This window comes from Sminthopsis crassicaudata, chromosome 6 (assembly GCF_048593235.1).
Source record: "Sminthopsis crassicaudata isolate SCR6 chromosome 6, ASM4859323v1, whole genome shotgun sequence".
NCBI classification, from domain to species: Eukaryota; Metazoa; Chordata; class Mammalia; order Dasyuromorphia; family Dasyuridae; genus Sminthopsis; species Sminthopsis crassicaudata.
The window spans coordinates 156,797,931-157,086,288 of record NC_133622.1 but is presented as its reverse complement, the minus strand read 5'-3'; the positions used below and the strand labels follow the sequence as shown (position 1 = coordinate 157,086,288).

General features: G+C 33.3%; 1 protein-coding gene and 1 pseudogene across 2 annotated transcripts; one reads left to right on the top strand and one right to left on the bottom strand.

Moving 5' to 3' along the window:
• Positions 1–66,478: 66,478 nt before the first annotated feature.
• Positions 66,479–270,665, bottom strand: ANTXR2 (ANTXR cell adhesion molecule 2). Of its 2 annotated transcripts, XM_074274313.1 has the most exons (18): positions 270,149–270,665; positions 269,315–269,386; positions 266,080–266,151; positions 256,190–256,271; positions 250,625–250,732; positions 250,459–250,527; positions 249,665–249,745; positions 214,116–214,176; positions 207,702–207,797; positions 202,551–202,620; positions 172,808–172,886; positions 168,446–168,541; positions 153,664–153,708; positions 153,093–153,185; positions 142,045–142,212; positions 138,553–138,633; positions 68,387–68,452; positions 66,479–68,252 (listed from the first exon to the last, which is right to left on the bottom strand). In XM_074274313.1, exons 1-17 carry the CDS (start codon positions 270,304–270,306, stop codon positions 68,414–68,416), a joined length of 1,470 nt encoding a protein of 489 aa, XP_074130414.1. In that variant the 5' UTR covers positions 270,307–270,665; the 3' UTR covers positions 66,479–68,252; positions 68,387–68,413. The 2 variants fall into 2 exon arrangements, with proteins under 2 accessions (XP_074130414.1, XP_074130413.1); XM_074274312.1 differs by having other exon boundaries at positions 66,479–68,452.
• LOC141546221 (charged multivesicular body protein 1B2-like) lies at positions 176,683–180,776 on the top strand (annotated as a pseudogene).
• Positions 270,666–288,358: the final 17,693 nt, after the last annotated feature.

Here is a 288,358-nt window from a genome sequence, read left to right as displayed (position 1 = left end):
AGGAGCCACATTAAGGATAACCCAGGATCTAGCAGCTCCACATTAAAAGAACGAAGGGCCTGGAACATGATATCCCGAAAGGCTAAGGAACTTGGTATGCAGCCAAGAATAATTTACCCAGCAAAAATGAGCATCGTTTTCCAGGGAAGAAGATGGACATTTAACGAAATAAATGAATTCCATCTATTCTTGATGAAAAAACCAGTCCTACACAAAATGTTTGATCTTCAAAAACAGAACTCAAGAGATTTCTAAAAAGGTAAAAAGAAACCTTGAGAACCATATTTCTGCCATAATGATATGTAAAGAACACAGGTATAATTTGTCCTAGAAACTAGAGGTGGAAAGGAAATTATATCATAAAACAGGGTAAAGTGATGGTACTACATCTCATGAAGAGGCAAAGGTAACCTATTATATATGAGAGAAGGAAAAGAGGGAGATGAACATAGTGTATATCAATAAACATATTTGATTTATGGTGAAACTTCTTCCACTTCATTGAAAAGTGAGAGGAAAGGAGTAAGCTAAGGTGAAGGCAATACAAAATTGTGAGAAAAAGGGATAAAATAGGAAGAGGAACTTTAAGGTGGGGGAGGGATACTAAAAAGGGAGGGTTGTGAAAAGCAAGTGGTGTTCACAAGTTTAATACTGGGTAGGGGGGTAAGAGGGAAGGAAAGGAGAAAAGCATAAGCAGGGGTTAACAAGATGGCAAGCAATATAGAATTAGTCATTCTAACCATAAATGTGAATGGGGTAAACTGCTTCATAAAAAGGAAGCAGTTAGCAGACTGGATTAAAAGTCAGAATCCTACTATATGTTGTTTACAGGAAACACACCTGAAACAGGGGGATACATTCAAACTAAAAGTAAAAGGGTGGAGCAGAATCGATTATGCTTCAGGCAAAACCAAAAAAGCAGGAGTAGCCATCCTCATCTCAGATCAAGCAAAAACAAAAATTGATCTAATTAAAAGAGATAAGGAAGGGCATTATATCCTGCTAAAGGGCAGCATCAATAATGAAGCAGTATCAATATTAAACATATATGCACCAAGTGGTGCAGCATCTAAATTCTTAAAAGAGAAATTAAGAGAGCTGCAAGAGGAAATAGATAGCAAAACTATAATAGTGGGAGATCTCAACCTTGCACTCTCAAAATTAGATAAATCAAACCACAAAATAAATAAGAAAGAAATCAAAAAGATAAATAGAGTACTAGAAAAGTTTGATATGATAGATCTTTGGCGAAAGCTAAATGGAGACAGAAAGGAGTATACTTTCTTCTCAGCAGTTCATGGAACCTATACAAAAATTGTTCATATACTAGGACATAAAAACCTCAATATCAAATGCAGTAAGGCAGAAATAGTAAATGCATCCTTTTCAGACCACAATGCAATGAAAATTACATTTAATAAAAAGCCAGGGGAAAATAGACCAAAAAATAATTGGAAACTAAATAATTTTATACTAAAGAATGATTGGGTAAAACAGCAAATCATAGACATAATTAAAAACTTCACCCAAGAAAATGATAATAATGAGACATCATACCAAAATGTGTGGGATACAGCTAAAGCAGTAGTAAGGGGAAGTTTTATATCTTTAGAGCCCTACTTGCATAAAATAGAGAAAGAGAGGGTCAACGAATTGGGCTTACAACTAAAATTGCTAGAAAAGGAACAAATTAAAAACCCCCAGACAAACACAAAACTTGAAATTCAAAAAATAAAAGGTGAGACTAATAAAACGGAAAGTAAAAAAACTATTGAATTAATTAATAAAACTAAGAGTTAGTTCTATGAAAAAACCAACAAAATAGACAAACCCTTAGTAAATCTGATTAAAAAAAGGAAAGAGAAAAAGCAAATTGTTAGTCTTGAAAATGAAAAGGGAGAACTCACCACTAATGAAGAGGGAATTAGAACAATAGTTAGGAACTACTTTGCTCAACTTTATGCCAATAAATTCAATAACTTAAATGAAATGGAAGAATACCTTCAAAAATATAGCTTGCCCAGATTAACAGAGGAAGAAATAAGTAGTCTAAATAGTCCCATTTCAGAAAAAGAAATAGAACAAGCTATCAACCAACTCCCTAAGAAAAAATCCCCAGGACCAGATGGATTTACATGTGAATTCTACCAAACATTTAAAGGACAACTAACTCCAATACTATATAAACTATTTGAAAAAGTAGGGAGTGAAGGAGTTCTACCAAATTCGTTTTATGATACAGACATGGTACTGATACCTAAACCAGGTAGATTGAAAACTGAGAAAGAAAATTGAAGACCAATCTCCTTAATGAATACTAATGCTAAAATCTTAAATAAGATATTAGCAAAAAGACTTCAGAAAATCATTCCCAGGATAATACACTATGATCAATTAGGATTTATACCAGGAATGCAGGGCTGGTTTAATATTAGGAAAACTATTAGTATAATTGACCATATTAATAATCAAATTAATAAATACCATATGATCATCTCAATAGATGCAGAAAAAGCATTTGATAAAATCCAACATCCATTCCTACTAAAAACGCTTGAGAGTATAGGAATAAATGGACTATTCCTTATAATAATAAGGAGCATATATTTAAAACCTTCAGTAAACATCATATATAATGGCGATAAACTGGAACCTTTCCCTGTAACATCAGGAGTGAAACAAGGTTGCCCACTATCACCATTACTATTCAAAGTACTAGAAATGCTAGCCTCGGCAATAAGAACCAAGAAATAGATTCAAGGAATTCGAGTAGGAAATGAGGAAATCAAACTATCACTCTTTGCAGATAACATGATGGTATACTTAGAGAACCCCAAAGACTCTGCTAAAAAGCTATTAGAAATAATTCAGAATTTTAGCAAAGTTGCAGGATGCAAAATAAATCCACATAAATCCTCAGCATTTTTATACATTACCAACACAATCCAACAGCAAGAGATACAAAGAGAAATTCCATTCAAATTAACAGACGATAGGATAAAATATTTGGGAATTTATCTACCAAAGGAAAGTCAGGAATTATATGAGCAAAATTACAAAGCACTTGCCACAAAAATAAAGTCAGATTTAAATAATTGGAAAGACATTGAGTGCTCTTGGATAGGCTGAGCAAATATAATTAAGATGACAATACTCCCTAAACTAATCTATTAATTTAGTGCAATACCAATCAGACTCCCAAAAAACTATTTTAATGACCTAGAAAAAAATAACAACAAAATTCATATGGAAGAACAAAAGGTTGAGAATTTCAAGGGAAGTAACGAAAAAAAATCAAATGAAGGTGGTTTAGTTGTACCTGATCTAGAACTATATTATAAAGCAACAGTCACCAAAACCATTTGGTATTGGCTAAGAAATAGACTAGTTGATCAGTGGAATAGGTTAGGTTCACAGGGCAAGATAGTGAATAAAAATAGCAATCTAGTCTTTGACAAACCCAAAGATCCCAACTTTTGGGATAAGAATTCATTATTTGACAAAAACTGCTGGGAAAATTGGAAATTAGTATGGCAGAAACTAGGCATGGACCCACATTTAACACCACATACTAAGATTAGATCAAATTGGTCCAAGATTTAGGCATAAAGAACGAAATCATAAATAAATTGGAGGAACATGGGATGGTTTACCTCTCAGACTTGTGGAGGAGGAAGGAGTTTGTGTCCAAGGGAGAACTAGAGATCATTATTGATCACAAAATAGAAAATTTTGATTACATCAAATTAAAAAAGTTTCTGCACAAACAAAACTAATGCAAATAAGATTAGAAGGGAAGTAACAAATTGGGAAAACATTTTTACAGTTAAAGGTTCTGATAAAGGCCTCATCTTGAAAATATATAGAGAATTCACTTTAATTTATAAGAAATCAAACCATTATCCAATTGATAAATGGTCAAAGGATATGAACAGACAATTCTCAGATAATGAAATTGAAACTATATCCAATCATATGAAAGAGTGTTCCAAATCACTACTGATCAGAGAAATGTAAATTAAGACAACTCTGAGATACCACTATACACCTGTCAGATTGGCTAAGATGACAGGAACAAATAATGATGAATGTTGGAGGGACTGTGGGAAAACTGGGACACTGATGCATTGTTGGTGCAGTTGTGAAAGAATCCAACCATTCTGGAGAGCAATCTGGAATTATGCCCAAAAAGTTGTCAAAATGTGCATACCCTTTGACCCAGCAGTGCTACTATTGGGCTTATATCCCAAGGAAATACTAAAAAAGGAAAAGGGACCTGTATGTGCCAAAATGTTTGTGGCAGCCCTTTTTGTAGTGGCTAGAAACTGGAAAATGAATGGATGTCCATCAATTGGAGAATGGTTGGGTAAATTATGGTATATGAATGTTATGGAATATTATTGTTTTGTAAGAAATGAACAATAGGAGGAATATAGAGAGGCTTGGAGAGACTCATATCAACTGATGCTGAATGAAACGAGCAGAACTAGGAGATCATTATATACTTCAACAATGATACTGTATGAGGATATATTCTGATAGAAGTGGATATCTTCATCATAGAGAACAGCTAATCCAATTCCAATTGATCAATGATGGACAGAATCAGCTACACCCAAAAAAGGAACACTGGGAAATGAGTGTAAACTGTGAGCATTATTATTTTTTTTTTCTTCCCAGATTATTTTTACTTTTCGAATACAATTCTTCCTTTGCAACAACAACAACAATAAAATTCGGTTCTGCACATATATATTGTACCTAGCATATACTATAAGATATTTAATATGTATGGGAATGCCTGCCATCTAGGGGAGGGGATGGAGGGAAGGAGGGGAAAAATTCGGAGCAGAAGGGAGTACAAGGGATAATGTTGTAAAAAAAAAAAAAAATTACCTATGCATATGTACTGTCAAAAAAAAAAAAGTTATAATTATAAAATTAATTAAAAAAAAAAAAAAGAAAAAAAAATCAATCAATATCCTCTTTTTTCCAGTGTCCTTGGTCAAGTTGCTTCTGTACTATATCTAATAAGGTCTGAATTTTATTGCTATCTAAGGGCTACTGTTCTATCCACACTGGTGTATCAGTTTTCCATTGGATAGGAACAGATGGAAGTGTTGGCAGGTCTTCAACAGCAGCCCTGCCTAAAAAACCAAAGTGCTCATTTTTAGTCCTAATTGTTGTAAAATCTTCACAGATTGATAGGGATTTTTTCAACAAAGGAGTAAAAACTCCTGTTTTGCCTTCAAAAGTCCATCTGAAAGGGGTAGCACTAACTTCAGCTGCTATTGATCCTCCTATGCCAGATATGTAGGTGTCCAGTGACCGGGCCAGTTGGCACCTCTAATGACTGTATGATCTTCAGTGTCTACCAATCCTTCTAATGGTAGGCCATTTATATAGATAGTGAGCATAGGTTGGTCAGCTGTCACAGCTGTTGTCCAGTATATTCCTGGATTTTGTTGCTTGGAATCAGAATCTGAGCGACTATCACTAGATTGCTTATTAGGAGTCTGTATCAATAAACCTAATGCTGCTACTTCTCCTGGTTGATAAGTCACACATTGTCTACCTGTATTAGTGACTGAGATATTATCTACACATTCCCCAGTTTCCCACATCAGTGTATGGATGAACACTATTTTGTAAGTACTCTCAGTAGGTGAAATGGTCAAGCCTACTGTGCCTGGAGGCAAGGGATCCATAGGCTAGAGAGGAACAGATTTCACCTCTCCAGGGGTATCTCAGTTGTCCCAGCTGCATACAACTCTATTTTCCCCAATTGTAATCCCTTTCTCCCATCATGTTGCTTCCTGGATGATTGGTCATGTCTGGGTACTGAACTTCTAGGCACTCTCTGGGTGTAGCATCAGCTGCTATCATGCCCCAAGTATTTTTTGCCTTGGACCCTGGGGCTGGACCCCTCACCCCATTTCCCTGAATCAGTCTACATTCTGATACCCAATGGAAGCCTCTGTTGCATTTTGGACATGGGGTGTTGGATCTGATTTTCCCACCCTGTTCTCTCTCTCTCTGTCTCTATGCCAAAATTGAGCTTTCGGATGCTCTACTTTACCACATTGAAAGCATTGACAAGTCTCTCTGGAAGTCCCTTGTAAAAAGGGACCCTGTCTTCCTATGTTGGGATCTTGGGAAGTCTGCATCATAGCCTGGTTATAAAAGGTATTTGTGCCCACTGTGGCACAGCTTCTTATCTCCTCTAAAGGAGCATCCTTGCTTAGTCCTAGTATAATCCTTCTACAAACCTCATTAGCATTTTCTTTAGCAAGTTGCCTTATCATAATGTCTGTTACTGCATTTTCACCATTAGTTCATATGAAAGCTATCTGCAAACATCCCACAAAATTAGCAAAGAGTTCATTTGAACCTTGTGCTATTTTTGTGAAGGCCTCACCCTTGTTTTTATTGGGGAGAAAAGCCCATGATTTGACAGCAGCAGCAGCAATTTGCTCATATGCTGCTATGGGGTAATTAATCTGTACTGAAATTTCTGCATAAGAACCTACACCTGTTAGTTGGTCATAGGTGATTGGAGGATTAACTCCACTTTGACTATTTTGTTGGGCTTGTATCCTGTAGAGCTCACTATATTCAGAAAGCCATAACAAGTTTTGTCCAGGTTCTAAGCATGCCCTTGCTATAGATTTCCAATTACTAGGGGTTAAGACTTCATAAGCCAAATTTTGTAATAACATATTAACATAAGCTGATGTAGCCTCATAAAGAGTGCAAGCCTTTTTCAGGTCTTTAAGGATTTCTATATCAAAAGGAGTGTATTTTCTACTTTCTTGACCTGAAGAGTTAAACTGTTAAATCACAGGATACATTCCTATTTTCAAATCAGCTGTATCCTGCCCTTCTTCTGTAACTTTTAAGTAGTACTTTTGCAATCTAATCATAGGAGAGGGTGATTGCTGGGGGGAAGGTGCTGGTGGTATCACTGCCCCTCCCACTATTCCTCCTTCCTCCATCCCAAAAGTTGTAGTTGATGGGGGCATGTCAATAATCTGCTCTTTTGGCTGGGTTGAAACTGCCTTGTGAGAATCACCACACCCTTGAATTTGACTTAATTCCCCATGCCCTCAGGTGATAATGTCATTAATCCCATTCATTATCTTCCTCTTTTTCCTCACACTTTCTCATCTGGCTGTTCCCAAAACTTTTCTTTTTTCCATAACTTGCAGGATTCTTTAAGGTCCATTGTATTGTGCTGTATGTATAAAATGCTTCCTTGGAAATTGAATGAGGACCTTTATCATTATAGTATTCACATAGTTGATCTCCTACTAGTTTCCAATTATCTGGCCCTATTTCTTCTTCCTCTAAGAACCAAGGAGATGTGTGTTCTAATGTATCCAAGAGTCTAGCACTCTGTTCCCAGGTTACAATTAAGCCTTTTCCCTTGATCAATTTAAGTATGCTTTCTATAGAGCCCCTTCAGGGTTGGGGTGGGGGTGGGGCTGGGGCTGGGGGAGAATCTTTTTCTAATATCTGCCCCATTTTAGCAAGAAAAGGTTACTAGTTTAGCCCTTAACAAAATTCCCTGTCTATTAAAATACTCACCCAATTTCCTGGTCACCAGGGACTTCAGTGAAAGTAGGGTTCTTGGTCCACACTATTGGGTACCAATTGTGAAGACCAAGTTAGCACCCTGGATACCTTAGAATCAGCCAGAGTCAGGAGAAGCAAAAGTCCTTGGACTTTATTCTTGGCCTTAGGAGTAGAAGTAAATTGGCTTGATGCAGGATCTGCACAACCTCTCTTCTCCTTTCTCTACCGCTCAAGGTGACTCTGTGTTGTCTTACTTCACCCCCTAATCTTCCCCCCAATTCTCTGTATACACCAGAAGATTGAACCAGCACAAAATAATTTGAAGGGCCATTTTCTAAGCATATGCTAATAGAGTATTGTCCAATAGGTAATTAGCCTTAAATGCTTAGTTGTCCAACCTCACTGCATCAACTCAGAGTTTCAGTCCTTTACACTTTATGATTTGGGACATAGAATGAGTTCTATTATAAAGCAATGCTTTTATCATCATCACTTCCCTTGCAAATTAATATTTATAAGAATTTAGTACAAAAGGAGGGAAAAGATTAAGACTAAAAAACCCATAAGGACATAGCTTAAACAGTAGTTAAAAGAGGAAATTCAGTCTTAGTACTTAATAAGGTTTAATTTCAGAAGGAACATAAAGAGGTTTATAAAAACAAAATATTAAAACACCATACATACTACAAATAAATGTTAAAAATAGACAAAAGAGAAGAAGTCAAGATAGCAGAATTAAGAAATGGGCCAGCTGAGTTTTCCCAAATTCTGGAATGGCAGTCAACAAAAGGTCAGAAGATGCAGCAGCAACTTGGGATTTCTTGTAAGAGAATTTGGGAACTGGTGGAAAAGAGAATCCCAATGCTAGCAATGGATGAAGGACTAGACATTTTGGCAGCTTCATTGCCTATACCCACTTATGGGCTATAGTTCAAGGACAGGGAAGAGTACTTTTGATCAATAGAAAGTGAGAACCCTGAATAACAATACCACTTTTGGTCCCAACTGATCAAAGGTCTATGATGCATAAGGATCATAATGCTGACCAAGAAAGCAATAACAAAATAGTAATAAAATTTATCTGGAAAAACAAAACAAATGTCAAGGGAAAATATAAAGAAAAATATTAATGAATGTAGCCTAACAGTTCCAGATTTTACACCCTTTACAAAATGGTAATCATCAAAACAATAGTATTTGCTAAGAAATATAGGGATGGATCAGTGGAATAGATTAGGTACACAATTCACAGTAGTAAATGTACCATAGTAATCGAGTATTTAATAAACTCAAAGGTCCATGCTTTTTGGGTAAGAACTCAACATTTGACAAAATTTTTGAGATAATTGGAAAGTGGTAATTTAATACAACACATTGGAGCCATAATGGAAAATGCTTTACTCCTCCAGAGAGGCAAGAGATGAACTCTGAATGCAAGTTGAAGCATACTTTTTAAACAAACAAACAAAAAAAAAAAAATCCATTTTATACTACACTCCAAAATTAAGAGGATAAGTATTCTTTTTTGTAGTTCAATTGTTTCACTCATGTCTAACTCTTTGTGATCCTAATTGGAATTTTCTTGGCTAAGACACTGAAGTGGTTTGCCATTTCTTTATCCTCATTTTATACAGGAGGAAATTGAAATAATGAGAGTTAAATGTCCTGGTCAAGGTCCTACAACTAATAAGTGTTTAGGGTTTGATTTGAACTCAGGACTTCCTGATTCCAGGCCTACCACTCTATCTACTATAGCACCTAGCTAATCAATTCCATGTTATGAGAAAAATATAATATTAATACAAAAAAGAATAGACCAGTATCATCCATGAATTTTGATTATAACATTTTAAATCAAATTCTGTCAAATTGATAATAACAACTTAACGAAGAAATTACTCATTTTAACTAAGTTGGATTTATACCAAGGATATAAGAATGGGTCAATATTAGAGAGAAAATTAACATAATTAAATATTCTGTCATGGTATAACAAAACCTAGGGGATCCTAAAAATCTCTGCTCTGGAAAATGGTATAATAAAAAACACAGGGTTTAATGGGGAAAATAATGTTAGGAATAAAGAATTCAAGAAATGTGTCAATGACACGTTAAAAATATAAGATCCTAATAAAAACATTAATAGCTATATTCTCTGATGTTCTGTTGATTTCCCAGTTCCACAGAGTCCCACATTGACAAAGGTATTGTCTTTTGGCAGCAAGAGAGACCTTGGTGGGTAACAATCCCAAGAAGAAAGAATGAGGCAGAAGATGGCAGCATGAGGCATGAAGTTCATGCATAAGAATCAGTTCTTCATCCTCAGCTTTTACTGGACCAGAAAATATATAGTAAATGTTATACTTTATCTTAATAAAGACCTGAAGTTTTCTTGTGGGAGTGAGCTTAGGAATTGGTGTTATGACTTGTAAATTACTGTGAAGAAAGACTATGCAACTTTTTGTACATTGGTATACTATGGCAGATATTTGAAGAGTATTTCTGTATGTATGTGTGTGCCTATGTGGTCTTGCAGAAGCTATTTTCTATGTAAAATGAGAACACACCACATAGTAGTAGAAGGGATTAGACCTAGACTTGAGAAGACTCAATTCCCACCTAAGATTTTCATTAATTGCTGGATTCTTGGCAAAACACTTACCCTCTCTGTACCTCTGTTGCCTCATTTTTATAAGGTTATTATCCAGCCAGACTTAGGAAAATTTTCAAGATATAAGGCTCAAGTCTGATGATGAAAATTTGAAGGTGAGTTCTAATCAAAAGATCATTTTGCACCTTGTAAGGATGTAAAACTTAGTGGATCTCATTTTAGCTTTGTAAAGGATGTTTGGCCCTGCTAATCTGCATTTGAAATGGCTAGGAAAGCAGCTAATCTTTTGAGCAGACTATGAAGTTGCCCCCAGGCATTTTGTCTCTGAACTTTTCCCCTAATAATATATTTGCATAGACAAACCAAGAAAAATTCATTTTTTTTTTAAACAAAAGAAAAAAACTGGAAAACATCAAACCCACTGAAATTCATGGGGCAAATGGCTCTTGTCTGGTTATGGTCTATCCTGCATAGATAAAGATTTTGGAAATCAATTGGTTGATCACTATAAAGTTAAGTATGATTTCTTCCTGAGGTGACCCTTCCCTGAAGAATAAAGTGGGAGACAGTAAGCCTTAGAGACAAGGCTTTGCTTTTTCTTAGAGCATAGTGGTAGTCCACAAGAGGATTGCAGCTGAGCTGGTAACCAAAACTGCCTATTAAGGAATAAATTCAAAAAGTTGAGCAATTGATCTTTCCAGTATAGATTCCATGTTCTTTGCAAAACAAACTTACTCTAGCTAGCAATGAAACAGTCTACTCAGCATAGATACTGCAATCACTGGTGAACTTTATTACAATTAATTAAGACAAAAACTACATTAAGACTGTAATTTCAGATTTATAAATCTGCTTTGACAGTCTGGCTTCCTTATATGTGTGCCTTACTACCATTATACTTCAATAAGTTTGTGCCCACTCTCCTTTCAGATATTGTCTATTTTTGAAGAATATGTCCCATGTTTATGAAGGGGAAAGTTTTGTTCCAGCTCTTCTTAATATGCCAATTGAATAAAGAAATACTTTGCTGATTGTTAAATGGAAATATCATCAGGGCTCAGAAGTTAGAGTAGTGTATAGTCAACCATATAGTTATTCACCCTCTGGAGAGCTAACTTGCAAATGCTAATGAGGAAATAAACCCTAGCCTGAGTATTATGTATCTAAAATGAGATGGTTAAACCTGATGGCCTCCAAGATCTCTTTAAGTTCTAATTTCCTGTGATCTATGATTGTATGACTCCCAACTGTTACATTTATGAGCCCATAAGATGGGCTAAAAATATTAGCTGGTTTCAAGGGTAAGAATAGAGATTCAAGGCACTCATTCCTGAATTTCAACCTCTATAGCACAATGTGGTAGAACGTTTGAAGAAGTATAATAATTGAGCAAAACAAGTTAACAAAGTAACGAAATTTGATAGAAATATGTTTCATTTGGCTAATGAATCCTGTATAAAAGCTTCAATTTGGGCAAATTCCAGTGGCTAAAGATTCAGGAGAGGGAATATTCCACCAAATCATTGAGGAACAACTGCTTCCAGAGGTAACAAGAAGGTTTAACTTTAATGTTGGCCTAATCTCATTCTCCTTTCCTTTGTCTAAAGAAATACCTCCTAAACTTCAGAGTTAAAAAAAAAGTTGGACTTCCAAACTTCCATTAATATCCCAGTAATGTATTCCCAGATGGGCTGATGGCAAAATATGTATTGGGAGCTTAAGACTGGAAGTGTATTCATGACCTATTAGGAGACCATAAAAGAAATTGTATCATACTGAAGGAAACCTGAGCATCCCAAAAATGGGAGAACAGAACTTCCAATAGACAAGAGAAGTGAATTATCCCGTTGCCACATGGGCCCTTTAAATGAGAGCCTACTCTTTCTTGTACTCTGTATATATTTGTGAAAGAATATATCATCACAGACTTTATGAGAGATGCTTTGTAGGAACTACAAAGTTTGCAGTTTGTAGGAACCTTAATAAATGTCCCTTTCTCAAAGCTGCTTAAGGGTAATGAACTAAATTAACTATTAGTTGATAATCTTAAGGGCAAATACGTTAGTGGGGGCCTGCACTGATGACATTAGAGAATTGCCCCCAATTCTTTAGCAGTAAACCTAGAGTCCTAAGACAGAAATGCAGTCTTTTTCTGAGACCCTGAGATCCACTGTACAAGGGGGAGTTGGGATATATGTATTACACTTCTATTTTGCTTTTTTTGCTACTCTTATGACATATTAAAAATATATTTATCTTTAAATTTGTAGATATAAATAGATTTACTTATTTTTAAAAGTAAAATGTAATTCTGAAAAGAGGTAGGCCAGCCACTTATAGAGTTTTCTTTCTCATAGCAGTTGTCTAATGACTTCTATGCTTTAAAGATTAATTTTCCCCTTTCTCTAACACCAGTTTATATGACATATTTCCTGACCTCAGTGCTTTTTTAATCTGAAAACTCTTGCATCAGTTTAAGAATTGAGTTAAAGTCCTCTTTATCCAAAAGAAAAAATATTTTGTTTCTCCATTCCTGACCCATTTTCTGAAGTTAACTTTTTTTTTTAAAAAGGAAAATACACACACACAAAAAAAAATAAAAGTATAAAAGAATGTGCTCCAACCACTCTGATATTAATTCAATAGGCATTGATGATTAAAGAGAAATTTATTCAAGGAAAAAATCCTAACTAGCACATCTGGGAAGCATAAAAATAGTACGTGGACATTGTATAAATAGGTATTGATAATGCAATTTGATGCCATGTTGAAGTACCTCAGCTCTTCAATCTCAAATCAGCATGTTGTGGAGAAATGTAAAATTATGATTGTGAGGGGAATATTCCTTTCAAAAAGGCCTTTACTGGTAAGTATTAGTCTGACTATATAACAATTTACCAAAAACAAACATCACATGGTTCAATGTTCTTTAAATCCCCTTAACTACTACCTCATAAACTATATTAGACAAAAGTTGCTGTTTGCCTTTATTACTCAATCACACTTTCACCTGACTCTGTCATCTTGTCTTTTCCCTACCTAGAATAAATGCTTTGAAAGAAAAGATAAAAAGGAAAGAAAATCAAGTAATGAACACTGATACAATTTTAATTTGAAGATCATCCCAACTAGTCAAACAGCTAACAATAATTAGCCTCCCTAACCTGTAATGCCAGAGAAACTGAGCAAGATAGAGATTAGAGAGTATTCAATACAGAATTTATATTAAATAGGAGAGATTTACTGGGACCAAATGGATCCATGGTTGGTCCTAGAGCTGAATGAGACTATCATCTCAAAGAATCCAGCCCTGAATGTTCGATAACAAGATTCTTTTATAGAGTAACAAGAACAGTGACATAATGGGGAAGGTACCTGCATGGGGATGACCTAATGGAGGCAGGCATAATGGGGGGAGGTACTGGAGAGGCTCCTGATATTCTAATGATGTCTAAAATGGATAAAGACCTTTATCCCATCCAACATTAAGAGGGAATGACTATAGCCTAAGGTCTAAAATATAAGACCTTTATCCTAACATTAAGAGGGAATGGTTATAATCTGAGGCAGAGTAACTGAATAGGACAATTAGGGAAACTGGGTCAGGACTTTAAAAGAGAATTGTGGTATAACAAACCTATCCCTGTTCCACTAATCTCTGTCTTTCTAGGGAGCAAGATGGCAAAGGAAGTTTTAATGCTTTTTAAATGGTGGAAGCCTTTGTCCCATCATCTAAAATGCATTATAACTACTTTTGCCATTCTTTTTTGTAGAAATAGAAATGTTTCTTTAGGCATACCAAAAATCCTTGCTATGTATCAATGTATTCTGTGACAGATTGTGGCTATTGACTCTATTTTATTATGAAATTTTAAATTTTTTAGTTTTAAATAGTTTTATAAGCTCCAGAAATCAACTACAGGCAGCCAATGATATAAAACCACAAAATGAAGAACTTATACATAATGTCATGAATGGCTTATTAAAATTTAATCTTCATTAAGACTTTTGGGACATGTATTTTGAGTTTTGATTTATTGTAATAGGATTATAGAGACTTGTTTCTTTTAAGTTTAGTTAAAATATACCAGATCACATAATCTCAGAAATAGGAAGAATCTCAGAAAATGTTTAATTAAATCTTTGCATGACTAAGAATTCCTTCTATAAATAGCCTTCTTAACAAGAAAAGTTCTTTGTTTTCTATTTTAGGATATGCTGTAATGGAGTATTCATTGCTTTCTGATGCAACATATTCCACTTTTAGAAAATTCTTGTTAGGGAAGTTTTCCTTATACTAAGTTTGAATCCTTCTCTTTGCAGATCTGTTGCTCCTATTTCTGGGATAAAGCAAAAATTTAATCTTTCTTCTACATTATATCGCTTTAAAGTATTCTAAGTTAATTGGTGGCTTTAAACCACCAAATACACCCACTCACCCTGCCAAATCTCCTCTTCTCCAGGCTAAACATTCCAAATATTTTCAGCTCTTTCTCACATGAACCTTCAGAAAGTACTAGAAAACATCATGGATTTGATGTCGCAGAAATATAACTTCAAAATCTTTGTCTTATTCTATGAGTTAGTTATTTAAAATTTTCTGAGCCTCAGGTTCTCCATGCTATAAAACTGGAAGAATAAAACATATGGCACTTTATGGATTTCATAAACTTTAAAATTATCTTTTTTTTTTCTCCAAATATCTTGACTGTATTAATACAAGATAATATGTGGACAGCATCTAGACATAATAGATACTTTAATCAATTATTGTTTTCTTTTTCTATTCCCCTTTCCTATGGTAGGTATTAATTAAAAGCTCATTGAATCTAACTGAATGTGGCATGATCTTGAGATTCCACATACTTCTGCCTTGTTCATAAATATTCTTCTCAAATGATTCATATTGTACAAAGTCTTTCACAAGCACAGAGAAAAGATCATCTCTCCTATTCAGATCACTCACTAAGCCTCTCCCTCTCTTTTTTAAATTTTTATTTCCTCCAGTTTATATGTAGAAACAACAATTTTGGAGGATTATTCATTTTTTAAAAACATATTTCCTTATGAATCAGTAGAAGAGGGAAAAATCACAAGAGAAAAAAAGAAGCGGGGGGGGGGGGGGAAGTGAGCATAGAATACGTTGATTTACATTCAGTCTCTTATAATTCTCTGTCTCTGGTATTTTTTCATCAAAACTTTATTAGAATTGCTTTAAATCAGTGAACTGTTGAGAAGAAACAAGTTCATCATAGTTGATCATTTCACATTCACTGTGATGTGAAGTTTTCTGGTTCTGCTTTATTTTGTTCAGTTTTAATTCATGTAAGTCTTTTCAGGCCTTTCTAAAATCAGCCTATTAATAATTTTTTATAGAACAATAATATTTTTATTACTTTCATATACTATAAGTTATCCAGACATTTCCCTAATTAATGGACATCTACTCATTTTCCATTTCTTTGCCAACACAAAAAGAGTACTAAAAACATTTTTGCACATATAGATTCTTTTCTTTCTTTTTTGATCTCTTTGGGATGTAGACACTGTATCATAGTACTGCTGGATCAAATAATATGCACAGTATTATAGTCCTTTGGAAATAGTACCAAATTAATCTACAGAATGGTTGGATTAGTTCACAACTCCACCAACAATATGTTAGTGTCTTAATTTTCCCATATCCCCTCAAACATTTATCATTAATTTTTCCTGCCTTAGTCAAAATGAGAGGTGTAAGGTGGTACCTCAAAATTGTTTTAATTTGCATTTCTCTAATCAATCATATGACTATAAGTGACTTTAGTTTCTTTATATAAAAATTATCTGTTCATCTCCTCTGACCACTGATCAATTGAGGTATAACTTTTTTTTTTTTTAATTCTTATAAATTTGCCTCAAGTCTTTATCTGTTTTAGAAATAAGACCTTTATCAGAACCCTTGCATGTAAACATTTTTTCCCAGCTTTCTACTTCCTTTCTCACCTTGGCTGCATTGATTAGTATTGTTCATGTAAAAACTTTTATTTAATGAAAACAAATGTGTCCATTTTGCATTTCATAATGTTCTCTAGTTCATCTTTAGCCATCAGTTCCTTCTGTTCCACCGATCTGAAAGGTATACTATCATGTTTTTTTAAATTTGACCATTTATCAATTGGAGAATGGCTTATATTCTTATAAATTTGAGTCAATTCTCTATATACTTTAGAAAAGAGGCTTTTATCAGAACACTTGGATATAAATTTTTTCTACTTCCCTTCCAACCTTGGCTGCGTTGATTTTGTTTGTACAAAAACATTTCAATTTAATATAATCAAAATCATTTATTTTGCATTCTATAATGTTTGCTTCTCTTCGTTTTCCATAGATCTGAGAGATAGACTATCCTTTGTTCTCCTAATTTCTTTATAATATGATTCTTTATGTTTTAATTATGAACTTATTTTGAACTTTTCTTTGTATAGAACATTAGGTGTGAGTCAATACCTAGTTTCTGCTATATTAATTTCCAATTTTCCCACCAATTTTTATCAGATAGTGAATTCTTATTCCAGAAGCTACAGTCCTTGGGTTTATCAAACATTAGATTACTATAGCCATTGACTATTGTGCCTTGTGAACCTAATTTATTCTATTGATATACTAGTTTATTTCTTAGTCAGTACCAAATAGTTTTGATGACTGCGGTTTTAGATCTGATACAGGTAGATCACCTTCATTTGCATTTTTTTTCATTCACTCTCTTGAAATTCTTGACCTTTTGTTCTTGAAGCTGAACTTTATTATTATTTTTTTCTGCTCTCTAAAATAATTTCTTGGAAAATTGATAGGTATAGCACTGAATAAGTATCTAAATCAATTTAGATAGAAATGTCATTTTTACTATATTAGCTTGGTCTACTCATGAGCAATTGGAATTCTTCCAATTGATTAGATCTGCCTTTATTTGTATAGAAAGTGTTTTGTAAACATGTTCATATAATTCCTGACTTGGTCTTGGCAGTTCAACTCCCAAATATTTTATGTTGTCTACAGTTATTTTAAATGGAATTTCTCTTTGTATCTTTTGCTGTGGACTTTGATAACATAGAAATGCTCATGGTTTATGTGGATTTACTTGGTATTCTGAAACTCTGCTAAAGTTGTGATTTGTTTCTAGAAGTGTTTTAGTTGATTTTCTAGTATTCTGTAAATATATCATATGCAAAGAGAGATAATTTGTTTCCTCATTATCTGCTCTAATTCCTTTAATTTCTTTATCTTCTTTTATAGCTAAGGCTAACATTTCAAATAGAATGGGTAATCTTACTTCACCACTGATCTTAATGGAAATAATTTTAGTTTATCCCTATTAGATATGATGCTTACTGATGGTTTTAAATAGATGCTATTGATCATTTTAAGTAAAACTCCATTAATTCCTATATTCTTTAGTGTTTTTAATAAGAATGGGTGTTGAATTTGATCAAATGATTTTTCTTGCACCAATTGAGATAATCATATTTTTTTATTGGTTTGGTTATTGATATTGTCAATTATGCTGATAGTTTTCCTAATATTGAATTATCCCTGCATTTCTGGTATAAATCCTTCTTGGTCATGGTGTATTATCCTGATTAAAATTTGTTGTAATGGCTTTGCTAATATTTTACTTGAGATTTTTGCATCAATATTCATTAGGGAAATTAATCTATAATTTTCTTTTTTTGTTTTGATCTCACCTGATTTAACTATCAGCACTTTATCTGTGTCATAAAAGGAATTTAATAGGACTCTTTCTTTACCTATTTTCCCAAATACATTGGATAGTATCAGAATTAATTGTTCTTTAAATGTTTGGTCAATTCAAATGTAAATCCATCTGGCCCTGGAGATTTTTTCTTAGGGAGTTGGTAAATAGCTTGTTCAATTTCTTTTTCTAAAATGGAACTCTTTAAGTAATTTATTTCCTCCTCTGTTAATCTGGGCAATCTATATTTTGTAAGTATTCATCCATTTCACTTAGATTATCAGAATTATTGGCATATAGTTGGGCAAAATAGCTCCTAATTATTGCTCTGATTTCCTCTTCTTTGGTGCACAGTTCATCCTTTTCATTTTTGATACTAACAATTTCATTTTCTTCTTTCCTCCTAAACAAATTACGAGGTTTATCTATTTTGTCATTTTTTTTCATAAAACCAATTCTTAGTTTTATTAATAGTTCAATAGTTTTCTTACTTTGAATTTTATTAATTTCCCCTTTTATTTTAGAATTTCAAATTTGGTACTTTTTTGGGGGGTTTAATTTGTTCTTTTGCTAGCTTTTTTTAGTTGCAAGCCCAATTCATTCATCTTCTCTTTCTCTATTTTATGAAAGTGAGCATCTAGAGATTTAAACTTCCACTAAGAATTTGGTGTGTTGTCTCATTATTGTCATTTTCTTGGATGAAATTATCTATTGTGTCTATGATTTGTTTTTCACCCACTCATTCTTTAGTATTAAATTACCTAGTTTCCAATAAATTTTGGTCCATTTTTCCCTGGTCCTTTATTACAGGTAATTTTCATTGTGTTATTATCTGAAAAACACGCATTTAGTATTTCTGGCTTTCTGTATTTTATTTTGAGGTTTTTATGTCCTAATAAATGGTCAATTTTTGCATAGTAATTTTAATTAGTAAAATTTAATTAGTAATCTGTATTTCCTGCCATCTTATTTTCCCCAAGTTATATTTTTCTCTTTCCTTTCCCCTTTTCCTTCCTCATCTATGTTTGGCTTCTGACCATCATCTCCCTCAATCTACCCTTTCCTTTTACAGACCTTTCTCCCTTCCACTTTTGTTCTCCCTTCTATGATCTTCCCCTTTCCTTTCCCCTTTCTCCTCTTACTTCCCTATAGGATGAGCCAAGTTGCCATATTAAACTAAATATGTCTGATATTCTCTTTTTGAGCTATATTTGATGAGGTTTAGGTTCACTCAATGCTCATCCTCCTCCCTTCTTTCCCTCAATTGTACTAGTTGTTTTTTGCCTCTTCAAGTAATGTACCTCCCTTTCCCTCTTCTTTCAGTGCAATCCCATTTATATCCACAGCTTCTTTTTTATGTCATCGAAGTAAAGTCAAACTATATCCATACTCTCTAAGTATTAACCTAGTAAAGATATAGTTCTCAAGAGTTGAACATTTTATCTTTCCATATAGCGATGCAAACATTTTAACCTTTTAAAAAATAGTTTATTTTTCTTCCCTTTTTACCTTTAAATATTTTTGTTGAGTTATATATTTGAAGATCAAATTTCCTGTGCAGCTCTGGCTTTTTCCATCAAAAATAAATGAAAATTCATTATTTCATTGAATGTCCATCTTTTCTCCTGAAAGATAATGCTTAACTTTTCTGAATAGTTCATTTTTGGCTGTAATCCAAGATCCTTTGCCCTTTAGAATCTCAGATTCCTTTGATCCTTTAAAGTGGACACTTTTAGGTCCTGGGTAATCCTGATTGTTTCTTTCTAATTGTTTGTGGTATTTTCTCCTTGAGCTGATAGACCTAGAATTTAGCTTAAATTGGATTACTTGCCATCTAGGAGAGGAGGTGAGAGAAGGGTGGCAATTGGAACACAGGGTTTTGTAAGGGTTAATGTAGAAAAATTATCCTTGCATATGTTTTAAAAATAAAAAGTTTTAATTTAAAAAAAAAAGAAAGAAGTTGTCTAGGCTCTTTTTTTCATAATGGTTTTCAAACAGTCCAATAATTTTTATATTTTCTCTCCTGGATCTATTTTCCAGGTCAGTTGTTTTTCTAATGAGGTATTTTTTTTCTTGGTTTTTCCTGTTTTTTGGTTTTGTGTGATTGATTCTTGATGCCTCATTGAGTCATTTACTTCCATTTGTTCAATTCTAATGTTTAGTGAATTATTTTCTTGTTAAAATTTTTTTAAATCTCCTTTTGCATTTGGCCAGTTGAAGTTTTAAATGAGTTGTTTTGTTCATTGGATTTTTTTTTTTCCATTTCAGAAATTCTATTTTTTCAAGGAGTTGTTTTCGTTTTTCCATTTTACCAAAACTATTTTTTAAGGAGGGATTTTCTTCAGAAAATTTCTGTTTTTTATTTTCCAGAGCTCTCATTTCCTTTCTCCATTTTTCTTTTAAGTCTCATTTAATATCCTTTTTAAATTCTTCTAAGAGAGCCTTGTGAAATGGATACCAAATTATATTACCCTTTGAGGCTTCATCTGAAGATGTTTTGCCTTTGAAGTCTGTTCTTCCCTGTCTCCATAAAGGTATTTATAGTTTGAGCTTTTTTTTTTTTTTTTTTTAAGTTGAGGTTTGCTCTTAGGGTAAAGAGGAGATTGTCCCAAAATTCCTCTACAGTTACATCATTTTCACACTGTCATAGGATTGGTGCCTCTAGCTTGCTTCCCATGGGTGGGCATGATTAAGTCCCAAGTTATGCAGAGATTCAGGTGCTCAGTATTTGCCTTTTGTAGTTGTGTTGGAGGTTTCACCTACTCTGCTGATCCACTGGCTTCTGAATCAGGAATAATAGTAAACCTGCTATATATTTTGGCTATGAAGCTCTCACTAGATTCTACTAGCATGGAAGCCTCTTTGCCTTAGGTCTCTTTGTACTGTACTGTGAAGTTCAGAAGTCTGATGTGGTGTTGATCTGAGGGAAGCCAGGAAGAGCTCAGACAATGATTTGTCTACTTTCTGCCATCTTGTCTCTGCCCTATATAACCACCATGGTAGTTTTCTATGGTTAAAGTTTTTTTTCCTGTTTCTTGCTCATTTTCTTTTTTTCCTTTTTTTTTGTAATTTTTAAGGTCAAGCACTGCTCCTAGGATACAGGAAGTGTTATCACAAGCTTCTTGTGCTGTTCTGAGCCTTGGCTTTGAGCAAAGGGCCCCCTTTTGTTTGGTGTCTTACAGCAGAAGGCAGCCCCACCTGCTCTTTCCAGGCAACAGCCTGGTTTCCCAGAATGACAATTTGCCTTCTGCACTGGGACTGGTGGCTGCTTTGCTTCTCTGCTTTGCTACTGAGCCAGGACTGGGGGTCTCAATTGATGATCTGCTATGATTAAGATCCTCTCACTGGCTTTCCTGGACAGTATCTGAGTTGGGGTGAATACCCCTTTCACCTCAATGAGACTGACCTTCTTGAAGCCTTCCAATGTATCTTGAATTGGAAAGTAGTTTCATTCCATCAGACTCTGTTCAGAAGCTGGCTTTCATGTACTTTTCAAAGGGAACTGGGAGAGCTTGAGCAGCTTTCTGGCCTTACACTGCCATCTTGGCTCTGTACCCAGAATTCTCATTATATATTTCTTAATAGTAAATTACCTTAGCATTATTTTTCTGAACCATACTACCAAACTTTTTATTGTTCAAACACTCCAGATCTTTTTCAGTCTGCTCCTAGAGCAGAAATATTGAATAAGTGCTATTTTCACTATCATTACTGGAAAGTTGATTCTATCTTTCAGGCCTATTTCTCATTATAAGTAGCAATTCTGCATGTCTATGGGTGTGTGAATGTGTATCTTTCAGTTTCAATTAACAATCATGTATTAAACATGTATTATATTCCAACACAGAGTTAGATATTGGGGAATACAAATATGAAGAATTAAACAATCTTTATTCTAAAGGAACCAATACTTTATGTCCAAAACTGAACTTAGTATCTTCCTCCTAAACTCTTTCTCTTCTTAACTTGACTTTTCTGATGGAAGGTGCCAATAATCACTTTTTAAATATAATTTAAATTGCTTTCCAGAATGGCTGGGTCAATTCACAACATTATCGATTGCCTAATTATAGCCCTTAGGCAATCAATAACATTGTGAATTGACTTGCATCATTGATTGTTTCCATCTTTTTTCTTCTCTGCCAATTTGTTGTAATCCTTCTCCCTTTTGTTTTATTTTGGGGATCACTAGACAAATGGCTTTAGTTACCCATGGAATTTAGACATACATATTGAATTGCAACAAACAGTGGTTTTATTCTCGGCATAGAATCCATAAGTAAATGAACAGTACTTAATAACAAGGAGATAATGCACACTAAGATATATAAGTCCTCATAGTTATAGAATCAATCTACATCCAGAATTTCTAGGGTATAGACATTTTGAGTATTCCCTTATGCTGGAAAAGGAATGTTAACAACACCATTTCAACAGAAGACTTGATTTATATTTTGTATGACATTTATCATAATTTGAAAATAGACTCAAAGTCTCTTCTGACTTGAATAGTGGGTTGAACTCAAGATCCAGTGCAAGACTTACCTCAAAAACATTGGTTTTTGTCTGACTGAGTCATGGGCTTTTGACCTCATCTAGCTAGAGCTAATCTATCATGGAAGAAAGTTCGTGGAATCAACAACAGAAAAGTAGCAGTGCCATCATTGTTCTTTCATCCCTTTCGAAAATTCATTCTGACCTTTGCCACCACTCTCTGCTATTACATCACCATCATTTCCTCTCTCATTTGACTAGTCCAGAACCTCTGGTAGATTCTTGTGGCAAGATAAAGAATTAGCTGCATAGCAATTAATTGAATGAATATTAACAATAACCATATTAAAAATAAAAGAACAAGAGATTGTACATATTATATTCAGGCCATGGAGCTCTTTTTTTTTTTTTTTTTTTTTTTTTTTTTTTTGATGAAGTAGCTCAGTAATAGATTCATTTTTAAGCAGTGGAGTAGAGATAGCACTCTCTCCTGGATCTAAAATCAGGAGAATCTGATCAAATGTGATCTTAAGTACTTACTAGCTAAGGACCCTGAATAAGTCACTCAATATTTTTTCTGCCTCAGTTAAATTAAACTGTTAAATGAAAACAAAAATATCATCTACCTCAGAAGTTTGTTTTCAAATTTTTTGAAATGGTATATAAATGTTAACTAATATTAATATAAATATCATTGTTACTATAATTATTAACCCTGGGTCTTTGTATCCTCAAGTATAAAAGGATAATCCAGATAACTTATAGATTACCTAAGTAACTTCTAAAGTCTCTCAAGTCTCTGTTCTGTTTACTCTTGTATTCCTTCTACTCTCTTTCCCTAGGTGATCTCATCATGGATTTAATTGTTGTGTCCATACAGATGATTCTCAGTTTGATTTGTCAAGCCCCTTTCTCTTGACCTCCACTCTTATCTCTCATTTCATTTAACTGAGTGATTTATCCAGGATCCTTATCTAGGCATCTTTAATTGTATATTTTATGCATATCTTAAACTCAACATGTCCAAATCTTTTCTACCAGACATTCCCTTCTTACTAACTTTTCAATCATAGCAGAATTTATTATCATTGATCCAGTCATCCAGCTCATAACCTATGTGACTTCTCACCTTCTCATTCTTTCATATAGAAGCTATTGCCTATCTTCACCTGGCTTTTAAAGCCTTTCAGAGCCTGGGACCTTCCTACCTTTTCAATCTCCTTATTCCTTCCACACTTCATCTGTCAACTCAAGTGTATCTTCCCTGGCTACTCCCCTGTTAAGCGCCTTTGCTCTCCTTATCTCTACCTCCTGGATTCTCTGACTTCTTCAAGTTTCAACTAAAGTCCTACTTTCTATTAAAAAAAAAAATTTCCCCATTAGTGCTAGTAATAAGTTTGAGGTCCAGAAAAAATGTTATGAGAGTAGGCACCAAATGATGCAATTTAATAGCAATTCATATATGAAAAATTCACAGTGGCTTTCTCTTTACCAAAAGCTGCTTTTTAAAAAAATGTATGAGAAGAGGTTATGGACAAAATGAAAAGATAAAATAGATCCTAGGAGTGGTAAATATGAAATATATTTGAGAGATCATATAGTTAGCAAGGAAAAGGGTTTTAACAATTAACAAGGGGAAAAACAAATTCTTCAATGAAACTCACAATTAACCAGGAGAAAGGGAACATCCATAAGATAAGAGTATGCCATTAACAGGAAGGCTAAATCCATAGAGGAGTTTAGCCTAAAAGAGTTAATTAACTATAACAAGGAGAAAGACACCATAGGCATGGGGAAGGGGGAGAAGATGAGAGGAAAGACACCAGGAGACATAACTCCATGGCAGGCTAACTCAAAAGAGATTCAGCAAAAATGGTATAGGCCATAAGTAGATTTATAGGGAAATTTATCCTTAGAGGATTTGATATCATAACTTGGTTTTCTGATTGGCTTAACCAAGACCTTCACAGCCGTGGACTCTAAAGCTGAACTGATTCTCTTCAGCAATCTTCCCTGCTTATTCAGGGAGTATTGTAAACTTATCAATACTTCAGGCTTTCTCTGCCAACCCCACCTAGTTACTCAGGACTTTATCACTAGTACTTTCCTTCTGTTGATTATCTCCATTTTATCTGATATTTATCTTTTATGTAAATAGTTGTTGGCACATTGGCTCCTCCATTAGAATAAAATCAAAGGCTACTTTGAGTTTTTAAAATCTATGGCCCTAAGTTTCTTAAAACTAAAATTCCAAAGTTTCATTAGCATGAATACTTCTATCAATTCAATTAAGTTCAACCAACTAACATTTATTAAGTGCCTACTAGAATCTACTTACTGTACAATGATCACGTTCCTTCTCTAAGTAGAAGATGGTCTTTGAATGTTGCTAAAAATAATCATCATCATCATGACTCCAAAATCAATCTGCTAATAGCCTTTTTTGAAATGAACTTGACTATCCCAAAGAAATACTAAAGAAGGGAAAATGTTTGTGGCAGCCCTTTTTTGTAGTGGCTATAAACTGGAAAAAGAATCAATGCCCATTAACTGGAGAATGGTTGGGTAAATTGTGGTATATGAATGTTATGGAATATTATTGTTCTGTAAGAAATGACCAGCAGGATGAATATAGAGAGGCTTGGAGAGACTTACATGAACTGATGCTAAGTAAAATGAGCAGAACCAGGAGACTATTATACACTTCTGATAGAAGTGGATATCTTTGACAAAGAGAAGATCTAATCCAATTCCAATTGATCAATGATGGACAGAATGAGCTACACCCAGAAAAGGAACACTGGGAAATGAGTGTGAACTGTTTGCATTTTTGCTTTTCTTTCCAGGTTATTTTTACCTTCTGAATCCAATTCTTCCTGTGCAACAAGAGAACTGTTCAGTTCTGCACACATACATTGTATCTAGGATATACTATAACATATTTAACATGTATAAGACTGCCTGCCATCTAGGGGAGGGGGTGGAGGGAGGGAAGGGGAAAGTCAGAACAGAAGTGAGTGCAAGGGACAATGTTGTAAAAAATTACTCAGGCATATGCTCTGTCAAAAGTTAGAATAAAAAAATAATTAAAAAAAAAAAGAAATTAACTTGACTAGTTCTTGAAGATATGTGGCCCATCACTAGATCTGTTATTTAATTCTTTCCATTTTGGTAGACTGTCTCCAAGCTTTTGCTCCTTAGATAAAACATTTAAGAGCCCTGAATCACATTTACACCTGAATGAAGCAAAAGCTAAATGGAGAAGTAGCTCCCAATATAATTCAAAATATTGTCTTTTGCTCTCAACAAAACCCAGAAAACTGTCCTTCTGAACCCTTTCATTTCCTGCAGACTCAGGGCCCAGGCTGCACACACACACACACACACACACACACACACACACACACACACACATTCCTCTTTAACCACAAACATCAGCTGTCCTAGCTTGTGGTTTCTGTCAGTCAGTACAACAGCAACAATGGGCCAAATTCATCATTTGTCTTCTGAAGCCTAATACCATCTGGTAAATTACAAGGAAATTCAAGAACATTCTGTCTCCTCTAACTGAGACTGGACCATGCTAACTTTCTAGAGAAGAGAAAGGACAGAGACAGAGAGACAGCAAGAAAGAGACACAAAGAGAAAGAGAGACAGAGACACAGTGTCAGAGAGAAAGAGACAAAAAGAGAAAGAGAGAAAGAGAGACAGAGACAGTGATAGAGACAGAGAGAGATGAAGAGAAGAAGAAAAGCATGTAGTCAAGTCACAGGAAAAACAATGAAGAAAAAAGAAAAATTTTAAAATAATTTTCTCTCATTGCTGAGGGAGGGAGGGTGGAGAGTTTGGATGAGGTAGCTCAAGTTCATGACAAAGTTTGAAAAATGTGCAGCTGCTCATCTTGGTAGAATTAAAAAGGAAATGCAGGCTCATTATGTTGCTATGGAATGTTTTTTGTTTTTTTTTTTTAATTGTCATCAAGTAGTCAATGACAAATAAATAGATAAAGTTAATTAATCAAACCAAAAAATTAGAAAGAGATAGAAACTGAGAGAAAGAAAGAGGGAGAAATAAAGAGATAGAAAAGAGTCCAGATTAGGCAATGCAGGAGATGCCTTATTGATATATCACTGAATAAAATAAAATTGTTATTAAATGTTTATGTTTTTTAGAATTCAGTGAATTACAGACCCAGATTATCAGAAGTTCAAATATTATTTATATAGATACAGATACACACAGGAGTTCAGGGGTGGAGCCAAAATGACAAAATGAAGCCAGGAAGTTGCTCCAACTCTTCCAGTTTCCCTTGAAAACCACATGGAAACCAAGCCTCTGAACAGAGTCTGATGGAATGAAACCTTTCTCTAGTTCAAGACAAGAAAGATCAGTCTCATTGGGTTGAGGAGGGTGTTCAGCTCAGTTCAAACAGATTGCAGGAAAGTTGGTGAGAGGCTCTTAATCACATTAATCACAACAAATCAACAACTGAGACCCTTGATCCTGGCTCAGCAGAGTTGCAGATCAGTCAGTGGACCAGCCTCCCTTCCTAGTTCAGAAGGCAAACTTTGGGAAAACCACGCTGTTTACTGAAAAGAACAGGCAAAGCTATCCCTCACAACCAAGGGTCCCTTGCTCAAAGTCAAGGCTCAGAGCTGCATAGAAAGTTTGGGACAGCTCCCCCTTTATTCCAGGATTAGAGCTCCATTTTAAAAGTCACAAAAGGGGAAATACTATTATGGGCCAGAACTTGAAACAAAGTTCCATTCTCCCCAATGGTTACTTTTGGAAAGAAATTCTAAAATAAAAACATTCAGAAACAGTAAAAATTCAGAGCTTCCAGATTGAAAAAAATTACAGCAAGGAGCTACAATAAGGAACACAAAAGATTTAACAACTGCCATTTTAAAGAAATCAAGATTTTGTAATATAATAATGCATGAGACAAGAAATAAAAACTTAAAATAGAGAATAATCTATCTGATAAAACTAATAATAATCCTAATGGCAAAACTAATTATAACCCTACAGAGGAAAATTGGATATTTAATGGCATAGAGTATTTTCAAGGACTTATGATGAAAATGTCAGAATTTAAGAGACATTTTAAATCAAATTGACCAATAGTTTATCTATTTTATTGTGTCCCTTCAGCTTCCCTCCCCCCCCAAAAAAAAACCCCAGCTTTTAGTTTTATGCATTATTTTCAATAAACTGGTAAATGTATCTGTCCTTAGAAGCTTGTTTGGGGAAGAGCTCATTTATAATTTGTTTAATGACTTTTTTCTCACTCTGGGTTAGTTAAATATTACACATTATTTTTTTCTTTTTGGTAAATCTGTGAATTTTTATAAATAATCATTTCCTCTAAGTTGTCATTTTGTTATTTGTATATAAGTAAGCTAAAATAATTTGTAATTTTTCTTTTATATCTTCTTTAATTTTTGTTTTAGCCTTTTAATATAAAATATTAAAATAAACTATTAAAATGTGTATTTTTACAATCATGTGTATGTGTGTGTATATATATATATACAGACTTTTTTTATATGGGAAATAGAAATTTAAGTTTAGATTAACATCTCAATCCAGATATACTTTACAACATAAAGCATATGTTAATAAGTTTGAAATGGACACACAATAAAGATATGCAGATATATTCTACATATATATATATATATATATATATATATATATATATATATATATATATATATATATATATATATATATATTATATTGTGTGTATGTACTTGGGAGTGGCAGTACCCTTTAGATCATAGATTCTATTTCTATCTCAGCCATCATTTATCTCAGTCATCATCTAGGAAGACAATTCCTATTCTCTCCTAAGTAATCCAAACTTGTTGGATTACTATGGGCAGGAATTCACCTTAGATAAGAATTCCTAGTAAGGTTAGGTGGGGTCTAACCACCATTGAAGAGAAAGTTTAAACTTTAGAACTTATGAATGAGGGTTGAAATGAAGACTTTAAAAAGGGGAACTGTGGATCTGCCAAAATCATTGGTTATTAATAATTATTTATCTTAACTTCAGTTAACTATTTTCTTAGTTATCATTCTGGGAAGAATTTTTTTTTCTTTTTCTTTTTTTTTTTTTAATTAATTTTTATAATTATAACATTTTCTTTGACAGTACATATGCATAGGTAAATTTTTTTTTTTTACATTATCCCTTGTACTCCCTTCTGTTCCAAGTTTTTTCCCCTCCTTCCTTCCACCCCCTCCCCTAGATGGCAGGCATTCCCATACATATTAAATATCTTACAGTATGTCCTAGGTACAATATATATGTGCAGAACCGAATTTTGTTGTTGTTGTTGTTGTTGTTGCAAAGGAAGGATTGTATTCGGAAGGTAAAAATAATCTGGGAAGAGAAACAAAACAAAACAAAACAAAACAAAACAAAACAAAACAAAACAAAACAAAACAAAACAAAACAAACAAACAAAAACAAAAACAAAAAAAAAAACAATGCTCACAGTTTACACTCATGGAAGAAATTCTTATGGAAATACCACCAAAGACCTTGGTCAAATTCCTCAATATCATTTATGTGAAAGTGGCATTGAAGAAGAAAAGAGAAGAAAAGAAGAGGCATTACCATCTGAATTGTTCCCTAAGATCATGAAACCTTTCATTCAGATTTGCAACTGAAATCTTCCACATGTATAGCCTCCCCCTTTAAAAATGTGAGCTCCTTGATAGAAGAAACTGTCTTACTTTTCTATGTGAATCCCAGAACTTAGCATAGTGTTTTGCACATTATAAAGACTTAAATATGCTTCATTAACTCATTCATTCATATAAAATATTATATAATAAACAAATTAGAGGACTAAGAAAGAAATTATCTTTTGTATTTATGAGGATGGGAAGAGTTGATAACTAATGTATGGCTCAACTTGATGAAGGGTCACCTATAACGTGCTCTCCTGGCAGTTACAATTACTAGTCTGTCCTAGACCCACCAGAGTACCTTTGACCACTGTCCTTTGCAGTGTGAGCTCTACCTGGCTCGCCTCCTCTGAGGCCTTCTAAGGTCTCTGGCCACAATCTCTTGAATCTATAGCTTAGTAACCGGTAGCGCACTCAAGAACAACCACATGTAATCTTAAAAGCCTTTATTATACCTACTCACATAATGCCCTAACTGATGCCCTGACTTGTTGGTTCCCTGGTGAACACCTGGTCAGAAGACCCATGTGTTCACTACCAAAATCCTTACCTCTTTCGGCTACCCATCTTGGCTTGGCCACCCAGGCTAGGAGCCAGGGTGAACAGCAGGAGGTTAAAGAGGGCGGTTGCTGCCTGCAGTGGGCTTACATAGGGCCTGTGAGGTCACACACACAGCCAATCAGCGAGAGAGTCACCCATTACGAAGCTATCTCAATATGGCCAGGATCCCGCCCAAGGGCAGTCCTAATATCCACAGAAATTATTTCCGGGCCTCAATCTCCCGATGCACTGTGTCCGCCCATTTAAGGGGCCCTTACAGTCACCATTTAATAAAAAGCTGGGGATATCTCTAGGAGCAAAACAAAAGTTATTGTACGTTCTCAGGAGAATTGGATGTCCCTCCAATTGAGCAAGCACTTGAAAGAAGGAGGAACCTTTTAGTCCAGGTTTGACACTTTCAATAGTCCCTAATGCAAATACCTCTCCCACCACTGATTATCATCCTCATTGGCTGAGGATCTTACATTCTAAACATGGGAACTATCCAAGAAATTGAACTTGACCAATAAATACATAGTTGCCCATATTTCATTGAAATAGGGAGAAAATGATGTCACGAGAGTACAATAGGAAGGAGACTTAAGTATGCCCTTGAGTCAATCCTCAAAGACCTTCAGGCCTACTCCAACTCTGAAATAGATGAAACCTTACTCAATTTTCACAACTGTCTTGAGAGATCTCACCTCATCTCATTCACTAAGTTAAACAACTAGGGACCATCACACTTAAAACAGGCAAGTTTGCCAAAAAAAAAATTGCACAAATATATAAATAACTAAAAGTAGAAGAAGGAAAATAGATAATTAAGTAGAAAAAATCCATGAAGAAAGTTGTTGTTTTTTTAGATAAAGGTTTAAGATATATAAATAACTAATTCATATTTATAAGACTGAGAGCCATTTTCCAATTTATAAATTATCAAAGGACAAATAGGTAGTTTCCAAAGGAAGAAGTCAAAGCAATCAAAAGTTTCCAATCATTAACAATTTAATAAATTCAACTTAAAACAATTTTTTGGTTTTACCACACACACATCAGATAAAAGGGAAATGTCAAATGTTGAAAAGCCTGTGGGAAAGCAGGTACATTAGCAAATTCTTGTTGGAGCTGTGAATTTGTCTATCTTTTCTGGAAAGGTATTAGGGACCATACTCTAACAATTACTAAAATGTAATTACTACTCTTTCACTCAACTATAGCATCTATATGCCAAGAAATTAAAGGGAAGAAAAAGAATTTATCTTTACAAAAAATTTTAAAGCAGCTCTTTAGAAACAGCAGCCACATTTGGAAATTAAAAATTTCTAGTGGAGAATGGTTAATGTGATATATGATTAAAAGAGAATACTGTGCCATAAGAAATTATGAAATGGAGGTAAATTCAAGATCATTATGAACTTACATACTACAAGGCATACAGAACTAGGAAAGATTATAGGAATAATAAAAACATGATAGAAAATATTAACTTTAAAAAACATTAGAAATTTGATCAACACAATCATAGTGAGTTCTAAGAATTAAAGAAAAAAATGTAACTTATTTCCAGTCAGAGAATTGATAACCTTAAAATGCATAAAAAGACATACATGTCAATGTGACAATTTGTTTGTCAAACATATACATGTTCAATTCTTTAATTTTTCTTTTTGAATTTTTTATAAATTTGTTCAGTGCCAGGGAAAAAGCTGATGGAAAAGATTGATGATTTTTTTAAGTGTTTTAAAAAAATCTATATTACACAAGAGTGACTGTGACTCCATTATTTCTTGTGACTGGTGTAAGAATTTCAGAAATTGCTTTTGTATTAAAGATGAGTTATAGTGATGAAGTAGGAGTCAGGGTACTGATTAGATTGTGGAGAGGAGGCAGGAGGAGAGATATTTGAGCACTCAGAGTTTGGGGAGGCATAGTGAAAAAGCCCCAACTGTTTTGTTTTGTTATGTTTTATTTCTATTTTCCCAATGTATTTGTGTGGATGTTGTCAAAATAAAGTATGGTAGACCCTCAGTACTCTTCATTAAGACACAGCAAGTGGTGGAGTACAAATACTTTTTTCCATAAAGACTACATCTTCAATCCTCAGTCCAACATTCCTTGTGATCCAATTCCCAAAAGGGAAAAGTGGGGCTTCTAGCTTTGGAGAAACAAGCCTTTCCAGCAGGATTCCTCTCTTCTTGACCCAATTCACTTTTTGAGAATTATGATCTTTATACTCTTCCCCACATCCCTTCTCCTACACTCTCCTCTTCCCTACCACCATCCAAATTTCCTTGTGGGGTGGGAGGGAATCTGGATGCAGAGGTGGAAGTTATGATCATGAGCCGTTCATCACACAGGGCTTGAACCTGCTAGAAGTCTTGGGTCTTTCACTGCTGTTTGGGTTCCTACCACTCCTGCTCACACTATCTCAGCTGTTCCAGCTTCTGCTGCTTCTCTCCCTGTTGAGTACACCTGTAGATTTTTGTACCTTCAAGTACCACAGTTTTGAGAGCCAGAATACTATGTGCTGCAGGCACATCATATGCCAACATGCACCTCAGCATCATAGGTTCTAACCTAACAGTATTGTATAATTCTTCCTTCACTGGGGAGGAGCTGCCCATAGTCAAGGGCAATAACAGCAGCAGTTGGGCTGGGAAGTAAACCTAGCCAACCTCAAGTCCCTGCTGGCTCAACCAAGACAACAAGCAAAAGCTATGAAATCATTGCAAGTATCAAATAATGATGCATTTTCTTCCTCCTCAAATTGCATTGAAAACCTAATTTGACAAATTTCAAAGCAGATGAGTGCCAAGGTATCACTGTAATCTAGGAACCATCACACACACAAACAGATACACACATATGCCAACAATATGTAATTGGGGGGGGACATGTTACTAAAATGGGGATATATAAACTTCTTTTTTATTTTAATGTATGAATTCATTATGATTTGTTGCTACTGAGCAGAATTTAGCATCCACCAAATCCACCTTTAATGTTCTCCAAGAAAATTTAATTAATGAATTATATGTCATAAAAATATCAGAGCTGTTGAAACTTCAAAGTAGAAACCTGGTGATTACTTATTTTATTTTTCATTTTTGTGTGTGTTTTTTTTTTATTGAACTAAATACAAAATAAGAAAAAACAGAATAAAAAAAGGTAAAAAAAGGAAAATTAAAAATGAGACAAAACATTGTCATGTGCCCAGAAGAACATCAGGGAGGATTTAAAATATGTAACAATAGCTCTCCATTTCAAGAAATCATGCATAATAATAGAAGAGATTATATATTCATGACTATCCATCTTTTTTTTTTTTTTTTTTTTGCTTCCTTATAGGTTTTTCTTTTGTTCTCTGTTGTGCACTTTTTCATTTCTTTTTCTCCCTTTGTCCCCCCAACCTCCAAGTAAGCTACAGCTAAGCTTGGGCATATACTCCTGTATATGCATGAGCACACATATTCACAGAGACATAGATACACACACACACACACACACACACACATATATACATATATTTACACCCACATACACATCCATATATCTGAATACATGCATATATACACCTACATGTATACATGCACACATACATACATATATATGTATTTGTACATATATACACATGCATCTAAGATGATATTAATACAACTAATATATAATGTAGATTTTGCTTTTTACTGAATGTTTAACTTTGTCTGAAATCAATGATTAATAGCCCTATTTTTTTCCTAATGAATTCTGTTTTTGATCACTGTTATAGTCTTTGTGTTTTCTTCTTTAAGACTATGAATCTCCTTTTCTGGTTGCTTTCCTAAAACTCTCTTATTTGAAGTCTTTTTTGAGTTCTATAAATTCTGAGCAGGTAGCCATTTCATATTACTCTTTGGAATAGAAAAGGTGTTTTTTTGTTTTTGTTTTTGTTTTTGTTTTTGTTTTCTTTTTAATTCACAGTCCTGCTCTGAAGATGAACCTTCCCAAAGTAAGTTTCTAGGTTGGGTTCTTTCTTCTTTGCCTGTTCTTCCCCACCCCACCCCCTCCCGGCAAATGGGGGTAAGTGACTTGCCCAAGGGTCACATAGCTAGGAAATAGCATATATACCTTTACTCTGACCTGAAACCCCAAAACAAAAACTCTACCCTCCTGTAAGTGTCCCCAGCTAATAGCATTCCTGCCCCACTGCTTTTGTACTCATTGGGTGTGTTAGTTTCTTCTCACCCAGGACCACGTCTTAGTAAATCTGGGTCTGACATTCCTAATCAGCTGAGGTTCCCTCAGTCTTTCCAACTCAGACCCTCTGATTCCCCATGCTGTCCAGGAAGTGAAGGTTCCTATGGTTGTGACTGAGGCTACCTCTGAACTTAGATAGCCCAAGTGCTTCTTTCTGAGGAGGTTTTTGAGGAGGTAGACTGGAGGTATTTACACTTCACACTAGTTAAAGCTCAGTCCAGACATATTTCTTCATATTTTCTCTGATTGTCCAAAAAGAGATGCTGTACATTAGACCTGAAGCTCAATTTTGTTTTGTGTGTAGGAAAAATCTGGAGAGGTACACATTTTCTGAACTATTCCATTATCTTCTCAGAATTCTCCAATTTCTTAAAATATCATTCCTAGGCTCCTTTTTTTTGGGGGGGGGAGAGGATTATGGTTTTCAGGTAGTCAAATAATTCTAAAAATATATTCCCTGGTTCTATTTTCAGGGTAAGCTATTTTCCCAATGAGATGTTGCTTACTTTCTTCTTTTCTTTTTTTTTTTCTTTTTTTTTTTTATTTTGTTTGATTCTTCAGTCATCTGCATCTTTTTCCACCTGTCCAATTCTATTTTTTACAGATTTTTTAAAATCTTTTATGAGGTTTTATATCTTCTTTCTATTTATCCCCATTCTACTTTTCAAGAAATTGTTTTCTTCAGTGAATTTTTGTAAGTCTTTTCCCCACTCTTTTGCATTTCTTTTACCAAGCTGTTGACTCTTTTTTCAAAATTCTCTTACATCACTTTCATTCCCCCCCCAAAATATTTTTTTCTTTCTCTCTCATTTGATTTTTAAAATCCTTTTAGAGATCTTGTAGAAGTTATTTTTGGGCCTTGAAACAAATTCCCATTTTTAAAGACTTCACATGTAATATTTTTACAGTTATATTCTTTTGATTTATCCTATTGTCTTTTTCCTGTCACCCTAGAAACTTTTCTTTCCATCTCCCCACCCCCATTTTTAAAGCCTATTTTATGACTTTAAAGTTGGGCTCTGTTCCTTGGGTGGAGAAGGCACAGTTCCAAGTATCTTGCACTGCTGGCTCAAGGCTTGACTGCTGGCCTGATATAATGGCGATGTATGTAATGCTCCCTCTTTAATCCATTCCCAATGTGAGCAGGTTTTCAGGACTACCAGTCCTCTTCCTTCATCTAATTCTTCTTCATAGGGTCTTGCATTGCACCTCATTCATATAGCATAATTACTATTTTTATCTTTTCTTAGATGATGTTATTTTAGAGTTACATCATACTCAGCTTTATCTCAATCTTTCTTTTGTTCTACCCAATTACTAATTCAATCTTATATATATATATATATATATATATATATATATATATATATATATATATATATATATATATATGTATCGTTTACATTTTCACATATAAAATATGAACAATTTATCCTTATTGAGATCCTTATAGTTAGTCTTTGATGTTGGCTATAATACGTTAAGTTTTCTATTGACACTATAACATACTTAACATGTATGGGACTGCCTGCCATCTAGGGGAGGGGGTGGAGGGAAGGAGGGGAAAATTCGGGAACAGAAGTAAGTGCAAGGGATAATGTTGTAAAAAAAATTACCCATGCATATGCACTGTCAAAAAAAAAGTTATAATTATAATTTTTTTTGCAAAACTTTTTTTTTATTTAATTTTTATTTAATTTTATAATTATAACTTTTTTTTTTGACAGTACATATGCATGGGTAATTTTTTACAACATTATCCCTTGCACTTAGTTCTATTCAGATTTTTTTCCCTTTCTCCCCCAACCCTCTCCCCTAGATGGCAGGCAGTCTTATACATGTTAAATATATTACAGTATATTCTAGATACAATATATGTGTGTAGAACTGAATTTCTTGTTGTACAGGAAGAATTGGATTCAGAAGGTAAAAATAACAGTTTACACTCATTTCCCAGTGTTCCTTTTCTGGATGTAGCTGATTCTGTCCATCATTAATCAATTGGAATTGGATTAGCTCTTCTCTTCCATCAGCAGACATCCTCATACAGTGTCATTGTTGAAGTGTATAATGATCTTCTGGTTCTGCTCGTTTCACTTAGCATCAGTTGATGTAAGTCTCTCCAAGCCTCTCTGTATTTCTCCTGTTGGTCATTTCTTACAGAACAATAATATTCCATAACATTCATATACCATAATTTACCCAACCATTCTCCAATTGATGGACATCCATTCATCTTCCAGCTTCTAGCCACTATGAAAAGGGCTGCCACAAACATTTTGGCACATACAGGTCCCTTTCCCTTCTTTAGTATTTCCTTGGGATATAAGCCCAGTAGTAGTATGGCTGGGTCAAAGGGTATGCACAGTTTGATAACTTTTTGGGCATAATTCCAGATTACTCTCCAGAATGGTTGGATTCTTTCACAACTCCACCAACAATGCATCAGTGTCCCAGTTTTCCCACAGCCCCTCCAACATTCATCGTTATTTGTTCCTGTCATCTTAGCCAATCTGACAGGTGTGTAATGATATCTCAGAGTTGTCTTAATTTGCATTTCTCTGATCAATAGTGATTTGGAACACTCTTTCATATGAGTGGAAATAGTTTTAATTTCATCATCTGAAAATTGTCTGTTCATATCCTTTGACCATTTATCAATTGGAGAATGGCTTGATTTCTTATAAATTAAAGTCAATTCTCTGTATATTTTGGAGATTAGGCCTTTATCAGAACCTTTAACTGTAAAAATGTTTTCCTAATTTGTTACTTCCCTTCTAATCTTGTTTGTATTAGTTTTGTTTGTGCAGAAACTTTTTAATTTGGTGTAATCAAAATGTTCTATTTTGTGATCAATAATGGTCTCTAGTTCTCCCTTGGACACAAACTCCTTCCTCCTCCACAAGTCTGAGAGGTAAACCATCCCATGTTCCTCCAATTTATTTATGATTTCGTTCTTTATGCCTAAATCTTGGACCAATTTGATCTAATCTTAGTATGTGGTGTTAAATGTGGGTCCATGCCTAGTTTCTGCCATACTAATTTCCAATTTTCCCAGCAGTTTTTGTCAAATAATGAATTCTTATCCCAAAAGTTGGGATCTTTGGGTTTGTCAAAGACTAGATTGCTATTTTTATTCACTATCTTGCCCTGTGAACCTCACCTATTCCACTGATCAACTAGTCTATTTCTTAGCCAATACCAAATGATTTTGGTGACTGTTGCTTTATAATATAGCTTTAAATCAGGTACACTTAGACCACCTTCCTCTGACTTTTTTTTCATTAGTTCCCTTTCAATTCTTGACCTTTTATTCTTCCATATGAATTCTGTTGTTATTTTTTCTAGGTCATTAAAATAGTTTCTTGGGAGTCTGATTGGTATAGCACTAAATAAATAGATTAGTTTAGGGAGTATTGTCATCTTTATTATATTCACTCGACCTATCCAAGAGCACTCAATGTCTTTCCAATTATTTAAATCTGACTTTATTTTTGTGGCAAGTGTTTTGTAATTTTGCTCATATAATTCCTGACTCTCCTTTGATAGATATATTCCCAAATATTTTATACTATCGACTGTTATTTTGAATGGAATTTCTCTTTGTATCTCTTGCTGTTGGATTGTGTTGGTAATGTATAAAAATGCTGAGGATTTATGTGGATTTATTTTGTATCCTGCGACTTTGCTAAAATTCTGAATTATTTCTAATAGCTTTTTAGCAGAGTCTTTGGGGTTCTCTAAGTATACCATCATGTCATCTGCGAAAAGTGATAATTTGATTTCTTCATTTCCTACTCTAATTCCTTGAATCTCTTTCTCGGCTCTTATTGCCGAGGTTAGAGTTTCTAATACTATATTGAATAGTAATGGTGATAGTGGGCAACCTTGTTTCACTCCTGATCTTACAGGGAAAGGTTCTAGTTTATCACCATTACATATGATGTTTACTGAAGGTTTTAAATATATGCTCCTTATTATTTTAAGGAATAGTCCATTTATTCCTATTCTCTCAAGCGTTTTTAGTAGGAATGGATGTTGGATTTTATCAAATGCTTTTTCTGCACATTTTTTGTTTTTTCTTATTTTGCATTTAGTTTTAAATAATTTAAAAAAGAAATAACATTAAAAATGTATCAAGGAAAATTCCCCTCATATGCCAGAAACAGAAAGTAAATTAGAAATTGAAAGAATGCATTGATTGGTTTCTGAAAGCTCCAAGGTCAAGGAGAAAATATTACAAGCAGTCAGAAACCACTTAAATATTATGGAGCCACAGTCAGAATTACCCAAGATTTAATATTTTCTACATTAAATAATCTAATCCTAAAGAATGAATAGATCAAAAAGAACAAGATGTAGAAACAATAATTTCATTAAGAGAATGACAATGAGGCAATATACCAAAATGTACGGGATGCAGCAAAAGTATTACTTAGGTGAAAATTTATAGCTCTTTTCTCTTATGTCAATAAAATAGAGGAAAAGTAGATCAATGAATTGGGCATTTAATTTTAAAAACCACTAAAAAGAACAAATTAAAAACCCCAAATTAAACATAAAATTAGAAATTCTGAAAATCAAAGGAGAGATTAATAAAATTAAAAATTAAAAATAATCATTGAACTAATAAACAAAACTAAGAGCTTGTTTTATGAAATACAATAAAATAAACCATTGGCTAATAAGACTAAAACAAAGAAAGAGGAAAATGAAGTTACCAGTATTGTAAATGAAAAGGATGAATTCTCCACAATGAAAATTAAATGAAAGAAATTATTAGAAATTATTTTGCCAAATAATATGTCAATAAATCTAATAAATTAAGTGAAATGGATGAACATAAATTGCCCAGATTAAAAGAAGAGAAAATAGAATACTTACATAGGTCTATCTTAAAAAAAGAAATTGGATAAGTCCTCAAGGAATTCAGTAAGAAAAAAATCACTAGGACAAAACAGATTAACAAGTGAATTCAAAGGACAGAAAAAATATGACATTTCATACTTACATTAAAGTATTCCTCTTTGAATAATCTAACATGATGTGGAAGTGATGCTAGTTTCTTAGATGCTACACAGAAGTTCACACTCAAGTAAGATAATAGATGTAACACAATTTTCATACTTTAAAATAATATGTAAATGCCAGGTATCATTTGCTATTATTATTAACAGTAGCAGTAATAGCAGCCTAGATACAGCCACCAATTAGGCTTCTAGTCTGAGGATGACTCTCTGAGTTTTCTACTACACTGCTGCTGAACTCAAGCAATGTTTATAGAGTAATACAGGTGTGTGCTGGCAAATGTTTTAGAACCACAATTGAGATGGAAAGGGAATGCAAACAAACTTTTAAGTTTAATCTGCATTTGGAGAATAAGCACAACAATAAATAAAGCCCTGTTTTATAAATGCTTATGTTGAAAATTTAGCAACCAGTTAGACTGGACTCCTTACATATCCTGAGACTATGACAAAGTAAAGTAAACTGGAAAGACTTCATGTCAGGGTCCAACAATGGATTATATCCAATCTAGATATGTCCAGAAAGCCTCTCCTCCAAATTAGACACAAGGGTAAATTTTTCAAGTATAGCAATGCTAGATTATTTATTAATTGTAAAAGAGTTGCTATCTGCATATCTGTCCATCATGGTTCTTTGTACTTTAGTTAAGTATTAATATCAATATTATCATTATTATTACATTGAAGGAAGATGAAAACTATAGTTTTAATTTTATATAGGACTAAGTAAATGTGAACTATTATTATTTCAATGCTTCCAGTAAATATAGTTTCATCAACATGGGTAATCCTTCCAAGTCACAACTGCTCTACCACTTAGATGGCCTTTGATAATCCTTGTGGATGAAAAAAGTGTGACCTTATAGGTGACAGGCCTAAAGATGGGCCTTAATTAAGGCCTCAAAGAAAGACATTCATAGAAGATCAGTATTAAAGTTATTTCAAATGGCCAATGGTAGGTTTCTGTTTTTATCTTTCGTTATGCATGATTAACAAATAAATGAGGAACATTTATGTTCCGGCCCATTCCACTGAGACAAACGAAAAGCCATCTCCTCCCTTAAAAAAGAGGGCAAACAGATGGGCTTTCCCCCGTATACTGAAGGTCAATAGATTCAGGCTGTGGTAGGTAAACAAGAGAAATTATTTCCAAAACTTATCCACCCACAAATTTCCTTGCTGCACCCCACCCTGAAAAGAATCCAAACCTTGAGCTGGACCAAAGCTGTTGGGTTTCTCAGGAGACTTGACTGGAAATCTTTCTCCTTTTGTCCCTGTCTCTGTCTTTGTCTCCCTCTCTGTCTTCCTCTCCCTCTCTCTCCTCCCTATCCCTGTTCCTGTTCCTCTCCCTCTCCTTCCTCTCTCTCTTTCTTTCCCCGCCTCTGTCTCACTTCCTCTCCCTCTCTGTTTCTTTCTGTCCCTCTCTTTCTCTGCTCTATTTCTCTGTCTGAATCTGTGTTTGTTTGTCTTTCTCTCTCTCTGTCTCTTTCTCTTTTCAATTTTGTTTTTTCCCCTTCTCCAGGACTAGAAAACACTTGCTGATACTGACTAATACTGCCAATTCAAGGCAGCATTTAATACTGCATTGGGTTTATATCCATTAATTGAATATAGTCTGGTTTTGCTGGGTTGGTTCTGTTTTCTGTGACTCAGTGATGTGGGTTTTTCCCAGTGAGCCCAAACAAAGCTCAAGCTTCACTCCTGATTCCTTTACATTTTACTTTAATTTTCTATAACAAATAAGTAAATGATAATAAAAGTTAGTAAAATAGTAAAATTGTTAGGATATCAACATGAACAAATACTAAGAATTACTCTAACTTAATTACTTAATCAAGTGGGGGGAAAGCCATGTTAGCCCACAGAGCTCTTTAAGTAATTAATTAGTATGTCTGAAATACTTGCTATAGGCAAAGCACTAAATTAGGCACTTGTGAAGACAGAAAGAAACAAAATCTACATTCTTCACCTTTCAAAGATGAAGGCTCAAGAGATAGAGGTTTGGAATCTGAGGTCAGAAGACCTGTCTAGATTATTCACTAGCTATAGGATTCTAAGCAAGTCATTTATTATTTTTTTATTAATTTTTTTTTATTTTTGAAACATATGCATGTATAATTTTCAGCATTCACCCTTGCAAAATCTTGTGTTCCAAATTTTTTCTCTCCCTTTCCCCCAATCTCTCCCCTAGATGGCAAATAATCTATGTTCAACATTCTTCTATATATATTTCCACAATTATCATGCTGCACAAGAAAAATCAGATCAAAAAGGGAAAAAAAGATGAGAAATTAAACAAGATGCAAGCAAACAACAACAAAAAAAAAATGAAAATACTACATTTTGATCCATACTTAGTCTCCACAGTACTCTCTCTGGGTGCAGATGGCTCTCTTTATCACAAGACCATCAGAATTGATCATCATATAATCTTGCTGTTGCTGTATACAATGATCTCCTGGTTCTGCTCACTTTACTTAGCATCAGTTCATCTAAGTTTCTCCAGGCTTCTCTGAAATCATCCTGCTGATAATTTTTTATAGAACAATAATATTCCATAACATTTATATACTATAACTCATTCAGTCATTATATAGATGATGGAGATCCATTCATTTTCCAGTTTCTTGCCACTGCAAAAAGGGCTGCCACAAACATTTTTGCATATATAGGTCCTTTTCCTTCTATGATCTCTTTGGGATACACACCCAGTAAAAACATTGCTGGATCAAAGGGTATGCACAGTTCTGAGCAAGTCATTCAACATTTGATTGTCACAGTTTCTTTATTTGTGAAATGGGGAGAATAAATAGAACCTGCCTCCAAGGGTTCCAAGATGGTAAAAGGAGATCTTTGTACAGAGCTTTGCAAAACTTAAACAACTATATGACAACAATAATAGTTATCATTTATATAATACCTACTCAGTGTCAGGTACCATGCTTCTAGTTTTTTGTTGTTTTTTTTTAATTCTTGGAAGAGAAAGTAAGTATATGTGAAAAAAATCGAAAATAATCACCAAGTCATAATAAAAGGAGCAAAATGGTAAGTAAATTGCAGATTTAGGATTGAAATGTAGATCCAACTCTAAATCTGGTACTTTTGTTAACTTAAAAAAATTAATGCTAAGAAAAAGAAAGTGAAAAAAAAAACAATTCCATCAAACTAATCGATGTGTTAACTTTCTTCACATATCTTTAAATATATCTTTTTATGTATATATAAACATAGACATTCCTATATATGTATACACATATATATTTACATATATATATCCTATATGTATATATGCATAATTCTAAATGCATATACATACATACTTAATTCCATACTATACCCAGAGTATAGTTATGATGGTGTTAATTATTAGGATTTTATTTGTTGTCATTGTTCAATAATGACTTTATTCTGTAGAAATTCATCTAAATCTCCGCCTGCTTCTCAGAATTCTTCATATTTATTATTTTCCTTTCAGAACAGCCATACCCCATTGTATTCATTACATATCAAAATTTATTACCCAATGATCTTCTGTTTGTTTCTAGTATCCCAATAAACACACATACACATGTACACACACTCAAACACATACACACTGTTATGAGAAATATTTTGGTCTATATGAGACCTTTTTTGTTTTTTACTTCCTTAAGGTACATGGCTAGCAGTAGGATCTCTCAAGGGCTTAGCCACTTTCTTAGCACAATTGGATCAATTCACAGCTCTACCAGCAATGCATCAAGATGAGCATCTTTCCAAAACTCCACTAAAATTGTCTGTTCCCTTATTTTATCTTCTTTGCCAATTTCCTTGGCATGAAGTGAAGCCTCAAATTTGTTTTGATTTGCATATCACTCATTATTTATCTGAATCATTCTTTCATGCCATTGTTAATAGTCTGCAATTCTTCTTTAGAAATTTGTTCATATCCTTTGGCTACTTACCCATTGGGGCATGGATTTAGTCCTTAAAATTCTGCTTTGCCTACAGGCTGCCTTTTTAAAAGCTTGGTCAAAACCTGCTCCACTCCTGAATTTTACAGAGCTGTGTTGATGTGCAACACTGGTTTAATAAGCAATAGTCCTGTGTAGCTCTAACATCTGATGCACTTGTAACAGCTACAAAAGACCTTAGGAAATGAATCAGTTCAACTTCTTTTATAAGAATGGAAATAGAAGCAAGGAAAAGTTAAATGACTTTTCCAAAAGATAGACAGCTAGGAAATTTTGCAGCTTTTCATTTCTTTAAAAAATAATGCCACAGATAGAATGAGAACTCAAACATCAAAACATTCAGAACAATGTCCTTTCCATTTGAGACCTATCAGACCAATCATAATCATGATTAGTTGTTGGTGTGAAGAGATATTTTATTCATCTTTCCTTGTTCTTTTCTCTATATGCTGAAAGGCAATTTCTTATTTTTCATGACAGATTCCTAACCTTATCGATAACAGTAATTTTAATAGACATGCATGAGAGAAAGTAACTAGCTATGAACAAACAAATCAACACCAAGTATCTAACCAAAGCTCACATAGTTAAGAATGAGAATTTCTATTAAAGTTATAATCCACACATGTCAAATCTGGATATTTGCCATTTCTGAGAGGAAAGAATCATCAATTCTATGCCTGCCAAGTCATAGAGTCATAGAATTTGGACACTTTAAGAAATTACCACATTGAAATCCTTATGTGAGCAGTCTTGTGAAAAATGAGAAATTATTTTTTAGGACATGGAATAAAGTGCAGAAAGGATCAACAAAATTCCACTGGACACCAACAATTAAGAATGAATATAAATTATTTTGGTTAATTCTGATGGATGTGTAATGGAGTCAACAATTAATTTTTGTAGATGAAGATATTTAGTAGTATTTACCATCAAAAGTAAGCAGAAAGGTGACCATACATAGTATATATTTCCCTTAAACATCATTACTATATTTAAATTTCCTTTAAATTCCTATTTGTTTGCTAGTGAGAGGTTGCTCTTAAACAAAATAAAGTATTCAATGATATAATTTGCTGTATATGAGCCATAGCTTGATTTTTCTTTGGCAAACATTAATGGTCAGATTAATACTTTGTTCTGTTTATTGTTAATATTGAGAACTTGGAACACTCTGCAGACAGATGTATTGGCTGATTCCCTTGTAAAGTACAGTTTCTCTTAAAAAGATTTTTCCTCTTGCAAAAAAAAAAAAAGTTGTTTGAGTATAATCTAGTATCAAGCCTGTTTCTATCTCCATTTGAATAATTAAATGGGAGATAAAATCCATATCATGAAGATGACTACAGAGAGAGTGAAGCCAGTTTCTAATTTTATATTCATTTTCAGAAAATGAGATCCTAATATATATTATATATTTTTTTTCATAGAGCATCTTTGCTTTTTTTTAATGTCATAAACATGGAAAGTTAGAGAGTAATAAAAATCTCAGAGTACAGACATTTAGAAATAGAAGTTTGTACATAGGAATTTGTGGTTGTCTAGATAGTGAGGAAGGAAAAAAAAAACAAGTCCTCCATTTAGAAATCTATTCCCTCAAAATATGAGATTCAAAAGAGGACTGCTTGAATAAAAGGAAAGGAATTGTTAAAACTTCCCTTGAATAGGACTTGAGGACTAGGTTCAGTGATTAGGGAACTGATATTGATTGAAAGTTTTTCCATGATTCAGGTCATAAACTGAATTGTATTAGGTGAAAATGCCTCTCTCAGCCCTTGCAGCACATAAGACAACACATATATTTCAATAATGAATTGTCTGCCAATGAATAGGGTAAATTCAGAGCAATGTTCAGAAAAATTCTCTCTAGGGGTCAACACATAAGGCACTCCACTTTTCTCCAGTGGATCTTTGCCAAAGTACTTATTAATGTAAATGTAGGTCCAAATTTGTCTAACAATAAACAAGTAGGATTAGTATGAAAAAAGAGCAAATATATTCAAATGAGTCCAGAACGTAAGTGATACTCCCAAAAAGGGATTAAGTACTCAAGGTTGATTGGAATCAGTTACTGGACGAGTCTCCAAGGTAACTACATTTTTGGGCCCAGAAAAGCTAGGGCACTTGTCTTTCAATAAGGCAAAATTTACCTCTATTTTCATATCCATGGATTAGATTCAATCACTGGGGACCTTGACACTTAAAATGATATTGAGTTTTCCCCACCCCCAACACTTCAGCTCCTTATATCTCTTTTTTAAAGTTCAAGGAAAATAAGTTAAAACATAGGAACAGCTCAGGATTCTGTTGTATTGAAAAAGGCAGAACTAGAGTACTACTCAAACCATAAAGTGCTCCATAAATTCCAGCTATCATCATTACCAATCAGATACAGGAAGCTATTTAAGGCTTTATATCTCTTTTTTTAAATTAAAACTTTTTATTTTCCACATTCATTCTTACAAAATCTTGTATTCTAAATTTTTCCTTCCCTTATCCCCACTCTCTACCCTAGATGGCAAATAATCCAATACGTGTTAAACATGTGCAATTCTGCTACACATATTTTCACAAATAGCATGGTGCACAAGAAAAATCAGCTCAAAAAGGAAAAAAAAAAAGGAGAAAGAAAAAAGTGCAAGCAAACAATAATACAAAGAGTGAAAATACTATGTTGTGGTCCACACTGAGTTCCCACAGTCCTTTCTCTGAATACAGATGTCTCTCATCATAAGATCATTGGACTTGGCCTAAATCATCTCATTGTTGAAGAAAGCCATGTTCATCAGAATTGATTATTGTCTAATGATCCTGTGTATAATGTTCTTTCCTGTGTATAATGATCTCCTGATTCTGCTCATTTCATTTAGCATCAGTTCATGTAAGTCTCTATAGGCCTCTCTGAAATCATCCTGCTGATCATTTCTTATAGAACAATAATATTCTATAACATTCCATAAGTATATTCATAACTTATTCAGCCATTCTACAATTGATGGACATCTATTCAGTTTCCAGTTTCTTGCCACTATGAAAAGGGCTGCCACAAACATTTTTGCACATGTGGGCCCCTTTCCCTCCTTTATGATCTCTGGGATACAAGTCTAGTAGAAAAACTACTGGATCAAAGGGTATGCACATTTTGATAGCCCTTTGGGCATAGTTCCAAATTGCTCTCCAGAATGGTTAGATCACTTCACAACTCCAACAACAATTGGTTAGATCTGACTTTGTGTGGAAAGTGTTTTATAATTGAGTTCATATGGTTTCTCACTTTGCTATTTAATGTTTTCCTACAAAAGAAATGTTAAAAATACAAAAGACTCACTAGCATATCTTATCAAGGAAGCTTAAACATGAAGAAACAACAAATATTTCAATATTCTCCTAGGAGATTGACACTGAAACCACCAAAATTCTCAAATTTTGTGAAATTCTTGAATTACTATTTCACCTTCATCTTAATTTCTGCATAGTTCATATCTCCTGAGAAGTCACACTAGGACATGAGGTTTCTCCTCCTGTTTGTGATTGTGGTAGGAGGATTAGTATTCTCATGCAAAGGAGGCTAGAGTGTTTTTTTCAAATTGTATTGAAACTGTCCTTGAGATTTGATAGACTTAGTGGACTACAGACTCTAGTTATAATTTCAAAACTTCAAAACAATATTAGAACCTTAGACCTTTCTTGGAGGTTTGAGCTGAAGGCAACTTAGAAATATGAGAACTTCCATAAGCTGTCTTAGTTTGTAGTGATCTTAAGCATATACCTTTTGATTAACTTTCCCTTAGGTATAGCTTTAGTTAATAGTGGAATGGCCTATATGTGTATTATTTTGTTCTAATATCAAACTTAAAATATGAGGGGAATGGTCTAAGGGACTTAGAAGGATTATACTTAGAAGGCATGAAAGTGAGTTAATTATGTTGTGATGATCTAAAAAATGGATGGGAAAGAAATCGATGCCCTGTTAGGATTACAAGGTGAGTTCTCACCTTGTCACTGTCCAGACAACCTGAGTTCTCACCTTGTAATCCTAACAATGCCCCAGAAGAGAGAGAAAGGGAGAAGGAAAATCAGTAAAATTATTATTTATAAAAGAGGAATACAAGGAAGAGATTTTACAATGGAAGATAAAAATAACTGGGGATTGGGTCAGGTAATGTTTGAAGCTTACTTTCATACTCATTGAAAGATGGAAATAAATTATATTATATATATGTACATATATGAACTAAATATACCTATATACACATGTATATGCAAATATACATGCATATGTGTGTGTGTATTTGAGTATTGAAATCTATCTGACTCAACTGAGACATACAAGGGGAAAAGGAGAAAGTTGGAATCATATAACACCACCACATGGGGGTGGCAAGATTCTAAAGGACTTTTACCATTTAAATGCTCTTGGGTCTTCAATAGCAAAATCATAGCAGTTCCTCCTGCACTTGAAGACATGTATTATAAATATATTATGTATATACATACATATATATGTATGTATGTATGTATGTATGTATGTATGTATTAAAGAAAAACAGAAAAATTTGGGAAGAATAAAACCTAGAAATCTTAGGCTTTTTCTTTTCTTTTCAGAAGGGCTAAATATCAGATCTCAAGAATCTGGTGCATATGGTAAGTAATACCAGATATTTACATTCACCATTAGTCTCCTGATTCAAGATGGTGAAAATGAGCAAGAGAAGCACCAGGAACATCAAGGCCATAGCACAGATAATACCACCTCTGCCACAGTCAGTAAGTCTTCATTACTTATCAGAATCATCCATAGTAAAGTAGCTAAGAGGTCATTTACTTCTTGCATACAATGGATCGTGACATCTGAATTGATACCTAGGCTTTTCCAATACTATCATCAACTCAGCATTAGAGACCTCTATAGAACAGCTATATTCTTTTTTTCACACAAACTAAATAAGTACTGATCTATAGAACACAGTATTCTGCTCATTTGCTATGCCAGATTTGTGTTATAGTACCCAACATTTTATATAGTTCACAGAATGTCATAGATCCACAGAATTTAGCAAAGCACATGACTCAGTAGATACTTAATAAATGTTTGTGGACTGAAGCAGTATGGAATAAATCCTCCTGATTTTTATCATCATCATCAATTTCTATTTCATTTGATTTTTTAGTTGACTAACAAAAAGAAAACTCTTTTTTCTAATACATACATGAAACTTTTCTGAAACTCTTCTGAACTTCTGAACTTCTGAAATGTTGCCTGGGACCACAAAGATAGCAAAGTATGTCACAAGTGGAACTTGGGAACTCCATCTTCTGACTTTAAGGTCAGAGATTTTGTTTATTTGTTTTGTTTTGTTTTGATTTTCTTGTTTTCTGTTTTTAAAAAAATTACTTCACATTGCTTTTATTTGATTTCATCTTCTTTCAAATATATGAAGATAAAAGATCAAATCTCATAATAGCCATCTCTTCTCCAGGAAAAAAAAAAATTTTCAATTCTTTCAATTATTGTTCAGAGGGCACTGCTTCTAGCCCCTAATCATTTTCCTCTGGAATCATTGAGATATACCAATAGCTGTTACTAGATACTCAAATAATGTTCTTTATAACACAGGGAAAGAAAATTTCCTTAACTTTGCTTACTCCCTGAACCATAAAGAGACATCAATGTTTATCTTTTGTTGTGGTTTGGTCATTTCCATTGTGTCCAACTCTTTGTTACTCCATTGGGAGTTTTCTTGGCAAAGATACTGGAAGGGTTTTCCATTTCCTTCTCCAGCACATTTTATAGATGAGGAAACTGAGTCAAACAGGGTTAAGTGACTTGCCGACAGGTAAGATTTGAACTTGAAGTCTTTCTAATCACAGGGTTGCTGCCCTATCTACCTACTTGCCCACCAGTGACCATTTAGCCATCTGTTAATCGATTATCTACTCTCTTTCCCTTATAATATAAAGATTAGAGATTATTGCTTTTATGCTATTTATCCCAAGACAAGAACATAATTATCACATAAACTTCATCAGAATTTTCCATTCACCAAAGCATCGTATTGAGTAAAGACTATATCATGAAGAAAAACATATGCATATTAATTCCATAAAACACTTTTAACACATTTAGTTTTGAATTCAAACTAGAGAGACAAAGATTTTGGAATTTCCTCTTAGAATGAGATGACAAAGTCTTACTGGCATTGATATATCGTTCTATAATTGACCCAATATATTCTGGCAGAGCCATTACAATTAATCCTATAAATATTCAGTCAGACTTATACAAAAACATATTATGCATGATCAACTCCCTAAAGAGAATACTTTGATCATTATGGAATAGAGCAGTTAGTTCTTCCTGAGTAATGACATGATAAACAACCTCCACTTTTTTTTAACATAGCTGAGCAAGACAAAATCTACAAGCAATAGGCAGGAGAATTTAGACACTTGGATTTATATATTGAAGAAATGGTCAGCTTTTCATTAATAGCTACAATGGAATGAAATGCATATTTTGTTATGTCAGAGTAAAAGTAGATGGTGAATAAATGGAGAACAAGAAATAATACCACATTTCAGATGAAGTCAAACGAATGTTGTGATGGGATATGACATGAAAAAAAGTTCATGGAGAGAAGGCAAAAAAAAAAAAATCAAGAATCTAGGGGAGGAAGTAGGAGGAAGGAGGGGAATAATTGGAACAGAAAGTTTTACAAGGGTCAATGTTGAAAAATTACCCATGCATATGTTTTGTAAATAAAAAGCTATACTTAAAAAAAAATAAACTAAAAGATAGGCAAGACATCCATGATGATGTATGAAATAATCACTGAATCATCTATAGGAATAATGAAAATATTGCAAAGGTTAGAAGTATAGTTCATCCAAATATATAATCAATTATGAGAATAATAAATAAGAAGAAAATATCTAACTACCCAGTAAGAAATTATACATAAGGAATATAATGAAATTTATTACCTCTCAAAATTAAAGTTAAGACTACCAAATAGAAGATTCGCCACATCTAGTAAATAGTCACAAAAAGCAGAATGTCACTTAATTCCACCTATCCCTTGGATTTGGAGGGCTTACAGGGCTTTGGAAACATCCTTCATTATCTCAAAACAGCAACAAATGTGTCAAATGAAATTAGCAAATAACTAAAGATAGTGGGAAGAAACTTTTAAAAGAAAAACCTATCATCAAAAAAGCAAAATGAAAGATTAAATAAACGAGTAAGAAAAAACAGACACAGAGACAAAAATAGAGAGACAGAGAGAGAGGAGTCAAAGAGAAGAAAGATGGAGGGGGGACAATATATAAAGAATAGATACATTGGAGTGAAAGAAATCTCCAGGAAAAAAAAAAAGCTATACAATAGTGCCACTACTGGGTCTGTATCTCAAAGAGATCATAAAAGAGGGAAAGGGACCCATATATACAAAAATATTTGAAGCAGCTTTTTATGTGGTGTCAAGGAATTGGAAATTGAGTGAATTCCCCAAAATTGGGGAATGGTTGCAAAAGTTATAATATATGAATGTAATAGAATATTTATTATTATTATTATTATTCTATTTGAAATTATAAACATGCTGATTTCACAAAAATCTTCCAAAAACTTACTTGAATTAATGATGAAGTGAGTAGAATCAGCTTTGTATTACATAATAACAACAAGATTGTGTGATGATCAACTATGATAGACTTAGCTTTTCCCAGAAAAATAGTGATCCAAGACAATTCCAATAGACTTTACATGGAAAATATTATCTGCATCCAAATAAAGAACTATGGGGACTGAATGTGGATCCAAGACTCCTATTTTCACCTTTTTCTTTTGTTTTTCTCTCATATCTTTTCTTTTTTGTTCATCTTTTTCTTTTCCAACATGATTCATATGGAAATGTTAAAATAATTGTACATGTATATCCTGTGTTAGATTGTTTCCTCTCTTGAGGAGGGGTGAGCTAAGGGAGGGAGAAAAAAATTGGGAATTCAAAAATCTTACCAAAATGAATGTTGGGGTGGGGATGGAGCCAAGATGGCAGAGAGGATATACATTTCTTTCTGAGCTCTCCTACTATCCTCACACTAATTACAAATTTCAGCCTCTGAATTTACTCTCATCAGATTTGGCTCAAAGAGAAAATATTAGACATATTTGGTTTACAGAGAAACTTCTCTCACCTTATTGAAAAGTGGGAGGGTAAAAACAAAAAGGTAAGGAGTAGGCTAAATAGAAGGAAATATAGAAATAGTAGGGAAAGGTATAAGAAAAAAAGAGGGACTCCAAAGGGGGAGGAATTCTTAAGGGAGAGGGCTGTTTGAGGCAAGTGGTGCCCATAAGATGTTACAAAAGGGGTATTTTTTTTTGGGAAGAATGAGGAAGAGTAGAAAGAAGAGAAATAGATTCATTAACTAACAAGTTTTAATTTAAAAATAATACATATTAGAAAAGGGGTTTTTTTGGGGGAAGAGAAGAGAATAAGGAGAAAGAAGAGAAAAAAATTCATTAATTAAATTGTTTTAATTAAAAAAAAAGTTGTGCCCATAAGTTAAATACTGGGGAGGGGGATAAGGGGAAAATGAAAGAGAAAAGTATAATCTGGTAATAATAAAATGGCAGGAAATACAGAATTAGTAATTTTAACTGTAAATGCAAATGGGGTGAACTCTCCCATAAAGTGAAGGCAGATAGCAGACTGGATTAAAAGTCAGAATCCTATAATATGTTATTTATAGGAAACACGTTTAAAGCAGGGTGTTACATACAGAGTAAAGGTTAAAGACTGAAGCAGAATCTATTATGCTTTATGCTTCAGGTGAAGTAAAAAAAAAAAAAAAAAAAAAAGCAGGGGTAGCCATCCTGATCTCAGATCAAGCAAAAACAATAACTGATTTAATTAAAAGAGATAAGGAAGGAAATTATATCTTACTAAAGAGTACCATAGATAATGAAGCAATATCAATACTAAACATACATGTACCAAGTGGTATAGCATTTAGATTCCTAAAGGAAAAGTTAAGAGAGCTTCAAGAGGAAATAGCAAAGCTATAATAGTGAGAGATCTCAACCTTGCACTCTCAGAACTAGATAAATCAAACCACAAAATAAATAAGAAAAAAGTTAAAGAGGTAAATAGAATACTAGAAAAGTTGATTATGATAGATCTTTGGAGAAAACTGAATGGAGATAGAAAGGAGTATTCTTTCTTCTTATCAGTTCATGGATCCTATGCAAAAATTGACCATATATTAGGACATAAAGACCTCAAAATCAAATGCAGAAAGGCAGAAATAGTAAATGCATTCTTTTTGGATCATGATGCAATAAAAACTACATTCAATAAAAAGCCAGGGGAAAATAGACCAAAAAGTAACTGGAAACTAAATAATCTCATCCTAAAGAATTAATAGGAAAAACAGCAAATCATAGACATAATTAATAATTTCACCCAAGAGAATGACAATAATGAGACAACATACTAAAATTTGTGGGATGCAGCTAAAGCAATAATAAGAAGAAAATTTATATCTCTAGAGGCTTACTTGCCTTTTTTTAATCTTGTGATAAAAAAGAGAAAGAGAAGATCAATGAATTGGGCTTGCAATTAAGAAAGCTAGAAAAAGAGCAAATTAAAAACACCCAATCAAATACTAAACTTGAAATTCTAAAAATAAAAGGAGAGATTAATAAAATTGAAAATTTAAAAAGCTATTGAATTAATAAATAAAAATAAGAGTTGGTTTTATGAAAAAAAAATAGATAAACCATTGGTAAATTTGATCAGAAACAGAAAAGAGGAAAATCAAATTGTTAGTCTTAAAAATGAAAAGGAAGAACTTTCCATTAATAAAGAGGAAATTAGAACAATAATTAGGACTTACTTTGTCCAACTTTATGCCAATAAATTTGATAACCTAAGTGAAATGGAGGACTACCTACAAAAATATAGGTTTCCTAGATTAACAGAGGAGATAGTAAATTGCTTAAACAGTCCCATTTTAGAAAAAGATTGGATAAGATGACAGGAAAAAATAATGATGAATGTTGAAGGGGATGTGGGAAAACAGGGTCACTGAAAAACATTGTTGGTGGAATTGTCAATGAATCCAACCATTCTGGAGAGAAATTTGGAACTGCTCAAAAAGTTATCAATCTGTGCATACCCTTTGATCCAGCAGTGTTACTACTGGGCATATATCCCAAAGAAATCTCAAATACAGTAAAGGGACCCACATGTGCAAAAATGTTTGTAGCTACTTTTTGTAGTAGCTACAAACTGGAAACTGAATGGATACTCTTCAATTAGAGAATGGTTGAATAAATTGTGGTATATGAATGTTATGGAATATTATTGTTCTGTAAGAAATGACCAACAAGATGATTTCAGAAAGACCTGGAGAGATTTACATGAATTGATGCTAAGTGAAATGAGCAGAACCAGGAGATCATTATGAGTGGCAACAAGACTATACAATCATCAATTCTGATGGACTTGGCTCTCTTCAACAATGAGATGATTCAAACCAATTCCAATTGTTTAGTAATGAAGAGAGTCTGCTACACTCCGAGAAAGAACTATGAGAAATGAGGGTGGGCCATAACATAGCATTTCTCCTCTTTCTGTTATTGTTTGCTTGTATTTTTGTTTTCCTTCTCAGGTTTTTTCTTTCTAGATCTAATTTTTCTTGTGCAGCAAGATAACTGTATATATATGAATAATAGCTAATTATACTAGCTATAATAGTAATAAAAAAGGGGAAAAATTAATGTTGAAAACTATCTTTACATATAATTGGAAAAAATACACTGCTACAAATCTTAAAAGTAATTTTTAAAAAGCTACAGTAACAAGAAGACACTCAAAGGAGAAAGGGGGCATAATTTATTTCCAAAGCAGCAGTTTAAAATCTTAATAATATACATATCAGAATGGAAATAAAATAATTGAAGGGAATATGCAAGATCACCATCATGAGCATCAATAGCACAGGAAACAAAAACAATAGAAAAGCTTAATAAATCCATAGTCAGAACACAAATATGAGAAATTAGAGTAACAAATAGAGTCTTTTATTTCTAATGACAAAATAGATGAATACTCTATCATTACATAGAGGTTATTAGGATGAGATAAGAATAACTTTCAGAAAAATAATAAGAAATGGCTTGTATTCTTATAAATTTGACTCAAGTTCTCTAGGCATTTGAGAAATGAGGCCTTTATCAGAAACACCTGCTATAAAGATTGTTTCTCAGCTTTCTGCTTTCCTTTTAGTATTGGTTGCAATTGTTTTGATTTTACAAAAGCCTCTTAGTTTAATATTATAAAAATTATCTACCTGTGTTTTTCTATTCTGCATTCTTTTCTTCCTCCTGTTTGTCCTCTCTGAAACTCCTATAACCCTTTCCCTTCTTTACAGTGTTTTCTTTCTGTCTACCATCTCCCCTTATCTGTTCTCCCTTCTGTGAGTCTTCAATCCCCACCTTACTTAACCTCCTCTCCTTGTATTCCCCTATCAGGTTTAGACAGATTTCTATATTCTTCTTTGTATATATATATAATTTCTTCTTTGAGCCAATACTGATGAGAGTCAAGTTTTGCTCATGACCCACTCTCTCATTTTTTTCTCCACTATAATAGGCTTTTCACACTTCTTCATGTGAACTAGTTTACACTATTCTACCTCTTCCTTCTCTAGCTATGTACTCTTCTTTGTCATCCCTTAATGTTTTGTGTTATTCCTTCAAATTCACCTTATATCACTAAAAGTGATAATTATTTAAATTTTTTGAATATCATCTTCCCATGTATAGATATATAAAAGTTTAATTCTATTGAATCCCTTATGATTTCTTTACCTTTTTTTTTTTTACCTGATTTTTGCTTCTCTTAGGTCTTGATATTAGAGGTCAAAGTTTTGCTTTAATTCTCATCTCTTTATTACAGTTTGAAATCATTGTATTTCATTTAACGGCCATGCTGGCTTAATTTTGCTAGATCAGTTGCTTCTCCTTCTGGATTGTCATGTTCCATGACCTCTGATACTTTAATGTTGCAGCTGACAAGTTCTATGTAATTCTGATTGTGACTAGATGATATTTGAATTGTTTTATTTCTGGGCAATTATAATATTTTTCCTTGACCTGGCAGCTATGAAATCTGTGTATAATGTGTCTTGGAGTTTTTATCTTGGAATCTCTTTCCTGAGGTGATTGGTAGATTTTTTTCCAATGCCTTTTTTGCTTTCTAGTTCTAGAATATCAGGAGAGTTTTGCTTGATGATTTCTTGAAAGCTGCTTTCATGTGCATTCAGATTCCATTAGTTTTTTTCTGGAGGTGAATAACAATTTTCATCATTTAGCTCCTTCATAATTGTCTTAAAACTTTGTATTTCTGAGAATAATTAAGTCATTCATAGTTGATCACCTTTAAAATATCGCTGTTACTATGTAAACTATTCTTCTTGTTCTGCTTACTTCACTTTGCATCAGTTTATGAAAGTATCTCTATGATTTTTTTTCTGAAAGCATCCTGCTCATAATTTATCATAGCACAATGATATTCCATGACAATCATATACCACAACTTGCTCAATATTCCTCTTAACTTCTGATTTTTTTGCCACAACAAAAAAGGCTGCTATAAATATTTTTATATATAAAGACTGTTAGGATTACTAGGTGAGAACTCAGGTTGTCTGGGCAATTCTCTAGCTCAGAATTCACACCTTTAGTTCCAGCCTTTAGGGGGAATTTACACCTTTTAACTTCTGAAAAGGAGTTTACAAAAGGAGTTTACACAATCTTTAAAAGGAGCAAGTCCATTGGTTGAAGTAATTTTCCCACAGGCCCCTGAGTTCTCACATGCCCATTCTCTGGGAGGATAAAAGAGGCGGAATTGAGCCTGGAGTGAGTCTAGTCTGCGATTGAGTTTAGGCAGCACAGAAGAAAAGATTTTACAGAAAAAAGATCTCCTCCCAGAGAAGGATTATAATTTAGAGATGACAGGATATTTACAAAGACCCTTTTACAAAATCTCTTTGAGATACAAATCTAGTAGTGGTATTGATGAATCAGTTGATAGCCCTATGGGCAAAGTTCCAAATTTCACTCTAACATAGTTGAATCACTTCACAACTCCATCAAACAGCCCATTAATGTTCCATATTTTCCATAATCTTTCCAACATTTATTTTATTTTTCCTTTTTTTGTCATATAGGCCAATATGATAGGTGTGAGTTTAAACAACCTCAGAGTTATTTAAATTTGCATTTCTCTAATCAGTGGATGATTTAGAGCATATTTCATGTCTTGATTTCATCTGAAAACTACATGTTCATAGATTTTGACCATTTATCGATTAGGGAATGACTCATATTACTATAAAATTGACTTAGTATACTTAATATATATAATTATTTACATATTATACACACACACACACTCAGTATACTACATATCTTTATCAGTGACACTTGTAAAAACTTTTTTCACTATTTTTTGCTTTCCTTTTAATCTTGACTGTATTGATTTACTTTGTATAAAACCTTTTTAATTTAATGTAATAAAAATTTTCTATTTTATATCCCATATGTACTATATATCTTGTTTGATGATAAATTCTTCTCTTATCCATAGATAGGTAAAGTATTTCATGTTCCCCTAATTTGCTTATAGTATCACCATTTCTAAATCATATATCCACTTGGCCTTCTCTTGGTATAGGGTGTGAGATGTTGATCTATATCAAGTTTATGTAAATTTGCTTTTCAGTTTTTCCAGCAGTTTTTGTCATATAGGGAGTTCTTGTCCCAAACATCCAGATATTTTCATTTATCACACATTAGATTACTATGTTTACTTCCTACTATATATTGTGAACCTAATATATTCCAGTGATTCATTACTCTATTTCTTGATCAGTACCAGATTATTTTGATGATAACCTCTTTGTAAGATAGTTTGAGAACTGATACTGGTAAACCTCTCTTTCACTTTAAAAAAAAATCAATTCACTTAATGTAGAGGAACACAGATATTGGGGAACTTTGAGAAAAGTATACTTGATGCAAAGATACTTACAGCAGAGTGTTAACTCAGTGTGATTGATGAGATGATGGTTCTCTAGTTCACATATATTTAATACTTAGTATGGTGATATAATGGTTCTCTAGTTTACACATACTTAGTATGCTGTAATGATATAATCATACTGAAGTATTTAAGGGCTGAGAGAACTGGAAACAATACATTCCATCTTTGACCATCCTACTGGTGGCTTTCTTGCTTCCTGCATTCCTCCACTAAGATCAAGGCTGGTCTTGAGATTTTCCAGAGAGATCCTGGAGAAAGCTAGCCCAGACATTACAACTTGATATTTTTGATTTTTTGTTCTTCCAGAAAATTTTTGTTATTTTTCTATTTCTATGAAATATTTTTGATAGGTTGATTGGTATGGCACTGAATAAGTATATTAATTTACATAGAATTGTGATTTTTATTATATTGAATAACCCTTCCCAAGAGCAATTAATATTTTTCTATGTGGTTATATCTGACTTTATGGGGAAAATTATTGTGGTTGGTTTTATGTTCATTGAGTTCCTGGATTTGCCTTGGGAGGTAGGCTCTAAAGTATTTTATGTTGTCTATAGTAATTTTAAATGGAATTTCTCTTTCCATCTCTTGCTGTTGGACTTTATCAGCAAAACAGAAATGCTGATGATTTATGTGGTTTTATTTTGTATCCTGCAATTTTGACAAAAATGTTAATTATTTAGACTAGTTTTTTTTAAAGCTGATTCTCTGGGATTCTTTAAGTATACCATCATATATCAGCAAAGTATGATAGTTTTGTATCTTTATTGTCTATTTTAAATCCTTCAAATTCTCTTTCTTCTCCTATTGCTATAATTAGAATTTCTAGTACTGTATTGAATAGTGGTGATTATGAGCATCCTTGTTTCACTCTTGATTTTGTTGGGAAGGCTTCAAGTTCATATCTTCATTATAGATAATGCCAGTTCTTGGTTTTAAATAGATACTATTTAAATAGATACATTTAAAGAAATGTTGCATTGAAATTATTTTGCTTTCTAGTGTTTTTTAATAGTAATAAATATTGCATGTTCTCAAAAAATTTTTCTGAATCTAATAAAATACTCAAATGATTTTTTGATTATTTATATGTTCAATTATAAACTATTGAACTATATGTTCAATTATATATATTTATATGTTCAATATATAAATATAAAATGTTTTATACAAGTGTTTTGATCTTCCCAGTCACCATAGTATCTTTCCATTGTCATATTCTTTTTTTTGTTGCTTACTAATTTTCAAATCTATTTCAACTTTATGTTAAAGTTGGGCTCTGTTCTCAGGTTGATTTTATTCCATTGCTATCGAAGCTCACTCTAGAGATCTACAAGCTTTCAGTAATTCCAAAATAATATGATCTCAAAAAAGTGAGTTCACTGATCTCCTGGCCTATTGTACACTGAGTTATTATGTTTTCTGTACTTGAAATACTGTTTTCTGTCCTGGAACTGTGACCAGGGTCCTCACTCTCCTGAGGTAGGAAATTATAATGTGCTAGTGCTCTTCCTTACTCTGAAACTGCTATAGTGAACTGAGTAATGCAATAGAGTCCTTAACCTAGTGCCAGCAGAAGTTCTCTTATAATCTTCTTCTGATCTTTTGTTGAGGAGCTTTTACCATCTGGGAGCTGAGCTCTCTGGAAGTCACTGTAGCAGATTCAGTTAACTCAAGGTCTGGTGCTTTGTGCAAGGCTCAGGTTCTTGCTGCTGACTTGCACCAGGTTCAGGCCCTCACTCAGGGCTTGCCAGCTACAGTATATGTTGAACTGCAATTCCATTTTACCACAGTGAGAGAGACCTTTCCTGGCAAACTTCTAAATTGTCAATGGAATATTTTTTCATCTCATCTTTTTGTTAGTTTTGCCACTCCAAATTTGATTTTGTGGCATTATTGTAGAGTAGTTTGGAGTAGAATTTAGGGAGAGATTAGGTAAATCCTTGCCTTTACTCCATCCTTTTAGGATTTTTTTTGGTAGGAAGTCAAGGTGAGCTATTGAAGACCAGTAGTTAATGGAAACTATAGAAAGAAACTTTCAGAAATCAGGGGGATCTCAAACATATTACTAGAAAAATTAGTAGGGAGAAATTACATGAAAAATTAGTAGGGACAATAAAGATTTAGGGAGAATGAAAGCTGGTAAATAGCTAGTTTATACTGTTTACTAAAATTAGCATTCCTTATAATACTTTTGTACCCATCAATGCCTTCTCATTCGATCACCTCAAATTAATTTGTTTCCTTTCCCTTATTTCTAATATATGATGAAAAAAAAATCCTCCCCCTTAAGAATAATAGAACCAAGAGAACATCATTGAACACAGCAACAATAAGATTATGTGATGATCAACTGTGATGGACTTGGCTCTTTTCCATCATAAGGTAATTCAAGGCAATTCCAATAGACTTATGATGAAAAGTGCCATCTACATTCCAACAAAGAACCATAGAGACTGAATGCAGAACAAAACATAGTATTTTCATATTTTTATTGTTCCTGTTGTTGTTTGTTTGCTTAGGGTTTTTTCCTCATTTTTTTTCCCCTTTCACTTTTTGGTCTGATTTGTGTGTGTATGTGTGTGTGTGTGTAGCATGACTAATGAAGATATATATTTGGAAGAATTGCATACATTTAACCTATATTGGGATTGCTTGCTTTCTATGGCAGAGGGTGGGAAGGAGGAAGGGAGAAAAATTTAGAACAAAAGGTTTTGTAAAAGTGACTGTTGAAAATTACCTTTGCATGTATTTGGGGGGGAAAAACTATTAAAAAAAAAGAATAGTAAGCTTGGCTGTTAGGGGCAATGACTGCTCTCTCTTTGAGATGTGCCACAGAGCCTGTATGCCATGTCAGCTAGTAGGACGGGCCCAGGAGGTAAAAAGGAGCTTGGCCTCTGAGGCAGTGTCTGGCAGGAGTTAAAGGAACTGCTATAGGTTTCTTGAGATGGCAAGGGGTATGTCTTCTTGCTATATCTCCTCCTGGGACACTGCACTAACTCCAGAAGCCTCCCATCTGAGGGCTCCGCCTACACAGTTCTGAGTGGGCTGGGCACAGGTGATCTGGGAAGAGAGGCAGCATAGACAGCCTTGAACAGAGCTCATTTTCTTGCTCTTGAGCTACTGTGCTGCTGAGCTCTTGCTTCCTGCTGCCCGCACTGAGAGGATGACTGAATAAAGACAGAATGGTTGCACCTCCTGGTCAGTTTGTCTCTGTGTGAATCGGGTTGGAGCCTTAAGGCAGGTAAGCTGGCCTAGTCGTAGCCACCAAGGAGTGGGCAGACAGAGTAGCCTTAAAGGATGCTACACTTGACTGTGGTTATTTGGAGAATATAAGAAGGAGGTAGAGTTGGTCTGGAGCAGAGATAATATATTCATTCAGTTCTTGGTTCAGAGGATAGTTTCTTGGCTAAAGTGGCAGGGAGAAAAATGAACTATTCTTCCTGCACAGGACTCCACCTTGGTTTAAATGAGCCTGAGGTAATAAATAAGAGTGGTAAATAAAGACCATAGTGTTACTTTTTTTTTCCCTGAGGCAATTAGGGTTAAGTGACTTGCCCAGGGTCACACAGTCAGGAAAGTGTTAGACCAGATTTGGACTCAGATCATCCTGACTTCAGAGTTGGTGCTCTATTCACTGTGCCATCTAGCTGCCCCCATAATGTTACATTTAACCATCAATTCACTCCATATGCAATTCATGCTTAACTTCATAAGCCTTGGAACTAGAATAAGAAAGTAGCAGCCAAGAGAATTGCGCAGTTTAATCCTGACTTAAATCCCTCTACCAATGGCACTTGTTAATGCTCATTACAGGGTGCTCCCTGTATTCTATTAATATATATGGGAAGTAGATTTATCTTCCAACACAACATGGCTGCCACATGGAGGCCTCCCTATCTCATGAGAGCATTCAGGTTTGGTAGAAGTTCATTATTTGCCAGGTGTATTGAGCAAGATAATCCAGGAATGGGGGAAGGGAGGAAACAATGGAAGAGTGTTAAAAGGACTTAGCCTACTAAGCAAAATCACTTCTGCAAAATACTTGGATTGGAGGCCAAGAAGATGGTCACAAAAATAGTTACCTCCATCAAAGATAGTTTCTGTTTAGATTTTTCTAATGATTCCAAGAAAAAAAACTGTAATGAGATGCAAATTACTTTTTATTTTACTGTTCTTAGTTTGCTTGATTTTTGAAATGGTTTTTGAAGCTAGGAATGATCATTTAAACATATTAAACATATTTTATCAGGTTGCTATTTTGTGAGCTCCATGGCAGCCTTTTTTGGAACAAAATGATGTTTTTTATTCATGACAAGTGATACAAATTGGGGGTGGTAATTTTGACCCCATTTTTCTCCTTTGCTTTAAGGTTCTTTCAGTGAAGAAGTCCAAAATGTTAATTCCAGAAGTCCTGGAAATTTTCCCCTTTTTTTAAACATTAAGAATTTGTTGAAGAATTTTTAGGCTCGAACATATTGTTTAAATTATAATCTTTTTCCCCGTGTGACAGCCTCACACAAACAAAGTATTTAAAGATGAAGATCTGTCATTGCTATGTTTAATTAATGGAGATTTTTGGAACTGAGGAACAAGGTTTTTAAATGACAAAAACAAAATCACAACTAGCATTTCAACCTAGCATTTTTCAAACTAGCAAGTCAACCTGTTTCAAACCGGCATTCCAAATTGCCAGAATTTCTGTTTACAGGTGTCATCTGTTTTAAAGCTATCATTGGCAATCTTGCTTCACACTTGAAAATATTTTTTCTATCAGTTCTAAGATTCTGGTGACATAGCATAAAGCATCTTGAAAGGTTTGGCATCCTCAGTATCTTGGCACATGGCATTGGAGTACCCGTCTATGGCATCTAACATCTACAACTGTGGAACTTTTGGGGTCCTCAGGGTTACCCAATTACTTACACCTATTGCTAGCCTCGGTGAAACCCCAGGTTTTTGGAAGCTTCACTGACTCCTTAAGGTCAGAAGGACAATTAGGAAAGTTGCTTTTTCTCCCCATTTGCTTAAATAGTACCTGGAATAATTTGCTTTAAATTTAGAGGATCTAATTAAGTTTATTTTCTCTTTTTGTTCACAAAACGAAAGTGACCTGAATTTCTTCATCTAAATATATTATGTTCACATTTGATGGTAATTAGAGTTCTATTAAACTTAACTGAAATAGAAAGCATTTTTAAGGACAGTACCATATTAAGGATAGGCTGATCACATTCCACTGAGTATGGAACTGATATCCATTCAATGTCAAAAGATCTAGAAAAGAAGGATGCCAGGAGAATATATGGATATCCCCTTTGCATGAGGATCCCCCAGAATTACAAGAGTGGTTTGGTTGAATGCAGTCTGATTCAATAGAAAGAATTCTCACACTGATGACACCATAATCATAAAATCACACATTTCTTAAACAATGCAAAAATATAAGTAACTATGCTGTATTTAGAAAGCTATTCTTAAAAAAAATGTCAAAGTTAAAGTCATATTTTGTTTCATACTTGATATGTCCTTTGTAACAGATTATTATTTTTTAAATGTTAAAGATGTAAAATTTAGTAAAACTAAAAAAAACTAGCAATTTTTGGATTAACGTTTTAGAGTATTAAAAAGCCTACTGAATCTCCCTTCTCTTCTTTCCAATTCAATCACTTACCTAGTCTTGTTGATTTTCCCTCCAAATCTTTGCCTCTGCCTCTCCCCTACCCATTCTAGTGGAATGAATGGGGCATTAGACTTGGCCTCAGGAAAAAAACTAAAATCCTACCTTAGCTACTTACTAATGTAACCCCTGCTCAAGTTAAGTAATTGCTGTCCTTTAGTTATCTATAAAATGAGGAGGTGTGGTCCACAACATTCTCTAAAAGTCTCAAGTCTAAAACTATGATCCTATTTCCTAGGTGAGGTTTCCATCCTCTCTTAAGGGGACTATTGCAATAATTTCCTAATTAATAGATCTGTTTATGTCTTGGCTAGACTCTCTCTCAATTATCTTTTATTCATCTGCCACACTGATATGTCTAAAACACAGAGATGATTATCTTTTTTCCCCTTGTATGCAAAATCTTTGCCTTGGCATAAAGAGTTCTCTACAATTTGGCTCCAATCTACCTTTTCAGTTTTATCTTATATTACTTCCCTTCACATCCACTATTCCAAATAAATTGGCTTATTAGCTGTTTTCATTGTTTTTGCAAAAGTGGTTTCCCATGTACATATCTGGAATGCACCTCTATCACTCCCTTCAAAGCATAAAGCCTTTCCTGATTTTTTTCTCCTCATTTAGTTGTACCCTTGAAATTATTTTGCATAATACTATATGTAATGTGCAATATGATTATAGCACATTGAAAGATCACACTCACCCAATCTCAAAATGAAACTTCAGTTTCAAAGGCAAGGCAAACTGAATTGTCATCAACTTCTTATCTCCATGTTTACCATATTTTTAGAAAAAAGTAAACTTATAAAAAGGACATGCAGATTTATATCTAAATGTATGAATATATGCACATATACGTATTTCTGAACCTCTCAACTCACCTGACTCTTCCCCCTTTGCTCCATAAAATACCCTTTTAATATTAACATTCTAATATTGTTGTATGGCAATCATCATAAAATATAATTCTTGAATAATAATAATAATGATAAATGAATATCATCACAGGTAGGGGTGGGTGGGTATGGAGAAGAACACAGTGGGAGTAATCTGCATTATAAACAATAAGGAACTTTCCCCTTAATTTGCTACTAATATGTTTTTTGATGTGATGGCACTAATCTTCATTCTATTCATCAAGTAAGATATTCAAATCAGGACTTTTTCACTAGCTGCTTTTCATGTTTGGAATGCTCTCCCTTGTCATCTCCACCTTCTGGTTTCCTTCACGTCCCATCCAAAATTCTGCTTTCTATAGGAAGCATTTTCCAATCCCCCTTAATTCCAGTTTCTTCTCTTAGTTGATTATTTCCAGTTTATCCTGTTAATAGTTTTTATGTGTGTGTGTGTGTGTGTGTGTGTGTATGAATTTGTTTCTGTGTTGTCTTCCCCATTAAATTGTGAGTTCCTTGCAAGCAGACTTTGCCTTTTGCTTTTCTTTCTTTTCCTAGTACTTAGCACATTATTCAGCACATAGGAGAGATACTTTATAAATGTTTATTGACTACCTATTTTTAAAAACAGGAGCAAAAGAGGAAAGAAAGGAAAAACATGATAGGAATCCACAGCGTGATCATGTGGTAAGAATGAGGGGTGACAAATAAAAGGCCAAAGTAAAATGGTCCACTGGTATATACACTCATAATGATAGGAGAAATTGAAGAAAGACAGAATTTTGGGTGGATAACCTGCAAACTCATAGGAGAGAATGGACAAGAAATTTCATGGGTCAGGTAGAAATGGAAAAGTTGTGATTTGATTCAATCACTGGAAAGAACTCCCAGATGGATAAAATTTCAGGTCCCTCTGACTATTTCAGTAAAGTAAAAATATTAGGGTTATTACACTGAGATTTGATAATGAATATCAGGGAGGAAAAGAAGGTTTTTTTGTATATATTTCTTCTACCATATCTCCATAGTAATAAAGTAGCAAGAATTACTGGAAGTAATTTGCTGCCATGTGAAACTTAGCACTGTTAAAACAAAAGCCTTTGCAATGTATACATTCATGAGGAACTTTTGATGTATAATACTCATGAATGTACTATATCTATATTATCTATTCTCATAATTAAAATTATAATACTGAATTTAAAGTTTTGCTTGCTCATCCAATGATAACCTGATATCTTTTTTGTTCATTATGCAAAACAGATTGTCTCTAGTGAGTAGTGAGAAAGTTGGTTGATACAAAAGGTAGCAAAATGCTTCAATTCAGATAGATACACCTTAACAACTAGGAATTTATTATAGAACAAAACTTTATTAAATAACTTATTATTTAAAATTATGTATGAATAAAGGGTACAATGAATAATCAAAGCAAATCATTTAGTTTTTTTACCACTTTCAATTGGAGAGACTGTAAAGCTCATATTGTCTATTTTGCCAAAACAGGAACTCTCCATGGATGACAGATGCTGTTCCCTGCTTAATGGAAGTCCTCAAATTTTATTCTGCATCTCATTGGAAAGAAAATATAACTTTTTAAAATAGAATAAACTTGGGGAAAGGAATCAGTGTGCAATGCTTAGCACCAAATGTTTTTTTTTTTTTTTTTTTTTTCTCCCTCTGAGCACCAAATGCTTCAAGGAAAACATTCCAAGTATCAAAGTTTTCAGATAGATAAATATTTATGGATTAAATCCATAAAGAACAGACACTGTTATGAAATATATATAGATGCCTTCAAAACTTTCTATCTAGGCAGAGTAGACACATAAGTTAAGAGTCATTTCCCACTTAATTGTTTTTACCACCTTATGCAACACAATTAGAATAATGGATATGGGTTTATTGGTATAGTCTGGGAAAATAGCTTTGGATTGACATCATGTCCAGTAAATAAAGCAGATTTTCTTCTTCTTCATGCATCAAATAAATACAAGATTTTATTGAATGTTTAAGACATAATTATATTGTAATTGTGAGCATTTTACAAATATATCCTCTAAGAAGGAAAAACTGCATGCATGATGTGAGTGCTAAAAGTAATATTTTTCTCCCTGATGATTGTCAGCTTTTAGTGGCTTGTACATGGTAGAGGTGACTAAAAGTTCAAAAAATATCTAGTCATCTAATTAGACCAGAGCCTTTTAAACATATTCCATTAAAGTGTTCTTAAAATACATTTATATTCCATGTAATGCTGTGTTTGTTTCTAACATGCATATGAATTAACCTTGTTATCCTAAGCTTCTGATGTTATAGAAGTTTTTGGTCTATTTTACTTTGATATGATTTTTGTTTTAAACTTAACCTGAGAAATTCTAACATCTGGCATATTATTAAGCAGAGTTTTATTCAAGCCCTTATGAAATTGTCTTTTAAATCTAGAGACTTAAAGATTGCCTCTTCCCTGCAAAAGTACTTCTGACAGTGCTATCAAGCTCCAGATCCATTTGCATGACAATTTATGAAAGGCCACTTGTCCTTGGAGTGGGGGCTATTTTACATTGTTTACTCTCCATTTTATAAACAGTTATTATTAGAAAAACTTAAAAGCCAACATCAGAGAATCATAGACCTCTTGCATTAATATCACTAACATTCCTTCCTGAAGTTCAAAAGATAGCAAACTGATGAGTAAATCTGTTAAATGGCTCATTCCAACCAAAACTAAGCTGAAGAGGCAGAGCTGACAACAGTGATAGGCCCTAAAACCACAGTCACAACTCCAAACCATTGGCTGATATCTATGCAAGTATGGACAGGTCACATGGTCCTCTTAATGGTCAACTCTGAACACATTCAGATACAAAGTACTACCTTAAATTCACTGAAACAAGGCACATACCTTCAGTGGACTAAAAGAAAGTTGTCAGATAAGACTTTTATTTATGAAATACTTGCAGAAATAAACTCAAGCAAGAAATTTAAGCAAAGGCGATGGATATCTATATCTCCATATATAAGTATACAGATATATAGATATGGCGTCTTTGAGCAGTGTCAACAATTTGGAGACTGACCAAGGGAATCATTCATATCCCTTGAAATTTCCATGATGAGCACAAAGGGGTGGTGAGAACAGGATGCTCCACATCGCTCTTCCCATCTCGCGCACATGCAGCGTGCCCACCCAACGGGAAGTGTTCGCCTGCGCCCTCACTCCAACCCCCCCACCATGTGATGGTTGTTGAACTTATTTTTAGTGTCATTTGATAAGCTTCTCTGCTCACAGAGAGACATCCCACTGACCCAGCCACTGGTCATTGTCTATACCAGTTCACATCAAAGCAGGCGCGCTTTGTCAGGTTTCGACTCGAATATCCATTTTGCATCTGAAGTACAGTATCAAAAGTGACTGGATCATTTGAGTCTTTTTCTTCAGCTGCTCCCTTCTTCCTCCCCCACAGTGTTTCTGCTCACACTAACATAATTTGGCATCGTCAACGTGACATGACGATGGTTTTTCTAAAAAAATTATAATACATACATTGTCAATGAATTGTGATGGCTAACGCTCTTGAAAATTTTGTTTATAAGTTGAGGAGAGAGGTCTTTTTCGATTGCTGAATCAGAACCAATGTAGAGTGCCCCTCAAAATCCAAGTAATGCGCATATAGTAATAGGTCATTCAATGTCAAAAGGCATAAAAAAGATGAGCAAAATCTTCACAGGCTGCTGCTTGCTGTTGCCTTTAATTATATTAATTAAACTTTGAAATTCTCATGCAAAGAGAATTGCTGGCTTGTGACGCTGAAGAGCCCTTGGAGATTTGAAGGGGGGACCCTGAGATACTAGCTTTAAGGCAACCCCTTCTTTTAAATTTGAAGGAAAAACCTAATGTAGAAGACTGGAATAGTCAGGTATATTATAGAGAACAATGTTGCAAGAACTAAAATCTAAAAATAGTAAAAGAGGAAAAAATTCTCCTGACCACAGTGTCAAAGACTTGAAGCACCAGTCTCTCAGAATCTGCTTGATATCTTTGGTTATGGGTCTGTCTTCCCAGAGGATAACGCTCTATTAATTTTCTTCTTGTCCTGGGTGCATAATGAAAGAAAGGTGTCTTCAAAAACTAAAGGGCAAAGTCTTGCTTGCTACCAATACCTTAAGGCATCCTGTCTACAGTTTGTCATGCATGTGCACTTCTCAGTGTTAAAATGACAAGATTTTCCAGTCAGAAACTTCCCGTAAGGCACACTGTGATAGGGTACTCATAAGGATTTTATGATATGACATCGCTATAAGGCAATGAATGAACTTTTCAATTTGCTTAGCCTGGTGGGACTCTTCCATATCTTCTGCCTATGGCTAACAATCTCTCTATATTAATTACAAGTGCCATATTCCCATCGGAGAAGACTAACTTCTCTATTAATGATACACCATGGCCAATTCTTTTGTGGTCTCAATCTAGTTATCATCTTCATGGTATATTGTTTCATCTGTTGTTACTTTCCCTCTCTTTACATAAAAATAATGGATTCTCTGTCAAAATGCTGCATGCAAATTAATGTTCCTCTTCATTTCCACTGCCATGCATCATGGGTTCCCACTGTGTTGTAATGGATTCCTACCTAATGGTAGAACAAGTGACTGAAACAGCTCGGTATAAGCAAGGGTGGCTTGTGAAATCTGTAGAGATGAGAAATCACAAAAGAACATCTATGATGAGAAGAATTAAGCTGCTTTTCCAAGTAATGAAAAAATTGCTTCATGGTCTTCATTTGTTTGGAAACTGGTAGAGAGACAACGCTCCATCTTCGTACCTTCTGTTTTTTCCTGTCTTCATTTTTTTACTGAGATTGAACACGGGAAAAGTTTATGCATCGGCCCTGAGAAAGAAAAAAGTAGAAAAATTTATTTCTTTGTAGACAGTAAAGATACAAATACACACATCTTCCTGGTTTTTTGGAAATATGTAACAAGCTGTTAACAAAGATCTGCATTTTTCTAAGAATCTGAAATATTAAGAAGATGCTACACAATATTTCTTTTTTTATTTTCCATGTATCAAACTGTGGCAGTTTATAGGATTCTTTCTCCCCCAAAAAGTTTACCTAAGTCAGTTTCATTAGTATAGTTAAGGGAAAATGACAGAAAAAATAAACCTGTTGCTTTAGTGTATAAGACATAGCATTACAATCCTTGTGATAATGTTATCCAAAGCTACATTGTACAAAAAACTGAAATAAAAATATCTTTTATATAATATATTGTTTGTAAAACAGATAAAGCAGTACAAACACAAAATTTAAGCTGCCCTTAATGGGTAATGGGCAGACTGAGACAGGAAGGAGTGGAAACATTCCACTCTTGTTGATAGATTTTTTTTTTTTTTTCATTTAGCACACAGTACCACGTTGATAAAGGCACTCTTCACATACTTCACATTTTCAATAATTTTTTTGTTGTGGTCTTTCTGATTAGTGATAGTTTTTTCTCCTTTTGTTTCTTCCAATTGTTACACTAAACAATACAGATGATATCCAAATCATTCAACCAAGTTGTAGGTGAGAAATGCCTCTGGTAAGGTAAGTTGTGATTTTTAACATAAAAACTGCCTTAAGCTATTAATTCTTATTTTTTTTAATCATTTATTCTATAGGAGGCATATTTGCTTTCATGTGAATGATTTAAGTCCTAAAAAGTTTTCTTTTTTCTATTTTAGATGAAGTTCAAATTACAGTTCTGCCACTAATTAACCATGGTTTTTAGGTAAGTGATTTCTCTTTATGCTACAATTTTCTTATTTGTAAAATGAGAGGGGGGGATAGTTTATCTTTCTAGACCCTCTTCTCTTTCTAAATCAATGATTTCCCAAATTGGTGCTATATATATTAACTACATATATAAATATATAATATTTTATATAAATCATAATGAAGGGAAAATCAGAGCATACCTTCACTGACCTGTAATACATATAAAATATATGAAACATAAAAAAATGAAAACTTATTTATGTGAGTGATATAATTCTACTAGTTTAAATGCCTGTTACAGATGTCTGCCCACAATTGTTAAAACTGTCTTATAAAGAGCTTAAACCAAAGAGCATTTCCTACTAATGATGACATTTGACAAAAATCCCTATTTACAGATGGGATCAAATGGGTCAAATGGATCTAATAGGTCAAAGATAGGGAATGGACCAGTGATGTCATTGATATTGAGAACTTCTATATAATGAAATTTCTTCTACTAATGCAAGTAAACACCTTCTTTATAACTTATAGTGTCAAGGCACTTTCTGCCTAGAGCACTGCAAGTATAAGTGATTTACTTAGTCACAAATTATGTGTCAGAGGTGGGATTTGAACTGGTCTGATTGACCTTATGGTCAATTCTATCTACTATGACACACTATTTCTATTCATAGATAATATTATGCTAACTCAATCAAATCCTAAGATACTATAAAGTCTCCTCAGTGACTCAGTAATGGGAAAAGAATTACTGGTATAACTATTAACACTTAAAAAAGTAAATATATATATATATATATATATATATATATATATATATATATATATATATATATATATATATATCCCTACTTTTTCTCTGATCTTTATTTTATGGAGGGCTTTCTCTGTACCACTCCTTGTCTGTGGTAGGTATTTTTTAAAAAATCTCATTTGATCTTTACCACAAACCTGTGAGGTAGGTACTTTATTATTCTTATTTTTACAATTGAAGAAACTGAGGCAGACCTGTCTGGGGTCACAAAGCTAGTAAGCATCTGAGGTTGGATTAAAACTTGGGTCACTTAACTCCAGGCCCAGAGATCTATCCACTGTTGCCAAAAGCTGCTTCCAGTATAAGCCTAACAGTGACTGCAGTAAGTCAAAGTATACGTATAGCTTAGAAAATTAGGGACATAGCTCTAAATTATAGCCATTCTGGAAATGGCTGGACCAAATTCATACCTCTACCAACAAGTGTATCTACATGCCTATATGCTCACAGTCCCCCCCCCCCCCCAACATTTGTCATTTTTCTCTTTTGTCAATATTCCCAATCTAATGGATGTGAAGCTAAACCTCATAGTTGCTTTGAATTTGGATTTCTCTAATTACTAGTAATTCAGACTTTTAAAAAAAAAATATGGCTATGGATAGGTAAAATTCTTTTTGATCACTTATCATAAAGGCAGCTTGCCGATGGCAAATAGTGACAAAACTGCCAACTGAATCATCTTAAAATGTAATTGGAAGATGTGTAATTAATTATAAATGTTTAACAAAATCAATAAAAACATAACAATAAATTAATCAAATTGGTCCTAGATGTTTAAAAATCAATAAAACACAATAGAAAATAGATAATGTTCATCTCTGATTTTCTAATATGGAGACCTAAGAGATCAATTTCTATTTGATTTTCACACCACTGTTCATTTAAAAAATGTTCATTGAATAAGAAAGAAACATTAAAAAATAAACAACAACATTTTAATGGGAAAATGTAGTTTCTGTTCTGTCTGTGTGATAAATACTAGAAACTAGAGAAAATAAAATTATTCTATGTGACTTTTACTACTTTAAATAATAATTTCTAAATCATTATAAATAAATTTCATTATAATCATAAATTTCTAAACATCTACACAAATTGAAGGTTTTTTGACAACTGTATTTCCCTCCCCTTAAACTAAATAGAAAATAACATTTCTTAAGAGAGAAGCAATAATAAAGTTCACCTATCACATCAAAACTTATTAAATATAGTTAAACACAATTTTATAGTATTTTAAAAATTACTTTTTTACTAATTACTAAATTTAGTAAAAATTACTAAAAATTTAAACATTTTTAAAATTTTGAAATCAATTAATCAATTAACTATCACATTAAAAGTTATTTTAACATGTTCTCTTTCATTCTAAAATTACTTTATGAAACATTTATTTTTCTGGTTCATTTCCTATTGGGGGTTTAAGATAATATAAATCAGTTAACTAAATCTTTTCTCCCAAAAGCACTTTAGGAAATTACACTTTAATGTGTTTATGATGGAAATGAAAAGTCTGGAGAAGGTGAGGATTGTAATTTCTTTGACAATAGTACTTTTATGAAATAAAATATAACAAGACATACAGTCTGTATCTTTATTACATAAAATGAACACAAGAATTGAGAATGAACAAGATTAATCTGATAGCTATAACAGACAGCCAATTTGATTATTTAAGATCAGAGAAACAATCAGGGATATAAATTGTTCTGGGTTAAGTATTCTTTTAATTTCTAATTTTCTATCTCTTTTGGCACAATCTTCTTAAACATGTGGCACTGGAAAATATACTAGAAATCAATGTGGCTTTAAAAAAGCTAAAATCTTGTACAGGTACTGGAGATAAGAAAAAAAACTAGAATTGAATAGGAACATATAAGATTTAATTTCACTTGAAAAACTGTTCAGATCCCTAACTTTTTTCTCTACTGGTGATAGCAGTTGATTCCAAGTCACTGAACACCATAATCTCAGAAGAATCAAAATGGCATATCACCCAAATATAATGGAAAGATGCACGGCATTTGCAATTAGGCTATGGCATATTATGAACAATGCATTACAGGCAACAAGTGATATTGTGTGTCTGTGTGTACACGTAAGTACTCATACACATAACACAGCATTATGATCATCAGGAACATAAGCATCTAGAAAAGAAGGGGGTGATGTTAAGAGTAAAATAAAACTTAAGTACTATAGAAACATCTACAAAAATTAAATAACAAACAAACAGAAATCTCAATCTATTGAATAGAGAATTTTATGTAGGGAGGATTTATAGAAAGATCTGAGTAAGAATTGTACAGGAGAAGAATGAAGGCAGAGTTTTCAATCCATATTGTTAGAAGAATACTCTTCAACAATGAAATAGCAGATCCTTAAAGTATCTAAGTATCCTAAGATACAAAAATACATCCCATAAGCACACTGGGAATAAAAATCTAATGGCTTGGATCCCAGGAGCCTTATAAACAGATTCTACTCAGTCTCGAGTGATTTTAAATAAAAATTTCTTATTGTCCATAAAGTGACCACTAGCAAAACAAACAAAAAAGACTTGTAAGTACTATGGCCTACCATTTTTATATTACAAATCAAAAGCATATTTGATTTCTAACATTGTAAATCATTTGAACAGAAGGAAGATGAAGATAAAGGTTATAAAATTAAATTAAAATAAATGAAACACTATGTGACTGGTATGATAACTTTCCATTTGGATCCTTATCCTTAAGAAAAATTTAAGTTAATTCATTCATTAATATTAAGAAGAAATCATAAAAATCAATCAGAGAAGCAGTATGCAGTATTGAATAGAGAGCTCACTTGGTGCATCCTAGGTAAATCAATTAACCTATCAGAGATGTAGTTCATTCTCTAAGACTCTAAATTAAGAACATGCTCATATGTATAGAGGGAATGCCCTTATTTGGTGATTCCCTCCAAAGGATATCTCAGGACCAAAGCCTATTCATGAAATAGCAGACAAATTAAAAAAAAAATCTAAAAGGAAACATTTTCTCATCTTTGTTGTTATTTTTCAGTCATATCCAACTCTTTGTGACCCCATGGATCATACTATTCATAGGATTTTTTTTGGACTAAGATACTGAAATGGTTCATCATTCTTCAACAGATTAAGGCAAACAAAGAAGCTAAGTAACTAGTATATGTCTGAGATCACATTTGAACTCATATCTTCCTGACTTCAGACCCAGTGCTCTATATACTGAGCTGTCAGCTCATTCGTTCTCATCATTAACTTTGACTTATTTTTTCTTTAATTATTCCTGATATAAAAAAGGATTTCCTAATGAAGAATCCAAGAACACCAGTACATTATTCTCTTAAGGTCAGTTAAGTTTATTCAAATAGCTTGTTAATCAATACAGTTGATCTGAATTCATATGTATTGTGCTCTAATTCAATTAGTCATAAGGCTTAACAATACAAGCACATAATCTATAAAGGACTGAACTAAATCAGGGGTTTAGGACAATTATCAATTGAAAAATAATTTCCTGATTTTCCTTGGGAAATTGCATTAGTTTAAATAAAAATGAATTCAAAAACAAGCCTATTTATCAAGTTTTGTGGAAATTCTAAATTATGTGATGAAATATTTTCAAGTGTTTAAAGCAAAAGATATAATTACAGAGATACATAGATATTTTTAAGAAAGTAGGGGTGACTTTTTATAGTACAATAACATCTAATTAATAAGCCTTCATTAATTTAGAACTTTCTAACTGAGAAAACTAACAGTACTTGAGATTACAGGAACATATTGTCTCCTTACAACATCAAACTGTTTTAAAGTACATTAGAAACAGCTAATGTGCTTCCTTAGATGTAGCAGACACAATAATTGGTTGATTTTGATGCTTGTTACTCAGAATTTAAGATCTAGCAATATCCCATTTATAGCTGGAGAGAGAATGTGAAAGGTGAATTGTTCTGTGAATGACCATATTTAAGGAAGAATGGCTAATTTAAGTTTGCATATCAATTCATCATATTTCAAAGATGAAGATATGTTATCATCTTACAATTCTTTTCAAATGCACAAATCTTGTCTGAGAAAGCATACTCTGAAGTCCTATAGGCTCCAAATCCACAATAAAAACCATATCTCCCCATATTTTGTGATTAAGATTTCACTTAATCAAACTGAATTTTCTTATATTAAAGATATAAATAAAAGAGATTTTACTGTTTAAAATATCATTTTAATAATCAATATTTAGAAATTGCTACAACACTTCAACATTGCTGAGATTTCATCCATATGGACACAAACTGAGTAGATATGCTCTGGAATTACCATAGTCAAATGAAATTTGGTACCCAATCTTCTATTTATAAGTCTCCCCACAGTTGGGAAAGGTAGTCAACAGATAATGAATTTATCACTGAGTCTATGTTATAAATTTTCCTGGTTTCAATTATTATATTAAACTTAAATTTATCTATAAATTTGGTTTTTTTTGTCACCAAACAAGTAAAAATTATGTTGAGGAAAGGAAGGAAATAAGCAATTATAAAACTACATGTCATAAACACTTTAAAAAATAAATAAACATTATCTCATTTGATCCTCACAACAATCCTAGGAAGCAGGTGGTTGTTATTATTATATCTGCTTTAGAGTTAAGGAAACTGAGGCAAATAGAGGTTAAGTATATTTCCTACCGTCACATAGCCAGTAAGTTTCTAAACTAAATCTGAACTCAAGTCTTCCTGACTCCAGACCCAGCACTCTACTCACTCACTGACTATACTTAGCTATCTCTAAGGGAAAAAAAATTAGCAGATTTCTATTTAGAGGCCCTCAGTCCAAATCCCTCCATGTACCACCTAATTTCTTACTATCTTAGTATCCTCTTCTGCACATTATGGAGTTAGAATTCATCTTTATTTTCATTTTTAACTGAAAAAAAGAGAATGATAAAAAAAGTGGCAAAAATAGAATTTCAATAGTTCTCTGTTGCTCTGTCTTCTCCTTTTAGAAACATACTTGTTATCCATGTTTTACAGAAGAGACAGACAAACGACTGAAAGTGACTGACCAGCACTTTGAGTGCAGAGTTTCTTCTATTTTAAATCAAACTAGTTAAGATTCAGAAGTCTTCTTTATTTTTTGTACAATTCTGCAAATTGTGGTTGGTTGGTTGTTGCCTTTCATGCTCAAAAATGACCAAAATGATACCACTAGGTACAGTACCTAATAAAATCAATATAATCTCAGAAGGCTCTGCCACAGATCAGGCACAAATTATCCATAGGAACGTTTAGAATAGAGATGTCTCCAAATCTGCATGTTTCTTTTGAGCTTCTGTACTTTTTGCAGAGTACCTTCTTTGATATAGGCATGTCATGCTGGAAGGTAACAAATTAATAGGAAATGCCTTTATGAGTACAGATATAACAACTTAGGAAAGTGTCAACAATCATCTTGAGAAAGAGAGACTGTATAGTCTGTAATGACAAAGGAAATGAATAATTAATGACTAATAGGACTAATTCTGTGAAGATAAAAAAAGTTCAAATAGCTGTTATGTTTGGGCTTGGTTGTCATTTTTGAAAATTCTTAAGCAAAGAATGGTTTCAACTTTTAGGGGGTCAAAGAAGAACAAAGAACAATCTTTCAGAATACAGATCACCCTATTAGACCTCATTCTTTATAAATAAATAGTTCCTATCTCTTAGTTTTAGTTCCTTGTATTCTGGGTTATTATTAGTACAATTGTATGAGATTAAAAGGAGTGATAAGCACCTCTGTTCTTAAACACTATTTTCCCTCTATGTACAGTTTGGGCTAATGGATCACAAGCTCCTCTAACAATCACTGTATTTTTATCACTATATTTTCTAATTGTGACATTTTAGAAAATGAGAGATTTCCCCTTTTTTCTTTCTTACTGTATACATAAATTTTCTGGGTTTCTCACTAACCTTTTTACTTCCACTAGTTCCTTACTTTCCACTTTTCAAATGGGTCCTGCTCTCACTTTTATTGGAAAACTTCTCACACAAAATTAATATCCATCTCTTTTACACCTTTCAAAGTACACTTGACGGTACAGTCTACGTCTACTACCTTCAGTTTCTAATGACCATCTTTTAAATATCTTTTACTTAGGTTTTAACACCATGTCTCTTTCATAACTTCTGGAAGATCACCTGTGATTAACATTTGGTCAAAACTAATAGTCTTTTTTTCAGTTTTTTCTTTCTCTCTTTAAAATGAATTGAATTGCTCAGTCACACAGTTAGTATATATGTGAGGCAGGATCTGAACTCAGATTCACTCTGGCCAAAACAGCAAGTTTTATTTCATTCATTCACTCATTCATTCATTCATTCATTCATTCATTCATTTGTTCTGCAGTTCATGCTTCTGTTATGTAAGAAAAAAATGGGATTCTCTAAACAATGATAACCTGTTGCCATTTACCTGACATTGAATTATTCAACGAGATGGTTAATGTAACAGCATTTCAGAAAGGCTCACTATGACAATATCTTTCTATTGGGATAAAATAAAAATAGATTTGAAAAAGAGAGAGTCACAGAGAGAATCTTGGTTATTACAGGGATGGGTCAGCTCCAGGGTGTACCCGGCATAATATAGCCAAGTGCTTTTAGATTCATGAAAGAGCCAAAAATGAATATTTTAAAAAGAGGTAAGAGATGAGGTTCCTTGTGGCCTCACAAGTGGGAAACAGAAGTCGATTTTTGGTTTAAAAAAGATATATTTCTCCTGAGTAACTTTTCAGTTAACTAAACAATGAGAAAACAATGGAAAAACAGTATATATTGACAGATTGACTGGGCCTGGAGTTGTGACGACAGCCTGAAATACATCTAGCTGTGTTATGCTGGGAATATCATTAACCTCTATCTGCTTCAGTTGAAACAACTGATTACAATTCTTTCAACTGTAAGATAGAATAATAATAGCAGTTACAGGGTTATTGTTAAGAATCAAAGAAGATCATATTTGTAAAATGCTTAGCACAGTGCTCAGTATGTAATAAATGCTACATAAATGCTATTATTGTTATTAGTTATTGCTGTTGTTATCTGTTGTAGGTATAGGATCTGAGATCCTACTTTGTTACTCCATTTGGAAACAGACATCACTGTTTCATTTTCACCAAAGACAGGAAAGGCAGCCTCAACCAAAGCAAGTGTTAGATTTCCTGGTTTCTGGGAGCATTAAAATTCTGCTGGCATTAACATTCTCATGCTCCTTTACTAGCTTTCTGCACAGGGTATATTTCACTGCTATAACAGTTATAATATTATGCTCACCTCATAAATATCCGTTGACAAGCTGAGGCATACAACTGCACTTTAGTTTAGCGTTTTTAAAATACAGATAGCTGATTTATTTATATCTTTCCTTCTTAAAGAGGTTACTAAACCTCTGCAAGAGTAAACAGTGTTGAAAGTTTAAAGTTTGATACACTCCACATTCCAACATGGACATGGAAATGAAGATGAATAATGAGTTGCAGAAACTTAAAATGGATTTTAAAAGGAGGGCACAACAGATTAACAGACTATTCTAGGGAAAATTCCCATAGTCAACAAGAAGAGTACAACTGATAAGAGGATGGATATGCTGTAGTCATGCATGCATAAATGTTGAGATAGATGGTGTTCTTTTTTATTCCAAAAATAAAATGAAGTAAAGAAAAATGCAATTTCTAAAATTTAAATGTTTTTCTGTATTACTTTCTTCTATGAGAATTCGGACAATTAAACATAGATTATGGTGTTCAGTTTCCAATCTGCAGATGTCTTATTACGCATAGGGGGTCATGTTATTCAGCACCATAATTATATGTGTGACCTCATTAAATAGCCACAGTACCAGTGGTCATATAATAACTATGCATTTACTACTTAATTGTGGAAAAGTTCAGCGCCTTGGATAGATAGACATTTGTGCATTTTCATATGACATTATGCATATGCAATATACAAATATTCCTCAAGTATCAGTATTTAATCAAAATCCTAACCTTGACTCAACAGTTTGTCCATGGGGATTCTAATTTTTTAGAGTTTTAGGTACAGCAAGAAAATAAAAGAAAGAGAATCCTTAGTTCAAACAAATGTTGATTAAATAATAGGAGTAAAGATGATATAAAAAAGAAAAAAGAAAAAGCATAACATTTTGATCTGAATTCATTTGTGACAAAATGAAGATGAAATGAAAGGTTAAAATTTCCTACACTTTCTTTTGAATGCAAACTACTGTAAGTCTTCACCATTTCCCTTTTTCAGATGAGTACATGAAGAAATAATTACAGTTCATTTTCCATTATGGTTTTACTTCAAAAATCCAGAGATCTACTGGCCAGAAAAACCAAAAACATTTTTTATTTTCAAAGGAATAGCCAGCTAGGAAACACAGGGACATATTTATGTTAGGAGAGACAGTTTTGTTCCTTCTCCAAATAAAATCCTACTCACTATGACTGGGAACAGGTAAAGTTGATAACCATAGAATCTTGGTCAGAAGACTAGAATCCTTATAATACATTTCACAGTGGACTATTCCCCTCTTATCTCTTCCTAATTTTTTCAGTTCACCTCTCCACTTTTCCCCAGAAATGTGTGTTTATAACAATAATAATGACAAATAACATTTATATATCCTTTACTAAATGTATCAGGACCCTCCTGGATCACTGTCTTGTTGTGGTGGAGGCTTTGCACAGCTTAATGAAACTATGAGCCATAACATGTAGAATTATCCAAAATGGACAAGTCATATCAGAGAGTTCTGATAAAAGGTGATTCATTGGAGAAATTTGTAAACTACTCTCTTTGCCAAGAAAATCTCATGGATGGTATTAAAATGATAAAAGATATAACACTGGAAAATGAGACCCTTATGTCAGAAGGTGTCCAGCATGCTATGGGCAAGAGCAGAGGACAATACAAATAGCTGCAGTACCAATGCAGTAGCTGGGCCAAAGCTGAAAGAAGCTCAGCTATGGATGTATCTGGTGATGAAAGGAAATTCTGATGCTTTAAAGATCAATAATGAATAAGAACTTAAAATATAAGATTTCTGAACTAAGGTAAACTATGTGTGGTCAAACAAAAGAAGATAAGATTAAACAAAAACATCTTACCTGTTGGTAAACTGAAATGGATAGGAATGTGTGAATTTAATTCAGGTGATTATAACATATTACTATGGATAAGAATCCTTTAGGAGAAATGAAGTAGTCCTCATAATTAATAAAAGGGTAAGAAAGCAGTACAGGAATGACAGAATATCTCTTTGAATCCAAGGCCAATAGTAATACAGTAATACATACTACATAGCACACAGTGCTATGTATATACCATATTATTAAATACATAGTAATGAGGGTCTATGCTCCTACCACTGATGTCAAAGTTGGTCAATTTTATGAAGATTATATGGAAGTATAAATTTTTATGTATATGAAAATATAATATTTTTGAGAAATAACATATACACACATTATATCCATCATGGAAGATTAGAAAGCTAAAATAGGAAATCAAAAGATAATTGGAATAATGGGCAAGTTTGGCTTTGAATTACAAAATGAAGCAAGGACTTACTGGTTATAGAAAATACTCTTTTTCAATAAATCAAAAGATATCTCTATACTATGGACATCACCAAATAGTCAACACTGAAACCAGACTATTTATATACTATGCAACCAAAGGTGAAGTAGCTTTATACAGTAAGATAAAATAAAACCTGGAGATCATTCGTATCTTATTACAAAATTCAGACTTAAATTAAAACAAGTAGGGAAAACCACCAGATCATATAAATATAACTTAAATAACATTCTTTATGAATGAAGTTGAAGTGATGAATAGATTTAAGAATTAAATGGAATGCTTGGAGAACTACGGACAGAAGTTCTCAACACTGTATAATAAGCAGCCAAAAAAAATTCCAAAGAAAAGAAAGAACAAGAAATTAAAATGGCTGACTGATGAGGCTTTACAAATAATTAAGGAAAAGAAATAGAGTGAAAGATAAAGAAGAAAGACAAAGATATACCCAATTGAATGCAGAATTCTAGAGAAGAACAAGGAGAGATAAGGTTTTCTTAAACAAACGAAGCAAAGCAATAGAAAAAAACCCAGTAGAATGGAAAAGAAAAGAGACAGATCTCTTTGAGAAGAAGAGAATATCAAGGATATGTTTCAGCACTGAAATGATTATAAAAGACAAAAATGGTAGAGATTTAACAGAAGTAGAAGAGGTTACAAAGAGGGGAAAGAACATTGAAAAGATTTTAATAAGAAAGATTTTAACATAAGGACTACAATGGTGTGGTTGCTGACATCATGGAGAAAGAAGTCAAATGTGACTTAGAAGCATTGCTAACAATAAGGTTAGTGGAAATGATGAAATTCCAACTGAGCTATTTAAAACTAAAATATGATACTTTTTAAGTGCTATCCTCAAAATGCCAGCAAATTTGGAAAAGTTGAGAGTAACCACTAGATTGGAAAAGATTATTGTTGCAATCCTAAAGGAGGATAATGCCAAGGAATGTTCAAATTAGCAAACAACTGCACTCATTTCACATGCCAGCATGGTTATACTTAAGATTCTGTAAGCTAGGCTTCAGCAATATGTGAATCAAGAATTACCAAAAGAACAGATTGGTTTTCGAAGTGGTAGAGGAACTACTAACCAAATTGCTAATATTCACTGGATTATAGAGAAAGTAAAGAAGTTTCAGAAAAAGCAATATTGGATCACAACAAAATATGACAAGTCCTCAAAGAGATGGGACTACCAGATTATCTCATCTCCTGAGAAACTTGTATGTGGATCAAGGTTAGAACCAAACATGGAACCCCTGATTGGTGTAAAATTGGGAATAGAGTATGACAAGGCAGAGTATATCATATATATCAGAGTATATCAAAACTCCAAAGTGGATGAATCAAAAGCCAGAATTAAGGTTGCTGGGAGAAATATCAATAATCCTAGATAATGCTGATGATACTACTCTTATGGCAGAATTAATGAGGAATTAAGAAGACCCTTAATGAGGATGAAAGAGGAGAGTGTGAAAACTGGCTTGAAGTTTAACACTGAAAACAAAAACACTAAAATCTTGGTGATTGGCCCCATAATTTCCTTGCAAAAGAGGAAAAGAAATGGAAGCAATGTCATATATATTTTTTTGTCCTTGAGTTAAAAAACAGTCATTATAATGATTATATAAAAAGATGCTTGCTTCTTGAAAGTTGTAGAGAATCTGTACCGCATACTAAAAAGCAGAGACATCACCTTGCTGACAAGTATCCATATAATCAAAGGTATGGTCTTTCTAATGGCAATAATATGACTGTGAGAACTGAACTATTAAAAAAAGTTAAGCACTGCATAATTGACACTTTCAAATTATGGTACAGCAGTAGACTTTTGAGAGTGTCTTAGATAGTAAGGAGATCAAATTAGTCAATATTTAAAGAAATTAATTCAGACTTCAAATACTAAAACCAAATACTTTGCCAGATAATGAGAAGATTGGACTCACTGGAAAAGACCCTGATGCTGGGAAAAAATAAAGGCAAAAGGAAAATGAAACAGCAAAGGATAAAATGAATGGGATGGTGTCATGGATGAGCTTAGACAGGTGTCAAGAAATAGCTGAGGATAGAAGAGCCTGGTAGGCTAAAAGGTCCAAAGGGTCAAGAAGAGTTGGACATGACTGAATAAATAAACAATAACAAAAATGTGCCAGAAACTGTGCTTAATGGATTACAATTTTTAAAATTTGATTTTCACAAAAACCCTCTGGGGTAGGTGCTATTATTATTATCCTCATTTCATAGTTGATGAAATTGAGGTATATAGAAGTTAAGTAATTTGACCATGGTCCCAACAAGCTAGTGAGTCCAGATTTGAACTCAGCTCTTCCTGACTCCAAGTCCAGTGTTCTATCCCAGAAATTTAAATATGGTATGAACAATGGATATTTGGGAACAAAGCTTTGCTAGAATTATAAACTATTTTAATCAATGGTGTTATACAAGACAAGTCACTTAAATCTTGGACAGTGGTTTCCTCAAGAGAACAATACATTCCCTTCTTCATAAAGCTAAGAGGAGAAGCAGATTGATAAACATTTAGGAGCCAAGGATATGACTTTTATTGTCATAACACTTTTAAAGTCAATCTTTATTATTTTACATTATTTTCTCACTTTGACCATTTGCAAAAATGTTAAATAGGTTTCCTTTTTCTTTGATACTTTCTGCTTCTATTGTCATGAACTGAAAGGATTCCAGAAAATGACTAGATTGTTTGTCTACTCTAAGATAACTCAAACCGATGTTGAAATTAGCTTTTTACAATGAAAACATTATTATAATTTTCTCCTTCAATAGGCTATATGCCACTTACATCAGGGACTGTAGTTCCATGTTTCCATTCAAAAACTCCAACAATATCATGCTTAAAATAATTTTTTTCACTAATTGAACTGAATTTCTTCTAACTTCATACAACAATAAAAACAATTTCAAGAAAAATATAACATCTTTTGTCTCAATATAAGATACAGATAATATTATTCTGTGCATAAAAATATGCATGTGTACTGTAGATAAAAGCCCTCTAAAAACCAATCATCTACATATAACTTTAACTGCCACCAACTTAAGCATTTATGATGGCACCCAGGTGACGCAGTAGATAGAATAGTAGAGTAGTCAGGAAGATGGGTTCAAATCTAGATTCAGATATGTATAATATCTGTGTGATTTACCACAAGTCACTTAATCTCTGTCTCTATCACTTTTCCCAACAATAAAATGGAGATAATAGCTCCTACCTCCCAAATTTACTGTAAAAGTCAAATGAGATAATATTTGTATAGCATTTAGCATACTGACCGGCACATTGTAAGTGTGCTCATATAAGTATATGCTTACTATTCTTCTTCTTTTTCACAGTGATAGGGATGCTTTATGGTTAATGATGCTAGGTAGAACAGAGGATGGAGTGCTGGGCCCAGAGTCAGGAGACTATTCTTGTGTTCAAATAGTGGACAATTACTAGCTGTGTGATCCTGGGCAAGTTATTTAACCCTGTTTGCTCAGTTCCTCACCTGTAAAAATGAGCTGGAGAAGCAAATGGTAAACCACTCTATCTTTGCCAAGAAAACCTCAAATGGGGTCACAAAAAGTCAGATACAATTGAAATGAGTGAACATGAACACATAAAGAATATAAATGTACACAATTTTCTCCTGAAACAAAGGTAGTTTTGCTGCTCCAATGAACCTGTCATATATCACTTTCCTCTCCTAGAATAACTAGAGGAAAATTAAAAAATTCCTAGACATTCAATTAATCCAACTCTATTAATAATTAAAAGGTTCTGAAGGTCAAATATATGAACTTAAATACTTGCATCCACTCTAGCCATCTTTAACATTCAACAAAGAACCACATGAAGTCTGTGCCAGGGTCCATGGATTATACAAAATTATCAACTTAAAGAATTCAAGCAGTGTGATGTTGTTGCCTAGGGTTGCCTTGGCAGGGCCAGATCAAATGAAAGCCCATGAGCCAGATGTTCTCCACGCTTGTTCTAGTAGTATAATAGATATTTCCTTTTCACTTCTTGAGCTCTACAGAAATCTAGATGGTATATTATGATAATTTAGTTTTCATTAATACAAGTTCACCATCTTTCTAATCAATTCCACTTCTTTGTTACAAAAAGCTTTATAGAACATGAAAAATAAAGTCATATATATCAGACTTCTAAAGATGAAAAGAGAAGCTCAGATCACTCATAAATACTCCATTAAAGTACTAAAAATGCATCAGAAGATATAATTATGAAGAAAACCAAATAGAAACTTTGACAAGCTCCTCCATCCAGTCCAGGGCTAACTAGAAGATTTACAGAAGCTTGCAGCTGTTCTGAACAAAGACAAAAGGGACCAAAATTCAATGAGTACATGCTAGAAGAAAATCAGGAGACAAATCCCTCTTGGCATTCAGCTGGGCCACAGTAGAACCCCAGCTTCAGATAGAGTTAGGAAAGCAATGTGGGTCTTGCAGGAGGGTTGCCACCAATTCAAGTGAAAATATCTTCTTGGGAATAATTCGAGAAGATAAAGGAATGACTAAATATAAAACTTGACTTGAGTCCCCAGAGGCGAGAATCATTACTGAGGAATTCCTGAGAAAAGAGCAACCTAGTCTTAGCTCTCACATGAAGAATAACAAAGACAGACTTTATAACCAACAGATGAGAAAGAATCAAGCAGGACCAAACCAATCCCTATATTTGTACGGAAGTTAAAATGTTTTCTAAGTACAAAATTCCACAGAAACTGAATAGAGATATTAGTAAACAGAAGGAAATATATAATAAAATACAGGAATACTATGGATTGAGTAAAATCAAAAGATAAGTCCAGAAAAGAGTACTAGTATAAGTAGAATCTTAGCCAAAAAGAAGAGTTTGGTCATAATAAATTCAAATATACCTGGAAGAAATTAAAGAAGTTGGGGGGGGGGGGAATGAAGTAAGATCTCTAAAGGAATAAAAATGGTGAGAAAATAAATAGCATGGTACAGAAAGTGCTATAATTATCTAAGTAGCAGACTATCTAAAAAAATAGATTGGATCAATAAGAAATCAATAACTTTATGAAACAATTTTATAACAAAGGCAAAAGATTCAGGGAATAATAGAAAATATGATAATAGTATGATATATACGCAGGTAGGGATAGTGGATAGCATGGTGGGCCTAGAGTTAACAAGATCAAATTTGGCCTCAGATACTTACTAGTTATAAGGCCTTGGGCAAGTCATTTAATCCTATTTTCTTCAATTTCCTAATCTATAAAACAAGATTGATATAGAAATAGCAAACCACTCTTTGTCAAAAAAACACAAAATAGGATCACAAAAGTTGGACACAACTAAAATGAGTGAATGGCAACAAGAAAATATGAGGAATGTATTATAAAAATTGACTTAGAAAAGAGATCAAGGGAATATAATATAATAATTATCATTTTATCTGAATGATCAAACAAAAAAAATCTGGATATCAGATTTTAAGAAGTCATAATAAATACTAGCTCAAATCTAACAGAATCAGAAAGCAAGGGGGCAAATATATGAAATTCACTGGTTATATTCTGAAACTACAAAAGAAAAACTCTTAGAAATGTCATAGACAAAATCCAAAGCTACCAAGTCAAAAACAAGAACAAACAAACTAAAAAACTAAAGCAGCCTGACAAGAAAGAATTCAAGCACAAATGAACTAAAGTTAGGATAACATAGAACTTAGTGTCTATTATTAAGTAGTGAAATCTTGACATAATATTTTAAAAGGCAATCTGCTTACAATTAATCCACCAGCAAGAATTTATTAAATGACTGCATAAGGGTTGTTCAGTTTGCTGTCAGCTTTAAAAGAAAAAAGAAGAGATAAAAAGGGGGGGGCATAATATAGATGAAGTAAAGAAGATGAAGGAAAAAAATTGCCATTTCCCACAGATGGGATGTACAAGAAGAAAATTAACCACCAAAGAGAGGATGAAGGTAGAGGGCATTTCATGAAGCTCAGTATTTGAAATGGACAAAGTAGGGTTGAACACCCAAAAATACTTTGATAAAGAAGTGTGCTAAATTTCAAAAAGTTTGATATAGAAGTATGTTAAATTCCATGGAGGGTGGCATGATTGAGGTACTCAATCCATTATTTATCAATAATAACTGTAAATGTGATGACTTTAGAAACAAAATCTAACAATATATTACTTACAGAAATATAATCAGACAAAGCTTTGTGGGAATACATATGCACATACAAATTGAACAGCACAGAATCAAAATAGAAGTAACTGACAGAATAACAGGAAGAAATACATGATAGTAAGTGAGGAAATAAAAGTATTCCTAAAACAGAGTAATCAAATTAAAAATCAGAAGAAAGAAATTTATATGCATTTATTTTCATAATGTGCTAATAATTACTGGATAAGATTGGAAAAGGAATTCAAGTGTTTCTTAGCTTGCATGACAATTTTACAAAACCTGATCATATACTATGATATGAAAAACTTCATGAACAAAAGTAGAAAAGTTTAAAACAACCTTTGCCAATAAATTTTTTAGGAAATAAAGGGACTTTATTTAGAAAAAAACCCCAAAGTTTTAAACTTAAATGTAAATAAATTATTCAATCGAAAGAACTAAAGAATAAGAGAACAAAATATAAAAACAATGGTTATGGTTATGGTCCAACAAATAAATATTTTGATATAGTCAAAACAGTTTTTATGAGAAATCTTATACCTCTAAATATGTTTATCAAAAAGCAAAGAGGAAAGTACTAATTAATGGATCAGACATGTATCATTAATAAAACAATAACAAATCCCAACTAAATTTTAAAAAGGAAATCTGAAAAGCAGAGATTAAAAAAAATTGAAAACAGCAAAAGAGTCACTGAACTATTAAATAAAAGTATGAGTTTTATTTTATTGAGGGGGGAATAAGTAAGCTGATAAAAAAGAAAACTAAGTTGATTTAAAAAAAAAGAAAGAAAAAGGAAAATCCAACTACCAAAGTAAAAATGTAATTCATATCAAATTAAAGATGAAATAAATGAAATTATTAGAAATTCTTTCACACAACTATATGCCAATACACAGATAAATTAAATAAAATGATAGACTGAAGTATAAAATTCCCAGATTAATTGAGCAAGACATAAAAATTTTAAATTAACCACAAAAGATTCATAAATTATGCAGACACTTTCAGAAGAAAAATGGAGTTATAAATGCATTCTATAAAACACTCAAATAAGGGATAATTTCAACATTACATTAATTACTGGTCAAAATAGGGAAAGATAGGATTTTTAAAACTTATTTTGAGACAAGGGAGAGATAAAGTAGAAAAAGAAAACTGAACACAAATATATCTAATGAATACTAGTGAAAAAATACTGAACACAGTATTATCAAAGAGGCTGCATCATTAGAATTTGAATACTCTATGTATTTAAATGTAACACTATTAGAAATGGTACTGAGTTGTCATATTATATTCTGGCATCTTACAGGTTAAAAAGACAATAAATATATGCATTCTTGTTGTCTGAATGAATACCTCCTTGATAATAACCACAGTAGCATCATTATATTTAGTTAAAACAGAATGAAGATTTTAAATATATAGCATTTTAGTTATTCAGCAAATCCAGGACTAATCTTTGGAAATAAGATCAAATTGAATAATCTTATACTGGCAAACCCTAACTTTAAATAATATTAGCATTTTGATAGTCTTTTCTGACCTCAGTGTACCCTGTGATTAGAAACCAGTTTAAGTTCACTTTTGCACTATTAAAATCATTTTTATTAAAAACTTATTTTCCAAGTAACTTTCCCCTTAAATGATGATAGCAGTAAAGCTTTTGATAATCAAGAAAACATATTTTATGTTAGTTTTTTTGTGGTATTTCTGGTTTCAAATATATGACTTAACATATGTTTAACACATAGCATATGGAAAGAAGAAAAAGCAAAGTCTGAATCCCATGCACAAATATTGGTTCAAAAGCTAACATTGTGTATATATGTAGTGATAGAAGGCAGTCTCAAATCATGTGGGTTATCGGGTTTAAAAACTAATACAGGGATCTTTTCTCTGCCAAAATCACAGTCCTTTAAGATTTTAATTTTTCTGGTTGCTATCATATTCCTCAGAATCTTTAAGATATACTTAACTTGATGCAGGGCTATTTCAGCAAATGTTTATATTCATATGACTGAAAATCATTTTTACAGCATCTTACTAAGAATAACATCTTTATAATATAAAACCATTAAAAAACACATCAGTGATAACCATTAAAACAACTGCATCATGAGATTCAAGGTGAAAGTCTGAAATTGGAAACTGGCTTGGAATCTATGTCCAAGTGTTAGTTTTGTTAATTATAGTAATGTGATGTTGGGCCAGTGATTTCACTTTGGCTTTAAGGTGGGAAACCTTTGTAAGTTGAAAGGTTTGAATCTAATGACCACAGAGGTTCCTTCTAACTCTAATATTGTACATCTATATAGCTTGAATTTATACACTTAACCCAAATGTAACACTTATATTAATGAAGAAATAGGCCTTATAAGTCTAATGAAGACTAGTGAAAGTCATATTCCATTCAAACAGAGGATGCAACTTTTATATAAAAGGGAAAGATTTGAGATAAACAATCTACAACAAATTATCTTAAATTTTTAAAAAGTATATTACACTAGGATATGTCGTAAACTATAAATAGAATTGGTCTAAACATCTGCATCCCAAAGCAAAATCAAAAAATATATTTGGTTCAATAAAGCAACAGATATTTACAGGATATCTATTATTTGTAAAGTCCTTATAGTACAGATTCTGAAAAATGAAAGATTTTGTGTGTGTGTGTATTTATATATATATATATACATATATATATAAATTTCATTAACTTGAATAATTAATTAATGCTATTATTAAACAATATACCAAAATGATGGTTTATTGTATTATATTCTATACGATATACTTACATATTTATATAATTGTATTATACTTTATAGAATTTTGCTCCAGTTTTTCAAATAGTTAAAGAGAGTCAAATTAAGCATTGTTGGCAGTGTCTCCCTGACCATGGATTTGAAGAATATATAAAATAATTATACTATTTTTTTGCTTGAATATGCATTATTATGTTTAATTATCAAAACTATAGGTCTTCTGTATTTCTTATCTGACAAATAGAAGGAACTTAATTCTTACAGCAAGACTATTTAGGAAAAATTTCCTTACTATTGGTAGTAAAAGACTCCAAAAAATCAAATTAGTTGTTATAGGGATGCTAAGAAATTGCTTTTATGCAAGGAAATGAAAATAAATACTTACAACAATGAGGAATTATATGTAAATTGCATTTGACAAAGAGACAAAGGTTTTTCCTTGAAAGGTGAATGAGTTAATTATATGAATGAATGTAGACATTCTACTGTGAAATGAAAAGTCCAAATAGCTTTCTTATTGGTAGGAACTATCATGAGGCCACTAGGACATAGAATAAAATTGTTATTGAAAAGTTTTAAATGGATGATAACAAGATAAAATTCAAATATATCTTCATCAAAGAATTTCATTAAAGGAATTTAAATGTCTATTCTTTACAAATATTTTAATGTGATTATTATTTCATTGCTGTCCATTCCTTTTCAACAAACAAAAGTTTTTTTTTCAAAATATTCAATCTTGGTTTGATATGTCATCTACATATCAGAAATAAATTAAAAAATAACATTTAAAATTATTCATATCAAACACAATTCTCATAAAATCAAATTTGTCATCTGTAGCAAATATTACTTCAAAATTACATTTCTAAGTCATTTTTCCATGCCTTCTCCCTTTCGAAAATGCTATCAGAATACAGTGCACTTTTGGCTATTCTTTATGGAATAAATAAGGTTAGATAGAGAAGGAGATAGGTATCAATAGGTATACATAGCACATAAACTAGATATATCTAGTTATCTAATCATCTAGATATATCAATATGTATATTTATGTAGTTAGTTATATATCCATATCTAGATCCATTAACATGTCTATCTATAGACACATTTACATCTATATAAATTTTTTGGCTAGTGGAGAATTTAAAAGTTTAAGTAACATTTAAAAACATTTTAGCCATTCTTCATGGAGATCTTTTTAAAACTACGTCTACCTTCTTAACCATGAATATGATTTACTTAATTATTATATATTCAGGAAATTCTTTAAGCACATTAATTATCATTATGCCATACTAAAACACAACGATAGGCTCAGAGCAAATTGAGGTGTTCATAACCACACATTAAAATTGTGCTTTTTGAGTTTTTTTGTCTGCCTTATAAGTTTTTTGTTGTTTTTGTCTTTTTTCTTGTCAGACTACCAGTTGTCACCTGTCATTGCTGTCAGTGTACTTATTCCTCAGAGTTTTATCCTTCTATGTCGTCACTTCTAAATCTCTGGTTGCAGGAATATCAGATACAAGCTATAGAACTGTCTGTAAAGTAAGAGGAAATAAGCTCAGAGTGAGGACACGAAGAACTATTTTATCAATATAATTCACAAAGTGGTATTTGGGATTTCTGACTACTCTTTAGTTGTAATCTTTTCATAGGTGAAGAATTGATATATTTTGCAGATCACTTCAAAGGGATGAAAAAATAACTTTAATCACAAGCTGAATATAAGTTTTTCCTAATCCAAATTTTCAATCACATTACACATTTTCTAGAATTAAAGGTGTGAAATTAAAGGCTCTATTCAACCAAATAAAGTGAACATAAGCCTTTAACATGGATGCAGATATGCACACATGAATAAATTCAATATTTAAATTGTATATGATTATTTTTCAATTCTAAAACCTTGCATACTTCATTTCCTGTTTTCCTTTAAAGATAGTATTATTGTTGGTGCTTTTAGCTTCTTTTGTATAACTCAAATTTTAAATCAACCCTTTCCATTTTTTTTTTTCTGAGAGAAAAGTAATAGTTTAGTTCATCAAGATTAAAGGAAGGACACCAGCTACAGATATTTTATGCTCACTGATATGTCTCCTTTTCTTGGCTTTCTGTTTCAGGAGCTAGTAGAAAATTAGATTTCCTCTTTCTCCTCTTTCTCTCTCACTCTTCATCTCTCTCAACTTCTCTCTCTCTCTCTCTCTCTCTCTCTCTCTCTCTCTCTCTCTCTCTCTCTCTCTCTCTCTCTCTCTCTCTCTCTCTCTCTCCTTCTTTCCCTACCCCCCATCCCTTTCCACTTCCAGATAAATGCCAGTCATTTGGCCAGGGCTAACTCACAGAAGGTACAGCAGGCACAGATGGTACTAATGCATAAATGTAATCTAGCAAAAGGATGCCAATGCCAACTCAGAAAAGCTTCCAAATAACTGCAGTGCACTTACAGGGATTCTATGATTGGCAAGGTTAAAGCTGCAACTGTGAGAGCTTACTGTTCCCAGATCAACAATAGAAATTCTAAAACAAATGAACATATTTAATTTATTTTGCTTGCCTCAAATGTATTAATTTAGATGTTATTTAGATAGATTATATATATTGCTAAATAATAACATTTAATGGGGATAATTTTCGAGTTAGTGCTCCCTTCAACATTCTGGGGTTTGTATACTATCTTCAGGTTTGGAGGGGTTTTTTTGGTTGTTATTTGTTTTGTTTTTTAAAGCCATATCTACCTGTGATTTAATCAGTATAGGGAATGCCTGGTGAGGGACTGCCTCAACCAATGCAAACTAGCATTTCCTCTGCAAGATAATAGATTTAGAGCTTTGCAATATAGCAAGAAGATAGTTACAATGGCATGTACCTTAATAAGACATGCACATAGGATGAAAAATACTCTTCCAAAGCATTTTTGTATTTAGTATTTGAATATTATTGGCACTAAATCTTCCTTTAGATAATGAATAAGCCACATATTTCTTTTCTTTAAACCAAATGGCAACCATCTCCCTACAGAAGTAAGCAAAGATAATTTTTATGACTCATTTTTTGGGGGGAGAACATGTAAATCCCAGGATGCATTTTATTAAATAATGCCATATAAGCCTATATTAGAATTTAAATATGCATTCTTAAATAACTCAGGGAGAAAAAGGCATTCAAAAACTAAAGGTTGTAAAGACTAGAGATAGTAAGAGTAAGATACATATGATAGGGGGAAAGGGATAGAAGCTTCAGTAAAGGATCAATTTAATTACTACTACTAATATATTTCATTTAACTATTGTAGTTTATAAATATCTCAAAACTGTATCTAATAGTGGATAGGATTATTACCTATTCTTAGAAGGGACTGAGTCTTCTAATTTACTGCTCACTAAGACAATTTCTACTTTCCTTAAAAATTCTTCACTTGGAATCTTGAAATGGAATAAAATCACAAGGAAAGGCTTACTAGAAATAACTTACATGGAAGGCAGAGGGGCATTTTTTTTTTGTTTTACTAATTTTTCATTCTTAATATTTATTTATATTTCATTTAAACATTTTGCTCCATTAGCCATATTTGGAATTATTCAGAAACAAAAATAAAGAGCTTTAAAGATTTTTGCCTTTGTGACAAGGATATGCAATAATTCATAGGATTTATTGCCAGAAGGAAGCTATAATTGTCCAGTTACCCACACCAAAGTCAAGGGAAGTGAAGTAATTCCCTAAAGTCACTCAGGGTCAGAGCTGAAATTACAACTCAGTTTTCTTGAACCCTTTCTTTTCACTCTGTATTCCATACAGGAAGTAAAACCGATTATGTGTGTATTTGTAATGTGTGTAATTGTAAACTGGCCCTGAAAGAAATTCTAATTCAGAGTTTCAAAAATATTCAATAACAGCATTAGTGTAATAAGTTTACAAACTGCCAAGATAATGTCTTTCAAGTTCAATGCTCATTTGACCAAATAAATTATGACATATCTGGTAAAAAAAAAAAATCACTATAATTACTTTAGAGTCACATCCTTTACATGAGCCAACTTTCGATTATTTATATGAATGAAAGGAACTAGCAATGCAAATAATCAAAAGAATGAAAATTTTATAATGACCTATATTTAGAAGGTGATTTTGAACTTAATGTTTCTATTGAGATCTCCAATAACATGGAGATTCATAATATTTCAAACCAATTAATAAACCTTGCCATAAAAGTCTGACTCAAGAGAATGGTAATGGAGGCAAAGGAATATTGAAGGAACACCTCAGTGAACCATGGGAATAGGGTTGGCAGCAAACGTAAGGAGACAATTTGACCTGCTGTTGGTGTGCCAAGCATGCCATGTCCTGACAAATGACAAAGCACCTGTCATCAAAAGCATCATCAAACTTTCATGATTGCATTTTACTGGAAGAATCCTCATGGGACAAAAAAACTGACAGAATTCACATACTACTCTAATGTTTTGGCCAGCTAACCAATTTTTACCAATGAAGAGACTATTTGTAGTTATTTTTTTGAGGGAGAAGTGATCTAAAAACCTAACCTAAAAATCAAATAAAAGTTAACAATGAAAATATTAATTCTAAATCCAGTAAAAATTACTTCACAGGGTATCTATTAAGAAAAACAAAGCTATGATGATAATTTCAATTAAGAAAATATGGAATTTTGCTCTTTGATGTCAGTCTAAATATTTAGCATCACTATGGAAGAACAAAATAAGTTGTTTTTTTTTTTTTCAGAAAACTTATGAAATACTAATTCTTCAAGCCATAGGGGGAAATTTTTTTTTTTTTAAAGGTACAGGATCCAATGGACTTTTTAAATTAACAATTTCTTTTTAAAGAAATTTAAGATATAAACTTTTTGAAGTTTGTTGTTTGTCCTTCGTTCTTGAAGAAAACCAAGATATAAGGGAGGTGAAGTCATGACATGCAAGTGAATTGGATTTAAGTAAGGGAGGGTTGTGCAAGGTCATCTGCCTCACTTTCTCCTCCAGTGGCAAGATATAGCTCAGGACTACTGAAGATGACCCTACATGAAATGGGAGACCTTGATGTTTTTGAACTAAAGTCTTCAACAGGTTTCAATTTGACAGAGTATTTACCCATTCAATGATGAAAGATAGGTAGCAACTGAGGCAAAAAAAAACAAACAAACAAACAAAAAGAAACCTCCTCTTTCACCCAGTCCCAAAAAATCTAAATAGATAAATAAATAAATGAATCAATCTGAGAGGGGAAAATTCTCAGGGTTTCTGTTCAATACAGAAATGATTGCTATCTACATTCAATCTGAGTCAATCAGGACCCAAACAATGACCAAATAGGGCTTAACCTAACTCCATGCTATATACATCAGTGATATAGCTTAGAACAGGAAGCACTAGAAATGGGATTAAAACATACTTGGCCCAAGTCTTATCTTCAACCATGGATTTCTCTTAGATGTATTCTCCAAATAAAAGATGGGGATAATACTACTTCACTGGGTTGTTGTAAAAGAACAAAATGAGATGAATTGCATAAAAGGCTTTAATTACATTAGAGTGCTTTATGAGTGTCAGATTATCTTAAATTGAGAGACATTTTTTAGGGAGATAGAGTCCCAGCGCTGGGAAGTTGGTAGGAGCTTCAGTAACTATCTTATTTAAAATATGCAAAACTACTTAAAAATCTGGAAGAAGAAGGTACCCATCACCTTTACCTGTTCCTAGAAGTGATGGCTAGTGTGATAGATTTTTTTCATCCTGTTTGTTAACACTTCTCCTAGTTTTGTATTATTTCTAAATTAAGTAGCTTAGTTAAGTAACTTGGGTATGTGAGGTGTTCAGGAAGACTAGCAAACCTGGTGTAAGGGCTTGCTGATCCTTTTACTGGGATGCTCATCCATTAATGTGTCCACCTGTTTCCCCTAATTCTAATCAGTGGTTCTAAGAAGCTATAGTTCTGTGTGGTAACTATTGATAGGCTTCCAATTTACAGGCAAGTTAGGAAGCATGTGAAAACTTCTGCCAGCAGAATGGGCAGATAAGAACAAACTGTTGCAGTGTCATAAATGTGCCTAAAGCAGGAATTGTAGAATGTTCAATGCTTAGTCAGCTATTTAAAGATGCCAAGATCATTCAATGCGTCACTGGCCATCTCCAGTCATCTTGACTTTTGTCTTACTATTGGACTTCAATGACTCAGGAAGAGAGTGAATCTGATAACTTTGTGCAACTGCCTTATTTAAATCCAATTTACACACAAATCAAGACATTACCTCTTAATGTCACTGGTTGTCTTCAAAAAATGAAAGACATACAACAAATAAAGTAACTATAATATGTTCAGAAATGCCAAATACCACAGGACCAGAGAAATGAACTAACAAGGTCACACTTCATTATAATCTACTTTTTAAAATGAGTTCTATTTCCTTAATTAGTCTACAATCTTCTTGGGGATAGAAATTGTGTCCTACATTAATCTCCCTTTCCCTCTTACAATAACTAGGACAATATTGAATAAATAGTAAGCACTGAATCAATAAGTACTGATTAAATAAAAAGCAAAATATTTCTGTGAAAAAGTATATATTATAAAAATATAATGCAATATATCATAAAATATAATAAAATGGGATTGAGATAGACCTAGAGAAGTTGGTGGGACTTAAGTGAAAGAAAAAAAAAAAAAAGAGAGTTTCATTGAAGACAAAGAACACCATACAAACAAATGCACAGAGGCAAGAATGTATATCTGGGGAATCTTGAAGGCAACAATTTCACAGCAAAGAAAGGCACCTGGGAGTGTTGGCTAGAATGCTGGATTGTTAGAGAAAAGACTCTGAATTTGATGCAGAAGAAAATGGGAAGCTGTTATATAATCTTGGACAAAAGTTGACAAGATGAAAGTATGTGGGAAAGCAAGTCTGTCAGTAGAAATGATTTCTATGGACCAAAGACAGATAAACTAGCTTTGAAGTTGCATTAATTCAAACGTGACATGAAAAGGGTCAAATCTGATATTGTGGACATTTTTAATGGAATCAATCCAAGAAACATTCTGAAGAATGAAATCCCAGGTTTTGGTGACAGATGGCATATAGTAGATAAAAGAATGGTAAGAATCAAAGAATGATTTTAAGGTTTCTAGCCTGAGAAACTGGAAAATCTGAAAGAGAAAAAAGTTTTAATTTGTTTCATTTTATAAAGTTCTATTTACTTTACTTTATTTGCTAGTATTGATAGTGAGCAAATCACTGAGATATTCTATCTCTAATCTGTAATGGGATATAATGTTTTTTAATTTAACTCATAGGATTATTGTAAGGGGTAAATATAATAATTATAAAAAAGCATTACAATCCTTGAAATTCTATGTAAATGTAAGCTAACATTTTTAATCCTTAAAAGACATGCACATATATATGCATTTTAGTTATTTTTATTATGTATTAGAACATAGACTAAATTAACTCAAATGTATTAAAAAAAAAAAACCACCTAAAAAGTTAATAAAGGAAAACATCCCAAACTAATAAAATCATGTCTGAATTCCCTTCCCCACATATATTTAACATACTGTTCTGTGCTATTCCAAAAGAGGGAAAACTTAGTATACAAATACCACACTTTTTTAGGCTCAAGTTATATCAGCTCTCTAAGACAGAGAGCTGAGCATTTGACTCTGGAAGAGGACCATCTATCTCCTCTTTTGCAGAAGTGTAAGAGAGAGGCTTTCTTCCCCTTACAGCTTCACAAGTGTTTGCTATCTGCTGACAAGCAGAATATACCTGGACAAGCCATTCTTTATACAAAAATCTACAATCATTTCCTAACTCAAGTTTGACCTTCTTACTCTACTAGCTTCCTTCTCAATGAGTGCCATGAGACCTTAGACCTACAAGTCTTGAGATTAGAAGCCACCCCATACTTTACAAATGATGAGATGGAGACCTACTGAAGCCAAGTGACTAGTCCAAGTTTTTGCAGGAAATAAACATTAGAAACTAGATTCAAATTCAGGTCTTTTGAATCCTGAATACATGTTCTTCCTACCATATCACATTATCTAGGTTAAAAATGGTGCAATTTAAAGAATAAAAGCCTAAGATCAGGAGACCTAGAGTCAAGTAACTGTGTTACTTGTGTAACGGCATTTATTAGTTGTGTGAGCAAATTTAAACCATATTGCTATAGGCATATATTGTATTTAACATATACTTTAATATATTTAACATGTATTGGTCTACCTGCCATCTGGGAGAGGGAGTGGGGGGAAGGAGGGGAAAAATTGGGACAAAAGGTTTTGCAATTGTCAATGTTGAAAAATTACCCATGCATATATCTGGTCAATAAAAAGCTGTAATAAAAAAAAATCATATTGCTTTCAGCCACTATTTTATCATCTGCAAAATGGGCCTAATCCTTTTACTGTCTTTCAAAGGTGCTATGAGGGAAGTTCTCTGAAAATGTTAACATACTATATAAATGTAAACTATTGGGAATGGGGGGAGAAGGATGGTGAAGGAAAGAAGGAAGGAAACAAATTAATTAAGTCCCTATCATGTGCCAGTCACTGTGCTAAGCTACTTACATTATTATCTCATTTGATCCTCACAACAATTTTGAGAATCTGGTGTTATTATTCTTCCCATTTACCACTGAGGAAATTGAGGTCAGCCTGGGCCATACTTTTTATTGACTTAGACCCTTCCAGTTCATTTTAGTTCTCTTTCAGTGAATGTTATACTGATTTTTTCTTCTCTCCTTTTCTTTGATTTTAAGACAACTAAAATGATATATTTTATCTATGCTACAAATAGTAACATGCAGATAGCCCTCATTTTAAACTTTACAACAAAGTAGGAAAAAAATGTTCCTAATGCCTTGCTTTGGTTCTTTAAAAACATATAAGTATTACAATATATCACATAGTTTATGGGCCAGAACTCTGAAACAAGGATTCTTACAAGTTGTTAAGTCAGTGGAATTGATAAAGACAATGGTTATCTAGTTTAGCATAGTGCTTAATAGTTCTCTACTTCAGTACATGTACTTAGTACTTAATATAGTTCTTTTTATTATAGCTTTTTATTTACCAGATATATGCATGGGTAATTTTACAGCATTGACAATTGCCAAGCCTTCTGTTCCAATTTTTCCCTTCCTTTCCCCCACACCCTTCCCCTAGATGGCTGGTTGATCAATATGTGTTACATATGATAAAGTATAAATTAAATATAATATATGTATATATGTAGAAACAGTTATTTTGTTGTACAAAAAGAATCATTCTTTGAAATAGTGTACAATTAGCCTATGAAGGAAATCCAAAATGCAAAAATAGAGTTACTGGGAATTCTATGTAATGTTTCACAGTCATCTCACAGAGTTCTTTCACTCAGTGTAACTGTTTCAGTTCATTACTGCTCTATTGGAACTGATTTGGTTCATCTCATTGTTGGAGAGGGCCATGTCCATCAGAATTGATCATCGTATAGTATTGTTATTGAAGTATATAATGATCTCCTGGTCCTGCTCATTTCACTCAGCAGCAGTTCATGCAAGTCTCTTCACGCCTTTCTGAAATCATCCTGTTGGTCATTTCTTACAGAACAATAATATTCATATACCACAATTTATTAAGCCATTCTCCAATTGGTGGGTATCCACTCAGTTTCCAGTTTTTGGCCACTACAAAGAGGGCTGCCACAAATATTCTTGCACATAAAGGTCTCTTTCCCTTCTTTAAGCTCTCTTTGGGATATAAGCCCAGTAGTAACACTGCTGGATCAAAGGGTATGCACAGTTTGATAACTTTTTGAGCATCGTTCCAAATTGCTCTCCAGAATGGCTGGATGTATTCACAATTCCACCAACAATGTATCAGCGTCCCTGTTTTCCCACATCCCCTCCAACATTGTGCATTATCTTTCCCCGTCATTCTAGCCAATCTGACAGGTGTAGAGTGGTATCTCAGAGTTATCTTAATTTGCTTTGCTCTCATTAATAATGACTTGGAGCATCTTTTCATATGGTTAGAAATAGTTTCAATTTCTTCATCTGAGAATTGTCTTTCATATCCTTTGACCATTTATCAATTAAAGAGTGGCTTGATTTCTTATAAATTAGGGTCAATTCTCTGTATTTTGAAAATGAGGCCTTTATCAGAACCTTTGACTGTAAAAATATTTTCCCAGTTTATTGCTTCCCTTCTAATCTTGTCTGCATTAGTTTTGTTTGTACAAAAACTTTTCAATTTGATATAATCAAAATTTTCTATTTTGTGATCAATAATGATTTCTAGTTCTTCTTTGGTCATAAATTCCTTTCTCTTCCACAGGTCTGAGAGGTAAACTATCCTATGTTCCTCTAATTTATTTATAATCTCATTCTTTATGCCTCGATCATGAACCCATTTTGACCTGATTTTGGTGTACAATGTTACGTGTGAGTCAATGCCTAGTTCCTGCCATACTAATTTCCAATTTTCCCAGCAATTTTTGATAAAACATTGAGTTCTATCCCAAAAGCTGGTCTTTGGGTTTGTCAAACACTAGACTATTAACGTTATTGACTGTTTTGTCTTTTAAACCTAACCTATTCCACTGATCAACTAGTCTATTTATTAGCCAATACCAAATGGTTTTGGTAACCACTGCCTTATAATATAATTTTAGATCTGGTACAGCTAGGTCACCTCCATTTGATTTTTTTTTTTTTCATTAATTCCCTTGAAATTCTTGACCTTTTGTTTTTCCATATGAACTTTGTTGTTATTTTTTCTAGGTCATTAAAATAGTTTTTTGGGCGTCTGATTGGTATAGCACTAAATAAATAGATTAGTTTAGGTAGAATTGTGATTTTTATTATATTTGCTCACCATATCCAAGAGCATTTAATATTTTTCCAATTGGTTAGATCAGACTTAATTTGTGTGGAAAGCGTTTTGTAGTTTTGCTCATATAGTTTCTGACTTTTTCTTGGCAGATAGATTCCTAAATATTTTATACTATCGGTAGTTACTTTAAATGGAATTTCTCTTTGTAACCCTAACTACTGGATTTTGTTGGTGATATATAAGACTGCTGATGACTTATGTAAGTTTATTTTGTATCCTGCAACTTTGCTAAAAGTGTGAATTATTTCTAATAGCTTTTTAGTAGAATCTCTGGGGTTCTCTAAGTATACCATCACATCATCAGCAAAGAGTGATAATTTGATTTCCTCATCACTTACTCTAATTCCTTTAATCTCTTTCTCAATTCTTATTGTCAAAGCTAGCATTTCTAATACAATACTGAATAGTAATGGTGATAGTGGGCAGCCTTGTTTCACTCCTTATCTTATTGGGAATGGTTACAGTTTATCCCCATTACATTATGATGCTTAACTGATGGTATTAAATAGATGCTACTGGTACTTAATATAGTTCTACAAGATTCACACCTATGATAAGTGAGCTAAGATAAGATAAGATAAGATAAGACAAGACTTTGAAAGGGAGGAAAATAACAGAAGAGAAGACATATTGGTGAGGGAATGGTCAATACCAAAACACTCTTGAGGAGGGACTGATGAAAGGAGGTAGACAATAGAATAAATGAGGGGGGACAATATAGTTAACAATAGTAATTGTTAAAAAAAATAAAAAAGGTCTTATTTGTCAAACATAAAGGGAACTGAGTCAAATTTGCAAAAAAAAAAAACCCAAATGATCAAAAAATGATAAAAAATATGAACTATGTTCAAAGGGCTATAACATTATACATATCCTTTGACATACACTAGGCATGAATCCCCAGAGATTTTTTTAAAAAAAGGAAAAAATATGTATAGCAATTCTTTTCTCAGGGCAAAGTATTGGAAATGGAGGGAATGTCCATCAGTTGGGGACATTATTGTTCTGTGAGAAATGACAAGCAGAATACTTTTAGAAAAGCCTGAAAAGTCCTCAATGAACTCAGATAAAGTGAAATGTACTATGTACTTTATTAATAACAATGGTATGGAGTGATCAGCTGTGAATGATTTTAATTTTTTTCTGCAATATAATGATTAACAACTACTCTGAAGTTCTTATGAAAAATCCTATCCATACTCAGAGAAAGAACTAATTGTGTTTAAATACAGATTGAAGCACATTCTCTTTTTTCTCTCTCCTCCTCCTCCTCCTTCCCTCCGTTCTTTTCTCCCTTCCTCCTTTCCCCCACTTTTCTCTCTCTCTCTTCTTTATTTATCTTGATTGTTTTTAAGGAGAGAGATCTATGTTTTCTTTCACAAATGACAATAATGGAAATGCTTTGCATAACTTCACATGTGCTTTCTTAATGGGGGTTGGGGTGGGGGATAAGGAAGAGAACCTAGAATTCAAAGTTTCAAAAACAAATGTTTAAAAATTGTTTTAAATGTAACTGGGGGAAAAGAAAAATGTCAAATATTAAAAAAAGAAAAAAATTACATATAAGGCAAATAACATCTGAGGATTGACTTACAAAACCATACAAAATATTCAATTATATTCAATTGCAGAATGTTTCTTACAAAAATTGGGTCATGATTCTTTTCAATGACAGTGGCAAATACCTTTTAGCTATTGTTCTGCCTGATATTAATGATCAATGCATCATTAAACAAAGGTATCTCTCTTATACTATCCAAAAAAGTCTTAGATAAATGTCAGATTTGGATAGAACATATTCTGTTGTAAGAGACCTATTTTGGTAGTGTATTTTTTCCTGCTCAAACAAAAGCTTAAAAAAAATCACAATTAGCATAGTCAGGTCTTGTATTATCTACATCTTTCATTTAATTGTATGATTGTGAAAATTTACCTTGTGATAGAATACTTCACGCAAAAACTTATCAGATTCTTCCAAATACTCCCACTAAAAATCATAGTATTTTCTTGAATAGTTGATAGTATTCTCAGAAATGGTTTTAATTTTTAATATATTTTTATAGATATCTACTTCTTAATCATTCTACCTGGCTGATATATATACAATATATATATTGATATAAATAACTATTCTCCCATATCCTCTTAATTCTCTTAATAAAATTCAGTATTAACAGAAGCATTTTTATAATCTCTCAAACACTTTGCAAAATGATATGTTAATAGTCTTATAATTATGTTACTTTTACTGTGTATACATGTATACACACAATATAATTGCTACTTTTTCCATCTTTGTTGTAATGGACATTGGGAAGAAAAGCAATGAATGTGTGCCTCTTGTCTTGACTACTATTAAAATTGGATAGACAACTTATAGATTTTGTCAATTCATATTACAGCTTTATCAGAGAAAGTAAAAGTATTAATGGTTTTGATGACTTAGGGCCAAGATGAAATAGGAGGATACAAATCAAGGGAAATGTCTTTAAGAGATTATACAACTATTTCAACAATTACAAACAACTCCTTTAAATAAAGAACAATGTTAAAAATGATTTTATACTATATTTTATATGATTTTTTATACTAGATTTTTTTACTATATTTTTTTCATGACTAGATTTTTTATGCTAGATTTTTTTCATGAGTATAAGACACAATAAGTTTCAAATGACCAAGAATAAGTTTTGCTCAGAGGACTACTGAGGGGCACATAGTGAGTAAAAAGGAAAAATAAAATAGCAAACAAAGAAAAATAAAGAATACCATCAAGGAAGTTGTATTTTTTTAAAGGTTGATTATATGACCAGAACAAGGAATGACTACTGGATTCTCTGAGTCAAAAGAAAAAAACAAAAAACAAAAAACAAAAAACAAAAAAAAACAGCTTCCAGAACATTTCAACAGATTTATTTTCCTACCTGAGTATAAAAATAGACATTCTTTTGTAAATTCATAAGAAAATATGGGCAAGAGGTGCACAGAATGCACAAGTAGGATCTAATCTACAATCTGAATATAATAACAATAATATTTTTGTTAATTTACTTCCCTTTTTCTCTGTCTTTTTGCATCTCTTTTTTCCATCAATTTAAGCTCAAATCTTATAAAAATGCACATTTTATAAATCCTCTCAGCTCTTCATGTTTTCTAATAACCTCATATTAAGTTATCTGGATATGTGTTGTATCTACCCCATAAAATGAAGCCTTCTTGAGAACACTTTTGTCTTTGTACCTCTGACATCTAGAACATGACCTCACCCGTAATGTGCACTTACATATTTTAGTTGAATTGATTAATTCTTCTAAAAGACATAAGTGGGTAGAAAATAAACCCCTAATAGAATGGAGCAAGTCAAATGTAGAACAAATATATTTTGGAATATTATTAAAATACTAATCAAGAAATTAAAAGATATAAGGTATGTTAACTTCATTTGCCAAAACACAAACTTGGCACCTCAACATTAGAATACAATATCAAAAACAATAATTAAGGAAGTATATTTTATAATATCCTCAAAATGTGGAGCCAGCAGTTACTGGAACAATAAGAGGAAAGACTTGTATTTTAAATATTTTTTTTTAATTTTCTTTGTAACAATGAAATAATGTCTCATGAACTGCCCAAAGTGAGTTTATGAATTCCCCCCTAGCCAAGTTCAATTTAAATTCAAAATGCATAAAACAATCACTTTAAAAAACAGGATTAATTCACATGGGTTTGGGGTAATCATAATTGTTAAACCTATATTTTGCTCCAATTCTTTTGTTTTGATTTTACTATCTTCCTATTTCAATTAAGAATTTGTCCTGTGATGATTTTCCCTAGCCCTATTTCTGCAGCTATTGGATTTCTTGTTTGGTCCTATTAATCTGTTTTCTATAAAGGTTACAGAATTTGTTTAAATCATTAAAACTTACAATTTTATCTGTTTTTCCCCACTTCTAACTTTTCCCCATTTCTAGAGGAATATGTGGTCCAAAATTTTAGCTATCTTTTTAGCACTCTTTTACTTTAAATTTTTTTTTCCTTTAGTTTATTTATTTTTTTTAGTTGATTATGAATATTATCTGATTTATGGGCTTAAGTCTTTTTTCTTCTTCCCTTTCTCTCTTTTTTATGTTTCTACCCTGACCTTGCCTCCCCGAGAATATATATGATCTTCCTTCTCTCTTCCTTTGCAATGGTATTGTATTTACAGATTTTACTCCATCTTCATAGTTTAGTTATTATTATGTCTCACTCTTAGCGAAATCATTTCAGGAAAGCATCAATGTCAAGCAGGATGAGTCACTGTGTTCCAAGTCATGAGGTCTGGTTCTATCTTGTTCTGGCAATGATCTTTCACCACTCATAAAACCAAGTTATTCTTTTTAGTTCTTTTCTGAATCTAGGATTCCTTTTACCTCACCAAGGATTAACCCCAAATAGATTTCTACTCTCCCATTCTATTAGTTCAAGACTCTTTCCTCACTAGCCAGTCCTTTGCTGCTGATTTTTGTCCATTTTCTCCAATAGTCCTCTATTTCTTTGAAATTATGGGGCAGAATCTGTTACAGAATTGGACAGGAGGAATTTTAGCTAAATGACTCACATGAATAGAGGACTATGAAGGGACCCTAGCAGCTGCATTATGAAGTTCAAAACTGCTTAGCACAAATCTTAAGACAGCTTGCCTGGATTGTTCATGTTCAGTAGGAGCTTTAATTATTTCAGTTCTCCAATACTATTTCATGAAGTTTGGTTTTTTTGTTGTTGTTGTTTTTTACCTTATCTTGTGTTTCATCTTAATAATTCTCTTTTTGAAGATTTTAGATGGGAGAGATTTGTGCAAAAATAACCATTTTGCCATGTCAATTATATCAAATAATCTGTTTTCAATTTCTTAAATGATAGATACAAAACCTTAGTTAAATCAAGATTAGCTGGACATGACCACATCATAAAAATGAAGGTACTTTCAAAGTAAGCCTATTACTAATATAAACAACATAAAATGTCTATTATTTCCCTTTACTAGAACACTTTCTAACCTACAGTATCTAATCATCCTTTACTGTGTGTGATGTCAAAAACGCTTACTGCACAAGCAGAGATCTGTGTTTCTTTTGCCACAGATAATAAATCTTTAGTGTCTTCTTCTGATACGCATCACTCCACTTGATCTCAAGAGGCACTGTACGTCTCTCTTTTTCTTTCTCCCTCTCTGAACAAGGTCACTTTCCAGTGATGATATAAGATATCAAAGAATATGTATAGGGACATTCATTAATTAATATCTACTAGTAATTACTTCCTCAGCAGATCTTTCAGAACACTAAATAAGGATTTCTCAAACTAAACACCTGATGTATCCTTAAATATCCACTTCAAAAATATAAAGAAACATCAGGACTTTTTGAAACACTTAAAGCACTTGTATGTAGTTTTGTTTAATTATTTTGGGGTAATATACTTGGTTGGGGAGTTTCCATAATTGTTGGGAAGTTTCATGTATCAAAACAAATTGTGTGAAAATCTAAATTAGAATGTGGAGAACAATTAAGGAATAGAGAAATAAAAATTTATAAAAACATAGAAGTAATGATAAAATTAAACATGTATTTAATAACTGTTTATTTGGCCTATTTTAATGAATTTTGAACTTGATTCCCAAAGTAAAAATTAAAGGAATTAATTATAATTTTGTATTGATCCCATTTTACTTGGTAATAGCCTGGAACTTAGAAGATAATACAATATGGCTAAATGACTCCAGATTAACAGAATAACAGATTAACAATTCTTTCCCAATACTTGTTTGATGATGAAAAAAAAAAATTCCCAATAAGAAAGGAGAACAAACTTAACATATAAATAAAATTCAATTGATAGGGCTTAAAAATGTTTTTCAAAGAAGTTTAAGGTAGTTGTCCTGTGAATTTCATAATATTCTTCTTAAGAATAACTTACTGTCCTTGGGATGGAAAACTCACACAATTACCCCAAAACTATCATAAGTAAGTATCTTACTGGAAAGACTACATATTATTTTGAGAATGTAAGCCACATTCCCAAATTAGATCTCATTAAAAGGCAAAAACACACACACATACAAACACAATACACATACTTACACATAAATATGTATAAATATATGTACTATATGTTAAATATATATGTATATATTAAATATGTGATATAAATATGTATAAATCTATACATAGTACATATGCAAACATATATGTGCATATATTTATAGATGTATATGTACACACTTTATATATATATGCACTATTACAGAGTATACCAAATAATATATATGCATTTATAATTGTTTATATTAGATAACCAATTCATCAATTTACTAATCATCTTTTTTTAACTATTCCATTTCAAATAAAAATGGTTTGTTAATTTTTATCATCACTTTTTTAAACATTGTCTTTTTCATATTTTACCTATCATTCATTGTAATAGAAAGAAAGGAGCCATTCTTTATCATGTAGTTATTATAATATAAATTGACATTTCACAAAACCTTCCATCAACATAGAGCAAATTATGTAAGTAATGTTTTCCCTTTTTCAAATGAAGAAATCATAGAAGTGGGGTCCAGGTCACATAAACATTAAATTAATCCTGGTGGCTGGGATGTAATTTCAATAATAATAACAACAACAATAATATTTTGATGATGTATTCTTAATTTTAAGGGAGGCTACCCTCTAAATAGTTCTTTCACTTGAATGGCTTCTTTTTGAATACAAAGTGTAGGGCTCATATTATTTATCTCTAAATGTTATTCTATAGCTTAATTTACTAACAAGTACATTATAAAAATCTATATCTAAATTTCAGGTTTTACATTATTAGATAATATTTTCACACATATCTGAACTCTAATGCTAGAAGAGTATCCCAAAATTTCCCTTTCCAGAAGGATTAGGAAGGTTGCTAATACAGAAATACTAAAACCTATTCATTACCACTTTCCCATTTGCTCAGCAAATTTCCCAAATTTAAATGAAATTAGACTTCCTAAGGAAAATTAGTGAAACTGCTTCCTGGATTTTATCCTGGGAACACAGGGAGAAATCCTAGAGAGAACAATATAGAAATAAATAATCATCTAATGAAAAGTTGACAGAAAATGGTAAACTTTCCTTATTTGAAAATTAATATGAAGAGAACAAAAGGGGATGAGAGAGGGAAGGGAAGGGGAAGGAAAGGTAGAGGAAAAAGAAGAGGAAGAGACAGAGGAAGAGGAAGAGGGAAAAGAGAGCTGCCATCTAAAAAGTGTTGGATTCCACTACCATATTTTGATTTAAAAAATGACTTCTGCATGATATTGATCACAAAATAGTTGTCTGAAGGTGTTAAAATATGTACATATCTTCAAAATGCACATATTTGCTGATTTCAATATACAAATGAATTTACATCAGATTTTCTGTCCTAAAATAAGTTATTCAATAAAACTACTTGCAATCTACAGTTAAGACAAATATTCATTCATTAGAAGCCACTTTCTTTTAAAGATCATTTTTCTAGGCTTTTAGTTCTACCCTTAAGTAAGGATTGGAAGACCTTCAGAAATCCATTTTGTCTTTTTTGTTTTACAGAGGAAAATAAGCTCTCATCTATTTATTGATGTCAACTAAGTTTAGGCTTCCAAAATATCTTCTCTATTGGGCATTTTATGTTTTTCAGGGATAACTGCATTGTATAAAACACTAGACTTGGACACCTGAAGATATAACTTCAAAGCTTACCTCAGATATCTAATAATTTCGCAATCCTGGGAAAACCATTTAGCTCCCTCAACCTCAGTTTCCTTAACTATAAAATGGAGATAATCTATTCACTTAATAGATTATCACAAGAATCAAATAAGATAACATTTTCAGTGTTTTGAACACCTCAAAAACTATATAAATGCTATTATTATTATTTTTATTATTAATGCAATTTAGTGCATCCACTTCAATAACATTTTATTCCTGTTTTTTTAAATCACGTATTAATAAATGTTATCTCAAAAAATATACTGTAATTTTATCTTAATATCTGAGTAATCATTTTTGGGGTAAGAGATTGAATTGAGTCATTAATCTTTTGCATACAGGAAATTGGAGGAAATAGGAAATAAGTGACTGACCAGTTTTTTGGGGTTTTTTTAATATGTTTGGTCAGGAATTGTACCCTGGTATAGGCACTGAGCAAGCATCTAACAAATACCTACTGATTGATCCAGAATTGGCTGGGATTTCAGTGGCTACTTGTCTAAGCTCCTTGTATTACAAAAGAGGAAACTGAAGCACAGGGTGATAAAGGAACTTATTTCAATAAGCTTTAGAAGGAGGATTTGAATCTGAGTTGCATTAGTCTCCTCTATGAAATAGTTCTTTTCCACTGTACCATGTTTATTTGAAAATGTTTTTTGAAACAAAACCAAATTTATTTTTAAAAAGACATTTAAAAAGATCCACACAATCAGCCATATTTTTACAATATAAAAAACAAAACAAAGTTTAACTTCTAGGCTCATCTGATCCTTTTACAAAAATTACCAAGGTCTCTATTTTTTCTGGATAGTTCTTGAGTAATATCATGGCTTCCTGATTATGATAGACAGCCCTCTGGTTTTACATAAACTATACTTGATGGGAAGAGTGGTTTATTACATAGTTGAACCAATTGTGTGTGTATGTGTGAATGTGTGTATATAGCTATTACTTTCACATTGCAACTTTCCTCATCATGGCTTGGATATATCACTGGTGTTTATAAAAAACTTAATGGAAATTTTGGGGGAGTTTTGCAGAAGCTACAGATAATAGGTTAGCAGATGATACAGAAAAGTTTAGTAAGTAAAAAATGCATAAAATATGTGTATAGAATTGCATAATATTAACATATTTTATCTTTAATATTTTAATATTTCAGACTCTTCTCTAGGACAAAGAGAGGTCCAAAAATTTTGTGCAGATTTTTCAGATTAACAGAGGTGTCATACTCCTAATCTCAATGATATAGAAGGAATAACTGCATATATGTGTGTGTATATATACATGTGTATATGTATATATATGTATTCATATATGCATATACACATATATGCATGTATATTTATAAATATATTATACAAATACTTATGTGTGTATGTGTATGAAATGACAAGTCCAGGATATCTATTTATATTCCTGTAGTATCTTTTATACTTCATTGAAACATAAATAATAGCTTTTATCTTTTTAGCGCATATCCATATGGTTACTGAGTTTTGTGTTTCTCCTTGTAGCACTCCTATAAGCCATGCATATAAGAAAAGTTAAATAAATGTACTTTAAATTTAAATGAGTTTTCATTTAGACAAGATGAGACTCAAAAGTGCATTAATTTTACAAAGAGACATTAATCCCATGATTTTGATCTACAGCAGATACCAAAGAGGTTAAAAACTGAGATAAATGATGGAACAAATTATCTTTCAGCCTACAACTTGCAAGGGAAGTTAGGCTTGAGATAGGTCACAGTTAAACTGAGATATCAATAGCATGTCACATATTCCCTGTCTCAAGTCTCTCTCCTCTCCAATACATCTTTCACACAAGTGCCAAAGGAAACATAGAGCACAATCTGATAATGTCATTTCTTTGCTCAATAAAATTCATAAGGTCTTTCCCTAATGCCTTCAACTAAAATGCCTCTCACACCTAAATTCCCATTATCTTATTTTAATAATCATTTATATATGTGAACATAGTCTTCCCTGACAAGACTATAAGCTTTATGAAGTTAGGAAATGTTTCATTTTTGTTTTTATATCCATGTTTATGACAACTCATATGAGACTTTTGAATACAGTTAAGTTTAATTCCAAAATATTTAAGTAGAAATTCAACATGAGTCAGAACAGGAAATTACTAACAAGCTATGAATGAATATAGGTAGATTTTTGAAGTTGGAAATAAATTTGTCTTTTTCTTGCTTTAAATGTTTTTAAAAATTCATTTCTTAGAAAACATAACTTCAACAAAACTGCTGAAAATAAATCCATGTAAATGATCAGAATGCCTGTACAGCTAGGTCCTGACTAGTGTGAATAATGAATCCTATCATGTGATCACATATATTCGAATTCATTTAAATTTGAATTAATTGAAACCATTAAAAGTTATAATTACATAAAATAAGATAATTGGTTCCAGCTCACTATACATATACAGTATGAATATGTCATGTGAATTCGAATTATGCCATCATTTCATGGGGATTCATTATTTAAACTAATTGGAACCTACCTATGCAATACTAACAAACCCAGCCGAAAAATATAGAATGAGAAATTCCACCCAAAATAACTGCAGAACATAAAAGCGCACACATATGTACAGACACATACACATACATGCATGTACTCTATGAATTCAACTACAAAACAGTTTTAAGAAAAAGAAATTCAGACATAAATAATGAGAGAAACAAATTGCTCATGGGTAGGTTGAGCTAACAAAATAAAAATGACATTGCTATCTGAATTAATTCACTTATCAGCTCCTTGCCAAGTAAACTATGAAACAATTACTATATAGTATCTGAAAAAAATAATACTTAAATTCATATAGTAGAATAAAATATCAGTAATCACAAGGGGAAGGAGGGAGGGGAGTCTTCTACAGTACCAGATCACAAACTGTAATATATTGTAGTTAAACATCAACATTAGTTGTTACTAGTTAAAATATAAGAGTGGTCAAATCATGGAACAGATTAATCACACAGAAACAAATGAACATAGTAGCATCAAGGTCACTAATTACTGTGGTAAGGACTCAATATTTGGAACAAACATGCACACTTCTGTGGAAATTCTAAAGCAATCTGTCTGAAATTAGGTGTAGACCAAACAAAGTAAGCTCCAAATGGATACACAACTTTTTTTAACTATATATATATAAAAAAACACATGATAAATAAGTTACATGAGCAAAAAAAGAAATTAACTTTCTGATCTGTGGAGAGGGAAGAATTCATGGCCACATATGGAATGGAAAGGACTTAATTATATTAAATTAATAAGCTTTTGCACAAATAAAATTAATGTAATTAAAAAGGGAAAGGGAAAAAAAGTTACCTGAGAGGAAGGAGAGGGATTTTACAGCAAGTTTCTCTGATAAATTTCTCATTTCTCTGATATATAAGAAAATGAGCCAAAATTATAAGAGAATAAGAATTACAAAGATAAATAAGCAAAGGATATGAACAGGCAGTTTTAAAAGGAAGAAATCCAATATATTTATAGCCATATGAAAAACTTCTTCAACTCTCATTTCAAACCCATCAGATTGGAAAATTTGACAGGAAAATGACAAATGTTTGAGGGGCTTTAGGAAAACTGACACACTAATGCCCTGTTGGTGAACATCTGTGTTTGACAACTTTATCCTTACTAGTGAAGTAAATCTTTAAAAATAGATATAGATAGATATAACTATCTATCTATCTATACCTATATCTTTCTGGCTGGCTGGCTGTTTATCTATTTATCCACTTCCTGCTTATGCCAAGTCAATCATTTGTGTCATCTGGATACTTGGGCTTTGGACAGCTTCATGAAGTGACTAGCACATATGTATCTTTTTTCCTACATAACTGTATTTGGAAAAGCACATTTTATTTGGTTTTTGTTAATTTTTTTTTTTCTAATAGCTTGGGGGGGAGAGGATTCTGGGAAGATGGTTGAGTAGGTTAGTAAATTTCAAGCTTTCCAAACTTCCCCCACAAATAGAACAAATTTGCACAAATTTGTGAACACAGACTCAAAAATCAAGAAGATTTGGGGTAGAAGAGGGATCCTCCAGATACAACCTAAGAAGATCTGAAGAAAAGGGCCAGGATTAACCTTTATGAAGTGCAAACACTTCTGGGATAACTCTTCAGAAATAACAAGAGGGGAGACCTGGGGCTAGCTGAGTGTGGTTGGAGTTTTAGCAAAACTTTCACCTCCTGGACAGCTGGGGCTGAGTCCAGCTGTGCTGCAGAACCACAGCCCAGAGTGAGAAGAAACTAGCATAAGTGGTGAGTGCAGAGGCTGGGGAGCAGGAACTCTGCTGGCTGTGGGCACTTGCTGGAGGGTGAAATTCTTAGTTTGGAATTCCTGGTCAGAGGGGAGAGCTGAAGTAAAGCCAGATACGCCATCCTCCTCCCAACTCTAGGATCAGTGCTTAGACTAATACTTATTAAAAAAATGAACTGACAAAGAAGAAAGAACCCCACATTGGAAACATATTATGGGAACAGAGAAGATCCCAGATTTCATCTTCACAGGAAGACACTGAAGTAAAATGAGCTTTTACCCCAAAGAGTAACATGAAATGACTCCCTGCCCAGAGAGAATTTATGGAAGAACCTTGCCCCCTCAAAAAAAGAATTTAAAACTAAAATGAGAGACATTGAGGAAAAAACTAAAAAAAAAAAAATTAACTAACTAAATAAAAACCATCCAAGAAAAATAAGATTATGAAAAAAAGTTAACCAACTAGAAAAGGAGATACAAAGTCTTAAAATTAAAAATAACTCTTTGAAAATTAAAATTGGGCAAGGGGAAGTCAGTGAAGTTATGAGAGACCAGGAACAAAATAGATTATAAAGAATGAAAAACCAGAACTGAATGTGAAACATCTTATAAGAAAAACAAAAGATCTGGAGAATAATTGGACTGCCTGAAAGCTGTGACCAAAAAAGGGACACAATAATGCAGGAAATAATCCAAGAAAATTGTCCTGGAGTAATAGAATATGAGAGCAAAGTAGAAATAGAAAAAAACCACCACCTCAACAAGCTCCTTTGTGGAAAATACATTATTGCCAAATTATGAAGCCCCCAGATCAAAGAGAACATTTGCAAGAAAAAAAAAAATCAAATATGCTGGAGCTCCAATTAGAATTGCACAAGACTTATTAGCAACTACAATAAAAGATCACAGGTCCCGGAATCATATCTATTGACAGTCAAAAGAATTAGGCCTACAGCCAAATATATTATATCCATCAAAATTATCAATAGTATTGAATTTTTAAAAAAGGGCATTCAATGAACTTGCAGATGTTCAGAATTTTTAACCACCAAATCTTAACTTAAATAAAAAAATTAATATATAAGAGCCAATATCAAAAATTAATTTCAAGGTACTCAATAAAGATAATTTTTTTTTCAAGTGGGAAATTTATAGCCTAAGTTTAAGATTGACATAAACAATCGAAAGTTCAAAAGAAAGATTGGGGCAGAATTAAAGTAAAAGTAATAATTATGTCATAAAAATGAGATGCAGAGGAAGAATAGACACAGAAGCATTAGAGGAAGGAGGAGGGCTACTAGTTCTAAAAATTTACATTGGGAATGGGTTAAATAGGCAATACTACATATATTATGAAGAGTATGGTATTCTCCAAAATCTATAAAGAAATAAGGGGGAGGTCTACATATAAATAAATGAATATATAAATATATCCGTCCATAATAATATTGTGTGTGTGTGTGTGTGTGTGTGTGTGTGTGTGTGTGTGTGTGTGTGTAGATACACACAATTATATAGTTGAGGATAGTGGGGGGGATGAAGGAGGGAAAAAATAATAAAGTAAAAAAAGGTGTGCAGCAAAGAACAAAACAATTTACAAGAAAGAACAGATGGACACTCATAAATATAATTTCTTCTACACACACACACACACACACACACACACACACACACACACACACACTTTTTTGAATCCTCCCTGATGCTGGGCACTTGACAATGTTCTCTTTTGTTTTGTTTCCTTTTATTTTATATTCCTTTACTGTTTTTCTTCTTCTTCTTCTTCTTTTTTTTTTTTTCTATTTCTTTAAATAAATTTATAAAAAAATAGCTTGACCAAAATAATTGGGATGGTATAAATAAAGTTGTTTTTTGGTCATTTTCAGTGTTTGACTCTGTAAAACTCTTTTTGGTGTATTCTTAGCAAAGATAGTGTCATTTTCTTCTCCAGCTCATTTTGCTGATAGGGAGTTAAGGCAAATAGGGTAAAGTGACTGTCTCAGGATCACACAGCTAGCAAGTGTCCAAGACCTGATTTGAATTTACAAAATAAGAGTTCCTTATTCTAGTGCCTGACTGTGCTCTATCCACTGCACTACACAGCTAAACTAAAGTGGCAATGAAAAAAAAAAGACAAAAATGACTTACTCCATGAGCTCTGCTCTCAACTAGTATTTGGTAGTATTTGGAATGGAGAACTTAGTTATCTTGAAAAAGTTATTTGGGCAGGTAGGTGGCATAGTGAATAGAGTACCAGCCCTGAATTCAGGAGGACCTGAGTTCAAATCTTGTCTCAAAGACACTTAACACTTCCTAGCTGTGTGACCCTGGGCAAGTCACTTAACTCCAGCCTGGGGCGGGGGCGGGGGGGGGAGTTATTTAATCTCTCTCAGCCTCATTCTCCATATCCAAAAGCTATTATACAACATGAAGGAACCAGGAATTATCATTAAATATGGCACAGAAATATTTGGAAAAAATATTTATTCATGGAACCTTTCAACAAGAGAACTTTTACATTCTTTTATTTTAAATCACTGTATATAATTTTGATGTCTGAAACATTCCAGATTCTTGCCCACATTTGAACTTAATCTCTCCTTCCTTATTTTTTATTATACCTTTGTTTAGACTTTTCTGTTTTTATCCCATTTTGCCTTCAGAGTTCTCAAAGTATAATTTAGCAAAGCTTTTATGAATAAGGTTACAGATTCTCTTTTTAAAATATAATCTAGCCATTTTTAAAAATTACCTTTTTTGACTTACTACCCTTCCTTCTTCAATTGGGTATTTTCATACTTTTATTAATATCTAGTTTTAATATTCATACCTTATCTATGCAATGTGGGGATCATTAGCTTCCCACAATGAGCAAGGACAACATTTAACTGTTGTTCCATTTAGCATTCAGGACAGAATACGCTGCCTTAAATCATGAAGTCTTAAAAATAAAAATTGTATAAATTATCCTTTCAAAGTAAATGAGAGATATATGATGATTTTAGTATATATCAGCTTAACACAAGATAAAGCATTCTTTAATCACAATAAAAAGAGAGACAAAGATGGAAAGACAGGAGACACAGGAGGCTACAAACTGGATGATGCATCAGCGGTCAACATTGTTTAGCACACTATCACATGTCACTTGCATGTCTGGGCTGACTAAGAGAAGGATGTCTGTTAAATAGAGGATGACAGGTAGTAATTATTCTAATACAGTACATTGTACACTAAACAAGGTTGGCTGAGAGGAAGTGTCAAATGCAGGTCATTAATGCTGACAAGAGCTGGAGTCAGCTCTAACAGCTGTCTACCTCCCAGGTGGGCTGACCTCCCACTGCCATAATCCTTTTCAATGGAGGCCTAAATGGTATACCTAGCTCAGTCATAATAGAGGATAGTAAAGCAATATGAATCATAAGGCTTCCCTGTTTTTGTTTTGTTTAATAATTTACATTCTGAAGGCATTGTATACATATATATATATATATGTATATATGTAGTAGCCATCAGCTCTACTACATCACTAACTACAAACAATTGTATTTGGAATATAAAATTTGATTATCTTGGAAAAGTCATTTAATCTCCCTCAACTTCATTCATCATATCTATCACTAGGTTGTAATTTCTGTTTTTTCTTGATTCTTTTCAAGGCTCATATTAACTATCTGAATAAAGCACTTCTAAAATCCACTAATGCCTATAAAAAATGTCAACTATTATCAACTAATGCTACAAAGATTCTTGTATGACACCTGATTGTGAATGCCATCATTTTATCATTTATTCATTTCTTGTAGCATAAAAGGAATTCAAATTATCTTTTAGAACATAGAAACAAAAAAGCTTTATTTCATATATATGTATATCTCTATATGTATACATATATTCAAATATAATGTATGTATATATATACAAATATATGTAACATTTCTAAAAAAATTCAGAAATATCATTGACTTCACTCTTTATTACTTCCTTTTCTGTGGTTAGTATAATCATTACAAGCTGACTTTTTCTTTCTGATGTCTTAGTTACTATAATGGTAAATTTTTTTTGAGAGGCAATATAGTACAGTGGCTAGAGTACACAATGTAAAATTTTATATTTTGCTTCCAACTATCTACTTCCAAGTATGTGATAAAGGAAGACCTACTTAGACAAAAGTTTAGTCTTTAAAAAATGATCTGAGAACTGTAGCACATTTCAAGCTCAATATGAGACTGGAGTAATAGAACAGCCCAAAGAGCTTATAGGACCTTATGATGGTTTAAGCAACCGCTTACAAGTCCCATTACTTTCTGCACTAGTTAGACTATGGAGAGAATACTGGATTCAGCTCTAGGATCATCTCCTGGAAAGGTCACTGGTAACCTAGACTACAGGTGTTAAACATCATAACCCCCGTGCCACCTGAACAAGATTAAAAGAAAATATTTAATAAAGTAACTAAAAATAAAATAAAACATGTATAATATTTCATTTCAAAACTAATTCAATATATGGTCCACAGGGGCTGATCAGTGGCTTCCATTTCTATTTGAGTTTAACATCAATGTTTTTAGGAGTGGGCAACCAAGATTATAAAGAAGGAAGATTGATAGAAAGAACTGGAAATTCTTAATCTATAGAAAAGAAGATTCAGGATGAATCTAGAATTCTATCATATTAAAGAGGATTTGGATTTTTTTTTCTTTGATCCAGTAGGAAAGAATTAATCTACATATTAAGAGAAAAAAGGGAACATAAAAAATATTGAAATATCCATATTTAAAGTAATTTCTTCTATGAGATGGTATGGGTATTTCAACCAATCTTCCTTACTCTTCTATAAAACTTCTAGAGTTTATACAAATTATTTACAATCTTAACCAAAACTGTTAGATTTTCTACATTATATTTTCAATTATAATATATTTTGCCTCCTAAAATGATTTCCTGACTTTGAGGATATATCTTCTTAAAATTTTTAAAGCTGGAGCTAGATTAATTAAAAATTATAAACTAGTAGTTCTCAAAAGTATGGACCATGAAACCCTTGGAGATCTCAAGACCTTTCAGGAGATCTGCAAGGTCAAATGTATTTTTTAACATATTAAGATAATAATTTGGCTTATTTACCTGTTAAAATACTCCTCCCTTTTCCAACTACATATATGTGTAAGCCTGAATTTTTTTCATATGCTTAAGCCAAAATAACATATTGTAACAGATTGAATGGAGGAGCAGATATAAGATTCCATCTGTCTTCTATTAGATATTTAAGTTATTTGCAAAAATAGGTAAAATGATGCTACTTTTTTCAATAATTTTTTGTGTTGGAAAGGTTATTTTTCATAAATATATCAACCAGTAATAGACTTACTGTTTTTATTTTTAAATGAATAAATGAATTTTTTAAAAAGTATACATTTTAATTTATAATGAATTAAATATCAATAGATAAAAACTAAAGCTCTTTGGAGTTCTTAGTAATTTTTTATCAGTGTAAAGGAGTTTTCAATAGTTTAAGAATTCAAAGAATCTAGACCAAAAGTTTGAGAACTACTTTTCTAAAGATACTGTTTATAATAGATAGTTCAGTTGAAAGAAGGTCAACATGGTATACTGAATAGAGACCATGTTTAGGAGTCAAGATGACCTGGATTCAATTTCTACCTTTAATGCATTCTGATTATTTGATCCTGGGCAAGTCACTTTTCCTTTAAATGCTTTAGGCAATTCTCTCAAAATAAGACAGTATTGGGGACCTACCAGTCTCTATCTCTAATGTGGCTGAAATTAGGAAACATATTGTTTATGCATATGACTTTGTTCCTAAATTATTTTAAATTTCATTCTGTATATTAGTCACAGAAAGAATTATTCACTTCCACACTCACTCCAACCCCATCTCCCCAACATACGCATGCAACAGAGTTTATATGGCCAAGTCTAGGACCTAATCACAGTCAGTCAAAAAACATTTGTTAAACATTTATTATGTATCAAGTACTGGACATATAAAGGAAGGAGAGGGGAAAACAGTTCCAGTACCCAAAGAGTATATGTTCTACTGACATTAAAATGTCTTGTTTATGTGGCAACATCAATATTATATGATTATCAGTTCTGATGAATGTAACTCTTTCTAACAGTGAGATGACTGATACCAGATCCAATGATCTTGTGATGAAGAAAGCCATCTACACCCAGAGAGAGGAATGTGGGAACTGAGTGTGGATCATAACATAACATTCTCACTATTTAATGTTGTTTGCTTGCATTTTGTTTTCTTACTCATTTTCTTTCCTTTTTGATCTGATTTTTCTTGTGCAGCAAGAAAATATTGTATAAATATGTTTACACATTAACAAATTCATAATATTCATAATATTTGCTTATATTTATAATACTTATAATAACATATTATATAAATATGTTTACACTTATTGGATTTAAAAAATTTTAATATGTATAAAAAAGTCTATGTGTGCCATATATTCGATGCAAAGTAAAGGTAATTTCAAAGAGGATCTGGCAGCTAAGGTGATGGAGAGGAATCTTGAAAAAAGTAGGATTTTATTTCAGTTATAAAAGAAGTCAAGAAAAATAAGAAGTAATGTTGAGAGGGCAAAGCATTCTGGGAGCAGGGAGACAAGAGATGAAGCATTTTTTGGGGAACAGTAAAGTAAGCCAATACGTAGAAGTTTATATACATGGATGACAGTAAATGGGCCAGGTTATAAAATGTTTCTGTGTCAAGCAGATTGTACATTTGATCCTGGAGATGACAGGTAACCACTAGAATTTACTGAGTAAGGAATGGCATGGTAAGAGCTAAGGCAAAGAACATCACATTGGCTACTGAGTGAAGGATGGATTTATTAGGGGAAGATTTGAAGCAAAGATGAAGAAGGCTAATTGGTAGTCTAAGTTGGAGCTAACAAAGCTCTGAACTAGAATAATAGTTACATATGTGGAGAGAAAGGGAATTTAGAGGAGATGTAAAGTAGAAATAACTTTGGAAATATTTTTGTTTTCATCTGTTGATAAGAAAGTCTTTTGAGATCTCATTTCTATGTAATATTCTAAGTAGGGGTGAGTGTATGTATGTGTGTGTGTGTGTGTGTGTGTGTGTGTGTGTGTGTGTGTGTATGTGTGTGTGTGTGCATGCACTAAAAAATCTTGAACTTACTATATTAAATGTAAAAATGAGTAATTGTTGGTGCCAAACATTAAAAAGTAAACTTAAAGAAGCTTTACCCTCTTTGCTTTCTTACTTTAGAAATACCATATTTATCATAAATAGGGTTATTAAAAATGCTGTCCGTATCCATTTTCATTAACATGGAGGAAAGATAAATGGAAGAGTATTTTTAGGAATTTGTTTAGAACTGTTTTGGTAATAGTCATCTTCTATTAGATCACAAAGGAAACTTGACACATATAATTACTTGCATCACATACCAACATGGGAATGTAAAACAGAGATTGGAAAAATAATAAATTCAAAAATACATTGTTCTAAAGCCTGACATAACAATGGAAATACTCTGAAAATGACATTTTTAGGTGTATAAGTTAAATGTATTCTAATCTAAAAACATGTCAATTCTACAATTGAAACGATAACTTTGAAAGCAGCTATATTTATAGAATATTGTCTTGAATTTTTGTCACAGTGTCTGTCTCTCCACAGGTAAATTTTCTTAATTGCCGGCCTTACCTATTAAGAGGAATATATTCTCAAAAATTAAATATAATCAGTTACTAATGGATATAACGCTGTCAGCAATTGTAATATATTTATCTCTCACTTTTAAGTCCTTTTCAATTATCTGAAGGAGGAAATTGTTTCTAGTTCATTAATAACTTATATTTCCTTTTCTTCTTAATATACTATTGCTGTCATTTCATTACAAATTGAATCAGATTCTGTGTTGGGCCTGCCTCAAGTCAATACTCTGGTAGTTTATGTTTAATAGTGGAACAACATGAGATGTTAGTAGATCAATCAAGAGTTAAAAAGAGCCACAGCAGGAAAAATATATTCAACAAGGATAGGCATTAAGGAAAACTCAAGATTCAGCTGAGTGAAGCTTTCTTGCTTGAGATGGCAGTCCTGATCCATCAGCCAAACATCAAAGAGCTCCTGAAGTTAAGAGTGACTGCTTGGCACACAGCAATCAGGAATTGATCTCAATAGCCTGAGATGTAGTTCCATGAACCAGCCAAGTCTAGAGCCTTTTAAGGAAATACTAATTTGCATGAGGAGATGAAGGATGACTACTACAAATCATTAAGTTATCTGAAACAAATGACAGACTATATAGCTATCTGAAGGAGGTGAGTTATTTTGCTAAAATGTTCCAAGAAATGGCAAAGCAAGTTCTTGGAACAGAGACACTGCCTTAATCTTTCTTACTTTCACTTCCTCTTTCAAAAGCACTGAGTATATCCATCTTTTAGTAGCTTCCAGTATTTGCTAAGTAGATGTCAGTTTAACTGAGGTAAAGTATCCCAATTCTAAATTTTAATTGTAATAAATTAAAACTATATTTTACAACTACTTTTAGAGATTCATTTGAGTTTATGATGTTCATTATCAAACAATGATACTTGAATCAATATTTATTCTTAATGTATTAGAGAATTAATTTTAGTCTTTAAAATAAACATCATGAGTTTTAAAATATATAATTCCAAAATAAACTAACATTTAAATGAAAAATTCCAATATACATATACAAATTGAAAATCAGTTTTAAAAAGAAAAAAGGGAGAACATTCTCTCCATATATACATATAAATTTCTGTGAATAGATATATAGATATATTACTATCTATCTATCTATCTATCAGGACTGGAAGTCACATTAACACATTATTTGTAATTAAAATAGATTTTATTTTTAAATTCTATTAAGGCACAATTATTAAAAAATAACCCACACATCAAAAGGCAGTAGCTCCTATGTTAAAATTTGATATATTCCATTATCTCACATTTATCTTTTTTTTCTTCCTTATAGAAAGCAATAAAAAGAGAGGTTCTATAAAGATTAAAAAAAAAAACTGACAGATTTAAACATACTGATTTAGATAGACCATAATCATTTTTCCATTTACTTTTAATCACCATCAATCTATATTAATTTTAAAAGACTTCCAAATGGTATTGGCAAGATATTAAGTAATGGTTCTGGGTTAACACACTGCTACAGTTATTCAAATACAATTTGAAGTACTCAATACAATTGAGTATCTGAAGTAATTTCACAATCTTAGGGTTTTGTAAATGGAAAATGGAAAACTGCAAAATATTTAGTTTAATCCCTTCACCTTATTTTAAAGATCAGAAAATTGAAGCCCAATGACTTGCCCCTGGATCATGAACTAGAAAAGGCAGCATTTGAACCAGGTCTCTCTTATTTTTATGAAGACTAATAACTTCTCTGCATTCACTCAGACTGAAATTTGAGAGTCATCCTTGAATCTTCAATCACTATCATCTATCTCAAATGTTTCATCAAATTCTGTCTTGATGAAGCTACATCCATACAATTTTTCATATCTATCCACTCCCCTCTCTATTATAGTTCAGGCCCTCATGAAATCTTACCAGGTCTATGTTAATAAAAAACCAAAAATCTCTCTACTTTTCAGATGTTTCTTCTGATATCTGTCCAAATGATATTCCTAAAACACTATTCTGACACTCTTTTCCTATTTCAGAACCTTCAGGGAGTCCTTCCTGCTTCTTAAATAAAAGTTTTTGTAAAGGACTTGGAACAGTGCCTGACACATAGTAAGCACTATATAAGTATTTATTATTATTCTGGGGAAAAATACAAACTTTTTTTTTTTACTTAATATCATTAAATTCTTTAAAAATATATCTCCAACCTATAGAGACATTTCAATTCCCCCTCCATATTTCATTTAAATTAGGCTACTTCCTGCAATAGGTACATGGCATTCAATCTCCTGCCTTGTCCTTTGGCAGACAGATCTACATATCTTGAATCATCTTCCTCCTTGCCTTTGATTCTGGAAATTTTCAGCTTCCTTTAAGGCAAATGACCAAATTTTCCTTTAAGTTCAAATGGCATCTCCAACATGAGAATCTATCCTGATTATTATAGCCAGTCAGTCAATCAATCAGTTAATTACTATTTAAAATCATGTTATGTGCCAGGCACTGCATAAAATTCTGGGGACATAAAGAAAGGTAAAAACCTCATCTACCCTCAAGGAAGAGGTAACACATTCCAAGGGAAGGCAATATGTATGTAATTAGGTAGAACGTGTGCATATATTAAACATACTATACATATGTGTTATATATTTAATATTATGCAAAACAACATATATTTAATATAATTATGTATACATGTATATATATATATGTATGTTGTATGCTTTTATACTATATACTAAATATATATTCGTCATTTCACATACATGGATGCACATACACATGCGTATCTCTTTGTATATTCATATGTACACACATGTATATATATACATATTTTTACATATCCACATGGATATACATATCTAAACAGATGGAAGGCAAGAAGGTTGTGAGAGAGCAGATAAAGATTTTGATCCTTACAGAAGAAGGAAAATCAACAGTAGAAGAGAGAAGGGAGAACATTCCAGGTATGGAAGACAGTGAAAAGTCAAGAGATCTACCTCATCTGAGGTACATAAAGAAGAGTAGCATGGCTGGTTAGTAGTACTAGTGGGGAGAAGTTATAGGAAAGAAAATCAGAAAATTAGGAAGGGGCCAGGTAATTAAGAACCTTAAATGTGAAATAGAGAGATTTTATATTTGATCCTGGAATTACCAGGAATCCACTGAAGTTTAATAAGAAGTATGACTATGACATGGTCAGCCATGCACTGAAGGAAAATCACTTTGACAGCAGAGTGGAGGATAGAGTAATCTGAGGAAGAGGCTTAGGAAAGAGACAACAACCAGAGGTTACTACAGTTAATCTGGCCAAAGTTTGAATGGATTATTATTAGTAGTAGGAGTGGAACAATAGGGACTTATCTGAGAGATGTTGTGAAGGTAAATATTACAAAATTTGGCAACAGTTTTGATGTGTGGAGTGAGATCAAGTGATGAATAGTGCCTTGGATAATAATAAGAAGAGGGAAAGTTTTTTTGGGAAAAGAGAATGAGTTCTCTAGGGAAAAGAAAACAGAGATCAAGATGTCTATAGGACATCCAATTTTAAGTCTCTAAAAGGCCTGATGAGAACTCAAAAAGTTTGTTGTTGTAGTTTAGTCCTTTTAGTCATATCTGATTCTTCCTGATGTTACTGCTCCTTTTCAGATATGAAGGTTTAAGAACAACAACAGTAACAAACACGTGAATTATTCACATATTCTATTTCCTCTTTTCCTATCCATTTTCTGCTTAATGGAGCTACAACAATTCATGCAAGTAGCCTAAGTTAAAAACTCAAGTTGTCTAATAGAAGCATAGGTCCTTATATCACAGAAAAGCAATCCTTTTACTCCTTTGTAATTCATTTTCTATACTGTTTTCCATAGAAGTTGTTTCAAATTTTCTATTTCCTTCCCCTTAATTTTCATATCTCTTTCTCCTTACCATCTCAACTAAGGATATCATATCTGTTGAGAAAATTGAAATCTGACATAAGCTCAGATTTCTTTACTTCTTTTTCAAATCATAAAATTTTGACATCATTCCTGGCTCTCCCTTTTCAGTTGCCTCTAAGAATGAGGTGGACTTTCTTGTAGCCAAGGTTAAACCTTCTGGTATGTTTTTGATAACATCCCATCTTGCTTATTCTAGCGAATTATACCATCTTGGTTTTCCCTCTCTTTCATTAATCTTTGATTTTTCCTTGTATTTTTTATTTCTTTTCTGCTAGCTTCAAAAATTCCATTTTCCCATATCTTTAAGAAACCTTCACTAGACTCTGTCATTCCCTCTAGTTATCACCTAATATTTTCCTTTTGTTATTAAACAATAACAATATGTATATGCATAATTTTCAACAATTACCTTTGCAAAACCTTGTTTAAATTTTTTTTCTTTCCCTTCTCCCTACACCTCCTCCCCTAAATGACAAGTAATCCAATATGTTGAACATGTGCAATTCTTCTATACATATTTCCCAAAATTATCATTAACCTAATATTTTCCTTCCCTTTTTCCACCAAACTCCAAGAAAAAGTTAGCTATGATTTGCTTCCCTCTTCAGTATTTTGGAATCTAGTCTCTAACCTCATCACTTCAATGAAATTGATTTCTCTATGGTAACTGATGATCTCTTATTCACAAATCTAATGAGTTTTTCTTTTTCATATTCTCAGCTACAAGATTTTTATGGTACTAGTCTCTCTTGGTTCTCTTCCCATCAATCTGATTGTTTCTTGTTGATTTTACTAACTCTGTATCCATATCATGTGTTTACTAAAGATATATCTCCAAGGATCCATGTTGGGTCCCCCTTTCTTGATATACTCTTTCTTTTGGGGAATTGCACTGGCTTTTATTATCATCTCTATGGAAATTATTCAAAGATCTCTGTCTATCCAGCTGAAGTATTTTATTGGAAAAATGGTCAATGCAAAATGGCATTTACTATGCAGGGGTTCTCGAACCTCGGCCCACTGAGGACATTTATGTGACCAGTCAGGTCATTGTGGCAAATGGGCTGAGGGGCGGAGACAGAGTGTGAGTTTTTGTTTTTACTATAGTCCGGCCCTCCAACAGTCTGAGGGACAGTGAACTGGCCCCCTATTTAAAAAGTGTGAGGACTACTGTACTATGGACATCATAAACTCAACTTCTTCAAATCATAACTCAGTTTTTGTTTTCTTTTACAAATCTTCCATATATCTATCAAGGGCACCATCATTTCTCCAAGTCTCTGAGAACCTTGATAATTTTGATCCTTCATTCTTTTTCACCCCAAATAACCAACCAGATTCCAAAGTTTGCCATTTCTGCCACCAAAATACATCTCACCTCTATCCCTTTTCTCTATTTACAGCCACCATCACAAGTCAGAACTGATCAATTCTCACCAAGAGCCTACTAATGATTTTCCTCCCTCATGTTTCACCTCAGCAAAATCTTTTCTCCACACAGCTGCCAAAATTATTTCCCTCAGGAATAGATATCTGACCATGTCACTCCTCAATGGCTTCCATTTCTTCTAGGATAAAATCCAATTTCTTTTGCTTGGCTTTTAAAATCTTTCACAATCCAATCCCAAACTGATCTTTTAAGTCTCAGAATATATTATTTCCTCTTTTGTATGCTATGGTCTAGCCAAAATGTCTTTATTTCTTACGCAAAGCACTCCATCTCTCGTGTCTATTCCTTCACACTCCCATTGCCCATGCCAAAAATACACTCCTTCCACACCTCTGTTTCAAAGAAATTCCTCACTTTCTTCGAGACTCAATTTACCTACCATCATCTGCATGAAGTCATCCCTGATCCTTCTAATTGATAGTGTTCTCCCCTCAGTTACTTTGTGTTAATTTTTTTTAAACATATCATTTATTTATTTATATTTGTATATACTATCTGCCCTGAAAGAATTCCCTGAGAGAACAGATTGATTCAAATCATTTTGGCTTTATTATTCTAGGACAAGAACATGTGAGGTACTCAAAGATTTTCTAAGATGCCCCCCTCCCTTGATGAATCATAAGATAAGTTTCTAAAGCTAGAAAATACAACTAACTTTAAATTGGTGTTTCATATTAAAGATCATATTATAAATAAATTTATGAGGACTAACCCAATAAAAGTAGCATAATCCCATTACATAGAAATGTACAATGAGAAATTAAAAATAAATTGTTAAGATAAAGGCTTTCATTTCAAGATTTAATCTAAATCTGAATGAGCAAGGCTAACTAGAAATACAGTCATGGATTTTCAATCTAATGCCATAGTTTAAAACTCCACATTTACAGAAGGACTTCTTTCCTTCTATCAATTGCGTGCTCTCCTTCTCTCTCTCTCTCTCTCTCTCTCTCTCTCTCTCTCTCTCTCTCTCTCTCTCTCTCTCTCTCCTTCTCTCTCTCTCTCTCTCCTCTCTCTCTCTCTCTCTCTCTCTCTCTCTCTCTCTCTCTCTCTTTCTCTTTTTCCCTGTAACATGTTCAGATCATAAACTCACATTTATTCTTGAGCAAAGTATTTTGTATTCAGGTAAACATGAAGGTAATATTATAAAGATTTACTGCTGTTGCTCTATGCAGGGATTTTATTTGAATTTATTGTTACTTGTCTGTTTATCCTAACTGTCCTACAAGTAACTGTCAAAAGGTGAAGGACTGAATATTAACTCAGAGAAATGTTTGAAAGATGCAAATGAAAATATTTATATATGATACATATACATACAGAAAACTATCTGCTATCTTTACATGCTAACTTTCCTATCCCATAAAAGAGAATCTGATTTTCAGGTATGAATAGGGCATTAAGAGTTTAACTTCATAATTATTAACCAAAATTTTAAAATATTGGTAAATAACATCAATTCATTTTATAGCAAACCATAATAACAACATTCCTCCTGTTTTTCCTTCCTAAAATATTTGATAGCTTTCTTTCCAACCTTATCTTAAGAAAGAAAAACCTGAAGTTGTGAAGCTTTAATCCTATTATCTGAGGCATTCTCTGTTTGAAAAGCTGACAGATTAACCATAGTGAACATTATCAAATTTACTACCAGCTTCTTGGACAGCTGCCCTACTTTAAGCAGTTAATGGAAAAGGAAGTAATCTAGTTAAGAGTATAGGCCTAGTTCATAAATCTGGGTGCAGAAGACAGTTAAATCTGACATTTTTTCTGAAAACAACAACAACAACAACAACAACAAAAAGTGAATTAAAATGTTGGCTCTCTACTTACTAGTTCTTGAAGCTAGCCAGATTTCAGTAAACCAGACTAATAGAAACTTGCTATTAATTAATGTAAGTCACATTAGACCTACACAATTCATGGCCAATTTGAAGTGGATGGAATCACAATCTGCCTGAGATTGCTTCTATTCTTGAAAGCCTTTTCCATCCAAGGTAATACAAACACAAGACCAAAATGTTCTCTAACTAATAACCAGAATAGAAATACAAAGGAAAATACAATAAATTAATAAGTGAATATTGTAACTTAAGATCTTAAATTCAGCTCTTTAAAAATTAAACATCTTCCTCTCTACTTTTGTTTAGAATTGAATCTAAAAACACATAATATATTTAAGATCTATAACAACAGTAAACAAAAATAATCCATTGACTATAACAAAAGGGTAAATTTTCTATCTCCATTATTGCTCACTAATTCTATGTAACAGTAGACAATTGAATCTGCAAATAAAAATGGTATTTTATTTGATAATTGTTTTGTTTTAATCATCAATTTGTTACCCCTAGTGCCTTAAATTTACTTTTTACACTACTACTAAATTCCCTAAGAAAAAAGGTCTGTTCTAAATTTATTGTGGCACCTCCAGCACCCAGTATGATATCTAGATGGTTAAGGTATGTAAATAAGATAAACTCAAATTACTTTGTTCAGGAAAAAGTATAGATGCAAAACAAACAAACAAATAAACAAACCATAAAGTATGTTTGGGGTGATACAGACTACTTGTCAATGTTTTGTACATATTTATGTATACTTTTCTGTGAACTTGTTATTTCACAATAGATTCTAAGTTCCTTCAATGAAAGGAGTGTTTTGTTTTGGTCTTTGTGTTGGCTCAGCAGGTAAAAACAAAAATAAAAAACTGACCAGGTAAATCTCATTAACCTTCTTCTGTCTTTCCATTATATAGTTCCATTAAAAGTGAGTGGCTGTGAAGAGCAGCAGAACTGCTCAAACAACTAGGGTTAAATTGGGAGTCCCAGTTATAGTCTTTCCTTTGAGATGGAAGAGAATCAGAACTTATCATATGTCCTACTCCTGTGCCCTGAGTTCCTCTTTTGTTTTTGTTCAGTAGTTTTTCAGTCATGCACAGTTCTTCATGACTCCATTTGGGGTTTTCTTAGCAAAGACACTGGGGTGGTTTGCCATTCCCTTCTCCAGATCCTTAACAAATGAGGAACTGAGGCAAACAGAGAGAAGTGATTTGTCTATGGTCATACAGCTAGTAAGTGCCTGAGGCCAGATTGGAAATCAGAAAGATGACTTTTCCTGACTCCAGACCCTATGCTGTATCCACTGTACCACTTAGCTACTCCTACTATATTTTCAGGGCATATTCTGGGAGCTAAGATTAAAGGAAAAAATGAAAAACATGCTTGTCCAAATGAAGCTCACATTCTATGAAAGATAAAAAATTTGTATTTTAGTTAATAGATGTGGGAGACATTTTAATGTCATTTGAGGACCAATTCAGGCTGGGTCATGCTTCAGATATTCCCCAACTAAGCTTCTTCCTCTATGGATTTTGCTATCATGACTCAGCTGCCAAGGGCTCTCCTGGGTAGTCTCTTTTCCCTCTATGCTATTTCATTTGGTACTTTTATCAGTTCCCATTAGCAACATTATACTTATAATTCACAAAACTACCTATCTGGCAGCTGACCTCTCTGCTTGCACCTTCAATGGCTTATCAGACAACTTAAATTGGATGCGCCATAGAAAACAAACTCATCCCGTAGATAAAAAACTCAGTATGTCCAAAATTGAATTCATTATCTTTCCCGCTAAAACCCTCACCTCTACCTAACTTCCCTGTCAAGACTTATCACCATCCTACACATCCAGGTTCATAATATAATTGTCACTCTCAACTCTTTATTCTGCGCCCCCTACCCCTTATCTGGTCTAAAGCAAAATCCTGCTAATTTTTTTTCCTTAACAATTTTTCTATTTAATTCCTTCTCTTCTATGATACTGTTATTATTCTTGTCCAGAATCACCTGGTCTATTGCAATAACCTGTTGATTGATTTCTCTCCTCATTACAATCTGTCTTTTACTACACAGATGTAACTATGTCATCTGCCCTTTTCAATAAACTTGAATGGCTCCTTCCAAAATCAAATATAAAATTCTCTGGCATTCATAACCTACCCCCTCAATCTTCTCTATGTATTTTTGTTAACAACAATGTTATAAATAGATATTAAAGAAAAGATTAAAAATTAATGGGAGATTAAGTAACTTGATTCCTAGGTAACTTAAAGAATGTTATCTTTTAAATCGATGATAATAATAAAAAGACATACCAAAATTTGGGGGATGAGCATTTCTTAGAGGAAAATTTATATTTGTAAATAGTTTTATAAATAAAAGAAAAATTGATTTAAAAATTAACTAGAATATACATTTTTACAAATAAACAGTGAGTTCTAAAAATTAAACAGATTATTAAAATTGAAAGTAAAATAAAATTTACTTTTTAAATTCTAGTTTTATTTGTTAAAAATGAAATTTAATTAAAAAATAAAACTAGGTGCATTTTTGGAAAAAAATAAGCTGTTAGCTAACCTGATAAAGAAAAATGAAAAAACAAATTACCAGTATCAAAAAAATGAAAAGGGATAAATTATGATAGTTAAGAAATAAGGAACATATGGAAACTCTTAGTCCATCCATATTACAAAAAAAAAAAAAATTAAGTGATATGATTTAAAAAAAAAACTATAAAATGCCCAGATTTACAAAACAAAATATAGAGAATTGAAACAATCCAATCTCTGAAAAAATAATTCAACAAGTCCCAAATGTACTCCCAAATGCCAGATGGATTCACAAATGCATTTTATACAATAATCATGGAATATTAATTATAATATTACACATACTGTTTTTTAAATGCAAAAGCAGAGATCCAAACACTTTCTATGATGTTTACATGAGAATCAAAATTGAAAAATAGAAAACTATATCTCCAATGAATAGTAATACAAATTTTTAAAAATAAAATCTTAGCAGGGAGGTATATACAACATATCTCAAGGATTATACTTTTTGATGAGACTGGATTTATTCCTGGAATAAAGGACTAGATTTATATTAGGAAAGGCATAAACACAATTGATGACACAACAAGAAAAACAAAAAAAAAATATTATATCAATAGATAAAACATATTTATCATATCAATATGTTTAATATATTGACATAATATATATCAATATATGCAGAAAAGATTTTTTGACAAAATGTAATAATATTCTTATTGAAACACTAGAAAACATAATAATAGACATTTCCTTGATATAGTGAGTATATGTGTGTGTGTGTGTGTGTGTGTGTGTGTGTGTGTGTGTGTGTGTGAGAGAGAGAGAGAGAGAGAGAGAGAGAGAGAGAGAGAGAGAGAGAGAGAGAAAGAGAAAGAAAGAGAGAGAGAAAGAGAAAGAAAGAGAGACCAAGAGTCAGAATTACCACAATAAAGGAAAAACAGTAGCCTTTGCTATAAGACCAGAGCCAAAGGAAGGATTGTCATAAATACTATTTGATATAATGCTAAAATGCTGACTACATTAATTAAAATAAGAAAAAAAGGAACTAGGGAACTAAAAAAATGCAAGGAAGAAACAAAACAATCACTTTAGACAGATGGCATAATGATGAACTAAAGATTCAACTGAAATTAACCGAAACAGTTAATAATTAGCAAAAGTTTCAGGATATAAAATAAATACACATAAATTATCAGTATTTCTATATATTACCAACAAAACACATTAGGAAGGAATAGAAAAAGAAATTCTATTTAAAATAAGTACAGAATAAAAATATTTGAGAGTCCAACTATAAAGACATATATAAGAATCTATGGATGTGATAAAAATACTTTTCACAAATAAAGACAAGCCTAAATAACTGGAGAAACATTAATTGAACATGGGTAAGCCAATACAATATAATAAAAATGAGAATACTATCTAAATTAATTCACTTATTCAATATCATGCAAATCACATTACAAAAGGATTACTTTATATATCTTGGGAAAAAACTGAAATCCATCTGGAGGAACAAAAAGTAGAGAATCTCAAAAAACAAAAAAGGGTAGAAAAGGGAGAAAAGGGACCTACTAGTACCAGATGTTAAGTATTCAACAAATGAAAATTATTTGGTTAAGAAATAGAGAGGTTGATCTGTAGAATAGATTTGGCACACTACTTACAGAAACATTCATACAGAAATCCAGTGTTCAAGGAATATAAAGATCCTAGGTACTAGGGTAAGAGGTCTTTATATAACATTTTTTTTTTAAAATGCTGGGAAAACTAGAAAGCAAAATGGAAGAAATTAGATATAGTTCCATGTCACATCATATCTCAAGGTAACATTCAAACATTCAAATAGATTCATGACTTAGACAAAAATGTTTGGCACCATAAACTATCTAGAGCTACATATGACAAAATATCTATATCTCTCCTTTTGTTAATTCTTTAATACCCTGTGCAAATACAAACTTAAAAAAAATAGTATTGTGTTTAGAGAAAAAGAGTTAATTTTAAGAAATTAATGTGATTTTAAAAATGCACATTCTATTAATTCTGTGATTATCTTTAGTTTAGAGTAATGAATTTTAATAAAGGCACAGACACAACTATATAAAAGCTAAAAAGAAAAAAAAATTTGTAACAATAAATTTGGAGCAAGAACATGTGGCATCTAATGCCACCTCAAACACAGTACTTCTGTGAGCCTGGGTAGGTTGTACAATCTTTTGGGAGCCTTTAGTTTCCCCATTTATAAAATTTAGGATTATATGTTGGTTAGCTTAAAAGTCCATTCCAGCTCTAAGTCTTTGATCTTCATTTGCAAAATCAGTTTCATTAAATGATTTCCATAAAAATTCCCAAATCTATGGTTAGATGATCTCATAATTCCGTGGCACACCTAAATACTAACATATCTACAAGGAATGAAAATGATAAGTAAATTCATGAATTAGAGTCTGATTTTTATTTTTATTGTAAAACTCATTTCAGTAAATTAAGATGCTCTCTCTTGACAAAAACAACCTGGGTGTTTGAATTTCACATGATTCTTATTTGCATCGGGGACCCAGACCCACCCACTACTTTTACAGACTCATATCTGTACTGATCAATAAAACAACGATATTTTTAAAGTTTCAAATCTTCCAGATAAAAGTATAACTGGAACTCTGATTTATGACTTATGAATTAGTTATTCTTCCCTAGTACTGGTGATATATATAGATATAGATATAAATATTCAGAAAATATGTTCTGTATGAACATATGTGTACAGCTAAAAATTATAGTCAGTAAGATACTATATTAATAATAGAAAGCTCATGCCCTAGGCTACACTGGAAAAATTTTATCTTTCAATTACATGTAAAACAAAGCCAATTACATCTCCTACCTTGTGCAGGACATAATGATGTTTTATGAGTGCTTTGTAATGAAAAGATGAGAGATAATAAAGAGTAAAAGATATTTAGCAACATAAAAGATAGAAATATTTAGTTAATAAAATTTCAATGATTTCATATAATAGCAAGCCTAAAGGATACTACAGTGATGGCAAATAATCTGATTAATGCGAAGGTTGTGTGTGTGTGTGTGTGTGACAGAGAGAGAGAGAGAGAGAGAGAGAGAGAGAGAGAGAGAGAGAGAGAGAGAGATCCATTTGCTGATATGGATTATAAATTGCCTATCAACCATTTGTCAGAATAATATTCTGAAATTCATGATATAAAATATATGAGTACAAAAGACATATTCAATTTCATTTCAATTATATTCACATTCATTGGTCAAAATACTTTAAAATCTTGACATTTTTCATTAAAAAATAGTAAAGTTATACTGAAGAAGTAACAATGTCATTAGACCTCAGTTTCCACATCTGTAAAATGAAAGGATTTAAGCAGATGGTCACTGAGGTCCCCTTCTGTCCTAGATTAATGAGCCTGAAATGTGAATATGGCATACATTCAACTGAGTTCAAACATAATAGGTATTCCAATAATGTATAAAATTTGATAAAAATAGCTATGCAACATAAAACTTCTAGACAAAAAATGGAAAGCTACATTAATAAAACCATAGATTTAGAATTGGAAGGGGCCTTAGCAATCAAATAGTACAACCTCATCAAAATCTAGAAGAGGAAGCTGAGGCACAGAGAGGTAAAGTTGAACCTATAGTAAGCCACAGCCCTAGAATCTATACCCAAACTGACTCCAAAATCCAACAGGCTTTCCACCACATGGTTAGAAGATACCAAATGCTGAAGTACCTGAAAACATTTGGATATACTGAATGAACGCTCATTATACATAAGATACCTTCTGCTATCTAAGAGCTTACAATCAAATTGAAGACAAAAGACCAATACACAAAATAACAATAAAATAGTGATGGGTATGTCCTGAGCATTGTTCAAGATTCAGGTTCTTAATGCAAAAATGGAAAAAAAAGAAATAGGAAGGAGAAATGACTGGAAGGCAGAAAACTCTGGGAAGGAACTATCAACACAATGAGATAATGCTATATGCAGAGAGACACAATTTACATTTTACTGATTTTTATGATCCTGACAACACAGAAATAGGTTCAAAGAATTATTATACAGCCATATCTAGAGCTTTAAATAGTACTGACTTTCATAATGCCAGAACTCTAGAATGTTATTCATATGATCTATAGGTAATAGATTTAATTTTTTTTTTTTTTACATATCATGATCACACCATCATTATCAACTGATATACATGTCAACTTTCAAAAAAGACATATTCGGAGAAAGCTTTTAACTTTTTTAGAGCAATTTCATATCTGTTATCTGTTAATGAATTTGAAGAATAACTTTTTTTTTTTTTTTTTTTTTTTACTAAAAGTCTATTCAAAACACATAAAACTTAGTCCAGTTTCCTTTTTTTATATAATCATAAAAATCCATAAAAATAACTGAATTTTATAAACTACAATGTTTGGAAAATTAGATCCCATTATTGGAGACTATAAATTTACCTATGTATAGCTGGATATAGTGATGCAATCTGAAGGTTAATATAACCTCAATTAAAGCCAAGAAGCTCTTTAGAGAGTTAATTGATTTGTGGAAAAACTCCAAAAAAAAACCTATTGCTTTACGGTTCTTTTTTTTTTTCTTTTTCTCTGCCTTGCCGCCTCTCTTCTCCTTCTCTCTCACTCTCTTCAAACAAAAGCGAGAATGGTGGTGATGCATCATTTATAAATTACTTCGCAATTGCACAAAACCAAATATTACTTTGAAAACAAAACAAACTCCTGCTGTGGTCGCAGCATGTTTGATGGGAGCCCTTCAAAAGCATTCATGGCCTAATGGAGGCTGTTTACGTGGAGGCTTCGATCCATACCTGCTGTCCCCTGTCACTCCCTGGAAACTTGGTGGCAGATGTTGCTGTGCTAAGTTGTCTCTGAAGTGGCTCTCTGTCCTCATCTCCCCACCACAACAGAGTCAAACTACATTAGATCTCTTTATTTGTGCCTAAGGCAAGTTTAGGAGCACAGCTGTGTCCACCCCGGCTCTACCTTTGGTGTTTTGGACCCCCAGGCAGCAAATGTGGGACCAAAACTGTTCTGCCACAATCAACTACGTCCACTGACAATCCAGCAGCCTCCCTGCAGGCTGGGGAGGACCTGTGCCTCTGTTCCACAGATGTCAGAGACAACCTGCTAACTCACACCTGTACAAGCTTCCCTAACCTTGCGGATTGTGAGATGAAAAATGGATGACTCTGAGGACTTCCATTCACAATCAAAGCTTCTTGTCTTGTCTGTGTGCAGCCCTCAAACTGGGCCACCCTCTGTAGGAGCAGGAAGCATGGGATGGGGGAGGGGCAGGGATTTTCTCTCTGCTTTGATACTTTATGCCTAAACTTCAATTAGTTGATCAAGGACATTAATTCAGTAGTGAATTCTTCTGAAAACTAGTACAATGAGGCCTCTGAGCAGGAGAAGGAAAACATTTGTTTGGCTTGAAATTTAGCATAACAAGACTTCCAGAGAGGGGAGGTGGAGGGAAAAAGAGAGGAGAAAGGAGACCCAGACAGAAAGAGACAGAGATAGGGACAGAGAGACACACACGCTGATACACACATGAGGGGGAGAGACAGAAAGAGGGACAGAATGACAGAGAGAGAGGGAGAGAGAGATAGAGACAGATGGGAAAGGAGAGAGGGGGAGGAATGGAGGGAAGGAGAAAAAGAGAGATAGAAACATATAGAGCAGAGAGAAGAAAAGAAGGAGGAAGGGAGGGAATGAGAGAGGAGAGGGAGAAAGGTTGAGAGATTCTGTGTCAATTTTGTTTACCGAACTGCACTCTCCTGGGGGATTAGACATAGCAGGAGTTTTATAGTGAATTACTTCTGAATAAATGTTTTTTAGGAGAGAAGAAATGCAGTTAACTAGGCAGAGGTGATTCTATTTTGGTGTCAGACATCCTAAAGATGACAATATATTTTCTATCTTGCTAACCTGCTTGTCTTTTTTTTTTTTTTTTTAAACATACATCTCAACAGATTATTTCTTTAAATTTTGTTCAATCTTGATTATTCACTTGCTGCTGATAATGGTAAATCCTTCTGCCTTTTCTAATGGCCTTAAGAACAAAGATTTTGTGTAAGTAGTCAGCAAGGCAAAAGCTGCCAGGGAATGCACAAAGAAATACTTCTCTTGGCATTCCCTCATTGCTTAGTTTAAGTTTAGACTTTTCTAAAAGTATGGGAGCAGTTTGGTGACAGTTTATTTATGTACAAAATAAGATTTTTTGGGACACTCTCTATAATTTCAAAATATCTTTTTAAAAGTTGATTCAATGTTTATTTTATGGAATTATTGTGCAAAATGATTACAATCAATTTCTTGTGAGGGAATAATATTGAAATTTGGAATTAAACATCCCAACATCTGCCCCTAGGCTATCTTTTCTGTCTACTAGTCTAGCCTACTAAGTGGCAGGTCAATCCGACAACAGTCAAGTACCATGAGCTATCTTCTCCATCCCTATCCTATGCTTCCAAAAGCCCCCAAAAGGAGGCTCTTCAGATTGCCCTACCTCTCAACCTTCCTGCAAATTCAGGAACTTTGAGCTCCCTCTCAAAGGGAAGGAGAGCAAACAGCAAGTGAATGGGTTTTACCAGATACATGTGCCAGATCCTCCAGACTCCTACCATTCAACTTGCCAATATGACCTAAGGACTTTTGGATGTTGCCATATGCTCGGAAGCACCTTTTATCTGCCTGGCAACTGACGTCTCTCTGTATGCTGTTTTCTCTATTTAGAATGTGACCCCAGTGAGAAGAGAGACGATTTAACTTTTCGACTTGTACCCTCAGCACTTAGCAAAACCCAACCTTAACAGCTTAGAGATAGCAGAACTACTTAACTCTTTTGCTTCTTTTTTCTCCACTATGGATAATGGTTTTCAACAGGGAAAAGAGAGAGTAAACATTTTTAATAATACAGAAATTATAGTTCAAATACAGCCTGGCTGTGCAGAAATCGTGCCGCATTTGGCAGAAAATGATTTAAGTTCAAATCCTTGCTCTATTACTTACTAACTTTGTGAACTGGGGCCTCATCTTCCCTTGTGAAATAAGTGGATTTAGCTAGATGACTTCTAAGGTCCCTTCTAGCTGAAAATCTTTGACCCTATGATGCTAAAATAGGTATTAGGATCAATAAAATAATATCAATTTGTTTACAATGGATCCAAATCTTCAGACCAAGAAAAATGCATACTGGGTTGCATTTAGAAAAATTGTACATGCCATCTTTTAACCAATCTCAGTAATCTTTGAGAAATGATAAAAATAACCCAAAACAGCTAAAATGTTTTCTTAATTTTCAAAAAAAAAAAAAAAGAAATTAAGAAAAGAAAAAAAATCAGTAAGTTTTGTAAATTATGGGCCAGTAAGTTAACAGTTAAGACCCAATAAAATTCTAGAGGCATTAGTATGGATTTACTTAGAAATGAATAAAGTGAGTATTGGGAATTATATATATCTAACCTTATTTCTTTTTGAGTTAAAATATTAGCAAAGTGGGATATTATATATACATATGTATGTACATATATGTATATATACAATAAGCACACATGTGTGTGTATATATTCAAAAGTTGAGTATAATATCTAGAATTAATGGAAAAGATTTGTGAAGTCTTCTACGATAAAATCCTATGGTTAATATGGTAAAATATGAGTTGAATAACAACAATGTTAAGTAAATCCAAAAGAATTCAATATGTGTTTAATCATTCCATGTCAACCTAAAAGAAGGTAATTAATGGAATATAACAAAGAAATGATATGCTACTATTCTATTGAATATTTTTATCAATAACTCAAATGACATTTTAAAATAAGTAGAACATAGAGTTAGAAGGATTATTTATATATATATATATATATATATATATATATATATATATATATATATGAGTTAAGATCACAGTTATCTGCATGCCTGTCTCATCCCTTCTACTATATGACCTTTGGACACATTCTGAATCTTTTTCATCTTTCTGAGTCTGTATACAGCACTGTGTTTTATACCTACTAGATACTTAAACATTTATAATATTTAATTAAAACTTTATAGTTTAGATTTTAAAACTAGTAAGATTAAGTTTAATAGGTAAATGTGATGTCTTGCATTAAGTTCAGTTGAATAACATATGATGAGGAGATTTAGTTTGTAGAAGTTTATCTTGTTCATGTGCTAAATTTGAGCTAGTAATGTGATGTGGGTGTCAAAGAAGTTATCACCATCAGGCTGCATTGATAGAAATATATCAAATGTGGAAAACAATGATCTCATAGTACTTTACATTTGTGAAACAACATGGAAAGAATTGTGCAAACAATTCTACGTGCCACAGTTTAACAGTGTTGGTGAACCACAGTATGTCCAGAGGATTCTTATGAGCAGAATAAGAGATTAAGAAGACATATGTTAGATGTCTGAATATCTCTAAAAGGAAAAAGTGAAAGCAAATGGAGAAAAAGGTACAAAGAATTTTCTAATTAGAGTTATAAAATGCAAGAAGCAACTTCATAAAGTAATGAGTGAAATTCCTACAGAAATTACAACACAGGCTGTTTCTCTGGAATATTTTAATAGGATTGCAATTGGTATCTTATATATGATTTTCAAATATTCCAGGATTCTATACTGTCTTACTTCTAAAGGGAGGCATTATTCTATGTTCTATGTTAATTTCCAAAATAACCCTAATCTCTATGCTTATTAAACTAAATTAATTTAATCAGTTCTTTAAAAAAATAACTTATCCAGTTTTGGTGAATATGATGAACAAAACACCTCTGAAACTAAATGAATATAAAATGAATTAACCTTAATAAAACAAATATCTATTACCATTTCATGATTCTAAATTCAAATGATCTCTATTATATTAAATACAATATATAACATTATATTTTTAAAGTATAATTCCCTAGTCCATTAAGCATAAATGTCTTCTACTCTAAAATAGGGCAAGAGAAAGGACAGACATTTATATTGGTCAAATCTTCAAATAACCCCAGTGCCTTTGATGACAAACTATGAATTCAGTGTATGTATTTATATTTCCTGGAAACCTCAACATATTTTGTGTCTATGACTGGAACAAAAAAATATATTCAAAGTGTATATTTTTAGGATGAAGTGACTTAATGATTCAATTTCCTATTATCATGGATGATAATTCATTAAAGACTTTCATGATAGAAATCATTCCTTCAATAGATGAAATGAGAATTCTGAAATGTTCTTAACTTAAGATTTTGCTGCATTTACTTTCCTGAAATGATCATACTTCACATTCCCTTTGCACCATCACCACAACACATACAAACCTCATCTCCTTCCTGAGGTCGCATCAAAGAAACTCTGTCATACTGCCGACGTAATAAAGCCCACAGTGCATCAAGCCGGCCCTGTCATGATAGAAGAATAATACAGTAACTAACACACGGAAAATAATTTATGTCTCTTGAATGAATGGCTCAAAGAAAAAAGAAAATTAAAAAAAAAAAAACTTAATTGTACTACCACTGGCACTGACTTGCAACTTGTAAAGAAAAAAACTTAATCCTTCAATATGGAAATTTGGATTGTCATTATTTCTGTTTCTTAATATGACCTACAACAATCATTTACTATTATCTTTTGTTTGTTTGTTTGCTTGGTTTTGTGAGGATCACCAAACCTCAATTCTAAAGATACCTTGATTATGAAATGGATTATTTAAAAGCCTGATTTTCCCTTCTAGTTTTTGTGATTGTTGTTGTTGTTGTTCTCCTTTGGATCACTATCATTTATTTCTTTATCACTCCTATGACTCACCCACTATAGAAGCAGAAGGAAGAACTTATCCAAGTCATTCATTGCTTATAATAAACAATACTGACAGACAACTAAGTGGTACAATGGATAGAGCACTGGGCCTGGATTCAATAAGACCTAAGATAAAATACAGGTTCTGACACTTACCAGTGTATGATTTTGGGCAAAGGCACTTAACCATTATTTGCCCCAGTTTTCTCAACTGTAAAATGGGGACAATGAGACTCAAGTGAAATCATATTTGTTTAAGGTTTGACACAGTACCTGCTATATGGCAGGCACTATATAAATACTAGCTTTCAGTATTACTTTTTGTCATCAATATCATTATCATCATATTGAATGATAACTTGTCAGGATATTAAAAAAAATGGAACTTTTTTAAGTTTTAAAAATACCACATATATTTCATCTCACAATAATTTGATTTTTTTTGATTATATATGTTAAGTTATAAATAACATAAAAATTTCTATATATCCAAGGTACTGTTGATTAGATACTTTTGGAGAAATGGATAATTTACATTGGCTAAAAATGTTCAGATCTTATAATATCTTTTGAACTTCTATAACAATTTTTGGAATAGTTTTGAATGAAAGTGAGATTCATCAGAAAAAAATAACATTTTGCCAAGGAAATGACATTATGATACAGTGCATAGAGAGAGCTGGTCTTGGAGTCAGCGAGAACTGACTTGTGATCCTAGTTCTGGCACATGCCAGTTCTGTGACCCTGGACTTGACATGGAATCTCTCAGTACCCCAGGTGATTCTCTAAAACTATAAATTGCAAGGAAAATGATGACTTGCTTTGTTAAAGGGAGTTTCCTCTCCAAGTTATTTACTTTATCAGGGAATTTGCAGATTCTTCCAGTCTTTGACTAGTCTTGTCCATGACAACCATTCTTTCTTCACATAAATATTTAGCAGATTTTTCTTTATTGAAAATAGTCTTCTTATTGTTGTTCAAACCTCAAGAAGGCAAGATCACACTATAGCACAATTTAAAATATTTCCTTCAACTCTCAGATCTCTCTGATAATTTTTAAGAGACTATTTTGAAAAAAAAAAAAGTTAATCAGTTCTTTGAATTGTTTTTTTAGTGGTGACCACAGTTTCCTTTGTGCTTCTGTATAGTTGATGATCATGGTTAACTGTAGGCTCAAAGAATTCTTGAAATTTCTGATTTCCACATATCGACAGCAACTACAATATGTCCTACAGTCTCACTGAGGTATATTCTTTCAAAGCTAGAACTTTTGTTCATGTTTCCTTAAAGTAATATGTTTAGTTGTTCAGTCATTTTGGTCATGTCTGACTCTTTGTGACCCCATATGGGGTCTTCTTGAAGGCAAAGATACCAGAGTGGTCTACTATTTTTCTTCTCCAGTTCACTTTACAGATGAGGACATTGAGGCAAATAGGATTAAGTGATTTGCTCAAGGTCACATTTCTAGTAAGTGTCTGAGGCCAGATTTGAATTCTGACACTTAACTGCCCTGACGCAATACAGCTATTCTCAAAAAAACCACAGAACTAAAAAACATTTGCTATAAATGAAAGCAAGGAAACACATACATATGGCATGAAATGCAGCATTCAAGTAATGGAGAACTAATGAAAGGTAAGAAAATTAGCTCAATCTAGTTTTATTTGCTGACCGTCAGATGTTTTGAGTCAGTTTAGTCTCAGTAGAAGCACACACACATGACAAAATGAAACTGTCAAAATTACTGCTTGGATCAAATAATTTGCATAAAATTCCAATGTTTTATAAATATTTGAAGTCTTTTTTTGTGTGTATGTATTTACCCAAATGACAGAATTAGAAGATTTATAAACTAGGGCAAGAAGAAATAAGCACAATAATGAAAACACTCTAACCTCAAAATATAAATGTAGAGAACACCACAACAAAATGGATTATTACTAATTGTAATGATTAATTCAGGCCTTGACAATAGATAAGGAAATGTTTCTCCTTGCTTTTCTTTGGGAGATGAGGGGCTATAGGTGCAGAATGTAATATAAAACTATTATATTCTGTTGGGTTTGCTTATCTGTTTTTCTGTTATATGAGATAAATCACTGTGAGGAAATGGGGAGAAGAGAGAAATTCTGGGGTATAAGATGCTTATCCTTATTATCAGTGAAGGAAAGGTGAGAGGATTTTAGCTCATATTTGTTAGGATTACTTGAATCTATATTCTGAAATTTCACATAATTCAATTGGGAAAGACTATTCCTCCAAGAATGGAGAGTATTTCCTCATTCCTCTTCTTCACTGAGCTTCAGAAGGAGGATGCCAAGTTGACAAAGCCATAAGCTTTGGTGGTAAAAAATTGTAACCCAAACCAGAGTAGAAGAGAGCCTCTTAAAATGATCAATGGCGAGTGCCAACTGTTATTGGAAAGAGGAATCCTGTAATAGATGTGGAAGGACTCAGATGAGAGAATACCCCAGCTGCAGTCATCCGAGAATTGGGCAGAAGCATCAGCTATAAAAAAGGCCAAAGTATGTAAAGCTTAGAAATACCCAATAAGGAATTTTAGTAGAGCTGGGTGTAACATAATCCACCTGTTACAGAGTATATACTGTTCTCTGATTCTATGTAACACATAAAATAATGATTTATAATATTATCTGATACTATATAAATTATATAATCATTTTTATAATAACTTACAATAAAAACTTATAAAACTTTTACAAATATGGCCAGCATACTTTTAAGTATAGAATTGTAGCCAGTATGTTGGCCTGTCCAATTGGGATATTTTCCAGGGATTTCTGAGTAGGAGTCAGAGTTAGAACCAGCTGAATATCTTCCAAAAATGCTCCTAGGCTCCTTGTACCATAAGTTATTTCTGACACAAGAGGTACATATGGTTGAGCATTTTAAAACAAATTTCAGTCAACAGAAAACACTAACCAATTGAAAATAAATCTTTGAACATGCAATAGACATAGGTAAGGCTGAATGATAAATTTGATGGTTACCTTGATTGGAGTGTACCACTTTGTCTGAGGGGCCTGGTACGTAGGTTTGGGCCGAGGAGGTCTAGGTTTGAGAGGTTCTTCTGTTTCTTCAGGAATTGTCACCACAGCATTTTTGGCTTTTTCTAACCTTGCACCTTCTTCAGTTGAGCCTTTATCACCCCAACGAACCTGAAGAAAAAAATTAATAGGTGTTTTCAGATATATAGCAGCACCAAATAATACAGAGATTCTTATGTTGCCTAAAAGGAGATTGGTTGCCTAAACCATAGTGAAAAAGCAAATCTAGCTGGAGCCTAAGTTCAAATGTTCCTCCTATATTATATTGGTGGATGAAGTCACAAAGACCTAAGTAAAAATCTGGCCTCAGACATTCACTAGCTCTGAATATGTCACTTAACCACTGTTTGCCTCAGTTTCCTTCATTTGAAAAATCTTAGTAGCACTGACTTTCTATGATTATTATGAGAATCAAGTAAGATAATATTTGTAAAGTGCTAAGCACAGCACATAGCAGGATCTTAATAAATGCTTTCTTCATTTGTTCCTTCCTTTAAGTGATGAAACAGACTTGAAAACATGTAAACAATAATAAACCAGCATTTATTAAGAACTAAGTGTGTACCAGGTATTGTGCTAAGTGATGGTGATCCAAAGATAAAGAAAAAAATGTTCCTTCCCTCAAAGAACTTAATGTTCCTTCCTTCCTTCTTTCCTTCCACAGTTCTACATTGGCTGTTCCTCATGCTTGTAATATTCTGCCTCCTCAAATGTACCTTTTAGAATCAGTTTCTTTCTTTCAAAACTCAATTGAAATACCATCTTTTACAAAAGGCTTTTTTTCTAACTACTGTTAATTTCCATTTACATTGTACATAGATTTTAAGTGTCTATTTATAAACATGCTGTCTCTTCCACAAGGAATCTAAGCTCTTGAGGTAAAGGGATGTTTTTAAATTTATCTTTGGATTCCCATAACTTAGCAAAGTTGTTGTTGTCCAATTGTTCAGTTGTATATAACTCTTCATGGCTCTATGTACATTATCACACAAGGTCCTTCTATCTTCCACTGTCTCTTGAAGTCTGTCCAAGTTCAAGTTTGTTGTGTCTATGACATCACATATCCATCTCATCCTCTTGCCCTCTGTTCTTTTTCCCTATGCTATCTCACTTTGTGATCTTATCAGCAACTACTAGTTTAATGGTTATCTCAAAGGAAAAGATTTCCACATCTAAGTATTCAGCCCTAATGTCTTTGCTGAACTCTAGTTCTGTATCACACATTGCTTTATAAGATCTCAAACTATGTATGTGTACACAGGCATCTCAAATTTAACACATCCAAAGAAATACCCCCCCAAATTTCATCTTCCCAACTATCTTGTTGTTGTCAAAGGTACCACCATCTTTCCCAAGCTTACAACCTCAGTTACAGCCTCAGCTCTACTCTTGCTCACTTCACACATTCAATTTGTTATCACATCTTCCTATTTCTTTCTCCACAACATCTCTGGTACATCTGTTTCACTCTGCTTTTATCAGCCACCATCCAAATATAAGTCCTCATTATCTTATACCTGAACAAACTGGTTCTGGTATTGTTTCTCTGCATGAAGTCTCCCTTCCTAAAGCAAAGACCTGATCAGGTAGTAGCACATACCTCCTTCTCAGGGTCAAATCTAATATCATCTGTTTGACATTTAAAATCTTTCATAACCTAGTCCCTTTCTTTATAATTTATGAATGTTACTCCTTTAGGCTACAATCCAGCCACAGCAGCCATCTCACTTTTCCTTTGCACGGGGCATTACACCTTCTGATTCTGTGTCTGCATAAGCTGTCCTCCTGAGACTGGAATGTTTTTTTCCCTTATTTTCACCTCTGATCTTCCAGGGATACCTTTGAGATCTAGTTAGACTTTCACCTTCTACAATGGGCCCTGCCCAATCCCTCTGAATGCTAGTTGTCTTCACTGTAAGATGACCTTGCATTATATGTAGAGAGAGATACAGAGAGAAATAGATATAGATCAACACGTGAGTGTCTCTGTATGTATGTGTGTGTGTGTGTGTGTGTGTATATATATATATATATATATATATATAGAGAGAGAGAGAGAGAGAGAGAGAGAGAGAGAGAGTATGTGTACATATATGTGTGTGTGTGTGTTTATATGTATATATATATATAAGTTCAGGCTTTGACTCTTATGTCCTTTACTTTATCAAGACACAGATGCAACTCTGATTGAAAACTATATTCATAACTTTTATGTTTTGTTTAAATGTTTATTTACATCTGCTTAATATTTGATGCTGTTAATAAATTACTTGGTGATTAACAGTGTTTTGTTTTAATAAGCCAATAGTTTTTGGTTTGAGATTGGGACAAAGTAAACTAAGCCATAGAAGGAAAGATTTCTCTGTTTTATTCCAAATTAGAGGTTGAGCCAATTAAAGAGAGAGTATTATTTTTGTATATTTTGACAGTATTCCAGATCATACTCACTAAGATGGTTCTAAAGGACCTGTTGAAATAAAGTACGTAAAGAGATGCAGTTGTAGCAGATTGAGGAGTGAGAGGTTGGTATGCTTGTCCCTGATTACAACATTCATAGACTAGCATCACTCACACCCCAAAACCTCCAAATGATAACTTAGAAGTAAGAATGAGATAAGATTGTTCAAAAATGAGTAACAGATGAAATAGAAAAGAAACGAATAAGGGTTTCTAAAAGGGGAAAACAGTAAATTTGGCATGTTTGATTCTTTGGTTATGGAGAGAAACAAGAAATTTGATATTTGAAGTCCTCCAATTTTACTTGATTTTCATTACAGCTTAGAGAATTGGAAGGGAAATTAAATAATTGAAAATGGAGTAATTTCAAAGTTAGAAGAAAAGAAAAGAAACATTTTCCCTCCTATGGTTTGGTGGAAGATAAAACATAAAGTCATTATCTATTGCTGTTGAGTTATTTTAGCAGCTGTTAATAACATCATAGTACTCATATCCTGCTTTCCTGCAAATTGCCATTATAATAACAGTGAAATGCATGCCAGAAAAAAGGGTTATAAATTATTGGGGAGAAGCCAGTACTAGATGAAAGTCCATAACCTCAGCTTGTGGAGTTCCTTATTATGCTCTGTTCTTCAATTCATAAGTAATGCTTATGTCTTGATATTTTTTTTATTGATTTGATTTAATTTAAAATATTTTTTCCAAGTGGTTTATTTTCCAGATTTGATTTTGCTTTTTGATGTTTGTTTCTCTACTTCCATTTCTATTTCTACTGCAAGCAAAAAATTTGGGGGAATATTAAATGCAGTTAGATCCTCCTCTCAAGAAGCTTAGAATCTAATGGGAGAATCTAATGTATAATTAGAATCTAATGTATAATCTAAAGTGTAATAGAGATAAAAAAGAAAGTGAAAAAGGTGATGAAAATGGGAGTGGAGACGAAGAAATCAAGAAGTACATATGTGCATGTGGGCATGAAGTACAGCCTCTAATTCAGAAATTTTGCTGGAAAACATATTTTGACTTACTGAAAGAAGAGGAGTAAGAGAAGATAATGAAGTGTGAATGAAAATGAGAATAGGCAATTTTACCCAGTTAAAAATAGTCTCAATGTTCACCTATTATAACTGTACAGTAAGGGATAAAAGACGCATGGAATTTCATTACCAAGAAATCTTAGGAGGAAGTAGGAGAAATACAATGAAAAAAAGGAATTTTTGCCTGCAGTAAAGCTCCATCAACTTTGGAAAATTAAAGAGATAAAAGATTTATTTTTGCAAATCAAATTAAATCAATAAAAGAACAAACATGAAACCTATCCTTCATTCTAAGGTAGGAAATTCTGTATATCTGGTCCCATAATGATTTTGATAGTGCTTTGCAAAGATGGGATTAAATCCTTAAAAGACACATGTTTGGTATACAGGACAGAATCCTTCACAACCTCTTTCTACAATGCCTTGTAATAACCTATACTAACCAGCATATATATAATTGAATTCTACCTTCTAGAAGGAACTTTTTGCTATGATTGCTATGGTGTCACAACCAAAGGGGCACAAGCTGATGAAATGGTAAAATTTGAGTTACTAAAACAAGGGAATAATAAGAATATTGATTGACATGCTCTGAGGGAGTTGGTAAAAGTGTGCAAAAACTATTCCATATTCAGTTGCTCCAAGCCTAAAGCCCCAAAATCTAAAACCCTTGCCAGGATATATGCAGCTACTGGAAGCCATTAGCTAGCCTATTATCACAACAGAGAACCACCAGTTTCAATAGGAAGAGGGTAGGGGGTTGTAGAGTAAATCAAAAACAGAAGGACCACTATAAGCACTAAGGCATCCTCACCTATCAGAGCACTTTCAACTATCTCGATACTAATTATTAAGAGTAAGGAAAAAGACATTCTTGAAGTTCCTAAGGAATTTCTGCTATGAATACTAAATAAAAAGCAGCTAAAAAGATAGTTCTTTCACAAGAAGGGAGATTAAGAAAGCCCTAGTAGTTTGCAAAATTCTTCACAGAATCTTGTGTACCTAATGAGGAACAAGTAGAAAACACTTGTCATATTCAAGTCTGCATCTGTTCCTAATGTCACATTTATTTTTGAACATATTGAAATTAAGATGTCTCTGGGATTATCAAGTTTGCAGTATTCAACAGATAGCTGGAGATGTGAGGCTGGAGGTCAGCAGAGAGAAAAGAGGATCTGAGAATTATCAGCATAGAATGAAAAGTGAATTCATGGGAACTGATGAGTACTAATATAGAGGGGAGCAAGATGAGGTACCAAGACAGAGATGTTTCTAAAGCACTTGGAATAGTCTCTGACATTTAGTAGGCACTTATTAAATACTTGTTTCCTGGAAGGATTTAAATGAACTGATTCTGAGAAAGATGAGCAGAGTCAGGAAAACAGTATACACAATAACAACAATATTATATGATAATCAACTATGATAGACTTAGCTCTCTTCAGAAATACAATTATCTAAGCTAATTTCAAAAGACTCATGATGGAAAATGTTATCTACATCCAGAGGAAGAACCATGAAGTTTGGATGCAAATAAAGGCAGACTGTTTTCACTTCTTTTGTTGTGCTTTTTCCCTTTTGTTCTGATTATTCTATCACAACATGACTAATGTGGAAATATGTTTAAAATGATTATACATGCATAATACACATAAAATTATTTGTTGTCTTGGGGAGGGAAGGGTAAGCAGGGAGGAATTAAAATTTGGAACTCAAAATCTTATAGATACGATGCTGAAAGCAGTTTACATGTTTTTATACATAATTGGAAAAATAAAAAAAACTATTAAATACAAAAAAGAAAAGTGTCTTACACACAGAAGGCACTTAATTCATGTTTCTTGATATAACTAATTTTTTTTTAATTAATAAAAATGCTTGTTTCTTTCCTTCTTTTTCTGTGTTCAGTGTTTCCTTTAAAATAAGTATCTGAAACACTTCAGTGTTGGGGCAACAGTGATCTAGCACTTTATTTCCAGTGTTTTAGGACATCTAATATTTGATTCCACTTACACATCCGGCTGATTACCTTAATTTTTTTACCCCATAATTACATTATTTTTCCAAAAGAATTTCATTAATTAATTTAGTTTTTTTTTCTAAAATATAAAATCCCTACTTCAATATGTAAACATATGGTTAAGTTTCTCCAGAGATATTTAATTCAATTTCCAGAATTTTTATGAACTTTGCATCCTCAAATTTAATATTTTCAGTCTTGTAAATATCCTAGCAGACTAATGTTTTCCCTATAAGAAAGAATTCTTAACATTCTATAATACTAATGTTAGTTTTTTGCCTCCCTACTCACTCATAAATAGTATGCATTTTTGTAATTTATCATTTGTGGAGTACAATTTTGTGCTTACAAAAATAATTGGATTAATATTAAAACATATTAATAGATAATTATTTTCATTTTCCTTTCTAAAACCTGAAAAGTGTATTTCTAAGAAGAAAAAAAAGATCTTTCATCCCTATTATCCCTAGTCTTTACTAAAGCCTGGTGCAGTAAAGCAATGCTTTTTAAAACTTCTTAAACTTAAAATGCACCCATATGGGGGTCACATAGCTGTATGTGAAGATTGCAAAATTATGATTACCAACAAATCCTTGCTTTGTATATCTATTTTACATATCTATAAATCTGGAATCACATAAAAATGTCTTGGGGAAAAAAGGGGTCACAAGTGGAAAAAGTTGAAGAAGACTGCAATAAAGTTCAGGTAGCCTACCAGTAGGATGCCCAAGGTTCCACTGTGGGAATTTGTGAACTTTGGAGTGATCTGTTCACTAATAGAACATCAGAAGAGAACAAACACTTATCTGCTTCCTTTTAGTGCACTATAAAGCTGGAGACATAACTTGAAAATCTCATATTCATAATTTCAAAGGACTTATTTAGATCCATTCAGTTAGTAATGTTATCTCACATTCTACATGATGACTCATGAAAAAGATATGATAGCATTAAATTATTTATATATTAAAATACTACAATAAAGGACTGAAGTAATGAATAAAAGATCGATGAGCCCTCCTCCTCCAACTCCAAAGATTCACCCAATTGATGCTGTTCTATTTCCATGGAAGTGGATATCATAGTTACATAGGTAGAATAAACAATTTTTAAAAAAAATTTCCTAATAATGAAATGTTCCTTATGGAATCCAAACTTGTGACATGAAAATCTTGGGGCTTTTCTGTATTTCTTTTGGCAAATTAGGGATCAATGAACTGCTTTCTCAGAAATAAAAAAAGTTAATAATGTTGAATCCCTTCCATTTCCACAGAGGGGAATTTCGTTTTCCCAAGAGTTCTATTAAATATTCAGAAGTTCTTCTGCTATAGATTTGTGTGTTTTAAATTCCTTGGAGAACTAAAAGAAAGCTCCCTTCTATTAAAGAGCCACAAAATTTTAGATGTTTAAAAACTCTTTTTCTTATTTATTTATTTGGTGTGGGGATAGTCTATGGGACCTTGGAAAAATTTCTAGTACAATGTTTTACACAACCTAGGACATAAATGATTATTCTCTTTCAAGTCTCTGTGATATTTATGGGTCCTTCCACCAAAGATGATTAAAACCCATCAATGGATACCCATTTTATATATCCATAAAGGAAATGATAAGTGATTTGCCAAAAGTCACCTAGATGGTGTAGAATTGAGTCTGCAGCCTAAATCTCATCATTCTCAATCTAAGATGATAGTGAATTCTTTTATTTTAGAAAGGTAGAGTAGTAGTAGTACAGTGGCAAAGGCCTTGGTTGGGAGCAAGAGCACCTGTGCACAAGGACTAGCTCTTTCCTTAACCCTCTATGTAACTTTAGGGAAGACTTTTAATATCTCTAGCTATAAAAAGATAGAAAGAAATGACCTCTGAGGTCCCTTCCAACTCTAGATATATGAAATAGCAAACATTTCTTCATCTAGTAAATATTGTGGTATACCATGATAAAAGCAATATTAAAAAGTAATCTATTTCAACTAGTTCAGAAAGTTATTTGGTGTTCTCATTCTATATAACTACCTTCATATCACTAGATGTAAAATAGGTATTTGGTAAAGTAAGTTTAGCACCCACTATTTATATCCTAAAAGTTAGTGGCAATGAGGAATCAGTCTTGTAGACTATTTGGTCAGTGAAGATACACAGATACACACTTGGTTAAAAGACTGATGAAGTCTTTCAATCATTCATTCAATAACCATTTATTTTCTAAGTTGTGTAAAACATTGTGCTAGAAAATTTTCCAAGACCCCATAGACTATCCCCACACCAAACTTACCATCCATTACTGCCTCCTGAATGAACTTTTGTCAGGTCATACCTTTCCCTGTTCCTATCTACTGTAAAGGAGGCCTCTGTTCCTTGCAGGCCACAATATCACCATCTGCTATGAAATCAAATTTAGAGAAGTCCTCTGAACAATTTAATCACATATCTACTTCAATAGACTTCTCTTAAACTACAGGCACTTTTCCTTGATTCATTTTTCAGTAGTTAGCATATTCTTGCTCCTTCATAATATTCCTATCCCAATGATTCTGAAATCCCTGCTGCCAAAAGGCCTTCCAAAAGTATTGATCTGCCCATAGTATCCCCTTTTCAATAAACTCTAAGACCTCCTTCCCTACTGCTTGATACTTAAAACCCTTTACAAACTACCCCTTTTTTATTTTACAGACTCCTCAAACTTCACTTCTCCCTATATATCATCCATTGATACCAGTCTACTTACTCCATTCCATGCATATGACACCATCTTCCAACCTTTTGCCTTATTTGATGTATTCCATAAATGGAATGCTCTTCTATATCACTTTTATCTCCTGACTTCCTTGGTCTTCTTCAAGACTAAGCTCAAATTTTATCCTTTGCCAGAGGTATTTCTTGGTCCCCCTCAATGCTGGTGCCTTCATTCTGATATTATCTCCACTCTACCCTTCCTGTATTAATGTAACAGTCATTTGCATTATGATTTCTGATTGTGATCTCCTTGAAGGCTAGTCACTTTCTTACTTTCTTTAAATTGTCAGTGTCTGGAGTATTGTTGTTTTTGTTTGTTCTTCATTTTCTAGGAGAACATTACAGGTGATATCTTGACTTTTGCAAGATTTGGATTTAAGTGAGGCAGAATTGCACAAAGTCATCATTTTCTTCACTCTCTTTCTGAATCATTGAAGTCCAGTGGCAGGACAAAAATCAAAAGATTGTCAATGGCCAGAGATGCAGTGGCATCTTGGCATTGTTGATGGTCTGGCATAGAGTTAAACCTTAATAAATACTTGGTGACTACTGATTTACTGTCTAAAGGTCCCTATATCATAAAATAACAGGTCTGTGAAAAATATTATTGTATACTATTAACTAACACATTGCTTTGTTCATTATTTCACAGTGATGTTTTATTAAAGTAAGGGATTACTGTTTGAGTTTTTGAAGTAAAAGCATCATTGACAGTAAATAATCATTGCACAAAAATTACATTTACTTCAAATTTGTCCTATTTTAAAGAACATTTAAAAATATTTTTAAAGAGGAATTCTCTGGGGAATTTGAATTTTACATTTATAAGAATCTTTATGTGATTAAAGACCCAAATGATTTCACGACTAATACCATGTGGCAGATGGCAATGTGACAAAATGCTTTTATCAGTAAAAACGAGAGAAAGAAAGAAGGAAAACAAGCATTTATTAATCACTTAATATGTTCTAGGCACTGTGCTTACTAAAAAGTTGGCCTAGCTGATTGTCAGGATATACTGAAAATCTGGATGTTGTACTAGATATTCTCTAATATCCCCTTCAGCTCCAAATTTTACTATGCTGCTCTTAGAAGGAAGGAAAGTAATCCACAAATGGTTATTGAGTAGGATCAATAATTGTGTTTAGGAATTTTTAAATGCACTTGTCTATGTAAAAATTAAAAGAAAAAAATTAGTAACTCCCCCAAATTCAAGAGAATTATCTGCCTATATATGAAATATTAATAAGTATACAGGGATGATTGCCTACTGAGTGCTACTGGATTAAATATTTTCCTTGTGATATTCTATATTACATCAACATGAGAAATCTATATAATTCTATTTTATCTTTTTCAAGTTCCTTGAATTGATTCACTTATAATAAAGTCAGCATATCTGTTTTTGTTTAGATGAATGATTTTTATCACTATGGGAACTCTAGGTGTAAAAATTCCTTCCACCAAGGTAGATCAGTAACTCATCTATTAATTTTAGAAAATTAACAAAGGGACTAAAAGGCTGTGACCTTAAGGCACAACACAGATAATATATTTCATAAGTAGATCTTCCTGACTCTGAGAATGGCCTAGAGAACAATTTCACTTTTTTTTCCCCCTAATCTCTAACAATTTGGTCAACAAGAATCTAATAAAAGTCCTATATGTGCCAGACACTGGTGCTAGGTGGTGGAGATAAAAATATAATGAATGAAATAATGCCCATTTCCTATTCTATCAATGCCCTTCCTATCTATATACATCAACAGAGATGTAGATTTCTTTTCTTTTTTTTTTGAGATATTTATTTCTAAGAGTGTGTGTCTGCCTGTGTATATTTATATATGTTATATAGATTTAAGGTTATTAAATACAAGTTGGACTAGTTAGTTAAAAAAAGGGCACTAGTCACTGGGGACTCCGGAAAATCTTCAAGTAGAAACAGGTTGCTTAACTGTCTCCTGAAGGAAGAAAAGGGATTCTATAATGCAGAGATAAAGAAGGAAAGTTTTCTAGATATGGAAGAGCTCCAATTTAAGGAAAAGAAAGTGAAGATGGAATAAGGAAGGATGTAAGAACACAGTGAGACCAATCATCCTGTAGTACAGAGTGCATAAAGAAATAGTAATACAGGGGGTAGAGGGAAGGGTAGGTGGCACAGTGGATAGAGCACTAGTCCTGAAGTCAAGAGGACCTGAGTTCAAATTTGACCTGAGACACTTAACACTTCCTAGCTGTGTGACCCTGGGCAAGTCACTTAACCCCAATTATTTCAGCAAAAAAAAAAAAAAAAGAAAGAAAAAAGAAAAAAAGAAAAGAAAAGAAATAATAATACATAATAAAGTTGAAAAATCAAGTTGGAGCCAAAATTGGTGAAGCCCTTTAAATGAAAAAGATATATAAATATCTTTTACAATAAATTGTATTTTATCTTACAGGAATTTACTAAATAATAAGAGATATGTACTTAAAGATCATTTTGATAGTAGAGTAAAAGAGAGGAAGGAAAACCAATTTGGAGTTTGTTGAAATTGTCTGAGAAGTAAAGGTCTACATTAAACTTATGATTGAGTTGGGAAGGGGTCTGATGTAGTAGACTTTTTGAATGTATACAGAGCAAGGTTTGGCAATCAAATGGATATGATTCATTACCTATGTTACAGGTTACCTATGTTTTATTTGTATGTGTATGCGTGTACATGTATGTGGTGTGTATGTGTGTGTGTGTTTTAAATAGTACAAACCTCCATTCTTTTAATTCCTCCAACTCCTCGACCTCCATAATAGGAAGCATCTACTGTTGGCCATTTTTTGTTAGGTAGTGGTTCTTCTTCTTCCTAGGTACACATTAAAGAAAAAGAATTAAAATTACCCATAATAAATTTTTACAAAAGTTTACTCACACATTCAGTCCAATATGAGTTTGAGATGTTACATATATGAGCATCCAACAGGTACATGTGTATATGAATATATATGTACATATTTTACACACACATATATACTTACATACATACAAGCATACATGAAGTATGCATTTATGTGTGTATGTGTGTGTATTTATGTCAGAATCAGAACAGATCTGTGCTGACATTTTATTAGTTAAGAGAGCAACTGAATGAGGAAAATCCCTCTACTAATGCATCTCTTCTGCAACTTACAATCATGAGAGTTGCCTAGGGCAATGAGAGGAATATAGTTGAGTTCTCAAAACAAAACTGGAGTATAATGTATATGAATACCAGGCATAATATATACAATTGTGTAAATTAACCGATGACATAAAATCATATAAAATAACCATTAACTCCATACCTCTTTGGGTGGTGGCGGTGGTGGTGGTGGAGGATCTTTGATAACCTGTGATAAGAACATCAGATAGAAAGCTTAAGTAAAATGGTAACACAAGCATAAATGCTCAGATCTAACTGCAGATTTTGCCGGTAGAAGCCTTCTGTTATGACTCATCTATGCTTGTTCATTAATGATAATTACAGATGTCAGCTCCCTTGGCTATTGATCACTAAGATCATGTAGAAGTCAACACTCTATTTTCCTTTGGCTTTTACCATCAATCAAAATCAACTTGTTGACAATGACTCTTTGGGACAAGTATTAAAAAAGCTAGTAGCCCTTTTTAAATAATTAATTGAATATAGTTTGCTATTCATCTCCATTCATGAAATCATATGTAGTTAATTGCCAAAAGAAAGCAGAAACACAGCCTAAAGCCTAAACTGGGCTGTCTTTTCCTACAACTTCAATGCTAAGATGCTGGAAAATTCCTTACCCAGTGACAAGTGTGAAGTAGCTTTAGGAATTCCTATGCCCTTCCCCAGCTATTTATTCAATCTACTTTACCAAGTCCTAATATTTTAGGACTCAGAATTTAAATTGTATCTCCTTAACTGAGTATTACATAGATTGTCTTCTATCTCAGGTTATTATTATTTCTTTAATTACAGGAGTTTTGAGTTTTTCCTATTTCTGTGAATACAACAGAAGAATGTATTGATTTGCCTGAATTGCTAACATTTTCTTCTCTCTCAAATACTACAAATAAAAAAAAAAAAGAACAAAGAATATACACAAATAAACTTGTGTAGAACTCAACAGATAGAGGTTTAGCTTAATGACAATCTATGTATAAGATTTTGAACCTTGTATTATTATATTGTCTGTATATATATATATATATATATATATTTGTAAAACATATGTGTATATATATATATATATATGATACTCCTTTAATAAGTCAATTTAAAGAATCATATCTAAAGCCATTCATTCTTTCAACTATATTCCCAAAATCTTAGTTTTTCAGGGTTGAAAGATATTTTAGTAATCATGCAACGCCAGATGTACCCCCCAAAAAGAATCACTACTATGATACACCTGAAAAGGAGATTATCCGCCTATGAAGGAAAATCTCCATTAAGGGAAAAGCTTCCATGTCCTTCCCAGGATAGCTACCTCTATCAAATTAGATGATTGTAATTATTCCAGAGGGTTTAAGGGTTTGGGCAGGGGGTGTTGATGCTGTTTTTCTGGACAGATTTGACTTTTTACCACTTCTTCCAATTTCTTTTAAGTTTATTATCTAAAGCCAGACAGAAACAATCTAATAATCCCTGAACAAATACTTATACTTATCATGCTGTGGTTCAGTGAAAAGAGCATCAGGCATAGAGTTAAGAAGCCTTCAGTTCAAATTCAGTCTCAGACACTTTCTAGCTAGGCAGGACAAGCCAGGGCAATTCACTTAGCTGCTGCTTGTCTTAGCTTTTTCAGCTGTCAGATGGAGATGATAGCAGCATTGACTTCACAGAGCTGTTATGAGGATCAAATGAGATAATACTTGTGAAGTGCTTAGCATAGTGCCTGGCACATAGTAGGCACCACACAAAATGTTTGTTTCCTTCTTCTCCTTCTCCCCTTCCCAATCTTCTCTCCCCTATCTTCATCATCCCTAGATCTGCATACTGATGACTCAAAAGTCTTCCCCATATTCTGGAATATTTTCTAGCTTGAAACCTCACTTCACAAATTGCATTTCCCAGGATAGAAAATAATATTCTAGATATGGTCTATACAGAATATATCAGGACTATCATGCTTTTCTTTCCAAAAGGTATGTCTCTCTTATAGTTACTTAGATTGCATTCACTTTTGGATACCATATTCCACTGATTCATATTTGCTTTTCGGTCCACTAATATCTCCAGGTGTTTTTCAAATGAATTCCTGTGTTGTCATGTTTCTCCTATCTTATGCTTATGAAAAACATTTTTTTTTACCTAAGTGTAAGACTTTGACTTATTTTTACTTCATTACCATTAAGTCTCATCTTATTACTTCAGCTCAATGTACAAGCCTTTGAAAGAAAAGATTCTTTCAAATTTCATAAAACAAGATTTCATGTGATTGTTCACTCAGTTTCCTCAGAAACACAAGTCATGAAAATTCAAACTACCTATATAAAAGACTAGAAAAAACTTTTAAATTGGGTGAAAGACAAAAATGCATAAGATTATTGCAGTAAAAATGGAAATAGATTCAGTTTTGCGAACTGTTGTCACATTTACTTTGCAAATGAAATAACAATACATTTATCAATCTGTACCTTTAGTGCTGACCTCTAGCCTTTTACTTCATTGCCTATACATCTACTTTGTAGCCATTCCAATTTGGATATCATGTTATTACATCAAATTAAATATGTTCAAAAATAACTTCATTATTTTTATTGCAAAAGTTCTCTAGATATCTGCCAATGGCACCATTTCCCCAGCCTCAATAATTAACTTTAATTTCTCCTTGCCTTTAATCTCCTTTTAAAATCTCACCATACACTTTTCTAGTCTTTTTATGCTTTACCCCCCTCCCTAACACACACACACACACACACACACACACACACACACACACACACACACACTCTTTGATCTAATGGTGCTAATCTCCTTGCTGTTCTTCTAAAAAGGCACTCTATTTCTGGACTCTCAACATTTTCTCTGACTATTCCTCATACGTAGAATGCTTTTCTCTTCTCATCTCTTCCTCCTTTCTTTCTTTGACTTCTTTCAAGCCTCAGCTAAAATCTCACCTTCTAAAGGAAGCTCTTCCTGATATTCCTGTAATCTGAGTGCATTCCCTCTGTTATTACCTCTAATTTATCACACATGTAACTGCTTGATATTTGCATTAAGTCTATGAGATCCTTGAAAGCAGGAATTGCCTTTACTTTCTTTTGTTTCTCCAGTATTAAGAATAGTGACTGGTATTGTGCTTAATAATAGTTGATTATTATATTTCATTTTCAAAGAGGACCAAAATAATATCATTAAGTTAGAGTCAAGTTATACTGTGCTCAGAAGGCTCTACCACAGTAGTCCCTTTGAACATTTGAGGTGGATTCTCTAACTGCATGCATCTCAAATTTCTTTTGAGCTAATTCAATTCTACTTTGCTCAGAGAGCACAGTACTCTCTCTGGAGATCTCTCCCTTATTTGATGAAGGCTAAAGGGTCAGAACCATAGGCCAACAACATCAGGGAGTAGCCCAAAGATCTCGTCCTCACCTGTAGCAGAAGACAACTAGATGAGTATCCAGGAAGCTAGGAACTGACAGGAGTCAAGGCTAAACAATTCCTCCAGAAGGTGGGGCCTAGTTTTAGCTACAAAACCTAGGATCAAGCAGGGTCTGGTCTATACTATACTATACTATACTATACTATACTATACTATACTATACTATACTATACTATACTATACTATACTATACTATAGGATACCATTATATCCTGGGGTATGAGACCTTTAGGGAGTCATAATCAAAATTTTTTTCAGAAAATATTATTATCACCTTATGCTCATCTAACATGATAGACACCATGTATCCAACCATTACTACCTCAGTACCATTTTGAGTTGTCAGATGCCCCAATCTCCTGCTCAGATTTCATCAGTTAATCTGTTCTGTCACATAAGAGAATATGAAGGGAAATCAAAATTTAAGGCAGGCTACTTATGTATCTAACGTAAGTTGGAGGCAGGAGGGAAGATCATGGGGAAGAACCAAAATCCAACCCAGTTCAACAAACCCATCTCTTTTACTCACTGAAGTATTACTGTAGAGGGGATTCATTGTAATGAAGTCAAATGTGTAGGATGCCCCATTTAATCTATCTTAACGAAGACAAAGGGAAATCCCCATTGTGGTTTCAAATACTCCTGAACTATTGAAAATGGTGGAACTCTGAGAAAACGCCAAAAATTTTGAGTTGCCCCCATTAGACTATAACTTCATTAACCGTTGTTCATTAATGATTCATTAATTTACTGCCTTAATATCTCCTGCAATCTTCCTAAATTCCTGGTGGTTAAATTTTTTCTTATCTTTTGACTCTCTAGGGAGGAAGAAGACATTTAGCTGGAAGAGAATAAAAAGAGAGGAAGAAGCTGGGAATACTAAAAAGATAAACCTTTCTCATTACCTATTTAGTTTCCAAAACTCTTCATAAGCCTTGTTCCTATTTTTTCCCCTTCTAGCCTTAGTCTCGGTAAAAGTTGTGATTGGACACAACATTTTTAGAATTCTGGATTGTGGAAGTAGAACACCACCTCTGGTTGGGGTGAGATCAAAAGAAAGACCTTTTGTCTGGGATTCTGAGTTGGAACAAAAAAAATGTTCAGTGGAGTTGAGAATACTGAAGAATTGGTTGCTGAAGGTACTTGGCAGAACATTAACATGGATATTGAAGTCTTCTATATGGGAGGAGCAAAAAAAATCTTTGAGCCAGGCACTGCATTCACTGATAGAGAGAGAAGAATTTCCTGGTTGTAGCCAGTAGATAAGAGTCATATGAATGTAGTTTGGGTGATAAATTTGGATACAATGAATCACAAAGGGAGAAATGGCTGCTTATTGATGGCAGAAAAAGTATTTGTCTTAAATTAAGAGGCAAAGGGAAACAGAAATATACTGACCCGCTCTCTGAAAATATTGATTTGGAGTACCGGAAAAAAATGATCAAGGATATAATCTCATTTCTGTGGATTAAAGTCTTAGTGAGGGCCAGAAGATGGAAAGAGCATGATGGAAAGAGGCTTACAAGTAAAATAAAAGTATTCATTATAACAGAGGAATTCCAGAAAGCACAGTGGAAGGAATGAACCGATACAAATTGGGACAATGATGAAAGAAGTTTAAGATGGATTTAGATGAGAGAAGAGTAGTAGAGTTTGAAGGAAGCTTATTTGTTCTTCAGGAGTTTGGGATTCAGTATCACAAGGCACTGGGAAAGTAGGAAGAGAATGATGAGAGTTAACTTTCCATGGGATAAGGCTGACTCAGAATTGAAGAACCTGATCTGAATCCCAATTCTAATGTTTTTGGCTCTGCTGATCCAAAACTCAAGTCACATGATTAACCTCTTTGACTTCAGTTTCATTATCTGTAAAACATAGGGATTTGAGTATATGAGTTCTAAGGTCCCTTCCCCTCCTATTTTTATGCTTCTAGGAAAAGAAATATGGGAAAATATATCTTCCAAAGAAAGGTAGAAAGTGCCCCTTTCTTAATGTCAAAAAAACTGATTCAGAAGAAAGTGAAATTTCAGTATTAAACTCTGATGAATTATTAAAAGAAAAAAATCAGTAAGAATGTTACTCTTATATTACAGAGTAATATAAGGACACTGGTAATTCTAAAATACATGTATTCATATGTACTATAATTTATGAGAATTTGGAGATTTTAAAAGGCATAATATTGCAACACTGCCAGTATTTTTTTTTTTTTTTCTACTTAGCATACTTCAGTGTTGCATTGAAGATTCTGGAAAATACTTTCACCACTTTATAAACCATATGTAGAGTTTGATTCTTCTCCAATTTTTTTTTTTTTTTTTTTTTTTTTTTTTTTTTGTTATCATCATCAGGGAGAATCACATCTCATCTACTTAGCTGAAAGAATGAAGATTTCAGTTTGGAGAAGTGCCGATTTCTTTAAAAAAAAGTTGCTTCAGGCAACAGTCCTTTTGATCTGCTCATTAACACTTTTCAAATGTTCGAGTGATGTGGGCATTCTTTGCGCTAGAAAATGTCAGCACTCGAGCCTGGAGCCAGCTTGATGCAATCATATGTTCTGATATTGGGAGAAGAGTGAAAAGAACTGTCAACAGTGAACTGCCTTAGAGGAAAAAAAAATAATAAAGATACTCTACAAGGAGTACAGATGAAGTAGGATTTCAGAATTGATTCTTGCCAGTAACTAAAAAGACTGCCCAAGCCATCAGCAAGTGTTGTAAGCCAATAAAACAGCTATCTCTGCATGCACATAAAATTGTTAAAAAATATTACCCTCCTTTTTTTCTCCTTTTCTTTTGGTAAATAGTATTTTATTTTTCCAATTACACATAAAGTAAGTTTTCAACATTCATTTTTAATAAAATTTTTAATTTCAAATTTTTTTCTCCCTCCCTTCTTCCTACGACTTCCTCTTCCTAAGATAGCAAACAATCTGATATGTTACACTTGTGCAATCATATAAATATTTCCACATTGTTGTTGTTTGTCTTTCATTCTCAGAGGACAATGACACAGTTTGACATGTGAGTGAGTTGAATTTAAGTGAAGATGAGTTATGCAAAGTCACCAACTTCCCTTCTCCTCCAGAAATCTGAGTCAAGTGGCAAGGTATATAGATCAGGACAACCAAGGTGTCCCTGGTATTTCTACATTAGTCATGATGTGAAAGAAAAAAGAGAAAGAAGGGAAAAGCCAACAAAAAAGAAGTGAGACTGATATAGGCTTCAATCTACATTCAGACTCCATAGTTCTTTCTCTGGATATGGATAGCATTTTCCACAATAAATCTTTTGGAAATGTCTTAGATCATTATATTTCTGAGAAGAATTAAGTTAATCATAGTTGATCATCACATAATGCTACTATGTACTGTTCTCTTTCTGCTTACTCTCTCAGCATCAATTCATGTATGTCTTTCCAAGATTTTCTGAAATTTGCTTGATCATTTTTTCTTCTGGCCCAATAGTATTCCATTACATTCATATACCACAACTTGTACAGCCATTCCCCAATTTATAGGCATCCCCTCAGTTTCCATTTCTTTGCTACCACAAAAAGAGATGCTATAAATATTTTTGTACATATAGATCCTTTTCCCTTTTTTATGATATTTTTGGGATCCAGATCTGGAGGTGGTATTGCTAGATCAAAGGATATGCATCCTTTGATCATTGTTCCAAAATGTTCTCCAGAATGGTTGGATCACAATTCCACCAACAATGCTAAGTGTCCCAATTTTCCCAACATATATCATTTTCCTTTCTGTCACATTAGCCAATCTGATAGATGTGAAGGTGGTACCTCAAAGTTGCTTTAATTTGTATTTCTCTAATCAATAGTGATTTAGAGATTTTTTTTTTTCATATGCCTATTAAATAGTTTTAATTTATTCATCTGATGTTAGGTTCTTACTAGGTGGTAAGTTGGTACTTGGCAATTCTCTAGCTCAGAATTAACACCTTTAGTTCACATCTTTAAAAGGAGTTTACACCTTTAGTCTTCTGAAAGGAGTTTACACCTTTGGAATATCCACAAGCCCATTCTCTGGGAGGATAAAAGAGGAGGGCAGTCCAGAAGGAGTCAGTTCTGAATTGGGTCAAGGAGAAGACATCCGGTAGATTCACAAGTCCAGCAATCCCACACTTTTGGAGGGGAAGAAGAGGATTCGAGATTCTACCTTCACTCTGGCTGGAGGCTCCAGAAGCCTCCCAGGAAACCTGCTCACAGAGGAAAAGATTATACAGAAAAGAAACCTCCTTGCAGAAAAGGATTACAATTGAGAGACGACAGAACATTTATAATCTGAAAACTGCCTGTTCCTATTCTTTGACTACTTATCAACTGGAGAATGACTTATTTTCTTATAAATTTGACTCAGTTCTCTATATACTTGAGAAATGATGCTTATATCAAAAATGCTGACTGTAAAAAATGTTTCTAATCTTTTTGCTGTCCTTATCTTGGTTGTACTGGTTTTGTTTATATAAAACCTTTTTAATTTAATGTAATCAAAATTATTCTCTATGTATTTCATAATGTTCCCTATCTCTTGTTTGGTCATAAGTCCTTCCCTTCTTCATAAATCTGGACCAACTATCCCTTGCTTTCTTAAATTGTTTATACTATCACTCATTTTGGCCTTATTTAGATATGAGGAGGTAAGATGTTGGGGTATGCCTAGTTTCTGCTACACTATTTTCCAATTTTTCCATCAGTTTTTGTCAAATAATGAGTACTGATCCCAGAAGCTGACATCTTTGAATGTATCAAAATGCAGATTACCATATTCACTTGCTATTATGTTTTATATATCTAATCTATTTTACTGATCTACCACTCTATTTCTTGGTCAGTACCAAATAGTTGGTACTGCTTTATAATGCAGTTTTAGATCTGATATAGGTAGGCTACCTTACTTTGCTTTTTTTTTTTTTTTTTTTTTTTTTTTTTTAATTAGTTACCTTGATATTCTTGATCTTTTGTCCTCCCAGATTTTTAAATTTTTTTTTTCAGCTCTACCAATTGCTTTTTGGTATTTTGTTTGGTATGGCACTGAATAAGTAAATTAATTTAGGTAGGATTGTAATTTTTATTATATTAACTCAGCTTACTCATGAGTAATTGACATTTTTCCACTTGTTTAGATCATATTTATTCATGGGAAAATAAGTTGTAATTGTGTTCATATAATTTCTGAGTTCTTCTTTTCAAGTAGACTCCCCAATACTTTATGCTGTCTATGATTATTTTAAATGGAATTTTTTTTTTATCTCTTTTTACTGAGTTTTGTTGGTAATATACAGAAATGCTAATGATTTGTGAGTTTATGTATATCCTTTTTAAGATAAATTAACATTTAGTATTTGTACTTTGAAGAATAACACTATATCAGAAAAAAAAAAAAATCCCTAATGATCAATACTGAGAAACTGCAGTTTTTTTCCTGAATCAAATGAAATTTAATGTTTCTAACACCAAAGTAAGCATGGGTTATCTCATATCCTCCCTTCCCTTTGTTATATCTTTAAAGAAATAATCATTTATACTTCTTTCTATAAATGAAGGAATCAGTCAGGAAAAATACTGATAAATTCTTTTAAAATATCTCATAAGGATTGGAAAATAAATCATCAAAATACATTATAATGAGTTACATTTTCTGTAATCAAAACAAACTAGGGTAGAGAGTAGTTTGGTGGTCTTTTCAGTTTAAATGAGTGCTTGGAAGTTAGCAACATGCAAGCAATAGGTCCTAAGATAACACTCTATTTCAAGAAGTAACAGAACATAAATTATTTTAATTAACGGTGCAAAGACAGCATATTAAAAATTTAAATACTTTGGTTTTATTGCTCATTCAGAAAATCAGGCTCATTTCTATATAACTCAATAAAGCCACCATAAGCCCTCTTCAACAATAAAAGGAAGTGCAATGTAGAATCATTATTACTATTTGGAAAGCGCAGCACAGCTGTTGCTGGCCAAGGAAATGTTTCTATAAAGCCATGATGAGATAGCTCCTCCTGTGAAATCTCTATTTAAAATGAGTAAATTCAGTTTCAGAACAACAATTTTTAGGATGATCTCTCAAATTAAAATTTATTGTATATGCAATACTTAAAATTCTCTGAGCAGGGAGAAATGACTAATTTTTGCTAAAGAATGAGAGACCCAAAGAAAATAAATTAGAGAAAAGTGGCTCTATCACTTCTAACACACTTAGGAAAGAAGCTATGATTTGGAATCAGAAAATCTTGGTTTCAATCTTAGCTCTGGTATTCATTACCTATACAATAAAGAACACATCAGGCAACATCTCTGAGCCTCTGTATCTTAAACTGTAATAGAAGGGAGCTGAAATTCTGAAGTTGTGTTTGTTTGAAACTATTTAGTCAAACATGAATGAGAATTTAGGACAAAGCATATATTGATAAGTTACTATGTGCCAAGAATTGCACTAAGTACAAGGGATAAAAATGGGAAAAGTAAACAGTCTCACTCTCAAGGAATTTATACTCTAATTGGGGGAGAAAACATAAGAGAATACTCAGCTATATGGTACATGGCTAGAGGACCAGAAATCTTACTAAGTAAATCCGTGGGTCTAATTGCATAACTCAGAGATGCTTGGGTTATTTAATTCATTGAGATAACAGAGTAAAGACAATGTGATGCATATAGGCAGAGCAGATAGCAGGGCTCGTTGCCCAGTCCAAAGAATTCACTTTCATTCAAATGTGCAAATGGACAAAGAGCAGAGGAAGATAGCAGCTCTACCTTCAGGATGGGTTAGGAGATAGCTTAGGTTAAGGGGTTAAAGAGGTTTAATGATTAAAGAGATCAAAGATTAAGGCAGTAGGAGAATGGGAGAAAGAAGAATGGCCTAGAAAGATAATTCAGCCCATATGGAGACAGCTCTTCTGGATAACTAGTTAAATAACTAAATATTAATTCACTTTACTCCTTTCACAGTCTTCCCTTTTACTTTGAATTCCCTGCCTATTTGGCCACTCCCCAACTGTGTTTTTTCTCTGCCATTGGCCTTCTCTGTTCATATTCATGTACTATAAAAGATCCCTGAATAAAGTTTCAATCTGGCCAATGACATAGTTATGTTACTGAATTTCAAAAGTACACTCAATGCCTCACAGCAAACTATCTATTCTTACCTGATACATTGTCACACTCTCAATAGCATCTAGTCCAAAACTTCTCTCTTAAAGAGGCTCCTTCTCTACATCACTTTTCCTCTCCTTCCATTCAGCAGAAGATCTGATTTCAAATACAATTTATCTGTTCCATACAACAAAATCCCTCTCTATCATTCACTTTCCTTTCTTCCTTTGTTCCTTTTCCTTCTTATTTTTCCATTTTTCTTTCTCTTTCATCTTCCTTCTTTTTTTAATCTAAATTTAAAATTTTAAATCTAAACTTTAAAAATCGTGAACTCAAATTTAAGTATTACAAATAAGACATAAATTGTATATGTATATGTATAAAAATATGTAATTAATTCTTATCTTATGTTTGCTTCTAAACTACTTTCTATTCTCTTCTGTTAAATTTAGAATATATATTTCCCTCTTTTTTTGTTTGTAGCATTAGGACAGCTATCTTCTCCAAATCTCATACAATTTTTAAAAAGGGCGAGGGGGGAACCCTTTTATAATGAATAAGCAAAATTAAGTAAAACAAATCAATACAGTGATCATGTCTCTTTTTCTGCACCTTGAATCCCTTTCTTCTTTGTCAGAAGATGGCTAACATGTTTCATCACAGGTCTTCTAGATTCTTTATTGGTCACTGCTTTGATCAGAATTCTTGAGTATTTCAAAGTTATTTTTCTCTGTGATGTGGGTTGTGTTCCCTTTAAGAAACTAATCCTTTCAGATGGATTTATTCCTTTCTGATTCCCAGCCCCTCCTAGCTGATGCATTATCAATTCAAGAAGCTAGGACTTTTGATTCACAAATCCAGTCAAAAGCATCCTTTTGAATTCCAATAGGAGATCTGGGCTCTCACAACCCCTACCCAGATCTGAGCTAACTTGGGACACCACCCACAGACCCCTTTGGCTAAATCTCTCATTATAAAAGAGCCAAGCTGGAGCTCTCTCTTTGCAGAGGTTCCTAACATGGCAGTCTTATGCCTGGCTGCCAAGGATCTCTTCCACTGGAATCCTACTTCCGGTGCCCCTTTGTCTATACCTTCACCTTTTACTAATTAGACTTTAACTTTACTTCCAAACCCCATAATAAATCTTTTTACCAATCTAGGTTTTCGGGCCTGTAAATTCCTTTACAGGGGACTCTGCGCCTTCACTAGACTACATTTAACTATATATCCTTGTGAACCAAAAGGAGTTACCCCTTTCCTAATTCTCATCATCTGCAATGTTTTTATTGTATAAATTATTATCCTGGTTCTGCTTCAATTCATATGTGTCTCCCCCAAATTATATGAAATTATTTAAAATTTTTTTTTCTTTAAGCATATTTCCCAAATCTCATTCCTATATTCTGGTTATTGGAGAAAAGAATGTCTTGCCTATATCCTTGTCAAAACAAAAAAGCTTCTATCCGTGCCCTTAATCCTATTCCTTCCCATATTTTCCTGTAGCTTGCTTCCTTTAACCATTTTCCCCACTCTGATTCTCAGCATCTCCTTATCTACTGGTTTCTTCTCTATCACCTACATATACTTCCAGGTATCCCCTATTTTTAATTCAAGAAACCAAATTGATATTTTAAAAATTGAATACAAAATACAATAACCTTCATTTTGACGAGGAGACCCCCAAAACTCTTAAAAAAGAAAACCTCCTTGGACTCTGCCTCAGGGAAGGGACTCCACCCTAAACACAAACAATTTTCATCTTTGTTATCTGGCTCAGTGCTGAAGCCCACTGAATTCCATTCAAATTCTAACCCTGGCTGAAACCCAGCTCAGAGCCAACCTGGGACTCCACTGACAAGCCCTTTCAGCTGAAGAGCCAAGCTGAAGTCCTCTCTTTGCAGAGGTCCCAAACTTGGCAGCCTGACACCTGCCATGCCAAAGGATTTCTGCCCACTGGAACCACTCTGGCTCTGGTGTCTTCCTCTCTTTACCTAATACCTTTTAGTCTTACTTCCAAACCCCATAATAAACCTGTTTTATCAATCTAGGTTTTCAGGTCTGTAAATTCCTTTACAGGGGACTCTTGCACCAAATCCAAAGAGGTTGCAGGGGAGGTTCCATTTGATTCCCTGTACCCCGAACCTGCCACTAGACCTCAAGTAAACCTAATTTCATTTAGTTACCCCTTATCTAGATCTCATCAATTTGATTGTGCCATACCATCACATAATCAATCAATGTCTTCCCTTCAAAGTCCAAACTCCCAAGAGAAGGCATTTATATATCTTTTTGGAGCACCCCAAATACGAGGAAAAATAAGTTCCTATCCCTTCTGTAGAGCATTCCTGTCATCCCTACTTTTCCCTTTCCTCTCTTTTCAAAATAAATAGAATAAATTCTCATCTATGACTTTATTCTCCCTATGACCCTTGAAGAGAAATTCTGAAAGGGTGCTTGCTTTTTTCCTTCCAATTAAAATTTAAACATTTAAACATCATTTATCTCCTTCCAAATATATGTTTTCTTCTTGTTTACATTTCAAAAATTTAAGTCAATTCAGATTTTTTTCATTAGGAATATTGAAATTCCTCTACTCTATTTAAAGTCTCCATGATTTTTTCCTTGTACAGTTGTCAACTGAGGGCTGACCAATCTCTGAAACATCTCAGTCAGGATACTGGCAATTATATCTCTTGCATGGCCCCAATTCATATGCAAAGCACCCAACTTCTCTTTACTTTCTTTTTGCACAAGGACATAGAGAATGGATTTTGTTCCCTTTTGTACTAAAAACTACAAGCTCTATTTACTTATGATCACATTGCTTCTGATCCCTTGAATAGAGTTCACAAAGGCTTCTAATCATCTTAATTGGTAGATGAATGAATGAAAACTTACCTATTCCACTATTTCTATCAGTTACACTGTTCCTGTTTCTGCTCTTTGAGGACAAGCAGAAAAAGTGTCACCTCTTTTTTCCATCAGATAGTTCTTCAATACTTGAAGATAGCTTTCATATTCTATCTAAATATGACCATTTCCTTACCCAGCTCTTCACCTGACAAAGACTCAAATCTCCACAAAATGTTGGCTGCTCTCCTCTGCATGTTTTCTAGCTTAACAATGTCCTTTTAAGCAGCAGTGCCCAGAAGTCTGACATTAGCGACATTTTTGAACACTACAATCATTCATCTGTGATCTTTGAAAAGCAGGAAACCCACAGCTGGACAACATGATTTATTAGGGTCTTATCTTTAGAAGAGTAGTGTATCCGAACACTTGTTATTCCTTCTTTTAAGAATTTCAGAACTCTACTCAAGAGAACTGGGACAGGAAACTGCTTGAATATGAAACAGTAACACAGGAAATGGACTAATTCGGGATGTTTACTATCTCTGTTATAACTGTTTCTATTCTGCTGCTCTGACATAATTAAAACTCTTAGCAATTGAATAAGAACTATAAAATTCGCCTTATGAAACCATATCAAATTATTGAAATCCAGAGTGGAGTTTTTAAAAGGATATTTTAAAATAAATGCAAATCTCAGACCAGTCATCAAAAGTAATAGAAACATGATCTACTATGGAGCATTGCATGATGTTCTGGGTCTTACTCAATAAACATTTTCCCCTAAATTTAGAAGTATGAAGGCTCTGAAGGAGTGTTTTTATATGAAATCATTTACATACTGGTATTTGTAGAAACAAAGAAGAATCCAAAAGAGATTGTTTGGATCTTTCTGAAAAAATGTTTCTCATCTTTTTCCTTTCTTTTTACTTAGCATAGAATGCTTGCATGAATAGTATTTAAAAGATGCAAAGTGAAGTTCTCCCCTAAGACTTTCACAGATACTTCATGCTCCTGGATCATATCTGCAAGTTTTTTCGATATACTTGACAACTCCATGGTATAATTGTAAAATGCCTTTTAAATGTGAAAGTGGTCCTGAAACACCAAACATATTTAACTGGTTAAAGAGAAAACAAAGAACTCTTATAAACTTTCAATAATAATATTGAGCAGACTATCAACTTCTGCTAAAGAAATCTGACATAATCTCATTTCCTTTAATTTCTGATTTTTCTTGTACAGAATCTATTGGGAAATCCTTCCAACCTTATCCTTCCCTCAGATACAAAATTTTCAAAATCAAGTGATCTAGGAAATTTGGTCATTAACATTTCTTGACACATAGAGGTGTTAACAACCAACTTAACCAACTATAATAATGACTAAGAAAACTAACAGGTTCTTTTCTGTTGGCAAAATCTTTCAATAATTTCCTCTTAGTCCATTATTTTCAGATTTTTTTTCTTAAAAAAACAAAAACAAAAACAAATCAACAACAATAACAACCTGATGTTCTTGATGTCTTCTTACTCACCACTTTGCAGCAAAGGGGCCAGAACCACCACATTAAGCCAATGCCCACTAGAAGTAGTAGCACCAAAATTGCAATGACAGCTGCAATTCCACTGGACTGCAAGAGAAAAGCCAGTGTTCAGCAAAACAGTAATCCAAATCCCAAGAATAGATTTGTTTTAAAAGAAGCAGGAAAGTGCAAAAATATAATCGTTTCCAAACTTTATTTTTGCCTTTTTGCTTTTTACCTTGTTTCGTATCTTGTACACTATTCAAAGCTCACCAAAGAGGATCACATGATGAACTGAGATTTTGTACCCTGGCTCCAAATTCAATACTAGTATAAGAAGTGGCCTAAGATTTGGGAAGAAGAGAATAAATCCCATACTGGACATATACCAATTCTGTGATCCTCAACAGCAGCAATCTCTCATTGATGAGGCCAGTGGTATCCAACTTAAATGGAAAAAAGAGCCTTATCAGATGCTTATTGTCTTAGAAAACCACAAATTAACATTATCTATATCATTTGTATGCTTATTTTGTTAAAAATTTCCCAATTACATGTAATCTGTCTCCAGACTCACTAAGAGATGCTGAAAGTTTGACAGCTCTGATCTAGACACTTTTTTAAAGAATATAAATTGCAGGGAAAGTACCAATCTGCTTGATAAAGGAGAAAATTTCATTGAGGATTTACTTATTTCAGTTAAATCAGAGAATCAATAATGATCCCTAAAATTAAAACTTTGTGAAACTTCTAAGAGTTTCTCTAAGTTCTATTATTTTTATGGTAAGTAAACAAAGTCAATATAGCTTTTTACAGTATATGATGTTTTATTACTTTCTCAGCCCTTTGCTTTCTGCATGTAGTTGTAATTATGTTTTAGTCTATCTTCAAGAAGAATTCTTACACTGCTTTGCTTTTTCTTAGACACAAGAATTTTGTAAAATAACAATAAAAAATTTTTTTTAGCCAGAAAGCCTGAAAGACTACTTACTGAATGGAAACTGAACGTCCACTCTAAGAACAACAGAAATCTAAAGAACTTATCAAAACTATCAAGAGATGTCTTAAGAATGTCTTAAGAATACATAAAGATTCAAAAACTCAAAGACATAAATGTTGAATACTATTCTATGATTAAATTTATTACTGGCATTAGCAAAGTCAATTTGAAGAAGGGACCCCAAAACTCCAAAACTCCTTGAAGGAGAAAATATCTTTCAACTCTGCCTCAGTGAGGGACCCTGCCTGTGGGAAACCAGACAAACAGTTTCATTCTGTTATCTTCTATTGAATTCTATTCAAATTCCAGCTCAAGCTGAAACCCAGCTAATAGATAAGCCAACTTGAGACTCCAGGAACTATCCCCCTTCAGCTTGTAGCCAAAGCTCCTATTATAAAAGAGCCAATCTCAAATCCTCTCTTTTCAGAGGTTCTAAACATGCCATGCTGTGCCATGCTAAGCTATACCATGCTATGCCAAGGAAACCTCTTCCTGCTGGATTAATATTCTCTTTCAGTGCTACCCTCTCTTTACCCTCACCTATTTTCCTAATGAAACTTTATGCCTCTCTGTCAGGATTTCTAGAACCTTACTTCCCAATCCCTATAATAAACCTTTTATCAATCTAGGTTTTCAGATTTGTAAATTCCTTTACAGAGAATCTGCACTGCCAGAAGGGAGTTCCCAAAAACTCCCTACCTTTGTGCCGAATTCCAAGGAGTTGCAGGGGAGTCAAACCTCTCTGTTCTGTTCCCTGAACCTCGAACCTGCCACTAGACCTTATCATTTAACTCCTTGACTACCAGAAACTTTAATCTCATTTTGGTTCCCTAAAATCTAGACCTTATCATTTGGTTTCCTACTAAAGGGAACCCCAAAATCTAAACCTCATCATATCTAAACCTCTCATACCAGGAGCCCCAAAACTACACTTTACCTCATCATATTTTGGTTCTCTGACTCATCAACCTCATCATATTCTTCAGTACTTCTTTTATACAACACAACAAATATTAAAAACTTAATATTTGTGGAATTGTATTGCATCGAACATTTAAATATATAATGTTTTTCCCCACTTAACTTCCTAAGTGTAGTTGTCTGAAGTGAAACCACAATGAAGATTTTTAATCTTGCAAAATATTTGCATTTCCTCTTTTTTGAAAATTCAAACTTCGTACACTAATAAGGAAATTAAATCTAAGAACCTAACTCTGCTAAAACTTTTAGAAGGTAATTTTATCTTCTAGTCATAAGCCAAAGATTTTCTCAAAAATATATAGAAATATAGGAGAAAATAGAATTTGTAGGGCCTGGTAATGAAGAATAGACATAAAAAAATCATGGCTAGCAAATTATTGTGAATATACATTCAAAAACAGAAATCAAAATGTAATTCTGGAGAAACTGAGGCAAGATAGAGATTAGAGAGTATTTAAAAATTTATTGAAAAGGGAGAGATTTACTGGGACCAAATGGATCCATAGTTTGGTCCCAAGACTAAATGACATTATCATCTCCAAAAATCCAGCAAACAATGTGAGTTCTCAATGACATATATACACATGGCTCATCCTCAGGGGGTAGACTGAGGCAGGGGCGAAATCAGGGTGCTGACAGCAAGAATGGGCTCTGACAGGGTGGGCTAAGCCACTACAGAGGGGGATGACAAAATAGGGAGAGGCACCCCGGAGATGGGGATATTTTGATAGCTTGGGATGGGGAGAGGCATTCTGATATTCTAAAATATATGATCTTTTATCCTTATCAAACATTAACAAACAAACAAATTAAGAGGGAGAGGTGGTTTTGCAGGATTGAGCAGAACAGTTATAAGCTGAGGCAGAACAATTAGGGAAACTGAGTCAGGACAATAAAAAAGAACTGTGGCATAATAAGCATGAAAACACCAAGCATATCTTCATTATATAAATATTAATTGAGTACTCACAAGCAACAAGGCACTGAAGGCTAAAAAATGAATGAATGAATGAAAAGAGCAGAATATTTAAAATTTTAAAAATGTACAGTCTAGATCAGGGTTTCTTAAACTTTTTCCACTTGCAATCCCTTTTTGTTAAAGAAAGTAAAAAAAAGGCTCCAGTGGTTAACATCTTTTTTTTTTTCTTTTTTTTTCTTTTTTTTTTTTTTAGGCAATCTGAGTTAAGTGAATTGCCCAGGGTCACATGGATAGTAATAAGTGTTAAGTGTTTGAGGCCAGATTTGAAAACTCAAGTCCTCCTGACTCCAAGGCTGGTGTTCTTTCCAACTACACCATTTAGCTGCCCCAGCTAACATCTTTCTAGCCCTCACAATCTCTGTGCAAGAAGATAGTCGGATCAAACTTCATCCCATGTTAGATCTCTCAGTAGTGTAGTAAACTTCATATTGTCATCCCAGTGTAAGTTTTTAGTATTTTATGGATTTGTTTTTACTCTATTTGGACTTCTTGTAAATGTTGAGTGACTTCACTAACAATCACAAACAAAAGATGACATGAAGAAGACACCTTATGAAAACGTTGTGATGCTTAAAATTGATATAGGTCACAAATGAGCAGAAATGTCTGCCAAATTTCAATAAATAGATGCTCCATGTGGTAAATGTCTTTGTGTACTTATGCATGTGAAATAAAACTGAGTTGTATTGAGGAAAAAGCAGCAACTATGAGGCTCTGACATTTTGAGTGAAATGAGGTCTCAATTCTAGGCTTCAGATCAACCTGAAGCCTTAAAGAAGAAAAATAAAAGTAGTAAGCTTAGGAATAGGGGGGAGTCTGCCATTCTAGAACATAAAAGTACAGAGTTTTCCAGCTAGTTAATGGTAGTTGGGCCAAGCAATATTCCATTAGATTTCCAATCAAAAGCAAGGTCACAGGTGTATTTGTGAGACCAAAACCAGTTGAGGAGCTTATAAAATTATGATTAGGAAGACAGAAATCAGACTTTGCTAGGTCAGACATGTTTGGGAGTATTGAAAGATTGCATGTCTCCAACTTGAATTGCTCCTAAAATGCTTGAAAGATGCAATTAACAATAACCAGAGAAAACATTAGCAGAAACAAAGGGCACAGAAAACAGCACCAAATAAGGTAAATTGGGAAGAAAAGCTAGAAGAATGAAAAAGGAATTCCATCATCAATGGTGACAAATGATGACAAATACAAATGAAGACAAAAAGACACTAGAGCATCTAAAAGTTAAAAAAAAAAATACACTAGTCACAAATTCACCTAGAATTCCCAGAAAACATAAAGTAAAAGTTTGGAGTAATTCATATCTAATATAGTTAGCTCTGCCATGTTCTAGTATTTGATGAACTTAGCATATCCAGTCCCCAAATGTAATCTTTACAGTATTTTCTTGTTTACTTACACATTTTGTAGCTGTAACTGTCAATGAACTGTAGAGAATGGATTTTCCTTCATTCAAGCTCACAGAAACTTCAAGAGTTCTAAAAGAAAATGAGAAAGCAATTTAAATAAAACTATAACTTTGTGATAAACTTTTATAAAGAGATATGGATTATAACAAATCAGAAATTTTATTTTGAAAAACCTTCATCAGAAATCATTGACTATTTTTTCCCATGCCGGCTAATTTAAGCAACCACAAAGTGATATCTTTCTAGCTTTGACAATTCTTTAGCAAAGGGAAGAGTCAAAAAGTGAGTGATAGGGAAATACAGAAGAAAGGACTGAAATTACCAAAGTTGTCAGGAGGAAAAAAAATTGATTTATAGACCTTGAGGATAAGAAATAAAACAACATGGAAGATATTAATAAGATAAGGAAAGAAACCCTCCAAATAAGTTAAATGAGTTCAGACATCTAAGAATAAATATTGCAAGACACAGAAAAATTAATCAAAACCAGATGAGACAGAGGATCTTGTGAATTCCCAAAAGTATAGAACCACAGCAGATGTTGCTGAATGGCTTAAAAGAGAAAAAGTAATTGTGAAAACAGAATATGTGGCCTGCAAAGCAGAAGTAATCAGGAGGATAGAAAACCATGATTCTACAATGACAAAATTCACATGAGAAACAAAGTGAGAACAACTGTTTTGGAATGCAAATCCACAGAAATGAAGGTGAAATAATAAGTGAAATTATAAGGTAATTGCTTAATTTACAAAGAGAATATAGGCCAAGCATGTTTAATCTGTGGAGTTGAGAAAGAAGAATATACCAAGAATTTTCAATTTAAAAAAATTCAATTCAATTTAACAAACATTTATAAAATGTCTTCTTTGCAGAATAAGCAGCTTAGTGTTGCTCTTCATATTATTCTCTGAAACATATCTTCAAAGTGGGATTATTTGAAAAGGTTTTCTTTTGTTTTTAATTAAAGCAAAATATAGAAGGCTTTTTTTCAATGTGATCAATTATTGAAGATACAAGATACACACATATAAATACATAGTTTCTGACCTTAAAGAGCTTATATTCTACTTCAAAGTATAACATGTACATAAATATTTTAATAGGGAAAGAAAACTTATAACTAGAGAGAATCACAAAGGGTTTCTAGTAGGAATAGCCACTAAACCTTTTAGGTAGTTTCTGATAGGTAAAATCTTTAGTAATTTCTGATAGGTGGAAGTTAAAGAAACTACACAGAGGAACATGCAAAGATGAAGTGAAGAGATGGAATAGTGAGCTCAAAAAACAATATATAGGTTAATTTGTCTAGAAAATTAAATGTGTGACAAGAAATATGGAGGCAGAAATCTAGAAGTCAATATAGATTGTCATAGACCATAAATATCAAAGTAAATAGATTATATTTCATTCTAGAAGCAATAGGAAATCACTAATATATATATATATATATATTTTTTTTTTTTTTTTTTGCATAAGAGTGATGTGATCAAATCAGCGCTTTAGAACAATCTCGCAATATGATTCTACAATAATCAACTGATTATTTTTGAATCATTTAAAATCCAATAGAATGGAGTTGATAACAGTGGGAAGATCTGTGTTCTGTCCTCAAGGAACTATATAACCTTAGGCAAATCACAATCTCTCTGCATCCCTATTTCTTCACCTCTCTAATGTGATCAATATTGGCTGCCTATTTTTGAGTTTAGGGTACTGAGCTACTACTTCTGTATTAGCTTGTTAGCTGTTTTTCACATATGAAAGTACCATCTCTCTGCTTTGTGGAAAATCCTCCATGTCTTAAATGTGCTTCACCCTCACTTCTTTCTGAGAGAATCTCTAACTTCCTTAAAAAAATTATTCAGGCTCTAACTTCTTATATGTCCAATTCTGATGTCTCATTTTAATTTAAAAAAAGCCCTTTCCTTCTTGAAATAACAAATACTGCCTTTTGGTACCATATGTGCACATTATATTCAATCTGATAAGGATATACTGAATATCATTTTTATCTTTGTATTATCACAGTGCTTAAATTAAAAAATTTAAATTTTTTAATTGAATTGAATTGTTTAAATAATTCAATATTTAACTGAACTGAAATATATACATATGTATGCATATGGATTATGTGGGGAAAAGCACATTATTTAGATGTATCATATATACAATAAATATGTATCATTTACACAAAATAGAAATATTGTAGGTTTCCAATAGAGCAGAACAATCAATTAGCAAATACTGAATACCACCTATGTGCAAGACATATGCTGGATTACAAAGACATATAAAACATGGGCCCTGTTCCCAAGGAATTAATAATCTAGTAAGAAGAGGTTATGTGCATACACCTACAGGAAAAAGATAATTAGCATTATAAAATATCACACATTAAGTATCAGATTAATATTACAAACTATAATTGTAACACAAACCATCTCCTATCCTATATCTTCTCCCTAGAGGCTGGAATAGATTTTTCCTTAAAAGCAAAAAAGTCAACTCAAACAACTTATGTAGGTTCCAGATCACTTAAACCAGGATAAGAAATAAGGAGTACTCTCCTGGCCAGGTAAACACCCATTGCAAATGCAGAAGCAAGAAAAATGTAACCAATCATATTCTTGTAACATCAGATCCTGACAATCCTTTTCTATGTACTTATTAAATAGATTTATTTTTGTTACAGGTTAAATGGTATACTATGGTCTCAATTAATTCCAATCCTAAACCTGAAATACCAGAAGAGCCCATATTAGACCTGGCTTAGTATAGGCAGCAAGACTGGTATGGAACAACCTCATGGCTGACTTGATAGCTTAAGTATAGAAAACGAAGAAGGAAGGGATGAGAATCCCAGATGATTGGACGTCCTCATATGTTTAGACTACCTCATGAATACTACGCTTTTGTCCATGCTTCTGTTTACTTGTCCTAAATCCTTCTCAATGGGAAAATATGGGGGACTCCACTAACTGGAGGGTGGGAGGGAATGAGCAAGTAAACTATTCCTATGAATTCAGCAATGAGAGAGCAAGCTGTGAATCTTCTCTGTGATAATCAATATAAAAATATCATTTGTTGAATTTGGAAAATTTTGTTTTAGGGTATGACTGATCTCCAAGTCCACCAGCTATCAAATGCCTCACCTCTCACTGAAGAATGCTGATTTGGAGACTTTCTAGAACTGTATTAAATAGATTCCTTGGAACTTAATATGTATTTAGGAGGCCTATATGAATTGTATCATAATGTGGCTTTTTTTCATTTGCAAGGTGATTCATAGGCCAGTTCCAATAGTCTTGTGATAAAGAGAGCCATCTGTACTCAGAGAGAGGATTGTGGTGACTGAGTGTGGATTACAACATAGTATTTTCACTTTTGTTGTTGTTGTTGTTGTTTTTTTATTTTGTTTCCTTTTTCCTTTTTTTCCTTTTTGATCTAATTTTTCTTGTACAGAATAATTATAGGAATATAACCCTAATTGTGAAAAAAAGAAAGAAAGAGAAAGAGAGAGAGAGAGAGCAAGAGAGAGAGAAAGGAAGGAAGGAAGGAAGGAAGGAAGGAAGGAAGGAAGGAAGGAAGGAAGGAAGGAAGGAAGGAAGGAAGGAAGGAAGGAAGGAAGGAAGGAAGGAAGGAAGGAAGGAAGGAAGGAAAGAAAAAAGAAAGAAGGAAAGAAAGAAAGAAACAAAGAAAGAAAGAAAGAAACAAAGAAACAAAGAAAGAAAGAAAGAAACAAAGAAAGAAAGAAAGAAAGAAAGAAAGAAAGAAATCAGCTATGTTTTGAAGAGGGGAAAAATAAATTCAGGAAGCACACCAGCACACACTACATAAGAAGTATATGTAGAAAGGTAGAGCCAAGATGGCAGAGGAGGAACAGCTTCTTTCTACTCTTGATTTGTTAGCAATAAACAAGACTGATGCTAAGCAACACTGTGAAGTTGGCCAGGAAGTTGACATAACAGTTCAGCATCTCTATCTTCAGGTTCCTCTTTCTGCATTGTCTCCTAAACCCCAATATCAGCAACCCACATCCATCACACTTCTTGGGGGTAGAGAGAAGTAAACAGGATGTAAGCAGGTAGAGAGTTTATTTTTCCTTTATTAAGTTAATTTTGATTTTGATTTTCTGATGAAGAAATCCTTTAAAATATAATTGGTTTATCCAGCTAAATAGGCAAATTTTAAAAGATTTTTTTTTTATTTTATAGGAAAAATTGTGGAGGAAGGTAATTAGTCAAAAAGGAATCATCCATGATTTTTCCCTTTCCATCCACTATCTATAGATGTTATTTTAGAATAGTTGTTAAAAGTTTTCACTCCAGAAGCTGTAAGTGGAAATTCTTCTCTCTTGTATCACAAGTTGTTTTCAGAAGCAAAGTAATAGAGAGGTAGAGCCAAGATGGCAGAGGAGCAGCAGCCACCCAATTGACTCTCCCAACATTCTCCTCCAAACAACTTTAAAATAAAGTTATGATTCAAATTTTGGAGTGTCAGAGGCAAACATATATATATATATATATATATATATATACATATATATATATATATATATACAGAGAGAGAGAGAGAGAGAGAGAGAGAGAGAGAGAGAGAGGGGAGACTTTTTTTTTTTGGCCTTAGAAAGATTAAAAGATAAGCAGAATAAGTCTGTGATGCCAGAGTGAACTCCTATTGAAAGCCCACACAAGATTGGCTGTGGCAACAGTGGCCAAATTAGAAGTAGCAGCTTCAGGACTCCTCAGCCCAGAGACAGGAAAAGGGTCAGACAACAGATCAGAGGTGATCCTATACTGGAAGCACTGACTGGCAACTCTGTTGTGCCTACACAGTTCTGGATTGCTATTTCAAGACACAGAGGAATACTAATGGTCAGTCACAAGGGAGCAACAAATCTGATCATCTTTCTAAAAAAGAGAGGAGAACTAGCACTTGTGCAGAGAAATAGGGGTACAGACCAGGAGAGCAGTAACTATCCCTCTTCTTGAATCATATTATCTAAGAACCACCAAAAACTTGTAGACCCACAAAGCTAGTTCTGAAAGTAGCAATACAAAAAGCCTGAAGCTTGGGACAGTGCCTACTTTATTTTAAAATTAGTCTTTGCTTACATGGAGGTTCAAAGTCAAGAAACAGATTGAAAAAATTGAACAACAAAAAAACAACTTAAGCATAACAAGCTATTATGGTAGCAGGGAAGATAAAGAAATAAACTCAGAAAAAGATAATATTATAAATATAGCTAATAAAAAAGCTTCAAAGAAAATGCTAATTGAACCCAAGCCCAACAAGAATTCCTAGAAGTGTTAAAGAGATAAAAATGGGAAAGGAAAAATGGAAGAAAGAAATAAGATGAAAGAAGTTGTGAAAGGAGAATGAACAATTTGGTAAAAGAAGCACAAAAAATACTGAAGAAAATAACACATTAAAAATAGAATTGACCAATGGCAAAAGAGCCACAAAAATTCACCAAAAAGAAGAATATCTTAAAAAATTACATTGGTCAAATGGGAAAAGAGGTACAAAAGCCCACTAAAGAAAATAATTACTTAATTATAAAAAACATACATATCTTTGACCTAGAAATAACTCTACCAGGTATTTATCTCAAAAGAAACTAAAAAAAAAAAAAAAAAAAAAAAGGAAAAGAACCTATATGCACAAAAATCTTTACAGCAATTGAATAAATTGTGCTATGTAATTATGATGGAATATGATTGTGTTATAAGAAATGATGAGCAAGATACTCTCATAAAAATCTGGAAAGATCTACATGATCTGAAGTAAAGTGAAATGCACTGCACACAAAGTTACAATAATATTGTATAAGATGGTCAGCAGTGAACTTCACTTATTGTCATCAGTATAGTAATCCAATTCAATACTGAAGGACAGATGATGAAAAATGCTGTCTATCCTCAGAGAAAGAACTGCTGGTGTATGAATACATATGGAAGCATACATTTTAAAAAGTTTATTTTTCTTGAGGATTTTTTTTTTTTTGGTCTGAGTTTTCTTTTACAACATGACTATTTTGGAAATGTTTTGCATGAATACTATATCAAACTCCTTGTTTTCTCAATGGACAGGAGAGTGATAAGGGAAAAAGAGAAAAAACTGGAATTCAAAGATTTAAAATGAATGTTTAAAATTGTTTTTACATGTAACTAGGGCAGTTTAGGCATTTCAAAAGTGAGCATATCTTCAATCTGAAGGAAAGAAGTCTCTGTCTCTGGAAGTTTTCAAATAAAAAAATAGATGACCTATGCCAACAATGTTGAAGAATAATAATTTTAGTAGCAAGATGGCTGGACTAAAAGACATTTTAAAAAACATTTTTTTTGTAAAATCTAAATATTCCAATTTGTCATGGAGAATTTATTATGTTGGCATGTATAGTATTTGTTGATTCCTGTAAAAGCAGTTACAAAAATGGTGGCTTACAATATAACACTGAACTAGTTTGTATAATTAAATAGTACCTATGATAGACAAACTTATCTGGGTATATATTTAAACACATTGATGGCATGATTGTAGGCAAAATATAGATTTGTGGGATGACAATTTACATAGACAAAACTTGAAAGAAAATGTTGAAACATGAACAAAAATAAAACCCCATTTATAACAATTTATGCTCTTTATTGTTCATAAAACTAACTTTTAAAAAGCTATGTTAAGTATTAAATACCAGCACTTGATTTCAAAATATCTTTAGTCACCATAATTTTAATAACTTTTTGAGTAGTTGCCAGTTTAATTTTCAGTCTGTGAAAACTGGAGGTAAATTATTTATTACTTCCAGCAAATGTCTCACAATTTTACTTAATTTTTCACCTATTTTAATGGATCATAAAGTGGAAATCTTTTATTAGATAGTCACAAAGCAAGGAGCAAATGAATATTTGCACACTGGTTACTGTGAGTTAAAATGCAAGCAATATTTCATGAAGTATGAAGTTTTTTTTAAAAACCATAGTTTCATGGACATGGTGCCAACTCATAACATTTCTTAGGAACAATTAATATATCTATGTTAGCAGCCACTTCTTTTAAAAGGCAATAGAAAATGTCTCTATAAATATAATGTTCTATTTGGAAAATAAACTTCCTTTCTTTTAATGCTGGGAAAATGTATTAAAGATGGGACAAAGAAGTAGAAAAAGGAAGTGGTGATTATTAAGATCCATCACAGCTTCATCAAGAATAAATTGCCATTATTGCCTCATTTCCTTTCTTTATCCAGGGTAAAGAAGCTGATAAATGAAAGGATGCTTGCAAAAATAATATACTTTGGGCAGAGGAGCTCCAGTGATTTGCATCCTGCAATCTACACAGTTCTGGTACCCCAGAGGCACCACCACCATCCCTGGGAGAAACTGCAGGACCAATTATGGAACATTTAAAAACATCTATTTAACCTTAAGTCTGGTCAAAAAGAGCTTAAGAAGAATGTAAAAAAAAATGTGATAAATAAGAAAAAGCTGAAAAAACTATATTTAAAAGGTCATTCAGAAAGGCAATACAGATATGCATAAATACATGCTGAAAATACAATTCATCAGAAAAACCAAGCAATTAATTTCTTGAGAATGAGTGCTCAGGTAAATAATATAGCAGCTAGAATTTAGACAGCTATGACAATGAACACGTTAATTAAGTCAATGTTAGGTATAATTAAGTCTATGGATGCTACATTGAGGAGCTTTGAACCCTGAGAAGAAACCCATCTTAATAGACAAATTTGAAATTAGTTTGAAACATTAAATGTCTAAACACAACAAACAAAAGACGCTATGATCAGCATTAAAAACTCCACAAAACCAAGTAAATATATTCCTTCAAGAAATGACAGATGAAGTAGTTCTTGACTTCAACATGGAACTCCCACAGGATCAGACTGGTTCTGTTGGCACAGATATTACTTCAACAGAATAGGATAAACTATTATAGAGACTGGTCACCTCCATGATTAAGTGTTACACCAAGAACTTGATGACACTATTCACTACACTTACTTTTGAAAAATCCTTTGTGTATACCTTTTGAATATATATGTGTGTGGGTATGTGTGTGTGTGGGTATCTATGAGCAGGGGTGTGTATGTGTGTGTGTGCATAAATAAATATGAGATGTTCAAATACTCTTTATAGAATAAGATGATTTGGATTTTAGTTCTTCACACATATGATAAGTTCTAAGGAGCTTGTACTCTTTACTGGACTGTAATTCTGAACAGTATAGGTTGAAAAATGAAAGGAATGAACTGAACTGTCTGTGTGTTGGTCTACTTTTAGTCTGTATTCATATTTAAAGCTTAGATTACCATAGGCATTTTCACACCATATCGGTGACTGCTTGTGTGTGTGTGTATGTGTGTGTGTGTGTGTGTGTGTGTGTGTGTGTGTGTGTGTGTGTGTGTGTGTCTGAGAGAGAGAGAGACAGAGAGAAAAAAAGAGAGAGAGAGTCAGAGATGGAGGCAGAGACAGAGAGACAGAAAAAGAGAAAGTATATGTGTCTTTGTGTGTTCTCTAATGAGATAATCATCCTTATTAAAAATCACCAGGAAAAATGATACATTACTTCATTTGCACAAGGAAAGATTAAGACTGATTCACATTTGCTGTTTGCAAAATCAGGTGGCTAACTCATAGCCATATTTGGACTTCCATACTTCTCTCTTCAATGAAATGGTAAAATTGAGAAATTGTCCTGTTGGATTTTTATTAGCTGATATTTTTATGTTAGTTTACATGCAACTCTTACCATGCACATTCCCAGAGACCATTGTTGATTCACTTAGGGAAAACTCCTACCTGTTTTGTTTTAAATGAGAATTTCAAGAACAAAGAAATAAGTAGTAGGAAACTTGAAATTAAATATGTTAGTCCAATATGTCTTAAAGTAATACTTCACTACTCATTGGGAATCTTAAGTGGATCAGAAGTTTTTAAGTCTGGTCATACAAGCAACAAAAAAAAATTCATCTAGTCAATTGGAAGTTAAAATAGTTTGAGGGTATTCTGGGCAGGAGTGGGAGAAGAATTACTGAATTTTGTGGCCCAAGTGTTAATTCAGGCTCTTAGAATGGCTGGTTTACTTTATTAAAATGTGCAACTTTAACATGTAGCTATGATGTTTTAATTTAGTAGTCACAAAATGATGGCCAAGCAGTGAATTACTAAACATTGTAGCAAGTATACAAATTGAGGTTAAATGGGTATAGTGATTTGGGGGTAGGGTTAATCCCCCTAATGAAAGATTCTCTCATAAAAGAATTGAATTGCTTTTTTTGTTTGTTTTGTTTTGTTTTTTTTCCAAATAAGAAAATTTTTATTGAGGAATGATTCTCCCTGTTGTGAGACAGAAAGGCATTTGAAGTGCAATCAATTACAATAAAGCCTTTTGCCAGACCTTTCTTACGTAAGTGTTACCCATTCATTCAAAGAATTTTCCACTGTGTATAAGAATGAGCATGAATGAAAAATATATGAACAAGTAAATGCAATGTGAAATAACTGTTATTTGTTGAATACTAGGCCTTGTGTATTTGATTACAATGTTTCTGTCTTCATGTGACAACTTACATTTTATTAAATGAATGATACTTTTTTCTCTGTATAAAAGTGGTTGTTGTGTTTGTTTCTATTGAAATACTCTAGAGAGCCAGAGAACAGAATTATCAGAGATTAAATGCACATGAAGTATAAGTCCTCCTTATTTTCCATTGTTGAAATATGGAACTTTTTCTTTTAACTTGGATAAAAGATCAAAATTAAAATTCTGCTAATTTGTAAAAACACACACACACACAAAAAATGATTTACTTTGTATTCTTATCTAACCTACTAGAGATTTCATCAAATGTTATTTAGCTTAAATCAATTAGATTTATTTGGAACTGATTTGAACTAATAATCATTGATAAGTTAATGACAATTTGGAAACTCTAATTCAGGAGAAAGAAGGGGAAGGAAAAGCTAAGTAGACAACAGAGAAGCCTTTCACAGAGAAATAAAATAACTTGCCCAAGGTCATATTGTTAACAAATGTCTAAGATAGTGTTTAAACTCAGGTTTTCCTCAATCCAAATCTATCACTTTGTTTTTAAGAACAGAATAACTCTAAAAGAATTAAAACAGTACTTTGTAAGAAATCAAGATACAATAAAGAAAATGGAAGAAAAAAAAGGAAAAAAATGTGAAATATCTCACTGGAACAATAATTGACTGGAAAATAGATCCAAGAGAGATCATTTTAAAAGTATTGGTTTACGTAAAAATCGTGATCAAAAAATGAAAGAATCCACTGATTACTTCCTGAAAGAGATCCCAAGATGAAAACTCCTAGGAATATAATAGCCAAATTCCAGAACTCCCAAATCAAGGAAAAAAATTTGCAAGCATCTGGAAAGAAACAATTCATGTATATAATAGAGCCACAGTTAATATAACACAAAACTTAGCAGCTTCTACATTAAAGTACTGTAGGGTTTGGAATATGATATTCCAGAGAGCAATGGAGTTAGGATTACAACTAAGAATTACCTATCCAACAAAGCTGATCATAAATCCTTCAGAGCAAAAGATGGAAATTCAATGAAAGAGGGCATTTTCAAGCATTTGTGATAAAAAGACCAGAGCTGAATAGAAATTTGATTTTTAAATATAGGGCTTGAGAGAAACATAAAGAAGTAATCAAGAAAATGTTATCATAAGGTACTTAATAAAGTTTATCCTTTTATATTCCTACATGGTACTTGCATTAGACTTTCTCCTCATTATAGCACTTGAAAGCTACAGGGGTGAGTTGAATATAAAGAGATAATATTTTTAAAATGAAATTAAGGTGTAAGAGAGGATTGTATTGGAAGAAAGGAAAAGGGAGAAGTAGCATGGTATAAATTATCTGCCTTAAGAAGACACAAAAATTTCTTTCACAATAGAGGGGAAGGAGGGAAGAGAGGGTGAGTGAATGAATCTTACTCTCATCAGAATTGGCTCAAAGAGAAAATAACATATATACTCACTATGGGTATAAAAATCTACTTTATCCTGCAGGAAAGTAGAAGGGGAATGACATCCAAGAAGGAGGGAGGGTGATATAAGACAGAGCATATTGAGATAGGAAGTAGTCAGTAGCAAAACACTTTTGTGGAGGGACAGGGTGAGAGGGGAGAGATAATAGAATAAATGGGGGAAATACAATTAGCAATAGTAATAGTAAAAACAATTTTGAAGCAAGTTTCTCTAATAAGGCCTCATTTCTCAAATGTAAAGGAAATTGAATCCTATTAACAGCAACAACAACAAAAAAAGAGCTATGCCCCAATTTATAAATGATCAAAAGATAAGATGCCCAAAGGGCTATAAAATCATGCATATCCTTTGACCTAACAATACTATTACTAAGCATGAATTCCAAAAGACATTTTGGGGGAAAAAAAAAAGAAAAGAACCTATTTATACACGAATATTTCTAGTAGCTCTCGTCTCAGAGAAGGGCAAAAAAATGAAACTAAGGGGATACTCATCAATGGGGGAATGGCTGAATAAATTTTGGTATATAATTATGATGGACTATTATTGTTCTATGGGAAATGATGAACAGGATGCTCTCGTAAAAACTTGGAAAGTCCTCCATGAACTCAAGCAAAGTGAAATGTACTGTGTACAAATAAAATCAACGTTCTGGGATGATCAACTGTGAATGACTGCTATAATGATCCATAATTACTCTGAAGCACTTATGATGAAGAATTCTATTCATATACCGAGAAAGAACTAATTGTGTCTAAATTCAGATTGAAGAATTCTCTCTTATTTTTTTAAAACTTTACTTTTCTTGAGGCTTTTTTTGTGGGGGGAATCTACATTTTCTTTCACAACAGGACTTATGGAAATTTCTGCATAATTCCTAAGTATACTTTTTAAATAGGGTCTGGGGGTGGGGATGAGAGAGAGAATCTAGAACTTAAGTTTTAGAAACAAATGTAAAAAAATTGTTTTGACTGTAACTGAGGAAAAATAAAAATTTTAAATAACTATATCAAGCAGTAAAAATAAAATAAAATAAAATGGGGAGGGGGGAACAGCATTACTGACTCAGCCTTATATTTTCAGTGAACTATTCCTGGGAAATGCTAATGAATATTTAAATGTATTAAACAGCTGGAGGACAATGAGAATCATTTGAGTAATAGTTTTCAGATGGATTACCTTGGGACATTATATGCCTCTCAGTGTTTACCTCCAGTATTAGGACTCCCAACTGTAAGAAGATGCATGCTGCCAATCAGGGATGATAAATGTAACCATCAATAACATCCTTACAATATCATGTGAAAAGTGACATACTCACAAATAATTATTATCTAATTAGCTAGATATTATGGGCTTGTCTCTCCAGTTTCTTTCATGTATTGAGCAGTAAGGAGAATACATTAATTCTTTCAAGTCCTTAGAACTCTATTTGTTGCATTATCCTATTTCACATTTACAAGGCAGTGACATTTAACTCAGTGTTTCAATGCACTTATTCAATCTATTGTTTAATCACAGTGATCTAGCATACTAAAATATATTCCAAAGCAGAATGCAGAACTCAGAAGAAATGATTAAATATCAGACTTGTATCACTTGCTCTCTTGATCACAGAATCCATGATTATTGGGTAGATTATCTTCTATTTTTATTTGAAAAGCTGTGTAAATTAAAGTCACAATTTTTTTTTAAGCATGAGAAATGGAAACAGAAGCAATCAATCAACCTACCAATCTGATTTTAAGCAAAACCTCATTTTAAGGAAAACAGATTCAGGATGACTAGCCAAAGTGGGGGAGGGGGAAGACAAAATGGTTTCTTACTCTAATTAACCATAAAATACTTGCCTTGATTTTTTTATCTCAATGATAAAAACCACAAAACTGTCAGCATATAGTAATGTCCTACTTTTCTATCCTAAACATGAAGACAAAAAGCCTTTCAATCTTGCCTTTTACAAGAGATTATATTACCAGTCATTTTATTTATTTATTTATTTCATTTTTGGCAGAAGTTTGTGGCCAATGTTTTTGAAAGCACATTTTACTATACCATATGCCTACTAAAATTATCTCTATCAAACAAGCTGTAAGATGAGGCAATTGGAGCATTCTGTTCTGCTTCTCTTTCTTTGAAATATGTTTAAGTATATTTATCTGATGTGCTCTGTTCCGCTTGCCAAGTTATAGGTTTAAGATGTCAGCTATGCAAAGGCAGCTGTTGATGGCTTACCAACCAAAGGTCACAAAATAATACAAAGACTAATGACAGCTGCATATTAACTGTGAGTAATGACCAAAGAAGGAAGTTGATTCATAGACCTTTAAAAGTCTAAACAACTTTACCACCTCTCTAACTTTCAGTTTAATCCCATTTTAGGACCAAATTCACATATAAATGAGCCTCATAAAACAATGAACTCCCAAATAATTTAGCTTTATTTTTTTAAGTTTAATATGTATGACAGGAGGAATACAGAAGAAAGATCTTTTCTATTATGCTGATAATGATTCTCTTTTGCAATAAATGCTAGGGGTACAAAGGAATCAGAGGTGAGAAAGATGGGTCACATGCTATCTTCCCCTGAATACTAAATCCAGTGCTTATTTCCAATACCACTCCATCTTCCTATTTACTAACACACAATTCATTCTCAGCACTCCCTATACAATGAAAGCTCTGTGTTCCCAGGAAGTAGATAATAAGGATTTACAGCATGTCCTGCCTCCTACCCTCCTCCCTTTTCACAGGTTTCATTCTATTATTTGGATTGTAAGACCCATAATAGGATCACAAGATCATAGATCACAGTAGTCATATTTTTCACCATAAACTCTTCTGAACTTCTCTACCTTTACCAAAGGCACAACCACTATTTTAGTTACTCTGATTCACAACATCAGGAACCATCCATTAGTCCCTGTATCATGCCATATGTCCAATCAGTGCCAATTCTTATTCTGTCCTATTCCCATAATATTTTTGAATCTTGTCCCCTTTTCTCTACCCAGCTACTGCAACAACTTCCTAATTGCCCTTCTTGCCCCAGTTCTCTCCCCAGCCAATCTCCTCTATATTGATTATTTAGGAATAAGGGATGTAAGATTAAAATACAAGTTTGACCATGTCACTCCCTTACTCCACTAGTTAAACTCCAATAGCTTCCTGTTGCCTTTAACTTCAAGCATAAGCAGCTAAGCAAAAATAAAAAAAAAGAAAAAAAAAACCCTCAATTTGGCACTAACCTACCTTTCCATAATTACTACATGTTACTTCACTTCCTGTATTTTATAGTTCTAATCCAAAAATGAGCTGTAAGCTAAGATATGATTAGGCAGAACCACATAAAGAAAAACTAATAGATTCTTCTGGAAAACTTTCTTCTGAGCTGAAAACAGAGAAGATTTTTGCTTGTTAATTTTAAATTCTAGATAGTGAATATCTGCACAAAAGTGACTCCTGTTACATTCACTTTTTTGACCTATTACTGAACTATTGTATTATTTTTTTTATTTTTAAGTATTTAAAAATTAATTTACTTCATCATCTACCCTGATTAAATTAAGAGCTTGAAAATTATTAACAAAAATTATTGGGGTAGAACCAAGATGATGGAGAAAAGTCAGACATTCATCTAAGCCCTCCAAATTCCCCCCAAACATCTTTAAATAGTGGCTCAAAACAAATTCTGAAGCAGCAGAAGGCACAAAAGATTGGGGAGAAGCAATACAATGATGAAAAACAATTCCTAAGGAGTTATACTTAAAAACTGCTATCCAGTTCCAGAAAAAAAAATTGATGGAATTAATGCAAATCAAAGTATATTTATTTATTTATTTTCAAAACATATGTATAGATAGTTTTCAACATTCACCCCTGCAAAACTTTGTGTTTCAATTTTTTTCTCCCTCCTTTCCCCACATCTCCTCTCCTAGATGGTAAGCAATGCAATATATGTTAAATGTACATTTTTCTACATATTTTCACAATTATCATCAAAGTATACTTTATACTTTATTTTTAATGTGTTTTCTTTTACAATATGACTAATATGAAAATATGTTTTGTATGACTACACATGTATAACTATGTCAAATTGCTTGACTTCTCAATGAAGAGGGAGGGGAGGTAAAGAATTTGGTACTTAAAGTTTTACAAAACAAATGTTAAAAATTGTTTTTATATGTATTTAGTGGGGAATTAAATACTAATTAAAAAAAATTATCTCCCAATACTTAGACATGATTTTTTTAAATAATGGAGTATACCATCAATAAATATATTAATATTCTTTTAATTATAGCGAAATTACTTTCATATAAATAAAATTTAAATTATTTTCATCTCATTTTAATTTCTATTTTTGTGCATATTTTGTAACGCACATAGCACTCTGTTTCACATGAAGAGCTGGACCCTTCTCCTAGCCAAGAAAAATGCCATTATATGCATTTTCATTCTCATTCTCTATCCTGTCTTCTGCAACAGTCTGTCCACACTATCATCCCCATTCCCTCTTTATAACTTTTAATTTCTTTACCATCTATCTGATCCCTCCCTGTTGGCCACAAATACTCCCATGAATACAAAACTTTCACTTAATTCAACAATTCTTGAGATTCCATCTCCCCACATTTCTCCTATTCTTTGTTCATTTTCCCTTCTGAAAACTACCTTCTTCTTTCATCTCTTCAACTCTTTTACTTGAGTACCTTGCCTTGTATTGTACAGAAAAAAATTGAAGCCATTTCCTATGAGCTTCTTTCTCTTCCTCATTTCATTTCACTCAGATGTCTTCTGCCATTATCTCTTCCTTTATCCTGTCTTACATGAAGGGATAGCCTAACTCCTTACCAAGGCTAATTATTCTACCTCCCTAAGAATTGCTTCTCTTTTCTTAACCCCTTACAATCTGGCTTTCCACCTCATTATCCCAACCAAAACTTCTCTTTCCAAAGTTATCAATACACTTCCTGGATTTGTATGTGCATTATATTTAAGGGAGGAAGAGTTGTGCAGCCATCAACTTCACACTCACTTCCAAAGTCATCCATACCCATTAATAAGGCAAAAGTCAAAAAAACTGGCAACAGCTCAGAATGCAATGGATAATTTTGGTTTCAACATCTAACCAAGTTTTAAGAACTTCAGCTATCTTCACAGTCATTGTAACAATTGTTCTTATCTGTCCATTATACGAGGGGGAACTCTTCACATGCTTGGGGAAGATATCCCCCTAAGTCACTGAAGGGTTTGAGGTCTGTCGGTTATCCTCAACCTGGTTTTGCTTGTCTGTCAAGACAGTATTTTTCAGGATATCATCACTATACATGCTATAGCTTCTTGGAGCCACAGGTAAGGGCTAAGTACTAGAGAGACACGAAAGGTGGATAAGCATCCCTGAAAAGGGCTCAGCCAGGTTTCATATCAGTAATGCTCATACCTGTTAATACATGATCTCTATCCCTCAATTCTACTCTCTTCCTGTCAAGTCTTTTAGTTTTGTTTTTAAACTGAAAGGCAAGATTCCAAAGTTAATTCAGGATATTACATGATAGAACTAAAAACAACTGAGGAAATATCACAAAGGAGGGAATGCCATCAATGATCCAGGCTGATGGAAAGAGAGGCACACATTCACAGAGAGAGCTCTGAGATCACACAGCTGGCTTGGTATCATTTTGTCTAGGGTTATTTCACTAGAGTATTGCTAATTATTTAAGTAAAAGGAGGAATGATCACCACATCTGTCACCCTAACGCAAGAAAAACTTTCTTTGAATGTTGAGCCAAATGTATTTATGTGAAACATATATTAACTAGCTTTTTAATGGGCTGGAATCTTTGGTCAAAAGCTAATTAAACAGATATTAAATAGCCATCACCTTACAAGTACAAAATAGTATAGTTTCATTGACTTTAATCAAATCTCCTAAGAGATCTTATCATCTACAGAAGAAAAAAAATTTAAAGAATATAAATTCACTGCAAAGGATGAAACTTAATTAGTTAAAGCAAGTATTAGTTGCAATTAAAAAATAATGTCTCTATGCACTCAATTAATTTAAAAAGTCAAAACAATCATATAGAAATACCTTATTAAACACACATAAATATAGATATCTCATTTTTTAGGTGCTTTGACAAAGCGAGATCCATCAAATTACCTACAAAGATTCAACTCATCAGTAACATGTCTCCTCCTAAAATTTTTCTGGGATAGCAAGAGAAAGATTTGTGTGTGGGTGGAAAACCTTTAAAAGATAACTGCCATTAATCTTTCATTCTCTTTCATATAATCTTCTTGTAAAGAGATTTTAGGATCAAAGACTTACAAGCTTAAAAAACCTTGAAAGTCACCTAATTCTACTTCCTTCTTTAAAAAAGAAACCAAGGCTCAGAGAAATTAAGAGATGTGTCTTTGTAAGAAAGAGGAGTCAAATTCTGAACCTAAGCACTCTAGGTCCAAATTAATTACTTTTTCGTGTAACAGATAGGAAAATAGATCAAAGGCTAGAAGGGTCCTTCTAGGAGTATAACTGATATAAGATGAGTTAGTCCAGCCTGCTTATTTTACAAATAAGAAAACTAAGATCTAGAGAGATTAAGTGATGTGGCTAAAGTCCTTGACTCTTATTGCAATCGAATTCCAAGTTCAACTTTCCACTTCCTCTCTTTGTCTCCCAAACCATTATTCCAGCATTCAGAATTCAACGGTCCAAGGAAGAGAGAAGGAACCCACTGTGTCAAAGACAACTGGCCATTGAACCAGAGAAAAGCCCACTCAATAAACTTTCATTTAAGTATCTCTATTCTTTTTTGGTTTTGTTTTTTTCTAAGTCTTAAACTTGGGAACTAAGGAGCATCTCCCTTATTATTCTAGTAAGAAAAGAATGACTCTTTACACTGCCAACTTCTAGCAATACATTCCCCTATAGCAATGTAAATATGTGCACATGGCAATGAGCACATTTTCCTGCCTGGATAAACCAGATTCTGAAGCTCAGTTTCCTAGTTGATTCCAATTATAATCTTAATTTTAAAGAGGGAGCTCAAAGTAATCATATCAATCCTCTACAGGTTGCATTGCTGACACATCTTCATAAGACTTTTTCTACCATGTCCTCAAATGAGAAACTTCCCACTCGTCAATTATCATTCATGTTTTATCTGTTCCTATTTGAAAATAAACTCCTTGGGCACAAATCCCATCCTTTTATATTTGTATTCCCATATCTGGCATATAGTAAGCATATAACAAACACATACTGACTTAAATGATTGCCTTTTCTATATGGCATTACTTCTCCTAAGCATTGGAAAGATCCTAAGATCCTAAGAAGGATGTTTTTCTTATGTTAAAGAGGCTGAGAACACCTGGGACTGGGTGCCCATTGGAAGGTAATCACTACAGTAGCTGTGGGAGAAGAATATGGCCAGTATCAAAAAGATAATCCAGAACTAAGAAAACTCAAGCTCTGCCTTGGCAAACCAGACTTGAATTGTACAGACAGTGTGGGTCAGAGAGGAAAGTGCATTGTTTTTTCAGCGGTCCTTCCTTCCCTTGAAAAATCAGATTTCATCAGACTATAAACTTGATCAATCTGCATTCCTAGAGCTAGAAAGAGGTCTAAGTCTTTGTTAGGGGGAAGGAGTTATCTGTCTTAGGTTGTGTCTCCCCTAAGAAGATGTATTTCTTTAAGAACAGGAACTGATCATCTTCTAACTGATTCCTCAGCACAGTGACTGGAATATAGTAGGTGCTTCATAAAAGCTTGCTAATAGATACAGATATAGAAATATATATTTTAATGCAATGAACAAACTGTTCAGTAAGAATAAGAATCTTAAACTGAGGGTTCAAAATGGACCTAAGTAGCCATTCAGTCCAATTCACATCCAAAAACAATCCAATTGATCATCCAGTCTCTACTTGAAGACCTCCAAGGAGGGGTAATGCAACATTCTACAAAGCAGTGCATTTGCTTAGGTCTGACCTATTAATATGTTTTTTGTTTGATTTGATTTGTTTTTATTTTAATGATCATTTCAAGCTTAAACTGGTCTTTCTGCAAATTTCACTTATTGTTCCTGATTCTGCCCTCTAGGACAGGGGGTCTCAAATTACCCCACAGGTCACATGAGGACGTTGATACAGCCCCCCAGGTTATGGCAAATGGGCTGAGGGATGTAAACAGAGTGTGAGCTTTTGTTTTTACTATAGTCTGGCCCTCCCACAGTCTGAAAGACAGTGAACTGGCCTCCTATTTTAAAAGTTTGAGGACCACAGCTCTAGGACAATCCTTCCTCAAAGGAATAGTCATTCAAATACTTGAAGAGAGCTATCAGAATTCCCTTTTAATCTTTTCTGCTCTAAGCTAACCATTCCCAAATTCACCAATCAAGAGTTAGGTTAAGGTTCTTCACCATCCTGACTATCTTCCTCTGAAGCTAAACAATGAAGTTACAACTGAATCCCTTAGATACAGTTCTCAAAGAAAAATCAATGGCCAAACAATTTGTAGTCCTGCTTACATTGGTAAAAAATGGAGACAGCCTTCCTCCCAAAAGACTATTTCAAATTATGTACTTGAAGATGATCTGATTTGGAAGATTTAACCAGTAACTTTGAATAGAACATGTTACAAACTTTATCTAGTATTCATATTCACACACACTTTCTATGCTCACTCACACTTTTCTTTAATTCCTGTTATTCATGGTTTCCACTGAATTGTCACAATAAAAGCCAGAAAGTCACAATTAAAAACTCTAATGGCTATGTATGTATGTAAGCATGGCAATCCAAAGGATATTAAAACATTTAGTTGATTCAATATGGCTTGTCTATGGCCTTGTCTCATGGCAAGGAGTCAAGCTTATTATTTACTCAAGCTTAAAATGAGAAGAGTGCTCTAAATAATATCTAATAAATGTTCTTGCAAACTTTAAAATCAATGATCTGATTTTATCTATATTCCAAGATGGTTCCATTTGGGGGATACATTTAATGTTCAGGTTCTTAACCAATTTAGCCATAGGAATAATATTTGTTGTTGTTGTCATTATTTCAGTTGTGTCTGACTTTTCATGAGTTTTATTCCAGAGATTCTAAAGTGGGTTGCCATTTTCTTCTCCCCTTAATTTTACAGATTAGGAAACTGAGACAAACAGGGTTAATGACTTGCCCATAATCACAAAACTAGTATGTATCTAAAGCCAGATTTGAACTCATGAAGGTGAATGTTCCTAAGTCTAGACCTAGAACTCTATCAGCTTTATCTCCTAGCTGCCCAAAGCCAGCATGAAGTAAATTCAAAAGTAAATACTGAGTTTTTCCTGGATGAATAGAAGAAATAGCACTTGTGCAAAAAAAAAAAAAAAAAAAAAGTAGAAATAAATGATATCCCTTCTAATTTAATTTTAATTAAAAGCTGTTTTTGTTGCAAGATATTACAAGGCAATAAAAGAACTCAGTGTTCCATAGACAACCGAATTATTTGAACATCTACCAAAGTTCAAATGTATGGGTCAACTGAATATTCCTAAAATGATTCTCTCAGTAGTCATGAAGTTAAAAACTAATTTTAACTTTTAACTACCAATCTAGAAAGTTGGATGCTATTGTCAAATACTTCATCCATTTTCAAGGTATAAATTCAGGATGAAGTGATACTGAAGAATTCTATTCAATTAACAGTGGTCAGCATGTCATATCTACTGAGTATATTCAGTATATCATATTTACTGAGAACAGCAACATCTCAAAGAACTTCACAATTATTGATTTTATTTTTAGGCAAATATGTTAAGTATTTACTGAAGTATATATGCTACTTAAGTGTGACATAATGAAAATAAAAATAAGGAATACAAAGTAATAAGAATTTTATGGTGCTCAGAAAACAAGTTATATGTTCATCACATTGCTTGTGATTACTAGATAAACCAAACAAATATTTACTAAATGTCTATTGTATGCCAGACACTGTGTCTGGAGATTCTTAGGCAAAAATGGAACAGTTACTTCTCTCAAAGAGCTTTCATTTTTATTGGGCAAAAGAATATATACACATAAAATAAGGGGGTGAGTATATTATCAGCTTGGAGCAGGAAGTAATGGGTTAAAATCAATTAAGGCCTCATGATAGAAAAGGATTACTAAATGATCCAAAGGCCTTATGAAGAGTAAGGCTTTAGGTTATGAATAACATAATCTAAGAATTGCATGCTATTAGAAAGTAAGGGTGGTATTTTCTACATCATTTCGTATAGTTACAGCTCTAGATCTACCTTCTACATGCAGTGTCAAAGCCTTTCATCCATGAGGTTAAAGAAGAATTATACAACAATGCTGAAGGTGAGTATAGTAAGAGTTTAGAGAAAGATATAGTAAATGGCAGTGGTAGTTGCTAGAGCCAAACAATGAGACTCTTATTTCTAACTCATAAAGAGATGGATAATACTCAAAGGGTCTTTAAGGGTACCACTTCCCCTTTATGTTTCAATTTTCACCAAATCTATACTTTGGGCTAAGCCAAAATTTCAAGCCCAGAGTTTTCAAGATAACTTATCCTATTAGAATTATGAATCAAATTTCCTATGAAAATTGTTATGTGTGTCTACATTTCTCAGCATACCCAGGTCCACAATATCAGGGCTCAAAATACTATTTGAGATTAAGAATGAAGATTTTAGCATCTAGGAGAGTCTTAGATCAGACTCATAGTTATTTGAGAGATGATTGTTAATATTTTTTATTATTATGTATTGTCTATTCACTTATTGATTCTAGGCTGAGAGCAAAAACAACCATATGTAGTATCAAAATGTATTTATTTGCCTCTGTGTAAGCAATCATTCTCAGAATGCTGAGTGGAAAAGTAGAGCTCATTACATCAAGTTTGAAAAGGTAATCAGTGGGCAGAAGCTCAAATACAAGATAAATCTATAGCACTATAGAGAATCAAAACTAATGAAGAGAAAGTTTATGACTGAGAACAATAGAGAATTTGAAACTCACTAGCATTCAGTAACTCCATAATTACATGCACAACTATGTAATTATAGTCAACTATATATTTGGTCAGATGTTTAAGTCTTGAATGTTTTTATGTCTTTTCATTAAGTCTGATCTCGTTTCCTCCTCTACTCTAAGTTACTCTAAGAGAAAATGTTGCATTTTAATTATTTTGTGACTTTCATTCACAACATGGCACCATGAACTTCACTGAATGAACTATTTAATTGTTGCTAAAATAATAAATACAAAAATATATTTGAATAAAACAGGATGGATATTAAACTATCTTAGACTTAAATTTGAATTCATGTTACTCTTCTGAAAACATTTTACAGAAAAATTAGTCAACTACAACAGTTTTAAAAAGCAATGGTATATAGGTGTGTATATGCATGTACATGTGTGCATGTATGTACATATACAAACAAAAGTATTTTGTTGTTGTTCAGTCATTTCAGATGTACCCAATCCATTGTAACCCCATTTGGGATTATATTGGCAAAGATACTGGAATGGTTTGTTATTTTCTTCCATAGCTCCTTTTACAGATGAAGAAACTGAGGCAAACAGAGTTAATTGATTTCCCAGAGAGTCACAACAGTATTAAGAGTCTGAGGCTAGATTTAAACTGAGGCTCTTCTGACTCCAGACCTGGAACTCTATTAGCTGCTCTACAAAGAGGGTGTGTATGTGTCTATGTGTGCGCATATGCATGTATATATGTCTGTATCTATGTATTTATATGCATAAATGTGAACACATGTACACATGTATATAGTTAGGCTGAATATTGTTTTTCTCCTTTGTAAGAATAGGCAATTAAGTATAAATACTATAGTTGAGTATATTCAAAGGTCTAAATGAGCAAATGTTCAGGTCCTATTGTCCTGAATTCATTTCATTACAATCACATATTTTTAACTTAAATTTTGAAAATTCACATTAGAATATAACACTTCTAGCAAGAAGTTTAGAATTTGGCCATCAATCTGACAAATTATGACAGTTTTAATGTTTTAATATAGGTGATGGTTGTTGTTTTTGTTTTTAACAACTAGTTAAATGTGACAAAAAACTCGTTATAGCTATTTATTTTTTAAAAATCTGAATTTTTGAGAACAATACATAATTACCTTTTCTTATTCCCACTATCTACTAAACTATATATAACTGTCTACTAAATATATATATGTTTATATATGTGTGTATGCATGCATACATGCATGTATATTCCAAATATTGACTGGTTTTCACTAAGGTTTAAAATAATGTTATGAGAATTTTAATTTTATTTTCTTCATTTTTGTAATTTAGGGTTCAGTGTTACTTCTCTTATTGAGGAAGCTATTGAGTTGGCTGAAATCTATCCCATAGGTTGTAAATTTTGGTGTAAACACCTCAAACATTACTTAGATAAGAAGCCAAAAGGCTTCCCAAAGTAATATGATTTATTTGCAGAAGGATCCCCACAGTGATCTCCAACTCAGTAGGAGTTATTTCCCCATAACATTAATATTTATTGAAACGATAATATGTAATACACAAAAGTTCAGCATAAAAGCTTTCTAAAAAATTAATGTATAATAAAATGTTAGACATGCACTGCCTTCCCTAATTATCATCATCCAAAACACCACTATTCCAGGCAACAACCCATCCTGTGTAACACTGCTCCAGGTCTACTCCAAGCCAACTCTTCTTTTCTTTGTATCTCACCCTGGTTCTAGCCATTTCTTCCTGAACCTCCAAAGCCTACCTCTAATCTTATTGAAAAGCAGAACCTGATGAAGTGAGCAGAAATAGAGTGGTTAAGGATTATTTGAGGCAAAAAAAAATAATTAAAAATAAATTTTTAAAAAAGGACTATTTGAGGTAAAGGGAATTAAAAATAAAAGGCTGAACCATTATTTAGTGTATTTCCTCACAAATCCTTCCTCCCCCCCAAACCAATAAATACCCTTATAAAGAGAGGATTTATTGAAGAGTGTGATTCATCCTTGAGTTGAATCCACATGACTGGCTACTGACCTAGTATTCTCTGAGTATGCTAACAAGGGAACTCATCCAGTGGCTGTTCCTCTTCCTTCCAACTTCAAAAACTAAGGATGACTCTGAGGTTTCCGGAAGGTCAGATGGGGGAATGCCCTTCCTGGCCATTAAGCACTGTGAGCTTAACTGTGAGTACATATCCTGCTTAAGCAAACCTGTGCCTGTGTAAGGACTGGCTCCTTTCCTGACTTCTTTCCTTTGGAATAGAGCCTTGTAAGAACTTGAAAGTCCTGGAGTCTTAAAATCTTAAGGACAGCATCACTAAGTAGAAAGTCAGAATTAGGGGCATTCCCTGCCCAAATGGCCATGATGGGCAGAAAGGGAGGGCTTGACTGAATCAGGCAATTCAATCACCATGACTACAACAGCAAAAGGAGGCTTGTGCCAAGTGAGGAAGCAACCTCAAAAAAATAGCCACTGGAAATTTTTCCTACTTGACTTTTCAATGGAAAAGAAATGTAAAATGACTAACAATGTTTCCAAAATCATGCTTTAACTAGACTTGAATATTAGCTTTCAAATTATATTGTATTATACTGTATACTTATACTGATAAGATATTCATATGTTTTATGAGTCTTATGTTTCAAATCATTTTTCTGTTTTGGGAATTGTTTTATTTTTCATATGTTATTTGTAAGGGTTAAAAAACCTCTAGAAGTAAGGAATGTGGCTCAAGGCATGTGGGAGGAGCTGAGGGATGAGAGGTACTAAGGCGCAGGCAAGTCCTACATGGAGGTGTCTGACCCCAGGTACCACGTCTCCCTCCTTAGCTCTCTTAAAGCCTAGCACGCCTCCCTCCATCTTCTAAGGCCAATCCCATTATGCCAGGTTCCTAGAGAACTTCCCCTTTTCCCCAGAGCCTCAGGGGGGTATCTAAGAATAAAGTTCTCTTTCGCTTCACTCCTACCTCCTGGTGATCTGTCTCTATGTTATCAGGGTTGGTACCTGAAGATGGGCAAGTGTGGCCTAGCCATGCCATCGATGGACAGGTATTAAGAGTAGCTCAAAGGGGAACTACAAGGTTAGGGTAGGGTTAAGAGATGCTACATTATTCATATTTCCATAATGAATATTCTTTTTTACTTTTCCCATCTCTGAAGAAAGAATATAGTCAATCAGTTAAGAAACACATATTAAGGTATTATGTACTAGGGACTATATAAAAACACTAGACTAAAAACTAAACAAAAGCTCTCAAGGAGCTCAAAACTAACAGAGTAGACAAACAAACAAATATGCACAAACTACATGGTGGATGAAAAATTGGAAATAATGAACAGAAGGAAGTCATTAGAATTAGGAGGAGATGGGGAAGGCTTCCAGTATTAGTCAGGATGTCAGTAGGGAGTTGAAGAAAGCCGGGGAAACCAGGAGGTAGAGATGAAGAGGGGGAGCATTCCAAGCATGGGAATAACCAAAGGAAATGCCCAAAGTAAAGAGATGAAACAATTTGGTCTTGAAATGGCAAGGAGGCTGGTGACACTGATTGGGTGAGAGAGGGGAAGAAAATATAAGGTATAAGAAAAGTGGAGAACTAGGCTAGAATATGAAAGGTTTTGAAGGGCAAACAGAAAGTTGTATATTTTATTTGTACACTAGAAATAATGGTAATGACTGTTAGTGGAGAAACCAGGATAGGATATGAAGGGTTTTGAAGACCAAACAGAAAGTTGTATATTTTATTATTTCACTAAAGACAATGGTAATAACTGTAAATAACACCTTTAAGAAGTTTAGGAGGAGAAGATAAGGATTGGGAGAATGGAGAGTATAAATCCTCTGATGAGAGGTCAGGCTAACAAGAGCATGAACTGTGGACAACAAATGTCAGGCAAAGGAAAGAGATTGGAGCGGACAGCCAATTGAGCAGTGACTAGACAAGCCAGCCCTGAGCTACACAACACACATAAAAAACACACATGCATGCATATGCGGGAAGTTCAAAAGGCTTATATTCTGTACCAATGAATGTACTGCCTCACACAGTGGAACCAAAGAAGCAGTTCAAACTAAATACTGACACAGGATTAAAAGACCTAAATTCACTGAGGACAAAATAATAATAAGCTATTAAAAGAATATTGGATAAATTATTTTTATACTCTGAAATTTCTATAGAACATGTCCCTAAAATATGCAGTATCACTGAGTAGAGTTGGCAAGGCTGGACAGTTTAATTGACCCCAAATAGCTTGCTGATATTCTTATGTAAAATGTGCATTTTTTTTTACCCAATATTCTCTCATTGCATTTCCTTTGGCCCAACTATACTACTGGAAGATTTATACACAAAAGAGACTAAAGAAAAGGAAAACATATTTATAAAGTACAAACATATTTATAGCTGCTCTTTCTCTTTTGTGGTGGTAGTGAAAGGAAGAAAGAAGAAAAGAAGCAAAGGTATTGCCCTATCACTAAGAAATGGCTGAATTGGGGAATATAATTATGCTAGGAGAAATGAAGAAATAGATGATTTCAAAAAAGATGTAGAAAGATTTACAGGAGATAGTGGAGAATAAAATGAGTAGAACCAGAAAAATAATTTATATAATTGCACTAATGTTATGAAAATGAAAAATTTTGAGGACTTTTATAAATTGATGGTGAATAAAATATGGAGAACCAGAACAATTTATCTATAATCTCAATGTCTCTGTCTCTCTCTGTCTCTCTATCTCTCAGCTTCTTCCCTCCCCCTCCCTTCCTTCTCCCTTTTTCTCTTCCTCCCTCCTCCCTTTCCTTTTCCTTCTCTCTCCCTTTCCCCCCTCATATACATACACACAAAACCAAACATACATACACAAACACAACTACATTTAATGTAGCTACCAAAGAAATTTGTTTTGATTAACTATGTATATATTTTACACACACATTCCCCCATAAAAGAGAGCAGAAGAGAAAGAAAGGGATTTCTCTTTATTTCTTTTTAAATTATAAGATAGAAGAAGGGGTACAGCAAAGGAGGACTATTATATGTATTTTCAGTTGACTTTATTATAAAAGATCTCCTCTGGAGTTGGAGTAATCTGTAAATTTGGTAATATAAAACTATCCCTAAATAAATCATATCCAATATTTTTTTTTTAAAGAAGCAAAATGTACAAGGGCACTAAGATTCAAGAACTTTTCAACCACCTTCATATATATATATATATATATATATATATATATATATATATATATATATATTTTAGTTTCATGAAAAATTCTTTTCTTTTCTTCCTTTTCTTTGTTTCTTTCCCTTCTCTTTTCTCTTTTCACATAATAAGTGCGCTGGCAGATGCTCTGACCAAAGGAATATAAATTTTGGTCAGTGAAACCTCCTAAAATATCTGAGGGTTTATTGGCTAGGACCATGCCTTAAACCCAAATCACTCTAGCTTTCATTGAATGAGAAACAAGAGGTCCCTGGGTCAATCCCTATTTGGTCATCTTTTGGGATCTGATTGGCTCAGAGTGAAAGTAAACAGCAATTGTTTCTGTTTTGGCCAGAAACCCTGAGGATCTTCCCCTCCCAAACTTAATTTTTTTCTGACTAGGTAAAACAGTCCATTCTCTGTCTCATCCTTTTTTTTTTTTTTTTTTTAAACCTAGGCTTAATTACTGAGAAGCCATTACCTCAGTCAAACTGAAAACAGTTAAAAACCTCAGCTTAAAAAAACCAAGATCTCCCCACAGCATCCAAAGCCATCTTCAGTCACACTTATCTATATTTTGCCACTGGCCTCAGATGGTGGTGAAGGATAGAGTGAGACTGGTGACTTTGCACAGCCTTCTGTCACTTAAATGTAACTCACTGGCATGTCACAGCATCACCTCCCTGAAATCATGGTCCTTGATGAGAATGAAAGGCAAAAAACAACAAGAATGTTCTTGAAAAGTACATTCTTATTTTCCTTATAAAAGTGAGATTAAATCATCTTTCCTTTTCAAATGATGTGTCAGTGAACATTCTTATTTGCTATTTCAACATTCATTCAAATGATGGTTAGGCAGCTCTACTACTGAAAATCATCTATTCAGCTATTATTAAAGCATTTTATTTATTCACTCATTCAACTATAAATGTTCAATTCATATTTATTGAGTAGTTTAATAAAAGACTACTAGTTGAAAAAAGTTAATTAAATTATTTTGGATAGACAATGATACTCATCTTAATTGTTCATCACTGAAAACAGAAGGTACCTAATAATATATAGCAATGTACTTTATATTACTGTTCAAACTTTTCCTAGTGGTCTGCAATAATATACTTTTTGGATGATAAAAATAAGGCACAAGAATGTCACCTGGCATTCTTAACACTAATAGGGACAATGATTGTCCTAATTACAAAATGGGTTAATAAGAATAATCCAATATGTATGTGTATGTTTGTCATATGTGTGTATGTATATATGCATGTGTGTACATGCTTATCCATATCTTTTTCTAAATAATAATAGTTGGAATTCCCACATGTGTGGTTCAAAGTTTGCCAGGGTTTTTGCTAATTTCCATTAGCTCATTTAGAACAGAGGCTATGAATTGTTCTCATTCATGGATTCATTTGGCAGACTTGAAAAGCTGAGTCCTTCCCCAAAACAGTTTTAAATACAAGAATAAAATTCAAAAGATTACAAAGGAATCCAAATATATCAAAATAAATCTATTAAATATTTTTAAAATGTTTATCTAGATTCATATAAACTTTTTTCTAACTTTTCAAAATACTTTATTTCTCTGTTATCACTACCAAAATTTCAAAAATGAGTTATTCCTTGCAACTAATAGGATTAAATTTCACTGAGCAGCAATGGGGGAAAACCATTAAAAGGTGATATATTCTCACTGTTTTCCCTTAAAATTTCTCTTATATCAAGATAAAATCATGAAAATGTTTCATTATACAGAATTTTACAGCTCAAAAAGTACTAAATTCTCTATGTGAAAAGACAGCTAACAAAAAGCCACTGTTCCCATTAGAGAGCAAATATGACCATGTCATATCTGAAACAACTGAAGTTTTTGTCCTACGACATTTCAGCACAAATCATTTCACCACAGAGACTTTTATCAGCTCAGAGATGGCCTGAGTAAGTATAATTTTGGCTCAGACGTTAGCCCTAAGCTCTAAGATATCATAGAAGATACTGAATTAGAATCTCATTTCAGAGAAAGAATTACAAGTATCTATATTGGGAATTTAATTTTAAACCTAAATGTATATATAGGCTTAAAATAACTCTAAATATTATCTCAAAATTTAAAAACAATTCTTTATGCCCCATTAACCAGCTAAGTTACAGAAAAACAGACATTTCCATTTTTAATGAATAATGATATATCAAAGTATTTTATTCAGGTCAGTCTGTCTAATATACATCAAGGGAATTATTACATGAAGAAGAAAGGAAATATTTTTTAAAATTCCATATTTACCATTTAGTATCATTTTTCACAAACATAACTGCAAAACATATGTCTATATGTTTTATGTATTATGTATGTAGTTATATGTGTATATATATATACATATATATGTATATGTATATATGGGTATGTGTATAATTTTTTTTATATAATTTTAATTCATTATCATTATTATTATTTACAAAGAACTTACTCTCCAACTTCATGCAGGACAGGTGCTGGACAGAGTATAAAGTTAAAATCCACACTTACTGGTTTTACACCTAGAAAATAAATAATAATAATACTGTAAATTTTCATGAATTCAAATATAAGGCATGCAAACTGCATTAAATTTGTTGGAAAACATAAGTGTTTCAACAGAAATATGGATAGACAAGTTTCTTCCTTTTGGCAAAGAAAAAAAATAGCAAAAATTGGGGGAGAGAAAGAGATCAATCATATATGACCAATAAGCAATCCTGACAGAGCATTTATTATCCTATTTTTATTAAAAAAATTGACATATGATGTCTGATAATATGAAATTATATGAATTATTTGCTTTTTCTTTTCAATTTTGAAAAGACAGCCTAATATTCTCTATAAACACATAACTTAATGACAGGAAATAGTGAAGGCAAGGGAGAAAATGCAAATGATCTAAGGGGAAAAAAAACTGAATTTAAAATTTAGTTAAGAATTTTAAAAAATTTCTACCAACAATAACTTGCTCTTTCCTCCTAATATTTCTTCTCCCTATACATCTATACTCTTTTTTCTACTTCACTAAAATTGGTGACAACTAGTATAATTAATCACTCTCAGATTCTTCCTTCACATTCTATTTACTGTCCCACCTAGTGACTTTTAAGAAGCAGAAAAAAATAGTACTTAGTAACATCATCAATGACTCTCTCAGGATTCCCTCTTTCTTATCAAAGATGAGATCCTAAGATTAATTCTTCTATACCAAGACACTTGATCCCATGGGTCTTCAACTTATCCCAATATGATCTTCTATTAATAATGCCCTTTCATTATCCTCTCTCCATTGAATCCTTTGAATTTGTCTAAAAACAAGACCTTCTCTTAGCCCTGACCCAATTACTATCTCATCTCTCTTTCCTTTCAAAGATAGACTTTTTAAAAAAAAATTATATATACCTGTATTCTCTGCTTCCTCACTTTACATTTTCTTTGCAGTCTTCTTCAACGGATCTGGAATCTTTATCATTCTAGGAGAACTATGCTAAGTTCATCAATGATATCCTAAACACAAAATAAAATTCCTCCCTAGTCCTTATGTGCTTAAAGTTCTTGATATGATTGACCACTCCCTGATATCCCAGATAATCAATGACTTTATAAGTGAGAGCTTCTTCTGGTCTCTCACCTTTTTCTTTGGCCACTTCTTTGTCTCCTTCCAAGACTTCTCCATATCATCCAAACCCATTTAAGAGTTCTTCAAGAGATTGACCTCAGTTCATTCCTTCCTCCTTGTACTCTCACCTGGCACCTACTCACTCAGAACCTTTTAACTACTTCCTCTATGTTGATGGCTTATAAATTTATAATCCCAATACCAATTTTTTTTTTTACCTCCAGATTCATATAATCAATTGCCTATAGGATTATCTCATCTAGATAAGCTATCAATATTTGAAGCTCAGAAAGTTGAAAAATTAACATTTATTCCCCTAAGTCTTCTACCTTCACTACAATTTACCTAGGATATCACCATTCTCCCATATTCATGATCAAAGGGTTATATGACTTTTCCTATTTATTATATCCAATCAGTTACTAAGTACTATTTTTTCTTCTTAGTGGCTTCTTAAAAGTCACTAGGTAGAACAGTAAATAGAATGTTAGACCTGGAGTCAGGCTCAAATTTTGCCCCAGACACTTAGTAGCTAGGTTCTTTTGAATTACATTACATTAAGTATTTAGATGATAAAGGAAAACTTTGAACAATAACAAAGTATATTGCTATCTATTATTAGGTAGCTTCTGTTTTCAGTGATAAACATTTAAAATGAATATCATATCTATTCAAAAGAACATAACAAGCAATGGGTCAATTATCCTGTCTTTTCAATAGTGTCATCTGTAAAATGTGCACAATGTCAGAACGTACCTACTCAGAGATATTGTGAAGCTTAAATGAAATAATATTTATAAAGTGCTTAGAACATTGCCAGGCACATAATGAAGTGCTTAATAAATGCTTATTTCCTTCTTTCTCTCCTTCCTTCCTTTCCCTTTCTTTCCTTTCTTTTCCATTCTTTCCTTCATCCTTCCTTCCTTCCATGCTTCCACCTTTCTTTATACATACTGGTATGTGTGTGTTTGTCTGTCTGTCTGTCTGTGCCTCTATTTCTACACATAGAAATCACCCTAGTTCAAACCTTTATCACTTCTTGCCATTACTGCTACAATAATTACTGACTCAAGTCTCCCTCCCTTTAATCATTCCCCCACACAGTTTACACAATGAAATATCAAAGCAAAGATCTGATAATTAAGCCTTGCTTAAAACTTCCAGAGCCTAGTGGTAGCTCACATATATAGTTTCTATGGCTGAAGAAGATAAAGCTGGTGCATTTTTTGAGTTCGGAACTTCCAAGGTAAAGTGGGCTAAGTCAGTCAGGTACCTTTATTTGTAAAGGGTTCTTCTCCAATACGGTGAGCCCCTAGGAGAGGAGCGAGCATCACCAGCCTGCCTGCCTAAGGAAGGTCAGAATAACCCAGGTCTCAAAAATGGAGCAAGTTACTTCCATATCAATCACACAATTGGGAAGTGACCTACAAGTGAGCATTTTCACTGCATATCCGGCCTGGATAATATGGAAAGAAACCACGTTTTGGTTTCACTATAAAATGCGTTAAACATTAAAAGCCTCTTGACAATCTGGTTCCAACCAATATTTCCAGATTTATTCCATATTACTCTCTTTTACATGCTCTATACTCCAGATAAACTAGTCCACTAATTGTTCTCTGGCTATGACATTCATCCTTATCTATATGATTTTGCATTTTGTCCTTACCTTTGCTTCATGAAATCTTTACCTTTCTCTATATCTCAGCTCCTACATAAGGTCTATCCCCATCCACAGTATTAGGCACATAGAAGTTTAGATTATAAATGCTTTTGGAATGTTGAATGAGTAAGGGAGATTCCAAAGCTTCACAATATAGTTCTTACATCATGGCTAAAACAAGCATAAATCATAATAATAAAAATAAAACTATTTACCTAAGAGACTTTGGACTTTAAGAGTTCCAAAGAGAAAGGGATTGTTTTTATTTTAGTAGACTAGGGAAGTCAAAGTTTGGCTGAGAATTTAAGAGATGAATCTGTTCACAAAGTCATTTGAAGACGACTTGTTTAATGCCACACAAAGACTTTTCTTAACATTCCTAAATCCTTTGAAAAGGACATACTTATTTTACGTCTAATTCATCTAGTTAATTGACTATTCAATGTAACTTTTAAGACTGATACTTTAGAATCAAAATGGTAAGGCTAAGGAATTAAATAAGTAACAACTTTACTATTTTGGAGCTTCACCAATGACCAATAAGTACCAACAGAGAAACAGAAACATTATGTCTGGATATTTTCAAAAACCTGTGCCAGACAGCAAAAGTAACCCAGTTGACACAGAGTATAAACTTCCAGAGAGCAAAATCCAGATATGGAAAAATGTTTTAAAGGGTCACAGACCCACAGGAAAAGTCAATCAAGAGTCACATAAATTTTTAAAAAGCAACTTAATTTAACTAAAACCTCTTTTGAGACACATATGCACACACACACGCACATATATGTACAAACACACAAAAAGATAGGTTAAAAAAGAAAAGTTAACAGATAGGAGGATAAACCCTGAGGCTTTTGAAATACTATCACCTAATATTGTCAAAGCTATATTGTGTTTTTGTACCTATAAACGTAATTTCTCTGAGTATTTTTTACAAGAACTGCAAAAAAGTAAATTAAGGGCTAGATTCTTCCAGAATTTATAGGTCTCCCTTCTCTGAAATATATGAAATTGTCTCTGAAAACAATACTTCATATTTTTCATGCAATCAAATATAAATAAGAGATAACTTCCAGTGATAATAAGGCTAAGAATAACATGTTAACTTATGTGATATAGATTAACATCAATTAATCAAAAACCAGTAGATTAACCACCTACTATAGTTCAAACACTGTGATAAGCACTGGAGATACACAAACAAAGAATAAAGCACTCCCCACTCACAAAGACTTTATATTATAGTGCGAAGGCAAAAACAGATATCAATATCTATAAAGAATACAAATAAATATGTGGTAGTTAAATAAAGGAGAGTTTAGGAAGGAGGACACTAGAAATAAGGAAACTCACAAAAGCAGGTGGTATTAACTCTCTCATAAAGGAAAAGTGAGATTCTAGAAAGTAGAAAAAGGAGTGCATTCTATAAGTATAAGGCACGGCCAGGGCAAAGGAACAGACCCTAGAGATGACTTCATTGGTTTATTTTATTATTTTATATTATACATATATATGTGCATATGTATATAAGTTTATGTTATTTGATATTTTGTTTTATATGTGTATATGTATATATGCATTTGTGTATAGATATATATTTGTCCCAACTAATATTTCCCAATGAATCTTCATTCCCTAGTGCCTTTCTTCTATTATTTCCTATTTACCCTGTATATAATTTGGTTGGTATATAATTGCTTGCATATTATCTTCCTCTTTAGAGTGTGAGCAACTTGAGGTAGAGCTTAAGATAGAAATAGCCTCTTGCCTTTTTTTAAATCTCAGCACTTAGTACATTGTTTGGCACATAATATATAGACCCTTTACAAATATTTATTCATTGGTTGAAAATGAAGTACCATGTGTGAGGAATAGAGAGTTCAATTTAACAAGGTCATAGAGTGTAGGAGCTGGAAGCAATATCTAATGGAGCTAGAGAGGGGTTTGAGAATTTGAGGACTAGGATCAATGATTAAAGTTGTAATTTGCTTAAAAAAAAGGGCAGGGGATAGGATCAAGCTCTGGACTCAAAACAAAAAATCAAACATATTAAACAGAATTTGTGTGTGTCTACCCTTTGAAAATAGCTTTAAATATCTGAGTCTTAAAATTAGAAGTTATGCTAAAGATGATCTCTTCAACTACCAACTGTAGGAATTACTACACTGGAGTCAATGAAGAAATTCTTCTTTTTCTTCACAAGTGGAAAATATATTAAAATAGCATTTTTCTAATAAATAGGAATTTTTTTGTGATATTTCATTCTGCTTTATTATCTAATACAGAAATAATTCTAGGATGATGAAAATACTTACTCATAGTATATGTTTCATTTACAGTAAAGGTACAGGAGGCACTTTCACTTCTGCCCACTGCAAAACCTCTTCCTCTCAGCACAATTTGAAATTCCTCTAAAAAATAAAACGAAAATAAATATTTTCACTTCAATATTTTTAAAAGTTAGCAATAGCAAAAGACCATGGAAGTATCAAGTAGGCAGGCTTAAATGTCTTCATGTGGTGAAGATGATGTCTTGCCAGGTATTTTTATATGCTTACAAACATCTTTTTCAATCCTCACAATATCCCCAGGAATAGCTATTATTATCTCAATTTTACAATTAAGTAGAGTGAGGCAAAAAGTATTAGTGACTCACACAACTAGTAAGTGTCTGAGGCCTGATTTGAATTCATGGCTTATTAATTCCAGGCTCAGGATGGTATCCACTGTACCATTTAGCTACCCCATAATAATTAGCAATAAAAATAAATCAATTTCTATACCAACAAAATCTTTAGATTCTCAGTGAAATAGCCAATAATGACACAATGCTTAAAAAAAAAAATATTGAATTAAATTGTGGAGTGGCAGTGACCTGGAATTCTTGACAGGCTGAAAACCAGGCACTGAGTACTGGTTCAATGATTAGTTAGACTTATGTTATTTGTACACAAGTCAAACTAAACCCAAATAAACTCATTACCAGGTAAGCCATAGAATGATACCTCTTACCATTAAAGCAAACTAAAAAATTACCAACTGACTTTTAAAGAGGTTGCCAGAAATGTCTTTGGAGGAATTACCTACACCAGTGAAATTAGTGTTGACTGGTTAGTAAAACTGAACTGAAATCATCAACGCAGCAACTATTAGCCAGAGAGGAAATAAAATTCTCTGGGTTGCCTTCTAAATAATAACATCTGGGATTCATATAGTGATTCATGGTTTGCAATAGTTTCTGCTAACTTACATGAACTCATTCAAGCATTTAGGACGAGAGTTCCTAACTTTTGTTATTGTTATAAATGTACAAAATAAAATATATCAAATTAAACAGGAAATTTATTACATTGAAAAAAAATATTTTAAAATACCAAGGTCATGGACACCAAGTTAAGAATCCCTACTTCAGTGAATTAATATTTTTCTGGGTTGGATCCATAGAGAAGGTACAGTAAACTTTTGAGTCCTCTCTAGACACATAATAGGTATTGACAATAAACAAATAGCTTAACCCCTCAGTTTCCCAAATAGCTTTCTAAGATCATAATTTATAGGTAAGATGCTCATTTATGCCTATAAGAATTGTTTCCACACAAATGAAACTACTTTGGATCAAAACAGATTCCCCTTTAAGAAGTATTCAAAATTTCATTAGTTTCAATTCAAGTCCTTTGATCATCTAACTTTGCTCTATTAGGCCATTGCTAATGACTGTATTTGGGTAAAAAGCACTGGGCTAGCCTTTATAAACTAGATAGTAAAACAAATAAAAGCAACATTTTAAAATATTTTTTAAAATATCTGAATTGTTGCAAGCTCTAATTACATGGATAGCATGTCAAGATCACTAAATTAGTAAACCAAAGACTTTTTATTTGAATTTTGGTTCCACAAGCTATTAATCAACTCCCCAGGAAAAAATCCCCAGGACCAGATGGATTTACATGTGAATTCTACCAAACATTTAAGAACAATTAGCCCCAATGTTATATAAACTATTTGAAAAAATAGGGGATGAAGGAGTCCTACCAAACTCCTTTTATGACACAGACATGGTACTGATACCTAAACCAGGTAGATCGAAAACTGAGAAAGAAAATTAAAGACCAATTTCCTAAATGAATATTGATGCTAAAATCTTAAATAAGATATTAGCAAATAGACTTCAGAAAATCATCCCCAGGATAATACACTATGATCAAGTAGGATTTATACCAGGAATGAAGGGCTGGTTTAATATTAGGAAAACTATTAGTATAATTGACCATATTAATAATCAAATTAATAAAAACCATATGATCATCTCAATAGATGCAGAAAAAGCATTTGATAAAATCCAACATCCATTCCTACTAAAAACGCTTGAGAGTATAGGAATAAATGGACTATTACTTAAAATAATAACAAGCATATATTTAAAACCTTCAGTAAGCATAATATGCAACAGAAATAAACTGGAATCTTTCCCAATAAGATCAGGAGTGAAACAGGGTTGCCCTCTATCACCATTACTATTCAATATAGTACTAGAAATGCTAGCCTCGGCAACAAGAGCCAAGAAAGAGATTCAAAGAATTAAGAGTAGGAAATGAGGAAATCAAACTATCACTCTTTGCAGATGACATGATGGTATACTTAGAGAACCCCAAAGACTCTGCTAAAAAGCTATTAGAAATAATTCAGAATTTTAGCAAAGTGGCAGGATACAAAATAAATCCACATAAATCCTCAGTATTTTTATATATCACCAACAAAATGCAAGAGATACAAAGAGAAATTCCATTCCAAACAAATGTTGAGAGTATAAAGTATTTGGGAATCCATCTACCAAAGAATAGTCAGGAATTATATGAGCAAAATTACAAAACAATTGCCACAAAAATAAAGTCAGATTTAAATAATTGGAAAGACATTCAGTGCTCTTGGATAGGCCGAGCGAATATAATAAAGATGACAATACTCCCCAAATTAATCTATTTATTTAGTGCTATACCAATCAGACTCCCAAGAAACTATTTTAATGACCTAGAAAAAATAAAAACAAAATTCATATGGAAGAATAAAAGGTCGAGAATTGCAAGGGAACTAATGAAAAAAAAGTCTAGGTGGACCTGATCTAAAGCTATATTATATAGCAGCAGTCACCAAAACCATTTGATATTGGCTAAGAAATAGACCAGTCATCAGTGGAACAGATTAGATACAAAGGACAAAAAAGGGTACATCTATAGCAATCTAGTCTTCGACAAACCCAAAGATACCAACATTAGGGACAAAAATTCATTATTCGGAAAAAACTGTTGGGAAAACTGGAAATTAGTGTGGCAGAAATTAGATATGGATCCACACTTAACACCATATACCAAGATAAGATCAAAATGGGTCCATGATTTAGGCATAAAGAATGAGATAATAAATAGATTAGAGGAACAGAGAATAGTCTACCTCTCAGACCTGTGGAGGAGGAAGGAATTTATGACCAGAGGAGAACTAGAGATCATTATTGATCACAAAATAGAAGATTTTGATTACATCAAACTAAAAAGTTTCTGTACAAACAATACTAATGCAAACAAGATTAGAAGGGAAGTAACAAATTGGGAAAATATTTTTAAAGTTAAAGGTTCTGATAAAGGTCTCATTTCCAAAATATATAGAGAACTGACCCTAATTTATAAGAAATCAAACCATTCTCCAATCGATAAATGGTCAAAGGATATGAACAGACAATTCTCAGATGATGAAACTGAAATTATATCCACTCATATGAAAGTGTTCCAAATCACTACTGATCAGAGAAATGCAAATTAAGACAACTCTGAGATAACACTACACACCTGTCAGATTGGCTAAGATGACAGGAACAAATAATGATGAATGTTGGAGGGGATGTGGGAAAACTGGGACACTAATACATTGCTGGTGGAGTTGTGAAAGAATCCAGCCATTCTGGAGAGCAATTTGGAACTATGCCCAAAAAGTTATCAAACACATATATTGTATCTAGGTTATACTGTAACACATGTAAAATGTTTGGGATTGCCTGTCATCAAGAGGAGGGAGTAGAGGGAGGGAGGGGATAATGTGGAAAAATGAATACAAGGGATAATGTTATTAAAAAAATTACTCATGCATATATACTGTGAAAAAAATTATAAATAAAATTAAAAAAAAAAGAATTTTGGTTCCATCATTTTGTGTATGTGTGCATGTGCGTGTGTATGTGTATAAGGGTTTCATCACTTCACTACTACAGGTCTTACTTTCTTCATCTTTAAAATAAATGTGGTTGATGACCTAGTTGATCCCAAAAGTTTCTTTCAAAAAGTATTAGTAAACACATATAACTATTAGTAAAAAGTTTTCAACTAGGAAATATTTCAGGGATATGATTCATCAGTGAAGTTGCTACAAATTGTCAGATATGGAACAGCAGACAATCTAATTAAATTTGATAATACAGCATATCATTTGTAAGAATGATTTCCCTCTTTTCATCAATATTTTATACTCCCTAAACAAAAGATAAAGAAAACTTCTGTTTTAATTTTTCTGAACATGTGATTTCACTTTTCTTAAAACATTTTCTCTAAACTGGAAAAATACTAATGGCCATATTCTCATCAATAGTACCTCCTCCTGCCTCCCCCATACTTGTGTACAACATATATGGTTTCTGTCAAATACTATTTATTCTAAGTTTTAATTATAATTTCCTATAAGCTATCTATTTAATACTCTATACTAATATTAGTACTTAAAAAAATGTTTCCCATCCTTATCATTAGGGCTGTCCCTAAGAAGACTGAGAGCTTCAGAGCTAGTATTGTTGCTGAGGGGATACAAGGGAAGAAAAAGGTAACCAGTAGAAAATAAAACTTATATGCCCAAACATACTCCCTATTTACATAAGATGATATAAGGTTAAAAAATATTTGAGGTAAGCTTGAAAGATTAAATGATTCACAAAATAGAAAAATAGTCCCAACAACTTTGCACAAATGATGGAAAAGTAATTGCAGAAATATAACTCTGAGATATACTTCTTTTCCTCCTATAGAATGCCTCCCTAAATTATTACTCAAAAGTCAACTTTTTCAAAAAAGTCAAACTTTTCAAAGCTTGGGGTCCAAGAGATCTGCTGCAATAGGAATGACTTATCTCCATGGCTATCTTACAAAACTATATCAAAAATATAAAATATTGAGTCATAGAATAAAATCTTTTAAACATAGCAAATAACTCATTAAAGCCTAATGCACTATTTAGAACTGGAGGGCACTTTCCTTTTCTATTGCAACTACTTCATTTTACATGTAAAAATACCTTTACCTAGGAGATAACTTGAAAAAGATTATGTGGGTAAACCTCTTCTCCAACAGAATTGAACTAAGGGGCTACAGCTCCAAATCTGACATCCTTTTCACTGTACATTTTTTTAATTTAATGAATTATTATTTATTTATTTTACATATTCTTTAAAATATAACCAAATTTTTAATGCTTGAATTCACAGAAATTTGCCTAGGAACAACTAGCAGAGACAGTTGCTAGAATCAAATGGATTCTTTCCATGTTATTGGAAAATATAAAAGCCAGGGAATGAATTGCTTATCAATTCAAAGATGATAAACGTGCACCTTCATTTGTCATAGAATGTTATAAGGCACATGTTTATTTTTTAATTTGGTGTGAATTAAAATCAATTTTACTTAATAATTAAAGAATTTTATAAAGCTACTAGAAACATGAGCTTCTTAGGTTCCTTGAAACCAGGGTGAGAAACTATTTTCACTATTAATTAAAATAGTAACTTTCCAAATATCAAGACAGGCATCTTTTAATACAAGTATCAAAATTATGATGAATAAAATGTAACAAGTTCTTCTTTTAATGAGTAGTTAGGAATTATTGTGTCTTTTTGGTTCTTACTTTCAGTCAAGATAATCAGATGGTGAAAGGCTTCATGTATATGCTATATGAGGATCAATTAAAGATGCTGCAAAGGATAAAATGACTCCAGGATTCAAGGGTAGTCATCTGTCTATATCAGAAAGGATGTCATGTCTGTCTATCTATATCTGAGAGATTTAATTTTTTCTCTTTGACTTCAGAGAGCAGAATTTGGAACAATAGGTGGAAGTTACAAAGACGAAGGCTTAAGAATAGTAGCAGGAAAAACTTCCTCACAAAGTTCTTCAAAAGTAGACTTCTTGATGTTCAATTGTTTTTCAGTTATATCTGACTCTTCCTGACTCCATCATCTGTTTTCTTGGCAAAGGCACTGGAGTGGTTTGCCATCTCCTCTAATTCATTTCATAGTTGAAAAAAACTAAGGCAAACAGGGTTAAGTGACTTGCCTAGGATCACACAGCTAGTAATGTGTATCTGAAGTCAAATTTGAATTCAGGAAAATGAGCCTTCCTGACTCCAAACCTAATATCTTATCCATAGTACCACCTAGTTACCCTTGCAAAAAGCAATAGGTTCCCTATTGCTATACTGAAGCTTTTCAAACAAAAGCAAAGATCTTTTGTGGTATGAATTGGACTAGATGGCCACTTAAGTCCTATGTAACTCCAAAATTCTGTAATTGTGAAAACTACAACTATCCAAAACGATGAGTTTGAGAGGACAAACTATTAAATAGAACTTAGCTATTTTTATTTCCAACATAAGTTTCAAAATTTTTATTTTACTTTAAATACAAATTTTAAGATACTTACGGCCCACACAGACAGTTGATGGATCCAACTCTAATATTTCTGTGCATGATTTTTCTAATATCTAGAAAAGGAAAAGTAAAGTAATATATAGATTAAACTGTATAATGATTGTGACATTTTAATATGACAGATAATACTTAGGTTTTTTAAATTTTATAAATGAAAAGAATAAAATAAGCATTAATTAAGCCATGCTAAATACTTTTACAAAAATATCATTTGCTGGAAAGAAGGAAGGAAGGAAGCATTTATCAAGTACTTAATATGTATCAGGCACTAAACCAAGTGTTTTACAAACATTATCTCATTTAATTCTCACAACAATCTTGGGAAGTAGGTGCTTTTATTATTCTTATTTTACAATTGAGAGTATTGAAACGGACAGGACTTAGTAACTTGGCCAGGATTAAATAGTAAGTAAGTATTTGAGGCAAAATTTGAATTTAGGCCTTCCTGACTTCAAGCCTGGTATTCTATTCCCTGGACTCTCTAGTTGTCAAGAATATTTACTTTAGACATATTTCTGATGCTTTCACCTAAATTTTTTTATTGTGCTAAGATACATTTTAAGTTCTTGTACTCCATGTCCAACATAACCATAAGAAAATAAAAAAATAAAATATCTGGTCAATATCAACAATAAAAAAAGTGCCAGCCATCCCCAGCAATCAAGTCAGGTCAACAAACTCTAGTAAATCAATCACATCCAAACAGATTGTTTTCCACTTACAGATGAAACCCGAATCCAATAAATTAATGACTATTTTATTGGCCACAAAGTTTTTATTCTGCTTTCTGGGCTGAAATTCCCTTGGATAATAGTCCTGAGGCATGATCCAAATATGACTTTCACAAAACACAGAGCCTGTATCTTGTACACTTGTATCCTTTCCCAGAGAACATCAGGACAGAAGAATGACTCAACTGAGTTCCTTCAGAAAAAGAGTGACCATCATACAAGGCACAAAACTCCAAATTAAAAACAACAACAACAACCATAACACATGATAAAGCAAGTTGTTTGGAAAATGAAACAACTCTTGCTTTATTGCTGGGGTTGCTTTGTACTCCAGCATCATAAATTCCAGATGATGATTTCTTCTTGCCAGATAATCCACAATAGTTTCCAAGCTTTTTATACAGAAAACTGGGAATTAAAGTAGTAAAGTGTGTCCTTTGAAACAAGTGGAAATGAATCATTTACCTCCAAAGCAACTGCATGGAGACAAGTCTACAAATATGTATTCATTTGTAAAAATAACACCTGCTAGAATTTATCCTAAGTGCATCCTTCATATTTTTCTAACTGAAGTTTAAATGATAGAGATTTTTAAAAGATTAAATGAATAAACCTCGGTAACTAAAAACACAAGTTCTACCTATAAACAGAAGTGATAAGTATGATTTAAGGAACACAAAAAACTCCTGTCCCTTAAGTATCTCCTCCAGGGACTCATTAAACATTCCTGTTAAAATGCAAACATGTTTTCTAGGACAGACAACACCTTAAACATTATCATCTTCTAACACTTTAAGACAAATTAATTTCTTAGAATAGCCACTACAACATTAGTAAAAGGTTAGATGTAAAGAATCCACTGAACAACTAAGAGAGCAAGAAAGTGTGTGGTACGGAAATGGTGAAGGGTCACCATTTAATAAAAAAAAGCTGGAGAGAGCTCTAGAGAAAAGCAAAGTTTATTGTACATTCTCGCGAGAAGGGCGTCCCACTCTTCGAGTAGACTATCGAAGAGGGGGGAAAAAAAGGATCCCAAGAATAGAAAACTGAGGTTAAAACATATTTACAGGAAAGACATCATAGATATATCGGTAGAGTGACTAATAGGGACAAATAAAGTTAAATGAAGAGAAGAAATGAACAAAGAAAAAGGCAGTCTCAATGCACAAGCATTTATAACAAAGGCAGCAGTCAAAATCAGTTAAAGAAATGATTTCAAATGACAATGAAGTAAAACTCCAGGAATCTACACTCTAGCTCAGATAAGCAATTTAAGTGGCTGAAAAAAAAAAAGTCAGAAATTAGCTCTTTTTTTTTTCCCCATACTAAACCTATGATTTCACTATATAGCATATTATCAGTGAGGAGTTTTCTCTACTAGTGTAAGTCAAAAGCTATTTTCCAACTTCCTCAAGAGTTGCATAGACCCAGGAGAGATTAATGACTTAAACAGAGTTATAAGGCCACTGTATTTCAAAGATAACAACTCAGGTCCTCCTGACTGCTGGCCATCTTTCTATCTACTAGATCGCATTGCTTCATAAGAAATAAATAAGAAAAATTTAAAAAGAAAATAAGGAACTTGGAGGGAAAAAAATAAGCCAGAATATCTCTAAAATAATAGATTCTCAATAAAGAAAACAAAATAACATATCAATGCAACATGCAAATGTAGAAGGAAAACTAATTTAATAAAACCAAAACATAGTAAGACTGAAAGAACTCATGAGGTCTTACAAATTAAGAACACAATGAAGAGAGAATGTGAAAAGAAAAACTATTAATAACAAAGGCTGCAGGGGGAAAGAAGTAAAAAACAAACAAAAAAACCTATAATATACTTCAAGAAATCAGACACAAAAGTTCTTCAGATACATTTAAAGGAGTTAGCAAAGTATATATCAAGGAAATTCATGCAATGAAAGGAAAAACTACATTCACAGAAAATTATAAATAAATTTAGATTCATAACATCAAATTTTGTAAAGCAAAAGAAAAAACTGTCACTTTCAAATGAATAACAATCAGAATACAACAGGATTAAACCTTTTGTATGTGAATACAAGGACAATTTGCAATATAGAATTTCAAAATACAAAGAACAACTGCACCCCAAAATAAAATATAGTACAAATTAGAGCCTACATATCAAAAAAAGTAATTGGACATTCAATAATAGTTAAAGATTTTAAGATGTTCTTGAAAAGAACCAAGAGACAAGTAGGGAAGTCAACTCAGAGGCATAGGACTAGGGAACCAAAACTTCAAAGAAATAATGGAATGATATAAATGGGGCAAGAGATGTGGAAAAGGTAAAGTTGAGGATCTGAAACCCTCCTCTCCACTTAAATTAAAGGGAACTTTTCAGTATATCTTGTCAAGAAATACTCTTTTTAATAATTCATTTTAAAGTATCATAAAAAAATCAAAGGAATAATAAAAAGAGAGGAATTCAAAAAATTTCTTGAAGGATTCATTATGAATTAAAGTTACTAAAATAGAAGAATTGATGGAGTTGGAAAAGACAGAAATTAAAAGGGGAAAGGAGAAGAGAATAGGAAGAGAGGAAAGGAGGGAAAGAAAGAGAAAAGTAGGGAAGAGAGAAAGAGAAAGAGGGGGAGGAGAAAGGGAGGGAGGGAGGGAAGGAGAGAGGAAAAGAGGGAGAGGGAAAGAGAGAATGAGGAGAGGGAAAGGGAGAGATAGAGAGAATGAGAATAGACAATAGACATATATGTGTGTATATACACATATAAACTAAAGGGACTTTATAATCTATTTTATTTGAATTGGAAACCATGAGTAAAATTTCATGTTAGCTTCATCTCTCTAATCTTTTATTCTCTCTCTTCTTTACCCTTCTGCTGTAGCTTCCAAAATTCATTTTTACTGTTAACAAATTGCCTTTCATATTAGATCTGTGCATACTCACAAAGAAATTCCTTTGCACATACTTTGTATTTGTTTTTATATGTATATGTTGGTTTCCCCATGCTATGGAACAGCTTTTGGTCTCAATCTGACCAAAAGTTTGACACTCTTGCTATAGAATATAAGCACATCATTGAGGGCAGGACTTGTTCTTTTCATCTCTGTAAATGTAATACCTGAAAAACAGTAGGTATGTAACAAATGCTTACCGAATTGAAATTGATTGAAATGGCTTACCAATCTTTCAGACCTGGGAAGCAAACATTTAAAATAATGTAGCCTGAAATGACTGTCTGAATGAAAATGTTTATCAAGTAATAAGATTATGATTCCTGCTCTTAAACTCTTTTTAACAGCTGAATAAATTGAAAGGGCTATACAGTTATTAATTCAATTATGATATCAGGATTTAGAAAAGTAGAAAGGAAGCTATGCTTGCATGAAAAAGCATCTAGCTTTGCAATTAATTATAAATTATGAAAACACAAAAACCCACAGTTTAGGACAAATACAGATGGCTAAATAGATTTTCTACTGCAAAGAAATCCAAAGAGATATGAGGCAACTCATGCATCATTAGTAAATAAATCTCAAGTTCATAATTTCACATTTAGCATTTAAATTTTATCAGCTCTTAATTACATTAAGAAAAAAATTAACTGTTTATCCTACTCTTATTCAAAGAAAAGTAGTCATTTTTTTTTTTTTTTTTACTTTTCAGCTGTTCTAATTCATTTTGTATTCATGGTTTATATTCTTTATTATATTTATATGATGTTCACATCTAACAGCAATAATTAGATGTGTTAAGCAAACAATAGGTCAAATGTTAATTTGTTGCAAAAATTCAAGTAAGCCTACTAAGCCTGAGTTTAAATTTTTGGAACAATAGCAAGTACAATAATCTTCTATTCAAGAAAATATATTTTTGAGTCTAGTTGTTGACTAATAAATATATAGCTGGATTGCTTTTACTTTTTTATTTTTTTATTAATTTTATAATTATAACATTTTTTGACAGTACATATGCATATGTAATTTTTTATAACATTATCCCTTGTACTCCCTTCTATTCCGAATTTTCCCCTCCTTCCCTCTACCCCCTCCCCTAGATGGCCGGCATTCCCATACATATTAAGTATGCTATAGTATATCCTACATACAATATATATGTGCAGAACCGAATTTTGTTGTTGTTGTTGTTGTTACAAAGGAAGAATTGGATTCAGAAGGTAAAAATAACCTGGGGAGAAAAATAAAAAATACTAACAGTTTACACTCATTTCCCAGTGTTCCTTCTCTGGGTGTAGCTGATTCTGTCCATCATTGATCAATTGGAATTGGATTAGCTCTTCTCTATGCTGAAGATATCCACTTCCATCAGAATATAGCTGGATTGCTTTTAAATAAGCATTTCTCTAAATATGGGTAACCAACAGAACAACAAATCTGTTTGGTACTTCAAATTCTTTAGGCCTCAGTACTCTGACCTCAAAATAACTATTAATTCTTTCCTCAAAAGTCCCTTATTGAATTCAATTTTTCTAAAAATCTATGACTTTGTTGTTTATATTTGATTAGATCTGTCTGAGGAAGTATTCAAGTTCACCATTATTGAATTTTATTATTTTGAAAAATCTTAATTTAGATAATTTTTCCTTTAAATATTAAGACTATTAATCATCCGATACATATGTATTCAGTATTGGTATTATGTCATCTAAAATGAATTTACATATAATGTAATTTCCAGGTTTGTATCTTTTAATCAAGTCTATTTTACTATTCCTGTGTCTGAGATTATGATTTCTACACCTGCTTTTTTATTTGAATTGGTGGAAAACTGTTTTTTCTAATTTATAATCTTTCCATTTCAAATTTACTTCTTGTAAACAACATAGTCTCTCAGTCAACTTAATTCTAAGTTGACTTTACACTCTTAATCTTATAATCACCCACAAGTGTTCCACTTTCATCTTCTGGAACTACTACCATCTGTGATAATAATTTTCTATTATCTATTCTATTTTTCTCCAAACCTTTTTTTACTCCTGAACCTATTTTTCATTTATTCTTCTTTATTTCTTCAATTTGTTCTTTTGTTTCTTCATTTGTTCAATTGTTTTTCAATCATGTCCAGCTCTGAGACTCCATTGAGATTTTCTTAGCAAAGATACTAGAGTAGTTTGCCATTTGCTTCTCTAGTTTATTTTGTAGATAAGGAACCAAAACAAACAGGATTAAATTACCTGTCCAGGGTCACAGTCTCTGACACAGGATTTAAACTCACAAGGATGAGCCCTCCTAACTTCAGACCCAGCACTTCAATCACTTCATTACAGAGATATTTCCATTCTTTCCTTTTCAATAGTTTTCTAGACTAAGTCCTAGTTATACTTTCTTCTCTTCCTAGGCTTGAATCCTTCAAAAACTAGGTCAGGTCTACACTATTACTCATGAATCTCTTGCTCTCTGTCCTACTAATATGTTCATGCCTGCTTGTGCATTTGCTTTCTCACTTTGTCTTTGTCTTGGAAGATGAGAATTTATTTTGCATATAATCATGTCTACCTCATCTACTTTCTCATTTATGTTATTCTCTCCTCTCTCCCAATTGAGTTTCTGCTGAATTTAATGTATTTCTATATCAAACTGTGAGTGTATGTGTATTTATTTAATCCTATTTTGTTCAGTTCAGATGGAAGTGGGGCTCATGTGTAGCCTATTTTTTAATACCTTTCTCCATGTTTCTGTTATCTTCCTTTCAACCCCACAAATTAGGTGTTTAATCCTTTTTTATCTGATGCAATTTTTTAATCCTTGCAACATAAATCAGGAACATTTGACCACATTATCGTGCAAGCATATCCAGTATTTCTCTATGTAAACCAAAAAGTGTACACTCTTAAACTTGCCATTGAAAACCATTTGGAATCTAGCTAAAGTTTCTCTTTTGATCATTATGCACAGTAACAACAATATTGTGAGATGATCAACTATGATATACTTAGCTCTTCTCAGAAATACAATTATTAATGACAATTCCAAAAAACTTATGGATGGAGTCTGAATGCAGATCATGAACTTTAAAATATAATAAATGATTTATATTTATGGATTTCATGAACTTTAAAATTTAATAAATGAATTATCTTTCCCACCCGAATATCTTGATTGAATGCAGATCAAAGCATACTATATTCAATTTTGGAGGTTTTTGAGTTTTATTTCTTCTTTCTCATGGTTTTCCCCTTTTATCCTGATTCATCTTTCACAACATGACTAAGGCAGAAATGACTGTACCTATATAACCCACATCAGATTGTTTACTGTATTTGGGAAGAGGAGGGGAAGGATAAAATTGTGGAACTCAAAATCATATAAAATGAATGTTGAACACTATGTGTGTGTATGTGTGTATATATATGTATATATGTAATTGGTGTGTGGAATAGAGAGATAAAGTGAAGAACTTACAGGAATATGTGAATTCTTTTTCTGTATTTTATTTTCATTATTTCTGTGTATCCCCTATGACCTGTATAATATGTGCAGGCCCATATTTACTTGAGCCTTGGCCAGATATAAAGATATTTACTTAACCTGAGCTGATGACATTTATCAGTATTTGACATTTATCGATATTTAGTCTATTAGCTTGACCACTGTCTATCTGAAGCCAGAAGACCTGATTTTCTGTTTCCTAGAAAATAGGTGATTTCGGGGAAATAGAAACCTTCCATTCCAATTTCTCTGGATAGTAACAACCAATTAGATGCCTCTGCTCCCCTTCTCAATGTTCTCTTACTTGCGAGGTAATCTCTTGTATAAAAGCTGTGTATCTTTAATACTTCTTTCTCTTTCCCTTATCTCGAAATGGAACGGCTCATCCTCCGAAGGTTTTAATAAACAACTTTTCTGCTTTCTACTGAGTGATCTCTGAGTAGTCATTTTAGGTAAAGGTCTTCTACATCCCTCACACTGGGAAAAAATAGAATACTATTAAGTGGAAAAAATAATAAAAAATAAGATTTCTTTTTCTAGGCTTACTGCAAATGACTTTATGTATTCTATATTCTAGTTACACTCACACTCACATACTTGTTTTACACATGAGGTATCCCATCTCCCATCTCCAAGACTTTATAAATGCTTTTTTCCCTAATAACTATGATACATTCTTCTCTCCCTCAGCATCCTCTACTGCATTAACAATCCCTATCCTCTTATTATTCCTAGTTTTGATTAAGATGGCAGGAAATACAGAATTAGTTATATTAACTGGGAATGTGAATGGGATGAACTCTCCCATAAAATGGAAGAGGATAGCAGACTGAATTAAAAACAAGAATCCTATAATATGCTGTTTACCAAAAACACATTTAAAGCAGAGTGATAAATACAGAGTAAAGGGTAAAAGGCTGGAGCAGAATTTATTATGCTTCAGGTGAAAAAAAAAATCAGGGATAGTGAACCTGATCTCAGATCAAGCAGAAGCAAAAACAAATCTAATTAAAAGAAATAAGGAAGGAAACTACATCCTGCTTAAAGGTACCATAGATAATGAAGCAATATCAATACTAAATATATATGCACCAAGTGGTATAGCATCCAACTTTCTAGAGGAGAAGATAAGAGAACTGTAAGAAGAAATAAACGGCAAAACTATACTAGTGGTGGATCTCAACCATGCTCTCTCAGAACTAGATAAATCAAACTACAAAATAACTATGAAAGAAGTTAAGGAGGTAAACAATTTTAGAAAAGTTATGAGAGATCATTGGAGAAAACTGAATGGAGACAGAAACAACCATACTTTTTACTCAGCAGTTCATGAAACCTACATAAAGAAAAATGACTATGTATTAGGACATTAAAAACATCAAAATCAAATGCAGAAAGGTAGAAATAGTAAATGCTTTTTTTTCAGATCATGATGCAATAAAAAATAACATGCAATAAAAGGTCAGGGGAAAATAGACCAAAACTTAATTGGAAACTAAATAATCTAATCCTAAAAAATGAAACAATAAATCACAGACACAATAACTTCATCCAAGAAAATGACAATAATGAGACAACATAGCAAAATTTAGAGGATGCAGCCAAAAAGTTATTAGGGGAAAATTTATATCTTTAGATGCTTACACTTGCATAAAGTAGAGAAAGAGAAGATCAATGAACTGGGCTTACAACTAAAAAAGCTAGAAAAAAGAACAAATTAAAAACCCTCAATTAAATACCAAATTTGAACTTCTGAAAAATAAAGGGGAGATTAACAAAATTAAAAGTAAGGAAATTATTGAATTAATAAATAAGACTAAAAGTTGGTTTTATGAAAAAAATCATCAAAATAGATAAACATTCAGTTAATTTGATCAGAAAAAGGAAATGAGAAAATCAAATTGTTAGTCTCAAAAACAAAAAGGGAGAACTTTCCACCAAAGAAGAAGAAATTAGATAAATAATTAAAAACTATTTTGCCCAAGTATGTCAATAAATTTGATAATTTAAAGTGAAATGGAGGAATATTTTCAAAAACATAAATTGCCCAGGTTAACAGAAGAGGAAATGAATTATTTAAATAGTTCCATTTCAGAAAAAGAAATAGAACAAGCTACTAATAAACTTCCCAAGAAAAATATCTCCAGGGCCAGATAAATTTACATGTGAAATCTACTCAACACTTATAGAACAATTAACGCTATCATTATATAAACTATTTGAAAAAAAAAAAAACAAACGGAAAGGACTCCTACTAAATTTCTTTTATGACACAGAAATGATGCTGACACCTAAGCCAGAGAAACAATGAGATATTCAGTCAATGATCTTATATGAAGAGAACCATCTACCTCCAGAGAGAGGACTGTGAGAACTGAGTGTGGATCACAACATAGCACTTTTACTCTTTTTATTGCTGTTTGCTTGCATTTTTTTCCATTTTTTTCCTTTTTGATTTGATTTTTCTTGTGCAGCAAGATAACTGTATAAATATGTATACACATTCAATTTAACACATATTGGATTACTTGTTATCTAGGAGAGGGAGTTGGGGGAAGGGAAGGAAAAAATTTGGAACACAAGGTTTTGCAAAGATAAATGTTGAAAATTATCTATGCCTATGTTTTAAAAATAAAAAGTTTTAATTAAAAAAAAAAAAACACCAGGAGTGCAGTGGTATGTATTTCCTCCCAAGAACACAGGGCACTCTGATGAGTAGTCATTTACTGTTTGTATTAGTTTGTATCAATCATCTTTTGAGATAGCAATATTTTCTATGACTTTTCTTCTTTCTTAGAATATCTCCAATGAGGATCTAATTTGGGCAAGTTATTTTTCTTGACTTCATCTTCTTAAATGTCACTGATCCTCTAGGCTTTAAGGTTTTAAGAACTGAGGTTTCAGGGTAAAATGCAGTAATTTTGCTTCACTGATGAAAATAATTGTTTATAGATGTTGTTTAGTCATTTTTCAGTTGTGTCCAACTCTGTAATCCCATTTGGAGGTTTTTTTGGTAAAAAATACTGGAGTGGTTTGTCACTTCCTTCTCCAACTCATTTTACACATGAGGAAACTGAGACAAAGAGTATTAAAAGACTTGCCCAAATTATACAGCTAATAAGTGTCTAAAACTAGATTTGAACTTCCTGAATCCAAACCCTAGCACTCTACCTACTGCACCACTTAATTGCCCTAAATGTTTCTAGAAATCCTGATAAATGTTCAGTTTCATGTGTTTTTTGGCCTTCTTCCAGCTTCAGTTTTGAATACTTGTGGGATGATGTTGTTCAGTTAAATCTCAAGCCAAGTTTTCTATAGATTTATTTTCACCTCCTCTGCTTTTGCTGCTTTATAATGCTGGCAATAACTCACCATACAAATGTGTTTCTCTTTTTCTAATCAATGAAATGCTTTGAAATATCTTATCTACTTCTTCACAGAATTTCTCTACATGATCATTGGTATTAAACTATTTGATGCATGCAATGAGAAATTATCTTTCTAGTAATCCTTTTTGCTTATGATTATGTACTACAAAATGAAGTGACCAGCTTCTCCATGAAATTATGTTTCTTGTTTCCTTTTGATAAAGGTTGAGGTCCCTTTAAGATTCCTTTCTGATTTTCCAACCCCCATGGCTGACCTTAATTCACAAATCCTGGTCAAAAAGCACCCTTTTGAATATCCAGGCCTACCCACACCAGATCTGAGCTGGCTTGGGTTTTCTCAGCCCCCACAAACAGTTTCTTCCTTATCTGAAAAGCCCATCAGAACTTGGCCCCACCCACAAGCCCCTTTTAGGTAGAAAAGAGCCAAGCTGGAGCTCTCTCTTTGCAGGAGCCCTTCCCCCCAAACATGGTATCCTTCCGGCCATGTAAGAGTTCCTGCCCGCCCAGTGGCCACCTTTGGCCCTGGCATCTTTCTAATTGAACTTTACTTCAAAATTTCCACAATAAACCTTTTATTTATCAATCTAGGTTTTCGGGCCTGTAAATTCATTTATAGGGGACACTGTGCCTCATGGGATTATCTTACTATCTTTGTGACAACCAATGGGGTTCCCCCCTTTCCTTTCTCTCATCACTTTGGGCACATAATCAAACTCTATCAATTACTTTGTGTGACCCTGAAAGAAAACCTGGGGAACATCCTCTCATTTCGCTGTAACCTTTTTATGGACTTCTGGTTTCATGTATTGTGAGAATACTGACAAGGTTGTGATTTAGATCTTACAACAACGTGCTACTTCACTATTCACTGGAAAAATAGTTCACATTCAGAGTAATGATTTTGAAAGTTAATGTTTATAGATGGTCTAAAATTATAATTTTTAGTATCCTTTTAACTTTTTTCTGATATTCCATACCTACTTGGAAGAAACAAAATCTCCTTTTGTACAAAACTGAGAAACAATTTAAATTTTTCTTTCTTCATGATGTACAATGGACAACTGGAGGAGAAAAAAAACTAAATAAAATACTCAAGTATCTCTTTGATCTTCTTTGATATATGGCCTAAAATATTTCTAAATATTTTGATATCACTAGCACCAGAAGTGACTCAACTCCATCAACAAAACAAAATCAGTGGTTCAAATAGTTTAAAGGATTTGCCCAAAGACACTCAACAGAAAAGTGGGATTCAAATGCAGATCTTTTGACTCCACATTCAGAGCTTTATACTACCCTATGGTGCTATCCCTAGAGACATAGACATTAACGACAACTTCAATTTGCATCGACAGCTTTTCCCAGCACCACATTTTGTTAAAGCTAATGCTGAAAATATAACCAGATTACTTAAGAAACCTCATTGTAATATGTGTTCTTATTTCTGCAAGGTGATGCAAGGTAACAAGGAAGAAAGAAGGGATGTTGTTATATTGTTTATTCTAAATCCTATTAAAGTTTATTTTGAATTACATGTATCAGAAACATTTACCTTCAGTTCCCTCCAAATGAAAAATTCTGTCAATTCATTTTTGTCAATTTCAGCTGAGGAAAATATCTAGCTGAACTCATTGATGTTAATGTTTAATTGATTTTAAACAGCAATACTATAAGAATTGCAATAAATGGGCATATTCAAGTTACTAGGGCCATGAATGGATGGCAGAAGACCACTGCCACAGCTGCCTGTCTATGTAATAATAAGCATTATAAATAACTACTTGGGAAATCTCCCCATTGCTTGCCTTTTTTTGCTATGAGGAATTTGTACTTGTTGAGTTGTTTTTGTGTATATATGGGTGTGGCTGGGTTTTTTCCCCCATTACAGATGTCCTGAGTTTATCAGTGCCCCTCTAAATGCTTGCATTGTGCATTCTTATTCTATGTCTAACTTGCTTCCTCTCATCTAATTGTCTAATACCTCATTCTGCCTCTTAACCATGTCTGAGTCAGCATGTCCTGCCTGGGACCTGGTCCATAAAACACAACTACTGAAATGAAGAAAGTTTTTTCTCTTCCTTTCCCATTCCCCTCAAAGGAAGCATGGCTCCTTTGTGGAATTTGGGTTTTTAATATCTCCTATGGCTAAATATACTCCCTCCTCATCCCCATCTATTAGAAACCCTAGCTTCCATCAAAGCTCAAGACCAACAACATTTCCTAAGTGAAGCCTTTCCTGATCCCTCCAGCTAATAATGCTGTCCTCAAAAACAACAAATGTTCCACATTTTGTATACATTTATAAAGACACCTGTTGTTTTTCATTTTCAAATATAAACTCCCCAAGGACAAGGACTTTTTCATTTTTGTTTCTGTATTACTCAGTAATTATCACAGTGCTAAGTAGCCACACAAAGTAAGTTCTTACGGAGGTACACAGTAGGCATTCAATAAATACTTGTTGACTGATCAATAATGAATTTTGATGAATACTCTACTAAGATTCAACCTTACCAACAATTCCAAAGACACAAGAGGGTACCAAAAATACCCCACCCCAGCCCAGGGCTGGCTTCCAGATAACTTAAGATCCAATCCTCCCACGCCAACCTTGTATCTGTTACAAGGCAACACAGCCATCTTCAAGACTGGATTTCCAGGCCCTGTTTTTGCCTTCCATGAAGAAGCACCTTCAAAATTCTTCAAACTTCTAATGATCTGTCTATAACCCCAGAGTACATTCCATATGCAGATACTTTTCCTGGACTCATTCTTCCATGGTTTATGTGCTCCCACCTCCTCTCATTTTTCCCTATCCCATTGAAGCTGAGCCTGACTCAAAACCTACCTCTTCTCCCAATATCAGGTATTTAATGCTTCATCCTTATCCATATCAGGCCTTTGTCTACCAATGCTCCTCTCCAGATCTACCCGACTGACCCATGCTTACTGGGACTTCAAATCTCCCTTTTCTCTTTTCCACCTGTTCTTTACAATTTTTGGCACTTACTGAATCCTGTGTCCCCTGAAAGATAATGGATCATTGTTTAGTATAAATTGAGCCTTCTCTCATTCTCTCCCCACTGATGGGAACCAGGAAGGAATATCTGTGATAAGTCACAATATTTGTTTCTTCCATTACTACTTTCAGACTATTTTTTTTTTAATTTCTCCTCTGTGTTATCCCTTAAATCCAAGCTGTATTCTTTTAATTGTTCTCAACCAAATCTCATCCCCCAGTATTCATTCTCCTTTTTCAATGAGTTCAGTATTTGCCTCAAAGTCTCCATTCCAAAATTTTACCTTATACTAGGGAACTACACACATATTAACATACCCTTGAATAACCAAACTTACCAGTTTCTTAATCTTCTCCCAACTCCTCCATTCTATTTAGCTTCACACAATGATAGTCATACCTTTGAATTTGCAACACATGTTCTATTTTCATACTCTGGAGTCCCCAGGTCCTCTATCTGATCTATCTTCTATCATTCCATCTTTATTACTACTAAACCCATTCTTCCTCCTCACGGTGATTCCCAATTTCTCCATGTTTCCATGTTTTTTCCAGACAGCCTTGCTCTAGATATCTTATTCTCCCTTTCTTCCAATCTTGACTCTTTAGTAATAAACTAGTTCAACCCTACACTGTCCTTTATTCCTAAATCTCTTGTTCTTTTTTCCTATTGCTGATCTTGTCTGATCAAACTCTAACCCTCTGGATTACTTCCATAATTCATCTTTTTCATTAGCATTTCAATGCTAGACTGGAGGCCAACCAACACAAAGCTGCCCTAAAGTCTATGGGTAGTGGAGACACCATGCATATCACCCTGAAGACCCTCCAGCAAAAGATCTTCAAAATCAACATTGATCTAGTGGAGATGATTAAAGAATTGAAGGATAATAATGATTTTGAAAAAGAGAAGATGCCTTTTTAGTAGCAGCCAGAAATTAATTTATGTAGGCAAAATCCTCAATGAGGATACCACTCTAAAAAAATACAAAATTGAAGAGAAAAACTTTTTACTGCCTATAGGGACATACCCAAAGAAGCAGTCATTTCAGCATCATTATCAGTTACAACTCAACAATCAAACCCTGCTACCACTTCTCCAGCAGCTGTAGTTCAAACCCTAACTCTTTCCCCTGCCTTGGCTCCCATCCCCACAACTACATCTGTCATTCCAATACCTGTTGCAAGGCTTTGTGAAACTATACCTACTGCTGATCCTAAGGAAGAAAAATATGCTGAGAAGCACAGACTTTATGGACACACAGAATCTCAGATTAATGAATATCATTATAATGTCTACTTCAAAGAAATGAAGATATTGCCCCATCATGACTAATTGTCCATACTAGCTTTGCTTTGCTGATGTGAAAACAAAAATCAGTAATTTTCATATTTAGAAGACACCTATGCAACAACCTCAACAATCTGGAACACTACCAGGAACCTGACAGTATGAAAAAATAAATAAATAAATAAAAATAAAAATTAAAAAAAAAACAAGGCCTGTGAGCAGTTAAAATTAGTGTTATAAAGTCCACAAAGCTCATGCCCTTTAATCTTCATGCTCTCATTTAAAACTCATTTGCTTATTTGGTACACAGTTTTAACTACCCTACTTATCAGAACATTATTAATAGCAAGAAATTACAATAAAGTATAATATGGGTAACATAAAAGGCAGGCAGAGGAATTAAAAGGGGGAGAGGGAAAGCATTATCATTTAATGCAAAGATAAATAACCCTGAGTGATTGTGAAGATATTCTTCCTCTAGTCCCAATATAACACAATAAAAATTGATGTGCATCATGACTGCCCTAAGTTGAAGAAAGGGTTAAGTATATTCTGTTTAAAAAAAAAGGGAAATAACCAATGCAGACAAGATTAGAAGGGAAGCAATAAACTGGGAAAAAATTTTACACCCAAGTGTTCTGATAAAGGCCTCACTCATTTCTAAAATATATAGAGAACTGACTCAAATTTATAAGAAGTCAAGATATTTGATAAATGGTCAAAATATTTGAACAATTTTCATATTAAAAAATTAAAATCACTCCTAGTCACAGGAAAAAGTCCTCTAAATCACTACTGATCAGAGAAATGCAGATTAAGACAATTCTGAGGTACCACTACATACTTCTCAGATTGGCTAACAGAAAAAGTTAATGACAAATGTTGGGGGGGGATACAGGAAAACTGGAACACTAATACATTGTTGCTAGAATTATGAATTGATTTGACCATTCTGGACAGTAATTTGGAACTATATCCAATGGGCCAAACTGTGTATACCTTTTAATCCAGCAGTATTTCTATTAGGCTTGTATCCCAAAGTCATCATAAAGGAGGGAAAGGGACCTAACATGCAAAAATGTTTGTGGCAGCCCTTTTTGTAGTGGCAAGAAACTGGAAAGTCAGTGGATGGCCATAAGCTGGAGAATGACTGAAAAAGTTATGGTATGTGAATGTTATGAAATATTATTGATCAATAAGAAACGATCAGCAGGATAATTTCAGAAAGACCTGGGGAGACTTGCATGAACTGTTGCTAAATGAAGTGAGCAGAAACAGAAGATTATTATACATGGCAACAACAAAATTATACAATGATCAATTCTGATGGACATGGCTCTTTTCAACAATGAGATGATTCAGGCCAGTTCCAACGGTCTTGTAATGAAGAGACCCATTTACATCCAGAGAGAGGATGGTGGGAACTAAGTGTGAATCACAACATAGTTTTTTCACTCGTTTTATTATTGTTTGCTTGCATTTTGTTTTCCTTCTCATTTTTTTTTCCTTTCTGATCTGATTTTTTGTGTGTGTACAGCCTGATAATTATAAAAATATATCTAGAAGAATTGCACATGTTTAGCATATATTAGATTATTTGCCATCTACGGGAGGAGGTGAGGAAAAGGGGGAGAAATTTGGAACAAAAGGTTTTGCAAAGGTTAATGTTAAAAAATTATGCATGCATATGTTTTGAAAATAAAAAACTTTAATAAAAAAGTTGCAGAAATATGTGATACAGTAATAAAAAGACTTCTGTCTTAAATGGGTAATTTTTTTAAAATTGGTGCTTTACATGGTGAGCATCAATTACCCAGAAAATTTACAGACATGGCATATTTCATTTCTCTGAGACTGAATAAATGAAATGTTTTAGCATCATTCTTTCAAATTTAAAGTATTGCATTTTCAATTTAAACAAATATGGTCCTTTCAATAAAGTATCTATACATGGAATTTTGTGAAGGGCTAAAACTCTTGAGCTAATGCACTGGGGTTGGACAATCAAGCACTTGAGGCTTATTACTGATTGGACAATACTCTATAAGAATATGCTTGGAAAATGGCCCTTCCCACTATCCTGTGCTGGCCCAATCATTTGGTGTATGCAGAGAATTGTGGGAGGGACTAGGAGGTGCAGAGAGTCTAGCCAGGGTCCCTTCTGTGAGAGAGACTACGAGGTGAGGTCACAGAGATCCTACACGTCCACTCTCTTCACTTCTACAGCTAAAGACCAAGAATAAAGACTTTTGCTTATCCTGACTCCGGCTGATTCTAAGGTACCCAGGGTTCTAACTCTGTCGCCACAGAATTTGAATTTGAATAACTGTTAAGTTGAATACCAATAAATATATTTCTTTCAAAAAAAAAGGAATTAAAGTATATTGATAGGGTCAAGGAGACATTTGTTACATCATTTCAGCCTAGGCCTTAAATGAAGTAAGGCAATCCTTCTACTCTTCTTTAACTGATTCTCTTTCCCTCTCAGATAGTGACTCTCCCAAACTTTTTCTCTCCTCAAGCATCCCATATCTTTCCCTGTTCTCACTTTCACAGCTCAGAACTTCATATCATATATTAATGAAAAAAATTGAATTCATTATTCATAATCTCTCTTTCTCCCTCTCTGAACACCTTTCTAACACCATTCCCCATTTTTTTTCTTCCTTTATTCCAGGCTACAATTAATACCCCCATACCAATACCAGTCACTCTACAGATATTTCTGACTCAATTTCCTGTCATCTTATTTAGCAAGACTGTCTCTATTATCATCCTCATTCTTTCCTTACTAACTCCCCAAACAACAGCAACATGACAAAGGCAGTAAATATAATTTACCAAAGAAAGAATGAAATATATTAATACATGAATGCACACACACACATACAAAACCAGATTTACCTACATGGTAAAGAAAAAATAAGGGAGGGGGGAAATGTAAATTTTTTTGTAAGTCTAAGGGGAAAAGAATTTAAAGATATAGGAGAAGTGAAGGTGAAGAATTAGAAATGAAATACCAAGCAGTAAAACTCAAAACCTTTCTATAAGTATATATATATATATATTTATCATAGAAAATTAAGAGTGGGAGAGTACCATAAATGGGGAAACAGGAGGTAGAACATTGAGTAGAATATGTATACTTTTATCAAGTCCATGGATAAATGTTGAAGAGATAATAAATCATAAGTCCTAAAGTCTATCAACAAGAAGACCTTGAGGAAAGTGGGAGAAGCAATAGAAGGGATGAACTGGAGATGTATGAAGGAATAAGGGTAGTCTCAAATCAGTGTGGGGAGAAGGTGTCACTATCGAGCATTCCCATAGGGGAAAAATATATGCTTGAATCTTACAATTCAGATGGGGATTTTATAATGGATATAATTTAAGGAGAATTGACACACTGGAAGACTATCTTCTCTAAGAAAGTACTATGTTTGTATAGACAACATCATTCCTCAGGAGAAGGGAAATAAGAGGGGAGGGAAGAAGAAAACAAACATTTATGAAGCACCTATTTCATGTCAGGTACTATACAAAATAATTTACAAATAGCTTCTAGCTTTATCTTCATAATAACCTTGTAAAGTAAACTATGATCCCCATTTTACAATTTTGAAAAGTGGCTAACTTACACAGGAACACATAGTTAGAAAATATATGAGGCTGAATTTGAAATCAGGTCTTTCTGACAGGAGGCCCAGTACTCTTATCTACTATGCCACCTAATTGCCAGTTCCTAAGAACAGATGACACTCAGAAAAGTAGAAGGGACTTGTCATGGCCAATGAGAAGGAATATCATGCAGAGGGCAGAAAGCAAAGGTAAAGCTTATGATAAACAATGTAATTTGTACATTGTACCACTACTTCTATCCATTTTATTTTCCTTGAGTGACTAAAAGTAAGGCACAAGAGAAAAAGTAATGGGGCAATTTCTTTGAAGACAATAACACAGAAATTCATTAGAACAGGGACTTTAAATCTGATTTACCATCTTTCACCCTGTGAGGAACATAAGGAGATTAAAAAAGGAATAAATAAGAATATTGACCATGAAATTGAGAATAAAAATTTGGAATAGCCAGGAAAAGAAGTAATGAAGAGAAAAAAGCAGGGAAATTATTCTGATAAAAGGACACAAAAAAGTTTAATAAAGAGTGTTCTGAGTCACTAATAATAATAACAATGCCAATTAAAACAACCCTGAAGTTGTTCAAGCCCAACAATTCAGAATAGTCAATGTTGGAAAAGTTGTGGAAATATAGGCACAATATAGTAAAAGTGAATTAGTAAACCTATGCTTTGAAATTATGGAAATAGAATGACCAAAATGACCATATACTGAACCAGAGATTTTATTTTATTTTATTTTTTTAGAGATTTTATTAATATAAGTTACACTCCATAGAGATAAATCACAATAAGAAAGGTTACATCTATGCCAAAATATTTATAGAAAAGCCTTTTGTGGGGAGTAAAAATCAAAACAAATCAGATTTCTATTGATTGAGAATTGACTAAACAAACAGTGGTACATGTATATAATATAATGATGAATATAATGAATACAGAGAAGCATGAAAAGACATATTCAAACTGATACAAAGTAAAGTAAGCAGAAAAATAGAAAAATAACATACACAATGACTACAAAATGTAGTTGGAAAGAATCTAGCAATAAATTCATTGAAACTGAATGCTGTGGAAATTATAATGACTAAGATTGGCTCCAAAAAAAGATATAAGGAGGTACTTTCCCTTGCTTCTTTGCAGAAATGAGGGATCATGATTTTAGAATACTAAATACAATATCACACTCTTATTCATGAATTTTGTAATAAAATTTTTTCTTCCTCTTTTTTTTCTCATCATTAAATGGTTCAATAGGAAGGAAGAGGGAAAAGGATTGAGACATGTTGAGAAATGATGATGTCAAATCACAAGATAATAATAAAAAAGTATTTTTAAAAGAAAAAAGGAAAGAATTTGGTCGTCATGGAAGATATTTTGAGTCATTAAACATTTTTACTCAAATTCAGTCTAATTGGAATTCTTATTCAAGTCATAGCACCTTTTAGTTATTTCTATTTTTCAAAATATCTTTCTTTCATTCATGTCTGAAGTGCTATATTTTCTATGAGTTTCAACAGCCTCCCATGACAACAGTAGCTGGGGAATGCTTAGAGGAGCCATTTGTATTATTTTGGTTATTTGTAAGTAGGGTACTTATGAATGTGGAGGCTGTCCCATGTCATGGAAAGTCTGAGAATAAATGTTTAATAAATATTTTTATTCATTAATTAATAAAAAATCCTAAATTATAACTTCTGGCTCTGAGTCTCAAATTCCATATAAAATATCTTGCTTCAACCTAATAAATATTAAGTTTTATATTTCTTTCAGAGATATTCAATTATCTTATAATTGAAACTATCCTTATTAAAGCTTATTCTTTCTGAATAAAGACCCAAGAAAGGTTATGGTCCTCAACTAATTTGCAAGTGCAAAAAACAAACATTTGCATCAATATGTTAATGGAAAGAAAACATTCAAACTTTTAAAAGTATGTATAAAAAGTATAACTAGTATGTACTCTTTGCTTTTAATCACATGTTACTAATTCCAAAGCAACAATTATATATTAGAGTATTTTCTGATACCAAAATATTTCAAATGTTCTTACTTATTACAGTTTCTGTAGATAATTTTATGGAACTTTTTTCACAAGGGTTTTGGCCAAGAAAAGATGGTTGCTCCTTATTCTCTATTTGCTTTTGGTTAGCATTAACCATGAATGTAACATTAGGAACCAGCTGTCATTGTATCCAATGTTGAATGCAGATGTTTGGCAAAAGATGAAAGTAATTTCTCTGTATGCAAATTCTGTTGTTCCTTTGCTGTAGCTTGACTTGAATATAGCATCAAAATGAAGTTTTACCATGGATACGCTTGATACTTGATAATATTTGGAATGAATCTAACTGTAATCTACTGTAACCTACATGTAGTCATGCTATATGATTATATCACATGACTTAATTGTATACTAAATAACAAATGGCAGCAAAGTATCTTGGAGCCAAAATTGGTTAAATTTGTACAAACTTGAGAATTACTATTAAGTCAGGGATGAAATTATTCTACAAAAGCAGTAGAAGAAAGGCTCGTGTTAGCCTGGTTCCAAAAATATTATATGCTTTGCTTAAAAGAGCATGTTTTTGGGCTGTGATGCATTTTTCCAGTTGAGAACTTTGACTGCAGGGCTATAAATTAGGTAACTATTTTTTGTCAAACAATAAATTATCAAGGGATCATCTTTATCAGGTAAATCAGAATGTAACAAAAGGCCTATGCTACCCAAGTGTTTCATTTCTGCCAGAAGTAGGAATTAAAATGGAAATTAACAACTTTTATCTACATGAGAATCTGGCTGCCATTAAGTGACTTTTTTATTCTGTAAAGAAAGTCTTTCTTCCTCTAAAAATGTAAGTCATATTTAAATGACAGATGTAATCCTCTAAAACTGGTCATACTGTACTTAACATTCAAAAGATAGCCTAGAATGTAGCAATCATGTTTAGAAGCTGGTACTACCTAAAGAGTACATCCTGTAGCCATACTGTAAACATTATTCCCTGAGTATTCTATAGTGAAAAAGATTTTTCATGATAAAATTGGATACAGTCCAAATTAAGAAGCACAAAAAATTAAAAGGTTAAGATTTGTAAATTATAATTTGAACATCTTCTACGCCTAGGCTTTAAAATAAAGCTAAATTAAAGCTGGGATTACCAGGTGACTAAGGAAGATTATCCATCCTTTAAATGAAGGAGAGAGTAACTTGGAGTTACAAAAGAGAACTGAGAGATGTAGTGTTTAGATATGAAAATAGTATTTGATTTAGAGTAAATAATGAAACTTATAACTCTGGAGAACTGTATTTCTATTAAGACAAATAGAGTGTGGGTACAAGTTAGCTTTAATGTGATGGTATTTTGAAGAAGTCAAGAGGTAAAAGAAAGTATTATACTGAGAAAAGAGAAAAGGGGGAGGCAGAGTAGGACAAATTATATCACATGAGGAGGTGTAAAAGACATTACAATAGGGGGAAAGAAGGAAGGGATGAGCATTGTTTGAACCTTACTTTCATTGGATTTGATTTAAAGACAATGACATCCATACTCAGTTGGGTATAAGAATTTATCTTATCCTATAGAGAAGGAGGAGTAGAAAGGAGAAAGAAAAGGTAAAAGGGAGCTGATAGAAGGGTGGGCAGATTGAGGGAGGTGGGGGACAAAAACAAAACACTGGTGATGAAAAAGTGAAAGGAGAGAAAAATGTAAATAGAAAGAAATACAATGGAGTTAGTAATCATAACTATGATTGTGAATAGGATGCACTCGCCCATAAAATCGAAGTGGATAGAACAATGGATCAAAAGATAATCCAACCATATGTTGTTCACAAGAAACACATTTGAAATAGAGAGATAAGATATAGGGTAAAGATTTAAAAAATTGGAGCAAAAATATATTATGCTTCAGATGAAGTAAAAAAAGCAGGGGTAGCCAACCTGATCTCAAAATAAAAGCAAAAATGGATCCAATTAGAACAAATAATGAAAGAATCTACATCTTGTTAAAAATACTATAGACAAGGAAGTAATATCAATATTAAACATATGTGCACCAAGTAGCATAACATCTAGGTTCTTAGAGGAAAAGTTAAGTGAGTTATAGGAAAAAATAAACAGCAAAACTATAATAGTGGTATTTGTAAATCTCAACCTATGTAAATCTAATCACAAAACAAAGAAGAAAAAAAGTTAAGAAAATAAATAGATTTTTAGAAAAGTTAGTTATGATAGACCTCTGGAGAAAAAGAAAAAAGAATAACTATCTAGTAGTAGATAAAAATATATAGAAATAACTCAATGAAAGAGGGTAGAGATACCAGCTGCATAGATGAAACATTAGATTTGAAAAACCTATACAGCAAACAAAAATTGGGGAATTGATTATTTAAGAAATGATAAACTGGCAGGAGAACAATTTAGACCAATACCTCATATAGTTATATGACATAGGAATAAAATAGGGTGAAAGAAAAGAGTAATTTACTTGCAATAATAATTGAAAGATGATTTGATAAGTAGATCATTGATAACAAAAAAAGAGTAATTGATTAAAATAAAATTTTTAAATTGCAACAGAAATAATGGATTGACATCTGAAATACAAAAGAACTCAAAATTTTTCAAAAGATTCACTCTTACTTTTTTTAATAAATGGTCAAAATATGAGAAGATAATTTTCACTAGAAGAAAAATTATTAATAATCACTTGAAAAGGTTCAGCAACACTAATAATCAAAACATTGAAAACTAAAAATTTTGAAGTAAGACTTTCTCCTCATCATACTAGCAAAAAATAATTAAAAGCAAAGAAGCAAACAATGCTGGTGAGGCTATAGAGGAAGGCATGTATTGCTGATGGAATTATAAATTAGTATAATTTCTTAAGATAATAATCTAGCAGTTCAAAAATGAGCTTTCAAAATAATATATACACTGACTCAATGATTATCATGAAAATTATGACCTAGTGCTATCTTTAGAGTTAAAAAAAAAAGCAACAATACATAGAATATTGGACTAGAAGTAAGGAATATTTTAGGTCAAATTTTGCATTAGTCATTCATTTTAAGTTTTAGTTGGTTAGACTATAACAAGGGAGAGAAATGTCCAGTTCATGGGTCATATAAGACTCATGAAATCATTTGATCTGGTCCTGCTAAGGCAACTACCAGTGATAACCACCTTCCACTGCTTGAGTTCTTTAAGGTGATAATTTTTGTATGGCCCATAAATGGTATTATAAATATTCAAATGGCCCTTGGCAGAAAAAAGATTCCACTATCCTGGGACTATAAGGCCATTAAAGCCTCTTTCAGGTTTAGATCTATGAGTTGAATCCTGAAAATATTATCTCACATATACATATACATCCATGCATGCACCAATTTTTTAACTATCTGTTCAAATTTTTTTCATAGCATTATCTATCAATGCAAAACCTGGAAGCAACATAAATGTCCAACAATAAAAGAATAGTTGGACAAATTACAGTACATTAGCATTATGTACCACAATTAAGATGGACAAATGTAAGGAATAAAATGAACATGGAAAGAACTTTAGGAATTAATGTAGAACCATAAGACAGGAATAAAAAAAAAAAAAGCCAAATTAACACTAATTACAATAATATACGAGACAGTGAATGGTAATGAACAGACAAAGAATCCTTAACAAATCTTGGAGAGAGTAACTAAAAGGTTATGGCATTTATTTATATGTAAATAGTCATAATGCATGTTTAATTGATTGTATTGGTGTTTAATATTATTTACAATGACCATTAAATTAAAAAATAAAGCAAAACGGATGTGAATGTATGGCATTTTTTATGACACAAATAAAAACATAGATTTTAATCAGTTCTTATCCTAATTAATCACATCATACTACCAGGCTCCAGCTTTAGTTACAAACAGTGTAGGGAGTTATTCCCACAAGTTAAGGCTGTGGTAGCTGATGGCATCCATATGCCACAAATCTACATGCCAAAAGAGAACAGAGAGGGAGGGCTAGAAATGAAAGATCAACAATAAGGAATGTTGAGGAAGGACCCCATCCCCACCCAAAACTTTCTTTCTCCAAGAGGACTATGAAAAAGAAATAGGTGAATCTAATGCACTGATTGGCACTTACTGTCCCTATAACCTCATTCTTTATTTAACTACTGATAATTGGGGCTTTCTCAAAAAATAAAATATTTGTTTCTTCATATGTCCTACTTAAATTAAATGCCTCAATTATAAGAATTTCTATTAAGAATCATAGACATTGGGGGCAGCTAGGTGGTGCAGCGAATAGAACCCCAGCCCCGAAGTCAGGAGGACCTGAGTTCAAATCTGACCTCAGACACTTAATACTTCCTAACTGTGTGACCTGGGCAAATCACTTAACCCCATTTATATCAGAAAAAAAAATCATAGATATTCCCTCCAACACTAATTTTCCAACTTCTGAGTCTATTATGGAACATTACTAACAAAAGCTAAATAAAATCTGACAAGTAAAAATCTCTCACCCATCATACTAGTTTGGGCCTTTAGTCCCTGTCTTAAGTCTCTTCTCTCTCTGATCCACCCTATACAGGGATTATATAATAGAATTCATAAAACACAGCTCAGACCATGATACTCCTCTCCTCAAGAAGCTTCAAAGTCTGTCAGTTACCTCTAGATTAAATTACAAAGTCCTCTGCTTAACATTTAATGCCAATTCCCATAAATTTATGGTTGTACATTGAATTCAACTTCTCTCCATCATACATCATATGTTCTAGCCAAGGAGGTCCATTTGTACACGGGCTTGTCACTCATACCTGGAATGATGCCTTTCCTTACCTCTTCCCTTTGGAATCCCAATCTCCCTTTAAGCTTCAAGTCAAGTGCTCCACCCCAGGTCTTTCTCATTCCTCAAGTGGCTAGTTTTGCCCCTCCACATATACATTGTTCTTAATCTAGCCATCATTCTCTCCAGTAGTACATAGAAGACCTCCTCTTGGGCAAGAACTGAGTTGTCTTTGCCTTTGTTCCCTCAATGTCTAGTATAATGTCTGCCATATAGTAACCACTTAATAAATGCTTGCTGGCTTTAACAGAATATGTTCACATATAAATCCTTGAAGATTGATTGGTAAGTTATTAAGATCACTGTTTGCCATATCATCCAAAATATTAAAAACAATACCAAAGGCTGTATCTGGTCAGTGGTTAAGCCCCACCCTTTAAAACTTTATGACATCTCCTATATGACACCTTTCTCCTCTGACACTGCCATCACTCTGCTGCAAGCCTCCATCACCTCAAAATTATAATATGGAAATAGCCTGTTGATTGGGTTGCTGTAATGTTCGGGTTAGTTTTCTGGAGGACTTCGGGACCAGCCTTGATCTTAGTGGAGGAGTGCAGGAGGCAGAAGAGCCATCAGGAGGATGGTCAAAAATGGAATGTCCCATTTCCAGTCCTTATTAGCACTTAAATACCTTGGTATGATTATATCATTACAGCACACTATATATGTGTGAACTAGAGAACCATTACATCACCATACTAAGTATATATGTGAACTAAAGAACCAACACCTCATCAATCCCACTGAGTTAACACCTTGTTATAAGTATTTTTGTTTCAAGTATACTTCTCCAGAGTTTTCCGCCCTCTACAGGCTGCCTCAGTCTTTCCTCACTCCAGCCCATCTTCTACTTGTAGCCATCAAGTGCATCTTCCTAATGCACAGATCTGACCCCATTCTACCCCCATATTCTACCCCCAACCCCATTCAATAAACTTCACTGGCTCTCTCTCACCTTGAGAATCAAATATAAAATTCTCTGGAATTCAAAGCATTTTACAACGTTCCTTCCTTTTCAGTCTTCTAATACTTTATATTCCCCTCTCCTGAGTATTCTTAGATCCATTTACATTGATCTCCTCACTTACTGATCCTCTAACAAGACATTCCTTCTCTAGAATCTGGGTCTTTTCACTGGCTGTTCCCAATTTTTCTCCTGCCTCATTTCCTCCTCCTGGTTTCTTTGGCTTCTTTCAAGTTCCAGCTAAAATTTCACCATCTGCAGAAAGTCTTTTCTGACCCTCCTTAATTTTATTGGCTTTCTTTTATTAATTATCTCTATAAGATTTGTTCTGTATACATCTTCTTTCTGTTCATTGGAGAGAAGGGGGAAGCAAGACTGACAAAAGTGATGCAAGAAAAGAGGAATATTGTGACTTTTTTTCTTGTTAATGACCATAAAAGAGCAGGAGGACGTTCATAAGGTGGTATAGGCAAAGAGGATAATTTAGAAAATAATGTGCAGACTTTATTAAATATATTTTTTTTAAAAAGCTAATAGTATAAAATGGTTTTATCTAATGTGTTCTACTATGTATGTGAAAAAGTTCTTTTTGGCATGTTAACTTAAGTTTAGAATTTTTTAATTAATAAATTTACTTAATAATAAACAGATAGTGGAAAGAAAAACAAATAAAAAAAAAACAGACACAATAACTACAGCCATATGAATGGTGCCAATATTAATTGATCCCAAAACAACAGGTCAAATTCTATGGTTAATAGAAGCCTCAAATCACCACAGTTAAAACACCTTGCCTTTCCTGTTACATAGGACAAACTATAAAAATGTAAAATTACATGGTCAGTTGTAATCACTAATTTGCACAATTTTATTTACTTTGAAAAGTAATGTTCACTAAAAAGTTATAACGTGTCAAGGCAAAAAAATGTTTAAAAAAATTTTTTTAAACACAAATTATCCAAGGTTGTAGCTATTTGTGCTTACTTGATATTCATCAGCATGTTTTGTTCTTTCTTTTTTTTTTAATTACATATAATCTATTCATGCTTAACCTTCCCCAGGCTTGGTTGCTATCAACAGGTAAATTCTAAAATTCATTTGGAGTAGGTTTTGTAGAAATTTAATCATTTTTGCTTCATCTCCCTCTAAGTATATATTATTTATTCATTCTCCCTTGTTAAAAAAAAAGATTTTTTTCTGGAAATAGATCCAAAGAATAAATCATTTCATTGTCATTTTCTTTTTTGTTAATTGATAAGTTTTTTTTATTTTATTTTTCCATGTTATTCACTGAACTGTGATAATTAGCCATTTTTTAATGTTCTCTAATATTCGTTAATAAAGAATGGGGGGGGAAAAACATCAACCAGGTCTATAATTCATTCAAATAGGAAAAAATAGCATTGTCAAGGACATTATAATTCCATGACTGTAAATGCATATAATTATAAATACAATTACACACAATACATATATGTATTTGTATATCTCCCATTGTTAAAAATTTTTTTTTCTCCTGAATTATCTTCAGCAGCCTAATTTTTTATATTCAGGAAACATGTGGTGGGAAAAGGGAGAAGGGAATATCAGTTCTTTAATTCATCAAACTCTGACTACTCTTTTGAGCTCCAGTCCTATATTTTTAACTCTACAAAAGTTATTCCATTTAGACCCTCATTATCATTTCCAATTCATAAACAAGACATTTAACCATCTCCCCTTTTCTCAATCCCAATTCTTTTTCCATCCTATTTCTCTCAATGATTCCCAGGCTCAGAATCTTTAATGTTTCTCTGCTCTAAACCCTAATATTAAATAAATTTTGTACAATCTTCCTTCAAATATCTTATTTTTATCCTATCCTTTGTGTCTTCACTTCCATCATCCTAATTCAGGTCTTCAGTAGCTATCACTGACTTAATTTTAATAAACTATGTGGTCTATTACTAACAGCCTCTTTCCATTTTGTTCCAACATAAACCCTATTTCTATTGATTATCTTAAATACTACTTGCATTAAAAATGAACCTTGGTTGAAGTGAACTTTAGAAGTCATGCAGTCTAACCCACATACAGAACATCTTCAGCATACTCAAGAAGTAATTATTCAAGATAAATAATTTGAAAGCAACACCTAGCTGATGAATTCAAGTTACTTGCCTCTACGAATTACAATTCTGCATACTGAAAGTACTGATGAATGTAATTTTGAACCATTGTCAATGATATTTTAAAGACTGAAGAAGAGAGGATCTACAAAATTGGAAGATACATCGTCCTGATTTTCAAAAAGAAAAGGAAAGAAGGAAGGAAGGAGGGAGGGAGAGAGGAAGGAAGGGAGGGATGGAGGAGGGAAATAGAGAGGGAGGAAGGGAGGGAGGGAGGGAGGGAGGGAGAGAGAGAAAACTAAATGATGATTCCAGACAGGATTCAAAACCTATCGATATAGATAGCAAACTTCCAGATAAGGAAGAAAACATAAATCACAAAGAGCCAGAATGGCTCTATCAGAACAGGTCATGCCATTCTAATCTCATTTCCTTCTTTGACAGGGTTACTAAATGGCAGAGCAGGTATGCTTATAGCTTACCTAGATTTTAGTAAACTGTGTGTTAAAATATCTCATACAATTAAATTTTAAAATGGTAATGTGGGTTAATTGATAGTACAATTAGATGGATTTAGATGGAATTGGTTGAATGCCCATCCTCAAAGAATTCTTAAGTGTTCAAAAGCAACTTGAAAGGAAATCTACAGTAAAATTATCAGGTGGGATCCCATGATAGTGGATAATTTTTTAATGACTGAACTAAAGATACAGATGATATTCTTATCAAGTCTGTACATTACAGACTTTAGACAGAATTAGTTCATTGACATGAAATCCCCCCAAAAATTTACAACTGGGTAGGATATGAAAATGGGAAATGAACTAATCTTCTATATCCTTTAGGTACCTTGATATACTAAGATAGATAACTTGATATATAAGGCATTTATTAAGTGCTTACTTTTCATCTCCTTGCTAGTGGATTTTAGTTTCATAAACTGTTTTTTTTTTTTGTTGTTGTTGTTGTTTGTTTGTTTTTTAATTAATAGTCTTGAGAAACTGCTTTTACTTGGAGTTTGTATGGGAGGTATAGGTAGATGTGAAGATCTTTTTCATGTTTGTGTATGTATGTGTGTGTGTGTGTGTGTGTGTGTGTGTGTGTGTGTGTGTGTGTGTACAAAAATATGACCAAGATAAATTATAAAGAGTAAAAAGAGGAGTCTTAAGGGAGAGCTTTCGAGTGAAGAGCCAGCATGACAGAGAGAACCAAAACAATGAAGTCTCACAAAATTCTAGTGATCAACAGTTTCAAAGGCTGCAGAGTGAAGACTGGAAGCCAGACTTTAGAGAGTTGAAAAAAAAGAATGAGAGAAGAGGTAATTATAGACTATTTTCTCAAGGACTTAAGCCACAAAGAGAAGCTGGGTAGGGCAAAAGCTAGTAGGAAACATGAGATCAAATAAAGGTTTTCAAGAATGAGAAAGACATTAAAGAATATAACACATTTTCCAATATAGGGGAACTGTACTGAAGAAAAAGAGCTTTCATGTATAGACAAAATGGTGAGTCAAGAAAGATATAAGGAGAGGAAGACCGCAAATCAGAAGTTTCTGCCAGGGGATAATGTAGCAAGAAAGAAGAAAGAAAATGGAGGAGAAAAAATCTGGAAAGTAATTCCAGACATAGGTGAGATACATTTTGGCTGTGGTACTTCCCAAAATGATAGGGAAGGGGTCACTAATCCAGACAGCAGTGCTTCAGGAGAAGGTTTTGGAAAGGGTTTTTGTAAGGGGCAGGGGAAGTCATGGTGAATAAATCTAAGGACATGGGAAGTGAAGCATGCCTGCAGACATTGCAAAAATTGTGTTCCTAGGGAAAGAGGTGATACTCCAAAATACAAGAGAATACCTTTAATAATAGATGAAATAATTGTTTATATTTATATATGTGTGTGTGTTAGTGTTAAAAAGAAATTGAAAACTAAAAGTCTTTCTGAATCAACTAAAATTCAGAAAAAGGAACTAAATTTGTAAAAACCAAAATGTTCATAACTGTGGGTTTTTTTGGTCCCTTGCTTTTAATTTAGACAAACCAGTGCTATTATTTGGTTTTCTTTTTTTAAAACATAGTTTGGAAAGACACCAGGTTTAATTTAAAACTCCTGTCTCTGGTACACTGAGAAATTATTTTTGAATAAACTATATTGTAACAATAGAAGAAATCTTGCAGGTTAGGTCACCAGATTGAGTTGTCGTGATTTTCAGAGATAGCATGGCACAGTGGAAAAGCTCCTGGACTTCCTCCTGAAGATCTGAATTGGAATTTCTGTCTCTTTGATATGCCAGCTGTAGTGCCAAGAGCACATTAAACCTTTCTAGACTCCATGTCCTCAGCTCTAAAATAGATATACTAACATTTATTCTGCCTACCTTACAGAGGGTTTTGGTGAGAAAAACAAATTTTGTAAATCTTAAAGCATGATAGAAACAGACGAAAGCATGATAGAAAGCAGATGAAGTTACACTTAGAAAACAGAAAAGCATTTTTACTGATCTTCATCCCTACACCATTGGCAGCCAAGACTTGCCTTTTTAACAGGAGAATTTTACCCCCAGTTCAGCCTGAAACACCTCTGCCACAGAAGAAACAAGGATAGATGTTACCCAGAAGGCACATGGTAAATGTAAGCAGACTGTAGCAGATACTGAACAAAAGAACTCCAAAGACAAGTAAAAGTAAGGGGGTGTGTGTAGGTGTGTGTATCAACAAATTGTGATAGAAAGAATAGAAGAGTTAGCTGGTCAGAGTCCCCAAAACAAGGGATTACAGCTTAAATTTCTCTTGTGAATTTCAAGTCAGATGAGGAAAAACCAATGTGGAAAAAAAGAGAAGATAAAATTTATCTAAGGGATTTCTTTAGTATAAATGTCATGGAGAGAGATATATTTTTCTGTGGTCACAGGAAAGATCTTAAGAGTCATCAAAAGTCCCCTCAGCAACTGGAGCTGGTAACAGCTGTAGCCAAGTCTGGTAAATACAAAGGGACAAAAGATACAGTGGTGCCATATGTTCACAGACACATGGAAGCCAGTTGGGGAAATAAGGCAGGAGAAGCAGGCAGCTGCTCTCCCTCTTTCCTCCCATCCTGAGACTCATGGCATTTCCTCCTCCTGGCCCAAATGCCACCAGGGAAGAAAGAGTTTGTCCATTCTAGGCTCTTGTAAGCATGTTCAGTTCTGGCTCAGCAGTCAGTTAGAAGATTTTATATAACCTCTAAATGAGCCTACAGTAAACAGTCAGCACATACCTACACTTGCTCTGAAGCAGAACTCTCCATAATATATTTCCAGAAGTAACTCACCAAGCCTGCACTTACATATTGACCTCACATAATACTGAGAGGAAAGCACATAAACAAGGAAGAATATCTTTGAAGAGTTAAGTTGGCATTTATGGAAAGGACATACTAGAGAAGGGGAAAACTAAAAAACTGAGATATCATCCAGACTATCAGCCAGATCATATATTATAAAGGCTAGAACTAGAACTGTGGTTATGTGAGTGGCCTAAGGAATAAAAAAGAGAAAAGTTGTGGCCACAGAAATGACTAGACTCAACAACTAGACCTGGGGACAATGGGAAGAGAAGATTCAAAACTACAAATCCAGGAGAATCAGAGGACACTAGTGAGGGGAGGGCAGAACAAAAGAAGGATTAGCTATTACCAAAGACTGGATATTTCCAAAGTTAACCTCTAAACAATGTACTTAAGTTACATTTAGAGAAAGAGGAGACTGTCACTAGGAAGGTTTTTGTTGTTTGTTTGTTTTTGTTTTGTTTTTACCTTTCTAATGTAATCTGAACTGTTGATGTATGTTCTGCATATGAAATTTTGCTGTAAAACTAAACCCTCTTGTATTATTTGTTCATTTGTTTTGTCTTTGTTTGCTGCAAAGTATATATAATGTATAACAAGTGTGTACCTGATTAGTTGAAATTTAATTTTACAGTTACCTACAATATTTTTAAAGAATTGTGCCATATTCAACTCATTCTGCAACAGGATTGACAACTGAAAAAAATAGCTTAGAGGCCATAAAGTTCATGTTCCTCCTTTTAAAGATGAAAAAACTAAGAGAGAAATGATCTTCCTCAAAAATATATTTGCAATAAATCACAGATCCAGGATTCAAACCCAGCATTGGTTTCCAATTCCCATCCTATCAAAATCATACTATAGCCACATTATTGTTCTCCAATGAATATAGAAGAAAGTGTGAAAGACTTTTAGAAACCATTTATTACTATTAAATACACAATACCCCTTTAACTAATAATTTCCTGTTTCATAATGGAACCAAATATTTAAATCACTGAAAAGTCTCTTTTAAATAAAAGAATTAATACTTCCCACTTAAAAATACATTTTGAAACTTACAAAAATTCCACTTCAATAAAATCCATTCTGAATAGTGTTTATTCTGGAGGGTTTCCTTCAAATGTTTATTTAAGGGAATTTCCTAAGATCACAATTAAAGGTCAAATGAAATTCAGATTGTTGCTCCTGAAGGAGTTAATAGTTAAAGGAAAAGCTCTGCTTTAAAAGATACATAATATGTACTAGTATTTTAGTTTGATGAATGTCACAAATATGTAATGATAATTTTTGTTAACCTTCACAGATAAGAATAGTAAAGCAAAAACAAAAATAAAAATCTCTACTGAGAGAAGCCTGAAAGTTCTGCTTTTTATTTCAAAAGTATTTCTTCCCTTGGTTAGTAAGGTATATCTAATAAACCTCAGAGAGAGACAAATTTAATTTCAAATCTGGGCTCCACAAAATTATTTTTTAAATAGGAAGCATATGTATAGTGAAAAAGTTTAAGTCCCTGGTTTCTTGTTCCCATTCCAATGGCTAAATTATTTTTACAGTTCAGGGGTGGGAATGGGAAAGAACCACATATTCCTGATGTTGTATGCTATACAAAAAAAAATTTTGAAAATTAGAGGCAAAAAGTTAATAAACTGGAAACCATAAAGACTATAATAAAAGGTATCAATGAAACTATAAATTCATTTTTGAAGATTAAAAATTGATTAAACTTAGCAAATCTGACTAGAAAGAAAACAGAAAATCAAATCAACAAAATAGCAAGTGAAAAGGGTAGTCGCAAGAAAACCAGAAGAAATAAAAATATTAGAATTTGCAGTTATATGTGAACAAAACTTAGAACACAAAAGATAGGAAAACTTTCAAAAATATGAAATATCTAAACAACTAGAAAACAACTAGAGATGTTAAATAATCCATTCTCAAAAAAAGAAAATACAACTAGTTGTAAATGAACTACATTGGAGTTGGCATGAAGTGGGAAGGGATGAGATGGCCAGGTGGGAGAAAAATAGTCTGATGGTTCCATTATAGTTTAAAGAGAATTTTTTCAAAGTTTTAAAGAACAATCAAAATAATACCGTATGAATTATTCTCAAAAACTGAAAGAAATAAAGGACTCTTTGCTAAAATCCTTTGTCTCACTATGTAAATTTTTAAATGAAATCTTATTAACAAGAAATTACAAGAAATCATCCAAGAAATGACTTATTATGACTGAGATGTGTTTATATCAGGTACCAAGATAGTTCAACTTTAGAAAAACAATATCATTAATCATAATAAAAAAAATATCATTCTCAAACAACCCTGAAAATGTTCTAAGAAAATTATGCTTTCTGAAAGAAGCCCTGCAAGCCAAATCTATCTCAAAATGAAAAAGGTACTTTTATTTATATATACTTATATATATATATATATATATATATATATATATATATATATATATATATATATATATATAATATTCACATATTTGATATATGCACCTATTACATGCCCCATTAGAAGGTAATCTAAACTAGGACAGGTGCTATTTCCTTTTTTTGTTTGTTTGTTTTTATCTCCAGTGCTTACACAGTGCCTGGAGTATAATAGAAAATTTATAAATGCTTGCTGACTAGTTTCTTCCAAACAGTTGCTCCAATACCATCACTCAGTAATGCAGACAAGCAAGACAAATATGAGGAAGACAAGAGGAAGTAGGTGCCATCCATCACCACTACCACTGTCTTATCCATCTCCCTTCAGTCTCTAATAGAGATGTACCCAAGAGCCTTAGGAATAGCAGTGCTCTAGTCCCAGGGGTAAATTTCTGCATAGATACATCCTAGCCACAGTTATGGCAGGTGCTACAGCCCCAGCTAATGAAGACCCAGAAAAAAATTCTGGCCTCCAAAGTCCTTGGCACTGTCAAATAGTTTGACATCAAAATCTGATGCCATTTTCTCAGGAGAAATGACATTAAAGAAACATTAACATAGTTTTGCTATTACACTATTAAGGGTCACAGAACCTTTCTGTATGACTTGTAGTTGTGACCTTTCACACATCCTGCCTCTTTGTATTAGAATGCAAGCTCCCTGAGATCAGAAATTGCCTTTTCTATTTGTATGAGTAGTATTTAGCATGGTGGTTTATACACAGTAAGAGCTTAATAAATGCTTCATTCATTCTTTCAACAATCTTTCCCTTTCTGAAGTTCAAAATATTATGATGCTACTTTTTCCAGGTCTCTCTTAATTAATTGTTTAGTAATTCAAAAATGTTAAGCACTGGCCTGGTCCATAAAGGGCCTAAAACATTCCCCAGTGTGGTTGCAAGATTAAAATCTAACTGCAATATATTTAACAAAATAAATCAAAGTACAATAAAGCTTAGAAACATTAGATTTTAAATCTAATTCAATATGCAGCCTGCAGAGATTCAAGTACAAAGTCACGGCCCTACTGACACCAATGGAAAAAATGATTGGTAACAAAGTCTCCTTGAAAGTTTTACAATTGAAAACACAAAATTAAATTCACTAATTCTTCTAGAGATTATGCCTTAACTATCAGTGTCTCACTTGGAATTTAAATCCAGAAATTTTATATGATATTAAACTACAACCAGTAAATAATAAATTTATAACCAGCAAATACAGTCATTAAAAAGTTATATTTTCCATATAACTCCCTTCCTTCAAAACAAAAGCAACATGAGTTTATTTTCCAGATCACCTCATATCAACTCAAAAGATATACATAATTATGAAAATTTTCTCCACAAAGTCAAAATACTCACAGAATTAATTATTCCCTTAAGGGCTTGAAATCCTCCTTTGACAGGGAATACTTGGTCTTTGGCATCAGCAATTTTTTCAAGCTTTAAAAAATGTTGAAAAAAAATGATTGACAAGGATGTGATGATAGAGATGTACTTAAAGCTTAGCAAATTTTAAGCACTGATCCTAAGATAAGATTGTCACAATTGCAATGATACAGCAATATGGTATATTTATTAAGAATTAAATGCAACAGATGGTCATAAAATTGGTTTGTAAACCAAGGTGATTTAGGTCAATTATCCTCACTAAACTAAGGAAGGACTTAGACATATCAACTTACATGAGTCATAATCATGCCTTACTGCAAAATTAAATGTAAGATATTTTTGAAGTAGATAAACTTGTTATTGAAATCATGCAGATTTCCAAAATTCAGAAAAGGAAAAGAAAAAATAAAAGGTAAGCATTAAAACAGGGAAAATTGGAGAAAAAACTACTCTTTCCAAAATCCATATTAGTCAAAGTTTATTTTTAAGGAGAGAGATTTTAAATCCAACCCCCCAAAATTAAATAAATATATAGATTGGTCTCATCAATTGGTGGAAAGGTAATTTCTGAAATCTTTTGTTCTACAATAATGGATACATACTAAATCACTAACCCTATTCACTGAGTTATTGATTTATGACATAGGAGATAAAATATCTTAATAGAAATCTCCATGAATCCTGTTTTCACCATACTTTAGTAACAGTTATTCTAGAAGACATCATTCCGAACTGAGAAAAAGCTATAAATCTGATATACTTGCCTGGGCTTGATCAAAATCAAGAACTCCAACACAATAAACTCTAGCCCCAAGGGTCCTGGATATGTCTGCCTATCAAAGAAAGTCATTATTTAAACACTAGGTTACACAAGCAAAGCTCCATGACAAAATGCAACAGAACATATTTCAGTTTCAGTTTGAGACTCACCTCTTTTGTTGCATACTGGGGCACCAAACCATCCAACTTTCCATCCGTCAGTGCAATCACTATGCTCGAAGTTTTCAATCCTCCTGCTTTCTTAATTTGTTCATTGGCCTGAAAATGAAAAGAAATATTTCCTGCTCATAGCTGAATACTTACTCTTTACCAATTTTTTATAGCAAATTTTAAAATTTTATAAAATCAAAATGACAATGGCTGACAGTTTAAATTCTGTTCTTACTGATTATTTTATGCAAATGTCATATATATGCATATATTTAATTGAATAATCACATAATTATAAATATATTCAGATATTATTCTCATATAATACTCATATATTAGTATTATATGTGTTATGTTTTGCTATTATGAATAAAATGAAAAACTTTTTAAAGATCACAGGATTATAGAACTACAGATGAAAAGGGATCTCAGAGATGTTCTAGTCCAATCCCTTTATTTTATAGATGAGAAAACCAAATCCTAGGGAACTGAAGTGATCTGCCCAATGTCATATGGGTAGTGAGTACTAGAAGTACTCCTAATTCCAGGGTTGATACCCTTTCAAATGAACTTTTTTTTTTTTTTTTTTTTTTTTTTTGTTTTTGTCACTTACGAGAATTTACATCTACTTTAGATCCACCACAACTTATCACAACTATTCTAAAATTATCCTGTGGTACCAATAAGAGAGATAACACTCTACAATGTAATAAATATTATAAACTTTAGAAGTGACAAGAATAACTTACATTTATAAATTTATTGAAAATAATTTCCTCACAACAATCCTCATCATGAAAATAGTAAAAGCATTATGATCATATCCAATTTTGACAAGTGAGATTCAAAGGTTGCATGGTTCAGTCTTCTGTCAAGTCTGATATACTTATTCATTCAAGACTTGATTTGATACACTTACTCATTCAGCAACTGTTCATTAAGCCTCTACTAAATACAAAGTACTTTTTCAATATACTATTCATAACTCTGTTATCTTCCTAAAAAAAAAAAAAAGTGACACAGTGGATAGACAGCTAGTCTTAGGGACAGAAAAGCCTGTGTTCAAAGCCTGAAATGGTGACTAAGTGACCTTAAGCAAATAACAACCTCTCAGTGCCTGAGGCACTCTCCCAAAAGCTAAACAGCTGCTGATCTATATTGGTAGTAGGAGAGAGTCCCACAGAAGCATCAAATTGAAAAGTTAATAATCTGGACATAAAAAAAAAAAAAAAACACAGAACAAATCACAGCCCTTCTTCACATGATTGTTCTTCCAATACTTGAAGCCAACTAAGATGGACACAATTTTCCATATTCAATTTGCCCAGTCCCTTCTGCCCAAGCTGATTTGTTAAAAACTCAAATCCTTTTACTACTGAGATTCTCTATATCAGAACATTTTCCAGATTATCAATGTCCTCAAACTTTGGTGTACTGAAATAATACAATATTAAGATTATCACTACCCTGTTTTTAGAAACTATGTCCTTAATGCTGACCAAGATGGCATTAGTTATTTTGGCTGTCACATAGTACTGTTAATTCATATTTGGCTTACAAGGCCACTAGAAATACCCAAATCTTTTCTCAGAATAGATATATTGATAATTTTTTTGTATCAAAAAATCACCACATATCTATTAAGTACCACAATGAATGAAACAATCACTATTTACAATAAGTTTACATTTCAAGAACAAGATTACATTTATCTCTATGGAACTTCATTGTCTCAGAACGATTTAAGCCCATAATAATCAACATATTGTTATGATTATCTTGGTTCCTCACATGTGAACACTAGATTAGTTTTCTCTCCCTGCTCTGTGTCATCTGCAAAGAAAAGCAAGTCATCTAGACCTGTTTCTAAGCCTGTAAAAAATGTTAAGATAGCAGGGCTAACTACAAATCCCTAGGATACTTTACTAGATACCTTCTTCTCTGCTGACATTAAACATGGACAATCACTTTTTGAGTATGATCATCCAAGCAATTGTGCTTGGATTCTCCATGGTAATATTTGTGAGAAACTTTATCAAAAGATTGCTAAAATCTAGATAAACTATATTTACCACATATCTGTTCTTTGTCTGGCATGAGCTGTTTGAGCTGTTCTGGAAACTATGCTGGTTCTTTGTAATCCCTACTTCCCTAGATATAATTCACCTATCTCTTTAATGTTCCTTTTGGGAATTTTCCTAGGAGCTGAAGTTAGGTTCCCTGGCCAAGAGTTTACAGATTGTTTGTTTTTTTCTCTTTTTTGAAAATCAGTAAATTAGGACAATATTTATCCACACTAACTACAAGAAGGTAAAATAATAAGTTTACAAGAGTAAACACCGAATGACTATAATTCTCCCATGTTCACTTCTGGGCAACCATAAACTAGCACCCCAAGGCAGGTCCTAGAACAGCAGAACTGGGGAAAAAACCGGTTGAAACACAATCTTTTAGCTCATAAAACTTGGGAGATTGGCAGAAGGGATTCATCTCACTTAGGTACAGGGTAGGGGAGCAGTTCAGGATAGGAAGCTTCCCAGCAAGCTGCAAACCCCACCTCAACAAATCAGCAGGAAAGCTTAAGTTGGAATTTGTTAAGTTGGAACATTGGAATGTGGTAGAACATGATGATATCAACATCAGATCTCCCACATGCCTTAGGAAAGCCAGAGAACTTTAACTCTGGGAATCATCATAAATTTCAGGGTAGCCATCGGCAATCAGGTACACTCCAGCAGCCAGACCACCACATATTTCAATGTAGCTCCAGGCAAAAAAGCATCTTCTAGTGGCCAAATCTCTACCTGCTTCAGCACAACTCTGGGCAAACTGGCATCCTCCATCAGCTAGACCACGAAAGGCTTCAGCATAGCCCTGGACAAATAAATAGATGCCCGCCCTACAAGTGCTTAAGCAAACAGGCAGTTGCTAGCATGAATGTCACCACCATTCAGCACATTCAAGGCAAACAGAAAACCTTCAGAGGTCAGACTGCCACATGCTTTAGTGTAGCCACAATGATATGCAGAAACACCTCTTCTGGCTTCAACACATGACAGTCACCTCCCCCAAAATACCCCCTCAGTACAACAATAGACACAAGAATTCCCCATAGTCCCCAGCACAACATCATTGCAGTACCAAGTAAATAGCTTGCAGCCACTGGTACAAGAATTCTGAGACAATACTCTTTCTACCTCAGAAAGGGGAAAAGCCTAAAAATACAGGCAAAAAAAAGCAATAAAAAAGTAAGTTGACTATAGAAAGTTATTATGGTGGCATAGAAGAATAAGACACACTCAGAAGAGGCCAATAATGTCAAAACACCTATGGGGGAAATCTCAAACAAAAAGAGGTCTCAAGTCCAGAAAGAACTCATGGAAGATCCTCAAAAAAGAACTTAAAATCATACAAGAGAGAGAGAAGAAAAATTGGGAAAAGAAATGAGAATATGCAGGAGAATTATGAGAAAAAGAGTCAACAGCTTAGAAAACTTGTTAAAATATATAACTGGTCAAATGGAAAAGAAGATACAAAAATCTTGAAGAAAGAACTCCTTAAAGAGTAAAATTAGCCAAATGGAAAAGCAAGTACTAAAGTTCACTATGGAAAACACCACCTTAAAACTTAGAATTGGGCAAGTGGAAACGAATGAGTATGAGACATTACAAATAAATCAAACAAATTCAAATGAATGAATTTGAAAAGAATGAAAGAAAATGTAAAAAAATATAAAATACCTCATAGGAAAAACAAGTGACCTAGAAAATAGATCCAGGAGAGAGAAGATCAAAATCACTGGACTATCTGAAATAATCAAAAGAAGGACCTGGACAGCATCTTTAAAGAAATTATCAAGGAAAACTACCTTGATGTCCTGAAACCAAAACAGAATCCACTAATTACATCAGGTAAGAAATCCCAAAATAAAAACCTCAAGGAACATTATAGCCAAATTTCAAAAGTATAAAGTCAAAGAAAAAATACTATAAGTTGCCAGAAGGAAACAACTCAAATCAGGGAGTCATAATCAGAATTTTACAGGATTTGCTAGCTGCAATATAAAAGGATCAGAGGTTATGGAACAATAGAAGACAAAAAAGAAATCAAAAGACTTGTAATGGGCAATGAAGAAACAAAACTACACTCTCTGCAGATGACACAATGATATATTTAGAAAACTCTAGAGCAGGATTCTTAAACTTTTTCCTCTTGTGACCTGTTTTTGCCCAAGAAATTCTTAGGCAACCCCATCTCAAATCTGAGTCCAGGTGCTTCATGCATGTGCAATTACATGATGCACCATGTACATGTTGTACCAGAAACAACTAAGATTAATTATGTATTTGAGTTTGAATTATTTTTTTACTCATTACATTTAGAGATCTTTTACTGTTGCCATATTTTTCATGACAACACCCCATTCAGTTATATGATATCATATGGAGTTGTGACCCTCAGCTTAAGAAGCTTTGCTTTGGAAGATCAATTAAAAAATTAGTTAATAAGACAAAAAGAAGGAAAATGATAAATTCTGGAGAGGATGTAGGAAAATTGTGGTGTTAATGTATTTACTGTTGGTGGAGTTGTGAACTGATCCAACCATTCAGGAGAGAAATTTAGAACTATACCCCAAAGGCAATCAAATTGTGTATGCCCTTTAATGCAGCAATGACACTACTAGGTTCATATCCCAAAAAGATAATTAAAAAAGGAAAAGAAAACAAAAAGTTTGTATACATACAAACAAATTTATAGCAGACCTTTTTGTGGTGGTAAAATATTGGAAATTGAGGGGATGCTCATCAGTTGGGGAATGACTAAACAAACTGGCTTATGAATGTAATGGAATACCATTTTTGCAATAAGAAATGGTGAATAGGCAGATTTCAGGAAAAAAAAAACATGGAAAGATTTATATGAACTGATGGAAAATAAAATGATCAAAACCAGAAGAACATTGTCCATAATATCTGCAATGATCAACTAAGAATGACTCAGTTCTTCTCAGCAACCCAATGATCCACAATGATTACATGTACAAAATTTTCATGAAGGAAAATGGTATGCATATCCAGACAAAGAATCAATGAACTATGAATCCAAATTGAAACACATTTTTAACTTAATTTATTCTTTCTCATGTTGTCTTTTTTTCCCTTTTTATCTGTTTCTTCTTTTACAACTATGATTAATGTGGAAATATATTTTACATGATAGCATATGTAAAACTATATCAAACTGCCTCAGATGAGGGAATAGAAGGGAATGAGGGAGAAAAACCTAAAACACAAAATCTTCTAAAACTGAATGCAAAAAATTTTATTGACATGTGACTAGGGAAAAATGAAATATTATTTAGAAAAAAAATAAACATTATATAGTCAATAAATAAAATATTTGCCCATCTCCAATCTTGTGATAACTTTTCATTTTTTCCCCCAGAAGTTCCCTAAATCAATGAAATCCCAAGTCAGTTCCCTTCACCTTGGAAAAAAAAATTTGTTTACTATGGACAAAGGGAGAAAGCACATTTTTCCATAATCATAGGTATAATAGACTTACCAATCTTAATCCTTCATAGATATATGTCTCTCCTGCTGGTTTGACATCTTTTAAATTTTTTAAGCCTTCAGTGATTTTTGCTCTGTGAATATAATTTTTAAAATATCACAAAATAAATTTATAAATGAAACTTAACAATACATTTTTTCAAAAATAAATAAACTATTCATTTGCATAAAGCTCTTATATTTATAGTCTATATTCTACATATTTAACTTATTAACATTTAATGCCTACAATGTACAGTTGCTGAAATATATAGATACTTAATACTGGTAATAAAAAACATGTTTTTATATATATATTACCTTAAGAAGCTGCCATGTGGACTGTGAACAATTAAATTAATCTTGCTTATCTGTTTGCTTATCTATAAAATTAATATTATAATGATTATAGAAGCAATTATGCTTATATGTCTATGAAAGACAAAGCAGAGGAGGTAGCCATAATATAATGAAAAGAAAATGGGCCTTGGATCAGCAAGACCTGGATTTAAATTCTGATTCTGATATATAATACCTATGTAAGCAGAGGGCAAGAGTTCTTAATCAGGAGTCTTGTTTTAATAATTTGAAAACTATATTTTAGCATAATTTATCTCTTATTAAAATTTCACCTTTTATTTATTATGTTTTAATACATTCTGAAAAGGGATTCAAAGATTTCACCAGCTTGCCAAAGAAGGCCATGACCCAAACAAGGTTAAGGACTCAAGTACTTAGACAAATCATTTAAGCTCTTAGGACCTTAGCAATTTCCTAAATTTTAGAGCAATTCTATATGGATATGTGGCTTAAAAGAAGGAAGAATTTGACTTTCAGATCTATGTATAAAGTAAGAGGCCATGCTGAAATATTACCAAGGGATAAAAAGAAACAGAAGATTAAGTATAGAATTTTGTTTCCATGAGGGGACTTCCTTATTCTCCTTCACATAGAAGCTCCCCAGTTCCCTGTTATGGTCTCAGATATATAGAGGCAAAGTTTTTTTTTTTGTTTGTTTTTTTCACACTGTAGAGTTACATGTCTTAAGCCATATGATTTGAATTGCAACTTTTATTATTATCCTCACTTTATAAATAGGCTAACTAGGATTCAGATAGGGACTTACCCACATATTCAGAGCTAGGAGGTCAAGAGACAGAATGAAAAACCAAGTCTTCCTGATTTCACATCTACCACCCCGGTTTTCAAAGATTAATTTTAATTCAAAGGAATGCCCTATAAGTCACAACAACCTTGGGATATAGCTGGTATTTTTATCCTCATTTTGCAATCAAGGAAACTGAGGAAAACAAAGGTAAATTTACTTGCCCAGGGTGACACTGTAAGTGTTTGAGGCTAGATTTGAATTCAGGTCTTCCTGATCCCAAGTTCAATGCTCTATATATTACATCACTTAGCTGCCCATAACTCACAGGCTTTACTTGAAGAAGCGAATAAATAATTGAGCAAAGTTAACAAAAAATATCATATAGACAATGCCAACAAAAAAAACATTTCATGACAAGCTTGTCCATTTGGACTTACAGTCCAATTTGATTAAATTTTTTAATCAAAAGCATGAAAGAAGAAGAAAATGCAATTGTGGAAAAGTTGGAGTGCTACACAACTACATCAGAATACCCCAAGAGCAATAAACAGATAAAAAATATTATATAGATTTTTCCAGTATTTATTTTTAAAAATCTATTCTCATTACAAATGATTTATGGACTCTCTGATTCTGCTATTTCCATGTCTATGGAGGAGGCAAAAATAGCACTTAAGGTGAAACTAGGTGTACAATCAAACCTAGTAATACTACCACTTTTCTCAGTGAGTCCTGAGGCAAAAGCAGAAGCAGCAACAGCATATAGGGATGACAGCAAGGTTACACATTTCAAAAGAGGAGAAGATGAAATGGTAACTAAAGAGGGAAGCTGGAGAATGAAGAGCTAAACACTGTAGCAAAGCAGCTTTGGGGTCTCCAAACAGCATGTGGAATCCTGCCTGAGTTCTGAGCACAGCAACTGGGATGTTCCTAGAACACCAAGGACTGACAAGTTCTCTGGGTAGTGGAAAAATGGGAGAGTGGCTGCTGATATTCCATTGGAGGAATAAGTACCAAACTGAGAACTTGAGTTTTCCTTCCTCACCTCTCTTTGCTCAAGACATTCAGAAGATAATTTCAAAGCTTATTCTGTTCCGTAAAATTACCTTTCCATTTTCTTATGAATTCCTCTAGTTCTATACCTACCCTACACACATATATGATACAATCAATCTAATGGCTGATGATCTGTATGCTACCTCATTGGCAAAGAGAAGGGCTGTAGAGAAAAAAAAAAGAACAATGTTTGGTATTGGTAGACAGAGATGCAAAAATCAATAAAGACAGTTCTAATGCCCCAAATGCCAGACTTTCTCCTAGCTAGGAACTAAGTTGAGAAAGAATCGTATGGATTTGATTAATAATTTTTTGTATACTTTGTAATTTTTAAAAAATTTTCCAATAGGATGAATTAAATTAGAAATGGATTAGTTTTTTTTTCTTTCTCTTCCTTCTCCTCCTTGTCCTCCTCCTCCTCCTCTTCTTTTTCTCCTTCTTTCTTCTCCTCCTCATCCTCCTTTTCTTCTTTCTTCTTCCTCTTCTTTTGTCTTCAATTTAAAAGGTTTCATTTTCTGTTGCAAAGAACAAATCTGGGCTGTCTCTGCAAGTGGCCTCCCTCAAATTTTGTTCAACTGATCGACAAATAGGAAGAGAATGTTCTTTGTAGAGCTACAAGCAAAGACTAGAAAGGAGGAATTCCCCAGTGGAAGGAGAAAAGGGGTGACTAATCCTGGCCAGCAATATAATCATTACATCTCAGAAAAGAGAGTATTTCACCCCAAGCAGTCATTTTCCTTTTAACTCAAAACACATATCAGATAGATACATTTTGCTACACATATTAAGTCATCATTAATATAAGAAGCACTTATGAAGATGAAATTAGGACATGATCAACATCACAAAGAAAAAATATATGCTGGATCCAACATAATTTTAAAGGAACCAAAGGATCACTTATCAGATATCTCAAAGGAAAGAAAAATGGAAAAAGAAACTAGAAGCAAAATTATCTCCCTAGAAGTCTCATCCAAGACATCAAAAACTATTGACTCATATGCCTATCATTTCCCTAATGCAATATTCTCTAATAGTATGTATCATAACTCATCAAAACTTCATCATATGTAACTTTCATATTCTTCCATAAATCTTCCACAGGAAGTATACACAATATTGAGGTCCTTCCTCTAGGTATATGTTAAAATATATGTTCTATATTATATATATATATATATATATATATATATATATATATGTATGTATCAGAGGAAGTTCTTCAAGTAGGTGAGATGCTAAGGAGAATTTATGAATGAGAATGAGCAAATATCACATATGAGAAGGTACAGACAAACTACAAATTATATCAGTAGAGTGAATATCCATAGTGAAATCTTAGAACTACTGAAGTACCATTAACATCTGTTTAGATTCCCATTTAAATACTAGTAGCTAAGATATACAGAACAAAACTCAGCACACTCCCAGGTATCAAGGTACTCACATTGCAAGATAAGACAATAGATATAGAAATATTTAAAGCCCATCAAATCTACTCTGATTATTTTGAGAGAATGGTGATGCTCCAATGTTCTAAATTTAATAGGAGCTACAATATTCTAGCATGAAAACAACTTCTTGTACTCTGAAACAGGATAGACAAATTTCAAAATAATATTTCTTGATAATAATTTTTGCTACTGTTGTTCATTCATGTACAACTCTTTGCAATACCTTTTGGGATTTTCTCAGCAAAGATACAAGAATGGTTTGTTAGTCCTTTCTCCAGCCCATTTTACAGATGAGGAAACTGAGGACAAAAGAGAGAAGTTATTTCCCCAGACTCACACAGTCTGGGGTCAAATTTGAATTTAGGATGGTGAATCTTTCTAACAATGCCATCTATCTGTCCTATGTATCTAACTGGTGCTACATTATTCAACTGGAGATTTCATAAAATTAAATGCTTTATATGGCAAGAGCCTAAAACAGCACCCAATAAAGTTAACAAAATCTTGATCTGCCTTGAGAGGAACAGAATCTAATTCTGCTATACTCTGTCCTGTTCAGAGAACATCTGGAATACTCTGTTCAGTTCTGAGCTCTTTTAGGTTCAGAATCACAAAATCTCAGATTCAAATCTCAATTCAAACTGTATCAGAACAAGAGTATCTCCCTACAAATGTCCATTCATTCTTTACTTAAAGGGAGTAGGAACTCACTATTTCCCAACAAAGCTTATCATTTTTAAAGTAGCTCATTTAGGAAGTTTTTAAACTAGAGCCTAATATGTTTAATCATAAAATCTTTACAATTTTGAGCTAATTCTGTTCCTGTTTCTGCTTCCTAGGGCCAAGAAGAATAAACATATTCTACCTGCCATCTTATTTCATTTCAAATAAATACACTTTTTACAGCCTCCCTAAGTCTTCTCTTCTCCTAGATCAACATTCCTAGTTATTTCAAAAGCTACTTACAAGACATGAATCAAATTCAAGACCCTTTAATCACCCAGATTGCCTTCTACTGATCAACCTTCAAGTTATCAAAGTCCCTTCCCAAAAGGTACAAATATGGCCTAACCAGAGCAAAGTAAAATTCAAAAGTAGCTACTTAATAAGTAGCTACTATTGACAAGACACTGGAGATACAAGGGCAAAAATAAAACTGTCCCAGCTCTGATGGAACTGCCACTTTAATGAATAAGTTTTCAGTTGCACAAGACAATTCTCCTTCTATGATTTCATTTCCTCTTTTTCCTGTGATAGACAACCCATGTCCCCACTTCACACACACAATCTCATCAGAGCTAAATTAAAGAGATCACATACTCTTCCAATCTCATTTTACCAAGGAAGAAATGGAAATGTGGTCAAGTTAAATGAATCATTCAAAGTAACACAGATAGTAACTTAACAGATTTCTACTAAGTTGGAGCTAAAAGTTTATTTTCTGCATTAAGACCTTCCCTAACTCCCCATCAAAGTTCTATGTAATTTTAACTTCTAAAGTTCATCTTGTATTCCAGAATATATCATTTTGCCATTACTGAAATTCCATTCTGAAATTGTTTTCAGCAAATTTGATTGGTTTTTGTGAGGAGGGGTGTGTGTGTGTGTGTGTGTGTGTGTGTGTGTGTGTGTTTTATGTGTGTATGCACATTTCTATGCTCATATTAAGTTCCTAATGAGAGAGACTATGTTTTATTTCTTCTGTATTCCTTGCACTTACCCACCAAAATCTATTACAAAGCACCCTGCTAATACAGGACAAATACTTGTTAATTAATTAGTCAAATCCACAAAAGAAAAAATTCATTATTCCACAGATGAAGGAGTCAATTACATACAGTAGGATTTTGTTTTAGATAAATATTTATGTTCAGCATCTACAGAAACAACTTGAAACTGATTATGTCTGAATGCAGATTATAAACCAAATATTTGGTGCTTGCCAGAAATGAGTGGCAGCGTGTCCTCAAGCACTAATGTGTTGCTGCCAAAAGAGGGGGAAAAAAGACAACTGAAATTCAAGTTTACATAAACGGATTTTATAATGTAAAAATAACCTTCCTTAGTTCACTACTACATCTCATGACCAGAGATCATCAATACATAAAGTGTTCTTCATTAGTAAATCTAGAAAAACTTAACAAAAAGCTAATTCAGAGCCAACTGGTAGATCATCTTGAAGTAATTCAACTTAGCAGGGTTTTTTTGTTTGTTTTGTTTTGTTTTATTTTGTTTTGTTTTTAACTCTTGGTAGAATCAGAATTTAATATTACACCAACTACTAAAGGACTCCTTTGAGTTTTCATCACTATTACATTCTTTTTTGAATGAAGGTAATGTTAGCATCCTATGTAATGAAATATTGCAGATTTATGCAATAGGAAGAGAGCTAGATGGGTCTCCCACTGGTCATTCTTTAGAAGCTTTTTCACAAAGCCAAGTGGTGAAATCGCTGCATCCTGCTTCACCCTTCATAGAACTGCTAACATGTAGGATTCTGCATCTGTGGCTACTATGTTACTGAATAATCATAGAAGCCAAACAAATCATGTCTCTCACCAGTGGTATGAGTTTATAAATTTCACAGTCTATGTAGGGAAAGGCAGTTAGTCTACAAATAGAGTAGGGCCTCTCCCAAATTCAAGACATGATGTTAGTGATATTTGTGGTGACAAGCAGGGGGTTGGGGTGAGAGAGGAAGCAGGAAACAAAGGGAGGAGCAAAGAGGACAGAGCTAACTTTCATAACACTGTTGCATAAATTTAGCTGACTTTTGAAGGAAACAAGGGTCTCTAAGTAGTGAAGATGAAGTGGAAATAAACTGACAAAGACACAAAGATGACAGATAAAGTACTTGTATATGAGGAAGAGAAGGGCACTCTGTGTGAAATGCAGAGGAACTTAAGTAATGTATAACAAGACTGGGAAGGCAGGTTGATTTTAAACACAAAACCCAAGAGTTGATATTTGATGCTTAAAGGCAATAATGAGCAAGTAAAATTTATTGAGGACAGTGTTATAATCAGACCTAAACTTTCCAAAAATCAGTTTAGTAGCCATGGGGAAGATGTTTTAGTGTAAGAAGACACCTAAAGAGTTAACTGAACCTCAACCAGAAGTAATGTGACGAACTATTGTGGTGGCAAGATTTGGCAAATGACTGGAGAAGGGAGATGAATAAGAATGAAAAGTTGATACTAAGATTTTAGATCTGAGAGAAATAGAAAGTTCAAAAGAGGTATGTATATTAAAATGTCACTAAACAAGGACTGCAGTACTGACAATAACCTCAAATTAATATGGGGATCTGTCCTACAATCATTAAATATGGACATTCAAATGGAGATAACTAAGGATAGAATTTGAAACACTATTAAATGATAAGAATATCATTCCTAATGGCTTCTTGCCATGTTAAATATGATATTTTGAGGACTGCTTTACTAGACAATGATTCAGAATGAGGAGACAAAGGCCTGCCACAAGGATTGACAGTTTTAAACTTTGCTTCATCTTTACTTTTTTATAGCAATACTGTAAAATGTGAAAATGTTGCTTCTTGTATTTGGAAAAAGTACTAGAGCAACAGAAAATATAGGACTGAAATGATGAAATCTGACCTATTTAACCAGTATTGTTTCTTTTTGAATTAAGTTTCTTTACAATTAGAAGTTCTGAATTTACAAGAATAGGGTTTTTAAATAAAGCTATGTAGTAGTTTTTTCCCCAGAAACTTATAAAAACAGTTTCTATGTTGTATTCCTAAAATCCCTCCCATTTTTCCTGAGTATAATTTATAAGGAATGTTTTTACATAAAGACAAAGAATGAATATCAAAAGACAAATTAAATTTTCATCAAAGATGGGCTGAGAAACACCTATACCCCAAGAAACCTGAAAGTCAAGATCACAGCAAGTACCAATGGGCATAACAAGAACTTAAATACTGTTCTCTATCTATAATACAATAAATACCCATTTTATAAAAGCTTACAAATTTGATAAATTCAGAAATGGCTTATATGAATTAATTAATGAATCTTTGATCTATACAAAGTTCTACTCCAGCATTTGTTTTATCTAGTAAAATTTCTTGGAATGTTTTGAAAAAAAATCAATTTATTAAAAAAAATTTATACATATAACTTTTCAGGAACATTTATAGTGTCCAAGTTAAAATACACACTTACCTTCATTAAGCCTTGGATTAGGGGAATTTTATCTCTAAAACTACATAAATCTTTCTCATTGTTTACCAAAATAAATTTCAAATTATATATGATTTAGAGTTAAAAGGTAACAATATAAGCAACTTAGAGAAACCAGGAAGATATTTTCACAACTAGAATTAGAAAAGTTCGTGACAAAATGAGAGACACAAAGAATCATTCACAGATGATAAAATAAAGAATTTTAATTCTATAAAATTAAGAAGTTTTTCTACAAAGAAAACCAATGTAATTAAAGTTAAATAGTAAACAGGTAACTGGGGAGAGAATATTTACAATAAGTTTCTCATATTATATGTGCATGTAAGATCTCATGTTATATGTGTATACACACACACAAAAACATAAAGAATTGGTTCAATTTATAAGAAAAAGATAGTCAAAGAACATTAACAAGTAGTTTTCAAAACAAAGATACCTAAGATATCTACAATCATAAGAAAAAAAACGCTACTAATGTACAAAAACTAGATAATTGCAAATTATAGCAACTCTGAGAGTCCTCTTCACATCATTTAGGTTAGCAAGGATGACAAAGAAAGATAACAACTGCTACAGGGGTTGTAGGAAAATAGAAAAAACTTAAGGCCTACAGATAGAGCAATGAATTGGTCCATACATTCTAGAGAAATATTTGTGACTATACACAAAAAAATGACCCAGAGAAACTATTACTTCTAGGACTATACCCCTGAAGAAGTCAAAGAAGAAGCAACTTTAGATAGAAGTTCTTCTTGTAATACCAAAACTCTAGAAAGAAATGTATCCACCTATTAGGAAAGACTCAACAAATGATGGTAAATGAATAGAGTGGACTATTATTGTACCACAAGAAATATACATTTTTCAGAGAAATTTTGGGAAGATCTCTCTGAACTGAAATAGACTGAAGTGAGCAGAACAAATGATTTATGCAATAAGATCAACATGATTTTTTTTAAAAAGACAGCTCTGAAAGACTTAAGAATTCTGATCAATAAATTACCAAATACCAGAGATCAGAAGATGAAACATCCTACCCATTTCCTGAAAGTGAGGAACTCATAGTGCAGAATGACACAGACTTTTTGGATATGGCAAACATGGGAATTTTGTTTGATGATATATATTTGTTAAAAGGCTTTTCTTTTTCTTTTTTTTTTTTTTTTTTTTTGTTATTCAGTTGGGAAGAAGTGGGATGTGGGAAGATGAGAAGATAAATGATAGTTTTATTGAGAAAATGATAATGTAAATTTTAAAAATAAAAATAAATCTATGCTAATCAGTTAGTGATTACATAGGAAGTGTACTATAAAGACAATTTTAATTCAAAGAATATAAATAACCAATTCTAAAAGGCTTCATTTGGATCAAGTGGCTTATGAAACATAATAAAATAAAAAATGTATGCCTATAGTTTATATAGTCATATCTTTTAAATCTTATGTAGAATTTTCCATGTAATTTTTTTTTTAAATAGCAACTACGCTTTTCTTATTATTCACATAGATAAATCCACATTCAGCAAAAATTGGGTTAAGAGTAAGATTATTTTCATGGATTCACAATTTTTTTTTTCCTGAAATGATTGCAATCAACTCAATTAATTTAAAATGTATCAGCTATCTGGTTTAAATTACAATATTATACAAGATAACCAGTGGGTTGCTTTCTACCCAGAACCTTCTAGGAAAAGTTTACTGGTTTATTAAAGCAGAAAAGGAAAAAAAGAAAGAAAGATATGACTATGACTAAGGAATATATGAGTGTACGTGTGTGTGTGTGTGTGTGTGTGTGTGTGTGTGTGTGTGTGTGTGTTTGAGGGACAAGACAGAAGATGTGAGAAAAGAAAAATAGCAAATGATAAAACATCTCAGATAAAATTCCAAATATAAATATATAATTTTGAGATTAGTTCATTATTATTCACACTTCTCTCCATTAGTACAGATAATTGGCATGATTGTACATTTTCTTGACTCTATTGAGAGGCTAAATCATTACTTAAAAACATCAATCATTCTACTAACATCATTCCTTACTAAAAAGCTTTCTAGTGAAATGATAGTACACTAACCTGTCTCCGGTTAATGGCAAAATAATGGTTGCTTGAGAAGAAAACACTATGAAAGATAATCTCATCCGAGGGCTGAAAGATAAGAAACCAGATGGTTAGATATTTGAAAAAGAGGTAATAATATAGTATAGACATCCCCAGAGTGTATATAACATATAAATGCATATATACATATATGATATTCAAGGAAGCCTGTTTTAATGTATATACATTTACATATTTTACATATGTTCATATATGCATATTTACATTTAAACAGGCTTCCTTGAATGATCTGAGTCTCATAAATGGACAAGACATGGTACTAAAATTAAAAACGGGTGTAGATTCAAGACTTGTACTAGTTGTGAGACCTTGAGCTGCCTCACAGTCATTTAACTTTCTAGTATCCCCAGGCAAATGCTTATGAGTCTAAAGTCTAGAGAGTTGCTGAACTCTTCTTCAGTGGAAAAAGTCTCCAGTGGAATTTCTCTCCACAGATGATTCCCAACCCTATGCCCTTTCCCTCTCCCCAGTATACTTTTAAACTGTTAGTATCATTACCTAGGTTATATGGAGCTTTGTTTAATTTTTCTCTGTAAATGGTATTTCGCTATGATCCTATACTCAGAAATATATTACACTAGGAAAAAAAATCCCAAGCCAATATCAAATTCTTTTGCAGGAAATGTTTTCTTCTCTGAATTCTATTAACCATAATTATCAATTTCTTTTGATAGATGATTATCAGTGATACTCAATTCTGTCCAACAAAAATTTGATTAAATAGTTAAAATGCTAATACCCTCACAAAATTCCTCCAGAATTGTTCAAATGTAAGTGAATACTGAAATCAAACATTTAAATACTACAATGAAAAATATGAAAAAGATGTGCAGAGCACATTTTAAATTGCACTATTCCAGTCTTCCTGACCCCAGCAATTATGCTTCCCACAGGAAACAATTCTTGCCATCATTTATATCTAGCCAACAGTAGAAACATTTTTTTTTTACATGTTACAGAATGGTTCTTACATGGGAAATACTTAATGAAATCATTATTGAAAATCAAAAAAGTTGTATACTGATTCCAAAACTCATCTAAATCACTTAGATATGCTTTTTAGCAACCTTTTATCTTCTTGGCATCGACTGTTCCCAGCCCCTTTTATCAGAAGGTTAGAGCTAAGGAAATGAGTGTTGTATAATGAACTCTATGTTAAAGAAGACTGATTTCTAGAGCAATTCAGATCTTAAAGGACATCCTGTTACAAAGAGTATTCAATTCAATACAAGTAGTCATTATATACAAGGACAGAGAGTTCTGGGCATAAGAAAAAGAATGACAAAACAAGTCATTCCCATCAAATAACTTTCATTTGATTGTGGGGGTAAGGGGCTAGAACATAAAATCAATTTAAAACTGAAAGGCACCTTAGAGGTGATCTAGTCCAATCCTTCATTTGGAGATGAAGAAATTGAAGCCCAGAAATTAAGTAATTAATTAGGCCAACCTGAAGTACATTTTAGAACTGAGATTCAAATACAGGTCTTTTTATTCTAGATGCTGATATACACAAACACTCACACACACAGGAGAGAGAGTGAAAGAGATCTAGAAAGCCTTCTTTAGGAGATGGTGTCTCACTTATATGTTTTGAAGAAAACTGAGGATTAGAATGGTGTGATTCTCATTTGATCCTTTCTTTCATCAGGTGCTTATTTTTGGTATGATGGAAAATACTAGTTTGGAGGCATGGATTTTGATGCTCTCAGGCTAATGCCAAGGAAAATGTTCTTTTTATTAAGAGTGCTAAATAAATGAGTTATTATTATGGAATAGAATACAATCTGTGTTGAATTTGTTGGATTAAAATCATTGGATTGAAAGAATGTTGGATTTGTAGTCAAGGCACCTAGGTTCAAATCTTGTTTCTACTGTTTATTTGTCCGTACAATTTTGAGTAAGTCATTGATACACTCAGAGAGCTAGTTTCCTTATTTGGAAATGACAGGCGTGTTCTAGATCATCTTCTTGTTTCCTTCAAGGTTCCTCCTATCTCTGTGTCTAAGAACCCATAAACTCTCACTTGTCCCTTTCATATGAGTCTAGACCTATTTTTAAATTTTCTTTAAAAAAAATCTATTTATTTCACTTTTTCATGCATTTCCACAAGGCCACCATAACTGTATTTCAGAAACTGATCAAAAAAAGTGTTAAGGTTGGCTTTCCAAACCAAAAGTGTAGATGACTTTTCACGGACAAGCAATAAGCATACAGGAACCGGCTGATCTGCTGCCAATAACTAAAAGCATAGATTTCCTAGACTTCTACAGATTGTTTGAAGTTACTTGCAAAATGACTTTCAAAATGTTTTGATCATCCAAGCCTGCTTTACAGAAAACATTTGGACTAACAAGAATGAAGGAAGTAATATTTAATGATACAGCTCCTCTTCATGTCCTTTCCATTAGACAGTTAAACTTCCAGTTGTCTACAGCATCTTATTTAGCATGGCAGAGGGTGGGGGGAAATCTAACCAATTCAGATATTTTGTGGGTTACTTTTAAAGAAGGAATGCTATTAGGAAGTTATCTTCTCTAAAGATAACTAATCTACAGAATAAGCTGAATTTAATAGTATTGCTTTTTATAGAAGTCATAGCTTTTAGAGTGACAAATACAGAAGAGTTAAATTTTAAGAGTTAAACACACCCACACATTATGTAAACAAATCTTTTCTTTCAACAGACACACAAAAAGGGCCTTTTTTGGTATTTGTTTAGTAACACGTTTCAACACTCTTTTAATTCAGAAACTCTAATATGTTAAAAAAACAACTGGATGAAAGAAATGTATTTAATGATAAAATGTTTTGAATTATGTAAATGAAATATAAAACAAAAGCAAGCTGGGAAATGAAAAAAACATTTGAGATAACATTGAAGATGCTGCTACAAAAGTCTCATACAAGTTTCTGGCACCCAGTAAAAAATTCTGAAACAACCAAAGAGGAGGTATATTTTATTGAAAAGAACTGATAAAGTGATTTCTCTTCCCCTCTCCCTGAATCTCTTTATTGATTGTCAGGGATGTAGATCCAGCTACGTCTTAAGAATTCTGGAAATGAAAATAACTTAATACTCTGAAAGAGTGTTGTCATTGATTTCTTCAGATAAAGTTCTACTTAGTGTCTTCTTTTAACTATTTCTAGCAATTTTCTATTTGCTTTGATGAGAGAGAAATGGAAGTACCTCACAAATCTGTCGGTAAGCTGTTTAACAAAATTGTAGATCTCGATCCAGTTTTGTGCAACGCTTCCAGATCTGAAAATAACAAATCAAAACAATTAGAATGTGACCTGTGAAGGAATCATAGCATAGGCTTGTTATACTGACTTTGCAAACTGGTTGTTGCTTCGATACCTAATCGGTTAAATGTATTAGTGCCTCTTCCCTCGGGTATTTAGCAGGGGATTACATTAAGTGGGGAGAAAACTTGCTAGCTCCTCTTCCCTGGAGACAGAGCTGTCCACTATGCTGACCAGAGTAAAAGTCTGCCCATTATCAACCCATCTATCCTCTCGATTTTCCCACTAGGAGACAAGAAACACTTTGGATCTGAACTCTGGTGTATCTCTAGTGAAGTTTCAGTACTAAGAATTTACAAACTGATCAACTTTAAGGAGTTGTAGCAGGAAGAGAGGAAACGAAGACTCTCTACCCCACCCCCACCTTGACTCCATGCTCGCTGGCAGAGCTATCCCACAGGTCAGCCAAAGAGCACCCCTCGCTTTCCCAAAGGTCTCGGGGTCAAAAAGTTGGCCCCAGGCTAAGGTACCAGAACAGCCTCGGCCAAGTAGAGCTCCCGGCCCCGCCCTCCATAGAGGCAGAGAGCATTTAAGACTCTAGAGGCAGTTAACAGCATCTGAGAAAAAGCAACAGTCTGTTTGCATCGCAGCACTCACAGGCACACTTGACCGCCCGCAAGTCTCTCCATCCCCCACCAACAATCCCCCCCGCACCTCCCCCCCGCCCCAGAACCGCAGCGACACTGGCATTAGCAATGGTATTGGCATTGGAACTGACTTGTCCAGCACGAAGTAGAGGTCAAAGGCTCCGTTGCAGGAGGGCTGCTCTTCGGCTTGTGCTCGGGCCGGCCCGGCGGTCAGTGGCACTCCGGGGCCCCGCAGCAGACAGAGCCACAACCAAAGCCAAAGGCAGAGCGGGCGGCCACGGGCCCCCATCCCGGCCAGCCTGGGATGCAGCAGCCGTCGCCACCGCTGCTCCGCTCCGGCCTCCGCGGCTCAGTTCAGCTCAGCTCCGCGGCGTTCCTTAGTACAGCCCAGCCCAGCCGAGCCCGGCTCCTCCTCGGGCCCGGGAGGAGCTCTGCCGCAGGACAAAGGGAGCCGGGGCCGCCCCTGGCCCAGTCCCCGCCCTCGTTCCAACTCCAAGGGTAGGGGCCGGGGAGCCCACGCCCTCCGCCCCAGAGGAGCTCTGCCCACCGCGAGGGAGGGCGGCCCCGGCAGCCCGGTCCGGCCCGGCCCGGGCCGCGGCACGAGATACAGCTGCGTCGGGTCCTTGGACGGCTCCTGCAGCTGGGCCCAGGCTGCTGCCCGGCCCCGCCCGCGCACTCGCACGCCTCTCCAACTTTCCTCAACCGTTGCGCTACGCTGCGCTCCGCCCCGGGGCCCCTCGTAGGAGGAGGCTGCTCCCGCTGGGACAGCTGTCCGGTTTCAGGAGAGGGAGCCTCTCATCCCCCACTCCCGACCCCGATCCCGCCCTCCAGGGGGCTAGCATTCGTGTGCCGCGACGGGAATGTAAAGGGGTTGCCACTGAGCCCCGGAACTGAGCCCAGCGAGGGCTCGCTGGGGCTTGGCGTTAGAAAGTCGCTAGACTTGGGAAAAGGGAGAAAAAGTGCTAGGAACCGTTAAGTGAGATAAAAGAAGAGACTGGATGGACCTCAGGGGCCAGCTGGTATTCATGCATTTGGGAAAACTCAAGCCCAGAAGGTGTACTGAAAATGTCCTAGGTTAATTGGGGGAACCCGGAAAGCGATAGTGTTGCATAAGGCAGACAGTGCCTGCCGTAAACACACAACTTCAAGTTTTGTTTCTGACAGATACTGAATCGGTGACCGGGGCAATCACTTGACCAGTAGCGCCCGAGACAAGTCTATAAAGTTGTCCTGAGGGCCTTTTCCTCCAGATTCATTCATTCATTTATTTATTTAGACTTTTTTGGACTAGGTGAATTTTTGCCTCAATTGCTACTTAGTCTTCATCTCTGAATGGATACGGAAATTGAAACGTGTTGAAGACCTTAGCTTTAAAGATCAAGTTCTCCCATTTTATGTAGGGCCATCTCCAGTGGTCTTAATCTATTATTTTGACACTGGACCCAGATGACTCTGGAGGGGAAAGTGAGGCAGGTGACCTTGCACAGCCCTCCCTCATTTAAATCCAACTCATTTGCATATTGTGGCGTCCTTCCCAGATGTTACTGTCCTTTGAGAATGAAGGACAAAAACACCAATAAGTTGCAGAAAAGAGACTTGTTTTAGGTGAAGAAATATCCCTTTCTTACACTAATTAAATTACAATAATTTTATATTTTATATAATTTAATGTTCACAACAACTCTGTGTAGAATGATGTTGCTATTGTGCCTTTTGACAGATATGGAAACTGAGAGATTAAATCTCTTAATGTGTCCTCACACAGTTAATAAGTAAAAGAGGCAAAATTTGAACTCCCAGTCCAGTACTTAACACCTACCACAATTTATAGATTCATAAGTACAGTCCTTCAATAAATGATAAATGATGTATATAGCTATATATTCTCACCTATGGCTCCAAGAAGCTGTATCATGTGTAACAGCTCCCTATTAAAAGGTCTTGAGGACAGGGATTTTTTCCATTTTGGTCCTTTGTTCTTATAAAGTTTTTATAAACACTTTTCAGCTTTAAGGAAGATTTGACCTTCTGCACAAACCTAGCTAAAGCTTAAAAACTACAACTTTTTGTTTTTTTAAAAAAGGCTTATCTTGGTCCATTCTAAAGAATCAGTAAAAATTTCTTTCAAAAGAAATGTGGCCTGGGTATTAGTTGAACAATGACAGAAAGAAAGAGAGAGAGAGAGAGAGAGAGAGAGAGAGAGAGAGAGAGAGAGAGAGAGAGAGAGAGAGAGAGAGAGAGAGAGAGAGAGAGAGAGAGAGAGAGAGAGAGAGACAGAGAGAGAGAGAGAGAGAGAGAGAGAGAGAGAGACAGAGACAGAGAGAGAGACAGAGAGACAGAGAGACAGAGAGACAGAGACAGAGATAGAGACAGAGAGAGTTAGTTTCTGTGTTTGAGGAAAGTTCTTTGCCAGGAGCAATTTTTTGTAAAGTAATAGTATTCTTTATAGATGCTGAACAGGCTAACTAGAGAATAAACTATAATTATTATGTCCTTTGTAAAGAAGAAGAATATCAGTAGGATAATGTCTTGGCTTTCAAGTGAACTGGATTTAAGTGAGACAGAATCTCTCAGGAAATGAAATAAAGTGGCAAGACACAGGTCAAGATGACTGTCAATGACCTGAGGCACAATGGTGACCATGCCATTTTCCATGTCTTAACAAATGCTTAATCACCTGCTTCATGTTGTTTGGAACAAATTGTGCTCATCCCTCTTCCAGGAGAGGAGATGGGGAGGAAATCTTCACATGCTTGAAATGGATACCTCCCTCCAAGTCATCAATGAATTTGAGGTCCAGTGGTTATCCTTAATTTATACTATCTCACCAGTTTAGTGATAGTTTAAACTATCCTAGTTTAGCCTGTATGACAAGATGATTTTTACCAGGCATAGAAGAACAAAAATCAAATGGTCCCAGACCTTTTAAGATATTGCTCTATTAAGTAGCTTGATCTATAATCATTTGTAATTTGATTTTTAAGGGAAGAGATATTCCCAAGTAACTTAAATGTGAACTTTTAGGTGTATAACCTGTTTCAAAGATAAAGTATCCCTGTATAAAATTAAAATAATGAGGTTTAACCATGAAATCCAGATCAAAAACACAAAAGCTTTTAGATACTATTTTGCCTCTGTTTGAGACTCTTCTTAATGGGAATTCCAGAACACGCTGCACATGAAGAATCTTTCAGTTGAATTAACCAAGCATTAAATAAATACCTATAAAGTGGTAAATACTAAATCTGGCTCTTGGACTGCATAGACAATGAGAAACAAACTGAGAAAAGATAGTATCTTCCAAAATCATTTTAACTTGAAATATACAGATGGTAGAATAAAAAATATTTCTGTTTTCCTTGCTATGATCTGGTTCATTGTTTTTTTTTTTTTTTTAAATTTTATTTTATTTTATTTTATAATTATAACATTTTTTGACAGTACATATGCATGGGTAATTTTTTACAACATTATCCCTTGCACTTACTTCTATTCAGATTTTTTCCCTTCCTCCCCCAACCCCCTCCCCCTGATGGCAAGCAGTCTTATATATGTTAAATATATTACAGTATAATTTAGATACAATATATGTGTGTAGAACCGAATTTTTTGTTGCACAGGAAGAATTGGATTCAGAAGGTAAAAATAACAGTTTACATTCATTTCCCAGTCCTTTTCTGGATGTAGCTGGTTCTGTCCATCATTAATCAATTGGAATTGGATTAGCTCTTCTCTATGTTGAAGAAATCCACTTCCATCAGCATACATCCTCGTACAGTATCATTGTTGAAGTGTATAATGATCTTCTGGTTCTGCTCGTTTCACTCAGCATCAGTTGATGTAAGTCTCTCCAAGCCTCTCTGTATTTCTCCTGTTGGTCATTTCTTATAGAACAGTAATATTCCATAACATTCATATACCATAGTTTACCCAACCATTCTCCAATTGATGGACATCCATTCATCTTCCAGCTTCTAGCCACTATGAAAAGGGCTGCCACAAACATTTTGGCACATACAGGACCCTTTCCCTTCTCTAGTAGTTCCTTGGGGTATAAGCCCAGTAGTAGTATGGCTGGGTCAAAGGGTATGCACATTTTGATAACTTTTTGGGCATAATTCCAGATTGCTCTCCAGAATGGTTGGATTCTTTCACAACTCCACCAACAATGCATCAGTGTCCCAGTTTTCCCACAGCCCCTCCAACATTCATCGTTATTTGTTCCTGTCATTTTAGCCAATCTGACAGGTGTGTAATGATACCTCAGAGTTGTCTTAATTTGCATTTCTCTGATCAATAGTGATTTGGAACACTCTTTCATATGAGTGGAAATAGTTTTAATTTCATCATCTGAAAATTGTCTGTTCATATCCTTTGACCATTTATCAATTGGAGAATGGCTTGATTTCTTATAAATTAAAGTCAATTCTCTGTATATTTTGGAGATGAGGCCTTTATCAGAACCTTTAACTGTAAAAATTTTTTCCCAATTTGTTACTTCCCTTCTAATCTTGTTTGCATTAGTTTTGTTTGTGCAGAAACTTTTTAATTTGGTGTAATCAAAATGTTCTATTTTGTGATCAATAATGGTCTCTAGTTCTCCCTTGGACACAAACTCCTTCCTCCTCCACAAGTCTGAGAGGTAAACCATCCCATGTTCCTCCAATTTATTTATGATTTCGTTCTTTATGCCTAAATCTTGGACCCATTTTGATCTAATCTTAGTATGTGGTGTTAAATGTGGGTCCATGCCTAGTTTCTGCCATACTAATTTCCAGTTTTCCCAGCAGTTTTTGTCAAATAATGAATTCTTATCCCAAAATTGGGGATCTTTGGGTTTGTCAAAGATTAGATTGCTATTTTTATTCACTATCTTGTCCTGTGAACCTAACCTATGCCACTGATCAACTAGTCTATTTCTTAGCCAATACCAAATGGTTTTGGTGACTGTTGCTTTATAATATAGCTTTAAATCAGGTACACTTAGACCACCTTCCTCTGACTTTTTTTTCATTAGTTCCCTTGCAATTCTCGACCTTTTATTCTTCCATATGAATTTTGTTGTTATTTTTTCTAGGTCATTAAAATAGTTTCTTGGGAATCTGATTGGTATAGCACTAAATAAATAGATTAGTTTGGGGAGTATTGTCATCTTTATTATATTCGCTCGGCCTATCCAAGAACATTGAATGTCTTTCCAATTATTTAAATCTGACTTTATTTTTGTGGCAAGTGTTTTGTAATTTTGCTCATATAATTCCTGACTCTCCTTTGGTAGATATATTCCCAAATATTTGATACTATCGACTGTTATTTTGAATGGAATTTCTCTTTGTATCTCTTGCTGTTGGATTGTGTTGGTAATGTATAAAAATCCTGAGGATTTATGTGGATTTATTTTGTATCCTGCGACTTTGCTAAAATTCTGAATTATTTCTAATAGCTTTTTAGCAGAGTCTTTGGGGTTCTCTAAGTATACCATCATGTCATCTGCGAAAAGTGACAATTTGATTTCTTCATTTCCTACTCTAATTCCTTGGATCTCTTTCTCGGCTCTTATTGCCAAGGCTAGAGTTTCTAGTACTATATTGAATAGTAATGGTGATAGTGGGCAACCTTGTTTCACTCCTGATCTTACAGGGAAAGGTTCTAGTTTATCACCATTACATATGATGTTTACTGAGGGTTTTAAATATATGCTCCTTATTATTTTAAGGAATAGTCCATTTATTCCTATACTCTCAAGCGTTTTTAGTAGGAATGGATGTTGGATTTTATCAAATGCCTTTTCTGCATCTATTGAGATGATCATATGGTTTTTATTAATTTGATTATTAATATGGTCAATTATACTAATAGTTTTCCTAATATTAAACCATCCCTGCATTCCTGGTATAAATCCCACTTGGTCATAGTGTATTATCCTGGGGATGATTTTCTGAAGTCTATTTGCTAATATCTTATTTAAGATTTTAGCATCAATATTCATTAAGGAAATTGGTCTATAGTTTTCTTTCTCAGTTTTCGATCTACCTGGTTTAGGTATCAGTACCATGTCTGTGTCATAGAAGGAATTTGGTAGGACTCCTTCAATCCCTATTTTTTCAAATAGTTTACATAGCATTGGAGTTAGTTGTTCTTTAAATGTTTGGTAGAATTCACCTGTAAATCCATCTGGTCCTGGGGACTTTTTCTTAGGAAGTTGGTTAATAGCTTGGTCTATTTCTTTTTCTGAGATGGGACTATTTAAACTACTTACTTCTTCCTCTGTTAATCTGGGCAAGCTATATTTTTGAAGGTATTCTTCCATTTCATTTAAGTTATCGAATTTATCGGCATAAAGTTGAGCAAAGTAGCTCCTAACTATTGTTCTAATTTCCTCTTCATTAGTGGTGAGTTCACCCTTTTCATTTTCAAGACTATCAATTTGCTTTTTCTCTTTCCTTTTTTTAATCAGGTTTACTAAGGGTTTGTCTATTTTGTTGGTTTTTTCATAAAACCAACTCTTAGTTTTATTAATTAATTTAATAGTTTTTTTACTTTCAATTTTATTAATCTCACCTTTTATTTTTTGAATTTCAAGTTTTGTGTTTGTCTGGGGGTTTTTAATTTGTTCCTTTTCTAGCAATTTTAGTTGTAAACCCAATTCGTTGGCCCTCTCTTTCTCTATTTTATGCAGGTAGGCCTGTAGAGATATAAAACTTCCCCTAATTACTGCCTTGGCTGTATCCCACACATTTTGGTATGATGTCTCATTATTGTCATTTTCTTGGGTGAAGTTATTAATTATGTCTATGATTTGCTGTTTTACCCAATCATTCTTTAGTATAAGATTATTTAGTTTCCAATTATTTTTTGGTCTATTTTCCCCTGGCTTTTTATTAAATGTTATTTTGATTGCATTATGGTCTGAAAAGGATGCATTTACTATTTCTGCCTTACTGCATTTGATTTTGAGGTTTTTATGCCCTAGTATATGATCAATTTTTGTATAGGTTCCATGAACTGCTGAGAAGAAAGTATATTCCTTTCTGTCTCCATTTAGCTTTCGCCAAAGATCTATCATATCAAACTTTTCTAGTATTCTATTTACCTCTTTGACTTCTTTCTTATTTATTTTGTGGTTTGATTTATCTAATTCTGAGAGTGCAAGGTTGAGATCTCCCGCTATTATAGTTTTGCTATCTATTTCCTCTTGCAGCTCTCTTAATTTCTCTTTTAAGAATTTAGATGCTGCACCACTTGGTGCATACATGTTTAATATTGATACTGCTTCACTATTGATGCTTCCCTTTAGCATATAATGCCCTTCCTTATCTCTTTTAATTAGATCAATTTTTGTTTTTGCTTGATCTGAGATGAGGATGGCTACTCCTGCTTTTTTGGTTTTGCCTGAAGCATAATAGATTCTGCTCCACCCTTTTACTTTTAGTTTGAATGTCTCATCCTGTTTCAGGTGTGTTTCCTGTAAACAACATATAGTAGGATTCTGACTTTTAATCCAGTCTGCTAACTGCTTCCTCTTTATGAGGCAGTTTGCCCCATTCACATTTATGGTTAGAAGGACTAATTCTATATTGCTTGCCATCCTATTAACCCCTGCTTATGCTTTTCCCCTTTCCTTCCCTTTTACCCTCCTATCCAGTATTAAACTGGTAAACACCACTTGCTTTTTACAGCCCTCCCTTTTTAGGATCCCTCCCCCACCTTAAAGATCCTCCCCTTATTTTACCCCTTTTCCTCGAAATTACTGTATTCCCTTCCCCTTAGCTTACTCCTTCCCTTTCACTTTTCAATGAAGTGGAAGAAGTTTCACCATAAATCGAATATGTCTATTGATACACGCTATGTTCATCTCCCTCCTTTCTTTCTCTCAGATATAATAGGTTACCTTTGCCTCTTCATGAGATGTAGTACCACCACTTTGTATTTTTTTATGATATAATCTCCTTTCCACCTCTATTTTCTAAGACAAATTGTACATATGTTCTTTACATATTTTTTTGACAGAAGTATAGTTCTCAAGATTTCTTTTTACCTTTTTTAGAAGTCTCTTGAGTTCTGTATTTGAAGATCAAACCTCTTATGTAGGTCTGGTTTTTTCATCAAAAATAGATGGAATTCATTTATTTCGTTAAATGTCCATCTTCTTCCCTGGAAAACGATGCTCATTCTTGCTGGGTAGATCTGGTTCATTGTTTTATAAAACCCTGCACTTTTAATGCATACACACAACCATAAGATCACAGATTTAGAGCTAGAAGGAACTTTTAGAGAGCATTTAGTTCCATCCCTTGAAGAAGAAACTAAGGTCCACAGAGGTAAAGTCATTTGTTCAAGGCCACCTGGGTAATAAAGAGCATATCTGGACCAGCTCCCAGGTCACTCTTGGTATTGTACCATGAAATTTCACTGTCAGAAAATTCTTCTTTGTTACTAACCTAACTAGGCCTTTAGGAATAGCCCTTGACTTCCGATTGCAAAGTATATGCCAATGAATCTGGAACCCTTTAGCCTAATAACATTACTTTAACAGGACTCCTAAGCATTAGTTGCCAGTAAAAAAAAAAAATGCCTAAAAGCACATAGTTCATAGTATTATGGACTTTTATCCAAAAGAAGACATTAGATGTCATTTTGTATAACCCCTTCATTTTACATAGGAGGAAATTATGGTCCTAGGAAATTAAATTTGTCCAAGGTTGTACAAATGGAAAGCTTTAGAGGCAGGTTATTAATCCTGGTCTTCTGATTCCAATCATTTCAAGGTGTACTACATTTTATATATTTTTCCTGTATTTGTATGATTCATATTGGTCTCAAGTGAAGGTTTATAATTGTAGTTGTTCAGTCATTTCAATCATGTCTAATTCTTTGTGACCCCATTTGGAGTTTTTTTTTCTTTTTTTGCATAGATATTTGACATTTTTCTTCTGATCATTTTATACATGAGAAACTAAGGCAAAGTTAAGTGACTTACCTAGGATCACACTTCTAGTATCTGAGGCCAGATTTGAACTCATTGAGATGGGTTTTTCAGAATGTTTCCTAGTCCCCTCAAAACATATCCTTCTTTATGAGGTCTTTCTTGATTCCCCATAGATTTCAGTCCCCTCCATCAAAATCATTGTGTAGCTATTTTGTATAAATTTTACCTATACCTATATATATATACTATCTTCCTGACAATATAAACTTAGAGGGAAGAGACTATTAACATTTCTTCTTTTGTATCTGTAACACTCAGCATAATGGCTGGCACATGGTAGAAAATGCAATTTATTAACTGACTGACAAAGAATCAACATGGAGTTATTAAGAACAAGTGATAATGAATGAGCTATTCTGATATTCTTTTTTGAAAACATTTCTGAATTAGGAAAATGATATGAATACAGTTAGTCTAGATTTTAGCAAAAGCCTCAACTTCTCTTCTGGTCATTGAAGGAATAGAATGACTCTGGGAAGAAGCCAAAATGTAGAATTTTTATTGTCTTCTTCTCAACTTACTACACTAGAGATTTCAGAGAAATTCTCCTATGAGTAAGATCTGGGGCTTTCTCTATTGGGTTAACTGAAATATTTTGCTCCTGGTGAGATTTTCTGTTATGTAATCTGAAATACTTTCTCCAATTTCTGTTTTGCTATTTGACTTGGATAAATAGGTTTCTTTGCTACTTGTTATATATGTTCATTGTAGAATTGGCATCTGGTAAAAGGGGGTCAAGATACAGAATTTGGAGCCCTCCTTTGACATTAAAACTAGAAAATGGGAAATTAGTTTGAAACTAAAAAATAACCCTACACAAATATTTCAGAGACTAGATATAATTCTATCCTAATGCTCCTCTCTAAGGAAAGCAAAGTGGTCAGCATCTGATACTACCCAATCTCTTGCCTTCCTTCCTGGCAGGAAACAGTCTCCCTTGGAAAGAAACAGGGAGAGAAAAATTAGAGATGCCTAATTTTACCTGCCTGTGATCCCTGACACCCTTTGCTATATATTCAAAATGAAGAATTGTATGCTAGACAACAGGTAGATTCAAAACTAATTAAATGACGGCATCCAAAACAAAAAAAAATATGTTAATAATTTAATGTTAACTAAGAATGAGATCTCTAATGGAAAAACTAAGAAATTTATATTTGACTTGTGCTATCTAATATTATTACCAAATACTTGGATACAAGAAAATGTGGAATGGTTATCAAACTGCAGATGACAAAAAAATAGAAAGAAGAACTAATATATTGAGTCAGGATCCCAAAAGACCCTAATACGCTTGTACAGATTTGAAATTGTGAAACTAAAAAAAAAAAAAAAAAAAAAAAAAAAAAAAAAAAAAAAGAAAGAAATTAAGTGAAACTTAGTAGAGACAAATGTAAAGCTTCACACTTAAGTTCAACAAATTATCTTCACTAATCCAAGGTGGGGAGGTATAGTTAGATGAAAGTTAATCTTAGAAAAAATATCTGGTTATTTTAATGGATAGCAAGTTCAATTTAAGTCAACAGTACGATAAGGAAGCCTAAGAAATGAATGAAATCTTAGATAGCATTAAAACAGGCATGATTTCTGGAAAATGCAAGTAATAGTTCCACTCTATTCTGGGCTGGTCAGATAATATCAAGAGAATTGTGTTCAGTTCTGGGGATCAGATTTTAGGAAAGGAGGGAGATCAAAATGGCAAAGGCCTTGAGGTCATACTACCTGAGAATCACTTAAAGGAAGCACTGATGTTTTGTAGTCATATTAATCATGTGCAATTATTTGGTACCTCTTTTGGGTCTTCTTGGTAGAGAGTGGTTTGCCATTTCTTTCTCCAGCTCATTTTACAGATGAGGAAACTGAGATAAATAGGATTAAGTACTTGCTCAGGGTCACATAGCTAGTATGGGTCTGAGGCTTTTGAACTCAGGTCCTCCTGATTCCAGGGCCAGTATTCTATTTACTGTACCATCTGGTTTACTTCACAAGAAGAAGTCTTAAAGAAGAGTCAAGATAACAGTGAAAATAAACATTTTTGCTTTATTTGCCCAATATGCTTTCTTCACAATGACATAGAAACTAGATCAAATTCTGGTCAAGAAAGCCTAAAAAAAGTCACAAGACATTTTTCCAGGCCAGGGCAATATAAGAATATAGAGAAGTCTAAGGTAAACAGCAGCATAACGGTGCAGACTATTCTGGAACCATGGAAGGTAAGGGGGCTGTGATTGAACACTAGGACTCTAAAGACTGAGGCATAAAAGGATATCAGGGGCCCTCTGAACTGACACTTTGAATAGGAACAGCAACAACTGGCTGTTCTGTCACCTACTACCTAGGTCTGACTCATAACTCCAAAATGAAGAGGAGCAGTTACAAGTGAGAGAATTCTCCAACTATGTGTAAACCAAGCAACAACTTCTAAAAAGTTATCTATGATAAAAAATTATCTATTAACCCCAAAAAACAGAGGGACTCAATTATTACCTTTAGCCAAGCACATAATTTTGCAATGGAACAACCAGGGCACAGGGCCAAGACCAAATCAGTTCATCTACTCTGAACAAGCAGAATTTCCCACAAGGCTAACAGTAACTGAGTCCAACAACAGTCAACTGAAACTCAACCACACACAGGGCCACCCCCCCCCAAAAAAAAAAAAAAAAACAGAAAAAAAACCACAGATCTGAGTCAGGATATTTCAGAGCTTTGCCAGGAGGATAGTAAACAAATCTCTCCCCAGATTACGTCACCATAGAAACACCAAGAAATTTCAGGCTTGTGAAACCCACAGAAACACACAAAAAGATAAAAGCTTAGGCTGGACATTATGCCCATAAGTGATCAGAACCCAATATAAAAGATAAATAGAAAGTCCAAAGCCAAGAAGATGGCTGGAAGAATGGTAAACAAAAAGAAAATGCAGCCATAAAGAGTTACTGAAGCTCAAGCTATAAAGACAGAAGATAATGACATAAAAGCAAAGCTTCAAAGAAAACTACAGATCCAATACAATCTCAAAAAGAATTTTTAGAAGAGTTAAAAGAGTTAAAAAGATTAAAAAAAAAAAAAAAGAACAGGAGGTGGAGCCAAGATGGTGGAGTAAAGGCAGGGAAGTTCACTACTTTATGATGACTTTAATTACATTTTACATTTTACATTTACATTTTACATTACATTTCAATTACATTTTAGAGCATCAGAACCAACAAAAAGATAGAGTTAAACAGTTTTTCAATCGAAGACGATGTAGAAGGTTAGCAAGAAAAATCTGTTGCATCAGAGTGGTACTGAAATGAAGTCCTACCAGCACAGACCCAGCCTCAGCAAATCAAGAGCAGGCATTCAGGCCTCTGAATCAGTGGCAGCAGTTGTAGTTTCCAGAGCTTTCATCCTATAGATACTGAGGGCAACTTGGAAAATCAGGAAAAGTTTGTCACACTGGGTGATGAGAGGAGCCCCAGCAGAACAGAATCAGGCTTTGGGAACCACAGAATCAAGAGCGATGGTGACAGCAGCAGCCACAACAAGAGCAACAGCAGCCCAGATAAAGGGGCCAAACAGTTGGTTAGAAGGAAATTGCAGGGCTCTCTTTGCTAGCAATAAGGACAGCTCTATTGCTTTGTCCATATTCAGATTCCAGTTGCAATGCCAGCTTACAATACAAGTTACTAGGATTTCTAAAATCAATACAAAATTATCCACCCTGGAAACAGAGCCCTATTTTTACAAAGAGTTAAAACCCAAGTAATAGTAACAACAGACCATGGAAAGTTAGTGTGACGACAAGGCAGATCAAAATACACACTCAAACGAAGATAATAAAGTCAAAGCTCATACATCCACAGCTTCCAAGAAAACTAAGAATTGGTCTTTGGTCATGGAAGAGCTCAAAAGAAATTTTAAAATTAAGTAAGAGAGGTAGAGGGAAAATGGGGAAGAGAAATGAGAGTGAAGCAAAAGAAAGTACAAAAAGCTAGTGAGGAAAAAATGTCTTATAAAGCAAAATTGGTCAAATGGAAAAGGAGGTACAAAAGCTAACTGAGGAAAACAATTCCTTAAAAATTAGAATTGAGCAAATGGAAATTAATGACTTTATGAGAAATCAAGAAACAATAAAACAAAATCAAAAGAATAAAAAAAATAGAAAATAATGTGAAATGTCTCATTGGATATACAACTGATGTGGGAAATAGTTCTAGAAGAGATTATTTTTTAAATTATTGCTTTACATGAAATCCATGATAAAAAAAGAGTCTAGATGTCAGATTTCAAGAAATTTTAAAGGAAAACTCTCCTGATATTTTTAAACCAGTGGGTAAATTAGAAAGTGAAAGAATTCAATAATCACTTCCTTGAAGAGATCTTAAGATAAAAATTCCCTGCAATATTATACTCAAAATCCAGAATTCCCAGGTCATGGACAAAATATTCAGAAACAAACAATTCAAGTATAGTGAAGCCACAGTCAGGATCACACAATGTTTAGTAGCTTCTAAATTAAAGGAATGGAGGGCTTGGAATATAATATTCTGAAGAACAATGGAGTTAGGACTATAACCAAGAAATACTTACCGCAATATGGAATATAATACCTCAAGAGAAATAGTGGAAATTCAATGAAATAGATGACTTTTAAGCATTTATGATGAAAAGACCAGAGCTAAATGGAAATTTTTACTTTCAAATACAGGACTCAGGAGAAGCATAAGGGGATAGTCAAGAAATGGAAATTATAAGGAAGTTAATATTGTTTAATCGGTTTACATTCCTACATGCGAGGTGATACTTGTAACTCACAAAATCTTTCTCATTATTAGGGCAATTAGAAGGTGTATATACAGGCAGAAGACACAGGTATGAATTAAATATAAAGCAATAATACCTAAAAATAAAATTTAAGGAGTGAGAGAAAAATGTGCTGGAAGAAAGGAAAAGGGAAAGATAGAAGGACATAAATTATTTGCCACAAAAATGCAAGCTTTTACAGAGGAGAGAAAGAAGGGGAGAAGATGGAAGGTAGAAAACCTTACTGGCATCAGAATTGATTCAAAGAGAAAATAACATGTATACTTAGTATGAATACAGAAATCTAATTTATCCTGAAGGAAAGTAGGAAGGGAAGAAGATACAAGAAGGGTGGAGGGCAATAGTAGAGAGTACATATTGGATAAGGAAGTGGTCATAAGCAAAACACTTGAGGAGGGACATGGTGAAAGGGAGAAAGAGAATAGAATAAAGAGGGTAATAAATACAGTTAACTGGTAATTCTGAGAAGAATTTTGAAGCAAGTATCTCTGATGAAGGCCTCATTTCTCAAATGTATAGATAATTGAATTAAATATTTAAAAATGAGCTATTCCCTAATTGATAAATGATCAAAAGATATGAACTATACCCAAAGAGCTATAAAATCATGCATGTCATTTCACCTAAGCACATCACTATTAGGCATGTATCCCAAAATAGATTTTTTTTAAAGGAAAAGGATATGTGTGTGTATATGTATGTATATATATATATATAGATAGATAGATAGATAGATATTATATATATATATTAACTGTGGTATGTGATTATGATGGAATGCTATTGTTTTTTTTTTTTTTTTAAATTTTTTATTTTATTTTATAATTATAACATTTTTTGACAGTACATATGCATGGGTAATTTTTTACAACATTATCCCTTGCACTTACTTCTATTCAGATTTTTTCCCTTCCTCCCCCAACCCCCTCCCCCAGATGGCAAGCAGTCTTATATATGTTAAATATATTACAGTATAATTTAGATACAATATATGTGTGTAGAACCGAATTTTTTGTTGCACAGGAAGAATTGGATTCAGAAGGTAAAAATAACAGTTTACATTCATTTCCCAGTGTTCCTTTTCTGGATGTAGCTGGTTCTGTCCATCATTAATCAATTGGAATTGGATTAGTTCTTCTCTATGTTGAAGAAATCCACTTCCATCAGCATACATCCTCGTACAGTATCATTGTTGAAGTGTATAATGATCTTCTGGTTCTGCTCGTTTCACTCAGCATCAGTTGATGTAAGTCTCTCCAAGCCTCTCTGTATTTCTCCTGTTGGTCATTTCTTATAGAACAATAATATTCCATAACATTCATATACCATAGTTTACCCAACCATTCTCCAAGTGATGGACATCCATTCATCTTCCAGCTTCTAGCCACTATGAAAAGGGCTGCCACAAACATTTTGGCACATACAGGACCCTTTCCCTTCTCTAGTAGTTCCTTGGGGTATAAGCCCAGTAGTAGTATGGCTGGGTCAAAGGGTATGCACATTTTGATAACTTTTTGGGCATAATTCCAGATTGCGCTCCAGAATGGTTGGATTCTTTCACAACTCCACCAACAATGCATCAGTGTCCCAGTTTTCCCACAGCCCCTCCAACATTCATCGTTATTTGTTCCTGTCATCTTAGCCAATCTGACAGGTGTGTAATGATACCTCAGAGTTGTCTTAATTTGCATTTCTCTGATCAATAGTGATTTGGAACACTCTTTCATATGAGTGGAAATAGTTTTAATTTCATCATCTGAAAATTGTCTGTTCATATCCTTTGACCATTTATCAATTGGAGAATGGCTTGATTTCTTATAAATTAAAGTCAATTCTCTGTATATTTTGGAGATGAGGCCTTTATCAGAACCTTTAACTGTAAAAATCTTTTCCCAATTTGTTACTTCCCTTCTAATCTTGTTTGCATTAGTTTTGTTTGTGCAGAAACTTTTTAATTTGGTGTAATCAAAATGTTCTATTTTGTGATCAATAATGCTCTCCAGTTCTCCCTTGGACACAAACTCCTTCCTCCTCCACAAGTCTGAGAGGTAAACCATCCCATGTTCCTCCAATTTATTTATGATTTCGTTCTTTATGCCTAAATCTTGGACCCATTTTGATCTAATCTTAGTATGTGGTGTTAAATGTGGGTCGATGCCTAGTTTCTGCCATACTAATTTCCAGTTTTCCCAGCAGTTTTTGTCAAATAATGAATTCTTATCCCAAAATTTGGGATCTTTGGGTTTGTCAAAGATTAGATTGCTATTTTTATTCACTATCTTGTCCTGTGAACCTAACCTATGCCACTGATCTACCGTTCTATTTCTTAGCCAATACCAAATGGTTTTGGTGACTGTTGCTTTATAATATAGCTTTAAATCAGGTACACTTAGACCACTTTCCTCTGACTTTTTTTTCATTAGTTCCCTTGCAATTCTCGACCTTTTATTCTTCCATATGAATTTTGTTGTTATTTTTTCTAGGTCATTAAAATAGTTTCTTGGGAGTCTGATTGGTATAGCACTAAATAAATAGATTAGTTTGGGGAGTATTGTCATCTTTATTATATTCGCTCGGCCTATCCAAGAACATTGAATGTCTTTCCAATTATTTAAATCTGACTTTATTTTTGTGGCAAGTGTTTTGTAATTTTGCTCATATAATTCCTGACTCTCCTTTGGTAGATATATTCCCAAATATTTGATATTATCGACTGTTATTTTGAATGGAATTTCTCTTTGTATCTCTTGCTGTTGGATTGTGTTGGTAATGTATAAAAATCCTGAGGATTTATGTGGATTTATTTTGTATCCTGCGACTTTGCTAAAATTCTGAATTATTTCTAATAGCTTTTTAGCAGAGTCTTTGGGGTTCTCTAAGTATACCATCATGTCATCTGCGAAAAGTGACAATTTGATTTCTTCATTTCCTACTCTAATTCCTTGGATCTCTTTCTCGGCTCTTATTGCCAAGGCTAGAGTTTCTAGTACTATATTGAATAGTAATGGTGATAGTGGGCAACCTTGTTTCACTCCTGATCTTACAGGGAAAGGTTCTAGTTTATCACCATTACATATGATGTTTACTGAGGGTTTTAAATATATGCTCCTTATTATTTTAAGGAATAGTCCATTTATTCCTATACTCTCAAGCGTTTTTAGTAGGAATGGATGTTGGATTTTATCAAATGCCTTTTCTGCATCTATTGAGATGATCATATGGTTTTTATTAATTTGATTATTAATATGGTCAATTATACTAATAGTTTTCCTAATATTAAACCAGCCCTGCATTCCTGGTATAAATCCCACTTGTTCATAGTGTATTATCCTGGGGATGATTTTCTGAAGTCTATTTGCTAATATCTTATTTAAGATTTTAGCATCAATATTCATTAAGGAAATTGGTCTATAGTTTTTTTCCTCAGTTTTCGATCTACCTGGTTTAGGTATCAGTACCATGTCTGTGTCATAGAAGGAATTTGGTAGGACTCCTTCAATCCCTATTTTTTCAAATAGTTTACATAGCATTGGAGTTAGTTGTTCTTTAAATGTTTGGTAGAATTCACCTGTAAATCCATCTGGTCCTGGGGACTTTTTCTTAGGAAGTTGGTTAATAGCTTGGTCTATTTCTTTTTCTGAGATGGGACTATTTAGACTACTTACTTCTTCCTCTGTTAATCTGGGCAAGCTATATTTTTGAAGGTATTCTTCCATTTCATTTAAGTTATCGAATTTATCGGCATAAAGTTGAGCAAAGTAGCTCCTAACTATTGTTCTAATTTCCTCTTCATTAGTGGTGAGTTCACCCTTTTCATTTTCAAGACTATCAATTTGCTTTTTCTCTTTCCTTTTTTTAATCAGGTTTACTAAGGGTTTGTCTATTTTGTTGGTTTTTTCATAAAACCAACTCTTAGTTTTATTAATTAATTCAATAGTTTTTTTACTTTCAATTTTATTAATCTCACCTTTTATTTTTTGAATTTCAAGTTTTGTGTTTGTCTGGGGGTTTTTAATTTGTTCCTTTTCTAGCAATTTTAGTTGTAAACCCAATTCGTTGGCCCTCTCTTTCTCTATTTTATGCAGGTAGGCCTGTAGAGATATAAAACTTCCCCTAATTACTGCTTTGGCTGTATCCCACACATTTTGGTATGATGTCTCATTATTGTCATTTTCTTGGGTGAAGTTATTAATTATGTCTATGATTTGCTGTTTTACCCAATCATTCTTTAGTATAAGATTATTTAGTTTCCAATTATTTTTTGGTCTATTTTCCCCTGGCTTTTTATTAAATGTTATTTTGATTGCATTATGGTCTGAAAAGGATGCATTTACTATTTCTGCCTTACTGCATTTGATTTTGAGGTTTTTATGCCCTAGTATATGATCAATTTTTGTATAGGTTCCATGAACTGCTGAGAAGAAAGTATATTCCTTTCTGTCTCCATTTAGCTTTCGCCAAAGATCTATCATATCAAACTTTTCTAGTATTCTATTTACCTCTTTGACTTCTTTCTTATTTATTTTGTGGTTTGATTTATCTA

Excerpts from the sequence above, each read along its gene's own strand:
- ANTXR2 (XM_074274312.1), bottom strand. The coding sequence starts at position 270,306 with ATGGGGGCCCGTGGCCGCCCGCTCTGCCTTTGGCTTTGGTTGTGGCTC. Across the intron at positions 269,387-270,148 it reads CTCTACTTCGTGCTGGACAA|ATCTGGAAGCGTTGCACAAA; the intron begins GTCAGTTCCAAT and ends TGTTATTTTCAG. Across the intron at positions 202,621-207,701 it reads AAATGAAACATATACTATGA|GTGTAAAACCAGTAAGTGTG; the intron begins GTAAGTATTTTC and ends TTTATTTTCTAG.